Source organism: Zosterops lateralis (genome assembly GCF_965231275.1).
Source record: "Zosterops lateralis genome assembly, chromosome: 5".
Lineage (NCBI taxonomy): Eukaryota > Metazoa > Chordata > Aves > Passeriformes > Zosteropidae > Zosterops > Zosterops lateralis.
The window spans coordinates 12,243,586-12,469,947 of record NC_139766.1 but is presented as its reverse complement, the minus strand read 5'-3'; the positions used below and the strand labels follow the sequence as shown (position 1 = coordinate 12,469,947).

The window sequence follows — 226,362 nt, the reverse complement described above, 5'->3', positions numbered from 1 at the left end:
AAATTTGATCTAGGTTTTTGACTCATGGCTCTCCACTAGACTTTATCCATGTAATTTGCCTCTTTCCAAAGCATGGACCTGGATTTTGAAGTGTGGCAGCCATGGCCTTACAATCTTGAGTAGTGAAAGGATTACCTCCTGTATACCTCGCATGCCACAATGGCACTTGCTTTTATCTGAAATAGAATGACATTCCTGATTTATCATTTTTTAATCTACTGTAATCCCCCATGTGCTAGTACACAGCCAGTTATTCCTCATCCTTCTTTGGCTTCTTGAGCCATCCTGTTATTGACCTATCCTAGATCATAGATTACTGCTATAAAATGTAACATACTGTTAATTTAAATTCTTGGATGGTTTGGGGTTTCTTTTTTCCCAATCTATTTGCATCATTGTAATGATAAAATAAGCAAAAAACTGTAGCAGATTGTCTTTGAATATCAGGAGTCATATTATTTAACCTTTCCTGGATCAACTACAGTAAAGTGGATCCTGAATTAATATAGAGAAAGAAGTAGTAGAGAAATGGGCTTGAATCTCCTCCAGTACTGTTTTTGTAATCATAGAGTGATTTTTTTTTTCAACAGTTTCCATTGCTGTTAACAAAGTCAGCAGGAGACTGACTGAAGACAATTGTCAGTAGTGATATCTGGGAAATGTCATAATTTGTTTGTTTTAAGCTATGTCGATAAATTCTAATTTCATTCAAAAAACTAGGTTATCTCCTTCAGTGAAATGCACCTATGAATTCTGAATTCAATACAGAATATAATGGTATCTTCTGATTAGTATATTGGGGAAAACAGGGAAATGCAAACAGAGCACTGCAGATTTTGTCATATGTTGAAAATATGCTGGTATTCCTTTTTATGAAAGCCAAAATTACATGATTTATTTGTTCATCAGGAGCAGTATTGCTAGAAAATATATCTCAAAAGTATATCTCTTGCTCTAGCTGTGACTGATGCAAGTGTATTATGAATGCATTTATCAGTGGAGAGGAACAAATTGTCTGTACTAAAAGCCAGATACTGTTGTGCATAGCTGTTTGGTTTGGGGGCTTTTGGTGGCTTTTTTTGTGGGGGGAGAAGGAGATAGGAAAAACACTACAGTAGCCTTTAATGTCAGATTTTTTATTCTTACTGTGAACAGTCTAAATGAGGCCAGATTTAAGTACAAGTAACTAAGCTTAACTAAGAACATGAGTTAATTTTTAGATGGGTTTTTGTTAGTGTTTAATATATTACAAATTTTGTAGTGTTTCATAATACCTGAAGTGTTTGTGTGTCCACAAGCTTGGATGGCCTTTTCTTCAAATATATCACTTTCCTAAAAAGCAATAGTAACTTTTGCTAAATATTTGCCTTATTTAAAAATTTGTAAAGTCCTTCAGAAGGGTAGTTAAGTAGCTCTTGCCGACAAAGAAAGAGAGATAGAAAAGAGCAAGCATCTGGTGTGAGTCAAGGCACCAATTCAGTCCTGATCCCAGGTACCATATGGGAAAGAGTTATGTTGGAGAAGTTTCATGGAGGACTGTCTCCTGCAGGAAGGACTCCACACTGGAGCAGGGGAAGAGTGTGAGGAGTTCTCCTTCTGAGGAGGAAGAACCAGCAGAGATGATGTGATAAACTGACTGCAGTCCCCCAATGCCCATCCCCCTGTGCTGCTGCGGGGAGGACGTGCAGAATATCTGAGCCCAAGAAGAGGGGTTTTTTTCATTATCCTACTCTCATTTGATTGGTAATAAATTAAAATAATTTTTCCCCAAGTTAAGTCTGTTTTGCCCATGAGAGTAACTGGTGCGATCTCTCCCTGCCTGTCTCTGAACCCATGAGCCATTTCTTTTGTCTCCCCTGCCCAGCTGAGTGCAGAGATAGAGTGACTGTAGCCAGCACCTGGCACTTAGCCAGGGTCAACTCGCCACACTGAGTTTGTTAATCTGCATTATACATTAACTGTTCCAAAATTAAAAAGATAATTTGCACCCGAAAGTGTGAGATTTTTGCAAGGAATTAGGATGAATGGGGCAAGAAATAAATGTATGCCAGAAACTACCAAAGCAAAGTTGGGGGCAAATCAGTGCATCTTCATGCAGGTTTTGCTACTGGCACTTCACCACTAGTGGCAGTCGACTAAGGCTATGAGTATGCAAGGTGTATCTCCTTCAAAAATAGGATAGGAATAGAAATACAGTATAGGAATATAGCAGCTGTACAGCACTCATAGAAATACACCTGGATTAACTCTAGATTTCTTTTGTAGCTGAAGATGTGAATTTGATCAGTCTAAATAGGAACTAAAATTGTGAGACTCCTATGAGGTTTAAGTTCCCACTAGTAAATTAGCATTTCACATTGTCTGGTCTCTACAGTTTCATCAAAAGAAAAATTATTTCAGTTTATCAGGAACCAAGTGAAGTATAGTACTTGTATTTACCTTGAAATAGCTGATATGTACACAACAATGGCTATTGCCCAGCATGCTGCTGTCTGTTCCCAGACTTTTTGTAAGCACTCGTGCCTTGAGAGTTCAGAAAAATAATTTTCTATCACCTTATTAGAAATCACGATTTTCCCCATATAATTAGTACACAACGTACGTTTCTACCATCTAAAATAAAAACAAATGCTTTGAAGAATGAAGAGTTTTATTGCCACCTGGTGGGAGTCTTGTGTGTAACACGTACTAAATGCAGACAAGATTGGGAAGATGTTGAAATACCTCAAGCACACCAACACCATCCTGCAAGAATACACTCTAACTATATCTGGCATCATAAGAATAATTAGATGACTGCATTTGCTAAGAAAAAACAGCATTATTAGAGAGCTGCAATCTGTCCCTACACTCCTTTTAATGTCAGGTAAAGGCACTGTTAAGTTACTAAATATCAGTTCTTTTGATGTTAATCAACACAACTGGACTACTGGCATGTATAAATAAAATCTGAACAAGCTTTTAAATGTGAAATACAGTAGAAAAATATAATTTTTATATTATATATAATATATAGCAGAAACATTGTTCTTAAAAGGTCTGGGGAAAATAGCCTAATGGACAAAGAACAGAGGTTTAAATATGCATTTTAAATTGACTGAATCCCTTCTCTTTATGAGTTTATGTACTTGACAATGAATAATGTGAAATTTGCAGAAAATAATTCTGAAATTCTCCATTTAATAATTTCTTGACACAACAGAAGGAGTGGATGCCACCCAGAGGGACCTAGGCAAGCTTGAGAAGTGGTTCCAGGAGAATATCATAAATTCAATAATCATAAATTCAACATAAATTAAACAATCCAAGTGCAAGGTGCTGCACCAGGGTCAGGGCAATCCCTGCCATGAGCCAAGACTGGGAAAATAATTCATTGAAGGAAGCCTGTCAGAGAAGGACTTGGGGATTCTGGTGGACCAGAACCTGGACATGCCACAGCAGTGCACATTTGCAGCCCAGAAGGCCAAGCCTGTCCTGGGCTGCACCAAAAGAGACACAGCCAGCAGGCTGAGGGAGGTGATTTCTCCCCTCTCTTCTCTGCCCTTGAGAGACCCCAAAACAAGAAAGGTGTGTACCTGTTAGAGCAGGTCCAGAGCAAGCCACAAAGAAGGCTGGAGCACCTCTAGTGCAGACAGGCTGAGAGTTGGGGTTGTTCTGCCTGGAGAAGGCTCTGAGTAGACCTTGCACTACCTTCCAGAATCCAAAGGGAGCTTAAAAAAAAACATGGAGAGAATTTTTTATACAGACCAATAGTGATCGGACAAGGGGTATGGCAGCTGAACTGGTTGGGATGAGCAGGGGCTTAGTCCAGGTAGCTTATGCAGGAGACTTCAACCTGAGACTGTGGGAAGTGGGATACTGAAAAGGAGGTATCTGTTAGGTTATGGTGAGAAGAGTGTAACCATGGGAGTTGGTATACTCATAGAATCATTCCATAATAGGCCAGATTTCTAGTTCTGGTTCTCGGTTGGAGACCCATTACATATAAGGTCATGTACCTGTTTTGTGTTCAGGATTGCACCCCTACCCTCAGATATCCCTATATAATGTTAAGTTTGCCACACCCCTTCAATTTTGAATGTTGCTCCTCAGATCATGAAGTTTCAGTGTTTGTTATTTTTATCATTAAAGTTCTTTATTTTTTGGGCAGGTCCATTGTATCAGACCCTCTATTTTCACCACACTCCCCCAGCTAGACCAAACCTAAAGTTGCAGTGAGCTGGACTGCATAAAGAGGGAACAGTTTTAAACTGAAAGAAGGCAGGTAGATACTAGGCAGAAATTATTTTTTAAGAGGTTGGCAAGGCACTAGAAGAGGTTGCCCATCCAGCCTGGCCTTGAACACTTCCAGGGATGGGGCTCTGGGCAACCAGGTCTAGTGGGTGGCATCCGTGCCCATTGCAGGGGCATTGGAACTAGATGATGTGTAATGTCCCTTCTGAGACATTAAAGGCACTCTAGGGTTTTATGAGTGTGCAAATAGAATTCACTTTACCTGAACATGGAATGTTTGGAAATGGTTACCACAGCAAGTCCTGCCTTCTGACTAATCCCCCAAAGCCACCATATGACAGAATTTGATCTGACTAATAGCATATATTTCCCATCAGGAATTAAATTTTCAATGTGACAGTTTTGCACATTTTTGAAATCTTAATTAAATTCTGCATAATCTGTAATACAGAATTCTTTTACACTAAACATGCCTAAAACTGAGATAGTTTTTCAGTCAGAAATTCATATGTAATGTTTTGCAGTTTGAGAACAACATGTCCGTGTTTGCTGCTATGTAGCAGGTGGAATCCTAGGAGGAACAGAAAGTAGTTTATAGAAAAAAAACTTCCAGGTCTTTTGCAGAGTACTGACAGTATTTCAAGCCTTGTGAATTTGTCTGGAAAAGGAATCTCTATTTGTCCAAAGTTAGCCCAAGATTACTTCCTTCTGAAATGTGTGAATATTACAGCTTTAATTCTTAGTAGTCAAGGACTGAATTAGCTAATTCTAAAATTCTAAATTCTCTTTGACTACCAAATTGAAATTTAACACTGCCAACCATATTAATATGTAATATTTCCTACTAAATTACTTTCTATGATTATATCCTCAACTTTTTTCTCTTCCAATTTTGGAGAAACCAAACAGAAAAATCTTTGCTTTAGAGCTTTTTTCCTGCCTCTAATTCATGCAAATTGTTCTGCAGAAAAGAGGAGGGAAATGGTCACTTAAATGTACTTCTCTAAGAAAATATATGTACTATATTGATGCCAATTCTTAACTACTGAAGTTAATTCATAGCTATAGTGGGGTCAGGATTTAAAGAAACTTTACATTTTACAGCAGTTCTTACAGAAATTGTTACATTGCTTCCTTCCGATTTGTATCTTTCATACAAAGTCCAGTGCAAGGCTTCAGAAAGTAAAAGCAACCTCTTGCACTTAGGAATGCTGAAAATTTCCTGAACCTGCTACCAAATGTATCAAACCATTCATGGAGTTTTTGATTAAAATCTGATCAAAATGAGACAGGAATGAAAAATCTTTAAATTCTTTATTTGGTATGGCTGGAAGAGTGTTTTTGGGTTCATAGTTTCCCGTTCATCTTTTGTATGCTTAATGCAGTGTGTCATATAATCAAACAGATGGCACACACACGTGTGCCCTTATCCTCGTAACAGCATGAACACATATGAAGTGTTCATACTGTTACCAGGATGAGAGTAAGAGTATGAGGATTCCTCGTGCACTGCCTTGGATCCACTGCATTGTCGAATCCAGTCACGCTAGAGGTCACTGTGAGAAAAGATTAAGCTTGAAAAGGCAAAAAGAGCGATGGATCAATATACAGGAAATTTGTGGTATACTTTCCAATTTGAAAGATTGACTCAAACCCATCCAGGTTAAAAATTTTATTTGAGGGGGGCCATGGTACTTAATGTAACCTCATTTACTGATAAACTAGTTAAAAACCGTTGAAGAAGTTATTCCTATCACTAAATCCTTAGTGCTTGAATATGTCCAGTTCAATTTTAGACCAAATTTAATTTCTGGTAACACCAAACTGATTAATGATAAGAGTTCCAGACTTTGTTAATAGTTGCTGCTGTTTTTTCAGGTATAAAATTTAAGGTAATATTCTTTCCCCCTGGTTAAACCGCCCTGCTTTCTCTAGACTGTAGCAGAACACTACAACTTTGATTCAGGTGCTGCTTCCAGAGTTGAGTGAGCTAAGTCCCATCTGTGTTGTGGATTAGGAATGAAATCATTAGTTGTCTCAGAGTTAAGATATGAATAGAACAAATCTAGAACATTCAAGGAACTGGAAGAGGAGTGCACTCCCCTTTACCTGTTCTAGGGAATGCATCCAGCCCAGGGCTTTCCTCCCAATAGCTGCTGTGTCAGAGCTTCACAGTCTCACCTGCATATGGTTGTACATGTGCCCAGTTTTAAAAACTTTTCCTCTTTCACAGTGCATGCCCATAATTAGAAAAGATAGCTGAACAGTAAGTGCAAAACTGAACATCTGGTGCCACATAAGTCACCTATGGCTTCCTTTAGTGGAGGTATTAATTTGAAAAGGAAAATAATAACCCTTTTCTCATGGCTGAGAGAGTTAATGGGAGAATGAGAGTGATGCTTTTCTAAATAAAGCATGATGATGAACAATACTTTTGTGCTGCCACCCAGAGTATTTGGCACAAGGACAGTGGAATAAAGAGAGAATAAAAGAGCAGTGGACAGGGAATGATGCTTAAATTACCCTACATACTTTACTGCATGAAAACAGTACTTATGTGGAAGCTACTCCAACCCTGAGGTAACAAATTTAATATGCAGATCTGGGAAGAAAAGTCTTCATCATCATCTTCACAAAACTCCCCAATTCCTATTTTTACCTGCTTTTTGTGCCCACTTCCTGTGGTTTTCCTTCTGTTTCCTCCCACCCTCACCTTTTATTAATTATTTCTACTGTATGTCCATCTAAATAGCCCAAACATCTTAGTTGTTCACATCAAATTGTTGATTCTCTGGATTCTGTCTCAGTATGCTCAAAGTATTGTGCTCTTTCTGACAAAAAATACCTCCCACTTAAAATTACACACTGCTTAAAAAAAAACCCTAAAAATAAATCTGGTTTTGTGATCCTCAGTCTAATGAAACTCAGATGTACATGAGGGATGCTACAGCTTTTATTGCACTAATGTTTTGGTGATGTAATGCTTCCATCAATTAAATTATACTGTTAAAATGTGTGTAACAGAGTAAACAACAAAACCTATTATTTTGAAATAACAGCTCTTGTCTTAATTGGTAAGGTGTGGCAAGAAAAAAAGAGATTGTTTTTGAGACGGGTTTTAGGACAGTTTAGTTGCCATCACTCAGACATTTCCATTTCCTTAATGTACTCCCTTTCATAACTACTGAAGATGCACTTGGCATTTTTCTATGAATTTTTCAGCTCTTATTCTTACAAGAGCACGGTTGACAAGGTTTTTGCTAGGATTAACATGTTCCAAAACCATCCAGAGTAACTATGCCAAATCTGTTTCTGAATATACCATGGACTAAAGAAATTCATGTTCAGAGGTGTTGTGAAAAACATGAAGCTAAAGGCTATTCATTGGAATGAATCACACTTCATGCAGGTCTGTTTTCTTGGATAATCGCTGTTTTCTCTCTTCCTTTTAGGAAGTGTGATTAGTGTTTCCTCTGGACTGATGAGAAACTACTTGTAGGCGAGCAATGCTGTAAGTGTGATCTCATTTCAGTAATATAGGTAAATCAGTTCAAGCTGAAGGATTTAATAATGTATTTATTATGTATTTAATGTACATTTAATGTAAATGTATTTAAATGTTGCTTGGCATAATCTTTTGCTGTAACAAATTAATTTTCTAGAAGACAGACTTAAACATTTCAATACTAAGCACATGCCTAGATACAGAAATACAAACTTCACAACAGAATGTGAAAATGTCAGTTTATATTACATACAGTTTAACAGAGGCAACATATGAGTTGCTCAGATTATTAGATATCCCAAGTATATTTCTAGAACTCATTGATGATTATATGGAAAAGCTGTTAATTTCAGCTTGTATCTCTACTGCACCTCAGGTGTTCAGACAGCCATTTCTATTACATTTCATCATCTCAAGTAAAAAATGTTTACAGAAATCACCTAAAGTCCAACATCACTCTGTAAACCTTCAAAATACTTGTAAAAGTATTATTGATTATCTAATAAAGTATGGCTTTTTTAATTTTGTTCTTGTTGCAACAAGGGCTTTGTAGTTTTTTTGGTTTTGGTGGGGGTTTTTTTGTGGGTTTTTTTGGTGGGGTTTTTTTTGTTTGTTTGTTTGTTTGTTTGTTTTTTGGGTTGGGTTTGGTTTGGTTTTTTGTTGTTCTTGTTTGTTTTTTTTTATCTGGACTGACAGCAACCTCATGCAGTTAAACAAGTGTCTAGTTCTGGACTCCCTCATGGAAGGAGTATGGAGGCACTGGAGTCAGTCCAACAAAGGCCACGAAGATGATGAATGGGCTGGAGCATCTCTCCTATGAGGAAAGGCCAAAAGAGCTGGGTCTGTTGTCAGAGACTTGGTTAATGGCCTAAACATTGTTATGAAGGAGTTTTGCCCATTATGGGAACACTGTACAAAGAAGCTGTGACCTCTGAACTCTGCCCCACTGTGAATATGCCTCCTGAGTGCAACCTTGGACTGTGGGTTAAAGCCACCTTAGGGAACTTAAGATAAGGTGACAATGTTGCTCAATCATCTCAGGTCTAAGGAAAAGCCAACAAGGCTGAGAGAGAAGAATGCATCCACAAGATATCCAAACCCAGCAGCTGTCCTGAAATCATCCCTGGCTGGGTTCGGGCTGGGGAGGCCATAGCCCACAGGCTCATCTGCTGAGGCCAGGTTTGTACAGACTGCTCTCCAGCCAAAGGGGGAGAGTTTTGGGTGCGTGGCCTAACCTCTGGCCAGAGACACTCAACACCCATCCTCCCTCACACAAACTGGCTCAGCTGTGAAACCCCTTCCCTGGGAAGGCCATGTCCATGGGACATTCATGTCAGAGGCAGCTGAGGAGGTGTCATAATCCATCAAAGTGTCAAGTCCTCCAAAAGTGTTTCCCAGACTGATTCCTGAGGACTTGCAGCAAAGCACTGCATGTGATGCAAAGGGATGCAACAGATCTGCTGTGAGAATATCAAAATTGCTCCCCCCGCCCCCCCCACCCCGAGGGAAGATACCTGGGCATTCCCATGTGGCACAAATTTTATCAGTCCACCAAACGCTATGTTTTCAGGGCACCCTCACCACCAAGAAAGCCAGGACACCACTGGCATCCACAGTGTGTGATGTGGATCACACACAGAGGGGTGATATTTTCTGCCTAGTCTCTCTGTCATTATCTTTCTCTCCCCCCACCTCTTTTTTATATTTCTTTCTTTCTCTTTTCTCTCATTTACTGTTAAATAAAGTCCATACTACTGACTGACATATGGTCATATTTGTACCTTAATTCAGGCAGAGGCATCTCATTCTAACAATCCTGATCATAACACCTGTTCAGCCTGGAGAAGGCTCAGATGTACATAAAGACCTGAATGGAGAATGCAAGCAGGATGGAACCAGGACCCTTCCAGTGTTGTCCAGTTAGTCACAAGACCAGAGGCAGTGGACAAAAACTGAAAAACAGGAGATTCCCTCTGAACATCGGGAAGTGCTTTTTTTTTCTAAGAGGGTGACTGAGCACTGGCATAGGTTGCCTAAGAAGGTGATAGAGCCTCCATCCTTAGAGATGGTCTTAAAGCCACCTGGGTAACCAGCCCTAGGTGGCCTGGCATGAGCAGGAGGGAAGAGCAGCTGACCTCAGGATGTCCCTTCCAACCTCAACCATCCTACTGATGCCATGAGTCATAACTGAAATTTAAATAGCTGCTGTGCCATGTTATTACAGTACTTCCATGGTTCTTCTCTGTAGCTGTAACAATTTACAACTCTGATAATGCCAGACAGGAACTCATCATTTGTGATAAACTAATGCCAAAGTGAAATCAGTGGAAGTGATAATGGAAGTTGTCATCATGTCTGAGTTTGGTTTACTCTCACTAATGTTATCAGTATTTATGTAACACATGTGAGTATACAAGGTGTGATGCATGACAATTCATTTACTGCAAAGGTTTAGTTGGTCTTAACTAAGGACCTGATCAAATTCAGCAATGGCACTAATGTGCATCTTCACTGTAGGATCAGACATAAGCAACTAAAGAGTATTTTACATCAAGCCTTGCTGTTATGAGGGTTAGTAGCCAGTGTGGCAATTCTACCCTTGAACTGAGCTCCTCTGAATGGCTTGTCATGTGTGACTCTGCCTGTGCTGGAAAGCAGCAGGGGAGGCTTTATTTTACACTTCCTTTTTAGTTACTTTTCCAGCTACCACCCTCATTTCCACCTGTTCCCTAAGCATGTTACATCCGTTAAGCACACCCACTAAATATCAAATCAATTGTATAAAAGAGTATCTTGAAGGAAATGTGAAGAGCAGGGGGAGCAGATTGCAGAACTTCGTCATATCAGAGTTAAGTCATGCTGTCAGTCTAAGGAAACAACAGGTAACACATGGCTGGCATTTCATGTTCCTGATGAAACCACATTACACTCAGACTATAAGTGATCTTCTTAATTTTTTTTTCAAATTTAAGTTTATTTTGAAGTAAACAGAAGCCTAGCTATGTTTGCTTTGTGGGAAAAAGAAATAAAAAAACTGTTATGCCTTCCAATGCAAGCAAATGACACTGGGGACCACATTTTTGTGTGGGGATTAACAAAACTCAACAGGTAGTGACTGAGAATATTTAACCAACATTTAAAAAAATTAAAGCTCTTCACGATCTCCTGCAAACTTGGAACTTGAGAAAATCAACAAAGAAACTTATATGAATGACTGAAGTTTAAATTTAAACTCCTACTTTGAATTTGTAGCTTGATTATTTGATTGGGGTTTCAATTAGAAGCCATTCAAAAGTACCACCTTGACATATTTAAAGAGCTCGAAAATAAAAATTATTTCTAAAAAGTACTAACTTCACCATCAAAACAACAGCAACACTTCTACATAAGTGTTATATATTCTTATACATACTGCCCAGATGCCTCCCACATATGTGGCAGAAACAGTAGTTTCTATTAGATGTGGTAGCAGTAACTTAAGAGGCCATTTAGAAAAAATCAGTTCCTGGGTTGCCGCCCTTTTCCCATTCCCTTGGCTGCTGTACCGAGACACCCCGCTCCAGGGGGAAGGTTCGGGGCTGTAGGGGGAAGGCTGGGGGCTGTAGGGGGAAGGTTCGGAGCAGGCTCACAAGCCCTGACGGGGCTGTACCGGCACCGCGGGCCCTCCGCCCGCCCCACCCGGCACCGCCATTTTGCAGCGGCCCGAGCCCGGCCCGTCCCGACACCCCTCGAGCCCGCGGGTGCGCGGCCACCCCCCGCCCGTTGTGGGTGCGCGGTCATCCCCCGCCCGTTGTGGGTGCGCGGAACGCGGCCGCACACCCCGCTACCCCCGGTACTGCGGCCCGCCCCTTCGCCCCGCCGGCCCTGCGCCACCGCCTCCGCCTCCTGCCGCCGGCCCCGCCCGGCCGCCCCGGAGCCCTCCCCGGAGCGGAGGGCGGTGAGTGGCAGCGCAGAGGGGAGGGGGCCGCGGCCGATGGGCGGGACAGCGCCGCCCCCCAGGGCTGCGGGCTGCCGGCGGAGCCCCAGTCGGCGCCCGGCCGCCTCCGGAGCCGCGAGGAGGTTTGTTATCGGGCGTGTGCGGCGCTGACTTCGCCCGGCCGGGCTCGGTGAGCGTTTGGGGCGGGCCCCCGCGCAGGACGGCCCGAGCTGCCGGCCCCTCGCGCCCCGCTGGGCTGCCCGGCCTTCCCGAGAGCCGGGGCCGCCCGGGCACTCCCAGACCTCCCGGGGGGCGAGGCCGAGCCAACTCTGGTGCTCCCGACTGGGGGTGGGTGCGGAGTCACCGCCCGCTGCCTTGTGAACAACCCGGAGGAAAAGTTGGTGGTGCCCTTTGTAGGACAAGCGCAGAGTGACTTTTGGGACGGGACTGTTTTTGGGAGCGGGCTGAGAGCGAGGTGAGCTCCTGCTCGCGGCTGTGCTGCCCGCTGTGGAGGGACCCGGAGCCGGCCCTGGGCGCATCCCCCGCGGGCGCCTCGGGCGCGGCCTGGCCGCCCTCGCCCTCCCTCTTACACAGCGCTAAGGTCAAGTTAAAACTGGAGGCACAGTAACTTTTGTGATTGTATAATGGTTAAAAATACTCATGCTGGTTTACCGGGAAGGCATTTTAATCTCTGTGTTTTCCGAGGACTGTTTGAAGGTTGAACTGAACTGTTTTGATTTATTTATAAGTTGATGTAGAAATATAATATAGAAACGCATTTACTTATATCAGTAAAATATTTTCTGGTTTAGAGAAGCTTAATTTTGGCAGCCAAGTTGTCAAATCACAGGTAATATGTTTGGCTGTGGTGACAGTGCTAGTACTCTTAGTGCTCTGTCGTGATTTTAGCATCCTTTGAGTGGAAAAAGTTGTTGGTTAACTGTTGTCTGTGGTTTTGGCTATGCTACTTTCATCTTTATAAGGACATCTTCAAGTCGGTATTGAATTAATTCTGTATTTATACAGAATTAAAAAATATTGTTTATTGCCAGAAATATTCTACAATGCTCCTTGCAAATTGCTTAACTGAAGGGAAGTTCTTAAGCAGCAAGAGTTACTGTATGTTATGCTATGGTGCTATACGCATACCTTGCTACTTTTGTCTTGTGAAAGCTAAACTTTGAGTAGGCATAAAGTAAACTTTATGCAAGTTTATTTATTTAAGGAACTTTTTACTACAGAGCAGAGATCCCTTCTTATTTTTGACAGGACTTATAGTTAAAAGGCTTTCTCTTTTAAGGCCTTTGCCTTCCTGCCATGTATGAATTTTTTTTTTCTTTTGTAATGGGACATAAAGGTATTTAAAGTAAGTTTATTTTGAATCATGGGCATTTAAGTTGGTTATGTCTGAAAACAGCCTCCTTGGTGGTGTTCCTCCTTTGATTTCCCATGAATAGTTCTGTGTCTCCTCCTCCTTTGATTTCTTGTCATTATTGTTCTCTGTCTCCTGATTAGGTGATGACAGTTAACCAGGCTTTTGATATGAGATGAATTTTTCTGTTACTACAGATTTATCCATAAAAAGTTAGAGGCTTATCTTTATTTCTAGCATGTAAAAGCAGAACATTAAATTAAAGAATAAATTTATATGCAGCATTTACAGGATTGATTATTAGTTTTAGGTTTTGTTTACACTTGAAACCCAGTTATTATTACTTAGGAAAAAAAAGCAGTCGCTGTTCTGGCACAATGCTGTATATGTGGTCAGACAGGTATAGGTTCTCATGCTTGGAATTACTAAAGAATGTATAAATCTCAAAGATACTACCAGTCTTCTTGCTGTTTTCTAGGCTTATTGTTTACTTAATTATACAAATGCATTCAGATTTCAAATTTTATTCAGTCTTACATTGCAACCCTGCTTTCTGATAATTAATCATTATTTTCTTCTTTGGCAGCTAAAATGAATTCAGATCCTGATCCCACCTCAAGTCCCTCCCACCCCCAGCAGCATCTTGGAAGGTCCCAGCTAAATGCTGCTCCTGTGGACCATGGTGCGAACAGTCAGAGACCTGGAACATCTTCAGCAGATTCTGCAAATTCTTCAGTTCCTGGCTACTCCCGTGGCAGGGAGAAAACAGAAAAAAAGGGTGAGTATGATAGCAATTCTCATGCAAAATCAGCTTGCATTAAACACTGGGAGATTGTTGTGTGTTTATGTATTCTAAACTCTGTTTAAACACACTGTAAAATAGGAAAATAAATTTCTCCAATTTCTCTTAAACTGTTGTTGTGGAAGAGTCTTCTCTACTTCAGCTTCCTTTGTGCCTGTTTTCAAGTTTTCCTATCTGATTTTTCAGGTTTGTACAAAGCAATAGGAAAGAACTTTATTTGAAAAATTGACAGGGAGATTTAACTAAATTTATCATAATAATGTTTCAATTTAATTTCTTTATTTGGCTAGAACACATGCTATAACTATAGCTTTAATATGCTATAAGATATTACTGTAGTGTAGACTGAGGGAATAATAAGCTGGTACATGAAGCCAAAATTGAAGTTAATATTAGCAGTAAGATAAGAATTTTGATTTACAGTCATGATACACCGTGAAAGGCAGAATGATGGGGTTCTTTTCCCCCACTCCCTGTGAAACCATTGAATTTCAAAGCTTGTGGAAACTGAGGGGATGAGAGAAAAGCCTTGTGCAAAATGAAGAACAAAAAATACCTGGCTCAGGTATTCACCTGCTGAGTTCCAGTTTTTATTCCATTTGTAATCTAAGACTTGTGCAAGATGGTCTTGTGCTCAGAGTCTAGCAAGTCTCCTGCTCTTCAACTTTGTTTAGAATTGGGCTTTTGATTGTTAAACTGCTTATGTACGTGCCCTTATATTCACAAATATGAGTCTCTCTATTGAAGATAATAAGACTGTCCAAGAGTTTAAAATTATTAAATGTGTGGCTGTCTGTGTGGCACATACCAGATGCAGCTGAGCTCTGCACATAGTTCAGGCCAATATTATGGCCTGATACTTGTCAGCAAATCTATTGTTTGCATCTAATTCAAAATTGGCTGTTGGAACCTTCTGGGTTCCCTCTTCCCAGTGAGGGAGAATATTTTTGGATACCTGAATTTCTGTCATGCCTCAGTGTTCAGTCCCCATTTTGTCATCTAGCCCACCTGTAAAAGAACTGAGAGGTTTTGGAGATTTAACACTTCTAACGTTACCTACATGACTGCTAATTTAGAGTCAGTGCTAAAAGATACATTTTCTTTCTTCATTTCCCAGTTTCTTAGTATGCTTCAACAGGAAAAGAATAGTAACTTTAATAGGATTATGGTATGAAGTTGTCTTGGGCTTAGTTATACTATGATTTGAAAAAGAAATACATAAGTTTCTGTTGTTGATGCATTCAATCTACATTCATGCAAGATTCTGGAAATCAACACAAGCTATTTAATGGTGTTTCGCACATGGGTTTTGTCAGATCTTCTTTTCTAGCTAATTTGGAAATTTTCTTACTCTACACAAATGTTGGACTTTAAAAATCACATTGATTCTTATCTTGGTTCTCTTTACAGTCTTGTGTATTTGTTAATGATCCCTACCTATGCAGCCCTGTATTAGAGATTCTTCTTATTTGTGCTTCTATAAAAGAGGGCTCTTGAGCATTGATGTGTTTCTCCTTTTCAGTTGTGACTCATTCCTGATTGCTTTAAATCTCTTCCCATTAAAATATTATGGGTGCCTGGTGCCGCTGTCATTGCCCTTGCCATGCCCTTCTTAATATACGCAAGTACTTAATGCAGCAGAATGAGCTACCATTGCCATAGTGTCTTACTGGAGTCACTAAAACCCAACATTTTAGTGGATTTAGATAGAACATGTCTTCAATAACATATAGTATAATATGTTCTTGTATGGCTGTTTTAGAGTTATGCCATTTGTCATAGTGATAACAGTTTCTAGAACTGAAAACTTTGTTAAAAGAAAGGAAATTCTGGTTATCAGAACTTAAAAATGGGCATTTTAGTAGGACTCTAGAAAGAAGTGCAAGTAAAAATAAAAATTCAAAGACGTACATGAGAAAACAAATACAAAAGAAATTGGTAAGTTGAACAGAAAATTGATACTTCAGAAATTCTCAAAATATTTGAACTGACAGAGAAGGTGTACCTTGGAATCACTAGAGCCCTTACCGATAACTAACATTTGAGTTTCTCACAAGTCTAGGAAAAGTGAAGGATTTGGACTCTGAGCAAGAGCATGTTGTGGTTTGGTTGGATTAAAGGAAATATGCTCCAGACCAGTGGTTCTGGGAAGGGCTGCTGTGATTTTTTTTTCTTGGAAGATTAAGAAGTCAGGTAATTTTTAATAGTCACTATGATGACTAGTTTGACTAACTCAGAGTGATGGAGGACAGAAAAGACCAGCACACTGATATGCAGAAAGCTTACTAAATATTTAGAATACTCCTCTTTAATGATGACGTAAATATATTACTCAAATTTAAATTACTGGTACAAATTTAAGGTTGCATCATTTTTAATAAATCAGATTTCTGTTTGAGAAGGGGAAATGTGCTGTGTATATCTCAATTATCTGGAAAGGCAGTTTCAGCTCAGGAATATCTACCACAGGCCCATGTGCCCTTCCCCCAGAGAAGGTCACTGGTATCCTGGGCTGCAATAATTGAAACATTGCCCAACAGGTGAAAGGAGATCCTTCCCCTCCAGTCAGCACCGGAGTGCTTCACCCAGTTCTGGACTACCCAGTACATGAGAGACAGGGAGAAAGTTCAGCAACGGGTCACAGAGATGATGAATGAGCTGCAGTCCATTCATCTCCTGTGGGAGACCCCTGAGAGAGCTGGGGCTGTTCAGCCTGAGGGAGAGAAAGCTCAGGGGAGATCTGTCAATGTGCATAAAAAGCTGAAGGTAGGGTGCAAAAAGGATGGAGCCGCGATCTTTCCTGTAGTCCCCAGCACAAGGACCAGAGGCAGCTGGTGCAAACAGGAGATCCCTTTGGCCATCAGTAAACACTTTTTTGTTTGTCCTGTGAGTGTGACTAAGCATTGGCACAGGTTGTCCAGAGAGGTGATGGAGTCTGCATCCTTTGAGATACTCAAAAACTGTGTGGACACAGTCCTGGGCAGCCAACTGAGCTGGAGCTGGATGAGCAAAGGGGTTGGAACAGGTGACTTCCAGTGGTCCTTTCTAACCTCAACCATTTTACTAATTCTTGTCATATTCTTGACACCATATCTGTATTCCTGATCTGTGCTTTTTCTTCCGGTTTTTGTTAATATACACTGTGTTTAAGGCTACAGCATCAAAATGAATGTTAAGTAGTTTCCTGGAAGCACACATCACATCATCTATTCCTGCAGCATTATCCATATCTTGCAGTGTAATTCAGCAAATTAATGAATGCCTTGGCTCTGACTCAGTAAAGCACTTAAACACACACGCATCATCAGCAGCACAGGTGGATCAAACTCTTACACTGCCATTTTTTTTTCCTTAGCATTTTTTCAGTCTCTATTCTGCTAATGTATCATTAGGTAGTGTTTATGTTATTCCTTGAATAATTTCTTTCACAATGGGAGGTAACAGTGCTTTGGGAATTTATTGAGCAAATTGAATTTGGATTTAATGAAAAAATAATCAATAGGAAAATTTATAGATACATGTTTTGTTGTGTTAAAAAAGAAAATTCTGTTTCTACCCAAAACTCTTGCATTATGCTTATGAATGATTTTGGTTTTCCATTCCTTGCGGATGTAGGAATGGAGTTAATGTCAATATATCAGCTTTTATGTTTAAAAATAAATGAGAAAAAAAATGGTTACTCTTTCAAGGATGTTCATGGACAGGGAGCTTATTAGTGAGCAAAGCATATACACTGCTAATTAGAGCTCCTGAAATTTTAAAGCCATGGAGTCATCAGTGTCCACGTAAGCAAATTACAGGAAAGTTCATGTATAGCAGGGAAGACCAGTGTCTGCTTGCTAGTGAAATATTTGGAAACAAAGACTCTAATCTCATAAGACACTTATGTCTCTCAGGTGCACCGGCCCCTCAGTTTCTGGTTGAGGTTTTTCATTTCATTCAAAACCCCTTTCTGGTTTCTGTGTTTCATCCACTGTGTAAAATCTCCTTCCTTTAGATACAGCCTTAAAGCAATGTGAAAAGACAGAACTTGGATGAGAGCTCTGGAGTTCCCAATGCCAAATTCTCCAAGTAGGCTTAAAAACATCATTCTTGTTAGAGAAACAATTTCCTCTATTTACAGAGCAGAGTTAGGAAAAAAGCACTCTCTCAATGTGGCGATGTGGTGACTTAGTTAGCATGTGAGTATCTGTAGTACTGCTGCTATTTATGTTTTTTGAAGGAGATACCCAAGTGCGCAGTCAAGGGAAGTGCCCTGTGTTGCTGAGTTAGAAAGTAGATCTGTGTGTCCCAGGAGATATTTTGATTCAGATGAAAGCAGAATGGAGGGAAACTTTTCACAATACAGTGGTGATCAGATACTTGACTATGATGTCTGGATTCAAATAACTGCTTCAATTCAGCCACAGTGATAACTTGAACTGGATGACTCTCACCCCAGGTGAACATTCATTGTGCTGCAGGTTATCTGGAAGTTACTATTTCTTGTAGTGCTTAGGTACGTTCAAACATGTAAAGTGTCTTTCTTAAAAATTGACTGTCTGCCAGTCAGCAGGTAAAGGAGGTCATGCTAGGATACTGGAGAAACTGGGGAGAAGATGGTAATTTTTCATATGTGTATGAAACAGATTATTACTGGTTTATTACATCATTCATGAACATTTGCGAGCCAATAAGGTTGGAAAGGAGAAATTGCAAAGCTAAGTTGCAGTGCTTGAAGAAAGGTCGCTTTGGTTAAGGAACTAGTTGGGGTTTTTTGTCCATGGTTTTGCTGTAATCTCTTGTTCTAGAATTGAGAACACATGGGACAGTGTTTATAAAGAGAGCTTTGCAGACAGAAAACAATTTCTTATATTTTGTTTGTAGATATACAGAGATCTTTGTGTACTTAGGTTATGAGAAGTTTTTTACCTCTAAGAAGAGAATTATTTTATTAATTGACTGACTTCAAATTTATAAATAGTAAAAGATCTCTAAAATAGTTTACAATGCACTGCAACAATTTACAACAATGTGTCCCAAGGCATTGCTAAATGATAGCTAACAAATAGAGAACCTTTCTAATTTACAAATATTTTGTAAGTGTTACCCTCTTCCACTTAAGGTTACAAAGAACCTTTGCTTCAAAACTGTTTTAGCACTTCTGTGTCTTTACTTTTTGGCAATTAGCTATTACAGACTAACTCTTGAGGCAAAATGAACTGTTTGTGCAAAGCTTGGAGAAATTTCAGAAAAACCTTTGATTATTTGAAGGGGAGGATTATGCCTTGACGTATTAATTACTTAACAATTTATCTGTCAGTTTATTAATGCCCCTTCAAACTTTACCTTTAAATACTCAGGCTTCTAGCAAGCTCATTTGCCAGACATTGCTGTGAGAGAGAAAGGATTCTATCCAAACAAAAGTTAGTAACTGTATTTTCTGATAAATTTTGGGACATCATCATAGTTGGTGCAGAACAGTGGAAATCGGCTTTTTCATGTCTGCTACTACTGTCAGTAACATGCTGGTAGTTTCACCCTAGATGGGAGGAGGATTGAACACCCATTTATTTGAGGAAACAGTCTCCATCTTTCCCTCTACTTTGAAATACATTGAAATACATAAATGGGTTTTTCGGCTGATAACAAAGATAGTATTACTGCTGTCAGTTTTTTTACATTCACATGATGAACCAGATTATGGAAGGTGCCCTAGCTCAGTCTTCATCCATTATTTTCCAGGTTGATCAATTTCCTAATCTGTTTATGATAACAGAATTTGTAGTGTAGTCCCAGGGTGCTGGAAGAAAGGAGGGTAGAAAGGGAAGAGCTATACTCAGATTAGTGAATTAAGTAATGAAATGAGAGTGGCCCTATAAATTCTTTGGTGTAAAGGACTTGACATTCCTTTTATGCAAATTTTAAAATTTAACTAGTGGTTAGAATCTTTCAATTCAGTTTCCTTCAGAAGGGATCCAGTCTGTGTGTTCCACTGTGCAAACAAATCCCTGTTACAGTACAGTAATCAAGGAGAGACTTGGAGCTGTTGTGTTGCTCGCAGCAGCAGCATCCCCACTTCATTGTGAAAATTAGGTGAGACTGGGAACAGTAAACTGGGAAGTAAAGCTAATCCTTTGAAAAGTTAATTATTAGTAGTGCTTACTTAAGCCACTGGATTTGTGGATTGGCTAGAGAAGTTGAATGTTCCTTTTTAAGGGCCCCTCTTTTGACAGTGACTGAACTGCTGGAGCATCAGTGCGGTGAAGTGCTCAAACTGCAGAATTGCTGAAATTCCGTGTGCATTGTGCAGGTTGTTATGATAACTTTCCATCTGCACCTACAAAAATATGTGTGCTTTGCTTGGTGAGCTCTATGGTCTCAACTTCTCACATTGTTTTTCATTGCTTTCTCCTTTTTTTTTTTGGTGGAAAGGGTTAATATTGATGACTGTCAACTAAGAAATTACAAAATGCTTATTTATTTTTAACTCTACAGTTTTGGAACTGCAGATTTATGTTAGATTTATCCCAGCTCATCCATAAAGGATTCAATCAGAGATGCCTACATAGAAAAAGCAGCAGGACTGGCTTATTACTTACATGTAAAATTATTTTAATGACTTTAAAAGATCATTGGACAGTAATAGCTATGCTAGAAAAATACAGATTTGAAGAATTATTTTTCATCCAGTTTTAAAATTATAGTCTGTAGTATCACTCATCCCTTTTTTTTTCCTTTTTTTTTCTTTTTTTTTTTTTTTCACTCCTTACAATTTACGTTCATTTTGTGGGGGTGCAAAAGTTGTTCCCATTTCAATTTAATGCTATTTGATGACTTGTAATTGTGGTGTGACTAAGACTATGGCCATATCTACAAATGCATTGTTCCTCCCAGGGAAAGTAGAGTCTTAGACTTGAACAGCTCTGTAAACGAATGTTATTCCCTTCTCTCCCATCGCTGTTATCACCTTTTAAAATAGGATGCCTGCCAAAGTATGGTAGTATAAGAACTCTGAATTGTCATTGGGACAAGTAGAACGATCTTAAGATCTGACCTTGGAGGTTAAAGGCATAAAAAAATACATGCAATGTACTCTTAATTGTACCAAGCCCTTACTATGCAGTTAAGAATTCAGGAGGCTTTTGAATGGATGAAAGGATTCAGCTCTCATGGATGAGCAGCTGAGCATCTGAAGTTACTAAAACTTTTTTCAAATCGTCAATGTTTGTTGAGCAAAGTATTTCTTCTTCTCTTCCAGCCAGTTCCTTTGTGTCATTGTATTTGATATGTATAAACCATGTTTATGACATGACATTTGATGCCAGCTTTTAAGTGGAATGTCAGTCTTTCCAGAAACTTTACTCCTACATAGTTACTGCACACAATACCACCGAGCTGTTGGAACTTGTGAAAAGTAGTTAGGAGGATTTTTCTAGAGACTCAGGCTGGCTCTCCTGAACTCAACAGTACTGAAAGCTCAACAGTACAATCCAGTGACACAAGAAAGTTGTTAGAACCTGCATTTATTTTTATAAAATGTACAGATCAACATTTTCTAAAACTATGTATTCTGCCTGTGGCTGAATGAAAGAGATCTGACATCTTTCACTTAGGAGATGAGCCTACACAGCATACTCTAACAAAAGAAATTATTTTTATTTTGCATTAATTGTGTATGCCTTTATTCCTAAGAGTGTCTAGATTCTAGAAAGGTTGTTTCATAGTGAAAATAAAATCTGCAATAAAAAGCTGTATGCTGTTCACTGAAATTGTTGCATTTGTTTTTTTTTTTATTATTAATGTACCAGATGTGTGCTTACAAAAAGAAATTTTCCTGCGTAAAATCCGGTGTAACACTATCAGAATTTCCACAATGCATTTCCAAAGGGAACTGGACATATTATATAGGATGTAACTCCAAAAGAAATAACTTCTAGCCAGATACTGCACAAAATGTGGTGCTCTATCTATTTTGGTTTATATCCACAGGGAGGCACCCCCATAAGCTTTCATTTTTCTACTTTTTCTTGATTGTTTATTGCTTGACAAATAGGCTTCAGTTATTTACTTTGTATGTGTATGCATTCTTGTTGCCTGCTTCCAAACCCATGTTGTAAAATTTCCTTCATACTAGCAAATGAGCTGTTACTGAAAGTCCACCACAAAAGGATTTCCTTTCGCTAGTATATTTAATTTGTGAAAATTGTTGAAGCAAGTTCATTCACTCTTCTAACATAAATTATCTGTTTCGTGTGTGACAGGGTGTTTTTCTGATGGTTCAGTAATGCTTTGGGGTGTGGGTTTTGTTGTTTTTTGCTTTCTAAGTTTCTTTAAGTACCACAGTAAGATCAGATGATTATGATACAGTCCTATCATAGTTTTGAACAGTGCAGTAAGACCTCTACTGACTTCATGAGAAGCTATAACATTTTCTGACTGTACTACAGCAAACTGGATGAATGGAGAACAAAACTGATGAAAACTGAGTTATTGGAGAAGGATTACCTTTCAACAATTGTCTGAGAATCCCATTCAGTCATGCAGAGCTGAAAGATGCCAGTGCCTCAAAGTAGTCTGCAAATATGGAGGCTTTGCAGATGGGTTGTCTTCTGCAGTTGGATGCTTGGTTTGTAAGAAACCAAATTATGCTTTTTCTTGTAGTTCATTTTGGGTTATTTGTATCAAAGGCATTGAAATATAGGGAACCGAACACATTTCAGTGCTGTTGAATGCAAACTGAGGGTGAAAAATTAGTATTAAAATCTGACTGGCTTCCAGCTAACTGATTGTCTTTGTAAATATTTATGGTAATAGTTACGGTGACGTAGGTGCTTTGGTGCACCACCTTAAATTCTTTTGGCACGTAGCATGGTTTTGACCTTTTACTGGTTATTTCTTCTTCAGTCTAATCCAATGCTGGGATATATATATATAGCTGCATTTTTAATTTTTTCTCTGACGAAACTTGTGGCAAAGACTGCATTTGTAATTCTGAACTTCATTGTAGAACAGTTAGAACCTATCTGGGAGTACTGCTTAAGTGCATTTATTAATACTAAGAATGGGATAAGCTTTGCATGTTGCACTTCAGAGACATATTTTTATGGAAATTCTTAGACATAAAAAAGTAAAAATCTAGCTTCAGGTCTGTCATAATGGAAGTCACAGAAGAGGCTTTTTCAAATACAAATAATTCTATATTTGTATTTTCTGTGCCATGTCAGTCTCCACCCACACATTCATTTGTTCATCTTACCTTGTGGAGCATGGTGGGAGGAGTGGAGTTTAGCAGTGAACATAGTTTATTCATACTAGTAACCTCTCACAGTAGAAGCAAGTAATTGTCCTTGTAATTTAGACTGTACTCCCTTTTGGATTCAATTACAGTAAAGCCTTCCTGCTAAAGCAGTAAAGTGATGTATGCCTGAAGCTCTAACATACAGTGCTATGTGGTGTGACAAAGTTGAATTCAGACATCAGTGCTGTTCATGTTATATAGAGAATTTGTTCATATGTGGGAGAAGATCTAATGTCAGAGAAGACATTCTTCACTCCCTGCTCCCAGCCCAGTAATTTAGCTGGTGGAAATGCCTGGGGATGAAATCTTGTTCCATACTACTCCATCAAGTGTCTCAATTACTCTTGTCAGTTAATAACATGACACTGAGGGAGGTGCCTGACATCCTGTGACTTCTTATAAGTAGAAAACCCACGTAAGTTAAATAGTGAGCTTTTGGAATAAAGCTAATGAAAACATGAAGTGCTTTCTTCCTCTGCATGCCATCCAGCTTTTTCTTATACCTGAACTAACAGGAGTCTGTTCCAGTTTAGGAAGGCTCAAAGAAGTTGCTGTACATACTCAGTGCTAATACTAGAGACTGGTGACAGGCTTTTTCAGGTTCAAGATTCTTGTTACCTTTCTCGTGAGAATCATTTACACTGTTATTTACAGCACTACTCTTAGAGCCAGGGTATTTTTTCTAAATGCAGTGTTAGGGCTATCCTTACTTTATTTTATTCAGAATATTCTTTAGCTACTTGCAGCCTAGACATTTTTTGTAAAGTCTTTTTAGACTCTTAGAAATATTTGGCATTGGCCAAATACTTTTAATCTGTTTATGCCCTTTAGTGGAAAGACACTAAATTACCATCTCCATTTCATTCTCCATTTTTTCCCCAGGTTATAAAGCTCTGATAATCGTGTCTTATTAGCACTGAACTGTGTTTTTCATAAAACACTATTTCAACTCTAAGGTGTTACGCTGTGTGATAATAGTTCAGAGCTTATCACTGTGTGCGTAATGATAAAGTGCCTTCATGGTTTGCTGCATTTCATCTAGCCTTTTATCACTTTAATTAGTCATTAAATCTTTCTGCTGGTTTTGCTTGTGGTTTTTGTTGTTGTTTTTCTCCTGAATAACACAGAATCATCAACAGATTTTTGCACCTTGGTATTAGCTGTTTTTCTTTAATTCACATATAAATGTATTGAATTATTTAGGCCTTATTTTATATGCCTGTGTGTCTAAACTCATAATCTTTCCCCCGGGAGAAGGAGAGCTGTGTTTTTCTAATCTTCATACTCTGTTTCTCAGTCTCTGACTTTTCCATGTAAACTGCATTCTAATTTGTTCAGAGGACTTACGTAAAGAAGCCTTGCTCCCTCTCTTTAGAGATGTAAATATGAGCTGGATCCACCTGTGCAATCCAGTATATCTTTTTATCTTAATTAGGGAAAAAAATGGGTTTGTTTTTTTTATATATATCCTCTTTAGTTGGAGGAACTACTTAACATATACAATTATTTATTTAATATATTTAAAGTTATATCCTGTTTTTGAATGTATAATTTTCTGGGATGTAGTTGAGGGTCATTATTGTTGCTTTCTGGCCTTTTTGCTCTTCTGTTTTTTGTCAGTGTGTCTTAGTCACGTTTATTCAAACAAAAGATTAAGGAAACTACATTTAAAACTCTATACCTAAACCTAAAATTTGCAAGATCATTTGGAAGACTGTCTACTTACCTTTGCTTGGATCGCTTTGCTGGGCCACCTTGATAACAGTTTGCATTTGTGTCAACTGTCAGATCTTCTCATGGAATAGTGAAAGTGGTTACATGTTTTTCTAGGTGTGTGCTCAGTGAGCTTGGAGGTGTGAACATGCTATTTTGTTATGCATATGCTTAGCTGTTCCTGACTCTTTTCAGTCACTTCAGGAATTCTTCCTGTACTATAAAATGGGAAGGCCAATGCAGAAATCTTGTTTTGTATCTTGTCATCTCGAATTCTTTATTCTCCCCATTCCAGTAGGAGGGGTTTTATCCTCCTTCTACTGCACGTTCCTGTCACTTCTTTTTCTGAGCCCAAATGAATGCATGAAGTCATGATCATATAAAGTGTGTTTTCCATACAGTTTTCCTTCATACTCTTAGTGTGGGTGTTGCTTAATGCATTAATCTTTTGTTCAGTAGAGTTTCCATGAGCTTTAATATTCACTTGTAAAACCTCTAATTTCTTTTAACTTACATATTTTGTGTGAATGCTTCATTGTTGCTTCCTGTCTGAGAAAGTGCTTTCAGTTTTCCTTTTATCCTGTTCTCACTAGGTTGTCACCTTTTCATTCAAAGCACTTAGAAGTCCCCAACTTGTGTTTGTTTAAAAAAATTGCTTGTTGTGTGTGATAGCATCACTGTCATGGGGCCAGCCTCCAATAACTGTGTGAACAAATAAAATCTTAAGCTCAAAAGGCATAAGAAATTGTCATCCTTTAAAATACCATTTTCTTGCTTTGTTATTCTCTATTTGTGGTCTTTGACCTCTTGCTTAATCTGGAATCCAGGTGACCTAAGAAGAAAGCTGTGTACACCTGGCCAGGGGGTGATATTAGCAGGCAAAGGGCTAAAACTCCCTTGAGCTGTGTAAATCCACTGCTGAGAGCTTTAATGTGTTTGTGTTGGTAGGAAAGTAAATCTACAAATACTTTTATTATTCAGCATGCACTCTATTGATCCTTTCTGCTTGAAATTACTTTAGTAGATTTTTTTGAAGGAAGGCAGTGATTAGAAGAGCACTGAGAAAATTGAGGGTGTTCTATGTGATGGGAGGGGATGTATATCATCCACTTTGTGTGCATGTGTATACAACTAAAAATCTTCCTTTAAGTGAAAGGACTATTATGTGCCTTTAAAGATTTCAGAATTCAAGAATGGAAGTGTCATACACAATATCACTTAAAATGCCAGGAGTTTAGAAGCAGTGTTTTCTAAAATGCGTATAAAACGTTTTTGCTAAATATGTGATCAGACACTGCAGTAAGTCAGCAAACTACAGTGATGCTCACGTGATGTGATTCAGCTGTGTATGGGGTATTAAGGGTATTAAAAGGGTTGGGAATCTATTTCATGTATTTCTGATTTGTACTAGAATACTGGGAAGGAAATCTTGTGACAACCCCAGTTTATTTATCTTTAAAGTCTTTTGCATTGAACAAATATCTAGATTGTGTAAGTCCATTCTTCAAAACCTTGTATGAATGTTGAAGAATTTGTGGGGTTTTAGTCTTCAATATAGTCCAAAGATGAGGTTTAGATATGTTATTTAATCTTTAACCTGTTTTCCTTTTGTGATTCAAATTTTTAAGCATTGGTATCTTACATTCTCACTTGGACGAATCCCCTACTGTGGATTTATTGCCTTTTTGTCAATTTAATGGTTAAATTTCAGAGGTAAGGGACAATAATTGCATCCAAGCAAAGTATTTAAGAAACTGAAATGTTTCCTTTTTAAACATTTCCTATTTCTGATCAAAACCTAGCAGAAATAGTAAAAATGCCTGCCTATGACAGAATGAATGCTAAATTCCCTTTTGGACTTAGAGCATCAAAGGTGGAATCTTAGTTTATATGGCCAGTGTGCCAAGTAATTTGTAAAGTTTCCAAAAGTAAGTAGTTATCTTTACTTTTCATCAGCCTGTTTGCAACCTCCCTACATAAACACTTGTGTTTAGACTTTATATATAAGAGAGACATAAAACATACTTTTTTCTAGGAAAACAGAAACTGAGAAAAATGAAAGTATGCAGTCTTAAAACTAAGACTTTATCACACAGAATAGTGTGTGATAAAAACCCAAAATCACTAAAATTTTATTAATAATGTTATTGTTACAATATCCATTAACTAATTTATTTTGAATTATCTGTCTCTGGGAAGATAGAATTACCTATATTGGGAACTACAGAGCAGCCTGATGATGAACTAAGCTTTACACGGTCTTGAGGTTCTTGGTGATAGAGTTGGAACTACAGGAAATATTAAGTACCAACCACCCTTCTACACCCCTGGTCTTGATTTCTTGTATGAATGCTTTGTGCTGTCTTAAACTTCTGTTCTTTCTCTTGCTTGCTTTCATTTGAATGATTGCAGTGCTTGTGAGCCTTGGATAACTGATAGACTTCTCTGGCTTGTATTAACGCACTTGACACAAAACAGCTAGTGAAGTCTATTTTAATTGTCATAAAAGATATATGAAGTATTGCAAGATGAGTGTTCCTGTCTTCTGGAAATTTTGATATTCAAGACAGAGTAAAATTTGACATTAAAAAGGCATGAGTTTTCAGCAAAGCTGGAAAATAAAAGCTTCCACTGACAGCATTTCCATTACAATACTCTTATGTGGGAGGAATACACATCAAGACATTTTCTGACTAAAAACACGCTTAAGAACAAGGGTGATAAGTTACAGTCACCACTTCTTATGGTATTCTTATGAGGGGTGTATGTACTCTTGTGTAGTTGTTCAGTGCTGAGCTTAATTGAAAGAATGGGTTGGCTGTCCTTGTTCTAAAACACACCTTGACTCCGTTTTGGACCTTTTACCTTCAGAGACTGACCTATATACCTTATGAAAAAGTAGATTGATAATGGCAGCCATGAAACTAGAGTCATTCATGCTTGACCTGTTTAATTATTCTCTTGCTTATATTTAAGCAAAGGAAAAATACTGCTGGTTATAAGAACTTTATATACTAAGATAGTCTAGATTTGATGTCCACAACCTCTGTTCCTCCACCTTTTCCCTAGAAGTACAGAATCAACCCACAGGCATATTTTTAATTAACTATCTGTTGTTTATATTCATAGATCACATGTGCAAGTACATAGAATTGATAACTGGGTGGGAAGGATTGGGCAGTAGGTTGGAAATAAACACAGAAAGTATTTCTTTCCCCTGGCACTCAGCTCTAACAGAAATGTTAGAACAAACATTTTAACAAGTTTACTGCAATAACACCTTTTTTTTTCTCTCATTGAAGGAGGTAGTTGACCATAAGGCTCATATTTTTAATTTTTCTGTTTTTATTTCCCCATCTTTGCAAATGCCATTATGTACTTGTTAATCTGCAATGTAATTGCAATAAAGTAATTACAACCTGGTGTCATAAAACATTCCCATTTTGTTTCTTCAGCTTTCTGTTGCAATGCATTTTCTTGTCTAACATTCTCCTGAGCAAGAAGATCTACAAGGGGTCAGAGGTGTGCCGTGCTCTTTTGCGTGCCAAGTGGAGCAGGACAGACAGGAAGAGACTTTGCCATATAAGCTGCCAGACTTGCCTTTCTTATTAGGGTTTTTATCAGTTTAGCAGCCTGCTTTCTGTAGTTTGTTGGTTTTCTTATGTGTGTAAATTCCACTTAATTATTTAACACTGACTTAAAATGGTGCCTCCTGTATTATCCAGAGTATCACTGAAATATCTGTGGTGTTCTCAACATGGAGAAAATTCTGAACAAAAACAACCAAAAGGCATTCCTAAGTCAGCTAGTACTGTAATTTTGAAGCTTTTAATGAATTTGAAAGCACAGGAGGAAAAAGAAAAGCACTGACTTGCCTGGCTTGTTTTATTTGAGTGGGGTAGGTAGATAAATATTTCACTTCTTTCAAACAATATGCTCTTTCCTGTGACTTCCTTTTTATTGTTAGCATAAAGCCCCTGAATGATGTTTGCTGGTGTTAATGGTGCCATCTGGAAGACAGGCTTCTGACTTGTTTAGAGTTCAAATTATGTTGGTTATATATCAGGGCAAGGAGATTAAGTAGTTAATTTTGCTGGGATGCTGTTTGCCTATTTTACAATAGTATTTTTACAGCTTTTTGAAAAGACCAAGTACTAAATTAAAATTATTTTTCATTATGTGCCTTGTTTAGCCAGACAACATTATAATCTGGCATTAGAACTTCTCCAAGTGCAACTTGGCAGACAAAACTGTGGCACGGTGAAGAAGAAATCTTAATTCATGGTTTGCTCTTGTTTTAAATACATCCATTTTAATGAAAGTATTGGCTTGTAGCCTGTTCCTTTTTGAAAATGGTCCCAGTATGAGAGATGTTAAAGACTGCAAGTGACCCTGTTCTTCAGGAGATCACATGGGATGGGGTTTATCTCTTCCTTCCTGCCATCTTCTGAAGAAGAGCTGATACTGCTTGGCCCCTCATCTGGCAAGGCTGCTGAGCAGCTTCTCATATTGCTGCTGCCCCAGTCAGGTAGGGACTGTAACCTGGACTGGATGCCTGAAAGTCAGTGTCCTGCATCTGGAAACTGCTTCCCAAGCACACTTTTCATGCTGCCACTGCCCTCAGGACGCAGTGGTGTCCGGAAGTGTCACAGGGTGTTTGTGTGGAGTAATGTGGTCAATAGGGGTCAGACTTTGGTGCTTCGAGTAGAATTTGAGTCTACCTTTCTAACTATAATTTTAGATTGGTTGGTTAGGAAAGCTGTAACTCTGAGTCAGTGGTCAGTTGTCCATTCTTACCCAACTTAAAACATACAAGTAGTATTGATTTTTCTCTTTAATTTTTTTCTGAACTAATTTATGGGAAGTCATCTCACAAAAGAGTAGCAGTCCTGGCCTTCGTCAGCTTTGCTATTACCTAACTCTTTATTAATCGAGTAGCATGCAGCATGATGTTGTTTACAAACACTGGATATCAGATAAAGCTCTCAAGTTTTTCTTTATTGACTGGTGGAGTATTATGATGCTTTTGAAGAAAACAAATTGTTTAAGTCTCTATGTGTTCAGTAGATGGGAAAGAAGAAAAATACAAGGTGGAGTGTGGAGCAAAGTGAAAAAAACCCCAAGGTTTAGCAAGTGTAATTGTTGTTAGTTTCTGTATGCTCCAGAGACTGAGGGACTGAGCTTTCAAATACACTGTTTTAAAGGCTGATTAATTTTTCAAAATCCTAGAAAAGGTTCCAGTGCTAAATAAAGAGATTGACAGGTAAAAAACTGAAGTGATATCAAGAAAAGAATAGTAATAGTACAAAAGCTGATCCATATTACATGTTGCACATGTGCTCCTGTTTATTGTAATGAATATTCTATTGAGAAATTAATTTTGTGGAAGTAAATGAGAAACTGTAACCTGTGGCCTCCTGTGCCATGTACCAAATAATAAGGGTAAATATGCTGATATACAATACTGTGATGGAGAGTCAATATTGTAATAAGTTAATTTCCACTGTTCTTGCAAAGCCCTTGTGTTGGATTTTTTTAGTTACGATCATTTGATTTTTCAACCACATACAGCAACGATTTTTAAAATACTTTAAATCATTGTTAGTAAAAAAATTTCTTTAATTTATAGAGGGCATGAAAGAAGAACCTGAAGTGCTCTTTGAAGAACTGCTTGAGAGGGCCAAAGCTGGAGAACCAAAAGCACAAACAGAGGTAATTTTATGTGGGTTTGTCCAGTCTTATTTGCTCTTAATTCCAAAAATAGCACTGCCTGCTGCAAAACTATTATCTCTTCCTCAGTTGAACTGTGTCTGTTTAGATGCTAAACTATTCAAAGAAAGGTGATGCTATATGGTTTGTCTGCCTTGAGAAATTCTGCTTCCTTAAGAGTGCGAGTGGCTTCAGGTCCAACTCTTTAGCATGGAAAAGGTACAGAACTGATTTTGCTTTTCATTTTTTTTAAAGAACCATGTGTGGAGCTGTGCAGATAGGGACTATTGAATGCTGTTGGTACAGGACTACAGTGTATATAAAGATAGGAGGGTTCTTAGGCTGGACTCTGGAGAAAACTGCCATTGAGGTGCTTCAGCAGGGACAGAGGTTGATTGCCCATGTTTTGCTTATATATACCATTTTTCTGTTGAATTACACATTTTAGAAAAGAAGCCCCTTGTTTATTGAAATTAGCTGTGTTTACTTACTTAATGGCAGATAAAATTGAATTAATAATATCAGTTCAGTCCTGCATTTGTTAGAACTTCAGGTTTTCCCTTAGGTTTTAGAAAAATTGTACCAGTTTTCTGCTGCATTCCATTGCCTGGTATAGTGGTCTAGTATAAATAGCTTAAAATTGTCTATAGAAGGGTTTTAATTTGTGTTTAACTTGGTTAGTGCTTTACTTGAGCATTCTTTTCCAAATTCAGCTTTGATGCCAAATGGTAGTGGTTGCAGTCTCCTCCATACTCATTGATGCTTGGGATTTTTCCCTAAAGATCACCACTCCTATTGTAAATAAAAATTAAGAGGTGGGAATAATAAAGTAATTCTTTTAAAGCTTGTAGAAAAAAATACAGCAGCGCTAAGTTCGTTCCCCATTCTATCTCAACTTGTTTGAGGGGCAGGCTGACCTTGGAATTGTAACTTGAGATAGTAACAAATTTTTCACTTCGAAACAGCTGGTAGCTTTGTGGAGGATGAAACATTATCCTTGCAGGAATCATTGCTGTAAAATCCATCTTTTGGCTCTATTCCTCCACACGTAAGAAAGCAAAGTCCACGATATTCTTAAAGGATATAATTTCCAGTTGAGTAAGAGTACTCAGAAATACTTACATAATCTAAGTCTGTGATGCATACATATGTATATAAATGATGGAGATTTTTCTCCTTTGCTCTTAATTCCATTTTCACTCTCTTCTTTAACTGTGTACATTTTCTATTCACACACAATAATAGGATTCTTATTATAAAAAGATACAGCATATGATTTTGCTTCAGTATGCACTCAGGATGAATTGACTGCCTGAAATGGAGCCCAAAATACAGTAATTTTTTCTGTGAAGTCACATTTCTTGTTACTTGTGGAGAGAGAATTAGCTTTTAGTTTTTAAAACCTGAAAAGAAACTTATTTCTTCTTTATGGTTGACTACATTCCTTTAGAATCAATTAGAAAAATGTATTTTTCACGTTTGTAGGAGTATGAATGAGATGCTGAGATGCCACTTTTGTGCTGTTTGTTAACAATTACAAAGTCAAAGACAAAAAATCAGCTGGTTCAATGGCTTGTAGTTATTTTATTACTCTGTGTTGTTTCAAAAATAGTTCTGCAGTGACTATGGAAATAAATGCACTCTGAGTAGTTGTCAACATGTATTACTGTAACTTTATATATAAATTTTTTAATCAGGAAGTAACTGTATGGCAGTTACATAAAAGAAACACCCACAACTGGAATTCTGTAACGGAGAGGAGGATGTCTACAAGGGGACTGCTTGAGATGACCACTTCACTTAGCCAAGCTAGAGATGGAGAAACCTTTAGAGAAGTACAGTGTGAGGGTCTGTGCTAAGCTCTTACCAAAGATGCCTTTATTTCACACTTCTGGCTCATGGGAAAGAGAGAATCCCAGACTGCTGAAATGACAGATTTGAAGTTAACACCTTTTTTCATCCATTCATCCTCCCTTGACTGCTACAGGCCAGAGCTTTGCAGCCATTTTCTGGTGGTTTGATGTAGGAACTTTGCTGTTAAAAACACAGAGAAGCCAAAAAGCAATTCAGTCATAAATCAGGTTATGCTATCATTTTGCTTGTGCAGTAGCCTTTTGTGCTATATCTGGCCCCACAGTTTGTTAGGTGATGTTGCAATACATGTTTCTATGTCCAAGAGGTCCTTAGAAACTTAAGAGCTGCATGGTTAAGTGCTGCTACTCTTGAAGCTTTGCTCAAAAACTTGATGGCTATAAATACAAACATGCTTCAGAAACAGCTGTCCTTGTCAGATGGATGTTATTTGCCATGTAACTTGTTCAAGCAATTCCTTTCTGAAATAAATAGCTGCAGGTACATCTTCAGTTGAGTGGTAGATTACCATGCAATTGCTGAAATCTTTTTTTCTTTTGTTGTCTCATACACTCTCTTCTTGGTGTGCACCTTCCATTGAACTCTGGCATGACTTTTTAATCAATGTTTGGATCATGTAGTCTAATTTTCTCCTCATTTCTGTATGGTTTTGGATAGCTTCACTCTATGTGCTATGGATTAATGTCTACCCAATAGCTCTCTGTGTGGAAGTTGTTGAAGCACTCAAAGTGTATGAAAGTGGATGAAACATTAAATGGCTGGAGAAATAACCTTTACTGGAAGAAGAAAGACCTTTCTGATTATATCAGTGCATTTAATCTACATAAGGATAATGTGATTTTTTAATCTTTCAGCAGTATTTCTTTAGTCACCTTTAGTGGCAGTAACAAATGAAAGTTTCAGAGAACCTTTCAAACAGGGTTTTTTGTTCCAGCAGATAATATTGTGGATTTTAAAAGCTATTAAGGTATTGCGTTAATTGCTTCTAAAATGTAGCTAAAGTAACATTAGGGAGAGAGAGATAGTGCAGTGAGCCAAGCAAAAACATTTCCCAGATTCCCAAGGTATGCAGATAAAATATCCAGTAGTTCTGGTCATTTTCTATAACTTAACTTTTTGTTGCCTTGTGTTGTGTTAAGCAGAAGTGTTTCATACTATTGCATAAATCTATTTACTAGTATGTTTTAATATAGTTTAATTTTTAGAAGGAAGAAAAAAGGTGATTATTTTTCTTACCAGTAATCAGTAATATAGACACCTGCTTAATTTCTGTAATCCTGAATAGGAGAATTTTTATAAGCTTTTTCATTGAATTTGCTTGATGCTTAAGCAGTATTATTATTATTCCATTCACCAAATAATCATGAGTTTGCTTTGACCTTTAGTGACTGAACTGGTCTGAGTCAGGGATTGCCCTTCTTGAAGCCTGCTTCCATGTCAAGGCCTTCTCAATAGCTTCATCTGAATTTCCGACTGTCATTGGCACCAGATTATATTACACTGACTTTCTCTGGCTCTAAAATGAAGTTAGCAGTGTTGTCTGGTCATTGTTGTAGGAGAAAAAGAATCCAAGAAAACTTCTAACACCATGAGCTTCACCTGAGAGTCTGCCAGATGCCTGAACACCCGCAGCAACTGATTCACTGACCTGGCCAAATGTGTTGCAATTCCTTCTTGCTTCCACTTCTTCCAAGTCTTTCCAATCAGAAGATCAGCTTACAACTATGTTTTTTAATGCTAGGAGCAAATGTTTCAACCTTTTTTTCAGAGATAATTTATCTTAGCTGAGTTCCAGGGGGTGGGAGGGAAGAAGAGAAAAAGACTTAAAGACAATGTAGACTATATTTCAGTAATTGAAGGAATTTTATTTCCTGTTGTTATAGGTGGGGAAGCACTTCTTGAAATTAGCAGAAGAGGAGGATGAGGAACTTAACAATTGTAGTGCAGTTGACTGGTTCATCCGTGCTGCTAAGCAAGGTCGAAGAGAAGCCGTCAAACTCTTGCGTAGATGCCTGGATGACAGAAGAGGTATGGGTGCTCTGAGGCTTCCTGCTTGCGCTTCCCACATTACCTGAAACAATAGTGTACTCATTTTAACTCTGAAAAGAGGGGTTAAATTGTGATGGAAATGATTGTGGCAAAATTGTGTGAGTAGTTACTAAGAGACTGTTCCAACAGGTAATTTAAAAAGCATTAATTACCAATACTGCTTCTTAAAGCATTTTTATTATTTGCATGATTTTTTTCATGAAATGCACACAGTTCTCATCCTCACCCATCATGGAAGCTCTGGCTCTGAAGAGCAAATATAACCATAAACCAGCTCCATATCTGCTGTTTCTCATTCTTTTGCCCCTCTAGAACCTCTCTTCTAATTGATCTTGCTCACTGCCTTCTCCAAATTTAAGATCCTCACCTTCCTTCATGCTACTTCCCATGCTTGGAATGGTCTCTTCTCGTCCGCCAACTATATGAACTCTTACAAGGGGGGGGGGGGGGGGGCGGGGGCGGGGAAATCCCAACAAAAAAAAAAAAAGGGAAAACAACTTTTATTCAGTTCTTGGTGCCTCTGCATGTCACCCATGCCTATCTGCCCTACCTTTTGCCTGATTTACTGTGCTTCAAAAGTTGAAGCAAGACATGGTATAATGCATGAAGTACAGTTTATACCTAAGCAATGTGGTGAGATTTTGATAAGCAATGGACACGGAAGGGCATTTGAGTAATTTACTTAGGTGGTCAGAATGTGACTGAAACTTGAGAAGTTTCAGACTAAACTGAGAAAAATAAATTGTGAGCAAATCTATCATTTCTGCATGGGTGTGGGTTAAGTGTGTAATGTATTTTTTTCTTTTCTTGAGGCATAACTTCTGAGAATGAGGAAGAGGTGAAAAAGTTAGCATCTGAGACTGACTTGGAGAGAGCTGTACGAAAAGCTGCCTTGGTCATGTATTGGAAATTAAATCCAAAAAAGAAGAAGCAATTAGCAGTTTCTGAACTGCTGGAAAATGTTGGGCAAGTTGACAATGAAGGTTTGTTCATAAGCTGATTTATGGTATTGATAAAATACAGACTTTTGGGCACAGTACAGCTAGAAACCTAAAGGGGTTTATGAACAATCAGGAATGAGATAATAGTAAATGTACAGTCTACTTAAGATAATGTTACTCTCTCAATGACTAACCCTCTTTAACTATGCTTTCTGGACCAACAATTGCTGTAGGTTGTGGGTCAGATAAGAACTTGTTCAAGTGATCATATATTTAAAATATCTTTTTTTAGCACTGTCTTTGGAAAATAGGTATTTTATGGCTTTGCTGTATTTGATATTTTTTCCCATCTAACAGTGATCCTGATGATACCTCACTAGATGTTTCAATTTACAGATTCAGATTTCAAGACAATCTGCCACTACAGCACTAAACATTAGCTATGGCAGTCCTGTTTCTCTTTCTAATACTGTAACAGGAATATAGAAAACTATATAGCCACTCGTTACCTGTTTCTGTGTAAGTTTGTCTTTTTCTTTCTTTGAGGAAATATCACCAGATGTTGCAGTTACTGTTTGATCACTTTAATTGACTGCTTTGACTTTCTGTTATTGAAACAGATGGTGAGAAGCAGCCTGGCCCAGTCCCAAAGTCCGTGCAGAAGCAGAGAAGGATGCTGGAGCGATTAGTGAACAGTGAATGTGAGTGCATGATGCTGCTTTCAGTCTTGGCCAGTGCTTTTAGTTTCTAGTTTGCTTTGGTGAACAATTTTCTGCTACCAGACTAAGAATCCATAGAAGGTTTGGATTGCAATAAACTGATAGTGTCAGTTTATTCCATGTGGAAAACAAATAACTAATCTGCGTGTGAAGTCACAGAAGACATCACCATTACAGTCAACTACTAAAGGGAGTTTGTGTGTCATTTGTTATTTTTATATTCTTGCCCTTTCAGCACTTAAGTCTCTTCAGCACAGATTTTTGCTTTCAATATTTTTTTTTTAGTTCTAAATGCAGTAAGGTTTCTGATTACAGTGAGGGAATGAATGATGCGCCAATTTAGTGCGGGCAGATCATTCTATTTGCCTTGCTTCCGTTTGCCCTTCCTTTATAATTAATATTTGTTTTTTCATATTTGTTTAATTAATGATTTAGGAAAGATGCAGCAAGATACTTTTTTCATTATTTACGGCAGCTTAGTTCATATATTGAGAAGAATTAAACCCCTTAACACACACAGGGTCAGATTTGTAGATCTAACTCTGTGAGTTTTGTAAAGTTTGGTGGGATGGGGATTGGAAATGAAAGTTCTCCTCAGGCTGGCATAACTGAGAAATGTTGACGTGCTTTTGGGCTTTTAGGAGGAAAGTCAGTGTTACATTATGAAAAGAAATTATCAACAATGCAGCGTGTGTAGTTTTTTCAAGAGAAGTATTTAACATAAAGTTCAATTATTCATTGTCAGGAAAACCTCAGTTTCTTGAAATGCATTAAGTCATATGGAATAATTCATGTGCAATCTAGATCAGTACTTGAAAAACACTTTTAAATGTCACAAAGCATATTATTTCCTAATACATCTGTACTTAAGATAATATGAAACTAAAGTGTCATGCATGGAAGAGGGAGTCAAATCCAGAGGTTTTCACGTTTAAACTCCTTGAAAGATTAGATTTACATTTCATTAGATAAATTTGGCTTTTACCTTCAAGAGTTGTGTTCATTACACAGGTGGCTTGAAAAATAGCATTTCTAAGAGTGGAAGATTTTAATTTTCATTAGCTTTGACAGAAGTAAAAGAGGAGCAGGAGCATGTGAATAAGGAATTAAGGGATGTGAGAAATAATATTTTGGAAAGCAGGCTTGTGGTCCTGTCAAACCTTCTGTGAGACTATGTCAGCTGTTCTTGTGACTTGGCTGCTGCTTCTGGCAAACTAGAAACAGTCCCTCAAGGACAAGACTGTTGTGTTTCATTGTCCAGTCATTGTATCATAATGCAAATGTATTTGGGTTCATTTGAGCTGTGTTGCATTGGGGTTCTTTCCATTCCTTTAGGTGAACTGGCATGTGCTGCTACTGAGTGAGTGCACAGCAAATCATTTTGTTCTGGATATTTCAGTAATTCAGAGAGTAATCAGAAAAGGAACTGGTAGATATGATTTTTTTTTTAAGCCTTAAATTGCAGATAAAATAGCAGGGCAGTAAATGAACCTATTTGTAAGTGTAGGCAGAAATTGATGTATTTTTCTTTTCCTGGGGTGGATGGGGGGAGGCAGGGGAATTTGTCATAACCAGATTAAAAAAAATCTGTGAATAATAAAGTAGAATCTACAATACCCTTTTTATATCAATTTAAGAGACACTTGGGTGACAAAATACTAATGACATTTTAAAATGAAAAGTTTTCATCAAACACTTAAAGTAGGAGTTAAGCTGTTACCTCTTCTCTAGAGAGCTTTTACCTTTTCATGGAGGAGCAAGAAAGCTGTTCCTCTCCAGCATTTACTTCTCTGACTCACTGAGTTTCTTCATTTACCATGCTAGAAGGAGATTCTTCTTTCAGTGTTAGGACATTGCCAATACTTGGAAGATAATTTTTAAGTCAGATATGTGCTTGCAGATATCTGGTCTGGGTTGTCCTTCATGGAGATATAAACAGAAAATTAGAGGTGACATTGTCAATGGGCAGTTGTTGCATGCCTAAGAGGATGCGTGTCATTGCAGTGGATAGGCCATCTATACATAGTAAGTTAATAGCTCCTTCCTTTTCAGGATGTCCCATGATCCTGTAAAAGTGCTGTTAAGGTAGTTTTGTGAAGTTCTAATATGTCTGCTTGCTGATTCTACACAAATAAGACTATTCCAGCACTAAATATTTTTCCCAATAAAACAGTAAATTTAGATGACACCTTTCATATTAGGCTTAATTTGAAGCCCACCGAGTCAGCTGAAGAGTCTCACAGATTTCTTGATGCAAGTAAAGTTGCCTTACAGTCTGTCAATAATAAGAATAGTTAGCAAAAATAAATCTTTTCTTGTTTCTTGGGAGGCATGCCAGATGGTATTTTGTGGGACATAAGGGTTCATGCATGGAGGAGGGGGAGTGGTAAAAGTCCAAGCCAAAGGCAGCATCCATATTGTGAGATTAAACCAGAAGATAGATGGTAAGATGCTGATTTTCTCTTGAACTCTTAACATTGCTCTTCTTTTAGTATGTGTCTTGATACAAATACTTTATTTTGTTCTTTATCTCCAGTGATTTCAGTATTAAATACTGAGCTGTTTATATGTTGCTTCTATAAATATAGCATATTTAAATTAAAAATTTTCTGGGCCCAAACCCATTAATCCTCTGATTCTGAATTTGATGAAGCAGTTTTTAAAATCTCAAACTAGTAAGCAGACCAGCTTTCATATCTTTGCATCAGCTAAGTAGTTAAATTTACTGTGTAGGAGGTGTGTTACAGATTTTTGTCATTCAATTCTTTCATGTATACAACAATGTCATTTACTTAAGTTTATGGGAAAAAAATTGCTGTTAATTATTCTCCTTTACAAACTGCATCAAGCTTGTCTGCCATAGAAACTAGTTAATCCATGCTGATGTAGAGTACTGGGTGCAAAGAGTCTGAGCCAGTGTATAAATCATCTTCTGTCCTACTGTTTCCCTAGAGTTTTCAGTAGTAACCCTGTGCCTCCCTTATGCTCACAGGAGTGGATAAAGATCTTCCAGGGCAGAGGGGTGAATTTTGTCTCTGTGTAACTGAGCAAGGTCTGTTTTGTTGCTGGCTGCTGTTTCAGATCACAGGAGGCCTTTTGCATAGCCACATAGAATATTAAATTTATACACTTTAAGTAATCCATATTTAGTCCCATAGATACAATACTTGTGTATTTCTCATAATTATATATCTGTAACTTTGAATTCAGAAAAATGACTGTTAAATGACAAATCAGAAGTCAGTGTTTCAGTTGATGACATACAAATACTTCATTACTGCTTCTGTACAAGTCTTTCTTTCCAATGCAGCTGTTGAATATTTCTCTGAAGCAGCTACAATAGTTTATTATTTAAAACTGTGACTTAATCCAGTAGTCTTTTTTCTGTGGAATACTTGCAGATAAGCTACATTCACTCATTCTGTTATCCTACTTATCAGTATAATAAACTTACCTACTGATCTGGCAAGGTGAAGAGTATTATATCTATTGCTGGCACAAAGAGATAGTTGTTTTCAGCAGGGATCTCAGGACAAGTTGCAAGGTAAACTTGTGTTGTCAGTAGTTCAGCTTTTGTAGACTAGATTCCGGCAGGAAAGAAAATTAATATTCCAATTCATAATCAATACAGTGTTGTGATGAAATTTACTGCAAATTTTCATTTTTTTAGCTAAAAAATTTATTGCTTTGGATGACTTCGTTGAAATTACCAAGAAGTATGCAAAGGGAATCATCCCATCTAACCTGATTATGCATGAAGAGGAAGATGATGAGTTGGCAGGGAAGAGTCCTGAAGAATTACCCCTACGACTGAAGGTAAAAAGGCAATATGGAACAGGTTATGTTGAATGGCATCGCAGAAAAAACAGGAGTGACTTGCACTTCTCTGTCAGTGCTGATGTTTAGTCTGTATAGATCAGTACAAGAGTTCTTCCTGTAACTTCTTTTTGGACTTGACCTCATATATATGTTTTAAGTTTCATAAATATGAGTCACTTATTTAAAAGAAAGTGACAACAGTTTTCCCTGTAAGAGGACAATCTACCTTCATTATATCTTCAGTGAGGATTAAATGTACCTGTCATCACTGCCCTATTTTTATTATAGATGTTGTTATATGCTTTGTATCTGATTTAGACAGGAGCAAGCAGGTGGGAAAAATTATCCACAGCATGAAAAGGTTCTGTTCTGACAGAATTCAAGAAAGATGAAACGTGCTGTTACCTTTTATACTGGTACTTTTCTAGACAGTGAAAGGAGAAGGGAAAATTAAAGTGCATGCCTTCAATACTGGCATAAAATTTAGGTGAGGTGGGGGGGGTGTGGCTGCTGACCTGAGAGTTTTTGCTGTAATTTTGTTGTCCATTATCATATGGTAGAGGTGGGAAAAAAGGGGGAGTGAAAGGTGTCTCTTTCCAAGCTTTTACATGGCTAATTATCTGAAAGAGATGCATTTATGAAGAACAGTGATGCCTTCACAGATAAACAAGCTTTTGCCCAGATCACTGAGGCGTGTGTTGTCCCAGTTCATCACAGTGCCACAGATATTTGCTGGAACATTCTTTGCTTTTCCCTTTGAACTAATTAATATAAAAATGTAAGATCTGGGAAAACATAAAAACTGTCATTTTATCGGGGAAGGAGGATTGATTGCAGCATCTAATATTTTCAATCCCTATGCAATATTTGAATGTATGTTTGAAAAATCCAGTACCTTTTAATTAATCTTTTGTTGAGTGTATGGTTGGTTATGCGGAGAACGTTCAAGCCAGTAGTTTCTCTGTTGTTCAGTGACTGTGGTAGAAAATGCCATGTAAGATAGATAGAATTTTAAGATCCTCTGCAGTTACTGTTGTGGAGTTAAAAGAATCTGTAAATGCGTAGTAATTGAATTTAACATACTGCTGCTGCTTCCAAAACAGGTTTTGACAGCTGCATCCCTAGATGCTTGGGAAGGATTGTTTAAAGATAAAACCACAGCTGTAAAGACTTCCTGTATGTGTATATGCCTATATCATAGGCAGTACTTCCTGCAGTGTATATGTGTAGAATGTATAGCATAATCCTTGCAGAATGTGGCATTTACATGCTTTAAAGTACACTAATCTCAGCTTAAATAATGACTTAAGATAGTGCAGGGCTGTAGCCATGTAGTTTATCTTCAGTGTGAAGTTAGCAGAGCAGAATATTTGAGTAGGAAGCCATTTAATTATATGTGTCAAAGGTAATGAAATACATCTTGCCTGAAATCAAAATTGCCACTGAGCTTTGTCTGACTGAGTTAATCAAAATGGAGCTAATAATCTCGGACATAGTAATCTTATTTTATTGGCAACATTGATCTGAAATATAAATCTTTCCATATTAGCTGAGGTTACACAACTGGCTGCTACTGCTTCAGCTAAGAATGTCTGTGATGTAAAGATACAAAACTGCTCATTAATAAAATGCTTCTTTCTCTTTTTCCAGGTCGTAAAATATCCACTTCATGCCATTATGGAAATTAAAGAATACCTTATAGATATTGCATCAAAGGCAGGAATGCATTGGCTGTCTACCATTGTCCCAACACACCATATCAATGCTCTCATCTTTTTCTTCATCATCAGTAATCTGACAATTGAATTTTTTGCCTTCATTATTCCATTAATAATATTCTATTTGTCCTTCATTTCTATGGTGATTTGCACACTGAAAGTTTTTCAGGACAGTAAGGCTTGGGAAAATTTCCGTGCTTTGACTGACTTACTGCTTCGTTTTGAACCAAACCTAGATGTTGAGCAAGCTGAGGTGAACTTTGGATGGAATCACTTAGAGCCGTACATTTATTTTTTACTCTCAGTATTCTTTGTAATTTTTTCCTTCCCTATAGCAAGCAAAGACTGGATACCATGCTCAGAGTTAGCTACTGTCTCAGTTTTCTTCACAGTGACAAGTTACATGAGTTTAAGCACATGTGCAGAACCTTACACACGAAGAGCATTAATGACTGAGATAGCTGCAGGTTGCTTATCCCTGTTGCAGGTATTACCTGGGAATTTTGGCTTCTTGAAATTCTTAGGTAAAACCTTCTTTACAGTTCCTGTAGGCCATTTTTTTGTGATCAATTTAAGCATCCCATGCCTTCTGTTTTTGTACTTGTTCTATCTTTTCTTTAGAATGGCCCAGCTACGGAATTTTAAAGGCACCTACTGCTACCTGGTCCCATACCTGGTGTGCTTTATGTGGTGTGAGCTCTCTGTGGTCATTCTACGGGAGTCCTCTGGCATTGGGCTTGTTCGTGCATCCATCGGTTACTTCCTGTTCCTCTTTGCACTCCCAGTGCTGGGCGTAGGCATTGCACTGATGTGTCTTGCCCACTTAATTAAGTGGTTTTTGTCTTTGGAGCTCATGAAAATTGTAGTGACCCTGGTTTTGTGTGCTGTTCCTTTGCTCTTCCGATGGTGGACAAAGGTTAACTTCTCTGTAGTTGAAGTGGTTAAATCGCTCACTCGAAGCTCGATTGTGAAACTCATTCTGGTGTGGATTACAGCTGTAGTGCTGTTCTGTTGGTTCTATGTGTATCGCTCTGAAGGAATGAAAGTTTACAACTCCACCCTGACGTGGAATCAGTATGGTTTCCTCTGTGGACCCCGGGCCTGGAAGGAGACTAACATGGCACGTACTCAGATTCTGTGCAGTCACCTGGAAGGACACCGAGTGACATGGACCGGGCGGTTCAAATACGTGCGCGTGACAGAGATCGACAATAGTGCAGAATCTGCAATAAATATGCTTCCGTTTTTTATTGGTGATTGGATGAGGTGCCTGTATGGTGAAACCTACCCTCTTTGTGATCCCAAAAATGTTACACTGGAGGAAGAAGAATTGTGCCGTCTGAAGTTTTTGACAAAGCATAAATGCCACATGAAAATGTTTGATCGGTACAAATTTGAAATAACTGTGGGCATGCCTTTCAGTAGCAAAAATGGAAGCAAGCCTATAGAGGAGGATGATATAACGAAAGATATTGTGCTGAAGGCAAGCAATGAGTTTAAAAAGGTGTTGCTGAACTTGAGGCAAGGGAGTATAATTGAATTCAGCACAATTCTGGAGGGTCGTCTTGGCAGTAAATGGCCTGTCTTTGAACTGAAAGCAATCACTTGCTTGAATTGCATGTCTAAACTCTTACCTGCAGGGAGGCATGTGAAGATAGAGCAGGACTGGAGGAGCACAGTGCAAAAAGCCATTAAATTTGCTTTTGATTTTTTCTTCTTCCCATTCCTGTCAGCTGTATAATGTGCTCACATATTGGTTCAGTGGTATTTTCAGTGTCTACTGCATTTACACTACCAAAGGTTTGGCTTCTTAAGAGGGAAAAAAAAAAAACAACAAAAATCTACCTTGCTGTAGCAATGCTCAAAAATTGTGCTAATATAGAGCATTGGTTGAGATTTGCAAGTGTACACACCGTATCCTGACCTTAAACCCTGTACAACTGTTGTAATATATAGTACTTTAGTATTATAAATGAATGCAGGGGATTGCTGCTGACTAATTACATGGAAACTGTTGTGTCTAAAATGGATATATTGCCTGTGGTACAGCACTAGATGCATTCACTTGCTCAATGTTAAAAGCACTTTACTCTTTTAAGTATTCACAATGTGCCCATTTGTATTTTCACAGGTATGGTTTAGAATAGGGAGCTGACAACAGCTTTTGTTGCATTTATTGCTTGTATTTATTTAGTGTGTTCTAGAAAGAAGTGATCTTAGAGTCAGTACCTGTGGTGATATTTGCGTACAGCAATCACTGTTTCACTATTTGTCCAGAATATAGTGACCACTGTTTTTTGAAAGGGCACAACATTTCACACCTCAGCAAGGTTTTACAAAGTTCCCAGGCTTCTACTTTGCATTAAATATTGTATATGAAATTTGCCGTTTTTTCTGGTTGGTTACACTAAAGTATTGTCCATGCTGATGTGTGAAAGGCAAATACCAAGGCTGGTATTGAGATGGTACCAGTAATGGACAAGCTACAGCAATTGAAATTATACCTAAAAGTCTATAGTGGAAGTGGAAATAGAATGTTTAATTACTTGTATTTTGCAAATAAACATGAAGTACAAACTTGAATTAAATGGGTACAACATTTGTTCATTATGCTTTGACAGCGTGACCAGTTGTTTGTGTTGTGCTGATAGCAGCTTTCACTAAAAACTACGATTTAGAATGTATAAAATATTCTGGTGTGAGATACTTGGGGTTGCACTTGATGGTTTTGAAGCCAACAGTAAAATCTGGTGTAAAACACCAGTAAAAACACAAAGTTTTGTAGCTTTGCAGTCTACAGATATTGCTTGGCCCTGGTTTTATTACGACTTTGGACCTTTTCTGGCCACTGCGGCTGCATGTCACAGATACATCCTGCCATTTCCATGACTCCTCCACTGAGCCTGCTTTAGATTCCTTTTTGCCTTTGTGTGTCAGTCATCACCAGGGCCAGAGAGAAGGGTTAGCAGTGAAAACCTGATAGAGAAGGGACAGAAGGGGAGGCTTTTGGGAACAGTGAGGCAATGGCTGCACACCAGCTGTGAGCACCCTCAAGAGGTGGGTTACCCAGAGCTGCAGTTGGGAGGCAGGATGCCAAAGGCACCTACAGGTGTGGTGCCCAGTGCCTACGGCAGAAGCCCCCACCACCCAAAGTCCCACTGTCATGCTGTTTGGGGATATTGGCATATAACTGTTACTAAATTTGCAAACTTAGAATTATTAGCTAAAAATCTCTGGTTCCTTAGAGGGGAGAGCTCCTTCAAAAATACTCATATTAATATTGGTCAGATTCAAAGTTAAACAATTACTCTTTATGCACTTACATGAAGAAAAACAAGACCCAAAAGCCAAACTCTGAATTAGCTAGATCCTAGGAAAAATAATTCATGTGCTCTGTAGTGATGGATTAATGGGGATACTTGAATTTGTCAAGTGCCTCTTTTCAGCACAGGTGGGAACTTTTGCACAGTAGCACATTGAGGGTCATTTTCCATATATTTTCAGTTCTTCAGTGCAGCCACAAGGGACAGAAGAAGCAAACTTTACTACAAGACCTTTAAATAATATCTTTTAGTGCTAGTTCTCAAGTGTTTCTCCTTGATGCTTTTAATTTTTTATGGAAAAAGAAGATACATTAATGGTAACATGATGGATAGATACTCCATTATCTTGTCAGTCTAGTGTTCAGTGTTCTGAAACCTTTACCAAATAAATCTTTCCTTTCTAAAGTGTATCTTAGCTGACAAGCACAAAATTCCTGGAATTTAATAATCAAGGTGTTTTTGCAAAGGGTGGCTCTATTTACTTTGCACCTTGCAAGCAAACAGAGCACAAAATATCTTTGTTCTATTCCTGCTAGAGCTCTGTGTTCCAATCTAGTCCATCTTCTAGGCTGGAGAGGCACAGAATCTGGCAGCTACTGTTAATTTTTCAATTACCCTTATATTTATTATACTTACTCAGTTTTCAATGTATGATGAATTATAAACAGTTCCAAAGGCAGGTGCCCTTTCTCTAGGCTGTTAATTCTTTTGAATTAGTATTAATTAACAGAAGAGATTATATGGCTAGTGACAATTCTAAATTAGGTTCAGCTGTTCTTCTGTAAGTTCAGCTTTAGCATTTAGGGTATACAGAATTTAGAAAAAATATTCATTTGAATTTCATCTTCAATGTAACATGAAAAAGCACTACTTGTTCTACAAAGTGGTACATTTTTCCATAACCACAGAAAAACAACACAACACATACAGAAGTTCTGAATAAGTTAAGAGCCCACTCTGTAATGACTAACAGCATCTTGCAGGAGGCAAGAATGCAGAATTTTGCCCTGTTCTCCCAGAGAAAAAATTTGATAGATCTGTCGGTATTAACATGTGGTTTTATTTCTTGGAACTAATGGATCTCTTAAGTGCCATAAAACAGCTGTTATTAATTGGAAATTTATTGCAATTTTTTTGGTAACACAGGTAGTAAGAATGTTACCCAGAGATGCTGTGGCTGCCCCATCCTTGGAGGTATTTAAAGCCAGGCTCAATGGGGTTCTGAGCAATCTGGTCTAGTGGAAGGTGTCCCTGTCCATGGCGGGGAGTTGACAGTCCCTTGCAACCCAAACCATTCTGTGTTACCATTGGGGTAGTGTAGTGCTTTCTTATATTCTTACACTGAAATGCTTGTCTGCCTTGTGGCTTCTCTATTTCTACTGGAAAAGGCAAAAGAAATTTCCAGATAGTGAATACCTTTTCAATACTTTTGAAACCTGTTGCAGCCTCTCAGGGTAAGGCTCACATCCAGTAACAGCTGAAGGAGGTTGAAAGAAGCTGTGCTCCAACCTCAGCTTCACAGCTGCAATTGTTTGAACAGCAGATGGATATAACGGAAAACCAACAGCTATGCCATTGAGTTAGAAATATATTAATCCATGCAGCAAAAATTGGGTGCAATTTGCCAACTTGTAAGGAGATAACATACCTGCTCTGGCACGTACATACAAGCAAGTGTTGCGTGCAAATAGGATGTCTGGATACCAAACACCAAATCACATCACTGTTTATGTGCATAAAGATGGTTCATTTATTTTCATATTACTACTCAAAAGCTTTAATTACCTTTTACTCTAGGAAGGAAAAAAAAAAAAAAAAAAAAAAAAAAAAAGAAAAAAAAAAAAAAAAGAAAAAGAAAAAAAAAAAAAGCATTAGCATCCTGCAGTTCCTGTTACAAATCATAGCCTGATGTGGAAAAGATAAGTCACCTTCCCCTTAAGTATGGATGTTAAGCACTGAGCAAACTTGTGTTATCCTTCCCTCTAACTAAGCTTGAACTTCAAGTTTTGAAGCAGAACAGGAACATAGAAACACTGCTTATAGCCTTCCTTTAAAAAATACTTTGAGTGTGGAAGAAAATTGGATGTGTATCTGCCTACTGACAGCTACATGAAGTACCTTCTGTAAGATTGCAGCTTCACAACACTAACTTCAGCACTTTCATGTGACAAAAATTTTAATTTAAATCTGCCCAAGAAGTGGTGATTTTTACTGTGCATCGTGATTTGAGTGCTAAGTTAGTTGGGCTGTTTCCTCTGGGCTGAACTGCTACTGATGGAGCTGAGGATCTTTGCAATCCTACTGAAAAATACGTGTACATGTGTTTGTGTGTATACATGGCGAGTAGTGGAGTGATTAAAAGAGCACTGAGCAGGTGAGTTCCTCCTTCTCAGGGCTTTCCTCCTGGCAAGCAATTAAAAGAGGGCTCTGGGGAGCACAATGAACAGGAGCAGGCAAACGGGCATGGCACGGCTCTGAGGGCGTGGCAGGGCAGTGCGCACAGGCAGGGCAAGCACACAGGGTTCCAGGTTTCCTCCTGCTAGTGGGGTTTTTAGTTTGTTGTTGGTTGTATTTTAGTTGGTTGGTTCGTTGGTGTGACAGTTCTGGTTTCTTTTTCTCTGCCAAGGTCAGGATGAATAACATGGGAAACAGATTTCGAGTTCGCACTTGGTTGTTTATTTTACCTATTTACAGACTTGCAAACTGTGAGATCAATCTAGCAAGCTAGAGAAACAAGGTAAAGTGGAGTGCTTCTAACTCTTTCCAAGGTTATTTAATTGATAATCCCCCAATAATGAGATGACACTTGTATTATTTATACTTGTGACCCAATCCTGACCACCCAAGGCCCACAATATGGACTTTTTTCACCCAATTACAGAAAACCACTAAACCCAGGAAGAAAAAGGTGAAGAAGAAGGACAATGCCTTAAATTCTCCATCTTGACTCAGACACATTACTATATATTAAAATCTTAAATCCAAGTTTTTCACCCTGTGAGATCTCACAATACTATTCAAACCACACACCCACAACCCCCATGCTCTCACTCAATCTCGGAAGCCTGTTCCAAGGCCTCAAGCCAAATGTGGTGCTTGCCTCAGGGTCAGCATCCCTCAGCTCAGAAAGCCTGAAATTTTCAGCCTCCAGGGTTCCAACAGGTTGGTTTGGGGTATTTTTTGTTAGTAATGGTTTTTTACACTATCAAAACCTGCAGTTACTAAAAGTGCATGTAGCCAAATAGAACACTCAAAAAAGGATGTGTCTGTCCAGACCCCTTCCTGTGAGGAGTGTTTTATCAGTGGTACCAGGGGGTGTTGCAGAACAAGCCTGTCTGCAGTGTGATCAGGTGAATGATCTTTTGCTTCCAATTGCCCACACCCTGCACAGGTAAGTGGTCCCTGGAGCTGTCCTGTCCATGGGGCCCTCAGGACCAGATATGAACTGTGCCTCCCCCACCTCTGCTACCTGGTAAACTCTTTTAGCCCAAGCTCACCTTCCAGATGACTTTTGGGTTGAGATGTGAATTCCTCCTTCGCTGTCTGTCTCACTTTGCAACAAGGAAAATAGAGCAGTGAAACTCCAGTGCCTTGTGGTTCATTCCCACTTGCTTGTCCTGAAGGACAAGCATGTTTTCCTGTGGTTGTATCCAAACAGTGGGCCACTACCTTCACTTGCAAAAAAATGAAGATCTCTTCCCAGGGCAGTGACAATACCAATAATTCATTACTTGGCAGCCCATACATCGACAGCCTGCCTTAGGCTGATGGGTGCACACCTGGAGACGTGGCAGTACCTGCTCAGAGGACTTGCTTTGCTTAACAAGCTGGAGAAAAGACAACATCCCCTCTACAGGGTCTGGCTGGATCCTCAGCCCCAACACATTTACAGCCTCTTGTATCCTCCCTTCTGGAGGTCCCCACTACACAGAGAAAAGAGAGGGCTCCACTCGAAGGTTTGTGAATGCTCTATTTTGATGGGGATGGATTTACCAAGGGAGGCTGCATTCCATTAGTTTTGAACTTTCCCATGTGCCACCAATAATAAAAATTGTCCAGCTTACATGCAGAGGTGCCCATTCCAGTGCCATGTTGTGCTGGTGCTTCTCTTATCCTGGGTCCATTGCCAACAGGACTTCTCCAGGGGAAGGGAGATTGTTTATCTTTTAATGGTGCCTCATAAGTGCTGCTATCAAGGTTGAGTCTCAGTGCTGGAAAGACTTTGTGTATAGCCATGGTGAGGTGACAGCAGCTTCTGCTCTAGAGAGCAAAGTGCTTTAGTAGTGCTGGGTTTTCAGGGAGATCTTGAACTCCCCAAGAATGTGGTCAGCTGTTTTGCCACCTGTGGTGGTGCTTTCCCTCCTCTTCCTTTCCAGCCTGCACTATGATCTGAGAAATTCTTGGTAGGCCTTGGCCTTGAAAACAGCATCTGGGCTCAGCTATTTCCAAACTTATCAGAAACATTGTCCACTCCCAGGAATTGCTAACATGCTCCTGTTTTCCTTATGACCAGTGCTGGAAAATATTGCTCTTGCCTGAATGGCATAACATTCCTGTTCTCACGATTTTAAAGGAAGTGCTGACCCAAACAGGAGCCAGGATGAAACACTTTTCATGACTAAAGCAAACTCACTTATTTTTCACAGATATCTTGCTTGCACTGACTGTTTTTGTTTGTGTGCATGCCGCAAGGCATATGCTGTAACAAATCTGAGAGAAGTACTGCCCTCTTAGATGTTTAAGTACCTTAGATATCTAAGTAAGTTAGGCCTGTAGGTAAGGTTAAGTTATAGTTTTAAACTAACTTAAATGATGCTAAGTGTTGTTCTTTTGCTAAATTTTTAAACAGAAGTTATAAGCTAAGCATTGCCAAACGTCCTTCTGTTAAGTGCTAAGTTCAATGTAGAAGTTGTAAGAAGTTGTTAAGCATTACCCTTCTGTTAGATTGTTAAGATTAAGCTATAAAATAAGTTATAAGTTATCCTGGGTATAAGTTAAGTGTTTCTCCTGTGTTAAATGTCTAGGTTTAAGACATAAGTTATGTTAAAGTACTGTTGAGTGTTGTTAAGCTTTTAGGCCATGTTCCTTTTCATCCTTGCCTGTGCTTGTGTTTTGTCACACAGACACACACTCATGCCCCCACAGACACATCCCCTCCTAGATAGTTCTCAGTTTATTTTTGTTGTGATTGCCTGGATTTTGCTTGGTTTGTTGTTGCTTGCTTTCCCCTGTTGTGCCTTAGCTGTCCTGTAAGTAGTAGAGTGAATCTTGCCTATGAACTTGTCATGCTTAGTTGCTTAATATTAAATCTGACTTTTGCTCATACTCTTGCTAGGGAATTTTTAAGCAATCTGAAACATTCTCATTTGTAACACCAGCACCTGGAGGTCTTTGATACTCCTGTGTGCAAAATATGAGGATTAGCATGGGCCATTTCTGCTCCCAGGCAGTGCTGGGGACTCAATCCTGGAAATTTCTTCTGTTGCAGCTTTTGTTCTAATCACATTGTCTTTTTAAGGTGCCAAGACCTTCCTGACCTACCTCTAGATAACATGCATCAGGTTGGGGTTTTTTCAGGGGCCATTTGGAGAGGCTTGAGTTTCCCCAGCTCAGCCTGGCTTGTTCTATATACAGTATAGATGGCATCTTAATGTAGGATATTTTTCAGTGCCTGAGGTTAGCCAGTGGGAATGCTCCTTTCATTACTTTCCCTTGTTGTTTGGCAGTGGAAAAGCTGTAGAGTTGTGATATAAGAAGCATTGTGCCTCCAAAGCCACTTTAGTCCATTAACAGCACAGGTTTGGAAGTTAGAAAGAGTGTGGCTGAAAGACTATGGCCACCCCCACATATCTCAATGGCATCAGGGTACATTTACCATATACCTTTGTGGGTCAGCTGTGCCAGGCCACCAGATCCACACAGTCCAATGGATCTGATTGCCCTTTTCCTCTACCTGGCTAGAGGGAGGGCCCCTCTAATCCTGGTCATGGTACACATTTGGCTCTTCCTGTAAGTATGACCTGGAGGATCCTTCAAGAGGATTGGTCATATCATCATTCCTGTACCACCTGGAGTGGTCCATATGAGACCAGAGCAGCATTTATCATGCATGAGCTTCTTACAGCAGTTGTTCTTTTCAATTCACATACCCAGGCTGCTAAGGAAGAGGTGGGCTTTCCATATTGGATATTAAGTCCAAGATGGCCCATTAGCAGAGATAACCCCTCAGGATGGGTGGGACCATGCTGGTGCTTCCTAGGAGGGGAGTTATCACAGCTGAGTCATTGGTGTGGAGAAAAGGAAACACTACACTGCCTCACTGGGTTTGCCTTTTCTTCCTTATCTCATTTAACACCCAGCTTGTAGCCTGGGGTGTGCCCTGGGCAGCTACTGCAAATGACCTGTCACTACCCTTTGTCAGAAACAGCACTACAGCCTGGGATAGAGGGTTTTGTGTGAGTTCTGGCAATTCAGCCCAAGTGGAAATGTAGATTACACTGTGAACTCTGGCTGTGCCAGCTCTGCAGCCCTGGGGATACACTGTCTTCTGCCACGAAACACTCTCTTGCTTCCTTTGCAGCTCCACCAAGGCACAGGGCAACCACACAGCTCGTGTCACAGCTGCTCTATTTCCAGTTGAGTTCCTGTGGTGTTGCCAGTGCATCTGATTTTATTCACACTTTCATGTTAGCTGATATTTCTCTTAACCCTGTTCATGAATCTTATAATTACATGTTGGTGTACATTTTAGAAAAACAAATCAAGTTTTATGAAAAAGTGGTTTGTATGGGCTAAAACCTAAACTTCACTTAAAATCCCTTCATTTCATTGCCAAGTTTGTAGCTTTGTTTAGTTGGCATTTTTGTTTGTTATGAGGCTGGATTAGTTGGTGTTAGTGACATCTGCCTTGGCTTTATAGTGAATTATGTACAAAGTTATTACCAATTCACGTTTCTAGTATTAATTGTTGGCAGAGATTTAGTTCTCATCTGGAGTTTGATGTCAGATGCCAGAAGCATCACAGTGCATCACCCACTTGTTACTGAGTTACACTTCTTCAGTATGTTCTTTAAAAAGTCAGAAAGCCCAGTCTTAGGGCATTCAGGAGGTTTGTGCTCACGCAGGGGCATTACCTCCAGAGAGAGCACATCTCTGCCTGGAGCCTCGTACACTGGTTTGCTTTGTCTGTTCAGGACTTTTTGCAGGAAGATGTGGCTGCTAGTTTGGCAGAGGGCAGGTGTCCCTGGCTGCAGAGGGCAGGTGTCCCTGGCTGGCAGAGGGCAGGTGTCACCGGCTGGCAAGGGCAGGTGTCCCCTGGCTGCAGAGGGCAGGTGTCCCCGGCTGGCACAGGGCAGGTGTCCCCTGGCTGCAGAGGGCAGGTGTCCCCGGCTGGCAGAGGGCAGGTGTGCCCTGGCTGGCAGAGGGCAGGTGTCCCCGGCTGGCAGAGGGCAGGTGTCCCCTGGCTGCAGAGGGCAGATGTCCCTGGCTGGCAGAGGGCAGGTGTCCCCTGGCTGCAGAGGGCAGGTGTCCCCGGCTGGCACAGGGCAGGTGTCCCCGGCTGGCAGACACCTCACCTGGCGCATCGCCGCCCGTGCCATCAGGTGGCACTCCAGGCTCACGCTGCGCTTTGCTCCCTCTGCCGCTGTCTCCAGAGGGCACCGCCAAGGAACAAAAGAATCAGCGTCTGGTTTTACTCCATTTCGAAGAGGAAATGCAGTTAGAAAAAAAGCCTCTTATGAAAAATAGATAATCATTTGTGAAGCCGATTCCCTGCTGGATACGAGCGAAGTTAAACATATGCCAAGCAAAGGCATCGTTGTGAAGTGTGCCTGCAATCCATGACTATGAAAAGGGAGGAAAAAGATCTATTTTTCTGTGTGATAAAAAACTGAACAATGATAAATGAACAGCATAGGAAACAGTGCATGGCAAACTTATGAAAAGGGCAGCCTGGCAGATTTGCAGCTCAGCAGGTTTTGAGAGTGCTCCTGTCTCTAAGATCTTATAAAATAAGCCTGTCAACATCAGTCTACGTTGTCTGGTTCTGTAGTAAAGTGAGTAGTGAAAAAACACAGTCCTGATGGTGCTGCTGGTGGAAACCCTGTTTTTTCCTGCATCTTCACATCTCAGATCCAAAAACAATAATAATCATGGTTTATCAGAGCTTAAACATTTTTTTAACTCTGTTATCTGCACAACCAGAAACAGAGAAAATCTGTGGCAGAGTTTAATAAAAACTTAGGTAGAAGCCATGCTGATTTAAGGGAAATTCTATCTGCAAGTCTTGCTAGAGATACCCATGGACTACAGTTAACATAAGGATTTGGGCATGCAGAAAACTTGTGGTAAGATCACACACCAGGTAAAGACCAATAAGAAAAACTCTGCAATACCGATTTTTCATCTTTTATGAATCAAATAGATAGATGACAGCGGGTTGCTAGAGACGTTTTGTTCTGTTTTTATAGATGGCAGGATTTTTGTGAAATAATAGTATGTTTGGCAACAGAAAGGGCCCTGTAAACGTTGCTGTTAACCATGGGATACATCAGTGCCTGACAGCAGGAGCTGTGTCATGCTAAATTAGAAAGGGCTTGAACCAAGCCCACAGAGCCTGTAATATCCTGGGAATCAGTGTATGTTGATCTCAGCATGGCCTGTCTTTATCTGAAATAATTTTGTCACTTTAAAGAGCAAGGCATTTAAACAAAGCATCTCCTCTGAAGTTCCTTTCCTGTTCCTCCCTCCCTATTCATGGCTGGTGACAGCAGAGATGTTTCCACGACAACAAGCCATGCTGTTGCCTCAGGTGACAAACTACAACTTCAATAAACAATCAGTGAAAATAGCTTCAAACAATTAATTAGGTAATGGCAATTTTATTTTAATAGGGCTTAGATGCTTTGGAAGTAGTCTACAGACCAAGTTCTAATCAAGAATATGTCTAGAATCAAAGCCAAAGCTGCCATCTGAAGGTCAGGATGGATATCACTGAATGCTCTAATAACCATCTTTTCTAAAAAAATCCTTCAAGATCAAAACATACTCAATCCTGAAGATGCAACACAAAGCATTTTGGTTTTGTTTTTTTTGTTTGTTTGTTTGGGGGTTTTTGTTTGTTTGGTTTGGTTTGGTTTGGTTTGGTTTGGTTGGTTTGTTTGTTTGGGTTTGTTTTGGGGTTTTTTTGTTTGGTTGGTTTTTTAATTTTTAACTTTGTTCAAAGCAGGTACTGGCAAGAATTTACCAACTTCCTCACTGAAGGCAGTCCATGCCTGACACGCTCCCCATGTGTGCCCTTGCACCAGTGTGACAGACAGATGATGAGCCCAGCAATTGGTTTTGCAATAAATGGATTTTTCAGTTTTCTCTTTACAGAAGATGCTTTCCTAGAGTTATAAATGGATGATTAATAAATCTCTCCTAATACTGCTTCTAGTAACGGTTCAATTGATCTTTAATCGTTGTTTAAAAAGAGAATCTCCATGGAGTGCTTCAATCCTATACCCCAAAGTTTCTCTACCCCAGGGCAGCTCATCTATCTAAGCTTAGACATACACAGTCTTTAAGTGCAGATGGATACACTGAGTATATACCTGTGCCTTATATCACAGTCCTCATTAGTATGGGCCTTCTTTGGGGCTGGTAGTTGCCCTGGCAGAATTTCTTTATTGCTTTATTTAAGATATTAAGTTTCTCCAGAATAGTGCATCTATGAAGCAATAGCAAGAAAGACAAGGGCTGCCACCTTTCCCGACCATCAAGTTTGTGGGCTGTGCAAAGACCTGCCTTTGCAATGCCAGATGTGCTTCTACTCCCCTCAGAGATTGATTATGCATTGAGCTTCTGGGTCAAGTCCTACATTTCTGTGTGAAATATTTTCAGTCTGTGTATGAGGGACTCTGCACCACTTCTACTGCGTCTTCCTCTGAGGCAGCTCCCGTTGGAGGAATTAATTATGCCCTTGGAGCTCCCTTTGCAGGACAATGGGGTCCATCCCTGTGTGTCATCACACAGCTGGGATTGGGCCACTGAGAACAATGTAGAATGGAACAGAATGTGCACTAAATACTGGCAAGAAATTTTTTGAGGCAGAAAATGGTGAATTGTCTAAACTAACTTTTGCAGATGCCCTGCTGTTTTTGTTATAACTTAGTCAGGTCAAGGATGAAATCCAGGTTTGGTAAGGAGACCTTGAAACATCTGTTGTATGGGGTGTCCACATGAAGCAGAGAGAGGCCTGACTCCAGTTGTACAAATCCCTGGTAGAAAAGGACTGAGGAAAACATGCATCTGATGACTGATAATTAAGGTATTACCCAGGAAGGGAAAAGATTGGAATTCTAAGCAGGGTATACATCCTGTATCACAGCAACTCTTGTGAAGTGATCACAACCCTATGCCTATTTCACTCTGAGATTTCATTGTGGGACTCTTTTATTTCTCCTCAGAAAGTTTTGAAGATCTTGCTTTGGTCCTATGGGCATAAGATCAATATACAAAACCTCAGGGTTTCTCGGCAAAAAGATGCTTTTTCTCCATTTTTCTTCCTGCAGGAGAGCAAAGAATGTGGGTGTGAGCCATGACATCATTTGTGCAGGGAAGGGAGAAGGTTCACCTGGGTGCCTTTGGCAGGTATATGTGCTATAGGGCAGTTGTGTCCCTCAGGGGGAACTGCTGCACAGGCTTTGTGTCTTGTGCACAACAGCTGCTTCTTTGTGGTGGGTTTTATAATTGAAGGTTTAAACAGTTAAACTGCTTTCTTAATGCATTTGTGGTTGCTAAGATACAACCTCTTCAATTCTGTAGATCTTCCTCTTGAAATATAGCACATTGGAAAATGGGGCTTTCCCCTCTGACAGCCCAGGAAGGGGGAGCTGACAGGGCACTTACCCTTGTGCCAGTGAGAAACTGTCCCTGCAGCCGCCCGAGGGGGCTGTGTTTGGTCCACTGGTAGGAATAACTGGTGGGGTTTGTTGACTTCTGGCCACTCTATGTGGCTGAAGAGGGAATGTGAGGAGTCATAGGATGCGGTAGAAGGAAAAGCACAGAGAGAGCAGTCAGCACAACAGGCTAGGAGAGTGTGTGGGATAAGACTGGAGACTGACTATAGAGAAAGCAAGGGAAATCTTTCTGTCCCCTTCTTTAGACAGCCTCAGGGTTCAATTGTCCTTCTCAAGCAAGAATCATCTTCTCTGCTCTTTGACAATGAAGAGTGGATCTCAGGAGAGTGTGGTTTTAGGGCAGGATTGACAAGACCTTGGGGAAAAATTGTGCAGGGACAGATTTCTTGCAGTTCTAGAAAGTGATTAGGAGATACATATTTAAAAGTAGCACTAGACCCCTCAAAAGTCATTAGTAATATTACAATATTGCTACAATATAAGCAGCTCAAAATAGCCAAGTATTTTAAAAGGAAGCCTTACAAAATATGTGGAGGAAGGCGGAATAAAAGAGTGCAGCTTATCTCTCTTTTCATGGTAAAGTAAGTCTATACCTGGAAGGGTTACAGAGAGAATATTTTGAACATGTTGACAGAGCTCAATTGATGCAGCAACATCTCTCTGGATTTGCAGATCAATAGCTGTGAGACACAGGGAGTGCATCTGTTCATCCTGGAAAGGTGTTAGCAGAGATGTCAGAGGGTAATAATTATGTTCTCCTCCCCACCTCTTCCACAAGGCAGTCCAAGATGTGCAGAAATTTTCTGTGAACATGACCTCCTATATTGCAACTATATCACAATTATAGGATCTCTCCTATCTGTGGGAAACCTCTGATTCTTTCTGCACCTTCCCACTAAAGTGAGAAGGAGCCCAGTGCAGAGCACCGTGCAGAGCTGCTGGAGGTATTCAAGCCCCACCAAGAGGAAATGAAAACCAGAACCTGCCAGAGCTGGGACGTTAGCAGAAGTTATCAACAGTGGGGTATTGCTCTAGTGTCTTGCTTGGGCACCATTTATATTATAGGTATAGAATGGAGGAATAAAAACCTATTTTCTCCCAGTCTGACACCCAAATCCCAATTTTGGTTACTTTTTAAAAAAATAATTTACAGTTATCCTCCCCCTCGCTCCCCTCTCTGGAATTGTTTTTTCCTGTTTAACAAATGATGATAAAGCCAAAGAAGTGATGGGGTTTCTAGAGTTCTCTGAGCTAAGTGCTCTTCTCCTTGAAGCACATAGTGCCATATCCACATACCTATTGCCAGCTGAAGAATTTGGTCCTGTATTTTAAGTTGATCTGCTTAGATCAGGCTATTGCATGGGATATGCATGTTAGTAGTATGATTAGTACAAGATTTAAAACAAGGAGTGGCTGTCCAGGAAACCATCCTGCATACTTGATTGAGTCACTGATCTAGGATTTATTTGTTTGAGCAGCCATGTTATAAAAACAATGAATAGTGTTGTCATGGTACTACAAATAACTGCTTAATGGAATTGTTGGTTTAAGGATCTTGTCCTACTCAATGACTGCCTCAGCTGGCAAATGGCAAGACAAGTAATTAGTTGTATCCTGCCTGGCTGATCCATACTTATAGCAGCTTTCAGAACTGAAGGAACTGAGTTTACGCAGTCAAGCTCCACATAAATTGCTTTGTATCATGGGCCACATTTAGGATCTAGGACTGCCTTAAGAGTTGTGTTCACTTTCACGTGAGTAAAAGTTTGATCCTCATCCAACTTGAGAGTGAAGGAAAATAAAATTTCACTGCTAAGAAATGTTTTTTCATGGTGCACTCTGAGAGCAAACCTTTTCAGAGCTGGCCTGTACAGAATTTCCAGACCATTTAATGGTTTCACTTATGAAACATGCCCCATCCTTTTAAAATTAGGCCTATTCCCGTAATCCTGGTTCTGCCACATGAGCAGGGTAAGTGACTTTATGCTCTAATTTTAGACTTAATACAATTTGCTGACAACACTGCAAATGGAAAATAATTCCTATTGGGAACGGGAACAAATTGATAATAATATTACTGAAAATTGGCTATAAAGGCAAACAATCCTTCTACTTGCCCTCTCACTGGAGCAACCAAAGGCTCCAAAAGACAAAGCAGGACAACTTCCTGGCTGCAAACAGCAGAAGCAGGTGGCTCATGCCAGTATCTCCCCAAGACACAAAGGGTTAAGTTGCCTTATGTAGCTATTAAGTATGTGTGTGAAAATTTCAAAAGCATGAGAGTGAGCCATCTGGCTCCTGTTCCTACTGGGTATTTGGGGATGAAAAGGGAAACTGGAAAGGTAAACAGTGTATTGCTTGATGTGTTGATTTTCAGCTGAGATTTCTCTCTTCAGTGCCTAGCCATATTTGTCCATCTAAATGAGTGGGATTGACTGTGTCTTCCCAAAAAGAGGTGAAAAAAATTAGCATGTAAGCTCTGGGAGAGCTGTGCAAAGCCACACTCTGCCTCATGTAACAGCTGAGGCAAATTTATTCTGGTCTGCATCCAGAAAAAGGCCTCAGCCTCTCAGTGTCTAACTCGTATGTAAGAATGGCAGGAGGCTTCTCACCCCTGCACAAGCAGGATCAGCTGCCTTGGACTGAGATTCCAGAGAGCTACCCCAAGTGTCACGATCACCATGGAGCATCAGGCATTTGCTTGGACTGGAAAGAGATTGGTTTCCTACCTCAAGTGTGTGTGCCAAGCCAGCATTTTTTTTTGTTTGTTTTATTATTACATTTTTTTTCCCCCAGTGGTAGAGATTGAATGGTGGGAGAAAGCAGGATGCTGCTCTGCTGATAGCACTCTGGTTTGTCACCTGGACCAGGACCTGTCTCATTTGGGAGGCCGGCCTGGCCGTATCCCTGATGTGCTCCCATGGTTGGAAGGTCTCAAACCCGGCCAGTGATGACACTGCTGGAAAATATAACAAGTTTAATTTTTAAAAAATTTTATAATTTTAGCCAGTTTTTACAGAAACACAGGATGAACTAGGTTGGAAACCTAGTTACCTTTGCTATCATCAAGTCCAGCCTATGTTCACCTTTACCTCAGGGGAAGGGGATTAGAGTTTCCTTCCAGGGCATTGTTTCACCAGGTGAAGGCCTAATGAGGTTAACATCTCAACAGACTGGGAGTAGCCCAAAAGATAATAAACATCAGCAGAATATCAGTGGCCATTGGCAAACATCAGAAAACATCTATCTCAGATGCTGCCCCCTGACATGGTGGGAGACCCCTGGTCCAGAAAAGACTGATAAGGAAATCAGGGAGTGAGGACCTAATTAACATCAGAGGTGAAGAAATCCAGATCCTCTAGGAAACCAAATACTAAGGACTAACTTGGAGCCAATGAATCTCTATGAATCTCTATGGGTCTTGACTGCATAAAGTCTGTGAAAAATCTGGTAAAATTGATGGGTCGTGGAATGATTTTCTCTGCACACCTGGGCTATTTGTGAATGAAATTATTTCTGTTGCACATTCTGGCCAGAACAACATCTTGGCCAGAAATAAAGTAATGCCTTGATTCTCTAACACAAAAAATGCTGAAGGGCTTTTTTTCCCCCCACAGTTTCAGTGAGAACATCAATGCCATATTTTCACCTGTGGCTTTGTGTGTCAATTCACACTGCACATCTCTGATTCCATCTGTAGGAGACTGAGACTCAAGCCTCCTAAAGTCCAGGTTGGGCTATGAGCAAAAGAAGAAGCTGCTCCCAGGACTGAACCTAAAGCAGTCTCCAGCTCTGCTATTGCTGCCCACACTCTTCATCATAGAACACCCTAATCCCACTCATGGCATGTGTTCCCTCCTCCACCTGCTACAACACTTAAGGTTCCCACAGTAGTTTGCCCTCCAAGTCCTGATCACTGTGACTCTTCCTCCTCTGTAAGAGGAGCTAAAACAGCACTTTCTTGCCTAGCTTAAAAATAAGCTGTGCCTTGAAGTCATCTATTTATGCCTTTTTTTGTTGTAGTTTTATTGAAAAAGCTGGTATTAACATATTTATATTTTTATTCAACAACAGTTAGCTAATTTGTGCAACACAAAAAAATGCAGCCATGAACAACAGCTTTCAAAACAATCAGATTTACCAACTTTACCATCACTTACTCTACACCACTGAAAGCTCAAACTAAAAAGAGAAAGAAAGTTGGAAACGTTCACAATGACTATGTTAACTTTCCATACATTCAAGAAACCAGGAAACCGATCTGTAACAGTGATGTCAAAGACAGGAACGGAATACTGGTCTTTGAAAAGTTTCTATTTATTTCCTCTATAATTACTTCATGGTATTTTGGTTGGGTATTTAATTAGTTTTATAAAGCTCCAAAGATATATTTGTTTATTTCATTTTAAGATGTTCTTTTTGGTACCCAAAGCTGTAACAGAGTAAGGTACTTCAAATTAAAAACAAAAAATGGTTGCATTAAGATCTGCTTTATAATAAGTTATCTATAGAATCTTACTTGAGAATGTTAAAAGCTAAATATATGTTTTACAGTATCTCTAGCTGTAAATGCCAATATGAGCTGATAGCAATTTTTTTTTTCCTTTTTGAGCTGCAAAGATTAATGGAGGGGGCCAAAAGTCAAAGAAATTGTATGACACCCTTGAAGCAGTAGTTTGGCATTAACAAGTTCTCTATACAGTTTACCACACTCTTAAACCTTTTTACAAGGAAAAAGAAAAGGAAAAGGCAATTTTGTTAAATTTCATTAGAATAAATATGTACATATACTGTCCATGCCTGCTACAGCATACAGTATTTTATAAACAAACATTCTTTGTTCCCTTTAAAATCACCCTACACATTTCATACCGTATGTGTTTAGTGTGGCTTGAAACTGGTGCACATGTATTTGTGCTTCTACACACAAAATATACAGCATTGATCTAGAAAACTTCAGACAGATTTCAGGTGTGGTGTTGAGATGTCATATAAAAGCTCTAGACTTTGTTTTTTTATTTCTTGTAAGCAGATTTTCACCCACCCTTCCCCCAAACCAAAATACAAAAGCATGCAGTTCCCTTCATCAGTACATTCTCCACTTACCAAGAAATCAGTGCATAATGGCTTAAAGACTTATTTTTTCTGAGGAGTTTTAATATGGGCAGATTAACAGGTCATGTGAGTTGTGCTCCTTTATTCATGGTTAGAGTAGGAATCCTTTGGGATATTGAATTTTCTGCCAGAGCTATTAAGGGTGCAGCAGAACTTTCTTTTCCTGTATTGAGAGGACTTCCTGCCCACTGCACCATTCCTGTACCATTCCTGCATGCCCTACTTTGTGTGTACTTTCCTTTTCCATTTATGTCATTCATCATTACAGAACAGAGATAGATCTAACAACATTTCTGTGGAGGAAGGTTTTGTTAGGTTTGGATTTTTCGAATTTTCACGTTTCTCCAGGACTAACTTTGTCTCCCAGAAGTGGCCTCATTTAAAAGCGTTAAAATTCACTGAGCGGTGCTGCCTCTTGCAGTACCATTCTTTTCACAGTTACAGATACCAGGCATTGCCTGTATTCCCCAAAGGCCAGGATTAACATAACCATTCTGCAAACAACAAACAAGGGACTTTATCAAGTGTCTAGCAGGGATGTAACTTTGTTCCCCCTCAAGTTGGTTGCTGCCTTCAAAGAGAGCACTTCTAGCCAAGGTTTCCAGAACTCCAACCCCAAACAGTAGCACGGGTTTGTGTGTGAATTTCTGGGCTGTGTCTGATCAGCCAGTCCCTCCAGAGCTGCAATGCCAAGTTTTTTAATAGTCCTCACACAATGAAGATACTACTTATTGTTTTAAACAGAGCAAAGAGAACCATGGAGAATAAACTTCTTAAAATAAGCTGGCTGAGTAACTATACCAGTCTGTCACTTACTCACAGGGGAGGTGAAGCACAAAGTAATGTGATAGATAAATAAATAAATAAATAAATATGAGGGTATTGTAAAAAAGGAAATGGGATAGGTGAGATGGAGCAGCTTTTCACCAGCAGGAATTCTGCTTCCACCTTTAACTCTCATGAGGTCCCTCCAATGTGCCACATGCTCTAAAGGAATGTGGCTATTCATTCTTTCAAACAGGCTTGGCTTAACTGAAAGACAGGAAAACAGCACTGGAAAAAAAAAAAAATCAGGAGATTGAGGCAATAAGCTCTTACAATGTGGTGAATGCTGTGCACTGCAAAAGCAGGAAGGGCACCAGAACACGACAGTCCTGCAAACCACTGAGACCCTCAAAAAGATGGAAAGAAGTTGAGGAGCCTCAGCCCTCCTCAGAAACACTCCTAAACTGAATAAATACCCCTGTTTGTTTAAAGGAACCAATACAGACCACAGCACTGGATTTGCACTCGTGCCTTTTACTCATACAGTTGCAGTGATGGAAAATAATTGGCTTGCCACCAATAATGATACAGGCTGAGGGATGAAAGGATGCAACCTACAAATCCCACCACAGAAGCCACAATTTTTTGTGAAGATCACATCCTTCTACAACTCTCAAGAGGCTGGTTTGTAAATATAGAGGGATATTGATAAATCTAGTGCATTTCTGAGTTCACTTTATCCTGAAATATGTACAGATTGTTTGTCGCTGCTATAGCAATGATGTTCTCGGTTGGGTGCCATGCTGTGTGCAAGATCTTCTTAGTAAAGTCCAAACTGTCAACACTGATGTCATCTTTCCTCCGTTTGCCTCCAACGCAGACTCTCCGGGGCTTAAGAATGGCTCGTGGCTTACTGCTCTCCCGGGAGGCCTCCAGGGTGACATCCCGCTTGGTGTTGCGGTCAAACATTCGAAAAAAGTTGTTATATGCACCTGTCATTATCACACTGCAGAGAGACAGAGAGAGAGAGAGACAACAGAGGCGGTTAAACAGCAGCTTGTGCAAAGCCTACCAACATGACTGAGTCAGGACAGCAGAGTTTGACCTTAGGGTTGGCTGTCTCCTGGTTTCAGATGGGAAAGAGTAAGGAACAAAAAGGGGTTTTCCCAGTACTCCCCAGAATGAGGTGTTCTCTACCTCTGCCTTCCCCTCCCATATTATTCAAGGAAAATTACAGTTACCTCAAATAATGTCCACTCCCTGACATCATGAGAATGACATCACAAGATAATAAAAGCAGCATGTTTTAATAAGTTATTTTTCATTACCCTCCAGCTTTTTATGAGTGCTTAAGGATGATACATTTCAGCCTTTTTCCCTTTCTCTGGAACTTTACCTTTACCAGGCAATTACAGCTGAGTTTTACCATGATTTCAGAAATAGTCTAAAAAATTTACACATATTTCAAATCTTTTGATACAACAACAGTAAGGTTTAGTACATAATGATATATTTTAAAGAGTATTTTGAAGAAGTGTGTTTTGAAAGGTTCTGAAAAATCACATTGAATTTGCATATGTAAATTCTTTCCAGATGAAACTCTTTCCCTTGCTGAAGCCACAGATCTTGCAAGTCCAGATATCATTAAAATTTGTATCTACAATGCTTCTTAGAAATAAACACTCTGGTGTCAGGATTCTGGCACCTCTTATATGAACTTTGAATGAAATATCAAGTCAGGATATATTTCTGGGTCTGGGAGAAAGGGACAGAAAACATACCTCGATCTGTATAAAAATTACCTCATTAATCAGCTAGCAGTTTGAAATAATAGATTGCCAGTTGCTTCATTCCCCTAGTCCCTAGGGGAGGATATTTTGTCACTAACTTTAATGAATTCAGGATTTCATCCATGGCCCTCAGGTTATTGGATTAGCATAATCATGGGGTTCAGAGCCTTGTTTGAAAGCTCATCCCCAGTGAACTTTTTCCATATGTGAAACCAAGCTATTCTCTACTCTCCTATCTCAATCCCAAACAGGGTGGTTTTGTTCTGAATTTCCATTCTGTAAGAGGGCATTCACCCCAAATGTTCATGTCTCCACAGAGAAAGCTGTACAGTTTTAAGACTCAGGCAATCAGTAACTATTTGCCTTTCTAATAGAGCCCAAAAGAACATATTTGTCGTGTGTGGCATTAATAAACAAACCTCCATCTCAAATGACAGCTGCTTTCACACTTTGCTGTTGTGGGGGGAATCTCTGTTGAGCAGCAGACTGGCCAGGGAAACATGGAGCATATGGGAGAAAATGGGAGAACTCACAGGCACAAGCCATACTCTCCACCACACAAAAAATCTCCAGCTGATTAGATTAGATGCTCCTGGATTCAGGCGTGCCTTACAGTGTGAGCACAGCCTCCAGCCAGAGCTGCCTTGATCTCATTTGGGGGCATTAGGAGCCACTGTAATACAAATGAATGATGCACTGTAAAAGTACAAATGTGAGCTGTGCCCCTCATTGCTGTGACTACGGCTGGGGGCAGCGCAGGCTCCAGAGCCTCTGCAGGGTAACTGCAGTGGGTGAGCCGGGTTTGCATGCCGGGAATCACCCAGCTCCACCCTGCTCCCATCTCTGCTGGCGGCATACTGCACTCTGATGGCAGCTGATCCTACACCGAGCTCTGGGCAGCTCCTCAAGTGCCAAAGGGAGCTGCTGCAAACCAGACAGCCAGAGACACAGCACACGCTGCCTTCGGCAAGAGCTCCCCTACAGCCTTCATCGCATGAGATGAGTGGGGCTGCTCCCTGGAGGTCTGCAGGAGCTCCCTGCTGGGGGGATGCACAGGGAGGGGCACTTGTCCACATGCAGCCCCATCCAGCCTGCAGGGAGGTTTCTCCTTCCTTCTGCACCCGCAAAAGGCCTGGCGCAATCCTGCCTAGCAAGGCACAAGTTAACCTCACAAGCTAAAAAACAGGAGTCAGTGTGACAGCTTGATAAAATGTATCCCAGAAGCTGCAGAAAGCCTATTGATCAAGATTAGTGCCCATTTCAGAAATTGAATCAACAGCAGTAAATCAAATGTTTCATTCCTTCCAAATCACCATGTCTTGTCATTACAGCTCCTGCTGTAATGGTTATTTGCAACATGAAAAAGTCGAGGTTATTTCATATCTCAGCACTAACACACACAATTTGTGATGCGAACGGTCCATCTGTATATTTTCCCCCAGGCAAAATTTTGAAACAAGTTCATAACGCTGGGGCACCCCTGTGCCATGGGCTGCAGAGCTGTGGCTCCCAGGGGAAAAAGGAGCATCTCCCTGATGGCAGTGGGAACTGTCAGAGAAGCAGCTTTCATGCTGGCAGAGTACCAGTGCACCAAATGCAGAGAGAGGTGTTTGTTAAGGGTCTTATTTTAGAAGGTTTTGCTTGCAGTAAAACTGCCTTTACAGTCCATTTGCTTTTTAATTTCTTGAACTCTCGCATATTTTTAGAAGTCTGCTTTCTTCAGTTGGATTTACTGCAGTTATTTTTTTTAACATATGTAGATGACTACTTTTCATGCTGGCCCTATTTTTCTGCAGTTTAATGGCTCAGTAAAAAACAACATTATGTAAATGAGAAACTGCCCATTCTTGTTCAAGGTCACAAACACAGATGGATTATAACCTTACCTGCTGCTTAAAGTAATAAAAGAGAGTGAAAACTAGATGTAAGCCTGCAATTTTTTCCTGTTCAGGAAAATACAATGTACAATAATGGAGTCTATGTGATAAGGAGATTTTTTTTTAAAATAGTAGAATATAAATTGTAGCTCAATGTAGGAAGAGCCTGTTCTGTATTCCCAGACACTGCTCCGCACAGCAGTGTTAAAGCAAGGGCTTGCACAAAACCCTTGCAGGAGAGGCTGGTTCAAGAAACCAAAGTCCCTCATTCAAAACAGCCCACACTGCTTCACAGGTGTGTAAGGCAGCAGCCCAGGAAAGCTCTGTCTAACCACCTATAATTTTCCTTAGAAGGCAGGTTTACAGGATGTGCTACACAAGGTCAGAGGTACCATCATCTCTGCCATGCAGAGGTATTTAGGATGCAGAACATGCTCCAGTGCACCCTGAGGAGCAGTGAACTGATACCTCAGGCTGGAGAAAAGCTGCAGCCTGACTGCACCAGCTCAAAACACCACAGCTACAGCAGCATGATTACAAAAAAATCCCAAATAAAACACTACCACACCCCACCTCCTCCCAAACAAAACCCCCAAACCAAACAAAGGAAAAACCAGGGAGAAACCCCAATGGCTGCAGCATGACTGCCACTACCTACATTGAAATGTATGTATTCCATCTGCAGCCCAGCCAGTGCTCTGGAAGGAGAGACAACACTCCATACCTGCAGGGCCCTGAATGCATTCACTCAACTCCATGTTAACCCTCCTGAGCAGTCCCAGGCAGGGAATGTTCTCCTCTCAGCAGAGCACCTGGAGTATTCTCTGCTTCCTCTGTTTGATCTCCTCCAAGCAAGGTGCTGGCTGTTCTTCAGGTATGTGTGTTTGGATTTACAACACAAAATGCTGCAGATCCCTCCTGCCTGCACTGACACTGGGCATACTTGCTTACAAATGATGGTAAGCAAGGACCTCACTGCCAAACTTCAGTCCTCACATGGGGTCACTGGGGCCCAATCTTACCCCTCCTTATTTTTTTTTAAACAAGAATAGCAAATGTATTTTTACAGAAGTTAAAAGGGGAAAGGGAAAACGGCAGTGCAGAGCAATCCCTACTTTTACTGACTTTTCACTCCCTCCCTAGTCACTGTTCTGTTCTCTTTTTCCCTTTCTTCCCCTCTGATTTTGATTCTGCCTATACCACATTTCCCAGATAGGTTTTCCTTTCTCCTTCTCTTCATGATCCCCTCTTCTTTCATTTCCATCTATCCTGCTCTACAACTTTAAAAAAAAAAAACAAACTCTCATCTGCTTCTCTCTTCCATTTCCCACCCCTTTCAAATCTCTGTTTTACTTCTGTAAGTCTCATTGTTCACCCTTTTTTGGTTATCTTCCTCTACCTGCCAGTCTTGAAGACAACTTGCTTGGCTCCCCAAGTGTTTTGGCTTGCACCTCTATCTTCTTTGGGCTGAAGGCTGGGGAAACAGCAAATCCCCAAGAACCAAAGCTTATTTGGGCAGGGAAGGTAGTTCCCAAACTAGCAGAACATTAACTGTACACCTCCCATTCAGTTCAGGCTTCTTCACCCTGCATCACGTTGATCTGGTAGCCAGCAATAATTCAGGTGGGGTTGTTTTTTCTAAAAGTAAATTTTCAATCTGTAAAATTGTCTGAAATAAAGAAAAAATTGTTTGAAAAAAAGAAAAAATCTTCCTGTTTGCATTGTAACAGCTCAAAAGGAGTAGATGTTTACCTATGGATAATGATTTCATTAAATATGACACCAGCATTTTACCACTGAGGTTTAATTTTGGGCCAGAGTTTTAGGGTCTACAGAAACAACCTCTCAACTACTGATGGCTTCAGCATCTTTAATTATCTTAATACTTTAAAGCATCTGAGTCTTGATATTTTGGTTTTCGTAGCAACTTTGTTAAATGAAATGTTTCAGTATAGGATTTTCCCCCACTAAAAATTCTGCTTCTCTTGGGTGGTCAACAAATTCTCTACTTCACCAACTTCAAAGGCATCTGAATAGGATTTTCACCATTTCGCTAACCTGCAATGAGATATTCCACAATATTTTCTTAGGCAATGAGATTTCATCAAACTTGTCAGTCAGTAAGAATTGGCATATTTCTCAGGTTTGTTATTCCCATACTTCAAGCCAACCTCTTAAATGTTATCCATATTGCAGCCATCCTTGCACACAACAACCTTCATCAAAATCACTCCATTCACCTGCATTGCTGAATATGAAGGAATGCCCTGAAGATTTGGGGTATCAGATGGAATCAAGGCTTGCTTAAAAACCAAACCATTACTGGCTCCACATTGCTTTGTGTTGTTTTTCTTGTTTAGGGTGTTTTGTTTGGGGGTTTTTTTGTGTTTTTTTTTTTTAACTCTTTGATAATTTTTGGGCTAATTCTGGCCCAAATTAGTCTTCCCAGATGCAGAGTAGATTTATTCACCCTCAGATTTCTACTGTCTGGAGAAATTCAGCTCGTTTCATAGTTCCCTTCTTTCACTGTTGCTCATGAGACCGTGGAACCCATGGGACGGTGACAGGATTAAGAACAAGGCTGGGCAGGGCTACAAGGACTCACACACACCCTGCTTAAGGGTGATAGAAAAGCTAAACCAGCTGCCCTGCCCCTCAGTGCAGAGGTGGCAGCAGAGCATCATTCCCCGGTGCAAGAGGCAGGGCTTGGACTCTGCAGGTGTGAGGGGAGGAGACTCAGAGGGCAGCTTCCACCAGAGCCTGCCCCCACACTTGGGAATCTCAGCAAAGACATCCCTCAGGCACCCAGCACGAAAAGAGACCTGTTCTTTGACCTGAAACTGTCTCCCAATTATATTTTGGCCCCCTAAATTTTCAGTATTTCATTGCCATGTGTACCAGTGCAGAAGAGAACATCTGCAGCCTCCTAGGATTAATGTGTAAGGCCCACCAGATCTGGTTTCATGGCAAGCTGACCCAATGAAAGAAAGGATTGATTCTGGAAGAACTCTTAAACAACATTTTCCATAGGAATAAAAAGGGAGATTTATTATAGTAAAGGGAAAGGAAGAAGGATTGTTGCAAGCAATGAGGAACTCCTGAAACATTGGGAAATTTTCCTGTATGCTGTGCTGTGTAAATGCACTATGCTGTATGTGCTGTATGCACTGACTCCCCATCACAAAGAAAGAATTTATTTAAACCTGGGGAGGAGGCTGCTAGAAAAACTTGAGACACAGGATTCAGGGTTGTGGCACCCTGTTACAGCTGGCTGGCATGAGACTGGGAATAAGAACAAGGGATCCCCAAGTACTTCCAAGCTAATATTTGACATGCCAAGCTTTGAGAACAAAATGATGTCTTCTAGCACGCCAGCATGGAGTGTGCTGCCAGACAGGAATAGACTCTTAACATCTCATCCAATGGGATCTGCCAACTCCTCCCGATTAGAGTGAAGGCTGAAGGATATTCAGGGGGATGAATGACAGTTCAGTAGGAAAGGGCTGACTGAACAGTTGTATGTGACTTCACTCATCTGCTTGCAGCATATCACTTATCTTGATGGTATTTAGAAGTCTCCCTGGCAGAGGTCCCATACACCCATTCACTTGAAATCTTAAAAAAAAAATAGTTAACTAAGGTATTCACTTGCTATCATGTAAAATAAGGCTTTGTTTGGTTTTTTTTTCTGGCTTCTTTACCTCACAAAAAGCTACTAAAGTGCTTATTTTTTAAGGTAAATCTGAAAGCTGTTGACAGTGGGAAGAAAACAATGTCCTCCAGGTCATTATTAAAAGACTTGACTTTGGATGTGAATGGAAGAGCTAAATTAAATTGCTGTATAAGTAGAAATCACCTATTCTATATAGTCATGTAATGATGTATATACAATAAAGATAGCATGATTTTTGTGTAATACACTCAACTACAGCTAATACATGCTCATCTGGATGAATTAGTGTGAGACCCTTGCTTGGCTCCCTCCCCTGACCACTGTTGCCAAAGTACATAGTGATTAATGTGCCCTTCAGCAAATGAGATAGGCTCTGTCTGATTGTATTAGTTCCTGTTCATTGGAGTAACTGAGCATCAATCACGTTCTAATCAGAGCTCATGTATGTTGATTATTTTTGTGAACAGCCTCACATCAGGTTCTATCATAGCCTAGATTAACTTCTTAGTAATGACAAAACTTAATAAAAAGTATTTTCACCTAAATAATAAAAACACTACCATTTTTAACTGAACAATCCTGTCACTACAAATTGTCATTGTGGCTTTGAAGTCTGCAAAAGATAAAAATAATATGTTTAGAACTGCAGTTATTACTGTTATGCAGATGGATTAATAACCTAAGTACTGCAGCATCTCTTTGGAGTACAATATGCTTTTCCAATACGCAATTTTTACCTTTAGTAATAGTCCTTTTTTAAAAACTGCATACCCAAAGACTCAAATTAGGTGACCTTACTGTTCAAATGAACTGTTTTTTAAGAGGTACTGGTACCTACATATTATTTAAAATATGACCCTCCAATAAAAAAATATTCTGGTAACATATAGCAATACTTGTCATATTCATAAAGCAAGGAGCTCAGAGGAGTGAATCAAAAGATGAGCATCAGTTCTGATACATTTAACTCCTAAAAAGAAATAACTAAATTAAAGAGAGCCCTTTTCTTTGTCAAATGTTTCCAGCTCCTTTACTCGAGAGTTTCTTACAATCAAGAGCAGCACATTGTGTTTAGTGACAGGTTTGGTAATTGTGCATGACTAATAACGCCTCAGCGTCTGGGCAGTACAATAAATGAAGCCCTCACAATCTAATGTTCCCACTTAATAATTACTCCCTGCATTGATCTTTCTGATCTGTCAAGTAGGAATGAAAATATTACACTCACTTTAAACCCTGATATTGAACAAGAATTCCATTACTACCAGGCAACTATCCGGAGAGTGGTCTTACCACACTAATGAGGACAGCAGCACTTCATCTGGCCAGAGGAGAGAGACTCTAGGTCTGGGAGTAAGTGGCTGCCCATCCTGTAAAATACACTAGGAATTCCCAGCAAGGATAAGCGAAACGATTTAAAAATACCTGAAAAGTCCTGGATCTTTTTCAAAGTTTCCCAATATCTACATGATTTGAATGCACTGTTGTCCTGTGCCAGACTTAGGCAGGAATCAGCGCTGTCTGTTTTCCAATAAATGCTTTAAATTTTGTATTTCTAGTAGGGTCAAACTCAAGCTATAACCACACTGAGAAAACCCTCTGCTAAAACAGCCATTCACGCATTGGTTTGGGAGTTTCAGAGAAAAGCCCCAAAACCTGGATCTTCCACTAAACTTTCTGTGAGTCATTCCCAATCTTTGGCCATACCAAAGCCACAACAGCTAGTGCCCAAGTTGCAATGACAGCAATCTGGGAAATACTTTGGTCAGTGTGGTCCATCTATGTAATTTTAAATGGCCAGAAGTTGGTATCACAGAGTTGAGTTAATTCTTGTCAAAAAACACATCACTCTGACACCCAGGCAACAGAGATAATGGAATATATATGTATTTTCATTAGCACAATGAATGATACAAGGTATCATTCATACCTTTTACAAGGTAAAAGTTTCATTTTTTAGCAAAGACATAATCTTTCCACTGGTCAGGTGGACCATAATTTCTATTGATCTGCATTTGTGGAATACAGGACTAGAAGAGACTTTGTACTGCACTTCCAAGTTCAGACTTGTAATTTTGACCAATGTTGCTTTCACAAATTTCCTGGCACCACCACCAGAACAGTTGGGTTTCCTGTATCTCCACACTCAGGATGGGAAGACAGCTTGTCACTGTTTGGACAGGTATGAACTACCTCTAATTTCCAGGTTATAACTACCTGTTGACTCTCAACATCCACTTGCTACTGTGTCATTATCACTCACATTTATTTTAGCTAGATTCTCTTCCTCCCTATGTTTATCTCATTGGTATACTTACTACAAGCCATTAAAATCTTGGCTTCTCTTTTGCTGAGCAGATGAAAATCAAAGTCCTGGCCTCTCTTCTTTAGAGCAGCTGTCCATCTGCTTGATTAGTTCATCCACCTTGGTGATGAGGGACAGGAAATGCATAAATGCAGTTCAAAGGTCTTTGTATAAGAGCCCAACATAATGTCACCACTACTCCCTTCTCTGCTGGATAGCCCGGTCTTGACCATTCAAGGATCATATTTGTCTTTCACAGATGTCTCAGAGTGCCTGTTTCACAGTCCTTGCCCACTCCAGGGTGGGTAGACCTGCTTCAATACAATGAGACAGACTGTTTTCCCAAATGAGAGGCTGAGCTGAAGGAGCAGTTCTAGGCTCAGTGCCAAACTTCTGCCTCTTGGCTCCTAACTCTGCTGAACCAGGAGTCACTGTGTGTCACTCAATATTGGCTCCTGTGCTCTCTTTCACATGCATTTTGTAGACTGCTAATCCCTTCCAAAGTCATCTAGCATATGAATGTCCTTGGGAGTTGTTTCCAACTGATAAGATGAAGGTTTGTGCTCTTTTATTAACTAAAATCCTCACCTTGCATTACACTCTTGGATTTCATCCATTTTTATTAATCCAGTCCTCTTGGCTGCTCAGCTATTCCCGTGCCATATTCCTACTCCACAAAGTACTGCCACCATTTGCCAGCACTAGGGCGTTAGCCCACTCCATCCTTGCTCACACTCTCTGACTTGTGTCAGTATTTCTCATTAAAATGTTCAACAAGATATTATGCCCAAGATCAAACAAGAATGTCTCTCTCCCTCAGTGCATAGGGAAAGGGACTGCTCTGATGGAGGGAGGTATCAGAAATGTCATTTGGCAGCAGGTTGTAGAGACTCAGTGGGTGCCTGTGATGGTCCTTCCTCACACCCATTCAGAGTAAATGAACTGAATTTCTGAGGCAGCTCCTGTGCAAATACAGGATCATGAAAGTTTTCTTAGTATGTTGGTGGGATTGTGTGATTTGGCATCATTCTTTTTTAGCTTTTGCAGCCTATTTATGACTTGGGTGAAAATGGACATAATTCGAAGGGTTTTTTCCCCTAGGGCATGAGCCAAGGTTATTAAGGCATACATCATGTCTAAGGCAGTCAGAGACACAACTGCAAAAACACCCAAATATCTTCTATCAACCCGAACACTGGCATGTGATTCTGTACATTGATGTGGAAAATAACCATGTGTAACTACTTTCAGTTTGCTCCCCATCATATGGGAGGTCTTCTGCTACATGAGGACAGTGATGGACAGAAGGATGGATTGATTACCTGTCTGATCCATTCCATGCACATTCAAACTTGTCAAAGATGCAGTCGTTTTCATAGAGGGAACATAACTTGCTTCTAAGGTAATCATGGACCTGTTTTAAAGAAAATAACTGTCATTCTTGAAATCAAAGAAAATATAAAAGTCCACAACCAGCCCTACTCTTTCTGCATTATCTCCCACGTTCACTTTCAAAATATGCTGCATAGATTGGTAGCTCTGCAGAAGATATCATGTTTAAACTCCAAAGAAACTAACTGCACTTCTTCTCCACAGCCCAATTAACCAGGTGCTACAGAATTACTGTTGCAGGAGGGCACGAAACAGGCTTCCCTCAGCAGGCTGCAGACCACCCCTCTTCAACATATTTGTTTCCTGCTTGGGTGATTTTCTCAGTGCTAGCCTAATTCCCAGAGACATTTCACCAGCTGATACCCGAGATGGGCTAATTAATGTGCAAGAAATCTAATTTAAATAGTAACAAAAATGCCATATTCCAAGATAAGTGGACTCTCACTTATGGCAGAAAGAACTTGGCTCTATTAAAAGAACCTTTATGGTATTACATTTATTTTTGAAAGACATTTTAGAAGCTAAATAAAGCACAAGGTTGTAGTTGCACAGGCTGCAAGCAAGAACATTAATTTAGCCCAAGGACTTCTCCTATTTGGCTGAGAATTAAAAAAAAAAATTGCAAATTCTCACTTACTAACTAGAAAAGTGGTACTTTTCTAGTTAGTAAGTATTACACTACTAACCCAGCAGAACATCTCTCTCCTCTAGACCACACACCTCTGCTGAACAAGGATTATCATAAAGAGATCTCATGCAAACTGTTTCAGTCTTTTGTTTGATTACTTTTTCTTCTGGATGATTTGTTTTATTCCAGAAGGAAATAATAAGGTAAAAAAATCCTGCCTAGATAAATTCACTGTTGCATTTCCACTCCTGATATTTTCCTCTAGCTATTGTACAAAGTGTAAAACAAAGATGTGTAGGTGACCTCCTGGAGAAATACAAATCCAGTGGCCCAGGAGTGTAATTTGGCTCTGCCATGCTGAGGTTACAGGTTCTGGCAAGTCCAGTGAAGTTGTTCCTGCTCATGGATGCTCAGCATCCTCCTCTGGCCTGAGGGCACAAACATTTCTTCGAGTAAAATAACTTCTACCAAGACCAGATGAGAGACAATGACCTTTCACTTAGATTTTCTTTAAACTGACCCATTTTTGATAGTCAAATTGTACAGTATCGAAAGAATACTTGTAATGTAAGATTATTAATGATTATAAATTTTAGTTATGGATCAATTTTCATTAATAAATAAACACTGAACTGTTCATTACAGATAATGTCTTATACAGCAATTAATTGGTAAATGGCAGATAGAACATTCCACAATTAAATGCATTTACCATCACAGTGAGGTCAGGACCTTTTACTATTGATGCAGTTTCCTACACTCTCTGTAATTAAATCTGTTCCCTCTCTCTTTACTCAAAACTTTTTTATGCTAGCAGTATAATTTGTTACAGAACTGGAATTCTTTCCTTTGTCATGTTTGTGAGCTCCCAATACTTGGAAGAATTAGAAAGGTTTGGGTAAGGCAGAAGGAAGTAGATCACATTTGCCTCCCTAAATGTCATTTCTAGGTCTTTCTCTTGTTACCATTTCCAGCAGCCATCTGTCATGACCACTGTCATGTACACACCCTTTGCAAAGTGTGTCCAAGTCCACAGCTTGGAGCTGTGCCTTTCTATCAGCTTTGTCAAAAAGGATTTTGCAATTCCCCTCTCAGATGTCTTACCTTGTCAAGACTGTCAGACTCACCCTATTGCCTTGGACAACCACCCTGTTCTTTATATGGACCTTTTGATTACCACATTTGAGCACAATTCAGAGAGACTGTGAAAAACTAGTCAGAAGAAACACTTTCACTGTTTGCATATTCATAGGCCTCTACAACTGAGGGTAAAATCAGATTTGCCTTGTCTCTTATATGTTGTTCTTACCACTTATCAATAGTACTTGAAGGCAAACCAAATTCATTCCTCACTAATTATGAAGGACCGTTTTTTCACTGCAGTGTTTTACATCCGACCCTCATGGAATTATCTAGCAATTCTGTGCTCCAGTCTAACACAGCAACACAGCTATGCAGGGACCTGTTTTATTGGGACTGAATAGACATAACCAGGAATTGCACTGGTAAGTGACACACTGGTACAAATCCCTATGCTACAGACCCTGCCTAAAGTGGATCAAGCTATTACCAGCTATGACTGTGCTCACCTTGCTGCTCCTGAGGCTTCTGCTGGGGTAATTCACCTGGCAGCATCAGAAGAGTAACCTGTTAGGCTGCCTTGCAACATTTGAGCACTGGCCATTCCCCTGCACTGCTCTTTTAGTGCTGCCCAGTGACCATACTCTGCCCTTGTTTCTTTTGTGTGAAACAAACAGGAGAAAATCATGTTGAAATATTGTCAGCAGGTAATGTATTCAGCAGGGCTGCAACAGCTGCTCTGTGCAGTAGCACTCTTTGAGCCTCAGCATTGATATGAAAAAGAACCTGCATGAGGAATTCATTTTTGTTTGTCAGGTTTTTAATATTAAAATTGTAAGCTGATAATGAAGCAGTACAGTTATGGACTCTGCTCTTTATTACAACTCTGTGTGAAATCTCGTGTTGTGACCCTCACTACTGCAGCTAGGCAATATCCAAGTGCCTACCATGCAGTGGATGAAATGGGAAATTCAATCTTCTAATGAATTTTAGTCTTTTAATGATGTATTGTCATCATAATTATGTGGATACGTAACTGAAAATATTAGGTTTATTTGTTGCCTTCCAATGATCTACCCCCAAAACAACCTTTTGAGAAATTCCCAGGTTTATATATGAGATTTAGGTTTGTGAGAGAGAGATATCTCTGAGACAAATTATTTCAGAGAGTAATTTAAATCACTTTTGCTTAGGACAGAATTCTCTACTCTCTGCAGCTTACAAACATGAAAGGTTCTCAGAGCAGCTGGATCACATCAATCCTATGGAATCCTGTGGTACTGGCTTCCCAAGGCTCCTAGTTTCAGATTCTCCTTTGTTCTACTGCAATGCCCAGCAACACTTTTGTATATTCTTTACATGGCACTGGATAAATATTTGAAAATGAAAGGCAATCCAAAGATTTAAGAAAACTGTTATATTTTGCTATATTTTTAAAAATATTATATAAGGGGTTTTGTTGTTGTGGGTCTTGGGTTTTTTCCTATAAACTTCTGACTGCAATTATCAGTACTCATTTTTGCCCATCTCAGCATGAAGAAATATAACTTTTTAATTGGCCCTACTGTTGGGTGCCAGACTGATTTAAAAGTGGCCAGCTTGTTTCACAGCTGCCTACATGAGGAAATAAAAGCAGGTGTCAAAATCAAGACAAACAGGTTGGCTTGACCAGCTATTCCTCCCCAGGGACAAGGCTGCCTACTAAATTAGCATAGGTATAAAGTAATATATTACCTAAGTTCCCAAAAACTGAGATTCTATTCTGTTATATAAAACAGAGTCTCGCCCTTAGCCTCCCACTCCATTTTCACAGCATATCAACATTTCTAACACATTCAGCATTTAAAGCACTGCCATTTTAAGAGCAACCCCAATTCTGTAGTCTTAAAGATAAACAGGCTCAGACTTTCCAATATTAGCACACTGAGCAGTGAACACTATCCACCAAAATGTAATGGATGCATTGAAAAACACTGGAGCCCACTCTGTCTACTAAATGCTAGCTAAAAAATACTGGAAATTTTTGTTTGTTTTGACAAGAAATGCTACCAAATTCTCATCATGTTTTTTTTTTAAACCAATCTTAATTATAGTTACGGTGAACTACTGTATCCCACCTGCCATTATTTAGACACAGAAAACAAGGGACAGATCCAGCACTGTCACAGAATTGTCTCTCAGTAAGCAGCACAAGTCCGATGAATGGCATTTTTCCTACTTTGCATACACTTTTTTTAATGTAAATTAGCAAGCTTTTTTCTTACTGCATTTTCATAACAAGCAGTTTCTGTAACACAGACATATTTTCCTTCTTCAAGTCAGAGTCAAAAAATGTAAGTTCATCCCTCTATTGCCAAGCATAACAGATGTCAGAGTACAAACTTAGTGCTGGCTGGAGCCACTGGCATTTTGTCTGGGTAACATCTCAATGAATTCAGGCAACCAGATGTGTCTGGCATTTGTGAGCTGCTGTGTCAGTGGTGATGCCAGGGTTTAACATGAAGCACTTCTAGAACTAGGCACAAGGGGAAACACACAGATCAAGTAGCAAAAAGTAGTTCTGAAATGACAAAGGTGTAAACTCTCAGCAGTCACACCAGGACCAGAGTGCTAAGCATCACACAAAACCTTTTCCTCAGTTCCTTTTAAATGTTAGTAGTGAAATATGTCATTTAAAAGCAGATGCCAAAGTGAAGAGATGATTTCTCTTGTTAGAATAATCATTTCTTTCAAGAGCCCAATCCACAGGGAGTGCTACCTTGACTCCCAGGCTTTACAGTTCCTTACTAATGCTGCAATTGCCCTTTTTGCTATAAGGATGCCACTGTGAGGATTTTAACCACCTTGATTAATTCTCTTACCTTGCTGCTTCCCAGATAAGGTTATGAGAAATTTACAGAAACATCCAGGTTTTGAACACTGAGATTCTTTTATAATGTTGCATTTTAAGATGTAGGAGATTCTTACCTGGTATGTTTCTACAGGCTTTGTTTCCATGTTCAGATCCCAAACCTTGACAGTGAGGTAATCTCTTGTAAGCATGTATCTACCACTGTGACTGAATTTGACATCTGACACTGAAGAGATAATTTCTGAAAAAAATGATCTGTTACTGGGGTCTTCTGGTTCTTCATAAACTGTTCAAAGAAAAAGAAGCAAGAAACAGAAATCAGGATTGTTGCTGATGCTCTGTTGTACAATCTGAAATGTCCATTTCTTCTGAAACGTGTAATTCAACCTACCAAGGAACATGATGTAGAATTAACTGTATATCCAGCATTTAATTTATTCTTTTAACTTTATATAAAAATGCAAACTATAAGCTTTAAATATTACCATAATTAATGTTATAGCTATGGACTCAAAGCATGACTTTGGGAAATTGTGCAAATACACTGGTTAGTTGATTACAGATACCTACAGCAAGGCATTTCATGCCTTCATCCTTTCTGGGGTCTGCATACCCATTTCCTGACATACCCGAAATCCAGGTGTCCCTGTCACTTGAGAGGTGTGTAAATGTGATGTCACAACAGTGACATGGCATCCCTGGGAGAGGTGGTTACTCAAAGCTGTCCTGCTTGCCAGAACCAGCTGGCTTAGCTGGTCCATGTCTGAAGGCATCCAAGGCTAAGGACAAAAATTTTAAAAAGCTACTGCAAATTGCAATTACCTCTTCTTGAGAGCTGAGCATAAAATAGACAGGGCTTTAGCATATGGATGCATGAACTATGTAGTTGGTGTGCAATTGCTGACAGTTCTGGAAAGCACTGAACTCCCTGAATATGATGGTCAGCATTTCTGTGTGATCTGACAAAGCAGCAGGTCATGAAATATTCCTTACACGATGTTCATACTTGAAAATCCAGCTCTTGTAGCTATTAGTCATCCCTGTTCAACTGTACATAAGAATGATACTGGATGACTCAACCCCTACCTTAGGGCTGCCTAGAGCAATTCTGTGGTCTTTCTGCAGATGCCTGTGGCCCTGTGATCCAACTGACCTCTATGGTGAACTTCAGTACAAAGTCGGGCTTTCAGGGTCTTTTAACTCTCACAAAATCGTAGGGTTTGGGGACCTATTCCTAGAATATTCTTTGAAAATTGGCCATTTAGTGAATTTCATTTTCAAGTTTCAAAAGCAGGTGCAGAAAAGCCATGTGAGGAAACATGAAAGCATGCTGAAAGTAGGAAAACTTTTTACTGTCAGTCAAAATGAAGTTTTTTGTATAGTCCACTGGAACATTTCTCTCTCAATTATTTTATCCACGACTATGATTCAGACTGTTGGAAGCAAAAAGGTTAGTTTCCATTAGGTGAAATAATGTTCTGCTGAAAGTTAAGGGTGAGTACGTGGGTGAAGTATGTGGGGTAATGCAAAAAATTATGGGCAATTTTCTTTGGGGGTGGGCAGTGGAATGCAGCCAGGCATGCACATGAGAATAAGGTCTATATTTAAACATGCACCACACATCTGAATGGCAATGAACTACTTCAGAAAGAGCAAAAAACTTTTCAGATAGACTGTAAATGAACAACTTTAAATAGCTCTTCAAAATTTTGCCTAGACATTCTGCAAAGCAGGTATTTTGTAATTATCCTGTCAGATTTTCAAGAGAAGTCTGATGAGCACAAAGCAATTATCATTTCTCATACCTCTTCCCTTTAATCTGTCCAAACTATAGACTTCGCTGGCAGGAATTTCATCCTCCTAATTATGATGTGAAGCTGCTATTAAAACCAGGAAAGAAAAAAACAAAACCCACTCTAACTGATCTACACCTTCATTTATAGCTTAGATACATTTTCTTGGCACTATGTGGCTCATCCAACTCCCAGTGATTAGGAGTGATATTTGTACCTGAATATTCTGCATTTTGTTAATTAATGAGATTAAACCATTTCAATTTTTTTATCTGCCCTATTTATTGCTTTTCTATGCTTACTGCATTAAGTATTAGAAAGACTTAGATTAATTAACTCTGGAACTAACAGAGGCATTAAAGTCCTGTATCAGTACAGAAGGAAAGATATCAGTAGAAATTTTAGTAGCAGCAATTCTTTGGATAGTTTCTCTAGTCAGCATAACCAACACAGGAAAATTATTACAGGAAATTAAGGAGCAGCTCCCAGTGAAAAGAAGAAAGAGCTTAGCAACTTCCAGCATCTGCCTGAGCAACCAGCACAGGGCATTAGCCTCAGGAAATGAAGTGAGAGAGAGAGTGTTCTTGGGACTTGGCTACTTCTGGTTTAGCATCAACATAAGGTTATCCACACTGCAAAAAAGCACAATCTTCCTTCAGTTTGCCTAATACAGGTGGAGTAATTGGAGACAGAACAGCAGTGAAGGGATAGTCTTGTGACTTGGACTTCAGGCAAGAAATTCAAATTCAGCCCTGACATCTCCAAGCTGACAGGAAAAAAACCATGGGTTTCCAAAACACATTTTCTGTTTATTACTGTTAAGACTTATCTTTTGGAGGCTGCTCTTGCTCCCAGGAGCAGTGAGTACCTGAAACACGAGATTTCAAATCTAGCTTACTTCTCTGTATCTAAATCTTGTTAGATCTAATATATTCTTTAATTAATTTTGTCGTTAATTTCTTAATAACAAACACCTGCCATATAAAAGGGTATTTACTTTCATTAAATCAAGAACTATTGTTCTTGATAATGGCCACAGTGCTAATTACAAGAAAGAAACAAAGTTACCTGTCTAGCTACCTAATGAACATAGGAATCACAAATGATGTGATGTGCTGAGTTCTCATGTGACACTTGCTCTAACTTAAATGTGACTTTGATGACAGGACTGTGGCATAGAGAAATATCACAGGATTACAGAGGAAAGCAGAGCATATCTCTGAGCCTGCCAGGAAGACACTGCTCCTGCCCCTTATGCCACCAGCAGATACATGGGTAAGTCTGCTCAGGGAAATAAAAATGCTCAATTCCTTTCTGCACGGCTTCCTGCTCACAAGTTCAAACCCACAATAGCTCCTCACAGAAGTCCAGACTTTGTAGAGAAGGATGGGTTTGGTAAAAGATACTTGCCAGAGCGCTGTTTTCCTGAATCCTGAAGAAAATCTTTTTCAGATTCAGAAAAAACAGAATGCTGTTTTTTTTCTTAAAAGGAAGTGCCATCTGCTGAAAAACAAACTCTTATCCCTCATAAAAAATATTCTTGTTTCCTTGTGAATTTTTCTGATCTAATGCAGAATGGTGACTTTCCTTTTCCAGTGGATAGGAAAGGCATCTCTAATGCGTGCATTTATCATGCAGAAATATATGCAGACGTCTAAAGTTAAAAAAATAAACCAGCCAGGAACAGCAAGAGTAGGTGGAAAGGTCCATGTCACAGTTCCCTCCCAGACACTGGCCAAAAAAAAGCAGATGCCTTGGGCAGTAGCCAACAAGAAGTGTGGTGCTCTAACTAACACCTTGTGGCTGCCATCTGCAATCTGGGGGGTCACAGGTGCTGTCACCTCAACTTACCATTAATATGGGCCTGATTCCACACAATTGAAACTGCTATTTATTGAAAAAGACACATCCAATAAAGGAAAAAAAAATCCAACCCAAAGTAATTTTCATGTTCAATTCTAAACAAGTAGCTGGGCAGAGCTTTAATCATTGCAGGATGTAAATTCTGGCATACGTGAACTTTAAAAAATATTAAAAATAATGCTAAAATTGTCTTATATGGTGGGTGCAGTGTCACAATCTGATACAGTATACAAAATTCTGTATTCCTCCTGAAATCATCACAGGATGGAATACTTGCAGATTAAGAGAAATCTGCTCCATAGATATTGTAAGAAATTCCATAAGTCAGGATAAAATTATAAACAGCTTTGAAGACTGATTCCCTCTAGCAGAAAAAAGCATTGTTTTCTTTCTACTTAGGAATAAATGATAACTTATTAAAGCGTTTTTTAAGAGGATACTGTTTATAGTTGTATCTTGTCCTGAAAACAACTGATTTTATAGCATTTGTTGTTACTTAGATTTAAATAATTGGAAATCCTACACCATGATATAAATCTCTTCCTCCCTCCAAAGACAGATTATGGATATAGAAAATCATCCATGTCCTGTTCAAGGGTCACAGCTATAAAGGGATGAAAACAGCTTTAGCAACAGTGGAAACAGAGGCAGTGTGGTTATGAGAAGGAGATGACCATGGAGACCAGGGCCAACAAAGTTGATGGCACATGATAGGGAAAACATTTTTTCATTTTTGTTATATAAGCAAGTAAACATTCTGCAGCTAGACTGAATTAAGAACTTTTTACAGATAAACCTCTGGGTTACACTGGTACACAAACAGGTGAATTTCAACTGGAACTGGAAATACCAGTGGTGGTTCAGGTAATCCCTCACTGGGCTTTAATTTCATAAATACTGAAAATGGATTCAGTCCCAGGCCAAATAATTTATCATTCAAACTAAGTCCCTAAGTAATTCCAGATCCCAAATGAAAATGGCTGCAATACCTGATTAGAACATATTGGAAAAGAGTACTTTGAAATGTATGGGATTTCACTGGTCTTGACAGACTAGCCACAGGAACAAAAAGAGCAAGAATCAATATGCTTTCCTAATAGATGATAAATTTTAAAAAATTAACCAAAATAACAAATTCTTTAACTATACTCTAATATTTTTAGATGGCAAATTAGCACTATTGCCAGGTCAGCAGTGATTTGCTCTATCACATATATTTTATCATTTAGCATAAAAAACCTAAACTAATTTTCATTTGAACATCTATGAAAACATTAATATTCTTTTTTTTTTTTTTTAAAGTACATGACACTTGTTACTAATGTTCAACACAGAAAGCACTTTTTTTTGTGCTGTTCAAGTCAAGAAATGCTACATCTTGAGCTAAGCATAATTCTGGGCTTATCACTAATGTGGTAAAGATCTCAAGACAAAAATGGGCAATAAAAATGACCACAAGTACCAAATTACTTCCATGCAAGGAATGGCTAAATAGACTGAGTTCTCTCAACATAGGAAAGACTGAGGGGGTCATGATTAGGAGTGGCATGGAAAGGATGAATAGGGAATGGCAGTTCACTTTGTACACTGTCTCTTCCAATCCACAAGGTAAGGGTCACCACTTGAAACTAGGACAAGGTAAGCAGAGAGAAGATGACCCTTCATTACTATACCTAATTTAGCTACTAAAGACTTTACTGAAAGATATTGTGAATGGTAAAAATAAAAAAAAAACCTCACAGGATCAAAAGTAACTGCACAACTTAAAGAAAAAACCCCCACACATCCATTTCAGTATTACTGAACATGGTAAGTTCACTTCCACTAAGGTCCCCGAACCTCAAGTTTCCAGCTGCAAATTGCAGAGGGTAAAGATTATACACTTGGTGTGCTTTTAAATTTTCTGTTGATATAGCTACTGCCTATATCAGAGCCAGAACACTGGGCTAAAAGGACTTCTGGTCTGCCCGGGTATGGTCATTTTTATGCACTGTTTAAAGTCTATTTTAGTATTCAATACAAAAGACTCCCTGAGTTCATTCTAAGTGAATCAAGCCTAACTGTAAGCTCCCATTGAAATTCATGGTCTCTTTACACCTTTTAGCTTCATTATTCATGATAATAATTTGATTTGCCATTATTATTTACTCTATCTTTCACTATCTCTGAATGCTTTATTGTTTTGTATTAAGCCAATCCACTCATAAATTCATCTCCCTTGGAAATTCTCTTTCAATAATAGAATATTCTGCTAATGTGACAATCTTGCCTTCTTGGTCTACACTGATTAATATGGTTATACATGAGAGGGAGTTTTTGAATCTGCTTTCATAAGCAATCTAAAATACAATTATTTTGTGAGACACATTTGTTTAACATTTTACATTGCCACAGCCTGTAGCTGTTTATCCTGCTCTAAACTAAAAAGAGTTTAGAGCAGGATATTTTTTCATATTTCCATTTTTCACTTACTTGTATATAATTCAGAGGGCACCTCTGTGCCCTGGTGACTTACACGTCTCATTTTCCTTCTTTTACTCAAAGCAAATTTCTGACCCTACCTCCACACCACGAGGCTGAAATTTGACCTACCATACAGCATTCCTTTATCCAATGACCCAGTATTAAAACTAGGCTTCTCATCAATACCTCTAGAGAGCATGGCTTTTAAAAGTGGAGCCTCAAATCAATATTTAAGAATCTGTTTTACCATCTGCAGAGTTGCTGCAGCTTGTCACAAACCACAAGGGAGGGTGCATTAGTGCTGAAAGGCAAAGCCAGATCAATAGCTAAAGATCAGTGGGTGGGAGCTTCACTACAGAGTTACTTAGATTAATATAACTTTGCCAGTGAGTTTGTTAATAAAGAGAAATGGTGCTAAAGAGAGAAAAGGAATTGAAAACACACAAAGCCAATCTAGAAGATCAAACCTCTTTAAAGCTCGGTCTCACAAAGACTTATGTGCATGTTTAATGCCACGTGTTGTGAACAATCTCAGGGAGTTAATGGGACATAAAACTACCACTGCTCTACAGCCAAACTGGTGCGTAAGTCTTTCTGATCTTGATACGTAAGATTAGTGATAAGTGGGTTTTTTCTCCCCCAGTGAAATAAAATCTTGAAATCTGGTTTTATGAGACATTAAAAAGCAGCATTTGTTGCTATAAAAAAAACTAAGCAAACAAGACAGGAATTTTAATAGAGTGAATAATTAAATCAATCTTTCAGCAATTATTTGCTTTATCTCTGTGTGGTTGGGGGAGAGGGGTTAATGAAACACCTCTTCAATAATAAATCATTTACCATCGCTTCAGGCTTTTCTCCTTCCTCCTAGTATTTGATAGCTAGAAGTATATAAATCAGGTTTTTTCTTCCTCAGATTTAATTTTAACATATCTTGCACAACTGGAGGAAATACTATATAGACATAATTGTATTTCTGTAGAAACATCTTCGAATTTTCATTAGGCATGTTTTAAATGTCTTTATTATACATTCCTCCAAACTGAGCAGAATGGAAGCTTTGGAGCCCATGCTAAAGGCAATCTGTCACCAAATTTCAGTGGGATTCCTGCACAAGGAAGGATCCGTTCTAGTTTAGCATGCAAGAAATTGTCGTAACAGACCTTTAGTAACAGCCATAATTACAAAACTGTCAGGATACAGGCACATTTCTTCATTGGGGATATAAAATCTATGATGCATATTTGCCTTTGTAGTGTATGCTTAAAAATAAATCCAGAATTAGGATGAGGAGAACAAGCCTTCATCAAGCACAGGGTCGAGTCATTTCAGAAGCTCAAATAAGTTTCACTCCTGTCACATGAAACCTTGCAGATTTTGCCTGAAGTGGACATCACTTTGACAGGGCCCTCTCTGTGCCTAAAGGGAGAGTGATGACTGTCTCTCTCTCACAGATGATACCCTGACATGAGACCAGATGCAGAAATAAAAAGCGTATTTTAGATGTAAAGCTAATGCAGAAGAAAAACAAGTTGTCTCTTTTTCAGTCAGACAATAAGCATCATTCATTTGGAAAGGTCAATATTAATTAGCAAATCCAGCAGGGATAGTCTGTCACAGGTTTTTTTGTGCATCTGGTTGTTCTCTGTTGCAAACGAAAGACAATCCATATTCAGTCAGAGGTCTGAATGGTGTCTTGTCTCTGAAAATCCAGCATGCTTTAAACAACTGATAAAGGCAATTAATTTAATTTTTAAAATTCAACATGTTTAAGTAGATCATCCTTGATTTGTGTCTTGGCTGCTTCCATGATTCTGAATTCTTTAAAATCAAAGGTAATCTCAAAAAAGCCCAGCAGATAACCAAACTGAGTTACATGCCTGACTGACTGGACAGTGGCATTTATCCTTGGGGAAAGGCTGGCATTTCTTTCAGGCCTGGATTTCAAATAAAAATGTGGAACAGGATTCTCAACAGAAAAAACACCCCCCTCATCTTTGGGTGGGATCTCTGAGTCACAAACCAAATCTGGAATTCACTCTGCACAGCTCCAAAAACCAGTTTATACTTTTAAGATCCTGATTGTCCAACCCATGGGGTTGGGATGCACCAGCTGAGATGCTTTGCTCCTATCAGGGAGAGTCCAGGGAGGGCTGCTGGGATTGCCTATGACCTACAAATGCTTCCTTGGTTAAGGGAGGAGGGCTCTAAACAGCTCCTGCTACAGACCCAGAGGACATGAGAAGTCTGTCTGGAGGACAGAAAGCACCAACTCACGGTGACAGAAGATAATGCTTTACAACCCCAAAATTTGTGCTTTTAAGATCACCATGGCACAATCACTGAGCAATAAACTTGAAACTGCAGCTCCTCTTTCCTTGAAGTATTTTGCTGTAAACTTTGCACATGGGTAATGGATAATTAGAAATAGGGTTTTAATCTACAAATACGTATTAAGAAATGAATACTAAAAAACCCTTAAAGCAACATACAGAATTTAAATAAATTACTACAGCTTCTGAAGTATGCAATGACTTTAAGATGTTAAGGCTATTACATGAAATATCGGTAGGAGTTATACTCTTGAGTGGCTTAAATTTCCATATTTCATAACTATACAGTTTATATTTACCATTTAATAATGATTTTAATAATTCCGGTGAACTACTGAAAAAGCTCTTTTTTTCTGACTTCACATGCTCAAGCTCAGTTTTCTTCAGCTGACTGCTTTATTGTATGATTTGTTGAAACAGCCATATGTACCCATCTAGCTTACAAGCTGTTTGGAAGAATGATATTAACTCCATGCACATTTACAAGGATCTCTGAGCATAATATTAGCAATAAAAAATAAAATCCAAATTAGCAACTACTTGTTAATTGAACAAATGCTGCTGTAAGTATATTTTTAGTCAGGATGATCTTACTGCAATGGTATCCCTATGCTTGTCTTTCTTATCACTCTTGCATAAAAAAATATGGAATTTGAGGTGGGGGTTAGTCTTTTATTTCTTCAATGTTCCCAGCTGACTGCTCTAACAATGATACTTTTGCTGCTGACAAAGATTTTCATATACTGCCTTTTTTCTACCCTGCACTGCCATGCATGTTGCCTGATGACATCTCAAAGGCAATCTTTGGGTGCTTTGACAAGTACACTGTTTAGGTGGGCTCCATATTATTTAAAATAATTCCCTATTTGTTGCTGCTTGAGTCTGACTTCCATAAATGTTTTTAATCTTTCCCTATAACACCGTGGACTGCAAGAACACCTTCCTCAGTCCCACTCCTCCAATATTCTAAACAAGCAGGGACATTCATCTCTTTGGCACCTCCTCTCCAGAACATTTTTAATGGCCTCCTCTCCCACTACTTGCCAAGTCAGATAATAACATGGAACAGCATTATGAACCTGCTCTATGGTTACAGAGTGGTGTCTCCCTGATACATATTTGCAAAGGCTATATAAGATTTTTCTTGTGATCCTCACTCAGCACTGCACAATCTGTTATAAGGCTGTTATAAGAAGCAGTTCCAGGTAGTTTATTAGAGACACAACACATTTTATCACAGCTTATCAGTATCTCAATGACCATTTAAAATTCAGCTACTGACTTGATATTCTTTCAATGCCTTATAAATAGATTTGGTGGTCTGAGATAATTTTTCTAAGGGACAGATAGCCCCATTACAACTCATCACACAAATTGGCAGCTTGCTATTAAATCTCAGCATAGGCATCAAGGATGAGTACATATGGAATAGTCTCATCTTGTCCATGTCAAAGCCATGAGGATTTATAAAGGAAACCTTGTAATGCTGCTGTCACTAATGCTGAAAAGAGAGATTCTGCCACTAAGCTTAGAAAACCAGAAATCTTCAAGACATTATAATTTATTAGCATCTTGTGTTGGTTGACTTACACTACAGATATTAATATGTAATTTATTTTTACAGTATGGCACAGTAATTATTCATAGCACTCTCTAAACCTGTACAAATGGAAGGGCTCTTCCCCCAAGAGCTGCACTGGACTTTATGAGAGCTACTGAGAGTTGAATAAATAAGGGGAAAAGGAGTAAATGCAAAAGTTCACAACATATGCTCATTATCCAGGTATTTTTGTTAAGTGTTACATTGTATCTTTCATCACTAGAAATATGTACACCCATTACAATCTTGGTGCAGCATCTGGAATACAGCAGGTACTAGACTCTGCTGAGAAAGCAGGGATGCATGGCACAAGATGAGGGTTCACAACGACTCCAGTTGTGGTGTTTTGCTTGAAAAGTGAAGTCAGTTATGGAAAAAGACTGAAAGACAAGGCAAGCTCGGAGAGCACGGTACTGCTCATGCATGTGCACCAGCTGTAAATTTAGCAACTGTAAAGAGGAATCAGATGCTCAGTCAAGGTACCAGAGAGACAATAATGCAAATAACTTGATTTTGCAGACTGGTTTTGATATATCCTTTTAGGCTGCTATGGGCTGCATATAATTTATGTCTTTGAGAGTTATACTGAAACCACTCCAATCAGCAGTACATGGGCCTATTACTTTCAATACTTTGGAAATTCTATCATTGCTGTATCACTTTTGTACTGTACACACTCAGATTCTCAATGAGCTTGACTTGACTTCAGTGCAGCAATGCTACATTAAATGACTATTTTCTAACTCATAGATCTGGAAAATGGGGTTTAATCAATGACCATTAGACCTTGCGCTCTCTTCTGGCATAAAATGCCTTCTTTCATCCAGAGTTGCTGTATTGTGGCTTTAATAAGTTCTGATTGGCATTTGGCATTGAGTTACAGGGGCATGGAGGCCTTATTAGCAGGAAAAAATGGAAGTATTACAGAACAAAACAATTAAGTGGGACAGGATAACTCACAGCATTGTGTCAGACTGTGTAACACATTTCCCTTCATGGCATTGAATTCTGCCTGCAGGTACAAGGAGATACAGCTAACAAAGGTAAAACACTTCTCTTCTTGGGAAGTTGCCCTTGAAGTTTATTTTTTATAATTGGACACCACATTCTAAGAGGTTCTGAGCATGTGCACTTCTCCTTGCAGTCAAAAGGCCTAGTCATAGGCTTTTGACTAAATTCCCTTCAGTTTTAAAATACCGTATGTATGAAATCTGTGCAAAACTTATGTCTCATTTAAATCTTCACACCCTTTTTCCTCCCCTCTTGCCCCTACTAATAAGATCTGCCTATCTCAAACAGGTTCAAGTAGGCACTGAATAGCATAAAACCTCTTATGTGCTCTGGTACTGAAAGAATTTTTCCCGAATTTTCTTCCAAAGGTTCAGCATTGCAAAAGAAACTGATGGCCCAGTTCTGTGAGATGGAGGTGTCCTGGAAGAGCCCTTGTCCTGAAGGTGACTAAAGCAGAGCCACCACGGTTCATTCATGATGGTCTCAGCTTCTCAGCAAGCACCCACACGATGCCTTTGTCTGGGCGTTGTCAGTCTCAGGAGATTAGGAACAAGCAGGTGGTTTGCACAAGGCAAAGTGCCCAGGCTTGCCAAATTACTGGTGGGAAGAACCACAGTCTGTCTTCTCTAGACCATAAAGAGCTGATAGTAAGACAATGCAAACGTGTTTTTCTTCAAATTTTACTCTGAGAACAAAGATAATCACGTATTTTAAGATTTTACTTCCTTCTTCTTATATACATTTCAGATGTGAACTATCATGATTTGGTGGGTCATCTCAAAATTTCACAGAATACATAAAATCATGTAGGACTGATGACAACTTCCATACCAATGCAATTTTAGTTTCTTCTCCTTCTCCCTCCTCACTCGATTACTTATTGCATTTCCTCTGAGTCTGTTCAGAGATAATATTGAAAAAGTACATATAGGAAATGCTGGACTACATCTTTAGGAAGGATATTGAGATTTCCTAATCCAGAAAAGAGATTCAAAATTTGAAGGCCATCTGACAATCAAAATTTACTTGCTGCAGCATTCAGAACAGTACTTGTGTATTCAAACCAGTATGCTCATCTACTTAAATACTCCCTCATCCTCTTTAATTTGTTAGGAACCCTCTCTTTCACTAGACTTCTGGGTTCTCCTCTGATCCCTGCAATAAGAACTGTATGGCCAACCAGTCACAGACATGTTACCAAGTTCATAGCTAATACTTGCACAGGTGAAAAAAAAATTCTTCCTTTTGCTGTTTTTTTCAAATGTGCCTGCAAGTGAGAAACTAATACACTGGGGTATGCACCCATCTACGTGCTGTCTGTGAATAGTAAGACTTCAATGACATCTGGGGCTCCATGGAGCAAGGACTTACGCTTGGAATGTTTGTCACAGAGAGCCGATGCCCTCATGTCACAGAGTCTCAGGGATCCTTTGCTGCTGCTGTAGACAAAGAGGTTGCAGTGGTGGGGATGGAACTCAGAGGCTGTAATCACTTCTGTCAGGTCCTCCATATTGGCTGGCTTTATATCTACAATGTCTGAATGAAAGTTTCATCAAGGAAAATGCAGTTGTCTGCAGGTTAACCACGACTCTTACTTGAAGGAAGAATGCAAATGTACACACATGTAATGCTTTTAAAGATATCCTCATTTGTTTGGCAGTAGCAGTTTTAAATTTTCATACCTGGCCCACTTACACCAAACCCAAAGTGCAATGTAAAACTCAGAGTCTGCATGGTTTTACTGCAGATGCCATTAGCAGGTCACCATTTATTCATGCTCTGCAAAGACATCAAAGCAACAGTGTTGCAGGGACATAGAATTCTCACTTCAATTCTTCATTGAAACTAACAGAGAGCAGGTAGCTATATCTCCTGCACTTGCTAATGAAACCACTGCTCTATCCCAGATAATGCTGACTGAGAGGGAACAAAGCACAGCTCAGATCTGCTCATTCCACTAAGGATCAGCGGCTCTTATGATTATGCAACTTAAGCTAAAAAATACATGTAGCATAATGTAAAAGACAAAAAAAGAAAAAAAGAAAAAAGAAAAAAAAAAAAAAAAAAAAAAAAAAAAAAAAAAAAAAAAAAAAAAAAAAGAGGTACTTTTTTTGCAAAGGCACAAGTGGCAAATACATGAAGAAGTATTTATGCAAATAATTTTGGGTGAATATATACTAATACGTTTTCCTTTTAAAAATTACACACAATACACAATATTAGGTTTGCTATTTTAAAAGAAGTAAGAGAAATGGCATTCTTAGGTTTTTATGTAAATGATGCCCACTACTGAAATCAGTATGAATTTCTATGACTGAGAATCATACACCTGAATCATTTAAGTGAACATCATCTGGAATAAAAATATATCAAATATCTAGTTTCCCAAGCACAAACTTGTCAGCTGGATAACCAAAGGTTACCCACATGAAGTGAAACTCACATGGTGCCTCTCCAACACTTATATCTCCACTTGTACACAATACCTGCCTTAAAACCCAGGACCCACACTGACCCTGTTTGGAAGAGAAGGCCTGTCTGTGAAAGATTGCTTACAGAAAAAAGAATGAAAGTAGGAGTCTCATGAGGGGGCTGGAAGAAAGCAATAGATACACAAGCATAAAATGAAAGAAGAATATATATGTAAAGCACTACATTTAAATAAGATTTTAAATTAAATAGGGCATTTTCACATGGCCCTCAGCAATCTGCTACAGATAAGCCATCCAAATGTTAACAAATCCTTCAAACAAGAAGAGTAACATTACCCTATTTTACTGATGAGTTTGTGCAAGATGGAATAAAGGATTTGCATAAGATCATATGGGAAATGCATGTCAGAACAAACCCAGATCTATTGAGTCCCAGTGCAGTGCCCTAAACACAAATCATTTCAGTGCCTGGATTCCCTGAACATAAAATTTGAATCAGCTGATGTTCAAAATTTAAACATCTCAGTGGATAAGATAAATGAGGAAATCTGTTTTATTGATGGTGAGAGAAATCATATATCATGGTACTAAGCCTGTTTCTGTTCCCACTGTGACCACTTCCCAAATGGAAGACCAATCAAAGACCTTTGATTGATTTCTGTGGGAATGGGATACAGTCTATCATCACCTTTACACTCCATACTTTGATCTTCACCAAAAATACAGGTCTGGAACACTACAGTGAAATAGTACAAAAGATTCAGAGATAATTATCTTGATGACTGTGCATACATCACACTGTTGTGGTTTTGGTTTTTTTTTCTTTTTTTCCCCATGTGGTTTAGAAAGGAAAATATCAGCAAAACTATTAATATCTTGTGACATTTAATAACAACTGGGAATGAATTAATGTTGCATTTTAACTGCATTCCTACTCACTTGTAATATCACATTTGCATCCATCTCCAAGAATTCATCATGATTAATAAAAGTGCAATGAATGCTAAGATGTAGAACATTGATTTACCTCTTTTATAAAGGATCACTAAATAATCACGAAAATCAACAGAAAAAAAAATAACCTTTATTCAGTTATGTGTATTTGGTGAATTTGTCTCAAGAAACACCTTTAAGTAAAAGCAATTGCTTTCAGGGACTGAATTACTTTGTGGAGTACAGAGAAATTATGATTACTCAATAGAAGAATTTCACCTCTCAGCAGAGGGATGAATAATTGCTGAGTGATGAGAAAAGATATAAAATATAAATGGAGTATATGAAACAGTCATGGTAAGTATCATTTTTCTGGATGCTGAAGACACTATTGATGAATTTCCTTTCATTGTGTAAAATGAATAAACCTATGCCGAATAATGAAATTAAATATTCCATCCTCCTGCCAGAAAAGCAGAAAATACTTGAAACATCTTGCATTTCCAGATGTGATCTAAATCTCCACTGAGAAAGAACTCATTTGCCTATTGAGGATCATAACAGAAATGAAAATTCATCATTTCACTAGATTTAGAAAAATTAAAACAGTAACACTGTATTGAAGTAAATAACCAAGGGACTAGAGAGTTGCAGATGAAATTTACCCCAAATGCATTTGTAATAATAGATGGAAAAACAGCCTTTGTTTTGACAGCTACAGAATCCAATATATCAAAAGAATATGTCACACAAAAGAACATTTTCCTCCTCCCATGATTTTTGCCATCTATTTGAAAACAATCAAGTACAGCTCGACATGTGATGTGTGGGAACTGTATTTAAACTAGCATGACATGGTAAGGGCAAGCATCTCCCAAGAGGCATTTCTCATTTCTATTTTTCTATATTCCCTTTGTGTCTTTTCTTCCTTTTAAGCACAGCATTGCATGGCAGGAAAAAATATTAGAATTTTAAAAACTGGACCAGACAGTGTGCTTCAGAAAAAGGGCCTTTGGTGAACTCGAAAAGCATGAAACAGAGGGAATCTGGCAGAAACTGATTAAATGAAAATTTCACTGCTAAAGAGAAAACTATAGTAATAGCACAAATCTGTAGTTGTCTCCTACACTGCTGCCTTCCCCTGCAATAAGATCTTGTGGACGGCACTGTCCTTCTCCCTCACTGCACTCACCTCTGAAATATCAGTCACATTTCACTCTTGTTGTACCACATGTGATCTGCTTCATTTTCAGAGTATGGAAAAAACACTTAGGATCAAAGACATCTAAGACAGAAAGAACAGAGTTCTGTTCACCATTGGCAGTGTACCAGGATATAATTCTGTTGTCCTAAAAAAGTCAGTGTTTCTGTGCCTTAACAGGGTAGAAATTTCCCCTAAGAAAATGAAAAAGATGTTCATATTTCTTTGACTCCCACACACACTTGACAACAACAAGGCCTTTTGATCCCTGGTAGATAGTTGTACCAAGGGAAGGTTGAACTTGCACCTTGCCAGTGATGGGCTAGAATACATTGGCAGTCTTTTAATACATTAACATTAAAACAAGGAACAGAAGGTCCTTCCCCCTTAACTATTTGCTGTCTTACATACCAGACCTGTTCTCCACTGCTTGGCTCCATGAAACAGGATAAAGCTGTGAAGAGGCCAGCAGACTTTATAGGTGCTCTCCACAGCAAAATGGAAACAAAAGGTCGAGTACACTTGGCAGCTACAACAGTGAATGATGATGTTCTCACAGTTGAGCTACAAGACCAGGAAAGGCAATTTTGGAAAAGGCAACAAAGCTACTCCAAGGCAATGTAACCTTAACTTTGGCTGAACATCTACGTTGCCTTTCCCAAATTATTCAAGAACAGAAGAATAACAAAAGAGAGTGAGCAGGGCAGGGCCTGGCTGTGAGGAGGCTTCAGGGAAAGATCTGAGGAAGGGGGGAGGGGGAGAGAAGAAAAATTCTAAGAGAGGAAAGAGCATAAGGAAAGGCATGATTAACAACCTGCAATGATATGCAGTGTGAGGAATGTGATCTGAGTACACAATTCAGTTACATGGTATGCTTAGTTCTAATCCAGTATTGTGTGCTGCTGTTGTGCAGCTGATAGCAAAAGGAGGATAACAGGAGGAAGAAAATTTGTTCCATTGCCTCTGGGCCCCTGATCTAACAGAAATATTCCCCTCTGGGAGAAGTCACTCCAAAAGTTCCTTTTATTGCAGGTTACAAAGTTGACCCTCACCTTGATCCAAAATTCATATTAATCAGACTTCTCCTCTTGATCAGCTAGAATATAAATGAGCATGCCTGCTTTATGCTCATGCCAAAACATGTATAATGAGAATGTGGAAAATACACAGGGTTCCTGCTGAGCAAAAAAGGTCTCAGAATAAGTTTTCTTGTATGATAATGGAAACATAGCAGCCTCCTCAAAACAGATTAAATTCCCTTTGAAGTGAACAGTATGCATAAAGAAATAGCTGCTTCGTCTTCCTGAAACCATCAAGGAATTCTACAAGAAACTGAATTTTGTAGAGAACAAATTTGTATCTCACAAGCTATGGCATATAAAGGATTGAATCTTCTATCATTATTTTGGAATAATTTTTAAATGACTTGTGGGTTCACTGCAAGAAAGAAATAGTATTTATGGTCAGAAGAAGGCTCGAGAAAAGGAATTATTTGCCCCCTCCCCCCTTTATTAAACTGCAATGGAGGAGGAAAGGCTTTCTTTAGAAAGCCAGACAAAATTTTCCATACTAACTTCACAAGAAAAATTAAACTCTCATCTTTCTTATTTCAATATATGCTGATATGACACTTCATTTTTATCCCTGCGTGGGACTTAGGTTTTTGCAAATTTAAGCACTTTCAAAAAATAACCTTCAGCATAGCATATCTTACCAAACCTGGCTGTTCCCTGTGTTTTCCACAGAGGTTTGTTCAGGTTACTAATTTTGTCTGCATCTCACACCTACATTTCAGCCTAGCCCTAGAAAGATTCACTGACTAGTAGCTGAAATCAATAGCAATTCATGGAAGCTGCCAGGGCTTCAGTTTAGAGTAATTGATTACTGTGGTCCTGCTGAGGCTCTACAGTTTTAATATACGCATTTCTCTGAGTGGTTTTCCCTGTTAGTCATTTAGTGCACTATTTTCATTACAAGGAGGGAACCGTGATGCCTACAAACCAAGCTCTACCAGTTTTACACTTCCTACATGATGGTTATATCATTCCTACACCATGTGACAGTTAAGAAAATGAAGTCCAAATGGCTCCAGTTTTCTTCCAGGCTGGGTACACAAGGCCTCAGTGTGCTACACAACATCATGATATGATTACATCAACCTTATTATCAATGAAAGAAGCAAGTCCTAACTTCTCAATAACCATCAACTCCTTTCCTCCCATTCCTTATAGATACACTCTATGTTTTCACTGTTGAATAACAATTCTATAATAGGCATAACTTGACAGTATGGACAGCATTGGATAGGATCCAGCTTCTCAAGCTGTGTATTTCAGGCCTGTTGTCCAAGAGTCAAGGGGTCCTGAAATGAACTGTCAATAGGTTAATAGATGTGACCTTTTCTTCAAATTCCAGTGTTTTACCTTAGGCACAGAGAGTATTTAAATTCCAAGTACTCCTAATAGCCACACTGTCAATATTTTCCATTGCATGGCATTTGCCCAGTACTCCACTAAAAGCATGTACTATATGGGTTTTATTAGAAGCCCAGAGAGTTGCAATTACATTTTCTGTATCATTTGACTCTTCTGGACCACAAAAGCAGGAACTACATAAGTGTCTGCTCATCCCAGCTGCCCTGAACCTAATACCTGTTAATGCAAGGTATTGATCCATACTAAGTTGTACAATGTCAGTCCAATTCAATATTTAACTTCATGGTATCATGGTATTTGTAATAGAGCTCCTTCAGACATCATACTGGAGTTGGGAACTTAGGCGACAGTCTAACATTGGTGGTGATTTGCTGAAAATACCAATCTAAATGACTTGGTTTTGACTGGAAATAAAATGTCTTTGTCAAAGGCGTTCTGGCAGTGCCGTTACAATAGTACAAAGGCTTCTCTAGTTTTCCTCATATCAGGATTATGAGATACAGAAAGAGCAAAAACCACTATGGCGCCTGTTAGCTCTATGTGGAAGGCCAAACCATAGCCAATTACGTTAGGTGCTGTGCAAACACAAAGGGATTGCTCACGATATAAAGAACACATACAAAGAGCATACAAAGGAGAGATTAAGTAATGTTAACACAGTTCTGTGGACTTCTGAGGTTTCTTAAGTCAAGGATTACAGGCTAAGCTAGAAGACAAAGAGCTGTTAGTGGAAGAAGGAAAGTCATGGTCATAGCTAAAAGGTTGCAGTAGCAATCAACTTTCCACCTATTCAGCTAGAACTAGCCACAAAAGAGAATTTGGCCGTGTTAGCTAAACAAGAGGTTGAGATCTACCCATCCAGAGAGAGACAGGATGATATATTCAGTACATCCTCCTGTATTATTGGATGTGCACTTTTATACAGTGTGGGTAATAAGGGCTCTGCACACTGGAATGATGTTCCTTGGGCCATGGCCTCACATGTACCCTCAGCATACCAGTGTCAGTACAAGCTGGCCCTCATCTCCTCACGGTCTAGTATGTAACACTCCAGTCAAGAGTCATGCCTGATTTTGCTCTCTATTTCTGCCTTCTAACACCATAACACTTAGAACACATGAGGAGCACAAAGGTGAACACTCAGACCCTTCCTATGTGTTTTGGAACCAAGGTGTTACTAATTTATCTGGCAGTGATAGAAACCAGAAGATGATGAGACAAGAGTTGTCCAAGAATGTAACCTAAATATCAAACTTCTCAGCCAAAGCTGAAACTTCTGGAATTTCTGTCTCAAGTTTCATTTGGAACTGGAGATACATGGCAAGAAATTCAAAGCAGTATTAGAAACATTTTCCATTTGTTAGGTTTAAAGCAAAGTAGAGTCAGTATCAGTGCTAATGCTTTACAGAAAATGAAACTGAGGCAGGAAGTGGCAAAGGCTTGGCAAAGGTTAATTTAAGAGCCAGAAAGACTGGATTCTGATCTAGTGGTCTCTCTCCTTCCTACCTGCAGCTGTCATGGGAGTATTCACTCAGTTCTCTTCTTGATTAATTGGTTTTGAGAGGTTGTTGTTATTATTATTTTCATAATTACATTTGTCTTTTGCAACTTTCTCCCAGAATGCATACTGATCTAAAAACTCATTCCAAATTTGAGAGATCTCATTCTGATTTTTGCAACAACAGAATTACTTTGCATTCCTATTATCTGAGTAGGATAAAAAGAAACACCAGCAAGAAAGCCCTGAACCTCCATTACACAAATACTACTTGAAAAAAGAATCAACATCTTTTATATGTACTTAGTAAAATTTTAGGAAATTGCTTTCACTGTCATAACAGTAAACATCAGACTTTGCTATATGCAAGTTGCAGAAAAACAACTCTACTATATAAAAAAAAACAACTTCCTATAGAGTAGCTGAAACATTTGACTCAGTGTTGAAAGCAGAGAATTGTAGAGTAGCACTGCTAGAAAGGAGACCATTTTAAATATTGCAGGTCACATCCAAACTTTATTACAGGTAGGCCTGCTCATACACATTGCAACCTTACTTAGAGTATAATGAATTTAGAAGTAGATACTGGAAAACTTTAATTATTTAGGAACAGAATTGCTGGCTTGTTTTTTTGAATGGAATGCCTGGATTTTCAGCTGTAGACACAGTCACATGCCTGCTCTAGCAACAACCATATGCAAATTCAAATTTTCAAGAGCAAAAGCATCATTATCTGCATATACACAGCTGAAAGAAAAGTTAAGTGGATGAATCAACAGAGGAAGACCTGAATTTGTAAATGTACACCTGGAGTCACTCAGTCACTGAAAGATTGCGAAGTCATATTTAGTTCATATATTTGCATATGAATTGATTATGATTTGTCTGAAACTACTGTGGCATGCTTAATGTTACACTTGGAACATAAGTACCAGAAGAGCCTCAGGTACATATAAATTATTAATAGAGGAGCCCTATTAAGTCCCCCAGCTGAGCTTCTCTTAGGCAGTGCTGTTCTACGTAGTATGGTTAAGTGGCATCATGTACTACATACTGGCAAAGGTTCCAAGAAAAGAGTGATTCAAAATTAATAAGGCAAGGAAAATTCATAAACAAAAGCAGTATAATCTCATAGTTGACAAATCTTTCCTGAAATACATTAGATGCTTAACAGAAAACTGAGAGGGATCTACTTAGTTTACCAAATAGAATCCCTGATAGTACAGGGAACTATAACATATAAAATTCCCCAAACTCCATCTTAAAAATAGCCAGGTATTTTTTCCCACATAACTTGGAAATAAGAGATAAAATGTCTTTTTCTTCTTCTTCTTCTTCTTTTTTTTTCTCTTTTTTTAAAATGAATAACCTACATGTTAACACATAATTCCTATCAAAAAATTTCTTCTTGGTGATTAAGAAAATCCCATGCAGATGAGCAAGATCTGTCTCTTAAAAGCAGACATAGAAATTCCAGCTGGAGGGTACAGACTCTTTAGAGCATTTTGGTGGGTATTTTTATTTCACAATATGCAACTTATTCTTTTGTATACATTTCAGAAAACCTAAATACAGTAGTATTGGTACTGCACTAGACTGGAGTAATTCCATATTGTCACTGATTTTTCAATTTGAGTCACAAATGATACATTTTTGCAAACTTTAGCTAGCTAGAAGTGTCTTTCAGAACATAAAGCTTTCCCCCTTCCCTGCATGCTCATTATGGAATGAGTGAAATAAAACTATCTTCAAAAATAGCCAGATACTTCTGAAAAATATCTGCTTTAAAAACACTAATAAAAGTTACATTCAAATCACCTATACAGATTACATAAGATACCTAAATAAAATCTTGTGGCAGGACATAATATCTAGTTGCTTAATTCACTTGAAAGAATTTTCAAAAACGCCCATCAGCATGCAGTGACAACAGTCAAAACAGACTTTCTTAAAACTGGTGCTATAACTTTGTGGAAGTTAATATGGCCTTACTTACAGAGCATTTGTATTGTGCAAATGTGCAAACTGCTGCAATTTCACGTGCAGTGCTTACCAATGTGTACTGTGACAACACAAAATAAAGTAATCTGTGCATTAATGAGAGTGCCCCAGCTCTTTTAATAGTGAGAAAAGCTTCCAGGGTCTCAGGTTCTGACAGCTCACACAGAACACACAGGTACAGACTTCAAGCTTGACACAATACCTGAGATGACCACGTGAGCATTTTTGTGACATCTGTCTTTGTATGAGTACTCTTCAAGCTAAAGACTTTTTAGCTAATGAGCAAAGCAAGTTATATTTTCTTCTTTTTTTTATGTTAATACTCTGAGAAAGATTGTGCTTTGCAAGGTTAATTTCAAGTCCAAACTCGCATGGGAATTAGAATAATTAGACTCATTTAAGAGAATTCTCCCCTCTGGCAGAGCTGATTAAATTATTTATATATTATCTTTTCATATAATTGTACCTAAAACTGTGTAAATGGGTTTTTTTGTCTAACTTTCAATAAATTCATAATACACGTTTTTCAAGTTGGATACACTGACTGCACCTGTGACAACAGAGAATGGCTCATTTTCAAAATGCTTCAATGAGAAATTAATCCAGAGGGAAACAGAAGCATGCAATTTAAAAGCTTCCACAATGACAACACACTGATTAAAACTCATCAGCTGAAGAAATAAAATTAGTAAGACAATAAATCTTGGACTGAATCCTGTTACCCATTTCCACAGGAATAACTTCATTGACTGCAGCCACATTACTGTAAAATATGAGTGCTACTTAGATGAGGATCAGTCATGACATGACCCTTTATCTGTAATTTAATATTCTTTGACACAGTTCCCAAGTTCCTCTCTGCTAAGGATCCCAGATTCTGGATAACACCTTAAATTACTCTGGTGGAAAAGGAAATCTGGTGGTTGCTGCTAACATTCATTCCAGCTCTATTAAGCGCTCTTTCTCTCTTCCAGACCAATAAACTTGAGAAAGGTTGAGATAAGGACATTTTAAAGGGCATTCCTGATACAAAATAGTAACTTGTTTGCCACCATCCCTATTAAATCAGAAAGCAATTGCCTCTACAGAGATCTGTGAAAAGACATCTTTGCACCTATTGCAAAATTTTAAGTATCTCCTAGAGTTGCATTGCCTAGATCACTCTACAAACACATGAATTCAGTGAAATCCCAGTTGTGACCTTTAATGCACTATTAAGGAATCTGGTAATGGTTTTTACAGGCTCAGAATTTCACACTATTCTTTATCAATTGCTACAACCTCGATCCATTTTCTTTTTCCTTTTCACAATTCACTGTACATTTTAAAAAAGCAAGAGTATTCTAAAGCCTCAGGCTATGTTTTTTCCTTACTTCTGCAAAAATGAAATCATAGGTATGGGTGTCTGTCTGGGGACAACTGTGTTAGAGAAGACAGAGGGCTGGATAAAGAAATCTATTAAAAGAATAACACAATCACATACTTCAAGTTGTGTGTGGACAGGACTGATAAGTAAGAAAATTATGTATTCTGATTAACAAATTAATATTTCTATTAAACAATAAATATACAGTGCAGTAATTATCTCAAGGCTATAGCTATGCTCAAATCACCTTAAATTACCTTTATTAAAAGCAACTGCAGAAAAAGGAAGAGACTGGTCATTGCCAAATACACCTCTGCTGTAATTAGGTTTTCATAGCCAGATTCAACTCTTCAAATTTATTTCTATTGGAGGAAGACTAGATAGGGAATATTTCATGATGCTATCCCATGCCCTGATGACACTGGTATCATACACTCCAGCCACGCACTGTTTGCTTTTGCTGCAATACACATTTCAACTGCATGGCCAGAAGGATCTCACTCAGGGATTCAATGGTAAGACGCTGCTTAACTAGCTCTGATATTGCTCCTTTGGCTATCAGTCATGCTCTGTCATCCAATTCTCTCTGACTGGCTGACAGTCAAATTCCTAAGATGGGAGTCAGTTTAAGGTAATCAGAATAGTTAAAAGCAATTGTTTCTGACAGGGATCACAAGGCGTCCTCCGGCAACAAGCAAAACCAAACAAAGTATTGGAAGACTCCTTCTGCAGGTTTAGTCATGGTTTTCAGAGCTCCCTATATCTGAACTTCTAGATACTTAAGAGATATCCTAAAAGATGCTGAGACTTCTCAGTACTTCTTGAACACAAATAATCTGCAAGGTCTTCATAGTGCCCACTCACATAGCCTTACTGCTGGAATTATTATCTAGTATTTGAATTACACAGCTAGTTATAAAGACTGCAATTTGCACCAGTTCACATATAAACACACAACTGCTCTTACTCTGAAAAGCTTAAAAGCTGTACTCAATTAAGATATTCTAAATAATGATGGCCACATCAGAAATAATAGTGTATCTGAACTGGATGTAGTTTTACCTCAATAGAAGCACAAGACAACTCAGTGCCTTTTTTAGAAGCTCTATATATGTTAGTGCCTACTAAAGTCATTTAAGTAATCCTAGAAATGCAGTTCTCTCTTGGCACTTTGCACTGGGGACACACAGAATTTTTCTTACAAATGAGTCTATTGAGAGTTCATGAAAGGCTCAGTTTACTATTGGGATTCTGTGCAGTTCAGAGAAGATGACAACTTACAGTCACATGTACTATTTACCTATTACCATTACCTATTGACTAATTTAAACCCTTGACTGACATTAAAAACATTTCTTGTGTGATTTTAATAAAAGAATCCCAACTGCATTTTTCCTAATGTGCAGCTAAAAACACACAAGGACGTATCTAGAGGGACCTGGACAAGCTCAAGGAGAGGGCTCAAGAGGATCTCAGAGGTTTCACAGTACCAAGTACAAGGTGCTGCACCAGGGTGCTGATCTGGGTCAGGTACCAACACAGGCTGGGGGATGACGGGATGGAGAGCAGCCCTGCCCAGAAGGACCTGGGGATGCTGGTGGATGAAAGGCTGGGTGCACTCACAGCCCAGACACCCACCATGCCCTGGACTGCACCCAAAGTAGGGTGGGCAGCAGGTCAAGGGAGGGTATTCTGCCCTTCTACTCCACTCTGATGAGACTCTACCCAGGGTGCTGTGTCCAGTTCTGGAGATGATCTGAATTGCTTATACTTTCTGCTTACCTAATTAAAAGAATCTTTCCAGAAATAAGGGGCTATTTTTCATTATTTCAAGAATTCCTTTAAGTACCCTTAATACCATCATATCTATACAGCACTTTGTTGTGGTCCCATCAGCAGCACTTTATGGAGCTTTATGTTGGAGTTTGTTCCTATCCTAAGCCTCAGTACATGATTTATGGCCTGTTACCCCTCATACATACATACCTTTGCTGACACAGAAAAAATAAGCATAAGGAATAAAACCTATATAAGAACTACAGCACCTGCTGCTACTCTACTAATTACATCTTAGCAAAAGTTATTACTGAACTGCACCAGTGTAAATGATCCTCGAATTACCAGGTGATTTGGTATCTGTAGTTTCATTGCAATTTCAAAATTATTTATTTTTAATAAGCTGAAAAGATCTCAAACCCAAAAGTTAAAAGGCAAAGTCAACGGAATGTGCAACTTTGCAGAGTTTTAAGAATCAGATTACTTAAAAAAAACCTGAAATAGATCTTGAATTGTTGCTAAATGGGTAAACAATGAATTTTCCTCTACTATAGTAATTTTTCTCACGAAAAATCTTTCCATTGCTTCAGATAAGGGTAACATGAATGGAAAGTTCTTGGGAAAGACAAGTGTCTACAAGGCTTAAGGACTACAAGTCAGATATGAGAATCTTTGGGTTTGCCACTGTAAACTCTTTGTAGAAGACTCTTTTACTAGACAGACAGTATTCTGTTCTGAAAAAGTGGTGTCTAGCAGGGGAATCCCATCAACCTGGAATCTAATCAGCTCATTAAAACAGCTTTTTTCCCCCTCAGCTGTTCACATAGGAGTGTTTTAATGAGAAAGGCAAAGCAATCATTTCTCAAGAGTTAGAATAAGAGAGCTCTCCAAACCATGGGATCAGTGTACATGGCACCTCTGCAATCCTCTAACTTACAGACCTGATTTTAGCTTTGCAGGCATCTTCATTCTCCTTTTCCAGAGAGGGAGAGACTAGGAAGTAAAGAACAAAAGAACACAAATTTGAGGAAAAGCTACTCAAACGTTGCTAGTAGCAACTCAGCTGGAAAATGACTCCATAGTAGAACATTCACCTTTTAAATACCTGATAGAGATTGACACACTCTTCTTGACAGAATAGGAAGTGCTAACATGGTTTACACAGAGCTCTCAAAAGAGAAATAAGGTCTGTCATCTCCCACAGAAGGTGGTTCTGTAGGAAAACAGTGCTGTGGGTGGGGGTGGCAGCAGTTTCTCACACAGTACAGACATGAATTTGAGAGCACAGAAAATGCATCCTTGTGCACACAGCTTGTGCACAGTTATCCTGGCTCAGGCACTTTTATACAACAAACAGACTTATCTCACTCAACTTCCTCCAAAAATAACAAGACAATACTGCAGATCTGCTTTCAGTTTAGCTTTCACATACTAACACTGAGCATACTGAGCACTCTGTACTTGCTCTATTTATGCACTATATTCAGATGCACAGTGGGCTGCCACAAACTTGGTCTCTATCACTGTACCATGTTATTTTGGGTTTTTCCATTTTTTTCCTGTTGTTTACTTCTTAAGTAAATTCATTTTCCCAAGATATGGTGCCTAACAAACTGACTGTCCAAGATATGCCTCAAATACCAGAATACATTAGACTACAAGAGGGCCCTATGGTGATTTGCTAATTAGCTTAACCCTTTGGGGACACAGAAGAAGGAATTTTTTATTAAAACAGGATAACCCTGGACTATATTGATCTGACTGAGAAATGAGTATTTTAGTCAAGATGAGTCTCAAGATGAGCACATGCTGGAAACAGCGATGTTGTTTCCATAGCAATGCCATGACAGCCTCTAGAGTGAAATAGTGTGCTACCAGGAAATGAAGGGAGTTCAAGTGCTATGAGCTACGCAGTTCTGTGAGCAATCCAAATACATTCTCATAAAGAACAGTTAGTGCAGCTAGATAGTCCAAAGATTGCTGCTAATGGCAAGTAAGCCTTATCAGTATGCTCCTGGCAGTCCTTTTTTCTCATTCACTTCACCCAAGATGACTATCTAAAGGCTTAAACTATGGGCAACACTGCTAAACCATTTCAGACCAAACATTAACAAATACAGCAACCTTTACCTTACTTCCCTTCCAGTGCAGAATATCATCCATATTAAGGTCACTGACTCTTGCTCTCCATAACACAACCAAACACACTAAACATTTTACTGAAGAAAATCCTAGTATATGCAATTATATATCAGGCTAACCTTCCCCCTTCCTTTTCTCTCACCTCCACCTCTCTCCCTTGCCTCCTCCTGCCCAAACAATACTGAACAGATCTCATTGCAAGCGGGAATCAATGTACAGAAGGCCTGCATACTCCTCATTACAATTTACATAGGCATAGCACATACTCACTTTTCTGCTTTTCACCACAGTTAGTGCTTAACACTAATACAAAAACAAACTAGAAAAGCATTAGCTGAATTTTGTCTGCCTAAGACTTTACCTAAGGTAAATATTCTGGTCAAATTCTGCAAAGCTGATTTAAAATATTTTCCCAAAGACTACAGAAAGAGAATTAATTTAAGATCTCCATTGCTCTGTATTTTCAAATAAAGGAAAATTATCAGTGATTTGTAAAACTGCTAAAACTATGGTTGTAACCAAAATGTTCTCAAATTAAATTCTACAGGGCAAAGTACTTTACTTGTAAAATACCCAAACACACTGCTGCTGGTTCAGTCTTTCTCCAGCATTTCCCATGCAGTTTGTAAAGATGTTCAGACATGAAGTGAATGTCCAGAAACTCTACCACTGTATTTGTTGTTTGTGTCATTGTCACAACCAGCCTCTTGGGTAAACAGATTGTAGGTCATTATATGTAGCAGTGCTGCCTCTAAGGGAAAATAGCAAGACAAATACTTATCCCTGCCAGATCCCTCATTAACAAAATCCACTTCAAACCAAAATGTTTCCTATTTATTGTTTTAAACATGAATTTCAAGGAACCAAGCCTTGAATGTAAAACAGCAAGATGCTTCATTTCCCTTTTGCATTCAGTAAAAAGATGTGGAACAAGCATTTTTAAAACAGCCTCAGCCTCTTCCTGCCTATCCCCATAAATGTGCTACAGAAGGCACCAAGCCCAGCAACATTCATTTATAATTTAAACTGTTTGCTTGGCAGAATTTTTTCACCTTAATATGTCTAGTCTTAATTATAACTGGCACACCCACTGATTTTACCAGAAACTCATCTACTTCCAGGAGATTTTTATGTAAGTTGTTTTTCTGTGGGACAGAAATGCAGTTTCAGGGACAGATGCTGTTATCCAGGGAAGAACACATCCCTGCAATTTTACGAGATGTACCGGGCTCTATATGGACAGAAAGATACCTGTCAGGAGACTGATGCAAGTTGAACTTACTCATCCACTTCTTTCAGTTATCATGGCCTCCCAGTTAATTCCCCAATATGAGCAATATTCTGTAACTATCTCACCTTCTCTTGGATTACCTATGTCAAAATTTCTCTTTATCAAAGAATTAGGTAAAAGTAATTTGTCTGATGACCTGTTTTTGACAACTGAGTACAGACAGGTACAGCTTATATTGTCTGAAAGAGTAGTGGGTACAGTCTTTTAACTCAGCCTATTCTCCTGAAGACATACAGGTATCCAGCCACAAAAGCCAACCTTCGGCCACCTTAGCAGGAGCCTTTTGCCTCTAGAATTGATTATCCCATTACTTGGTGTCCTCTCCTATCAGTGCCTGAACTCTCTCATGACAGTCCTCACAGATTTTCATTCAAGTGTAAAAGAAGCAGCAATATCTGTATCCCAATCCAAGACAGAAATCCAAGTATCCCAAAGCCACTGTCTCAGACACAGGAAAAGCTTCCCATCCTAAAACTCAAAAGCACACTCCTAATTTCCCTCTCATCATCATTCTTAGAACATACTCAGAAAATTAGTGTGTCATTATAAACTTTATCATGTTTTAAGAGCTAAATCAATGAATCTATCAGAAACTTTCAAACACATTTTATCAGTAAATACTCCACCACAGGAGTGGGCTAATGTTTGAAACAGAGTCCATACAGCTATTCATTTATGGTTGATACTTCTGTCAGTAAGCTCTTAAGTGTGGCAAATGACACTAAAAATTCATGTTGTCCTCATGAACTGTAATAGCGACCATTTACTTGGTTTTTGAAACTTTTCAGGAACATTTGTCTTGGCAATCCATGGATTATGAAATAGCTTTAATTCAATAAAAGGAATTGCCAAAGACAAATCCTTACCTTGCATAAGCATTCTGGAGTGTGATCTGGTAATCATACACAGGCATACAGAGATTGCTGTGCTTGGTCTGACCCACTGCTCTGCCTTAGAAGGGGACAGACTAGAGGAGAACACACCGTAGAGTCACATTTAAAAGTGTCCAGGACAGAGAAGTCTGGACAGTGAAGCTGCTGTGAGAAAGACACTGTCAGTGCCATATTGTTACTCCAGATAGGTGTGCTGCCAAATAATCTCAATTTGTCTTACTCAAGAATGGAAGTACTGTTACTTGGATATCAAAGCAGACATAGCTGGACTTTGAAGTACCACATATAAATTGTTCCTAAATAAGCAGTCATAATTAAAGAGGGCCCCTTTTAAGCTTGCTTAACCTATGCAGGTGAAGGACAGAAAACCAGTATGAGTTTGGAAACAAATTGAGGAGATATTCACTACAATCTCCAGGGTAAGGGCACTTGTCACTTGACCCTGCAAAGGTAATTCTTTAAGGACATTAAGTGTCATTTGATTTAGAGAACATTGTTTCCTGTGACATTAGCAAACTTATGGGTTAAGTTTCAAAGATAACCTGGCCCACAAAGGAAGAAACACAATCCCCAGAGACAGGGAGAACACCCCTTGGTGTTCACATTTGTGCCTTTTCTGAGGAAATCTACCCCAACAGAACAACTTCACTTTGACATCTAATAGTCCCTCATATAAACCCACAGAGACATACTCTTCAAACTTTTTTTGATACACTCAAAAAGAAATCGCCAAAGGAACACAACATTCTGACTTGGCCCCATAACCTATTTCTCTTCTTACCAGTCTATTTATGTTCTGCAAAACACAAAGAATCACTTTTCTTGGCTACATTCTCTTTTGCTCCCCCTCCAAGGTACCCTGTTGTAGTGCAAGGGGCAGCCTCAGACGGCTGGAATGATTCCACAACGGAGTTTTCAGGATAACACCAGCACCTGAAACATCAATGCCTGCATTAATCACAGACACAACTCACCCAAAGCAGCTGAGCCTCTCCCCAAGCTGTGCACATCTCAGGCACTAGTGTTCTGGGAAGCAGGATGATGGAGAAGCAGGGGCAGGGGCAGGGGCAGGGTAAGAATTGACCTTGCAGCAAAACAAGGTGTAGTATCTCAGCATGAAATGTCTTCAGAATATAACAGTACAGAGTATTCTAGTCAGGTGGATAGTTACCATTCAGCTGGCATCTGTTTCCTATTTAAATGTCTTTAACCAACATCATTATTTTTCAGTTAAAATTCCCTGATTTTTCAATCTCTTAGCTGTCTCTTACAATATCTCAGCATTTTCTGTTACAAATACTGCAGGGTTTCTGGTAAGTAAAGGTGTATTTTAAAACCCACAGAAAAATATTTTAAAATAGTTGTCTTAAGCCCTACTAATAACACGAACACTGAGCAAGGAATCACCATAAAGGATACTGAAGCTCCTATCTGTGATAGCTAAATGCCAGAGGTTAATCCTGAGATCATCCGCTGACATGTACGTCTCACAGTCACTGTTGACAGATATTGAGTTGACATGATAGGTGTGACCATTAGCAAAGATTCTCCTGGGAGTGACTTCTACCATCAAATCCATGGGTTTCAATACAGGCACCTGGCAAAAATAAAAAAAAAAAAAAAAAAAAAAAAAAAGGCAAAACACAAACCAGAAGGAGAGTAAGACTTAAATACTGTTTTGCTAGGATGATGAGAATTCCAATAGAGAGAAAGCATTCAAAGACTGTGATATTATAAAACTTCTCGACAGTGTGCACAAACTGAACTTCCCCTTAATGGATTAACTGCTGGGCAAGGCCTTCCTTGCCAAGGAGGAAAGGACAGACAAGAGAGGCAGGTAAAATGGTGGAAAGCCTGGGCTGTGGGAAGGGAGGGACTGCCAGCTGCCACAGAACAGGTCAGTCCCACTGCACAGCTACTGTCCCACATGTGTGGGAGGCTCTGGCAAGCAGTGCAGCACTCATATTTTGCTTTTGCTAAAGGTTTGCCATTAGCTGTAAATCATTTCACTGTATTTATTTTGCTACTTGATGTTTCTCTTTCAAAAAACTCAAGTGGTTAAAAGGATGTAGTCTCAGAGAAACATAATAAACAAAGGCTTGCAAAACAAAGCCAACATGACATACTGTATATACAATGTACCCCTGAAAAGTCAATATCACAGATTATCACTTGTCAATATGCCCTCATTATTTCCCTGTGTGTCGCTTCAAAGTAATGCTTCAATAAGTAGACACTAAATTTATTCCCTATCAATAAAGCATTAAACACTGTAAAGCTGTGGTCCATGACTGGGACTATTCGATGTTGTCAAACATGCATCAGAAACAATCTATCATACATCAGTCCACAAGGTAGTTTAAAGAGGAACACAGAGTGATTAAACATTTGAGTTTCACTTTCTACTAAAGGAACAAAACTCAACCTTTGAATTACAGAATCACAGAGTATGTCAAGTGGGAAGGGACCCTCAAGGATCACAGAGCTCAACTCCCACCCTGAACAGCACCACCACCAAGAGTCATGTTCCTGAGAGCAGTGTCCAAATGTTTCTTAAACTCTGCCAGCCTTGGTGCTTTGAGCACTTCCCTGGGAAGCCTGTTTCAGTGCCCAGCCAGCCTCTGGGTGAAGGACTAACATGCAACCTAAACCTCCCTGAGACAGCTTCAGGCCATTCCCTGGGGTCCTGTCACTGTCATCCCAGAGAAGAGATCAGGGCTGCCCCTCCTCTTCCCCTCAAGAGATGCTGAATTCTCAGAGAATTCTCAGACTATAAGCAATTTGGAATAGTTTTGTTTGCCTAATCATACAGAATAGATAAATATTCCATTAATGTAGTCATGTTTACACTTTAGAAGCTTCTTCTCCCAACAGTCAATACTGGCTTTTTTTTATTTTCACTAATAAAGACATACTAGTGTTTATACAACATAGCCTTCCAGTTCTAACCTTCAGCCACTTCCTTTGCCAAAACACCTGGAGGGAATTCAGCCAAAAAAGTCATTAACATGTGGATGATGGGTCTCCTCTCCAAGAAAAAAGTGACAGGAGAAAAGGAAATGGCTCTAAATTGCACTGGGAAGCTTTTTTCATTATAATTGGATTAAATTAGTTATTGTATTATAATTGGATATTAGGAAAGATTTATTCACCGAAATTTCTGTCAACCACTGGAAGAGGCTGCCCAGGAAAGTGGTAGAGTCAGCATACCTGGAGGTATTTAAAGGATTTTAAAGTGGCACCTGGGGACATGGTTTATTGAATATGGCAGTTCTGGATTCATGGTTGGACTTCATGACCTTAATTGTCTTTTCCAAACTAAACAATGCTTATATGAACTCCATGACTGTTTCTTTTCAGCAGTGTAGCACCTCATGTCTACCAGAGCACAGAGTACTGCAATCCCACTCTTAAAATAATTCTTTCATAAAACAGCAAAAAAGATGAAACTGAAATTTGGGGTACTGTCTTTAATACACATTCAGTTGCTCTGAATGTGGCAAGAATCTGTTCAAAATTAATTACAAGTAAAATGCTTCCAGCACAAGAGGTTAAAGAACCTTTTATGAAAGCACATTAAGTCACAATAAGAAAATTTTATCAGGAAAAATAAAACCAATATGAACTCTCAAAACTACTTTAGTCAATATATCTTAAAGCATTTGTGACTTGAAAATATGTGGCAGATTCAATATAGTTATTAGTCAGCTAAAGCTTCAGTTAGAATGATCACAGAAATGCTTAGCATTAGATACATATTTAAATATTTTACTGACTTAGCACTACCTTTTTCATACAGAAACAACTGAATTTTGGACATGGACAGAAGCTTACCTGCAGTGATGTTACTGTAGAAAGATCTTTAAGCTTTCCTTCTTCATCTTTTAAGTTGTACCCCTCTGGTCTCTTATCTCTTTCAGTAATTTTCCACAATTTGATTGTTTTATCTTTAAAAGAAAAGACAAGCAACTGTCAGCTTAGGAATTCTGAATACAATTACTCACATTTCACAAAATATCCCTTAAAGAAGTTTTTACACCTTGGTTTAGGCAAGTCCTGTGCTGAAACAGTCTGGTTACTTCATTCTGCACATCCAGAAAACGCTGCCAACAGACAAAATAGTCATAAAGCACATCCCAGATCTTGACACCAAGTCAGGAGTTCCTGGCAGCTCACAGACTCTGTGGAGCACGTAGAGCACATGCTGCTCATGTATACAACCTGGCAGTTTGCAGGTGGAACAAACCCAAACTACTCGAGGATCACTGCTGAAGCTCAGTTTAACCATTTCACTTGGCAAGGAAATAACCTCAGTATTAACATCAGTTTGGCATTAATGCCAGTTTGCTAGGATACTGATAAACAGCACAAAAATAGCTTGGAGTACACAGCCAGACCCATGACCCCTTCCTGGCCCACTGTGGGAATGGGCAGTGGTGCACTGGTGTAACATCAGGAGCTCCTGCAAATGAAAGGTTGTGTGAAAAACAAGGCATTTCTCCCTCCTAATGGAAAGCAGCTGGGAAACAACTGATGAAAAAGAAAAAAACCCAACCAAACTAAGAGAAATGTGTTGTGATGGCAAGAGAGGTAAGTAAGGAGAAAAATGCATTAATCTTGCAAGGAATGGAATAAAATCTAGATCCTTCCTTTTTCATGACAGGTGAAGCACGTGATGAGAGAGTAATGAGGTCTCTCAGTTAGCAAAGAGTCTCTGAAACCAATTGTCCTGGGTTGTAGTGTAGGATGTACACAAAGTATTTATTTTATCACCATCTTCATGAGCTGCTGGAACCAGGTGGGGCAGTGTTTTCCCAGGCCCCCTGCCTTTGGGCTCTTCTGCTAATGGCCCACCAATGCCTTGCCCATGACTCACAGGTAACTCCCTCCAGGAGTTATCTCTGTTTAATGGGCCATCAAGGACCCACTTCACACTCATCATCCCATTGTGAGATGCTCTGCCCAGGGGGAGGAGCCCAGCATTCTCACCTGGATATAATCTGGGATTTGGGACAGTACAAGCAGCCCTTACCCCCTGGATTCCCAGAAGACCAGAGCTACCAGACCTTTCTACAGGATCACTGCTTCAGGAAGAGCACCTCATCTGGGCTGCTTCCACCACCCTGCTCAGGTTGTATTCTGACTCTGTCAGTGGTCTTCTGTATTATTTTATTTTATCTTATTTTATTTTATTTTATCTTATCTTTTTACCTTCTTATTAAATTGTATTTCTGACTTGGAGCCTCTCACTTGTTTTGCTTTCAAACCACGACACCAATAAATATGTTTTAAACATTTCTCACTGCATTTGTCTTTGGGGGATTTTTTTGTACAAGCTGAAGCTCCAGATTTCCTAATGCTGATTGTCCACTCCCACTGTGGTTGTGCTCCTAACCTGCCAACCCTAACACTTTCTAGACTGAAAAGTTGCCAACTCTTCTGCAAAAAATCTGTCCCTGAGACTCTGATGATTTTTTCTCTCATCTGCTTGTGCAGGACCAAAAGTCTTTCCAAAGCTTCTGCCCTTCAGTTCCTGCATCACTTCTGATTTAATCCACTTTCTTCCTTTACTTTTCTTTCCCTAAATACATAGCCAAACATAATAATTTCCCCAGTGTGACTGCTCAAAATACTACTTTCAAATACTAGTACAAATCATTTTAAAGACAGGATATACAAAAAAACATGAATTGACTTACATTTCTATAGCAAGTTTTAACTTTGAATTTTCTTTGTTTCAAAATCAATTCTTCCATTACTCATTTTTTACTATTATGCATCTCTTAACGATATTGATATGCTAATATACAAGCAAAAAAAATATCACAATACAATTACAGTCAATCTACAGAACAAAAGGTTAGTTCGATGTGTAACTAAAAAGCTCCTTTTAAATATTCAATAAACCTCATTTGTATTGTATATCATTTTAATTAATTACTAGAAATACACATAGGTCATGCCATGCCCTTGGATATTTTATTACATGTAAATAGTGCATTCCTGCTGATCTAATAAATAAAATTATAAATACAGCAGTTGTAAGATGAATTATAACAAAAAACACAAACAATTTTCCATTGCTATTAATAAATCTACCTCTTTCCTGAGTGAAAACTGCTTTGTTAGTGGGTAAGGTTATAATGTATTGGTTTTCTTCTCCTTTATCCACCTCTGGACTTTAAATACTCCTTAGAAGTTTTAAGTATGCTTATATTTTGCAAAATATAGAAAACATTGAAACAGTCTCAAAGGTGTTTTGAAGTTAAATTAATTAATGTCTGGTAAGCAGTCTGAAATCCTCAGATGAAAGAATCTGTATGGGCCAAATTCTGATCTACTTCATGCAGCTCACACTGACAGTGGCCCAAAAATATTCTAGTACAGAAGATACCAGTGAATCATAGTAAGTTATTATTATACTATAAAATCAGTTTGCACATTTTACAGTGCAAACTACAATTTTGTTAACTGCAAGCACTGTAAGTCCACAGTGGGATTTGAAAGCCTTGGTGATTTCCTTCTGTCTCCATTAATTAAGATGCCACAATCAAAGCTTAGCTGATAACTTGTTGATAATGTGAACTGGAAAGGAACCAAGATCACCTCTGAGAGAGGTGACTTGTGCAGAAACAACTTCAGACAAAAGTCTTCCTTAGAATGACAGAAACAGATTTGGGCAGGTGCAGACATGCCAAGTCTCATATATTGATGGTTAGATTTAGACCAACTCTCCCCTAATGTTCCTGAACAGCAGGAAGCTCCTTCCAACACATTCAGTGGGCACTGTCCACCTGAACACATGGAAAGGATGCTGTTTCACAGCTCTCATTTTTCTGCAAAAAACCATGCATTAGCTCCTAAATTACCAGAGAGCAAAATATCAAAAATTGCATTAAAATAGCAGGCTTGGAATTTAGTAAACAAAAAACAGTACTCAAGATATTTCTACACTCTGTCCAATATTAGCATGTGTGACAGGTGGTGCCTTCTAGTTAGGAAACATATTATTATTCCTTTTTATAGGCATGGAATTGATATACATTGTCAAAGGCTTCTCCCAGGTAATCTGTGAGACTGTGAATAATTCAACGTGGCTTGTCTGTACCCTGAAGTTAAAACCATCTTTAAGAATATGCCAGGAGGTGAATCTTGAGACTTCAACCCTGCTGTGCCAGGAAGCTAGGAATCCTCCTTGGCAGAGGCAAATGTTTTGCAATTCAAAGCCAAAACCCAAAGCTTGTGCCAATGGAACCATTTCTGTTCTTCTCACCATGAAGAGGTCTGCTGGGATGCTCCAAAACTAAGAGGGAGAAACAGAGACCAAAGTATTTTTCTAGGTCCTAGCTTGCTCAGTGTTGATTGAAACTGGATTAACCACAGCAGCACTAGGACTATTTCTTCCTTTCTCCCCTCTCATGACAGTATGAACCAGAAAACTCATGTAATGGTCTATTATCTATAACTGTAAAAGCTGAAAATCTGAGGACTTGGCTGTATTCCTCTGTGTTTCTAAAAACAAACTTTATAATGAAAAGAGAAAGGTTTACTTTCAATAATCTGCTTTTGTACCACACACTCAGAAGAAGCTGTTCTTAGTCATCTGAAGAAGGTGAGGGATATTTTGACCAAGAGAGAAGAGTAGAAATAAACTCCCAAACTTCATTAAATTAGCATAAATCATCTGTCTGTAACAGGTGTTTCATTTTGAATAAGTAACAGTGCCCCCAAAAAGTCAAAGGCAACATTAAGTAAAACTACAAAAGAGTAAAACGTTACCATCCACTTTGAATTAATGTAAACATTATTTAATGTTATGTATTTTAATGCAAAGCAATCACTTCGTGATTGTGTCAATTCCCAAAGATGAGATTACTCTATTTTTTATCAGCAATTCCAAATTACACTCAAACTTCTAGAACAAAAAAAAATTCTTTTCTGATTACCATTAGATCTAAAATTTAAACCCAGGTATTTTGTCTCATGCATCATCTGCAATAATAAAGTTTGTGAGTGTCTAAATGCTGCCTAAATGACACCTGTGCATGTTAGGTTACATTCAGATTTTTTCCCCTTATTTCATATCTGAATATCCCCTCTTGGTAGTAATACTCTCTTCTTTCATCAGTAGGCCTCAGATAGGTTAGAAATATGAGAAAGTATCAATATCCCAGTGTTGGGAAGACCTCCTGTCTTCCCAAAATTTGTCTATCTTTTTAAAACTTAAATAAACTATTCTGATGATAACGAATAAAAAGAAAATAAATTAATCTCTCTCACCTACCTTCATTTACACATCTACAAATAATAAAAGTTATGACAAACACAGTGGAAAAAAAATTAAATTTCCCATGGAACATAAGCTGCTGAGCAAGGTGATGCCTTTGTCACGAGATCTGTTTCAGGATAGCACTGCATATTAATAGAAAAATGGACAGCACTTTAAATGTCTATGAATAATGAATTGGAAAAACCTCATGGTTCTATGAATAAAATATACAAACGACGGATATCAGAGGCAGTATGACAGTTTTGGTAAACTCTGAAAGAGGAAATTACTAAAACAGTAGATTAAAATGAGCAAATATATACCATCAGCAATAAAACACATACAGCAAATACTGTAAATCCTGATATGTCCTGTATATTCTCATCAATCTCACCATTTGTTGATAGTAGTGAGTGAGCTGCATTTTGCTGTGGTAACCACTTGATCTTGTTTATTTTTTCTTCTATCTCCAAGCTCTTCAAATAATCAAATTCAGGTTCATGGCTCTGGAAAGTGCTGTAAACATTGTACTCCCCCTGATTGTAAGGCTCATTTTTACTCTGTGGAGAATAAGAACAACAGAAATGTTTGCAACAGCAATATATCTTCATCTCTTAGGAAAGGTGTACAAGCAGCCCTTATAAATATAAAAATACTGAAAATTTTATTTAATTTCTCATTTAAAACATGATATTGACATATTTGTTTCAGCAAGAATGAAATCTCCTGTGAGTATTGAAACACTTTATATCACAATTTTTGAAGAAATGCCAGCTATACAATAAAGACTGCTACAAAAGACACTGCAGATGGATGGAATTTACAAGTAGAACATAAAGGTAAGTGAAGGTATTCTTCTAAATGGAATGGGGTTCCGTCATCTGGCAAAGGCTGTTAAAACAAGACAGAAGTAAAACAAAAATAACCTTCTTTTTTCTTATATCATAATTTTGGAGTGTGAAAGAATTTTTATTTGATACCGCAAATTTACAAGTTAAAAATCCTTACCCTTTTTCTCTTCCTCTCTAAAGAGGTAACACTCTGTTTTACTGAATCTTGAGATTGTAAACAAGTCTGTTAATTCAATTCAAATAAAGTATTAAAAGTTAAGCCAGGTTTTATCAAGCTATTAAGGACTACACGGGTAACCCACATACCTCAGGTTCCCTTTGGAATATAACAACTCGACCCCCCTTGTCACCAGTAGCCAGCAGTTCTCCAGTGTGGTTGAACTCAACTGTAGAAATAATATCAGCTGGAGGAAGAAAGAAAAGAAAGGCACATTTTAGATTGCTGCTACAACATGAAATCCCTAGAAATATCAGGCACTCCACAAAAAAAATGTAACAAATGAGGGATTTGAAGGAATACAGATGAATTCACTAATGCAAACAGGCTGCATGCCATTACACTGTAATGAAACAAGTGCAAACATTAAAGAGGCAAATTTGTGTTTCCAGCACATCTGCAGTTTGGGGGAGGAGAAGCTCTCTGAAGAGGTTATGCTTCAAGAAGAGCCATCTTGGGTGGCTATAAAGCTTTTTTTCAGTACTGGCAAAGAACAAAACTGGCCTCCTGCTATGTGCTCTAGCAAGGACCAACATAACATCAGATCTCCTGCATGCATTATTTATTCTATGACTTTTCTAGTGATTTTAACATAACCTCCTAGCATTAGATTTCCCAAATATGTATTTGAGCCAAGAGTGCAAAAAACTAGGTGCAGCCTGTCCTAGCACTGAGTAATGGAGGCAAAACCAGAACTGTTCACTGTGCAGTGCTGGCAAGAGCCCATTCTAATCACTGTTTTCAGAAAATCATTTCAGCACCATAAAAATGTGTCATCAGAAGACAAAAAGAATCTCAGTCTCTCTTTTCCTGATTTTCAACAACTGCCTCTCCCTAAGCAATTTCATCTGTTTAAACAAGAAACCTCATCAAAACCTGAGGCCAGTCTTGAGCACAAATTACTACACATCAGGATGAGAGGGAGAAAGAGGCTCTAGGAGCTAAAGAACCGGTTCTTCTGTTTGAATGACAGTACACGCTAGAATCATAATCTGCAGTTAATCCTACACTATTAGCATAATTTGAATTAAAATGCCTAGTGCAATAGTAAATTAAGAAAACATCATATATATAATCACAGGCAAATGCAGGGTATTACTCAGAGATTGCATGTATGAATCCTCCATAATGATCAGTATTCACTCATCAGAAACATGGGCCAGATTTTAGAAGTGTCAGTAGTTAGGAGCTCCCCTTTAGGCATAAAAAGCTGCAGTTCCCAAACATGTTCATCATCCATCAGTTCATAGTGAGAACAATGAAGTGACAGTGGGCTAAGCTCTTTTGAAAACCTAGCCCCAAATGAGTTCACAGAAATTCAAAGGAATTGAAATAACAAGTGGATGTACCATTTACTTGATACATTTTATGAATTGAAAACATCTGTTCCTATTATTCTTTTAATAAACTAGCAGTTTGGTGTTAGAAAGCTTCTGTTGCCAGTAGCTCTCATCAGCAACACAGCCACCCAAAAGCCAGACATTATAAACTACTTACCATCTAAAAAAGGAAAACTTTGCTCCAATCACAGGAAAGAAAAATAGCTTTTTCATTTTTTAAACAAATCTTCACCACCAAATTCTTTTAAGTCAAACCAACATAATCTCCATTTTTTTCCTCCACCACTCCATACATAAAGAAGGAAAAGGGAATCATAAATGGATGTGTAGACTTTGAGAAAAATGGCACATGAATACTTAAGAGTATTTTGGGTCTGAACCCAACACTTCTCAAAGGTAATGGCATTTGATTTTTATGTGGACTTCCACAGACTACGTATTTCACAGGTAATAACTACAAAAGCCTGAGATTTGCTCAAGTATAGGACAAGGACAGAGAGTCTGGTAACGTTTTATGACACTCTGGGGTTTGCAATGGGTTGAGTTTGATGTCAAAAATAAAAATATTTTTTTTCTAAAATCTATTCAACTTTTCTGGCATGTAAAGTTCATTCAGACTGCTTTCAGTGGAAGAACACTTATTGGCTATTTTCTCCTTACCCTGCAGAATTCATACTGATTGTAGGTGTGGTCACTTGCTTATAAAATGATAGCTGCACGATTTTACTCATTCAAAGCTGTATTTCACCCCAATCACACAGGCACAACTGCAGAAGCCTCATACTGATACTCCTTTTAAACTGTGCCTTAAGTGTACAATGGGCAAGAAGGGCAAATGCAGAGGGAGGAAGGTAGTAGTAAAATATGTGTGTATGTCTATGTATGGGTCATGTCCATGAGATTTTCTCAACAGGTCACAAAAGAATAAGATAAAGTAACTGCAAAAGGAATGCATGGCATTTGAACACATATGTGTGGATACACTTGCTATTGGCCTGGAATAATTCCACAAAATCACAAAATATTCTTCTCTACAGTGACAGTGGTCATAAAATATATTGCACCATACAGAGGGTATCTGTCATTGCCCAGTCAAGTCCACAGCAGTATTTGCACAGCCTTCAATAACAACTGAACTAGGTTTGCAATAGAACAGCTCTGCCTTTTCTTATCATATTGCATTTGTCATTAAAATATCATGCACAGTTAAATGACTATTGTTCAAAGAAAAGGACTGTGGGCAGTGTGCAACAATGTTGTTCTGAGGCAAAATTCTTACCCCCTCCCAAGGTGTTTCTTCCAGATACATCTCTCCTTTCTATTAGAAAAACTAATCCTGAGCTGGAAACTACCTATCATTTTTAAATTAACTTGTTCTGAAAAAGAGCAGATCCAATATGTAGCCTGTTGGTAAAAATTATCCTTGAATGGGAAAATCAGTTTTATTGATCCTGTAAGTAACAGCTGAAAACAACAGATATCTGTCCCCTGCACAGACACCACCACCACCCCCCTACCCCCCAAACACAGCCAGCATATCTGTTCAGCAGGTCAACATCAGCCATGCTGCTTTCTTACAAAGGGTTAGCCAGGCTGGCTCTTCCTTAAACAGAGGAGGTAAGGACAGAATCAATCAAGAAAGCCCTTCATACTCTTCTGCAGGACATTTCCCCATGTATTTATTAATGCAACATCAACCACTACTGTCCCAATCCTACAGATTCTCCCACTGCAGACTGGCCCCCTGAGCACATAGAGCAATTAATTCCCAGATTTCAGCCTCTCCAGGATATATAAATGCACCACAATAGAAAAGCTGATGAATTTGCATGTACAGTAAGCCCTTGGCAAGGGATGGCAGAGATGAAAGACTTCTTCCAGCCTTACTCTCCACTACACCTTCCATATCTCTGCTGGCAGTGCCAAGCTTTGCACTGATGATTAGGATTATCAGAGACAGAGATAATTTACCTATTAAGAATAATTATGGGTAACCTCAATGCCACACACTGACAATCAAACTGTAAATCCCATCTTTTATAGAACATTAATCTTCCTACTCCATTTTTAAATTTTCCATTTTGTCTATGTAGAAATGTATATAAACTTGAATTTTAAAGTCAGGATATTCAATATTTTCCCTCAATATACAGATGCTGACTGAGAAAAGCAGACCCAAAAGTATCAAAAGATAAAAATACCCCAGGGGCATAAACACCTGATTATCTCGTCCACATCCAGCCACTGCAAATTGTCCCAGTGTGTAAAATGCATTACAGGCTTGAATCCTGAGACTTATTTTACATATTCACAGAAAGATACCACATTACTCTACACAGAAAGATATCACACTACTTTACGGCTTAAACTGACAAGAACTTTTTCCTGATCCAGCCTGTGAAGTATTTGATTTACTGACTCCTAGTCGCCCCTGACCTTTCATACCTCACTAATTCCTCGGCAGATTCACAATTTACACTCCTTAAATGTTCTTAATGGCTATGCTGTCAATGGCTGCTGCCTAGCTAGATATATTCAGGTTTTGTGAGATCTAAGTCCATCACTGTACATCTGGCGCATCAAGGTAAATCAAGCTGATTGTACTGTTCTTTCCACAACTTCATGAGTATTGTTCCAGCACAGACACAGGCAAATGAACTCTCCAGCAGCCCTCCCTCAGGCTGAGTGCAGGGATGAAACAAAGGTTGGTACATGTAGCCCAAGTTAATTTTGGCCTTTATTTCACACCATTATATATTTTTCTATGTTCACTTTCTAGCCTCTCACAGCTTTATTTAAAGGAATAAGCTATTTAAAACCATACAGAACATCAACAGGTATGAATACCTCTACAATGAATTAGAAAAGCCTTATCTTATATTCAATCTTCCTATCATTTTGAGGCACTCAAGCATAATAGCATGTGATTTTCCACTTAATATGCACTCAGTGAAGCTAAGTGTGAACATACTTACACATCCTCATACAGTCTTTTGATCAGAAACTTAAAGCAGCTCTAAGAAAAGCTCAACTGTAATTTTGATGTGTTATTTTTGCTAAAAATTTCTACCTTTTTGGAACCTTTAATCTGAAGACATGATATCAGAAGGTTTTTCTGTTTGTTTGGATTTGTTTTTTGGTTTTGTCTGTTTTTGTGAGGGTTTTTTGTCTGCTTGTGTTTTGTTTTGGTTTTTTCTTCAGAAGATCAGGAAAACGAAGAAAATTTTGTAATTATTTCATCCAGCACACAAATGCAGCTTTTTGAACAGCACAGCAAGTTTTGAGGGCAATCATCATGCAACAGTGCAGGGAAAAGAAGATCAGAGAATATAATCTTCAACTGAATTCCAGTGTAATCCTGATAGAGAATTAAAGGATTTGGAATGGGCCAGAACACTGGAATTAACAACAGTACTCTTCTCTAAAAAAAGCTGTGAAATCCTACCAGCCAGAACAGGTCAGAATTTCTCATTAGTATCACACCCACCGCAGTGAGCACAGCAACAGTGCCAGTCTGAGCCGACTGAATCAACATCTGGGTCAGGTCTTTGTTGGGTGTGTTCCCAGTGGCTAACAGGCAAGCTTGTCGTCTACGTTATTTCAACCAAGTTCTGACCTGGCCTAACCTTGGTTTGTGAAATCCAATAAGATCACAGCACAATCTGGCATGGCTGCAAGCAATGTTCAGTCATACTGATACAGAAGTCCCTGAGGAGCATAATCTGGAAGAAACAACAAAGAAGCTTCCAACAAAGAGAACCATAAAACAAAAGGACAAATGGCAAATAAAAGAGGAGTGGTATTACAGTATCTCGAATGAAGGGAAGGCCAATACAAAGAGTTGTGCTGTCAGAATTTAGTCTAGACTAAGAAAGAAAAAAAAAAAAAAGTAGGGAAAGAAAAAAACAGATGTAAAGAAAAAACCTGCTACCTTTTTAAAAGCTGAAATTTCAAAGGTTTTCTTGAACAGCTAGAAATTAAAGTATGCAAAACCTCAAATGTATGAAGGCCTTCTTTTCTGAAATAGCTGGCAGAGAGATCATTGACAACTGAAAAATTTTCTGTTTGAAGTAGCAGTCTCTGTAAAGTGCATTCACTTTGGGTCACAGCAGTGTTATTCACCATCTTGGATCCAGGGATTGTAGGATATCAGGACATCCCCAAAATTCAAGCCAGCACAATGCAAACTCTCCCACATCACACCATCCACCTTGTGTGGGTCAGATACTAAACACCCATAACCAACACACCAGAAAGCCAAATCCTCTCTTGGGCAGACAAGACAGAGCATCAAAGAACCATAATCATTAGGGAAGAGACTTTAATCAATTCTAATCAATTCTAACCATCAGCCCAGCACTTCCACTGTTACCCCTATACCACATCACAAGATACAGGTTCCTTGACCTACACACAAACTGCCTGATCACCTCTCCAAGGCACCAAAACACAGGTTACATGCACAAGCAGGGTGGCCAGATGAGGAAAATAAGAAAAAGGAGAGCACAAGGATGCCTGAGATGACAAGAGATGGAGAGATGCAAATGTTAAAAAGACCATGAGGAAGGGTGCAAAAGAGTGCACCTGAGAAATTACAATGAGAGCTTTAGAATGCATGAAGGAGTACAAGGAATACAGAAAAAAAGTAGTTTGAAAAGAAGGATTTATCTGCCCCTTCGCCCCTAGGAGTGTCATCCTGGCAAATCTTAATTTTACTTTTTTATTTCACTTATTATGGCTTCAAAGTCTGATGAGTTTGTGCTGAAAAGTGGCAAATGTTTTCTCCATGTTAGATGTAGGGACAATGCAAAACACAACAGGAAGTTGATTTTGGCGAAGGCAAACTTTAAACACAGATGCTGCTAACAGTGGTAAACCCTCAGGTAAAGGTGGTCAATTCAAATAAAATCCAGAGATGAGTGTCCACTACACTTCAGGTAGTTATTTTGTTAACTGCCACCTTGCCTAGCTTCTTTGCCAATGCAGGCAAATACATCAAAGGCAAAAACCAAACAGCCCCATTTAATCTTGTCAGGCAAGAACAAAGTTTATCAGGCTAAATATCATCTTTCTTCCAGAGCACAACCTCTTCCTGACATGAAATCCAAAACCATACAGTTGAATGCTGAACAGGTCTTGAAAGGCTCCTTGAAACATGATCACTTCAGCTAGCAATGATACTAAATAAAAGTTAAAAAACCCCAAAGAATGGAAGCCACAATTTTTTCTTACTTCAAATCCTGGCAAGCACTGTGCTAATCTTTAGTTTTTCTTCATCTTCAATCTCCAACTTTCGGGTTTTAGAAATGCTACACATACACACCTTGGTGGCCTGCATCAGGCTTAGGTGATCATGAGTCCAGTATGAGCCTGAGATTCACAAGTCTATGCATCTCTATCCTCAGGGACCAAGGAAAACATCTTCCCATGCAGAACATCTGAACGTATGTTCAGTGCTCACTCAAAGAGAAAATTCACTTGAAACAGAACCTAAAAAAACCAAACGTAAAGTCTTTACCCCTCTGTGAGTGCTTATGACCACTGTGATTTACTCTTTCTAGCCTGGAGATTTAATAGAGTTGGGTTTTTCCTCCAGTATTTTTGTACGTGTTTATTTTAAGATCCTAGAAATTTTTTTCAACAGCTTTTTAATCAGATGCTAATTTCTAGCTGTATTTCTCAAATTAGAAAAATCAACTATTAGAGCACAGTCAACGTAGAAAAGAACTGCTTACAGGACAAATATGTAAAGTAGATTATCTGGGTTCAGTGTTCTGTGCTAAAACAACACTTCATACTGAATACAAGTCACTGAGATTCAGTGTTTCATAAACTGACCCTCCCACATATGTATTCCTCATTCAAAAGCTCAAAGCTCTTATTTCAGAGGTTCTGGCACCCATCTCCCACCTGCAGAGGACAAGGCCTCCAGGAAAAGAGGCCCAAGAGACTTGACCTTCTACCCACTGAGGTAAATGCAAAGTTTCCCACCACTTAAATAGTAAATGAGGTCAAGGAACATTTGTCAGTTGTAGCATAGCTGAAAATTAGGACACATTTCTCAAAAATTTGGCTACAGTCTTCATACACTTCAGTGTCTTCATGTTCAAGGTGACCTGCTTAGACCAGCGACGTTGCAAAGGCAGAATGGCTAATTAACTTTATTAATATTATCCTTGCTGAAGTCACGAGGTGCCTTCTTAATCTGAAACACACAGTGGAGTGATAAAAAGCTTCCCAAGATTCCTTTTAACAGCTATTTAGGCCCCCCCCAGCAGTGGCAGGCACTGCACCCCTGCAGCCCCTGAGCCCCCTCTGTGCTGTGAGCCTGCAGCCCTCCCTGAGCACTGACAGGCAATGGAGGGGCTGCTCCAGCCCTGCCTCCAGCAGCACTGAGGCCACTGGGATGGCCAAAAACAGGGAGCACTGAGCCCTCCATCCTGTTCAGACTAAACGAGACGAAAAAAAAGGGCTAGAAAGCCTTTCACTCAGTAAATCTGAGCCATTTGGTAACTGCTTGTATCTATTCTTACAAGCAACGCTTAAAACTAAGAAAACACTGCAGATCAGTATCTATTTTAGAGTAAAGATATGCACAGAGAGCTTCTAAATTTCACATTCCCTCAAATCTTCTTCACAGCTTACATTGTGTAACACATGCTAGTCATTCACTCTTCTGAGATTTCAGGGGGGGTAAAAAAAAAAAAAAAAGGAAAACCAAAATTGCAGCCAGATCTTTCTTTCTTTCTTTGCTGACAGATGAGACCCTCATCCAAGCAAAGGACTCAGTAACAGGCTGGAAACACTCTGCCTGATAAACATGCGCATATTTACAAAATGTGCCGGTCCACTCCTCTTACCAACCCACGCTGAAGGACAAAAGAGAAAAAATTGCCACGGGCATCACATCATGCATTTATAATTTCCAGAGGGGTTCAAACTGGTACCCACAGAAGGAAACCTGCCTGAGCTGGGAGCTGCTGCTCAGCTCCATGTTACTTCCCACCGAGGAGCTGCACAGCCTGGCTGCCAGCTACAGACAGATTAGAAATGGTGCTGCCAAGTGTTAAAAATGCTAGGCAACCGGGTTTTATGAGAGCACAGAAAGACCTTGAACCTCACTCTTCATTTCAGAGCAAATATAAGCCAAATATAGAAAGCGCACAAATTATTAATATATACTAATTTTACTTTTATTGTCAGATGTGATTATGCTCATGCATAATAATTGCAATGATCTACAATAAGAAAACATCAAGTTTTGCTAAAAGCCTACTCTAAAACAAAGACAAAAAAAAAATCCCATCCATATTTAGAATTTTAAAGGGGAATAATTAATTTAAAATATATCAAAGACTAATGAAAAATCATTCAAAATTTAAAATACAATTCTCAATAACCAGATTCAATATGAATGCTATTTCCATATATTACATACAAACTTCAATAGAATTTCACTGCCAGCTGGTTCTAAACTTTTTGTCCCTCTCCTCCTTAACTGAGCAATTAAATTCTAGAAGCACAGCTCTCAGTAATTCTGCCACAGCAGTTCTCATGTTCAAAGCACTTTCTGGGCATTAAACTCCACAGCAACCCAAAGAAGTCAGCAAAGAAATGTCAGTATTCCCATTTTACACAAAAGAAAAAAAAAATTAAACAGATCCTCCAGAGTTTTTATCCAAGATCAGAGAATCAGTTTTGATTATACACATACTAAGCGACAGATAATCCATGCTGTGGCTTAGCAAAACATTTCTATTTAATAAAGCCCTTAATCACTTGTCTAGAGACTTAAATGTTCCTATATTCAGCTCAAATGAGTATGCATGTTGCTAAATGAATCTACAGATGGAGTCCCAACAAACAAAGCCTCAGAACAGCATACACCCAGGGAGAGAAAGCCCAGTGAGCAGGCTTTTGGGCGAAGTGAGGGGCATATAATCTTAAAAATCATGAAGAGCTGGAGCTAGAAGCTGGACTAGAGCCAGAGTCTTTAAGCACAGAGTGGTGACAAGGGAGGCAGAGACATAACAGCCCTATCTGTGCTAGCAAATGAAGAGTTCCAGGATGTTCCTGGGTTTTGCAGCACTATGATTCACACTGTTAAATTGATAAAGAGAGGACCTTGAGAGGCTTTTGGCTGTAATAAACTTCTCTCCCCCAAACTGTGGGGTGGCTCAGAGGCTACAAGGCAAGGCCACTTCCCAACAGGCAGCACACACATGGCCACCATGGTTTGGAAGCTGCAGAATGTCACCCTCAGGGGCATGGGCCTCTCTGTGCCAGCTGGTCCCAGGGCTCCCAAACATCCAGTTTGCCCAGGCAGATGTACTTAGTGAGTGCAGCTCATCAAAATTAGTGTGGCACAGCAACACACAGTAACATTAACACTCCTTTAGATAATATTGTATTAAGATTTCCTCAACTGGCAGAGGCTGGGGTTTCCCAGCATACAAAGGGCTCTGGAGCCTGTAGAACAAGCACAAGGAAAACAAACTGTGTTTGCTTTTCTCAGTCGTAACCCAAGAGGGTGGATGGCAGTGTTTAAATCTTCTCATCAGAAATTCTGACTACAGCATCCAAATAAATCATATTCAAATACCATGAACAACAGACAGCTCTAACTCACACATCACTAGACATCTCCTCTGTGATTCCCAGCAGTGGACCAGCAAACTAAGGTCACACACAGGGCTTGCTGCCTGTCATGGGAGCCCCATGCCAAGCCATGTAGATACTCATCTAACATTAGCATCTGTTTGCTTGGCAGGCTCCAAAGGCAATTCAGCTGACAACTCTGAATTTGCCTCTGGGTCTGCCACCAGATCATATAACTCTAGGACTTCTGGGAATGCTTGATACCTCTTTGATGAAGATCATGCATATCATAATATATTAGCTCCATTCTAAGCATCCCTTGAAATCAGTGTTTATGACCTCAGCATTATTCAGATTGTGTGGCTGGTTTAAGTGTGTAAACTAAAGCCAAGTTCAAAGCTCATGCAAGTAGCCCTTGTTTGCATCAAGGTGTCTTCAGCCAGTTTACATTATGATCCCAAGGAGATAAAAATCAGTTTTTTCGGTGTTAATATGGGTTGCTGTTACTGATGGAACACCACAGACTGCCCCCAAGCTTGTCTAAAATGAACAGGATAACTGTATCAGCTTTACTATCACTCTACTGCTTAAAGGTTTCATATGTGTGTGAAAATGATACTAAAAAAGCCTTACACAACTTTACATTGGTCTAAAAGCTTGTTTCATAAGATTCAGTTCATAAAAGGCCAAAGTTTTGCTTTTTACCTATCTATATATACATATGAATACACACACATGTATGTATCAAACTAAATAAATGTGAGGAAAGATGGGAATGCTCACATGCTTAAAATTAAAAGCATGCTAAATCACCCTATTTTGTCAGGAAATAGATGAACTCTTGGCCCCGAAACATTGAATTCCAGACAGCTGCAGTGTGAAAACCAAATGTTAAATTTGCCCTCAAGTTTAAAGGCATCGTATTTCTATAATTACTCATTTAAAAAAATTACTTAAAGAGCAGAAGACACTAAAAATCAATGCACCTTTCCCCAGTCTGTGTCTGATAAAGAAACTTCAAACACCATTAACAGCCTCAGGAAATAAACATCCTGTTTTGGGATATTCTCAATGGACATCAATTACATAACACGACTAGAGCAGCAAATATTACAGATGCTATGGACAATGTCTAAAACAGGAACGACTTGCTGGTCAGGCAGTTTCTGGGTTTTGGTTTTTTTCCACTTCTGAAAGTAGCAGCATGCAGGGAACCCAGTCACTATGTAAAAAACAGCCCTAAAAGCTCTTTCCAGTCTTATCATGCAATATTGCAAGTGGGAAATCAGACAATTCCCACTGTGTTTACAGCTATCGAATAGAGACTTTAACGTTTCAAACCTATGTTTTAACACTAAGCAAAATCAGTCCTTCATCAAAAGGTTAAATGCAAAATATAATTTTTTTATCCTATCGCTAAAACTGAAAAGTCAAAAAAAAAATCATCTGGAAAAATAAACATCACTAATCAGATTTCTGTCTCCTGCACCAAAACAGACCTAGAGGAATTTCCTCAGGAGGCTCCCCAAATCAGGGGGGCATCAAAGCAAATGTTGGTGGCTCACAAATCTGCAGGCACCTTCCCTAAGGCCATGCCTCCTGAAGCCATATTGCTTGAGAACTGTTAATTGCAGCCCACACAGGTAACATTTACACACCTAAGCCCTTGACAGAAGTGCAAGGCTCCCAAACTCCCCTAATATCCTTGAAGCTGTGCCTTGCAATCATTGCTGGTTGTTAAAATGCAGTCCACAGTAATTACTGCTGTGTTCTCAAGGCAGAGCAGCCTTTGCTGCAATACAGCAGTTCTGAGACATGAGGCCAACTGAAGCCTCAAGTCTATTTTAATCCCACTATAATTATAAATTATGGATATGTAGTCAAGATGCTTCTGAATTTTTGTTTGCATGAGGGTGTATTTATGCACTGCAGAGGAACACTGCAGAGGAATATCTGAGCTTGAACTGACTGAACTGGCATCAGAGCCATTGTAACAACAGCACAATGCTGTGCCCAAGACATCACTGCTGTCTGGACTCACTGCCCTGTTCAGAGCTAACAACAAAACAGACCTTTTCACCATCCTCCATTAAGCAATGTTGACACATCCATTAAATACAGAATGAAGAGAAAAGGTGTTGACAGGTTTCTCTAAGGCAAAACAGAGGAGAAACACACTGGTTAGTTGTTCAAAGGACCATGATAAGGGAAAAGTACTATTACCCAAGTCAGAACCACAGAGCAGATGCTGGAAAATTTGCCAAAGACTGGTTGAGTGGAGAGAGACATTGTCTTACCCACGCCTGCACCAGCATGCAGCTGCCATCAGGCCTCACACTGCAGTGAAGAGGACAGCTGCAGACCTTGGCACCATTTCCTAACCCTGGAAGAACTTATCTCTCTATAACAATATTTTTCTTTTATGTTGCTATCCCTTAGTGATGCAATATTTGTAAGTAAAAAAACCTCCTCTTTTTACTTCAGTACATCACTGTACTTTTCCAGGAATGCCACGTCTGATCAAATACCTCATTTTTTTTTTTTCAGTTTAATAGCCTCCTATGCACTTGCATAATTAGTAATTAATTCTTTGGAGAAAGAGGTTTGCCTCTACACATGCTCTGCGCTAACTGGAGAGTCCACTGTGAATCAGTACCATACTGAGTAGATTGTAGGGATTAAGTACATTTTCCACAATCAATAAGGAGGATTTCTGTAATCGGCCTTGCAGAGGGATCTAGATAGATTGGAGCATTGTGCTATGATGAATGGGATGGAATTTCTAAAGTCAAAATGTCAGATTCTGTACGAAGGACAGAGTAACACCAGGCACAAGTACAAATGAGGAGAAGAGCAGCTGGAGATCAGCCCTGGAAGGGTCTGGGGGTGCTGGCCAACAGCAGCTCAGTGTGAGGCAGCAGTGTGCCCTGGCAGCCCCAGGGCAAACTCCACCCTGGGTGCATCAAACACAGCACAACCAGCTGGTCAGAGCAGGGGACTGTCCTGCTGTGCCCAGTGCTGGGGTGGCCTCACCTGCAGTGCCGTGAGCTGGGCAGTTTAAGAGGATGTTCAGGTCTCTGAAGGCATCCAGAGGAGGGTAACAAAGGTGGTGAAAGGGCTGGAAGGAATGTCCTGTGATGAGTGGCTGAGGACTCTGGACTTTTCTAGTTTGGAGAAAAGAAGGCTGAGGGGTGACCTTGTTGCTGTCTGCAGCTTCCTGAGAAGTGAAGAGAGAAGTGCTGATCTCTTCTCCCTGGTATTCTGTGACAGGCCATATGGAAATAGATCAAAGCTGCATCTGGGCAGGCTCGGACCGGACAACAGCGAAAATTTCTTGACTGAGAGGGCAGGCAAATATCAGAACAGGCTTCCCAGAGAGGTGGTAGATGCCCCAAGCATCTCTTCTCAGTGTTTAGGAGGCAATGCCCTAAACAACATTGTCTAACTTTAGGTCAGCCTGAATCAGTCAGGCAATTGGTACTACATGGTCATTGCCGATCCCTTCCAACTTAAGGAGTGTACTCTATTTTAATTAATTCTCTGTGGTCTTCTCCAGATCACAGCTGTCTTGTACTTTTATTCTCCAAACACTAAAAAGAACCTAGGCATGAAGACAGAGATGTATCATATTAGCATTCACAGATAAAAAACTAAGATGGAAGAAAGAAAATTATTTCCTCAGGATGTTGTCATTCAGAGAGGATCAAGTTAACATCCTAAAACTTAGTCTGATGCCTCAGAATATACAACAAATTATTGCCTGTAGTTATTCATGAAAGTGTTTTTGAACCTCCTCAATCTTCAAAGTGTGGACTTACATTATGAGAGTGAACTTCAATTGAAATCCACAGGAAATTGTTTAAATAATGTGTCACACTAATTTTGAATGTGTTTCCTGAATATTCAGTAACAGTGTTCAGTACATGCAAGGGAAAAATATAAATTTTACCTTAAAAAACAGTATCATGGGTCCTTCCTCAGAGTCTTATGAAGAGAACTAGCTATTATTTCATTCTTCCATGCTTAGAATGGAGGCCTGAAGAAAGCAGCCAAGCCCTGAAAATTCTATACATCTGTCCCCCTTCTTAAGTCCTATAAACTCCCAGATTACTTAGGGCAAAAAATCCTTATAAAAAGACATGAGGAAATACAGGGACACTGCTTGAGGTTAAATTAACACACCAGAGGGAAGTACTTACCAGAGTTTTAAAAGCACAATCCAAGACTCCCTAAAAGAACTGCAGAACCTGACCAGTACCCAAGTACACTCACACAGGGAAGCTGAAACAGGCAGCAGAGCTTCTTTTTCCAGTAATTTTGCACATAATTTTGAGCTCCTTTCAATAAAAGAGACCCTTTTATCTGCCCACTTCCATCATACAGCTGATTGTATACCCTAGGAAACTGTCTGCAATAAACATCCAACTATCAAGCAGTCACTAAAATATTCCTTTTTAAGAAACTAGACAAATGACAATCATTATCCTAAAGGCCCTATTATGAGAAAAGAAGTTTATTGTTGCACTAATGTTTCTCCTGATAATGTGAGATAAAGAGTCTTTCAAAAGCTGTCAGAGTAGTACCTGGCCTGTTGGAGCTAAAAGCATACTGATAGCTTCAGAAAGTCAGAATCAAACCATACAAAAATCTATATTTTTCTGGTAAAGGAAAGCAGGACACTATGAAGCACACAGAAAAATTTCCAACTCTGGATTTTTTTTTCTTAGTAACTGACAAGATTTACTAGCTAGCTGGTAAAATAATGAAGGAAAGAGGCCAGCAAAACTATACAAAGCTAAGAGAAACTGCCTTGTACTAATTAGAAACAATGCGCAGCCTGATGACACTTTATAGACTTCAATTAACATACTCTGCAGGAAGGAGCTTTCAAACATCTGTATGATGATTATTCTCCACTGGGATGTCATTTACAGTGCAAAGTATTAAAAACAGGGCCAAAAAATCAATTATAATCTTTGTAAATGAGCATATTCTTTATCTAAGGGATTTGAACTTGTATGTAGAAATTTGTTTTAGAAGGAGAGACAGAATCTGATTTGACAGTAAAAAACAGCACATACCTCTCCCCCCCCCCCCCCCCCGCCCGATTTGTACAGAATTAAACTTAAGGATCATCAAGATAACAATTTGTATATGAAGTGCTAGAACAAAATATTATTTCAAGCCAAGCCTATCAAAGCAATGACTAACCCCAAGCCAGATTTAAAGAGAGACTTTCATTATGAAAGTTTTCAGGTAAACATCCAGAAATACAGTGATTACTTGAATGATTAAAGATATGTACACACTAGATATAAAGACACAAATATGCAAAAGTAATAGGGAGAGTAGAAAGCAACCAATACTCAGTGAAAATGCTATTTCAACTAGCTTCTATTTAATACATTAGAATTGAGAAATAAGGATTTTAGCCTATAATCAAAAGAAGCCAAAATAATGTGGAAAAACATAAATTACCAGACCAAAAAAAAAAAAAAAAAGATTTACCACAGTAAAATAAAAAGGAAAAAACTCACAAACAAAATAAAAAAGATGTTTAAATGGACTGAAGGTTTCTTTTCTCATCTACTGATTTTCAGACATGTAATTTATCTCAGAGAATATGCTTAGAAGGTATGTGAAAGTAATGCTGAGTTTCATTCAAGAGCAATGACCAACTACAGAAAATGACCAGAAAATCTACCAGCCATTTTATCAGAGTTCTTAATCATGGTAGAAAATCTGGCAGCATTAACCTGACTTTGCAGATCACTGATGACCAATCACCATGAGTATTTTGTACAGGAAGTAAGATGAATATAACTATTCTCTTGGAGGCAAAACTTATTTGTCTTTGTAGGGGCAGATTAATGACCTACAAACATATGGCCATACTTCACGAATATATGAAAGCATGAACTAAAGGAGAATGCAGACAGTTGCTGAGTAATGCCAAAAGCATGCCACTCCTGTGCTCTAAAGACTGTCTCCTCATAATTAAGGAGGTACTAACCTAAGATGTTGCATTTGACCTTTAAAGCCCTGAGCAACCTGAAAATCGAGGCAAGGGACCAGGCTTTCTGTGCTCTTTACCCCTCTTTCTTTTTTCCTTTTGCTTTTGCAGCAATGATTAGAGAGAAGCTGTCAGTCTCCCTCAGCCATCGTGTCATCTGGTCAGACAGGACCTGGACCTATTAAACCCTCATTCGAACTTCACAGCTCATTTCTCCCGGTGAGTACCTGGGGAGAAACTAAAAGGATACCCTGGAAGAGTTGTTTTATGAAGCTACCTCTCTGTTTTGTAGTAGGTTACCTGGCAGATGAACAATTTTAAAATGCTAGTGGGATTTTTATGGTTAAGGCAGCTCAGAACAGGATGAGATGCCAATCAGCTGTGTATAATCAAAGATAAGAGGATGGAAGATGCTGTCAGGATGCCTGGGCCTCTTCATTGACACGGAACATCATGGCTGTCACTGGTGTTCTGGAAAAAGAACCTATTTAATATCATGTGCTCTGCAGAATTAAAATGAAGTCTGAATTTCATGAGAAAATTCAAGATAACTAGGTTAATGCAGGATGTGTGCAGCAGAATTTCAGCTGCACAGCAGTCTCAAGCTATTTTTAACAGCAGCAACTACTTACTTAAGTAGAATCAGCAAGAGGCCACATTCCCTATTGTCTGGGAATAACAAAGCTGGAACACCTCTAACAGGCTACCTAGGGATTACTTCAGCTAAATGCAGCTTTGTTATCAAAAAAGAAAAGATTTTTTTTTTTTCAGCCTGACAGCACCATAAAAACTCTTGTTCATAGTGAATGACACATGAACAGAGACTGGTGTTTATAATTTTCTGCTGGTTAAAGACTCATTCTTGCTCCCATTGAACTAAATGAGGCAAAACTGCCATTGATTTCAATCAGATTGTCAGCAGACCTTAAAGATACTAACCATCAGCACTTATTAATATGGAATTATCAGCAGAAAACATATTGACTGGTTGATCTAAATACTTTATCTTCATTCATCAAAACACTTAATCCAAATGAACAGAGACAGAAAACTGAACCCAGACCAAAGGTCAGGCTGAACTTACAAATTGCAATGAGTGCTGATGCACACTACCAGCAGCAGCAGCAGCATAATGTGCATTGTATCCAATCAAACCAATGGACAGAATATTAAATGGGAAGCACACACACTCCCCCACACACCCATCTTGCTTTCCCAGCAGTTCAAATTCTGCCTCAATCACAAACATCCTCCATCTTTTCACATAAAACATGAAAAAATCATTAAAAATTCATAAAACTGTCTCCTTATTTGCTGAAGCTTTTAATTATAAAAGCCAAAAATCAACTTTTGTCACAATAAATGGTACAATTCTCATAAAAAGCTCTTAAACTGCACTGATATTATTCTAACTTCAGAGAAATAATTGATGTACTATAAAGGAGAAGAAGAGTGGTAAAAAAAATCTGAATTTAATTATATGAATGGTATTCTGTATACACTTAATTGCATAGCAGTAACACAACCACTTTCATTACTCTTTATAGCTTCAGATGCCCATTAGCACAATCCCCAAGGTTCCTTATGAATAATTAGATTAGAAAAGGGGGACTCTGATGAAACGCAATAGGATGCAATGCTTATGAAACAGCACATCTTGAATCCAGATGCTGACATGACAACATCATGAAGAGCTAATTTGCACATCCAAATTAATACCATCATGATGATAATATAAAAGAAAGATATGCATATGAAACGAGCTACAGAAAATAATGTCAAAAAGAATTGAGGTACTTATATTACAAAAATACATCTTTTTGACATTTTAACTCAGTTGGAAAGGTGCAAATAGATGAAATGTCATATTCGTGAGCATGGAGATACTTAAACAGACTTACTAGAATGTAATTCACAATTTGGCAACACATGGGCAAGCTGTTTAATAAATAGTTATACCCATCAAACACGTGCAGCACTCACATAAACAGGTGAATAAATTTCATTATATTCAATAACACATCTGTTTCTATTTGATCCACTGAATGTTTTTGTATTGTTTGGTGCTTCTTAGGTATACACCATCACCTTAATCAGCAGTGATATATTTTTGAAGGATCTCTGCATGGGGCCAAAAAGGCATAAACAAATAGGGTTTAAAAATATTTTAAAGAGAGTCAGATATTTCTGCAGCTGTCCTGAATTGTATGTCTGTGTGTTTACATGTCCAAATGGTTAAGAAAGATCTCCCTCAAATACACTTAACAGAAAATAATGGCATTTTTGTAAGAAGGCAAATAGGTCCACTTCCACTTCTGTGTCTCTGCTTCATGTACAGATTAAAACACAAGCCCAGGGTACAAGGCAGCCATTTGCTACTCTGACACTGATGTCAAAGACAGCTCCTTCTCTCCACATTTTACAGCTTTTAATGTTCATGGATCCTGTTTGCCCTATGCATTTGAGAATGTGTTCTGGCAAGGCTAGCACACAGCTTTTAAGAAAAGTTCACATCAAGATGATGGGATCTCTTTGGAGTGAAGAAAAATTATCATAAACTTAGAAGAAATGAAAACATTACTGAAAAATGTGGGAGAAACAAAGGGATAAAAGTAGACAGATGGGACACAAGCAAGAGGTATAAAACTGGAGAGGTCATAGATATGATAAAACAACATCTGAAACATAATGACTGGAAACTTTCTTATGATGCAAGGGTAAGGAAAACCTCACTGGATTAAAAAACCATACATAAGGCTAATAATAACAGTGCTCTTCACTAAGCATTTAGGAATCTACTACAAAGCATCACTGAAACAAGGAGATCAATAGGATTCAAGTGATATATATACTCATGCACTTATCCACAAAAAATTATGACAATAATGACAATAACTGAAAATAACTTATGACAATATTTTACTAATTGACAGGCATATGGAAGAAAAAGGTATATAAAGAAAAACAGATTTTTAAAAACCCCAAACAAACCAAAACACAAACCCCAAACAATTTCATATCTTCACAGCAATCATGTCAATATCATGGAAAAGTAAACATTTTTCTGGACAAATAATACCCACTTATAACAGGATAGTAACAGGGGAAGAACAGCAAATCTTTCCACTTTGTATAGTTATGAGGAAGAATGCATTATTTTTGTACATAATATTACACATACTACATGCACAACAAATACTACAGGTACTTCATTACTCACTCTTAAAAACACTTCCTTTTAAAAGAAGTCTGAAGTGCCAGCTTCTTCATTACCACATCCCTACAGTCTTTGCTTACTGAGATTGATCCAACACTGTTTAAATCACTAGGAGTTCCTTCTAGAGATTTCAAGGGAAACAGTATCAGGACCAAAATGTATGAGTAGAATACGTTAACGAAACCAAAAATCAAATAACCAGCAAGACAGAGAGGCAACATGCAGTGAGGAAACGTATGTCAGGCATAAGTGAAAGCTTTTATTGGTATATGAAAGCATTTTCATGAGCTCTTGCCACTGTAACCCTGATGCTTCCTGTATTTATCTGCCTTTTTCTGTTACCCCTTGCTGTGCACTGTGTAAGTTACAAAATTCTGATGGCATGTTCATTTTAATCACCTATAAGGCATCATACACTCCTGTGGCACTGAAGTGAATAAATAACATGAGGCCTTTTATTTTGAGAACACACAACTAAGTGCTCTTAGTCATGATGTATGTTCTACTCATCAAAATAAAACTCAAATCAATGCAGTTCTTCCTTTGGAAGCCAAAATACTAAAAAGTACATATATTTTAAAAGCTCCTATGAATCATTCTAAAGCTGAAGTTGCTGACAGTCTCCAAATGCATGAATTCACAGAACACCATGCCTAAAGCCAGAGCTGGCACACTGGTTTGTTCCCCTCACAGTGTGCCTGCCACAGTTCGTGCTTTGCAGCAGCACTGAGACCCATTTCTGCACTTACATGGTGCAAATGGATGACATTTTAGTTCCTTTTTTTCCTCATCTGCTTTCCTATAATTCTTCATTTTCTGTGCAAAGGTTGGAAGCTCTGCCCCAAAACATGCTACTCCTGAAACACTGTCAGATGATTTAGGGTGGTTTTGGCAGACACTGGTTTCTAAGGACATCAGCCTAGGCCTGTGCAGTAATTTATATGCTGCTAAGATCCAATTAAGTCCATGTACAATTTCACACATGTTTTATTGCTAACTTTTCCTGTGGAATGGCCTTTCATGAAATGTATGATACAATATTAGACCTCATTAAATTAGGAGAAACACACAATCTATCAAAAACGTAAAGAACACATATACTAACTCAGGATGTCATCTCAAAACAGAACACCAATTCCTGGCACGAGGAAATTTAGGCAGGCAGCTTCTGTGAAATATTTTAATATTTACTTTACTAGACACCAAAAAATTATAATAGTTAACAAAGGGTAAAATAGTTCTGGAACAGGCCCTGTGCTTTTCAGTGTTTTCAGACTGCAGTCAGAGAACTGATGACAGATCACAACCACCCTGGCAGCTGCCATGGCTTGGCAGAGCTTGGACACCACATGGCATAGATGTAACATGTATTGTCTTAATATAGTAGTTCTAAACATAAATGTTTTAAAGATACGTAAACATATTAGTAGGACAACAAGAGGACATCAGAAGGTTGGGTTTACTACTACCTCTGCAATATCCCTGCTGTATTCTCTTCTCACATTAGTCCAACAAATTTGCAGAAGACCATTTATGCAGTTTTTTTTTAATATAAAGAAATTATGTACAGATAAGATTTGCAATAAAGCTCATCAGTCATCTCTCCTTGGTAGTCTCTTTATTGCCCTCATTAATATTGCTTTTCTGTCTACAGACCTGCGCCTCCAAGCACTTCCTCAATTTCTCTTACCTGAATAGGACTGTGGGACTTATCTCAAAGGTAATATCAAGTTATGTTCATGCATTTCCAAGAATTTCATGTACTTATGCAGTCTCTGATTTTGAGAGATCGTAACTGGAGCTTTAACCCTCCTTCTCTGGGAATCAACTAAATGCATAATTTGCCTGGACTCATGATAACACGTCAGTCTATTTAAGTGCATTCACAGTGCTCAGTAGTATAAATTGTTATTAAAATAAACCCTTGGGAATCTGTATGGTTATGCTTTCACTGAAGCCCCCATATCTTCACAGCCACCTAGATTTTACACTTGCCTAAACCCATGCACATTAATGAGAGATGTGTATTAAAGATTGCAACTTTAGGTTGTCATAATATCCTGCTCTGAGATAAAAATGAATGAATCTATTTGAAAAAGTACCGAGACAAAAAACAAACTACTAGGAGTGGGGAAAGAGAGGTACTGTTTCCCCCTGTTTAAAGCAAAAAACCACAACAACAACAAAGAAAAAGCATACAAGAAGAGCCATCTCACATCTTTAGCTAGATCTGGAATCTGAGAAATAAAGAAGTGCCAGTTGATGAATTACAAGCTTAATTACATCTGGGATAAGACGTATTAGAACCCAAAGGAAAAATGATTTGCTGAATGTCAGCATGCTCAGATGCCCACCAGCGAGCAGTCTCTCCTCTATTCCAGGGTTTCAGTGAAGACAACATACATGTCAACCACAGCAGAAGAAACACAAACTAATGAAACTGTGTGTAAGCTGTAATTACACTGTCTCAGTGAATGGCACTTGGGGTATTGCGAACAGATTGTACATGTTACTTCACACAGGGCCTAATGAAGCGTTCCATGTTCTACAAACTTCACCTCTTGATTTAATTAACCTTCATACCTACACATGCACTACCTACCAATCATAAATGTTGGAAACCCCTTAAATCAACTGTGGTGCTTTTGAGCTACATTACAAAAGTAACAGAGGTTTGGTTTGTGTTGTTTGGCAGCTCAAAAGTGAACAGCAAGGAAATTTTAAAGTCCTTAGAAAATAAAAACTCATATGATGAATTTGGCCCTAAATCACCACTCCTAAACCTAACATCTAATCCTTTAAATGAAATTGCAATGAAGCAGAATTGATTCATTCACAACAATAAAAAACTACTGTTTTACTAGAAGAAAAATAAACATGAAAATAATCTAGGAGAGACAACTTTGTAGACCTCTAGATACTAAAATGTCTTCTGTTATGCAGAACCAATTAGATAGCTAACGCACATCTTAGGCATGACTTTGCCCAATACAAATACATAAATATATAAAACTACATCATTTTCACTGACCCTTAAAAATGGAAAGAACACTCATCATTTTTGTCTCACATAAAAAAAATCATCTCAGAGACCACAGCAGTTAATCTTTTACAAGTTTAGGACAGAGCAGGCCGCCTACAGCCACCCTCCAGGCCTCCCATTAGCCTTCATCTTCATGTTTGCCAGATCAAAATTTTCCTCCTGTATAAATTCTTGCTCAGACTTGAGCACTCAAGGACAGATCTCTTCAAATACAAAGGGAAGCTCTGTCTGTTCTCCCGGCAGGAACAAACCCATGGAGGGAAGTCAGCAAAGCCTCATTTTCTCTTCTAACAAAGGACAGCATTTTCTGCTGCCCTGTATTTTGAAAGAACAAAGAAAAAGAACTGCACCTCAGAGAGGCACCTCAATGACAGAAGAGCTACCAGGGCTGCTCCTGGCAGGCAGGGCTCAGCTGAGTTTCCTTCATGAAGACTTGGTAGCTGTGTAAATGACAGACACAACTCTCTCTGGTTGCCTTCCCCCAGGATTAAAGTCTGCATAAGATACTTAATATTTTACTTCATTAAAAAATCAAGTTGAAATTACTTAATGCACAAATTAGAAAAACACTCAGAATTGATTTAGAAAATACAGGCTGCATTGGAGAAATATTAGCAAATTCTACACAACAACAAAGAGCAAGCGAAAGCTGCAGAGATAATTTATGTGACTCTCCAAAGTCATTTTAATAGTACCTCTCATAAAAAATTAATCTGTGAAAGTTAGCAAGCATGAAGCAGAGGAGGAGAACCAGTGGGCTGGATAGAAGTTGGCTGAAGGATGAAGGAGAAAGTTTGCCAGGCACAGAAAATGAGGACTCTCCTTGTATTTTAAAACTGAATCTTCTGTTTTTATATCTAGCTTTTAAGACCTACATTACAAGTAAAAAGAAGCACAAAGACCTCCCTAAAATCCTATGAAACAATAGGATTGCTGCTTTAAAAAGAACAAAACCACAGAAAAAACCTCAACAAAATGCAACAACATTTATGGTTACATTTGTCGCTCCAGAAGAGAGATTTCAAGGAGGGAGCAGAAACCTGTGTAATAGAGGCCATAAAGCAGGGTTTTAAATTAACTGAGAATTCAGCCAACCTTGACAACTTAAACAGAAGGTACTTAAACAGAAGGTCTGTCCTTTTCCTTCACTGGAGCTATTCTATTCATGAGAATATCAACCAATGTCAATTTCATTTTGGCATAAAGGATAATAATTGTATTTATGACATATCCCTCCAAGGCAGCATGTGAGATCACTCCAGAAAGCTAAAGTACACCATAATACATGAAAATATTTAATATATTTTAAACCTGTACTTACTACTTTTCACTTCAGTAGAAAATTTGCAGCTCGTGTAAAGCAGTATTGTGTTTTACCTTTATACCATTTTATTGAATAACTAAATAAAGAAGTATGTTGCTTAATAATGTAACAAGAGGAGTAGCTAAGCACACTTGCTTACCTCCCTACACTGCAGCTACTTACTCAAAGTCCATTCTTCACCTTTGTTATTCTCTCTCTGACTCAGTTCTTGGGCCCTGGCTGCATGGTAGTAATTTGAACCTCAAGGTACCAAGATGGAAAAATATTGTAGTGTCACCAAGTGCCACACTCCAATGAGGCCAGGGACACAGAGCATAACAAATGACTGCAATTGGTGTGAAATGGTTGGGGGAGCATTTGATACAGGATAGACTTAGAGCTGTGGGGTAGCAGAGACTGCTGGCAGATTGTCCATCACTACCAGGCTGGGGTCTCAGTTGACAGCAAAGGTGCTGAAAGTCCCAGGTGAGCTTTGCCTCTCACCTGGTAGAAAGCTAAATTAGAACCAACACCTTCAAACTCCCCTGGTTTAAGCCTGAAACTAAAGGCTCTCAGTTTTCAAGGTGCCTCATCACAGGCAGAGTATGCACTTGACTCCTGCCATTTTCTTCCCCTCTCCTACAGCATTACCAAACAAGGTGAACACTCACAAGTCATCTCCACAGAGAGCAGCATAGGTTCAGGAATTCACCAAGAATCTGAACACATCTATAGCTCAGGATGCTCCACAGATTCAGAGTTTGAGTCTACGTCAACCAGAATTAAGTCAGAACTGTGTGACTTTAGGCCAAGGTACTGGTGACTTGCATACCGAAGCACTCTGTGACCCTGTGTTTCAAATCAGAAGCTGCATCACATGTTTTTAGAAACCTCTACATGGCATGTGGTAGAGACATCGTTTTTTGTTTTGTTTTGTTTTGTTTTGGGGGGTTTTTTTAGGTTTAAACAGCTAGCAGTGAACCATTAATTGTGTACACACCAAAAAGGACTAAAAAATGACACATTATTGAGGACTCAGCAATACTGAAAGCCACAAGTCAATCTTTTGGGGATGTCTCCTTTCACTCTCTTGTCCTCCTTGCACAACTGACTCACAAACTCCTCTCACAGTACCTCATGTGAAAGTCACTGCTACCCAAATGAGAAGGTAAGGCTGCTGCTGCTACTGTACACACTGGGACTCCTCAGATGTTCACAATTCAAAGGGCAGTATGAGCAGCCTGGCTGCATGGCAGAGGTTGCCACAGAATCCTTCACTGCTGCTGCCTACACTAACACAACTATGGACAGTCCTGGAAGACCCAAAAAAATCAAGGAAACAGAAAACATGGTGAAAAGCATTTTTGATCAAACTACTATTTCCAGCATTGAAAAAGCAGCTATAGCTTTTATAAACCTCAACATGGAGTTTCCTTACAGTGATCCCTTTCCCATCTGGAACGGTGAAAGAGTAACACATAGGGTATAATCCTGGATTTCTATAAATTTTGAATGAAAAGGTAGAGAACTAAGCTCACGGCATTTTAACACCCCCAGATTCTGGTAACTGCAAGGAGCTGTCCAGGGCAGACCATTGGGTTTTTGTTAAAAAGTAGGGAAGTTTTAAGCAAGGATGGTGGCCTAACTTCTTACAAAACAAAACTCTAGATGCCAGAATTCATGTACCACAAAAAAAGAACACAGGTTTCCGGGTTTATAATCAGACTGCTTTTCAAAGTCCAAAGCTGTGAACTAATTTATAGCCCCAGTTCACTTGTATTTCCTACTATGGCAGAACTTAAAGCCAGTACAGCTGATATCTGGCTTCCCAGGAAGGGCTTTTCACAGACCTAAGTAAAAAGCCATTTTGCATCCTAACCAATACTATTATAGATCTTACCCAATAATTAAACCTAGATTCCCCCTTGCTGTTGTTGGTAACAATCAGATGTAACAGAAACAACAGGTGTTTTGTTTTTCCTGGGACTCTGAAAAATTAGGAGTCACTGAATGAAGAGTCCTCTATTTCTTGTGTACCACAAAAATAAATAAACCTTAATCTGCAAAATCCAAAGCTGTATTATTTGCACTGCTTCAGACTGCAGTTGAATGCAGGCATTTTACTCTGGTCTTGCTGGTCTTCAATTTCAGAATACAGTGCAGAGCAGAATAAAGCCACAGACTTGGAAAAGCTATTTATAGTGCACATGCCCCAAGGGGATATAGTTAATAACTAATTCATTTCACATCACACATTTGAATGCAATATGAAAACTTCTCAGTTTCTTATCAGTGCAGGAGAAAAGACCCCACTGTGGCTCTCTTTAAAATAATTAAGGATTCCTTACCAAAACATTTTAATCAAACTACATCTCCACAGCAGTCTTCTCATTCCCTGCCTTATAGCTGTTTTATTAGGAGGTCCATACCTATTAGGTTTTGATAAAAGCACTGATAAAGGTTTTGATAAAATGATGGTCCTTTTCCTAGATAACACATTTGTTTATCAAATAGTTTTCCACAAGCTGGATTAAAATCCAATATATTACTGGTCATATCAGTAGGAAACAAATGGAAAAAATCTGCTGAAGAATTCAGTGAGCTATATAACTGCATATGATGAGGTTTTGGATTGGGCTAGGGTTTTGCTGTAGAGAAAACAGATAAGCTAAGTATTATTCCCTTGACCAGATTGCTGAATATTTTATTACAAATTATTAAGAATTAAACAACAGACAGGAAAAATAAGGATTTGTAGTACTTGAGAGACATCAATAAGCACACTGAGCTTCTGTTCTGCTGCAAGTGCAGCAGAAACAAAGCAGCAAGCTGACACAACGCTCAGTGTAATGACAGCCCTCTTGTTTCTCCACACCCACAATTTTTGTTTTCTTTTGCTTTTCTTCCACATACTGACACCAGGTGTTAGAACAGCTTGACTCAAGGAGAGTGTCCCAAGAACAGTGTGGTTTCAGCCAGTTCTGGTGCCAAGAAGGTCTCAGAAATAAGCCAGCAGGGGAGGCTGTGAGGAGCCCCAGCTGGTGCTCCACAGGAGCTACTATTGCCATGGGACTCTGATAACTGTAAGAGAAGAGTAAGGGCCCTTGGAAACAAAAAGGAATTTAAAAAGTCCAAAAAACCCCCATGAATACCACAGACTATCCTATGGCTCAGACTTAGCAATGACCCACTATTTAACCTGAGCCTTCTGTTACTTCTTAATTAAAAGGCAAGTTTTTGTTAACAGGTTTTATGCTTAAATTAGAATTAATTGATATATAGAACAAAGTGAACGAACTCCACCAATTTGTAATTCAGTGCCCCTAGGACACCCAGTTTTTACTGAGTAGGATGACAACATCCCAATTTTACCACAGCAGAGGCAGCATGAAAATTGCTTGCAACATACAGTAAACATAGACTGTAACTAGATATTGTGAGCTTACACAGCCTTTTACTGATGTTGTAGGATCAGTGAAAATGCTGGCAAACAGCACTGAGGAATAGATGTGTAGACATCATAATGATTTAAACATAACTGCCTTTCTGTTTGGCAGTCTTAACAGAAACAAAAGTAGTTACCTTGCACACATAACTGTTTGCAAATTTATCAGGCATGAAGGTCAATGGGTAAAGCCTAAATAAACATGTTCTAAATCTCTAATTAAATTTAACAGAAAGAAAGCAGATCTCCTTCAACAATCCTTTTAGGGTTGGGTTTTTTTTCCTTTTAGCAGAATATTCTGATAGCATTAGAAAGTACAGCTCAGTGAGCCCTGAACACCCATTTCCAGAATCAGACCTTTTATAAACAGGATACACTACTTCATCTGTGTGCATTGATTTCATTAGGAAATTGACAGAAGCTGACCTGAGGGTTTTTTTTTAATTTTAGATTGAGAGAGGGCTTCTGGTTTGTTGGGTTTTTTTCTGTTGTTGTTCTGTTTTCACTTCTGTTGTTTGTTCATTTGACTATGTTTACTTTATTACAAGTTTATTGATCAGATGCTTTAGTCTGAATCTCTCTAAGATTCAGAAAAGAAATATGTCCTCATTGCAATCAAGCAATAATATATTAACTATGATTATTAAAGCAAGCAAGGTAAATTATACTGGCAAATATCCGACAAAAAAAGTTGTAAAGGGTAGTTATAAGAGGGCTTAAAAGTAACTGCTGTGCAAAATAGCATCAGCTGCTCAGTTTCTCATATTTTAGCCTGAGCTAGAGCATGTTCAGACTACCTGCAAGACAAAAAATGCAAAGACTGTACACAACTTCTGAAGGTAGAAATTAGTTTAGTTCCTTAGATTTCTAAATATATTAGGGGTACATCAGCTACGGAAACCAATTGTCACTTTTAAAATTTTGCTCATACAGTATTTAAAATTTTGAAGAGGACAAGTGCTATCTAGTCATCCTATTAATTCTTTAATTGTGACTTCTCCCATCAAGTAAGTGGCAGATAACTTTTTTATATGCTAATATTTAAACTAATTTTTATTAATTGCTGTCCCAATGTAAGCTTTCTAATGGCTTCATTACATCAATAGGTGAAGAAATACAACCCTAACAGAAAAAAAAACACTAAAAAAATACAATAATATAATTGTATTTTATTGGATATAAGCTTGTCTGTGTTTTCTTTAAAGATCAGAATTATCTATTGTCCCCAGGAAATTCCAAGTATTTAACTTTTAACTTTTAAAACAAAAGATTAGTGAAAAGCATGTAAATTTCCAGAAATGTAAATTCATTTGTTATCAAATCTGTACATTTAAATGGCAAAAACCATAGCACTGCAGATGAAAGACATGTGACAGCACACTGGGTTTTTGGAATCTTTAAATGTATAGTATAACACTGAGTCAGCACCTTCTCTGTATCACAGGGAAGTGAAGATGTCTTTTTGAAAGAGCAAGAAGAGAGAGCTAAGCAGTGATCTCCTCCTGAAGTGTATTGATAACCACAGCCCTGCAAGGGAAAGTGGTCACTGAGCACGCTGATGACCTCCTGGTGATGTGGCAATACAGGATGCTGATGTGCCAGCCCATCACCTTGACAGGAGCAGCTGGAGCAGCACTGAACAGCAGCACGACGAGCATGTGCTCAGTGGTGTTACCTTGCTGAGCGTATGTAAAGCTCCCATCAGTGAGCTGCTGCTCAAGAACCAGCCCCTGAGCTGCTCTCCATGGTTGTTCTGCTACCAGGTGGGCATAGAGGGAGAGAAAATGAACCACTACAAAAGCAAACACCACGAAACACTGTATTATATTCACTGCTTGTACAGAGCAAGGCAGAATGACAGCAACGAAAAATTTATCTCCTTTATATTTTAAGGTCTGTCTAAATGTGTGCTTATTGCATCAGTACAGCCAATCCTCTCCCAAACCAACCTAGACATTTCTTCCAACAAGCACCTGAAATCTGCATCCTCTCCTACTTAAATATCTCCCAGCATATTTATTGACACTGAAGGACTGGAGCTAATAACATGATGTGTATATCATCACATTTTAACTCCAGATGGAGCACCATCTTGAGTTTCATTTTAAAAACTTAGTTATATATGAAGATCTTTCAAATAAAGGGAAACTTTATGGATCAAGCTCTGAAAAACAACCATGGAAGAAACTTGCCATTGATACTTTTCAACACATCTTTCTATAATTAATTCATTTAGTGACTACTGAGCTAACATAAAATCAGTCTGTGATTATACAGCCAAATGCAAAAGCAAACGACAAAAAACAAGCAAATTTCCTACTTTTCACTGCTTAACTTAACTTCATTAAACATATTTTTCATTTAACAGTAGCAATGTCCCTGGGTCTCAAGTATTTCTAATTTCTGCAATTAGTGACTATTAAAACTCTCACTTACTAGCTGGATTTTAAAACCATCTTCAGCATTTCACTGCTGTTGTAGTACTACCTAAGGTAACAGAAATTCTTCATGCTCTAGTCTTGGTGCAATGTATGGTTAAGGAGAACCTAAGCTATCCTCCTTTCTCTCATTTATCAGGGGCTGTAGGATAGCCTGTCCACACCTGACACATCTAGACCAGGCATTCAACTCCAGAGCCTCATGCCAAAGCATACAGTTAGCTTTCAGTTCTTGGCAGCTCCCAGGTATTTCCAATGTAGTGCCCACTTTTTCTCTTAAGAAGGAATCTTTCTCAAGGCCTTTTCTCTTCTGAAATTATTTTATTGGCAGTCAGAAATTTCCTAAGGATTGCAAATAAAGACAGAAGCATGATATTTTTTAACTTAAACCCACCTTAAAATACCATCAGAATTTCCTAGAACTAAGAAAATTATTTTACCTCACCCATGTTTTAATGGAAGGGGTCTCTGCCCATGACAAGAAGGTTGGAACTAGATCATCTTTAGGATCCCTTCCAACTCATTCTGTGATTCTATGATTCAAATGTTTTGACCTGCCTAGATGTTGAACAGATAGATATAAAATAGATATAAAGACTTATCACAAAAACCTGGCAGTGGACAAGATAAGGAAGTATTTGACACAGACCACTACTGCATTTCATCATAGACTGCATCACAACCCAGCAAAAAAAGGTCTAGTCATCTTCCTATCCACTAATGATACAGACAGAAAATTTATCAATTATCTGTGTGCCAAAGCATGACCTGTTGCTGTCAGTTGAAAAGATAGGCATATTCTTCAATTATGTCCTGTATTGTACAAATTAAACAGGAAAACTATTGAAAGCTTTCATTAACCTCCCAGAAAGTACATGTCTTTCAAAACAATTACAATCAAAAGAAAAATTATCTATAGACCAATTTTGCAAGGCTGAACACCTGAGGCACCCATTCTTTAAATCTAATATTCTTTTGCCAGACAACGGAACACAGAAAAGTAATTTAAAAATTATACAGCAAATTCCAAGCCATAAGTAACTCATAATTTGAGTGTGACCTTTCACTGTGGTCAGTTGATGGTTCAGTCTGTGGTTGGGAGGGGACCTCCCTCAGCAAGACATGGACAGGGGGCCAAATGCACCAGCCAATCTGGTCAAGGGTTCACTGGAGAATCCAGGCTCCCTCTCAAGTGCTTAGTGCACTAAGAAGCCACAGGAAGGATTTGTTCTCTGGGCACACCACCAAGACAAGGATAAAGCTCAGCATTTGAAGGTGGAAGCAGTGAACAGCTGCAGCCCAACAAGGAGCACAAAAGAACCAGGAAAATACACAGAGAAAGCATCCCCTCTGTCTTTGGGCAAAAGAAAAGACAGCTTTGAATTCTCCCAACTCAATATCTAAACTGCATAAAAATCGAAATTGTAATAGTCTGTGCAACTGGATTTATATTCAACCAATGTCATGTTCAGATAAAACATTTAAAACCCTCCCTTAATCAGTCTTAATTTTTAGGTGTTATGGACAATCCAAATAGAGGGACATACTCTATTGGATATCAAAGTCTTAAAATGTGAACTAACAGTAGCACCCCAAAACATCTTTAAATTGGTAACATTCTATATTATGAAAATTATGTCCCTGCAGTGCAGGAAAGACATAGGTAGGAGATAGAATGTTTTCCCATCTAAAACAAAAAAGCAAAGAGTTCTGACCTCAGAAAGCAGCTGGTTGGCACTGAGATTTCTTGCTCATTCCAACAGCTAGCTGAGATACCAGAGCAGGCATAGAAACCTAATTATTAACTATCATTTAGAATAGTACTTACTGATCTATTTTTTCCTTTGGATAATACAGATGTCACTTTATACTCAAAATCTATGCTTTGTTAGAATGTAGTCTGTGTTCATTTTTCGATTGTTGAGCATACAAACTAAAATGATACTATGTGTCAAAGAGGAAGTTTTGATTTACGTTTGCACTTTTCCATGGGTAGTAAAACCAAATAAAGTTGTGCTACCAACAATCCCATTGTTTTGCCACTGAAGGCAAGTTTGTGAATCTCAGGAGAGCCTAAGTTTCCCACCAAGCTGCAGACTCATAAGGAGCTGTCAACATCAAATGCCAGAGCCAGGCCAGAAGTCTCTTTTAATTCACTTTCTTAAGAGTGCTGGGGAAAAGAAAGTCCACAAGAGTGGGGACAAATTGTAGTGTCACAACTACCCAAAAAGCAACAGAATCAAGAGTCAAATGACATCAAAAACGGTTAGTATACATGACTGTACCTTGGTCTATCATTTGGAAGATATAATCTATCAGTGCAAGCAGTGCAGCTTGTCTACTATATTTAGGGCTAAACCCAGATGGATTCAGTCAAGGAAATCTGAGGATTCTAGATGCCACCAGAGTCGCCTTGCGCACAAGCTTCCTTATAGCTTTCCCTAAAAAACAAAGAAATTCAAGACAAAAATGGTGAAAACTTTCCTCATCTAATGAAAATTTTTCAAGCAGGAATAAAACTGCTGACCCTGTAAGCAAGCAAGCACCTTGTTCTCCCAATCACTTTCAATAATAGAAAAATACTTCCTCAGTGGACATTCCCAGACTTACAAAAGCGAGCTACAAAGTGTGGCCCAGATCTTTCTAACTCCTGTATTCACCTACATCAGTGCAATTAGCTGAGATTCAAGAGAGTTTCCTCTCTCATTCTTATAATCCCAAAGAAATAAAAACTAACTTTAGAATTACCAGCCCTGATCTAACTCACTGAAATAATTAAGTACTTTGAAAATTCCTTAATGTGAAACCCATTGTACAGCTGTTGAAAGGATTCAACTCAGATTAATCAGTTTATCCTCCATCAACAGTTAAACAAAATGCCTGTTGAAGCAGTTTTAAGAAGCATTAGCTGCTTCAGTCAATAAAATTTAAAATGGAGCCCACAAAATCACTCTACAGGATCTAGAGAACAGGTGCTCTTTCCCTTTTAAAGGCAGGACTTTCCTAATGAGAAAGAAAAGAGTGGTAAGGAAAAACAAATCACACAAGCATATAAATAAAATGCCCTATTTCATAGAAATAAACTGTATTTCCACCATCTAAATATAAGGAGAGGAAATTAAGGAAGTGGATTTTATATTAATATTGGTATTCAAACCAAAGCAGTCTGAAGTAGCAGCTTCATTCCAGGTCTGTATAACATCAAAGAGAAAAAGTCTGGACCCATGAAGAAATATCTTCTCCATTTTAATTTGCATTTTTCATTTTTCAAAAGCCTTTCTTTTTTAGGAGTTACATCAGAAAGGAAATACATGCAAGCACTGAGCAGGAAAAAAAGAATATTGATTATACGTTCCAGGTTGATTTCTATGGCTATTTACACATGCTTATATTCAAATTTGCAGATCTCTGAAATTCAGAAAGATGAAGTATCAAAGCAGTTCTTTTTATTAAGGCATTATGTGAATCTGGTCCAGACAGCAGCAATCCATTCAAGTTAGTTCCTCAGGTGTGTATTTGCATGCACCACACTCTCATGAGAGAGTTTTCTTTCTATTTATGTTTGCACTTTTAAAAGCAGTACTTTTAATAAATAGTGAATCTGAATCAAGCCCACAGTATTCCTTTGGTGGAAATGAGGCAAGTTCTCTGGGTATGTAGACATCACACCTCTAATACATAATTTCCAAAATCAGTGGAGGTGCAATGCTTACACCAGCAAGGGACTGGTGTCCATCACCACTTGCAGATTCAGTTTCAGCAGTGCAGAACTATCAGCCTGTGTCTGCAATGAATTGTCAGCAAAGCAACATGGAGCAAGCCATGGCTTGGAGCAACCAATCAGAGCACAGAGAATAATTTATGTAACCAAATTTGAGCACACTTCCCATCTCTCACATTGCACTTCCCTTAAAAAGGCAGAGCTCTACTAAATGAAATCCCACTCCTTATGACTTGCCTTGCAAGCTGGGTGGCAAGTGGACATGAGGAATTATTAGCCAAGGGCAATTTCTAAGTCGTATAGGAATATACATGTATTTAAGGCTGACCCAGAAACCAACCAAAATAAGTATCTTGCATAAATGTTCTTGGAAAAGTAATGCAAGGGACACTGCAGAAATTGCTTTCAAGAGCTTGAACATTCTTGCCTGCTTTCTGGCTTAAGAATTTTAGATGCTCAACACTTTTTAAATGATATAATAGATTTTTCTTGAATCAAAACCAAATTTATTTCTGGATCATCAATACCACCACTGGAAAAACTAATATAAATATTTACAGCAAACAATTATACAAAAACTCTGCCAAGTTATATTTCTATTATTTCTCTGGAAGCCATTTGTTGATGTTTTCCACATTTACATTTCAAACCATCATCCCTTAATAAAGCCACTATATTCCTGATACCAAGTGAAAATCCAGACCAGGGAGAACAATTGTCACTTAAATACTGGCCATGTGCTTATGAACATTTTGATTCCACAATCACCTTCACGGTGTCTTCCCTGGTGTTTTTAATACCCAGAATGGTTACAAACTAGCCTTGCTTTCAGTAAGGGCCCTCCATGCATTTTAAATGCATGCCACCAAAAGGCTATGTTCAAGAAAAAACAAACTGTCATTCTTTGCTCTCCATCCTGTAAATACAAATTTTTTTATAGTCAAAAAATCAATATAAAATTTCCCTTGTTTATTAGAATGTAAAAGTATCTGCCACACTTTAATGCTATAATGCCATAATGACTGCTGGTCATTTGTATGTATATTGCAACTTAGCATATAGTTTCTTAAAGTAAGTTAAAAATTAATAATAAACCCCAAAAGCTCACATAACAATGAAAATCTCAACTGAAAATATCAGAAGACAAAATATCAGTGAACTTTGTCATGAAAATCACATTTGTAAAAAGAGGGCATGATTAAAAACCATCTCCTAGATGTGTGGTTTTTATGTACTCATGCACCCAATGGCAACAAACAAATGTGAACCACGTGTTAAATTTGAGCATCCAGACCCATAAACTCAAAATATATTTGCTGATCCACCCAGACCTTTCTAGGGTTTTCACTTCACTCAAAAAATTTAGGAGATTGTTCCATGAATATTTTTTTTAAGCATAGATTTGACATAAATAAAAATTAATAACAGACCTAAAAAAACTTTAGCCTATTTAGTTACACAGTCAGTGGGAACAATCCATGCTCTACTTATTAGGATAGAGGAATTCCAGTGCAATAAATTGATACTTACTCCATATTACAAGCAAAGAAGAGTTTTACTCTTCCTTTTAGTTTGCTGTGACACGATTGGTTTAAGATCTACTGGTATTCAGTTTGTTTTGGTTTTTAGTACTATCTTGGGGACTTGGACTTTTCATTGTTTATTGAGCTGATGCAAATCTTCATCTTGATCTCTTGTAAAGTCATGTACCACATGCTTACAAACCTGTGTTTCCTGAATATCATTATGGCTTTACCATTCTGCTTTACTATTCTGGTGGCTGCAAAATGAGATTTACCTGGATGTCCAGTGACAGTGAGGAATTCAAACACTGAAGTTGAGCTATTATAGATGTCTACCAGCTCATGGTCTCTAGCCAGCATCATTTAAAGCCTCTCCAAGATTCAATTTCATCACTTAGTTATTATTCTTGGTCAAACCCCTAACAACTAGGAGGTACTTTTTGTACTTTCACAGTGAGAGCAGAGATACCATTATTCACTGCCAGCATTTCACTCCACAGTGGGACATTATTACCTGCATACAGAAATGAAGGGGTAGCATGTAAGGCTCTGGGAGAGCAAACAAAAGCTCTCATGACACTTCTGGGAGGAAAAGGCAAAGGCTTCTTCAGAATATCCTGCTATCCACAGAGAAAGGACTATGGCTCTCTATCGTACAGAGCACACAGGAAAAAAAGCATTTCTAGAAGAACTACCTTCTCTGTCTAGTTAATTCCAAGTTCAAATACATACAGTTTCCACATACTCATCAGGTGTACTGTCTACATCTTGATGGACTTTTAGCAGCACTGTTTTTTTGCAAATGTCATTTTTAATCGAAATATAAGTTTCATTTTTGATATAGGCAAGAGTTCAGCAGTAAGTTTCTTTGTATAAAACAAGCTCTGTCTTTTATTTCTCCTGCTGATACAACAGCAGCCTGGGTGGGTAGAACTATCTTACCTTCAAGCCAAGAAGCTTCAAACCTTCAGAACAACAGTAAAAGTCCACCTTCCTTTTTTGAGTAGTTCAATTGTCAGAATATCTCTCCCTCTAGCTTGTCTTTCTTTTATCCTTGTAGCACTGCCAGCTACATGTCAGCATCATTAGAACTTTAAGATCCTTATAGATTATCTAGCAGTAGTCCGGAATTTTCTGATTAGCCAAACAGCAACACTAAAATTGAGCAGACAAGCAGCAGCCTGGTAATTCTCTATGAGCAAATAATACCCTGTGTCAGAAACATACTACCATTTAGTAACACAATGAAAAACAATCAAACATGGATACAGAATTTTAAAAACTAATATTTTTTTAGGTATGAATTACTGATACCCTTGGGTGATAAAAAAATATAGAGAAATTAGTTCAGTCATTCACTACTTAACATCATCCTGAAAGAGTGCCTTTTACCACCATTACTAGCATTTAGTTACACCACACAATATACACCACACACATAAATTGGGATATTTTCTTGAAATTCAAATTCTGCCATTCTCCCAGCCTCACCAGAGTCTTTGAGCCAAAAATACCTGCTCTTTTGATACAGCTCTAGCCTATGTGACCAATTTTTTATTCTGGGCTGAATCATTACAAAAGCCAGCTGATTGGTTAAAAATAAAAAAAGAATGCTGAATACCATAGCAACTGGCTTGCAGCCTTGCTAACATGCAGGAAGGCTTTTTTTACTTGAACAAGAGCTACAAGTGAAAACACCAGGCCAAAATCAGATCTGGCATAATATCAACAACACAAGAGAAACACAGAAATTACTTGATGCCTCCCCAGTCTCCTCCCTGTAATATCTTCTGTGCAGCAGCAAATCTTCAGGTTCTTATTAAAATACACTTCAAACAGCAAATTAAAACATGTGCCATGGTATTGATTCTACATATACATCAATATGTGGCAGAATCTTTGCCAGAACAAATAGGATTAAATGGTGAAAAATCAAGTAATGGAAGCAAAACAATAATAGTGCTTGATCTTCAGTTATAATTAATAGTCATATCACTCCATAGTTAAAAGGATTAAAAGTTTCTAAAGGAACATTTCTAAATACAGATAATTTTAATGATTTAGGGATCATTCTTAGGAACGTATCAAAGTAGTCACTTAATGTCAATACCCTCTAAGAACTGCATCAAATCCATAAGGAATACATTTGAAGCAGCATATTGCTCTGGAATTACTGCAAGAGTATGTGTTCAGAGCAAGGTTTTTGCAGGGGGTTGGCTCTGTGGGTAGAGACCAGAAGCTGCCCTATGTTAGACAGATCCACTGCTGTCCCAAGCTGAGCCCACAAGTGACACTGGTGGCACCTCTGTGATAGCATATTTCAGAAAGGATAAAAAGACCTGTTTGAAAGCTGTGAGAGAGAAATGAGAAAACATGAGAGAACCAGCCCTGCAGATGCCAAGGTCACTGAAGAAGGAAGGGGCAAACGCACCAGAGCAGAAATTCCACTGTGGCCAATAGAGAAGACCATGACACTGCATGTTGTCCTTCTGCAGCCAATGGAAGACCACAGTGGAGCAAATATCCACCCTGCAGCACCTGGAGAACACCAAACCAGAGCATGAGGAGATGCCCTAAAGGAAATTGCAGCCCATGGAGAGCCCAGGCTGGAGCAGGCTCCTGACAGGAGCCATGGCCCATGCAGGAAGCCCACACAGAAGCAGATTTTCAGACAAGAACTGCAGCCTGTAGGAGCAGCACATTCCTGATAGACTGTAGCCCATGGAAAGGATCCATACTGAAGCAGTGGAGAAGGACCTGTGTTGGAAAAGTTCATGAGGGACTACATTCCTTGAGTGGGACCTCATGGTGGAGCATGGTAAGAGCATAAGGAGAAGGAACAGCAGAGATGAAATGTTATAGACTGAGAATAACTCATTCCCCATTACCCCTGCTCTGATCAGGAGTGGCAGAAGGTGGCAGGAAATACAGGAAGGAAAGAGGGAAGCAGAGTGTGGGAAAAGAGAGGGGTGAGGGGAAAGTGGTTTTAGGTTTGATTTATTTTTTCATCACTAAATTTTTATATTTTTAATTTGCAATAAATTAATCTTTCTCTAGTCAAGTATGTTTTGCCTGTGACAGTAATTGGTGAGGGATGTCCTCTCCTTATCCTTTCATCTTACTTTCTTTCCTTGTGCTGCTGCAGATGGGGAGTGAGAGAGCAGCTTGCTGGGCACCTGGCAGCCAGCCAAGGTCACTCCAATACAGAGTTCTTGGATTTGGGGAAAAGAATAAATTTCTTCTCAGCAACCTAAGCTATGAAGTCTTTGCTTTGAAGTAAAAGTAACCATCTGTTCTAGGTCAGCTCTAATAGGTTTTAACTCTCTTCTTCAACCACGTTTAGGGTGGCTTTACTCAGGAGACTATTTGCCAGCATTGAAAGATGCTCTCTGAGTTTGGCTTTACAGGCAGTGGAAATGTCAGCTCCGTTCCTCTTTGTGCATCACTTAAGAGGTATTCAAAACTTCCTATAAAGTATTATCAAGTGAAGAAAAGATACAATACCCACAGCACTGCTTTTAATATTAGGGCTAATTTTAAAACTGAGTCAGAGTTAAGTCCATAACTACACAGTATCAAATTGATTTACTTGCTATACAAGCATAATTTCTGAACTTTTACTGGCATTATGCAGGGGTACAAGCCACCCACATCTATGAAAATCCATGTACTTTTTTGCTACTAAAATGAGAGGAAAAGCCTTACTTTGGGTTCCTAAAAATAGTGGTCTTGTATTCTATGAAGGAAATAATGAAGTATAGGTATTATACTATGTTTTCTGTATCTGACATTGGCCAAAAAATGTTTAAGATCTTTTAACACTCAAACTCATGTGGTCTTGCAGGAACTTTATATCCCCAAGAAACTCCCACATCAGAGACCACAGACCTTGAATTAACAAGATATACTTTGGCTTTGGGAGGTGATTCCACCATACTGGTAAACTGTTTGACATGTTCTGTACATGTTGAAAATGAGCATGTTTCTGTTTTGTCTCAGATCTCTGTTGTATCATAATTCAGATGTGAAATCAGCCTAATTTTAACCATACATCTGTGCTTGATCTGTACATATCTCTAGATATATACTATAAATGCAAACATATATATATAGGATGAATATAGGCTTTGTTAAACTCTCTCAAAAGCATGCATGCCCTTTATCTTCCAAAAGATACTTACTTTATTTCAAAGTCACACTTTTATTTACTTCACATTTTAGAAAACAATGAAAAAATTGCTAATTTGGCTCCACAAACAGTAGATGTCAAAAGTAAGTAAAATAAGAAAAATAGGACAAAGAGAGCCCAAGAAACTTAGCAGTGCTACATTAGAGTTTTATTTGCCCTTGACTTTAAAACGTGTGAGTTTTCAATACTTCCCTTGCTCATCAGATAAGAATGCTTGATGGGCTGATTACCACAGAGTGATCACTCTTACCCATTTTTCATACTTTTAGAACAGGATTTTATGGTTAGCTTGTTTTGATTTATTTTTGTTTTGTTTACAAGGGATGAAGCAAGGAGGGTTTGTTTTTTTTTTTTTCACTTGAGTTGCTACCCAGGAATTCACATCACCTGCTTTATGAAAAAATATGAAATGGTACTTTGTGGTTACTATTATTCAAACAAGCACTCTTTTTCCAAGAAAGATCTATACATAAATGTACACTGGAAATACTTTCATGCTCCTGGAAGCATGGCCCTGGCAAGATCAGATTTTGTTCTCATGCCAATATTCTATTCAACTTATGTCATTGACAATCTATTCTGTTCCCTGAAACTATAAGTTTTCTCTCAAGAGTTTACAATCTTAAGTCAAAATCTAGAATGCAGAGGACAAGCCAGAAAAAAGATTATTCATTCTATATACTTAAATGTACATGCTCACTCTTGCCAATGTAAGTTAGAAAAATGTGGAACAAGGACAGTAACTTGTTATAACAAAAAAGGTCAAACTCAAGGTGAACTGGAATACAAAGCTGTCAGTGACCTCAGGTCTGAAGCAATTCCTCCATGCTCAAATTGGCAGGAAATCCATGACAAAAACGCAGCAGAGATCTGGTGACTGAAGTACACAAAGATAAGGCCTAAACTAGTGCTCGGGAGTAACCATCAGAACAATGGCTCCAGCTGTTTCCAAAACTTTGGGAGAGGGCAGCACAAATGGCTCAGAAAGTCAAAAACAATGCTGAGATTCTGTTGCCCTTCATTTGCCTAGCAGAAAGGCATCATTTGAGCCTAAATACTTCCATTGTTCTTATTACAATTAATTATGACAAAATTATTATTTAATAGTATTATCAGAAATTTTAAAACTAACTTGAACCACCAGTTTCTTTATTTAAAAAAAAAAAAAAAAAAATTAAAAAAGTCGTAAACTGTTTCAGAATATTTATCTGCATGTCAGCCCAACTGATGGGTGTCTGGAAGCAATGCATGTGAAGGAAACTCAGTGGTAACACCGTGGAAACTGCTCTTCCTATTAAACAGTACTGCTGATACATCAAGGGCCCAGGAAAAAAAAAATTACAGAACTCTTAAACACAAAAGAAGGCATCTTAGACGAGCACAGTACACTCATATAAAAAATAATCTCCATTATTATAATTCAGTTACAGAAAAACATCTAAAGCATTAAACAGACGTGCAGCGTGCCAAGTCTTATGTTATTACAACCTTTTAATGTAGAGCCTCATTCTCTCCTGTAATATTTAGATTTCTGAGTTCAACACTGCGTCGACCAAAGCAGTTCAAGATGTTCTGCAAACTGAATATGTTTGCTTGGTTAGTCTCAGAACAAGCTGTGTTAAACTAGGAATGGAAAACAGACAAGTCTACCCAAACACCTTGTGAAAGACCCCTTGCATTATACGCGTAATCAGCAGCCCTGAAGAAATATGTGATATCACTCTCTCTGAGAAGTTTTTCACCCTACTATGAAAATTATAAACCACATCAGTGGTTGCTGTGGTTTATAATTGCCAAAGGACATCTGTAGAATTTGTAGCTAAATAGAAAAAAGACTATTTTAGATCACTGAAAACGTCAACATCTACACGTGGATCACCAGTATAGAAGACAGTCAGTATCACTTCATTCAGTTTTCTGTAGTTCAGTTAAAAGTACAAATGAAACAGTGTGCACAAGAGTTAGTGCAGGAGATACAGAAAAAGGAAAAACAAACAAAGAGAAAAAAGGCTTTACTTTTATTGTAGGTATTTGGGGTTTGCATTAACTCTGGGACATCTCAGACTAAGTAACAACACACAACATGGATTGTCTATATGTACCACTTCCTCTAAGACACAGCTGTTTTGAAAAATTTTTATTCACTGCTTGTAAAGTGACAAAATACAATCAATGAAATGCAGACACCTTTATCACATTTGCTTTTTGTAAATTCCAAGGTCCATTGTCATAAGGGATTCCTGTAACCAGCCATCTGGGATGAAAACAAAAGTAAGTGACAGGCATCCCAACCTCGCAGTCCATCTCCAGAATCAACCTCACAGATGCTCTCCCCTTCTATATTGTCTATAGGATGCAGCAGAAAGCAAGATCTTCCTCAAGTGAGTTGCTCAGGCTCCAGAAGGAAGCTGAATCCACCCACTCTGCAGCCAGCAGGTGATATCTTTCAAATAAAAACATAAAAAAAAAACAAAACTATTAAGCCACCTCTGGTACACAACAGATTAATTTAATTTCATTTAATTTCTCCCTTAAACACTCAGCTTTTAAAGACTGTGTGTCAGTTAGTTCTATATCCAACATTGTAGCTCCTTATATCAATACAGTCTCTTCACTGGGTATCTGAGCTCCTTTTCCCTTGTAAATTCCCTGGTGATTCACAGTTCAAACTCTCCCTCAATATAAAGTGGTTACATCAGTCCGAACTGCAGGACTCCATTAAGGTGGAAAGCCTCAGCACAGACCCATGCCCATTCACATGGCCTGACAGGACTAGGAGCTGAATATTTGCATATCTACATGATCAGCTCTTCTCTGGCACACTGAGTATTGTGAAACTAAATTACATGCAGTTTGCAAATAACTACACAGACTGAAAACACATAGTTCATGTAGGTTCTCTTTCTTACAACTCCTAGGGTTATTTTAAGTATAGGTAGAGAGACAGCATCTCAGTTTAGCAATGGATTTGATTTGCAGATAAGTATAAAGAAGGAAAGTGTAAAGATGGGTGTAGATAAAAGAATAAACCCACCTCATGCTTTATTTAAGAGAAGGACAATAAGGGAGCAAAATTTCTTTCCCTTAAATTGAGCCTAAATAGCTGATTGTTTTGCTATTACTGTTCTGTGAAGCTAGTTTTTACCAGCACCTTCTCTTTCTGAATAAAAAAGAAATAACTGTCAATGAATTAAAGTAAGTACTAAGGAGTCAGGAAACATCCTTATATTAGTGCCTTTGAGAGGCAAAAACGGACAAAAAGCAATCAGAACAGCATGGAGTTACTAATTAGTTTTGCAGCAAGTGGAGAACTGTGTCAGGATCTGTCAGATGCTCATGATCTAGACAGCAAAGCAAGAATGAGCTCCAACATCATCTAAGTGTAAGATTTGCGCTACGATTATTTTTAAAACAAAGGGAAATAGAAACCAGAATGCATCCAAAAAGAGCTCTCTGCCATAAATGAACTCCAGACGGGCCAAGAACATAAAACACAATGAGAGAACAATGATAAGTATACAAATGATGTGACACAAAAAAACTGTTCAGGTATCATTAGTAACTTTGAGCTAGTCATGCAACAATGTATTAGCTGTTTGCTTGCCAGTTTCAAATGAGCAAATGACAACTAGTTTCTATTTGCAAGTGTATGACTTTGACTTCTCTTTTGCTTTTCCATGTTACTAGGAAAGCATTCAAACTGTCCCATGCGACTGTGTCTTATTGAAGGTGTGGAAAAAGGAAAGAAAAATTGTATTAACATAAATTGCCCTGCATTCAACACTAATTCCCTTCTTCAACTTTCTATCACAAGAAAACAATAAATACTATCAACAAATCTGTATTCAGACATCAGGTAAAAGAAAATCAATAGTTCAAGTCATTTTGTTGATTAAAAAAAGAGCATACCTAGAAGTCTCACACCAGATGAACTCTATTTCTTCAGCTTCTTCATGCATCTCTCTCAGCATCTGCATGTTTTTGTTGATTTTCTGTGGGCTGAGCCAGTGTAGGTGTATGCCATGTAACAGAGCATGCATGGCACTGTAAAACACTGAGCAGAATTCCAATGGAGTGAGAATTGTAGTACAGCCATCTTACGCAGCTGGTGCCTCTTCTTAAACTTTAATCAGCAACTGAAAGCGTTCTTCTAAACCCATCTGCATGTTTTCAGAAAGTGGGCTACTACAGTTTGCCAAAAAGCAGAGATTCAGAAAGGATCCACCATAATTCTGATTTTTAGTGTTGAAGTAGCCATTGCAAAAATTTGGTAAAAAATAAAACAAAATCCATACTCCTTACATTAGAAATATTATAATACTTACCAAATAAATAAATGGGATATAACAGTAATAGTATCAAGCTCTGGCTGAGTATTTACATCTGAAATATGTATGGTCCAAATGCTGATTTAGGATACTCAGAAGAACATTAACAATCATAATTCCTGTTTATAAAAGCAAATGCCCTCAAGGAATGAATACTGGATTCCCATGATCAAAGTTCTACTGTCAGTGTCACGGGATTTTACTCCTTTTTCTAGACCAGTAGGTCTGATGAACAATTAACCATAATTTTGAAAAGTCAACCACAGCCGTTCAAATGTAAGAACTTTTCTTGTAAGTTTGCTTTTGGAAAGATCACCTTGTTCTGCTCAGGTCTGGGTTTTTATGATGAATGCTACAGTCCTCCTTCACAGTAATATAGAAACATGTTTGTATAAAATAACTGACCAAAGGACATTGTGCACCACCTAGAAACTAAAAATTACATTTCTACCTTGGCATATGTGGAGAAAAATAATCTGTGTCCAGCATAAGTGGAGAAAAATAATCTGTGTCCAGCATAAATGCCTACTCCTACAACTACTTAGATACAGCTGTTGCACAACCTAATGTGTTCACTTGTCTGTAAACAAAAATGTGTCCTTATGAAAAATCCATCAAGTGTCCTATACTGATTAACTAAATGAAATCTGCATGCCATTATTAAAACCTGTAGCTGTATAAAGGACTAAATTTCAAGACAGTAAGTGTTGATTACTAAAATTAAATATCACCATTGAAAAATACACGCATTTCAGTGCAAGATTACTAAGACAGTAACTAGAACCAAAATCTCTGCTGCCTAGTTAGAAAATTACTATAATTATTCTTATAAACTGAGATTAAAAGAAGATAAACAGAAGAAAACCTGGGTTTAGATCATTTATTATTTTATATACATTCCATTGTGAAACAAATGAATTGTTCGTTATTACATGCTTGCTGTCTCTTCCCACTTGGCATCTGCACCGACACTGCTTTTAATAGCATTTCACTCATAGCTGAACCTTTGGGGGGTCGGGGGGGAGGCACTGTTAGTAGATACGAAACCCCCTGTTGTTCTGTTCTCTGGCTATGAAAACTTTTAATTAAAAACTGAAAGCAAAAGCATGCAACAGCACTGAAATCTAGAGCTGCTCAAATGTAATCACAGCAATGGAGTAACCACAGAGGTGGAATTCTTTGAAAAGAACTGCTTCATGCTTGGCTGTGTGTTTACCCCTTATACAACAGAGAGAAAAACCTGAAACGTTTCAAGTCAGCCTTTCCACAAAGGAAAAATTCCACAGTAGAAAGGAAGAGAAGCACATAAGAATGATGGACTACTACATTACAGGACTCCTTTGGTCACATAGTTCCATTGTCTGGAAGCTTCTTGATCATCCTGCTCATTCCAGTCCTTCTCCCTACTAAGATAATACACTATGTCCCATTTTCCATCATCAAAACAGAAGAAAGCCACATGCAATCCAACCATCATTTGGTGCTGTAATCTGGTCCTTGATGAAAATGCTATCATGAGAGGGGAAAAAAATCCCAATGAACATGTTTGCTTGAGTCTTAGGGAAGTCTTAGGCAAGATATTTCCACACAGGAGGTGGCTCAGGAAGTCTCTCCACAAGACCAGTTGCTCACAACTTCCACCTCAGTGTTCTTTACAGAACCATCCATGTCAGAGCAAGGCAGTGGGTGGCAGAAAGATGAACTCAGGAATGTTTAACCACTTGCATGACTTATATTTTTCTCTCAGAGTGGTTAAAAAAGCCTGTGCTGTTTTAACCCAAGCCAAGGGGTTATGTCGCCAAGCAGATGTGCAGAAGAAAGAGCAATAGATAATTACTGTCATTAGTCACCCTGTTCAGACCAGAGCCTGGCTGCAAGTGATGTACAGTGGGGTGCAGAGAAATTGCATATGCATCCAAGAAAGCCCAATCAAATGTAAATGACTGCAGTCCCTTGATCTTTCTGAAATGATGTGGTTTGCCCTCCAGCTGCAGATATTGGATTTTGCAGCATTAATCCCCACTAATGTAATGTAATATTACCACTGGAGTATATGTACATTTTGATAACAACAAATGAAGAAGCACAAATTGTGTTACAAAAATCAGAGTAGGATAAGAATATGTGTATTTGCACACGTTAAACCTTCAGAGAATTTGTCAAGTTTAATTCTCCAATTAAAGTCAGAAAGACCTCAGTTTTCTACATTTCAAATCAAGTGCTGAGATAACAAACATGCCAGAATTAAAAGGCAAAGGGAAGACTCAAGTCACAGAATCACAGAATCTTTGAATGCTATGGATTGGAAGGAACTTGAAGATATCTAGTTCCAGCTACTTGCCATGGCCAGGGATATTTTCTACTAGACCAGGTTGCTCAGGGCCCTATCCCTGTCTTTGAATGCTTCCAAGGGATGAGGCAACCACAACTTCTAGGGGCAACCAGTTTTAGTGTCTCACTACCTCCACAGAGAATAATTTCTTCCTAATATTCAACCTAAACTTTCTCTCTTTCATTTTAAGGCCATTACCTCTTGTCCTGTCAGTATATAGCACTGCTAGAAGGCCCTCTCCAGCTCCCCTTTAAGTACTGGAAGGACACAGTGAGGTTATCCCAGAGCCTTCTTTTTTCCAGGCTGCACAACCTCAATTTTCTCAGCCTCTCCTTACAGGAGAGGTGCTCCAGCCCTCTGATCATCTTTGAGTGCCTAGGTCACCACAGTAGCACACTTCCCTGCTAACTCAGACATCAGTAGTCTCAAATACATGTTGTGGTGCACCTTTTCAAATAGAACTTTTCACAACAGATTCCTGCATAAGCCCAAACTTCTAAGCTGCCACTATACAAACATTTCTCAGGTGTACACAGCCAACTCCTGCCCATAAATCCCAGAGGGTGGTGCCATATCTGCTTCTGAAAAGGTTGTTTCTCAAAGTTTACCATCAAATGGATCTACAATGAATTATCAGTGACTTCTCTTTAGTAGTCCTGTGTCTCTGCAGGCAGCCAACCTCACAAGGCATTTTCCTAAGCTAGTTATTTTTGCTTTCTCTTCATTTCACTCATTTGTTGTAGGAATTTATTCAAAGTTAATGAATCAGTCCAAAAATCTTCATACATATTTCAGTGTTTTTTAAAAAAGAGATCTACATTTTAGAAATGGGCATAAATCTTGTATTCAGTCAGGCATGACCATGCTTGAGTTGTCCTGCAGTAATACACTAACAACAAGCCTCCCTGACTACCAGACTTGATAATCATAATTCCTTCCTAACAAGGCTTTCAGTGAGACTTTATTATTCTGAGAAAGTCTAAATTTAATTGATTCACTGTATTTCACCACAAAGCTGTTTTTTGAGGTATCTCCATATGGAAATCTCAGTGAAGTCAAAAGGAAGTTTGTTATAGACATGGGCATTTAAAAAACTGACAAAATCTTCAATTTCCAATACAATAAAATAAGCTGCCACTCAAAATTTTGCAAAATATGGTCAAGTGCTAAGCAGTTTGCTGGGAACAGCCATGAAAGGAGATATGAGTATTCGAATCCTGCAAAATACAGTTCAGGGAGGGGATAAAGATCATTACCAACAGATGAATTTCACAACTTCATTCTTCAAAAATATCCATCTGAATTGGCAAGAGGAGTAAATTCTGAGGTACTTCACTTCCATGCACATCATCCTAAATAAAGTTTATATTTGAAATCCTTACCTGTTTTACTAACCAAACTGTTTTATGCTCCCATCACACAGTACTTCACTTCCCAACTGCTTTTCTTTATGTACACATTGTGACCACTGTGAGAAAGTTACTTCATGCACTAATGTGCAAAAGGGTTGGCAACTCAGCCATTGGTTTAGCAGAACAGAGTACCACAAAACCTTTGCCACACTAGTCCTGTGTGGGCCAGTGCCATAAGGTACAGTGTGGGCTGAGCACTGCAAAACAATTTCCATCAAGCTAACACAATATTCTCTATTATCCTAGAAAAATGATTTTGCTAATAGCAGAAGCAGAACCTACAACGCATGCAGAAATGAAGAGGCCAAGCTAGTATTTTTCAAAGCCACCTAATGATGTTGATAGTGATCTGGAAACAAACTATATATTATGGTTTCTGTTCAAGGCATACGAATTCAGTAACAGAGGGCAGGATAAAATATCAGAAATATTTTCTTTAAAGATGTGTCTAAGAAGCCAATTTCTCCAACTTGAGATTTACCATGTAGTCAGTAGGAATCTGTGTATTGTTGCCAAGATTCATGAAGGAGTGAATTTGACATTTACACAAATTGATTTCTGCATTCAGTTAAGCTCTACTGCTGTTACCAACACAAAAGCAAAACCCAACGTGACAACCCACAAAAAAAAAAAAAAACCAAACCAAACAAAAAAAAAAAAAAAACAAAAACAAAAAAAAAAAAAAAAAACACACCCCCATAACACACCTCCTTGATAAGGTGAATTTTCAGTTCAGTCTAAATATAGTCTTCCGTTTAAAAAAGTCATCTGTTTCACTTTAGAGATGATGCTAATAAAACAGCAAGATTTTTCTATTTCTCATAGGACTGCCTGTTTCCAAAAAAGAGAACCTATATTTTATTTTGAAACCCACATTCCTACTGCAATTAGCAATGGCTATAGAAGCATACAGTAAAAAAAGACTAATCAGGATACTGATCAAAACATGATTTGATGGGAACTATGTAGGAAATCTGAATTTAAAAAATAAAATCATAACAAGAAAGTACAAGTGAAATAAAAAAATCCACTGTCTTTATTATTGGCATAGTTTTACTTAGCAGTTTGCAGCACAAAACCAATTTGCTTTCTTTAGGTTTTAGTTGAATGTTTAAATGAAGCATGCAATACATACAGAGTATCTTCTCATTTGTCTTAACATTAATTTTCAAGACAGTGTTGAAAAGCTGAATTTATACACAGCTGTAGTTTTTATAACCAACCAAGAGAAATTTTGTTTGTATGCTAGAGCAACTGTGGAAATCAATTCTTAATCTATGACCTTGCTTACCACAGCTTGAAGCCTTGCAATAAATAAATGCCTTAAGCCACACATAAGAAACATTTGGTGAATCAGAGACAAATAACACAAATCTATATGTGTATCTATAGTATTATAAAGGTCATATAAAATACAATACAGGCTTTTTTTTCTTGCTCTAACATAATAATGTTTGAAAGGCAAGACCTGGTAATTGCCTGCATTAATATCCAGGTGGTGAACAGTCACTAGAACCCATTTTCTTTTCAAATTACAATGTTCATCCTTTTAGACAACTTCTTGTAGCCCATCATTTTTTTACTTTGGAAAATGCTAGAAAGCTTAGAAATATCTGAAAAGATCTGTTTTCTTTTACCCAGCATATGAAAAGTCTTTCTTTAAAGCACATTTAAGCTTCCTTGTGAACACTGTGCAGTGTTTCATCACTAACAACAGGAAAACAAATGCCAGAGCTCATGTGTTAACCTGCACTTAGTCATAATTACCCTCTTTTATAAGCTGAATCTCTCAAATCCTTACCCCATATGTTATTACTTATTTCTCACTGGAATAGATGCTAAAAGAAAATAGAACCTACAGTAATGTCTTGTTATAAATATTGCATCATTAAAATTCACAAAAAAAAATTCCTGTAAACAAATCTGTACCTCCTTCAAAACACGCCTTCCATTCTTGATGTATTTGATTGACTGTAGATTTTAAAATCAAGTAGTACAACACAGTGCTAGTTCAGCTAATTTCCCTCTCTTGATTGTCTCCTTCCTGAAACACTGAAATTCAAATGTGACTGTGACTGACAGTCCTTTTGAGATTAGCATGGCATTATTAGTTTGCACAGCAGGTGACCAAAGTAACTGCTGGAAAGGTTTCCCTTATTTTAACCCTAAAGGATGTAATCTAATATGAAAAGAAAGAATTTGGAGGCTCACAATTACCCTTGAATTGGAATTGTACAAAGAAACAAAGCAGAAAGAAGACATGTTTTCTTTAAGTAAGAGTTGCAGTTAAGGTAGATCATTAGGTGCTTTCTCACGTTATGTTTTCACAGATCCTGTAACACTTGATATTCAGAAGAAAAGCTAGGCTTACACTGAAATTATCCGGCTCATCCAACTTCATTCTACCTGTGAGCATAGGCACACCTAATTAAGATCCACAAAATAACTCCAGAGACTTTTGAACTTCTGTCCTCAATGTATGGATTTATTCCAAACTAAGGGCAAGTTTTACAAATATGATGCCAAGCACATATTGGTCAGAACTGATGCCTGGGAATAGAGAAGTTTTCCAGAGGAACACAGTCATTTTCATACTGAAAATTAAGCTGTATTTAACCCTATCCTAGAAGAGACTACTGTTACCAAGTACAGAAGAGCAGGAAGAAGTACAATCTCATGCATGCTTTTCTCAAAAGCACTTATTTTTGCTTGGCAAAAGCCTTTTCAATAGCTAGCTGTTGGGACCCTGAGAATTTCAGGCTTTCTGTGCTGACAGGCACTGACCCTCGAGAAAACACTACATTTGACCTGAGGCCATGGAATAGGCCTCCAAAATTGAGTGACAGCACTGGGACTGTGGATGTGAAGTTTGAATAGAAGTGTGTAATATCACATGGTGGAAAACTTAGAATTTAAGGTTTTAGACTATGGTAATATATATAAAGCAAGATAGAGGATTTAGGGTGTAGGCTAAGTTCTTAATTTCTTCATGGGTTTGGGTGGTATCTTGTAAATGAGAGGGAAAATCCACATTGTGGACCATGGGTAGTTGGTTATTGGATTAAAAGTAAAAATAATTTAGGTGTCATTTTATAATTGGACAATTTGTGCTTAAAAGACCTTGTAAAGAGATAGAAACAGAGCCATTTTTCACCTTGTTAGCTAGAACTCACAACTTGTGAGACTGCACTAGAGATAAGAATTAATAAACATCTGAGTCCGAACACAAACTGCAACTGCATCTCTGGAGCATTTAATCCCAGCACTAACAGAAGAAATTAAGATTAAAAACCCTCACCTAGCTAGCGTGACACTCACCTTCCAAACTGAAGCCCCTCAGGTAACAGAGGTATTCTGTACATATAGAAGAAGCACATTCCGTTCTCAACCTCCCAAATATTTTGCAAACGACAGTAAGCAGAACTCTCCACAGTGGTTAGTGGGAATGGCACTGTCAGCAGGGCTGCTGCAGAAGTGGGGAAGCCCACAGAGCCTTCCTGGGCAGCCCCTCACTAACCTGAAACCCTCAGCACCGAGCACCAGTTACCCCCAATACCCTACACGGCTCCACCTGCTGTGCCCTGTCGGGCATTTGAAATTAGTTTGCAGAGTATAGTCTTAAAGGCAGGTTGTTCTAACTGCAGGAGAGTCACTTAGTGTATTAATTTGCATCGGCAGAAACTACTTCCCCACTTACAAAGCACCAAATTTACATTACAATGTGGAGCTGTTTATAACCAATGACCCTTACAAAACAAGTTAAGATTTAATATTTGTGAAACAAAGCAAAGAATTCACTGGTGGCTTTGTATCAGCATAAATGACTAATTACTTTAATCAGGAGGCTCAAAAGATAATGAACTTGATTTATTATAAACACAGGGGCTTGCCCTCTTATAAAAATCACTTGCTCTGCATTTCAGGACACATATTGATTTATGGCACTAATTGCAATTCTCTTATTTTTAAATTTAATAATGGGTGAAAATGAATTAAAAGTAAACTGGAAAAATACATATTCTCAATATGATTTTATTCAATTCCACAGCAATATTCATACACTATGTATACCCCAGCATTTCACTAACAGTAAAAATACAAAACAATTTTGAAAAACATGCAGTGAGTAAAATATTAATTTGGTCAAGATTACAGAAAGAGTGAATATTTTTGGCTTTCTCCTACATGACCCTTCATTATTTAGTGATACCTGACATCTGTTGCTGAGACCAGCTGAACTCAATTCAAATCTGGTTTAGCTAGGAATAACTGACAGAGTCATAAAAAAATCTCTGAGGATAGATTATGAATCAATTATGGCTTAGAATTCCATCAGAGAGAGAGAGAGAGAGAGAGACTGAGTCTGCCTGGAATGTGGTAGTAGACAAGAAAATAACATCTTTGCAGAAAAGCCACTTTGGAGAGCACTTTACTCTGTCCTGACCCCTACATCACCAGTCCTTTACCTCACTAAAGGGCCATTTGTGGACAGAGAGAGCACTTTAGACATGTCAGGTCCCCATGATAAGGCTTACAGATTTACTGCATTACATTCAAACTACACAACACAGAGACAGATTTTACTGCACATACCTCTTAAATAAACCTAAAAACATTCATGTCAAATCCACTCACACTAAGACTAAAATGCTTAGGACTCTGTCACCCATGTGAAGCCCTCTAAGTTTCTCCAAAGATGTCTGCCATGAATTTTCTCTTTCTGCATATTTATGTTGTAGATTTTTGAGGAATCCTCAGGTGCATTTCTATATATTTTGCTGAAATGTTTTCACAGATCACTGGTAACCAGGGAAGTTCTCTGGCTAATCTTAAGTTTTTTTGAGCAATCACAGGAGTGCCAGGTTATTCAAGGACACTGTCACACAACTGAGTATGAGTACAGTTACTCAGTTATTATAATAATTATTATTATTGCATCATTATTTGCAGAAAATAATGATGAAGGGCAACATAGAGAATCTTTTCAGTGTGAAGGATGTTTTCAGAGACTGGGTGATCAGCTCGATCTACATTCCACTCTAGTGCTCTGCTAAAACAAATCATATTCCTCAGGGCACTGCAACAAATGGATTACCACAGAATAAAGACACTTGGCAGCCAGGTTCCTATTACAGCTGCTTCTTGTGCTGACCAGTCATCATGACCTCATTTTCCCCCCGTTTTAATATATCCTCACACTGTCTCTTTCTTGTCTCATACTTAACACTACATTCTTCTGGGCAAAAACCATCTCCCTCTGTGTTTATGGAACCAGCTGCACCTAGTGACTCAGTGCTATCACAGTTTAAATAACAAGAAAGATACGCATCTAATACTGATTCAGGGCAGAGCTGAACAACACATTTGATTAAATCTCTGCATTATCAAAGTCCATGGACATTTTCATTCTTAAGGTTAGGGTTTTTCATGGTTGGTACAAAGAAGAACGTTTTTCAAAGAAAAAAGCTTTAGTCACCATCAGTTCTGACACCTTGCTATTATTACCACAACCACATCAAATGCGAGTAAGAGTAGCATTTTCACTGGCAATTCTGTCAAATAATCTCTTATTTATCTCCAGCATTTCTTCCAAGCCTGGTCATAGAGAGGAAGTCCCAGAATTCAGACTGGAATTCTGCAGTTTGAAGGATACTCATCACAAGATGACTAAAAGATACCTGCTTTGGTCCATGAGGGGCACACAGGAGACTGACCTCTGCTATATTCTGTAACCACTCACTCATGACCAGATACCAAACCACACTTCTGCAAAGCTGCAGAAAACCACCTGCTACTGCAGTAACTACAATAGAGACCAGGAGGTATGGGATACATACCAATGGAACACGGTTTCATCAGGCTTGGGCAGCCCAATTAGGTCTGATAGCCTGTGGGAAGTCTGGGAGATGCTTATCTAATGTCACACTACAATGTGGTTGTCTGAAACTGCATACATAATTTTTAAGGACCATTGATAAAGATAGTTTATTTTCTTTGTTGGATTTTTAACTCATGTAAATGCCTTACAAATAAAGGTGCCCTCATTCTATGAAGTGAACCATCTGGAGTCCTTTTCTCTTTTAATCCACAGTGTTAGAGGTCAGGCAGAGAACAAGCATTCAGGGGAGGATTTGGAACAACTAAAAAGGAATGAGAAATGTGAATTCAAAAAGAATTAATACAAAAGAGGAATTCTCATCTGCAAAATGAAGTTCTATTATTTTACACAAAAAACCCACATTAATTATTAAATACATATTTGCTGGTTAAATCTGGGCTAATGCACTGATTTGGCAGGGGTAATTTTCTTCACAGTGGCTATTATGGAGTATTTTGGATTTGTGCTGAACACAGGGTTGACAATATAGAAATGTTTTTTGTTATTGCTGAACAGACCTTACACAGAGCCAGGGCCTTTTCTGCTTTTGGTACATGGCCAGGCTGGCAAGGACATGGGGGGTGCATTAGAAGTTGAGAGGAGACAGAGCCAGGATAGATGACCCAAACTGACCAAAGGGATATCCCAGACCATGTGACATCATGCTCAGTACATCAAATGGGGAGAAAAAGGAGGAAGGGGGGGGACATTTGGAGTGATTATGCTTGTCTTCCCAAGTCACTGTTACACATCATGGGCCCTGCTCTCCTGGAAATGGCTGAACACCTGTCTGCCCATGGGAAGCAGTGAATTAATTCCTTGTTTTGCTTTGCTTGTGTTTACAGCTTTTGCTTTCCCTACTAAATTGTCTTTATCTCATCCCATGAGTCTTCCAGCTTTCACTCTTTGAATTCTTTCCCAAATCCTGTAGGTGGGGGAGTGAGCAAGCAGCTGCCTTGGGCTTGGCTGCCAGAGGGGGTGAAATCACAACAGTTGTATAAAGAACTATTATGGCAGTGAGAGTGGTGCTACAGAGCAACACTCACTGGCAGCCTGAAGATCATCCCAACCTGCAAAACTCAACTGTGCCTTTTTTCAGAAGAAAACGTTTTGAATAAAAAATTTATGTAAAGCATATACTTTTGAAAGGTATTTCTGTTATTGCAGCATTAAGACTGGAAACTCACTCTCTTAGGCATTTATTTTGTAACAATCATTTAATTTCATATTTGGTTATGTTTGACAACTCTCATGGGGAGCTAAACACTCTGCTCTGCTGCTACTGTGATTTCTGAGACAAAAAACATGAAATAACTCTGAAAATGATAGATCAGGTTCACTGGCAGGCTTGTTCTGCTGAGCTCAGCAAGAGGGAAAGGCTGCCTGGTATCAGTCACTCCTAGGGGCTATTCTGACTTGCACTTGCTGGCAAAAGTCCTTCAAGGACCATCTGCCAGCAAGGACGAGGGGGGTGGGAGGGGGAAATCATTCATGTGCACACTCAGGTACTGCCAAGTCCTTTCCTATCCTCAAAAACTTCAAACAGTAGAAGCTACCACAAGCAATATTTAAGATGTCAGTATGCCAGTTTTTTCTTCTGTGGAGTCCTCAAAATAGAAGCACTCCATCAGAAGAGACAGAGAGGCTACATAAAAAGAGAAGAAGAAAACTGAATAGATAAAAGAATTTCTCTTTTATAAAATTATCTTTTATAAATATCTTCAAAATATTATGCTTGCTGTTCACAGAACCATGCTTAGCATTATCAAGCACCGCAGGTTAACTATACTGAAAAGATACATCTCAAAAGGCTCACTGGAAATACAGGGGGACACATCAAATATACACAACAAATGTTTACACACTAAGCTCATATCCTCAAAACTGCTGATACAGGTCTATTTATTTAACTTACTACCATAAAAACACATAACAATCCCAAAGCATTCAAAATAGAAGTTCATAGCAGAGCCGCTTATGTTCCAATAAGAGAACATTGTTTTCCTCAATCAGATTTAAAGAGGTAGATAAAAGAGAAAACATTTAAAATTAAATGTAAAACCTTATTATGATTTGAGAAAAAAGATCATATACTAAAAATACATAGATATATGCCCTTTTTATATATATGTACATATATACATATTGCAAAGTTAGAGATTAATTGGCTTAGCCTGTCCTGTTATGTGTACCCTCATTCCATGCTCCCAGTTTTATTTTTCTGTAAATGCACCCTTGAAGGCATCAGCTTGTATAGAAGGGCAACAGCTGTTCAGCTCTTGGCATGATTAGGATTTTCTCCCTCTATGGTATTGGGCAAAGAGTATGGAGATTGTAAATGAGCACACCCTACAGTTTTACTTTTAAAGTCTTCTCTTCCTTCCCACCATGCATCTCTGTCTCTATCCCACTATTCATCACATACTTTTTAGTGACATCTAACATTTAGATTATATTTGGTCTTAGACATAGCCCATGGAAACCTTTACTTGAAATTAGCAAAACTGACTTCAGTGAAATGTTTGGTTTCATACCACAGTGCTCTCTGCCCTCTAGCACAGTACCAGACCTTATAAAAGAGTGAGAAACAACAGAGGTTTTTCCCTATCATCAAATCTTCAGTTTAGGTTTTATGTTTACTTGGCTCATGGAAAGAAAGAAAGAAAAAGGCATACTTGGCTGTCCAGATGAAGCACAGTGTAACTGGTGACACAGTCTGTAGACAATGTAAACCAAGTTCTCTTCTGCAAGGAAAATTCTAAGCTAACCTGTAAGCCTCAGCCAGGTGAGAAGTAGATCTCCTTGCTGACACTATTTAGAAATCTCTCCAGGATGGAAGAGGCTCTAGGTTTGTTTTACACTGGCTTTTCCTCATTTGTTGGTATCAGACACTCCTCCACTCCCATTTCCATGCAGTTCTACAGCCAACTGTCTGAAACATCAGTTCAGCTGTTTCTTTTGCACACTGATACTACAAAACTGATCCTGTGAACAGAGAAGATGTTTTCTGTATCTAACATTAACACAGTAGCATTTTCTTCCTTTCTGTCTTGTTCCTGTGAAGGGAAGTCAAGGGCAGGATCAATGTGTGGAATGGATCTCTATAACACAGCCTCATCTCTAAGTAGTTTCAGCACACAGACTCTATGTAATAGCAAGCTACTAGCATCAGCAAAATGGTGTAAGTATTAGAAACAAAAATAGCATCATTAGAAAGGTACTAGAAAATAATGATCTCTGTCAGTGTGAAACCAGCACCACCACACAATAAAAATGTTATTACTTGCAGGCAAGGCTCAATTCAATTTTCTTCCCAGCTTCCTTTACTTTATGCTCAGCTCAAAATCAGCATGAGATCTGCTCAGAACTTGTGTCAGATTCCAATCCAAGTTACAAGAAAACACACACTTGCACTATCCCCAGCAAAGGATATTACTGCACACAAGAAATCCCTATACACTTACTAACAGGTTCAAGGGTAGAAGCAGCAAGTTCACAGTGCACTTGTCACAGTCCCTGCACTGTCAGCTGTAAAACCAGGAAAGGCAAAACATACAGGCCATAACATCAGTTCTTCTGCACAAGCATTTAGCCAAGAGGATATTTTATAAGGAGGGAGATGTAGAGGAAAGCAGGGGGAGGGAAGGAAGCAGCAGCATCAGCATTAATCTAGCAGCACTCACCCTACAGGGCCCCCAAAGGTCTCCCAGTGTCCTCTGCACCACTGGGGACAGCACAACCCATCAGCCACCAGGCAGGAGTGGGGCAGGAGACAACACTGAATCAATTACTTTCAATCAGACCTTCAAACTGCTCCCAACCATTCAGAACTTGGCAGTCAAAACCTCAATTAAAAGAAACAAAAAATAATACCTACCCAAAATCCTAAGAGAAACACAACCTCAAAAACCTATTTACAATTTTAAAGTTTCCTTTCCAATTACACTTCAATTCTTCTGAATTTTTTTTCATAATTCTGGAGATTAGAGAATACTGTCCTATTGTGCTCTACCTGACATAAATAGGCAACCTTTACTCCAGCACTCTTACAAAACTAGCACAGAGACTACTCCCTCACAAACCAACAACACTGGTGTAAACACTAGGGGGAAAAAAAATCTCAGAATTAAAAAAAAAAAAAAAAAAAAATTAAAAAGGCAATTGCTCTGCAGAATAAATGTAATTCTTAAGTTATCTCCACTACTTATATCATAAAGAACAAATCAATCTCTCCCAACCTGGTCACAAACTGCCAGAACACTTTTTCATTCTCTCCTACTTAATTATCAAATTAAGCTCTTTTTCTTTTGACGAACCACAGAGCAACATAAATGACACAAGGTCATTCAGCACTTAACACACAGATAGGATCTGATGGATTGTTACAGCAAAACCTCTAAATTCCAGCTAACAACTCAGCTTAAAAATTCAAATCAATTTCCTGGGATTTTAATCACTGGGGTTTTTTCTCATTACAGATTAATAAAAATTAAAGGATTGATTAACATGTAAGTGCTTTTTAAGATGCATCTGTCCTTTAAAACAAATTAAGTTCTCTTTTTCCTGAAGCATGTTCTTAAATGTTTTTTATAAAAGAACACATTTCCTAATTTGCTTCATTTCCCTGTAAGAACTCAGAGTGTTTGATCAAGCAAAAGAAAATATACAAAAATCCACAGCCTCCTGGCACAACAGCCATTAAAGTGCAGGATAAATTCACTATTAAGTCCAAATGCACATCAGATGAGCCTAAGAAAGAAACTGCAAACAGTACTTAAGTACACACAAACCCTCCTTTTGCTCCAAAAAAATCTCAGTTCTAAAGTCTCAGTATTTACTCTGCTAATTTTTCATTTGCTGCATTCTAAAGTAGAAGAAACTTACAGAAAATTTAGATTCCATCAGCCTCAATGCTCTCGAGCTGTTAGGTCTCATCAGGCTTCCTAGAAATTGAAGAATGACAAAAACAAAAACCATGGGGCTTCATAGCTGATCTTATAGTTTGACTTTGTGAAAACTCGGCTCATTTGTGAGTCAGGATTATATGGAATGCAGAGAATGATGGTTACCTGTGTTGTCGTTATGATAATCAGATGGCATTCTCATAAGCTCCTGAAAGGGGATTTACATTCTGTATCACCTTTTCATTTATTGTCTGCATATCTGATCTTCTGTAAGTGGCAATTTTTTGGTTGGACTGTTTTCAACATCTGAGTTCAAATACTCTGCTACAAGATTAAAAGTGACACTGTCAAAAGCAATTTCAGTAGACCTAAAATTTCTAGGCACTCAAAAGAAAATAAATAAATGGGTGAAATCATTATTGTGGGACTTGGGGCAGCATTTGCTTGTTTTTTCCTTGCACAGAGTCTGCTATAAACACATATTACCTGCATCACTGGTGTATCCAAAGATGTACAGAGGGTTGGCTTTAGGTGTGCATAGAAAAATGCATTCCTTGACCTGTAGGAGCTCACAGCAATGGTTCTGTAATGAGTTGCATGTGTGGCAACACTTAAACCTTTACAGATGCTGATGCTGTTGTACACCACGACGACACAAAGACTCTGACTTCAGAAGGCTGAAAATGACTCCTTTATTCTTGAGATGTGTCTCCCTTATATACTATTCTACATAGACCAATTTGATTGGTGAAACAAAGACAAACCTCCTCAATCACATTGGTCAGACCAGAGGGACATCAAGAAGTAGTCCCTCCTAGGGAAAGAATGTAAGCAAATTTGGAGTTACAAAAACAGGTCTCTTGTTTACAGAAAATTCAAAAGGAATTTCAGAAAACCAAAACATCTCAGGCATGAACCAGGGCTACAAGATGCCACAGTATTTCTGTAGAATCCTAAACAAATTTAAACCTTTAAACTCAAGCATTTTTCATACACTGTTCTGCAGCTGGTCATTGCTAATGGTATCTTGTCACAATCCGCTGGACTAAAACTGTGAACCTAAAGACTAATAGATGGTAAAAACTTAGTCCTTCACGAAACCTAGAGAGGCAAGTGACAAATTCCTTCCTACAGCCCCAATAATTCTGAACAGTAACATGATAGAAGCCTGAGATAACTATGTGATAAGTCTGTGAAACCAGTCACACAGCCTGATAACTGAGCAATGAGATTTCATTTCTGATAGCTCTGGTACTCCAGTCTCCCTTCTACTTACACATGCCAGTGGCATAAAGCTTTGATTAGAAGACATTTATTTCTGCTGTATCTCAGTAATTTACTTTTAGAAGTCCATTGCTGACACGAGACATTTCTAGGTGCCTCAAATAAACACTTCTTTTTGAACAATTCCTTCCAGATCATCACAGACAGACCAATGTACTTCACCCTAACTCCAAACCTGCTAGGCAAATGCTTTTTAAGATGTATCTCCAGAAGACTGGGGATAAGCGAACCCTTCTGAATCTATTATAAACACAGATCTATATTATCTTCACAGATAGGAAGTAAAAAAAGGAACAACATTTTAGCATGGGGGCTTCCCAACTGTGCAAAGACCACACATTATTCAATATGAACCTAAAGTGTTTCTTATTTGTTCCTTGTTTGCAGCCTCTGTTTCTGACACTTAATCCAAAATTCTGACTATGTCTCTTAAACTCTGTTTTCTAGTCGCTAGTGAAAAAAATGAGTTTCTAAATAGACCCTGAAGCCTCAAACCAATTTACTGTTATCTTCAGGAAAGTATTTCTATACACTCTTGAAAGTCTGGTTTAATCTTCCTTTACTCCCGGGCCCTGGGCAGAAGCTCTGAGAGGCTGTACAATCACTAGGATATAACTGGAGGTAAACACAACTTGATATAAGTGGGAGCTCCTAAGGTAGGGATCCGTAACTATTAATGTAATGCAAAGTCTCTTCTCATGTAAGCAGTCACAGTAGAAACAACAGATTTGTATAAGTTAGGGCTTCAGGATCAAGGAGCTCTAGATGCTCTGGGCCATATGCTGGTTTACACGTGTGCTACTTTAGATCACCACTATTCAATGTAAATATGCAGAAAAAATCAGACTCTATTAATTAGTATTCACAGAAAGCAGATGCAGAGACAGAGAGATGAATGTGGTATGAATAAATACTGTGGGAAGAAAACAATCTCTAGAACCATTTTTTTGTGTTTGTACTGAAAATGTATTTCTGTACTTGAATTTAAAATGAAGTCTATTATAAAAAAGATTTAATTGTGACAAGGTATATAATTATCTTCAAAGGTGTACATGCAAGAGAGGGAGGTTTGAGCTGAAATTCTGGACTTCAGTGTGTGGGAGGCCAACTCTGGACCTCACTACAGCTTTGTCAAGATCAGTAAGAGACTAGCACTCTGCATTGCATTCAAAAGAGGTGAAAAAAATCAAATCCACATGGTTTATTGGCACCATACGAACATTAAATAAGGTGACTTATTAGCAAATGTCCTAATTCCATGTATTCTCATGACAAGGATTCTCAAAATGCTTTCCATTTTATGGATCAGTTTCAAATGACTTCTCAACAGGATTTAGTCATTAATTTTAATTATGAACACAAGTCCATAGCCCATGCTACCTGACATAATTTAAAAAGAAATTAAAAGTCAGGAACTGTTTTAGCTGTATATGGAATGAATGCTATTCTGATTCATACCCGTTAAAGTTAAAAAATTAAGATATCCTTTCAGGAAGTCTACTTTGACTATGAAAATTAACTCTTCTTACTCTATGATCTCATGGAAACAGACAGGAACAATGCTCAATTCATACAATAATTGAATTGTACTATGGTCTCTTGTTATCACACTGTTTAGAAACAGCCATAGAAACAGAGTTAAACTGACTTAAGGGCCTCAACTACAAATGACAATAAAGGCATTACATATCCTTCACATAGCATTTGAAACTAAAAAAGTAATTTGCCATGACCTAACAGCTTTGCTAAGCCTTTTGTTTACCACTTTCTCAGATTTATTTCTTGGTTAAGAGATGTACATTTGGCTGAAAACAGAATGCTTCACATAGTATTTGAAGTATGTAGTGCTTAAGTAACTCCAGGAATGCATAGGAGAATTAATTTGCCAAACTGGTAAGCACTCACTATTGTTGTTCTGAAAACCTGCATCTGTCATTAATTCCTCTCACATGATTTATCACATATTTCTGGTTTGGATGACTACTGTCTATAGTAACTGCAATACATGCTCTTTATTTTCAGTGTAGAATGTTGCATGTCTAGCTTTAGATAGGCAGATTTCATTAATTGTAAAATAATCTAAAAAGAACATTAGTTTACCAGCTTAATTGATGTTAATATCTAAATTACATAGTAATTATGAAAAGAGAAATGGTTAAGATATGGCTTTGCAAAAGAAACCTAATCATTCATTCAGATACTGGAAACCAACATACACTTTCTTATCAATTTCTGGTGCATTTCAAAGCATGCCTCCTGGTCTAGTGCCCTACAGCTCCTCTTGCACACATGCCTGCCACCAGTAACTGCTTTTCTGTATCACATTTACAGGCTGCATTCAGTTATTCACATGCCACTTTGGAGACGTGTACATAAAGCATTGACAACGTCTTTAACAACAAAATAGTGCAAAAAGAAAAAAATGTACAGGTGCCATCCAACCACAAAGAAATATCAAAATGTGACAACAGTCAAGCAGAATAATGCAAGTCAACGAATCCAGCCCACGCTGCTTTATGATATATAAACTGATTATCTGTTAAAGACTGGTGGTCACTCAAGACAAGGGGCCAGCCTCCATCCAACAGCCTGTCCTGCAGGAACCACTGCCCTGCAGCAGTCTCTGCACAGACAGAGACCCACTCACCTCCAGAAGTGACTTCTTCAGAACTGGGCTGAGGAACATTGGCAGGACAGTGTGGGGAAGCTTGCATTGCTGCTGCCCTTGCTATACCTGTCCTGTGGAGAAATAGAGGACTTAATTTCCAGGGCTGTCAGACAGCACCTTCCACATCACAAGTGACGAAAAAAGGAATTAATTTGAAAATGCCTGATTTGAGAGAGTACATCTCGGGGTGTGGTGAAGAACCCCCAGTTCCTACAGAAGTATTTGGATTACTTTCATATCTTCCGTGGAGCTCCGTTTGCAGCAAGCTGGATTCTTTGGTTCATGAGCTGATGATGCTCTTGCCAGTTACCTATGTTGCAAGCTGAGATATGGTCATTGAGAACCAACATAACAAGATAGCCTAAATAAAATAATTAAGAAAATCGTATTTAAAATAATCTCTCAACTCTGACATGAACAAATAACCATCAAATGTTCTACCTCATTTTCAAAATGGCAGTTTTCTGCTCTTTATACATTTCCTTTACAGAAACCATTACTATATTAATTACCTAATAGAGGAACAGTTATTTTGCCTCTCCTGTCCAACATATTCCATAGAGGCAGTTTATTTTACTTCCACATAAATCTACATAGGATTACCACAAGAATCTATCCTAACAAAGACTTTTTCCTTTTTAAAGGAAAAAAGGAAACTTTCCACAGTTCTCCTGGTTTCCAGCTGGGATAACAGCTTTCGGCCACCAGTTTTTAGTATGACACATTCAAATGATTTGTATATCTCAAAGTGCAGTCCATTAGAGAGACAGAGACAAAAATAATTCTATCTGAAACACATGAATAAATCATTCTTTTGAGCATGGTGATGAATGCAATGTTTTTCAATTTCCAAACCAACTCTCCAAAGCCCTACTAAAACAAATGTGTTTGTTCCAAAAGTGCTCTCTGTATCTTTCAGGAGTACCAAGATGGGTTTTTTTGAGGAAATGTCAAGTCTAGACACCAAGGACTGGAAGCTAATGACCAACCACTTTATTCTGGTATGAGTGTGCACCGAATACTGATGTTCACAGGCAGGAACAATTTCCAATAATTAATTGGAAAAATATCAGCCTTCATTGCATTTGCTTAACTTTGGTCAACAGCAGTGTTAATCTTGCAAGTGAACTGAAAGACAAGACAAACCCTATACATGTGAGATTTATACATAATTCAGAACTGCTGAAAAAAATGGAAAGACAAGAAAAACATGATAATTATATGGCAGAACAACTCTACTAAGGAAAAAAAACCTAACCCAAAAAACCCACACAAACTTGTATTGCATCTATTACCTCAACTGAAGAGTAAATGTAGGGGTAAATAGAATTGCTCACTTCTTATTTGGACAAAATAGACTCATGCATCAATCACTTCCTTAACAAAATTCCATATAGCTGTTTTCTTCTTCTTTTTTTATCATTTATTTGCAACTGCATACTGTTTTTTCTCTAAAGTTCCCAGTTTCCAATATACTAACCCCTTCAAAGCAATGAAACAGTCTGTGTCTCTCAGAATCTGTTAATTGCAGTATAATTATAGCTGTCAATGAGCTATGACTATAAATAGACTTTGCCAAAATATTTGAAAGAAATCTCCAAGAGAAATAATAACGATTGGTCACATACATAGTAGCATATTTAATAAATCTGTATATCGAAATATAAAATAAGATACAAAAGGTTGGCTCAAATAAATAGAACTGATTCTGTGGTGGGTACTACAGTTCAATGTCCTCTTCACCTTCTAAGAAGGTGATTATTCTCAACATTAACAGGAATTTTAGTAAATCTGCTCCTTTTCTTCACGTGACAAAAACAATGAATATCAGAAAGAAGCAAAATGAAAAGAAGGTGACAACTTTGGGTTTTATGTGTTGCCTAAAGCCCTCTCAGAGTCAGCAAAAGGTCATGATACATGAATAATCTAGATATTACAGTAATAATACATTAATAGTACTGATTAGATCTCCAGAGAAAAGAATTTAAATACTTCAAAATTCTTGGCAATATCTTCTAATAATCATTGAAAGGACTAGAACTTTTAATACATTTACCCTCACTGAAATGCAAACTGGTGAATGCTAAAACTGTGGGGAGGGGAACCCCTACAATTGAAAGCAAGAGGTGAATTGGTCACAGTGTAGATTTTTGTTTCTGTACTTTATTAATCTACAAAGATATCCATGCCATGGTTTTCACACTTTGAGGGTACCATACATTTATTTCAAAAAAAACCCTTAAGTGTTCAAAAACTAACACCTTATGCATTAAAAGCTTTGAAGAGCCTTTCCTTTGCTTACATCATCCTCATTTTCTCCCCACAAATTACTGTTCTCCAGCCTCCTACAGTCTGCATTGACCTATGTACACCAATCACTTCAAGAGGCACTTGAACCATATGGGCTATTTCTAATAGGTAGGATCACTTTCACCATCTGGGAGAGAAATTCATGGAATAAAAATAGAAAGCAACTTTGTCTGAAGGAAGATACATTTCAGAGATTAGTCCAATTCAAATAGAAAGCTCTCCTATGACAGAAAGCACATGCTATTTTTAGGATAAATATGCATCCTGCCACCAAATCCAAGCTAGAATACCTCTTCTCCCTCCTTGTTTAAATCTAATGTAGAATCTATTGTGCATATAAGAACTCTAATGCAACTCTCAGACTGACTTATATCTCCACCAGAAACTTTCCTGTGAGTCCTACAGAAATCATGGTTTTTCTTCAGTTCATCTTCCCTTTGAAAAAATGAAAAAAAGCCACCTCTCAGTCTCCACATTTGGAAAAAGAAACGGTGACCAGTACATTGTGTGGGCCTTTACAGGAATGAATATCTGCATCTATGGCTGCAGCAGTGGATTCCCAAGGGACAACATTCAAGTGTGCTTGAACATAACCTTTTCCATTCCCTGCAGGTGTGAGAGGACTGTAGTCTCACCTGGGTGTCTCCAACAAACCTACTGCTGATGAAATAAAATAAAACCTTTTGTACCTACAGCTGAGTCATGACTGCATCACTGTTACAGAGCCCATACTTAAACCCCAGCATCAAGAAATTATACCGCTGGTACCTGAACTTTAATCCAGTCTCCACAGAAAAAGGAAAATGGCAGTTTCAATATACTACATGGTATGATTTTGCTAAGAACCTATGATTTTTTTAATGCAAGCTAAAAAGAATATTGATTTCTTTCAAGTCCACTGAGCACTAAATATAATTTTCCACCATTGCTATTTGAGATATCAGATAAAAATGCCATCTTTCTTACTAAGAAAAGAATCAACAAGTCTTTTTTGAAGCAGAAATGCCTAAAGCTATTTGGTATATTTCAAAAAATCTTGGCAGCTGGTGATAGACAAAAATGTGATGGTAGCTTATTCATGAAAAAGCTCACAGAAAATTCACTCTAGTGACAGCCAAGCTGTATGTTCTGTATGTTCACTGTGCACTGTGGAGTGCAAGACATCTAAAACAATCTAAAATATCTACAGTGATAACTAACATTACAAATTCAGTGCTTCACCTCCAAGTTACAAACTAAGGGAAAGCAAGAAATGGGGAAAAAAAATCTATATGGACTCTGAGTAACTTCAGGAGGTTCAGCAAGAAATGCAAAGTTCTGCACTTGGAGCAGAAGAGCTCCAGCTATCTGGCTGAAAAGCAACTGTCTGGAAAGGACCTGTGGTCATCCTGGATGCTAGGCCATGTATGAGCCAACGGTGGCTGGACATCAGCAAACCACATGCTGGCCCAGCACTAGGAAGAAAAAGGCCAGAAGAAAGGGGAATCACACTCCACTCACACCTGATGGGGCTACATGTTGAGTAGTGCTACATGTTGATCAGTGAGTAAGAGTTCAGTGCTCTTCCACAAGTGACTGAACCAGGTTATGACAAAGTTAACCACTTCTTAAAGACTGATTAATTGGAGCCAGTAATTGTGTATGTGGCACACAATTTTTCTTCTAAAAAACGCAAGTGCGCAAATTCTTCAGCCAGTTTGCTCCTTTACAGTGGGTTAATCTTTCAGGTTTGTCCTCAACTACAGAAAGACTCCTCATCAGCTTAAGTGTTGACCTAAATGTTCTGCACAGAGCTCAAAAACCCTTCTGTGTAATAATGACACCGTGAGCTTCCTGGAATCTGTCTAAGCATAGTTTAGGAGGATAATACGAACCTAACAAATTAGCACAAACCCAAATGGGCAAATGAAGAGAAAAAAATTACTGTTTTCTTAAGACATACATTTTTAAAGTTCTGGTAGACACAACCCTAAAAAGCATCTGTAACAAAGAAAAATTATTTAAGGGCTAAAACTATGTTACTGACATTCATGAAATATCCAGTAATTTTTTTTGAGAGAGACTTAATTATACCTTTCATACTACTCATGCATTAAAAGAACTTTTGGTTAGCATTAATTTGAATTCTATTGCCACATAAATTAATACAACTTAGACACATTTATCAGCCCTTTAAATAACAAAGTGATGTGTCCAGGCAGCATATTCTTGAAAAGGAGAAAAAGACATACAATTAAAACCTGAACTGCAATTACTTTACATTTCAGAAAGTTAAAAAGTAGCCTGGAGCAAATTACCTCCTAGAGAAAATCTGGAGAGCAGTTTTGCTTCAAGCAAAGACTTAACAGTATTTAAAAGAAAACAATATGCAGCATGAGTAAATCATATAGCAGACAAAAAAGTCAAAGAAAAATAAATGGGTTATACTCAAGTTAGTATAAATCCGAATGCATTAAGCTCCTAAGGAAACTTGCAAAGACAGTATTAAGGTCACAGTACTCAACTGGATAATTTTAACCCTGATTTTAACCTTAAATTTAATAAATCATATTATGCATGGGAATTTCCAAGTAGATTTCCTAATTCATTATGCAAATGAACAAAATGATAACTCTAAATAGCTATAGTAGCTAGAGAAAATCTGTTCTTTTGGTTAAAGGACAGCATATGGTTTACTGATGAACAGAATTGCAGTAAACCCTAATAAAACTAACAAATCCACATAATTTTAGCCTTCAGAAATTTTTGTGCTAAACTGCAGAATGTACTTACATTTCCTGACAGTAGTAGGAAAATATAAGCTTTGTAGATTCTAACAATTCTGAATACGGTAGATTGAGTTCAGCCACATTTTCACCTTTACCTACTGCTGTCCTAAAGAACAGAGACAGCAATGGTATTGAATCTCTGAAGATTCAGCCACTTGAAATTTCCAGAAAGGTTTTTGTGAGCACTGAGATAAACTCTTTAAAAGAAGGCTCTTCCAGTACCAGGGGTTATGAACTACATCCCCACACTAAACAACATAGTACTGAAGACAAAAGCAACTAAGGTTACTGTTGAAAGTATTTAGAACAAATAGATAAAGAGATTAAGACAGATTAATAGACATATAGATGCAGAATAGATGTAGAGGTGAGACACTAGAACAGGTTGCCCAGAGAAGCTGTGTATCTTCCTTGAAACTGTTCAAGGCCAGCTTGGATGGGGCTTTGAGCAACCTGGTCTAGCAGAAGGTGTCTTTAAGGTCTTTTCCAACCCAAGCCATTGTATAATTCTGTAAGATTAAAATCATGACTCAAAGCACAGAAAAACATGTGGTTTGTATATAGATTTTTTTTTCTGAACTTACAGTATGTACATAGAGAACAGCCATACAAAACTATGCACCTGGATCCAACCCTGCTCCAGCCAGTGGCAGGTTCTCAGCAGACTTCATTAGATATTAAACCACACAAAGGCTGTTAACAGCTCGTCAGGATTTTAAAGATGATGTTGCTGTTTAATAGAAATATGTACAGTAACCTTGGCGTCCTAAAAAACCCTAGGTAGTGCATTTGCAGTTTTTTAAAACTTACCAGAGTAAAAAAATAAAATTAAAATAAAATAAAAAATTCTATTATTCAGTCACTACCATTTCTATAGCAGAATGGCATGAAAGCCTGAATTGTTAATGGTTAGTGACTCAAACAATCAGCCATTGGCACTAGCAGTGGGTGCTTTGCTGAGGTTGGCTGTGCAAGGCCACAGCCCAGGTGCAGAAGGGCTGAGCACCCTCCAGCAGAGGCTACAAGCTGGGGTTTGAGCCATGTGAGGGAGAAGGCAGGTAAGAAGCAGACCCTGCAGAGGTGGGATAATGCTTTTTATTACCCTTAGATAACAGGCTCAGTTGTACAACTTCTCCCTGGGGAAGAACAAGGCATTCACACACAGGCCTGAAGGTTTTCATTCCTTCTGATGGGGCACAACTGGCTCAACCACACTGGTATGAGAGGCAATTGTCAGGTTTTAGAAGGTGTCATAAACCATTAAAGACCTCCAGAGTGCCCCCTGACAAATTTTGGGGGCTTTCCCAAAATTCCTCACCAGAGGACTGCACACAATCCACAGTGTTACATCAGACAGTGTAAAACTGACCCCCCAGTAAGTGAGGAGGTGTCTGACATAAACCTGAACATTTATTAACATTGAACTTTGTGCTTTGGGGGCTTCCAGCTTCTTCCCAGCTGATCAAGATGGAGATCATCACTTCAACCAACAGACACCAAATAATAACAATCAAGTCTCCTTGCTAGATGAGTGGTGATATCTTTCCTCTCCACTATCTATTATCCTTTTCTTCTCATTCTTTCTTTCCCTTATGTATTTTCTGAAGGGGTATCTTTATACTTTTGTACTGTTACATTACTACAGATAGATAATAACCAAAATGGCTACATACCTCCTCTTTCCATGGCAAACACTTTATTCTAAAATAATCCCTACATAAATATATATTAGATAGATAGATAGATAGATAGTCATTCAGTGTCATTTCATTCTAATCTGCCACAAGAGATCTATTAACAAGAACCACAGCCACCCTCGCCTTCAGGTGTGAGTCAAATATATATATAAAACAAATAAAAAAGGGAAAACGCCATTAGCTTCTCCCTTATGATAACATGGTAAAATCCTGACCCTGTCCTTTAACCAGGTCTGTTGATACTAACATATTTAACTGGGACCTTAACCAAGAAGGCCACCAGACCCTCCCCAAAAAATTGCTTTTCAGTAAAATGATGCAGAAGAAGGGACTCTTCCAATTTAAAAAAGACCTTCCCCCTGCACCTGAGGGTCATCAACAGATCAATTAATCAGGTCCAAGATGATTTTGAGTCACACCTGTGTCCTTTAATGACAGTAAAAGTGGTACTAAGTGACACTTCCAGTCTTGCCCTTACAAGATTCAATGGATACACATACAAATAGCAGAAAGAATTTGGCAAAGAATGCCAAATGAGTTGTGGTTTTGGCTGGACTTCTTTTGTGGTTTTTGGTTTGTTTTTTTTTTTAATAAAGATTCCTGGAACTCATTCAGTAGCAAGTACTGGAGATAAAAGCCAAGTATCACTACAATCAAGTCAAGCAGCAAATGGAAAGGGAATAATTGTAGTCAAGGAAGGAATTCTGTGTCCTTATTTCTCTCCCCAGCAGTGCTTGGATCTACATATTCTTGATGTCTCTGAAGTCTGAGCAGGGAGTATCACTTCCAGAGAGAGAAATTCTGAGAATTTAAAGCTTTAGGGTCCTGCTTGAACAGAGATGGAACAGTTGCCTTCTGGCAGGAATTAAAGCTGGCATGGAAATTTCACAAAAGGAATTAAAAGATGCTCTGGAAAGTGGCCAAAAGGAAATCAAAGGAACTTTAGCAGTATGAAGACACATACCAGAAGTACATGAAAAGGAACTTCAAGACAGATCATTAGGTTTAAGAGTTAAGGTTACCCATCTGTTCTGGGTACCCAGAAGGCTGTGTGAACCAGGGGAAAATTTTAATTATTCCTGTGAGATATTTAGTCCAAAAAAATTCATGCTCTCTTACATAATTTCCAGTCTTGACCACATGTCAGACATCTAGGAGAACAGATTTATTTTAGATTCAGCCCAAATTCTGAACTAAAAGAACTGATCAATGTAGCCTTCTTCCAGTTCTTCAAGTGTGGTATGTTACTAGATCTGAGAATCAGACTGGGGAAAAAAGAAGATCTGATAGCCAGTCTGACAGCTATCTGTGAGTTAAAAGACCTTAAATACAGATAATCTATAGCTCATGCTTTATATTACATTTATTGTTGTAAATATCTGATATAGGCATGAGCAATCAGTTATTTTACAGAAACACAACAAAAAAAGTCCAGTTTTTAAAGCAGCTAGTTTTGAAAACAGAAATGGAAATCCATGGAAATGATCTGGGTAGTCCCAGAGCTGAAGGGACGAGCTCTGGGGACTTTGATTTGTAGAAATGCTAAAGGGAACTGTTGGACTACTGCTTTTAAGAACTATTATGATGAACAGGTGTTTGACCCCATCTCTACTTTAGCCAAATGTGCTACTATTGAACTCTGTCAATAAACTCTGATCATCCTTCCATCTATAGAAGCAGGTTTTGAAAAATAAAACTGAAAAAAGGAAAAACTTTCTGTGCTTCATCAGAAGGTTTCTCAGCAGGGCACAAAACAAGGAATAGAAAAAAAAAATATTCTTTACATAAACTCACAAGAACCACCTTTTACAAGCTAAAACACAAGACTTCAACAAGTTCCTTGTTTAAGATGTTTAAACTAGTGAAGTTAGTGTTTTCATGTGAAAAAAATTGTGCTCAAGTTCACTTGAACTGTGCAGCAGCTTTCCTAGTGTCACATTCCACCTATAATGGCATGTCCTAGTTAAAATGTTTAGGTATCTCTTGCTGTCACATGTAGTCAAATCTCATCTAACTACTTGAATTTATTTTAAACTTGCAGGTATTAACACTATTTCCCTAATATATCTTGCCTTGCAAAATCCTGTGGGGTTTCACTTACACAATAAAATCTCGGATTCTGAAGTCACAATTTCTGGACTGCAGTGCAAAACCACCAAAGGCAAAGAATAGGAGACTCTGGTAAACTCCTTTATTCCTTTTCTCAATTTCAATTATTTGGATTCTATTGTTGTGCTAGAGTAGTCTGTGGCCACATGCACAAATTTCTCAATGGAGATTCTTGGATCAAATGTGACTTAGCAGGAGGGACATTAAGGGTTTGAAATATTTGCAGCATTTCAGAAAAGGAGACTGCCAAACTGAGCAATTTTTAAAGAAAACTGTGTAAATTCAACTGCTGACAATAAAACGACTGAGTTTGGTCATTAAAATGTAAAATATAGGAATAGCTTCCTGAGCTAACTTCAATATAGCTACATCCATCAAGTCTCATCTGTAATAACCAGACTGGTGTTTGCTCTGTGGAGTCCAAATTGCTAATTCTTCCCATTTACAACAACTCCCTGGCTTTCAGGAACAAAAATAATTTTCTGTCTAAATATACTTACACTTAACAATCAGAAATGAATCCCTCTGCAAACAACTCCCCACACTGGCAATCGCCTTTGTTAGTAATTATTTATAGTGCAGAAGCATCCAAGCTTTCTTCTTTCACATTTAACATTACTACTATTACTACCATTTCCCAAGTACATCCAGGATTGCTGTCAGATACTTTTCCAATATACTTAGAGTTTGTATTTCCTCCCTTCCTTCTACTGTGCATAAATACTGCAAAAGCCTTATAACAAGGTGGTTTTGAAGGAGCACAGCAGCAAGTTCCACCACCCTGCCCAAACTGGTGCAAACCAAGCAGGTCACAGGGAGCTGCAATGGGACTCTGGAGACAGATGGCAACTTTGCACCAGCAGAAGACAGCACTGCCCAAGGCGCCCTGTGCTCTCAGGGGTGGGCAGCTGTGGTGGTTCCCTCCCTGCCAGCAAGGGACAAATGTAAACCAGGCCAAGTTTGCTGACATTTTCTGAAGAAGCCTGTGTTGGTGGGCTAACCAGAGCCTCTTCCACTCTGCTCTGATACTTCCCATGTGATGGGAGTGGCTCCAGCACCAACAGGGAAGGGAAGATGGGCATTCCAGGATACAGATTCCTCTGGAGAATGGGCAATTTGCTGACAATAATGGCATCCATGTCAATTTCAAACCAAATAACCAATTTTAAATGCCCTGAAATTAATTTTAAGGTATGAAAAAGTAAAATATATTTTCAATATAACAATTTTAAACAAAAAACTGGGAAAAATCAACACAACAAAGAGCTGGTTTTTCACACTCTGTACAAATCACATTCAGCAGTAATTTCTGCACCACAGTTCAAAGTTAAGGCAAAAAAAAAAACTGTTACTTGGATGTCACATGAATTCTTGCAACTAGCAAATCTTGAAGTTTTAATATAATTGGGTGATTTGCAATATCATAACTGCTAACAGATGCAACTTATTTGTTTTAAAACTAGCACCTGTTGTAACATTTACATAGTAACACAGAAGGCCTGTGCTCTAGTTTCCTCTGAATTTTTTTTTGAAATGCAATTGGAAGCACAGAAATGTCTACTCTATGCAAGTAAGGACACGCTTAACCATGGAAAATAAAATCCATGTTCAAGGAAACAGTTTTTCAGAAAGCTGCAGCTCATCATCACCACAGAGGAAAATCAGAAATTCAAGGGCACTGCTTCTCACACCATGGTGTAAGTGAAGTTTTGCTCCAGCCACAGACAAGTCTCAGTCCCCTGACCACTGCTGTCACACAAAGATCAAAACAGTCTGTGAGCCATATGGGACCTGAAGGACAGTGCCCTACATACCACCTCTTACTGTCTCCCAGTGCTGAAATTTTTCCATAGCCATTCCAGGACTTCTGGATTCACATTTCAAGCATAGCAGCTGGCAGGAATACAAACAAATCAGAAACATGCAGTAGCAGTCATTCACAAAACTTCTGTAACTTGTGTTACAGTGCACACAATATGCACAAAATTATATCCATATTGTACCTGAGCAATGAGAATAAGCATCACCCATATGACTTTACTTGACTCTTAGTAGGGCATTCCAGGAAATTCTGTAAGATGTAATAATTTACACCTACCTATTTCAAAGAGACTGCATATGAGAATTCTGCTTTGAGCTTCACTGCTGATTAAAGAGAATATACTTGACCTAAATCTTCCATTCAAAAGAAGACTACAGAATACACATCTGACTTCATCTTGTACTGGTTATTCCCATATCACAGATCTGCATGCAGCAATAAAAGATAGCAAATCAAGCAGGGTGTTAAATTAACATGCAGCATGACAAAGAGTCCCATGTGCCACCTTGGCAGTCAATTCAGGCCTACACTCACCAGTCCACTTGTTGCCCTATTTGTTGAATTTTTCTAATTTATTATTATTATTATTGAATTTATTAGTTGAAATTTTCTTTTTATCATAACACAATGTAGAAATAAAGACATTTGATCAGAAAATATTTATGAAACAATAACAGACAGATCCTGATTTACAGCTATACACTTACTAAAGACCTCGTGCTATGTTCTATCATAAATTGAAAACAACATGATTTTTTTTTGACTGGCTGAAAGTTTAGAAATAAATTATTGATAATTGGTGACCAGCTCATTGCTTGAAAAATGTTTTTAGTTTCTATTTGAAATGTTCATTTAACATCTTAGAATAAGGAGAAATAGTATGGAGTAATTAAAAACTGAGACAAGGAAATAAACAATAATTTACTTTTAATTCAACTCTAATGATCTTTATTTCTACTAGAAACTAGCCCAGAAACTGGTAGAGCATGTTATGGCTGTCTTTATGCAAACAGTACTACCACATGCAGCATTAACCTCAGAATTTACAAATTATGTTATTTTCTACAGTCACTATTTACAGTCACTATTTGCAACACCTGAGTCACAAGAACAACAAAAGCACTGCAAACAGGAAGAATATGGCAACAGTAACTAAGTTCTAATCAGACTTGAGTTGAACTAGAGAATAATAGAGCAACTCTCAGTCTTTTACTTTCTTCTGTGTTCTAAGTAAAACACATGAATGTCATTGTAACACAGATGTTTGCATCCTTTTCTTCTCTTTTTTGTAACAGATGGATCATTGAATATGAAAGAAACAAACACTGCTATATTTAACACTACAGATCCCAAACCCTGTCATATTAATAATTCACAAAAGTCACTGAACTGCACGGCATGTCGTGCTGAGATTTTATTAGGAACCAAATCTCTTAATGTACATTTTTATTATTTGTCTTTCACTGGCAAAACACAGTCTGTTTTTATTTGCATTAAAATAATAATAAAAACAGGAACAAGAGCTTTACAGCAAGGTGACATTCCTGAGAAACGGAACTCTTTTACCATATATAGGCTGCTTTGCTCAGTGGGGCTTTTGTTCTTGGTAAAGAATTGGGAAACTTTCACCAGGATGCAGTAAAATAGACCACATTCATGACTAAGGGCAAACTTAGCATTAACCTAAGAACTCTGGAAGTAGTTGGTCAGGAAGTGCCCCAACGTGGGTAGAAGTTTACTTAAAACCCTTTCTTGTTTAAAATATCCTAAAAGTCCCCATAATAATTTTATCTAATTTTCTGAGATTATTACCTTTCCCTGGCCACAGGGACATTAGCCTGAAATTACACTGAGATTAGGCAGCGAATACTTTGTGTTCTCTTAGCATACAATCCTTGAGACAAAGCCTCTCTATGGTGATTAAATAAATTATGGATGGAAAGTTTCAAGGATACAACTAGCAATGATGTTGTAACACAACGTAAACAGTAAGGATGGATTACCTTTTTATGGCTATAATAGAAGATAGTCAGCTCTTCTTCATTATAAAATATTCAGTGTTATTGTATAGTGTTTCACATTTTAAACTGATGCAAGAACAACATCTACCATTATTTAAATTCACCATTTAAATATATGATGTATTGCTGAAATGCCTGAGGTTTGCATGTGAAACATACAGAAAACATACTGCTAAGTACAGTTATCATAATGATACACACACTAAATAAACAGCTCCCATGGTGAACAATGACACTGACTCTACCTGCACAATGTTGTTTAGTTTTACATCACTCAATACTTTTAAACTGTCAGCTTCAATTAGAAAAAAATCTGGCAGAGACAGCGAGCTTGCATGGATCATATTTCTATGCCCACGTTTTACCTTACACACACATTGCACAGTTCATGTCCTGAACTTCGGTTTTTAAGGCTTCTATGTAGCTCAATCTATTACATATAACAGTTATACAGTTAAATATACTATAAACATTTCTATTTATAATGTTTATAGTCTGCTGGCACCTGAAAAAGCTCCAGATTGGTACAAGTATGTTCCTTTTCAGCTCCTTGTTGTCACTGCCATGAAAGGAGCTCGGCTTTAACAAATATTCTAGATGGTTCTTTTCTTTTGTTAATACATCTTATTCACTTCTCCAGGACCTCTAGCACTATACAGCAACAAAATACATCCATTATTTAGATAGTGAGAGCAAGATCATCTGCTGATTACATATGCATGCAAAGAGAGCCAAGGTTGCCATCAGTCCCTAAGGGCAACCCACCAAAACCACTGATCCAGCATCAGAGATTTATTCCTCTGCAAGCAGGAAGATTGCAGCCCAGCCTAATCACACTTGGTAAAGCTTTAAAGGGTACATGTGACACTGGTGATTAACTGTCATGTGGAGAACATGACATTAAATGAAGATCCAAACCAAGTTAACTCCATGCCTTTGAAATGTGTCCTGCAGCTCAGAGTGGCTTGAAGTGCCCTTTAGGATGATCTAACAACCAGTCATTAAAACTAACCTCGTCCTTGAAAAGAGGCAGGTCTTTTGAGGAGAGGCAGTAACAAGTTAACACTAACATGCTCCTGTTTTTTGGGAATGCTGGGAACAGCAAACTCCAAAGTCCCAGCCTAGGATCGGCCATCCTAATCCCAGTTCTGATTTATGATTTCTTCATCAAGTACATTTGGCATGCAAAATAGAGACAACGTTATCTGGGCCTAACAATTGTAGTATGAATGGAGTACTTTGAACATGTAGCTGGTACTGCATCACGACAAACACTGCTGACAGTATAATTCATTCTGGCTAAATCTATACTGCCTTTTCTGGGCTTGTTGGAGTGAATTGGTGGCCCATGTCACCCATACAGACATTGCCTTAAATATCTGTGCTGTGCAGAGCCAAGCTTCAAGCAGTACCCATGTTTGATTTTCCTGGATGCTGAACCGCATATCCAGCTGCAGGTTTGAGTGAGTGAGCAAACTGCAGCACAAGGCAGCGTGACAGCAACGCTCCAGCTCTGCCTCCATGCCTTCACCCAACTAAGCTGCATGAATAAAGATTACAAAGTCAGCAACATCACTTGGATGGAATAAACCTTATTAATCCAAATCTTCAAGGCTACCCACAACACTCATCTGAATATCACTGTGAATAAAAGAACCAAATCCATGCACAGAAAGACATAACTATATCCTGTTTAACAAGGGGCAGAGTTACGCTTTAACAAGGTTTACCCCTATTCACACTCGACTTGAGGAAAAAAATAAATAATACAAGCAACTAGACTAAGAATGAGCAATAATTTCCATGGTAATTCTAAAACTGTTTCTAAATGAGTTCTGTAAAAAGATTTAAATCAACAATATTCACAACATAAATCCTGAATTGCTGGAGGTTGAGAGGAAGAGTTACCTTGTGTACTTTTCTTTATAAGGAGAAATCAGTACACTAGACTTACCAATGGTGAGGCTGAGCCAGCAGAGTGGTACTTGTTTGCTATATTCATCCAATTAATACCTCAGGTATTAAGGTCTAATTCAAATTATATTTGAGATTCATATTTTATGAAAGAAAAGCTCATAAATATATTTCTTTTTGGCAGATGAAAACTGAATATTTTCTCTAATTCTGATTAGTGAAGAAGATAGATACTGCCTTCTTTTGTTAAGGCAAAAAAAAAAAAAGCTCCAAAATACATTTTTGTTATCTGCAGAGGACTTTTCTTTAAAATCATTAAGAAAAAAAGGGTTCCTTTATCCTCTATAATAAACATTTCACATGGTTATGATTCAATATGTTTTACACTGCACTGCTAATTCTCATTATTCTTCAAATATCATATTTGAGGACATTAATACGCCATTAACACGATTAACTTTTTCACAGAAGTTAATCCATATGGAACCAAATGGCACAGTTTGGCCATGTAAATGACTAGATAGTGCAGGTCACCTTCTGCCCCACTGCACCAGTGGAACTCTGCTAGCTCCACTTGCATTTGCAAGCCTAGACAAGGGAGGAACCTGTGTCTCTCCAGAAACTGGAAGTATAAACATCTTTTTATTCCTTCCCAAACCAGAGATATTCCATAAAAAGGCAGGGATCAATTCATATGCTAGACTTGTCTGCATGCAACCTGCAACATGCCTTCATCTGCCAGAGAAGCATTTCTCCAAATAAATTAGGGATCATGCAGGTGAAACACATCCTTTAACACAGTTTGGCAAGAATAGTGAATTTTGTTCATTATTTCTGTTAATTGTTAAATCAGTAAAATACAGAGTAGCTGAATTCACCTGGCAGTTGAGTAAGAAAGTGGCACCATTGAGTCCTGCAACTTTTTACTCCTATCAGGAATACAGCAACCAAACCAGGGAATTCATTGTTCCAAATCAGACTCTGTGTGGCTGATCCCAAAGCCCTGAGATAGCCAGGTGTATCAGCAGTCCTGTCAGTTTTACCATTAATCTTAAGTACAGGTAACATCAAGGGAACTCTAGGACTGAAGGACATCCTCTGCCCACTAAAGCACAGAAGCCTCTTTTATCCCCCTTCCCCCAAACCACAATTTTCTTGCCCTCTCCCCAACAGACTCTGTCTGTACAGTAATGAAGGATCATGTTTCTCCCATCCAACCCATCTTCTCTTCCCGTGCCTCTCCTCTCTCCTCAGTGCTCCTACAGTTGCTGTGGAAATAACACATTTTACTGACCCAACACCTCCTGGGCAGCTGGTTCCCACAGCTGTGGTGCAAAAGGCAATTAAGATAAAACACAGCTCCGCAATGAATCACAAGCCTGAACAGATCTCGGAGGTCATCTAGTCCATTCCTCTGCCCCTCGGGAGGCTCAGCTATCCCCATGTCATTTCTTACAGACATCTATGTCACCTGCTTTTAAAAACTTCAGAGATAAAAATTACACAAGCTCCCTAGGCAATATATCCCAGTGTTTCACCACCTTTGCAAAGAAGTTCAATCTTGCCTCACAGCTCATATTTTCTAAGCCTCACATCTTTTTTCTCTCTTTCTTTACAAGTCTTACCAGATCTTTTCTATTTTCCTCACACAAATAACTCAAATTAAAGCAGTTTGCTTCAAAAACTACTTTTGAAAGTGATCATTGAAAAATTTACTGTATACTGCAGCTGGAATGAAATCACCTTTTTCCATTGTGGAACCATAACACAATTTTAAAGACTTCAAATTACAAAATTATTCATGTTCTGCTTGTTTTAATGCCATATTATAGTTGTGCATATGCAACAGGAAAAACCAGGTTGTCACTGTTGCCATATATGTGTCTGTAATGCCTATTACCAGAAACAGTATAACAACAAATCAACAAATTGTTTAGATTTAAAAAACAATTTTCCATATTCAAGGTAAAGCCACATTTGTTACAGATAATCCCAATGTCAGAAAATTATGACCTATCAAAGAGATGAAATTTGACTTTGCTCAAGCAAGCAGTTTTTTTAGGAACACATTCAGTCCACTAGTGAGAGCTGAGCAAATCAGTTTTGGTTCACAGCTTTCCTATACCCTGAATTCATATGTCATCTGACTGTTTGGGCTTTTTTAAATCAGTGAAAAAGTAAAACAGGAAGAGAAGTAAAGCCATGCTATAGTTAACCCACATCTTCATGATTATTGCTGGCTTTGCTTTTTCCTCAGTGAATAGTTAGAGGAAGAAAGTACATATAAGGGTTAGAAATACTTCCTTTTGTAACTCAATTTAGTCTGCTGCATGGAATAGCAAGGACAGAGGACACAACTTACCAAGATTTTAATACTCTGAAAATGAGATAAAATTTTGGTTATTCACGAACAACAATGAATTGGTAACTTCTCTAATACACTGGACACATAAAGCATTTCTTCATTTTAAACAGTGGATTATGAAAGCCAAAGAAAAACTTGGATAGGACCCCAAAGAAGTATAATAAAGTAACACATTATTGCCTTTCCATTGTTGCTACATACTGCATTTAACATGTCACAGAACCAAATACAAGGCCTGTGAAAGGAATACAGGCCTTTACAGATGAGAAAGTTCTTTTATGGAGCCAAATCTTTAAACAAAAAAATACAAAATCCCACAGAAGAACAAACAAAGCATGTTTCAAGCATCAGTTTAACTAATGTATTCATTATGCATTTTAAACAAAGTGTATCAATGAGAAATTAAAATTCGTGATGCTCCTCTTTGAGCTGAAGGTCTCCTTGGAAAAATTTCACAGACAAATCCATTCCCTCATGATTTCCAAGATCTTCTAGAAGGTGTGGCAATGTCAGATATAACAGATGTGAAGAATTCTATTATGCCTGACAAACTCTGCATTCCCAACAAGAGTTACACTAGTCTGAGATGAAAAACTAACATTTTGCTACTGAAGATTTCAAGAACAGATGCCAACATATTTCATGATGACTTCTGATCACAAGAAAAATATAATACAGGTCAGCACTGATATTCAAATTGTATTTTTACCCATTTTAGACAAGCCCCTGCTTGTGCAATGACAGAAGAACATTCAGTCCTTATGATCCAAGTATCAAGTGAAGATAAAATGTATGAAAAATCTAACACTTGCCCCAGCAGTGTTACAAAAAATACTAAAAATCTCCATCTAATTTTTAGAATGCTCATGACATATAAGAGAGGGGAATAAGGATTTGCAAAATCCACATGGAATTACTTTCCTCAGATTACAAAACAGAGAGACTTGAACATTCAATTTCAACATAGCTGCACATCTGAAATTCACCATGTATCAAGAACACTGCAGTAATTATACTGTACATTTTGCAGAATCCAAGGCATGAATTTACAAATTTAAACAAAGTTTCTTCAAACAGGTGACCACATTCAAAACATCAATCATCATTCTGAAAAAAGACATTAACCGAAACTTCAAAACAAATTTGAAAATGCACCAAAACACGAAGCAGAGTGCAAAGAATGTCCTAGAGGCAAGATTAGCAAGCAATTACACCAGTCACTGCTAACAGTTACAGTAAACAGCATTTTTAACTTTTCTTCAGAAAAATCTGCCTTGTGATCCCAGTATGACAAAATCATCCTAATGATTTCTCCAATCTAAAACAATCCAAATCATCAATAATCAAGGGAGCATCAGCTGATCACGTTTCAGGATGCAGCATGGGAGGATTAAGTGACTGAGCATTGATCAAATGACGACAGAATCTGGAGACTGTGTCTCAAGGAGTATTGGTTGACCCTGATGTTAAGTATGTTCATATTATATAAGCCTACACCAAGTTACTGTTTCTGCTGCTGAAAAGTGCTGTTAAAACTGCACATACAAATATATTTGCAAAGTCAAGCACCTATAAATACATTTCTCATTTCAATCAATCTTAAAATGGCCTACTCTTAAAACAACTTTCTGGCAAGGAAATACAGACCAGTACCTGACCCAACCTTTTCATGATCTCAAGGTAAAGTCTCTCAGTATTTAATGTATGTCACCTGCAGGAAAATTCCTTTTTATGTAATAACCTGCAAGTCACTGAATGATTTAAAATGAAGGTGCCTTTTCTTTTCTCATGTACCTTGCACAGACACAGGGGATGGAAAGAAGGCAGCAGCATTTCAAAAGATGATACTTACATATCCCTTCTAAATGCCTTCTAAATGTATACAGTTCTCTAGGGAGCAATCAACTGAGCAATGTCTGTAATGCTCAGGATATAATTACCAAGATGAGATGCATAACCTTTATTACACCAGCAAACAGTTAACTTTACAGATTATTTCTCTTACTTCGGTGCTCTCAAACCTTTCTTTTTTTCTTTTTTTTTAAGTAATCAAGTGCTTCCAATCCTCTACATTGCAGCAACTGTGCATTCAATGCCAGGTGCTGCACACCTCACTAGCAGAAACTCAGCACAATGCCAGACCTTCTCCAGCCCGTGTAGTTTCATAGACTGCTGCAGCATGACAGAATATCTTTGGGATTTAGCAAATTCATACAGATTCTGTTGCTACATCCCACAGAAAAACGCCTTGAAATTCCCCCTGTTTAAAAAAAGAAAGAAATGAACAGCCTACATCTCCAAACATGACAGTGCATTCCTGGCACGGAATAGGCAATGCAAGTAGAGAAAAAATGACAGTATTTATGTTACCTTCAGTCACATAGTTGTGGTCTCGCAGAAAGCTGTGGTTAATTTTCCGTGTGTCCGTGTCCTCGCCCATTTACAGCAGGATTACTCAGCATGCCTATCCGCAGTGGACTGATAGCATCAGCAGAGGTCGTCACAAGAGCACCATCCATGCTGCCACTGCCTAGCAGAGGCGGGGAACACACCGGGCCACTGAGCACAGCATAATGACAGCTATTGAGGCAGCACGGATTGGGGGGGCGAATAACGAGCGGAAAAAAAAAAAAAAAAAAAAAAAAAAAAAAAAAAAAAAAAAAAAAAAAAAAGGGATGAAGAATAGCGGGAGAAAGCCGGAGGGAGAAACGATTCCGAGAAATTACGGATGCAGAAAGCCAGTAGGGAGCTTGCGTGAAGGGAACAGAGGCACTTCTCCCACAGTTAAAGAATAGCCCAGCGGTGCGGCAGGTGCTCCGGGCAGGGCGGCGGGGCCGGGCTGCAGCAGGAGCCGCCCGGAGCCGAGCAGAGCAGAGCAGAGCAGAGAGAAGAGGAGCGGAGCCGAGCACAGCCGGGCCGGGCCGCCGCCGCCGCTCTCCCTCTGCTGCATCAGCGCTGGCCCCTCCCCGCCCGCCGCCCGCGGCCCAACCGCACCGCATCTGCATGGAGCAAAGTGAAAAATGACACTGCAGGTAATTATTTCAGCTCTTCTGCCGGGGAGATGGGCAAGGAGAAAAAAAAAAAAAAAAAAAAAAAAACAAAAAAAAAAAAAAACACACAACAACAACACCTGAGGGAGGGGATGAGGGAGAAGAAACTTCAAGGTGATTAAAGGCGTTTGCATCGACACGTACTGCACACGAACGTGCGGCCGGGGTTTTGTGCTAGTCGTGGTGTCATCTGCAGCAAAAGCAACAGTCGTTCAATGCCAGCCCCTATAAATGTTACCGAAATTGCCAAGTATCTGCCTGTGTGAAAGGATTTGTCAGAGGCAAGGCAACCGTTCAGAGGATGTAAGATAAAATAACTGCTATTTATCTTTTCTACCCCTAGTTTTGTAAATAAATGTAAAATTACAAAGTATTTAAAAACAACCTCTCTGGTTTCCCTGCACAGGAAAGAAGAGCTGGACAAAGGGAACGTTTGCAGGTCATTGGTTTTCTTAAATCTGCTACTCTTTTGGTTCATTATCCCATCATCTTTGAAGAGCAGTGTTGAAGTATGTATACACAGAAATATGAAAATAAGTAGAAGAGGAAAATTACTCACTTGCTTTATAACATAAAGGTCTTTACTCCAAATGCTTAATGTTTTATATTGCAGCAAAATTCTTTCAACTGAACAGACAAGCAATTTCCTTTAGCTTTTCATATCTATTCAAGAAACCACAAACTGCTGCAGAAAGTATGTATTCAGAAAAGGTAAGCACCACTGAAGTCTAAATATTTGAATAGAAAACAAATGGCTATACACCAAACCACCACTACAGCATGATAAGGGAGTCCACAACCACAAAACCAATTGAGGAGAGAGAATCATGTGCTTTAGGTCCTGGAATTGAACATGGAAAGTACAATTCGGTTGTCAGCATTACTACAGCATTTTGTGTAACACTGAATGATTTTTTATTGGTTTCTTGTGTTTGTTTTTCTTTTTTTCTAATGAACTAGGATATACAGTTCTTGAAGGAAAATTCAAGTACCCTGCTATTCCTAAGAACTGGCATGTGACTTTGAAAAAAGTAGAGGACTATGTCAAAATCTGTTCAGGAATACATTTAACTTCAGTATGAAGCAAGGAGGGAAAGAATAGCGATAGAATCACCTTCTTCTTCTTCTCATTAATAGAGCAAAATAAAACAGAACCATCTCCAGCCCAACAAGTAAATTTTGTAAAACCTTCACATTTGAGCAAGTGGGAAAGCAAGAGAACTAATTCAGTACTTGAACCTGTACAGAACACATTTTACATGTATGTGAATTTTGGGGGTGACAAAACTGGAAATGTTATTTCTGCATTGACAGCATCACTACTGTGGTGGTACTGGCAGCTCTCCAGCATCTGCCCTATCCTCTCTAGCAAGGAGGAAGGAGACTTTGCAAATACTGATATTTAGTTTGGACAAAATGGTTCTAATCTACATGATAGAGATGGTTTATTTTGCCCTTCCCTGACATATGTTCTCACCTTGGATTTTTCCAGAGACAAAAGGGTCAATGAGCATAATGTACTGCACGCAAAATCCCAACTCCGCCAGAGTCCTTGGCAAAGAGTACCACAAACAGCCAGTTTACTCTCAACCATTTATCACAACACTTACACCAGTCTGGGCCAAGAAGGCACCTCCCTCCAGCATCTGTAAAAACACCCTGGCCTTACAAATGTCTGTCCAGATCCCTTTGTAAAGCCTTCCCTACCCTCCAGCAAATCAAAAACTCCAGTGGTGACCAGCTGCCAGCTAGACATAACTCCATTTACCACCACTCCCTGGGCTCAGCCATCCAGCCAGTTTTTGCCCAGCAAAAAACACACCCATTCAAGCAAAGAGCTGCCAGTTTCTCCAGGAGAATGTTGTGGCAAATTGTGTCAAAGGCTTTACTGAAATTCATGTAGGCAACATCCACAGCCTTTCCCTCATTCACTAAGAGGGTCACTTCACCACAGAATGAGATGAACTGGGTCAAGCAGGACCTGCCTTTCATGAACCTGTGCAGGCTGGGTGTGATCCCCTGATTGTCCTGTATGTGCTGTGTGATGTTGCTCAGGAAGATCTGCTCCATGACCTTCCTTGGTCACTGAGGTCAGGCTGACAGGCCTCTAGTTCCCTGGATCCTCCTTCCAACCCATTTGATAGATGGGTTTCACATTTGCGGACCTCCAGTCAGTTGGGACCCACTCCTCCCTGTCACTCAGGACTGGTGGTAAGTGATGGAAGGTGACTCAGTGAGCACTTTCACCAGCTCCCTCAGTCCCCTCAGCTGGATCCTATCCAGCCCCATAAACTTGTGTGTGTCCAAGTGGTGTAGCAGGTCACTGATCATTTCCCCTTGGATTATGGGGGCTTCATTCTGCTCCCCATCCTTGTCTTCCAGCTCAAGGGACTGGGTACCCAAGAACAACTGGCCTTACTACTAAAGAGTGAGGCAAAGAAGGCATTAAGTACTTCATTTATTTCCTCATTCTTTGTCACTGTTGTTTCCCTGTGCATCCAATACAGAATGGAGGATGCCTTCCTTAGCCTTCCTTTTGTTCCTGATCCATTATAGAGTGTGAATTACCCTGTGAAGGTAACACTGAGAAGCTACTACTGTGATGATTCTAAAACTGAAAGAAATGTCACCTTGCAAGGCATTTGATCCCAAAAAACAAGCAGCACATTTGAGTAGGAACAACTTCTATCTGCAAATACACAGAAAATGAGCGTGTGTTCTGTCCTTTCTGAGAAAAAAAATCATATGGAAAACTTATTATTGAAAAGAAATAGACAATAAATTTTGCAAATGATTAGTATAATCCCAAAAAAGTCACACTGACAGTCTGTAAAAAAAACAACTAGAACCATTTTCTTGGTAAATACCTCTACATTTATATGACCGAGGTGGTTGAGAGAATTTTGCCCTTCTTGTTCCTGCTTTTACATGTAAACTCACCAATAACTGTCCTTTATTTGTCCTCAGTCAGTTCAAACTTTACAATTTCTGTGGTCTGTCATTTAGAGCCTACACTGGTTATTTGTTTAGCTGTAATTTAAGCAGTTAGAAATGTTTTCATTTTTCCTAGGAGCAAAGTGGAAATTTTTTGTGAAATCAAAATTGTAACTCCAATCCAGACATAATTTTCTCCACTCACCATTAGAGAGGTTCATGGACAACTTCCTTAGGCATCACATCTGAGTCAAATCACACTTATCTTGTTATTCTTATTTTTTAGTTAAAAAGAATCTCATAAGGAGGAACAGAATGAGCAGGAAGCCTTTAACAAAAACCCTAGACAATATTCCCAGTGTGCATGCAAATGCCTTCCCTAAGATTATGAGCCAAATCCTTACTGTGTGGCAAATATTAGCACTCCACTGACTTAAGTAGGTCAGTTCACATGAGAAAGATTAGCAAAACTCTGCTCTAAATTTGTAGCACAATGCAAATTTGTGAGCCAACATTTGCAGATAACTAGCTATGCCATTTTAAAATGCTCCTTATTATCAATCCCACCTATAACCTACCTAATTTGATCTGGTCAAATACCCAGGGAGAAGGTGGTGAGGAAGGAAGCTTTAATCAAAAGTATATCTGTTATTTGGACTTTCATAGTAGTTCACAATCCTACTTATAAAACAACCTTCTAATTGAGCTGAATACAATACAAACAGAGAAATGAAAGAATTTATAAGTAAACTATAAAATAGAAGAGCTACATACAGATCAGCAGCAATATTTAGGTAAACAGTCAGTCAGTAATGAGGATGGAGTCCTGGTTTAGAACTTTCTTCAAAAGAAGGTCATTAGAGACTGTGGAGAGAAGCAATAAACTGAATTCAAGAGGTTGAAAAATAACAGCATAAGAAGAATAAAACAAGCTTAGACATAAAAGGAGGAGAACTGGCCGGGAGGTCAAGGAGGAAAGTAAAAGGCAAGAGCAGGCATGACACAGATGCCAGTACAGACTGTGGGTGTCAGTAAAAGAAGAGTTAAAGGGAGCAAAACAAACAAAAAATGGATCTGTGCCAGCAGGAGAAAAATCTCATAGGACAGGGAAAGAAAATATTTAAAGAGAGGAATAAACCTACATTTCCCTTTGTCAGTTTTGGGCAGAGAATTAGAGAAAGGGGAAGGTAGAAGGAAAAACAAAACAAAAAATCAGTCAACTAACCAAACAACAACAACAACGCCAGAAATGGAAGCCAGAGGAAGCCAGTACCCCGAGGAAGGAATCAAAACCTATGATACAAATGGAACTGAGATTGTAAGGATTAGCAACTGTGTAGTCTAACAGTCAGGAATTGAAGAAGATGAGAACAAATCTTTGGCTGAATGACTGTTGATAGTGTTTGCTCACCACATTTCCAGCAGGAAGCTCTGCAGCAGAAGAGAGGGAGGAATTACGCATTAGAAGGCTATTTGTCTTGAAGGTTACTGTGTAATCCTGTTGATAAACAACTGTTGGATAAATGGCCATCCTGGTCTGCTCCTGCAGAACATTTATGTTCTTCTCTTAAAAACATTTTCCTGAAGAGCCTCTATTTAGGTTTGTCAGACACTTAGAGCACAACCTTAAATAATTAAAACTCTCAATATCTGAAACAGAACATCAGGTACTCCAAGTCTCCATTTTACCCCTGAATTCATCACTCCATCTGAATTAGAATAATTAAGCTTGAACTGCGATTGAAAGAAAGAGTAGTGAAATGCTTAAATATTTTCTTCATTCAACTAAACTTTTCATATACATATCATCCTGTACTTCATTTAGTAAAATACAGTAGCTTTAAAGGAAATGAAACTGAATTTTCAATTGGCACAGAACTTCAATTATTTGTAAAGAACAAGAGATTTAAAGACTGTGATGGGTAAAAAAACCCTTAGAAGTTGCACAAATTTCACCAAAAACAGACTGTCTTAAAATATTGCCTTAATTTAATGATGTTCATGACATCAGAGGAGGGTTTTAAGAGCTTTGACAACATTTGCTTCTAACCATATCCTAGTATCAGCGAACTGTGCAAAACAGTGCAAAGTTTCTTCAAGTGAAATAAGGTAACACATACAATTAGTCAGCTGCAGAAAAAACCATAACAAAATATTTAGCCAACCCTTGACAATCATAGCTCATTGCACCTGAATTTGCTTAGCAACAAAAGATGTTTACAGATCAGATATTGTCTGCCTTTTACATATGTACAGAGATGTAAAATGCCCTGCTACTGATTCTCCAGTTAATTGGCAAATTAGTTTTGCTGTTCATTTATTTATTCATGATGCCCACAAAAATAAGATTATATAGTACAGTCATATTTCTGCTCAAAATACTTTCATTTAAAAGGACAAAGCAACAAGGAATTACAATGGGATAAAAAGTTTTGCCCTAGTCTTCCTCCAGCTCTACTCAGTTTGACAGAGAAGGACTCAGAGCTCTCAGCCAGGTGTAAGGCAGCAAATTCACTGCCTTGAGTTTGTGTAGTTTTCCTTCACAAGTCCTTCTCAAGTCCTTTTTGTATTTGGTTAATAGCCAATACAATATGCATTGTATTTACTACCATGCAGTTCCTTTTTTGATTATTTCTGACAGCTAAACAAAAGCAAATAGATACTGCCAAAAGCTAACATAAAAAGCAATAGAAAAAAAATCGTATCAATCACAGCTCTCAAGTAAAAATTAATTTTGTCTTATTTTAACACCTCATAAGTAATCATTTAGAATCTTTACATTTACAGCATTTAATTCATACTTTACTACAGTCTTCAGTTTCATTTAATATTTGATATTTAAATTATGATGCAGCCCAACAATTTTGAAAAACACTAATGGCAGCTAGCACAATTGGAAAAAATATGTCATTATTCAAAAGGGGGGAGTTTCTTCAACACACTATCTTTTGCTGTGTTAAATCTAAAAATAACACCTGCCCAGAAGAAGTAATTTATTTTCAACCTACATCCTCCAGGCACAGAGTAAAACTAATGCCTCCCAGCAGCTGGTAATTCTGGAAAGCAAGCAATTAAAAGTTATCATTGAGTAATTTAAACTACAGAGGCCAATTTCTGTCAATGTCTTTCACCCTCTCTGTTCAGGTGAACATTGCATGAGGATCCTGAGCTGAGTCAGTGCCACTTTAAGGTTTGCAGAAAGCCAGAGCATGGGATGAACTGAATACACACCATACTCACAGTTTTCCACAGAGGAGCCAGCAGTTTTGCTCTTATTTTTCTGTGATGTGCCAATGAGAGTGGTGAAACTAATCAATATGAAGAGCTCTGGGCCCAATTTAATGATTTTTACTAACTGAGAGAATGCAGCCAGGATATTTGGACATAAGGGCTCTTGCAAGGAGGCTCCCTGAAGCATGCCCTGAGCTATGACAGTCCTGTGCCCCCAGGATGCCCCTCTGTTCCTCTCTGGGGCCACTGCATCCCTCTGGCTGCCATGGAGGTTTCCCCATCCGACCAGAGCAGCTGCACACCACGACCCTCTCTGTGCTCCATAATGATGTGCTCATCCAGTCTGCCAGCCTACACTGGGCACTGCTTTCAGGTGTTTGCTAGGAGAAAGAAAGAATTTGGAAACATAAACAGTTCCCTATTGGCTGGCCTGAATCTGGCCAGAGCAAGCCCACAGCCAAAGAGCTGGATCTGTGCTAGAAATAGAAACTGCACCTTTGCCTGGTCCTTTTGTGGTTTAGAATCACACCTAAAACAAGTCCTGCAAGCTATCAGCTAGTGAGCTCAAGGAAGCAGGTAACAAGAGCATGAACAAATTCCAGGAGTGAGTTCTGCACACTCTAGGGGCAAGCTTTAATTTGGCAAATTTCAGAATACTGTAACAGATTTCAGTGGGACCTAGGTTTAGCAAGAGATGGAAAGCAAGGCTGCAAAATCATAGGGGAAGGAAAAGCAGAAAGAACAGACAAGAAGCCAAAAGGAGATGCTGGAAGTTTTCCCAGAACTTACTAATTTGGAGGTTAAGCCTATTTAATGACTGCAGCAGGAACGGGAAGAGTAGTCTAAGGGAAAGAGCACAGGATGAAGAATAAAAGACCAGGCACTAATGCCATCTGTGAGGCTTTAGCCACATCATTTATCTTCCTAATTCTTTTTCACTCTTCCACTGCCTTGCCTATTTAAACCAAAAATTACAAGAGCATAAACACTGGCTTTTCTACTGCAGTCACCACATGGAGACTGATACAGGACCCTTGGGCAATGCTGATACTTATGAGACACTGTTCCTAGCTAAACCTCGTCTGTTTCTAAGACAAGCTTCTGTGTCATCTAAAACACAAGGCAGATTATTTACTCCACTACAAACAACACCACAGTAAAAGAAAAAGAAAACATATGAGAAGGGTTCAGAATGAGTTTCACACAGAAAACCTCTTAGTGACAGGATCTGTCACTGTGCCAAGTAAGCCAGGGACCCTGGTGGACCAGAAAAACAGAGCCTGAGGAAGAAAGTAGGCTTGGGGACAAGTGTTGAAACAAATACTTCCAAATTAGCCTTTAACTTTCTACAGAGGTTACTCTCCTCCCAGTTTTCACAAATTGAAATGCTAATACAAATACAAATATATTCCAAACAAGAAATATTATGTTAGGTTTGGTATAATTGTGTTACATGCAATTATACCAAACCTAAAGTCTAGTACTAAATTTGCTAATTTAGTTTAGTTTTAAAAATACTTTATAAAGGTATTAATTAACTCAAATACAGCATCACTTGCATGTTGCCTCATACCTAATGTATGAGACAGCATATACTTTGTTACTGCTGTTTGGTGTGTATGGGTCACTTTCTCTCTAAAGGCACACCCTATGACAGCATCCTCTCTCCAAATTACCCTAAAATTTCAGTAAAGCTCACTACTATGTTCTCCTGCTGTGCAGGGGAGAAAAACTGTTTAAATGTATGTCTCTACATGCAAGCCTTTAAAATCATGCTGCATATAGTTTATTCAAACAATTTTTTTTGTTGTGCCCTTTCTTGCTCACAGAAAGCAGAAAATCTACCCGCACTACTAAAAACAATAATTTGGAAATCAGAAGTAGATCCTAAGAAAGATGGTTAAAGTTCTGCTGGAAAGGGCTGGAGATCATAAAGGGAATGTCTCAGTGGCTGTTCATGATGAACAGATCACAGGCATCAGAGCACACAGTGCCAGAGGCTGCTGATGGGAACTGTCACAACAGTGGAGCCTCAGGACAGAGCTGTGAGCTGCCTCCCCAGCAAGTCACCCAGCACACTGTCAGAAATGCTTTCCAGACAAGACCTATCACTGCACAGCCAGGGGAGGCTGCAATTACAAAACTAACTTCATACCCTAAGACAAGATGACCCACATCTCAAATAACTTCTGTAGGTCTCAGGCTCTGGAGTGGAACATGAAGCCTGCTGAGACTGAAAAGTCTGGAAAGAGACTAAATAAGAACCTACACACACACAAATATATATATATATATATATGGTGCAAAATAATTATAAAATTGTCACTTGAAATGACTGGAGAATTCTAAGAAATGTTGCTTAAAACACAGATCAGAAAGGGGCCTGATAAAGGAATTTATAGCAGGGATCCAGGCACTGTCAAAACTTCTTTACACTGTGTAAACATATTTATCCAAGAAAGGAATGGGAATAGAGGGAGAAAAGCAAGTGAGAATAGTTCCAAACCCATGCTAAGGGTCATATTCATCCTTCCTGAATACAATGGTCCAAAACACATTTTCAGCAATACCCTGGTGTGGCATCTGCATGGTCAGGCTATCACACTATCCAACCAGAGAGAAAGGAAAACACTTTCTAATTCAGCTTCCAAAACTCAGCATTCTGAAAAGATCAAGCTGATAAGATACAGAAATCTCGAGAGATGGAGCTTGAACAACTTCAACAGCAAAAATAATCCAGAGGAAAGAGATCAAAGCAAATATAAAGAAACAAACTTTCCACACAAAATCAAGCAAGAAAACAGGAAATTCTTTTAAATACTATAGCCTATCATAAAATATCAGAAGCTGACTGAGAATTTGTAACACCTCTGAAATATCTGTTAGGAACTATAGTGAAAGGACAAGGGGCAATTGCAGGTGCAATTTGGTGCAAATTGAAAAGGGGGCAAATTGAAAGAGAAAAAATTTAGGTCAGATACTACAAAGAAATTTTTTACTGTGAGAGTGGTTAAACATTGGAATAGGTTTCCCAGGGAGACTGTCACTGGCCATCCCTGGCAGTGTTCAAGGCCAGGTTGGACAAGACCTTGAGCAACCTGGTCTGGTGGGAGGTGTCCCTGCCCATGGGTATTGGGACTATGATCTGTAAGGTCCCTTCCAACCCCTTAACATTCTATGATTCTATGATTTTTCAGACTTAAAAAAATAATTAAAAATCAAATCAAACTAGCAGATTATATTCAGTCTCACATTAAAATGCAAACCACAGGCACTCTTCCTAACATTTTGCTAATTCAGACCTCAAAATGTTTCAGGTAATAATAATTCAAGAACAATTCTCCTGCCCATGGCAAGTCTATTAAATAAAATCAACATACAGGAACATTTATTACTGATTTTGAATTCTATACACAGTCATACAAAGATGTCAGTTTGAAAGGAACTTGGCCCAAAAGACTGTTATTCACAGAACCACAGAATAATGACATGGCATCTGACAGGACATTCAACTTGACTCCTTCCTTTCACCAGTGTAATGAATTAATTCAGATAGGTATAATGCAAGCAGCTTTTTCTCCAGCATAACCTTACACTACAAAGAGTATTTGCATATTTCTGTGTTCTCCAACAACTAAAGTGACATGCAAATGGCAATTCCAGCCATCTGAAGCATCTGCAGATCCCAGCTATCCTGGGTTTGCCACAGAGGCAAACAAAGCAAAACAAAAAGCTGTTCTAGAAAATGATACAGTGATAGATTTTTTTCTTGTACATAATACTTACTGCAATATTGCTAAACAGCCTCAAGAGAGAGGAAAAAAAGCTAATTGTGTCAATATAAACAATGATTTTGCTGTTAGCCTTTTCTCCAGGTCATCCCAATATTTAAACTACTGTACCATCAGATGTACAATAACAAATGCTGCACCTGCTGTAAGAGCTGAAATAATACTTGGTTGGCAAAACAAAAGCTAAAAATAAATTCAAGCTATTTAAAATGGGAATAAAACACCAACCCACAGGAAACAAACTCATAAGCACTCAATGGTGTGAGAAAAAACAAAAAAGTAATTTGTATGCAGAAATGTAGAAGGAAAGCTAGTACTGAATGGCATTAAAAGTTTGTGAGACATGTTAAACCCAGAATTTTGAGGAGTATGAAATCCCATACTACATTGCAGTAAACAGCAAATGCACATAAATGTTCTGTTCCACTTCTGGCCTCCTATTACCAACAGTAGCAACCAAAATTCAGAAAAACAGAACAAATCACAGAGGTGATCTGACACTGGAATTTGAGAATTCCAAAGTAAACAATGACTGAGTAGACTGTGTAGGAATCAGCTGAAAGGAATGGAAGCACAAACATCAAATGCAATCATTTTTATTTTGGCTCAAGACATAGTAAGTGCAAATTAAATTATAGGAAAACTTACAAGGGAGAGTACAAGTGGAAAGCTATTAATTGATTTTGCAACCTAATGAAGGACTAAGCACCTACAAATTAAGTGCTGCAATGAAAACAACAGCAGTGCCTGCCCCCAAGGGAAATTTGAAAACATGGGGTAAAGTGCTTTGCCTACCCAGTGAGTGTGGAAACCTCCCACTCGGGGGAGCTCCTGAGAACCAGAACCCAGGAACCCAAATGTTCAAACATTCTTTCCAGAGCTTAGAGATCAAGGTCATAAAGGAGACGTGCTTGCTGATATAAGATCTAGACCCTGAGTATGAATATAGCCCTAATAGGGGGTAACACTGAGTATTATTCCCGGAAAAAAATGGAAGACAGTCCTACTTTATTATATAATTGTGTACTGCTAATTCATATGCGAAATACAGTATCATTTCCTTTAGTACAAGAGAAAAAAAAATCTGGCTATGGACATTTACCATATTTCCAGCTTAAGTTGCCTCAGGCACTAATAAAAATTGTATTATTTGTAGAACCAGAAATTATCCCAAGTAAAATGAGCACATCTGTGTCTTTGCGATGGAGATGCTCACCATGGCCAGGAAATCTGCAATTTTTGAGCCAAACCTGAGGTCAGTTTCAAGTTTTTGCACTGATAGTTACTTTAGGTAACAGAAAAAACAGTCACCTGAACAGGATCTGGAAAGACAAGTGCATGCATTAGTGTGTAAGAGAAAATTAAATTGGGCAAAGGGGAAAACAGGAGCCCTCACCAGAGGCCAAAGTGCCCCAGCATAACCTGCTGTTAGAAGAAAGGTCTGCTAAGCAAAACCAAGACCCAGTGCCTCACAAACCACTTTAACAACAAAGAAAGGGAGGGGTGGCCACTTAATAGTACAATTTTTGCTAAACTCTGCAAAATTATATTTAACCTTACTTACAGCTAGATAGGGATTAACACTGTTGCTGAGCAAGCGTGAATGCTGGGCCTTAGCACATCTGTAGTCTGTAAGAGAATGAACTAATTTCAACTAATGAACTGCTGAGCCAGCACAATGCAAAGACCAAAGCATGGGAAAGGTAATACAATAATGTATGCTTAAGACAATTATAAATCAAACAAAAGAGAATGATGTCTCTAAGCTTCATGGAGCAACTACCTGGGGAGGCATGAAGAAAACTATCTCTGAGACATCATATGTAAGGGCACAGTGACCAGTGATCTGAGGGTAGAACAGAAGCAGTAAAACAAGTGAGTAGTCTGGGAAAGCAGGGAAGTGAGCTGTGGTTATGGCAGTTTGGCAGGAATAAAGGCAAATTCAAAAGTCAACATGGTGGACACAGCAGAAGAGAATAAACACTGCGGACCTCAGCAGCAGAAATTTGACCTTTTATAGAGACATCTAGGTTTTTTCTCTGAAAAACCTTGATACACCAGGAGGGATGTCCTTCAATTCCTCATGCCATGAGTTCAGGCTGTAAGAGAGGGGGGGTTGGTGTATCTTATGGGTTGGGAGGGCACAAACACCTTAAAGTCAAGGTGTCTACCATAATCACAAAATTACAGAATCAGAGAATATTTAAGGTTGGAAGGGAGCATTGGAGGTCAGCTGGCCCAACCTCCCAACTCAGTCAGGGTCCCCAAGAGCAAATTACTTGGGATTGCATCCAGGCAGCTTTTGAGTATCTCCAGAGGAGATGAAATTACATATGCTAATGACCATAGGCTGTTCCTCATACCCACTGTCATTTATGTAATCTCTTTAGTTACAGAATTCCTCCGTCAACACCCCCACTGCCATTCTTAGCTCATCATAACCTGCCTCACGGTCTGATTGCTGACATTGCTAGTGATCCTGACTTGTTCTGATTATCCCATAGCTAAGTGCCACTGATATTTAGTTGTCATTGCTTTGCTTTGCCCATAAACACTGTCGACCTGTATAAGCTTTTGAAAAATCCTATCTTGCTGTAAAATGAGTCTTCTTCTCCTTGCCAGATAACACTGCTGCACAGCCCCTCCATCAAAGCTAACCCACATTAACACAGTGTCAAAAACATAACAAAAAGGAAATACAGTTGCATTTTCTGTTAGGCTAAATGTATGCATGCAAGAAATACTCTAAGCCTGGATTGAGCTTTCAGAGTAATTTCTTAGATTCAGAAACTCAGTGGAGAAATGGGAACAACATAGTGAATTTAGCCATTTCCACAAAGTGGCACCCTATGAGCTTGACTGCATATATTTAAGTATATTTAAACATATAGCTAAGCACTGTTTAGTATCTAACCATAAATCTCATCCTTATATCGGTTAAGCACTTTTATAAATTTTAACATGCAGCTATATTATCAAAATTTTTTTCAAATAAGATGTGGCAGAAACATCTGGCAGTATGCAATTTGCATAGTTCTATTTAAAGAAATTTAATCTAAACATTTCCTCAGTAGCACTTTTAGAAGTGTAATTTCTATAACTCCTTGGGACAGTAATTAAGAGTGGCTTCTTAATTATTCAATTAATCTATAATAAACCAGGAAGATTTATCTTTTATTTGTGCCAATGATGGGAGCTTTTGAAGTTCACCAGAAAACACATGAAAAGACCAGTAATTTTATACAGTATCATTTCAGAGGATGAACAGTAAACTATTTATTCTGTAGCATCACATTGTTACAGGCAAAGCTCAAGAATAAACAAGCAGGTCAACATATTTCAACAATAGTTGAAATAATAATAAAGGAATGAAAAGAGAAAAAAACCTGGCAATTCTTCATTGCATTTAAGCATCCAATTCTCCCTCTGACACTCCAACACCTCAAACACCTTTTGTGAATGTGGTAAATTTGCCCCAGGCCTCCACTTGCAGCTGAGTTGTCCTACAGCTCGTTGGCGTGGGCAAACATCAGTACTGCTGGGTCCTGTGAGACAGCTCTGGCCAGAACAGGCAGCAGGGCTGGCTCAGGGCTTTCCCACCACCCATTCCCACATTCCCCAGCACTGAGGACTCACATGAGCTCCCAGAGGATGAACAGTCACTCTCTTTCTGTTCTCAGTTTTGGGTGTTGCTGAACCAGAACATTCTTTCAACTTCAAGATCATTTTGCTTCTCTCCTACAACACCATCAAAACCCTTGAAAACTTTCACAGTCACATATACAGTCACATACATGAGAAATACTTGTTGCCACAGCAATTCTTCAAAATTCTGTTCCTGCCACCACCAGTAAAGGTTCTCCCATTAACAAGAGCCTAACTCACCTCTTCTACATTTTATGGCCAAGAGCCAATGCTGTTGCATTGCCTATATTCTGTTTGGAAAAAAAATCCAATTAGAATGGATTCCTGACAAGCTAGACTCTGACCTTTAGTTTTGACTTTGGCTGCCTTTTGTTTGTTTGTGAGGCCCTGCAATTGTTTACACACAATATAAATTGAATCTGTGGCATGTGAAATCCAGCCTTTGCAGCCTCTGTAGGTAACCTAGGGTTAGAGGTTAAAAAACATTGACATTATGACAAATTGCTGTAATTTGAGGAATAATCTGAAATCCTGCTGGGACACAATTGAGCCTGTGAGCCTAGTTGTTAATGATAATAAAAGCTGACACAGTAAAAATGATAAAATTAAAGAGAACACCCAGTAATACAAGTACCTCCAACATATGACATTGACGATCCAGTTAAGGGGGACAGTAAAAATATCACTGGTAACTTAATACTCCATTTCCAGTTACAGAACTCTCCACTCATTTGTGGAAATGCTTTTGTCTCTTCTGCTTACAAGCTGCTTTTCATAATTCTCAGAACATGCAGTTTTCATAATATCTTCGGTAATGCAAGGTCATAATTCCACTTTCTGATTAGTTTCTGTCTATATACAAGCAGATAAAACCTGTATTTTTCATATAGTACACCCATGATACCTTTCTCTGTCTCTCTGACATATCATAAACCAGCTGGCAGCATAAAATATAAATTGGCTAGCTGTAAGAACAGATGAATCATTAATTACTTATTCTGTACCAAAATAAGAGAGACCAATTTTACAGTATCAAATGGCAAGTGTAGCTGCTAATTAAAATTATATTTAAAAAAATCCCCGAAGTCAATGAGTATTATTTAGGATTGGGTTAAAATGATCTTTAAAGGTCATCTAGTACTCCCTATATATATATAGATAGATATATTTTAAAAAAACACCCTTTTTTAAAATATTACCATTTCTCAGAATTTGGAAACATCAGTACTGGATTTTGCTCTGGCTTTGATTCTGTATTTTCATCCTCCAGCAATACTTATATATTATGGATCAGTGCATTCCATTACAAGAATTTTAAGGGGTTTATTCCCTCATACTAAACTGTACATTTCACAGGCCTCACATTTCAGATTATTATTCTCAGCTTCACAGGATAAGGGAATACCATCTTCTCACAAATACAACTTACAAGACATAAACTATATGCTGCTAATGTGAAAAACCCACAAAAATCAAAAAACTAAACCTAACCAGTTTCTGACATTGCTTCCTTCTGATAATACAACCATCCAGGAGTCAAGAGTTTTCCCTGAAAAATTGGCTGTATGATGAAGAAAGAAAAGGAATACAGCAATGGACAAGTTAGACTGACAAAACCTGAGGAACCACTTGGGTTTGTTTTAGAAGCACAGGAAGACTGAGATACATTCTTTGGACTGGATGCTGTGATAAAGTCTAAAGCACTGACACTTGGCTTGCTTCCAAACCTCTTCCAGCTTAATCCCTAAAATAAACACTCAAACCTCAAGACTGAAAGGTTAAAAAATTCTATGTCTTTATTCATAATTAGCTGCCAACTGCCACTCTTTGTTATAATATAGAAAATGAATGCAATTAATCTGCCTTTTAATGGCAAAGTGCATTTACAATTATTTCCAGGGTTTTTTTTTTTTACATCACTGAAAGCTATGCATAAAGGATCCAAAGCTGCACATGCAGCCTGTAATCTTCATGCAGTGGATTTTGAAGATAATGACTGTTACACAGAATATCCAGTGCCTTTTGGAACACTTCTATGTTGCCTGGCACGTAGGTGTTAGAAGTTTTATATTGCTACATATTACAACATTCTGAAATTGCTACATTTTTGTAAGCTATTTATCTTTTTCTCATATAACCTTATTTCTCATGAGATACTGTATTTTCTGTACTCCTCTCCATATCCAGCAGCTTCACACTGACACCTGCCAAAGAGAGCACCAGGGACAGGCCAATCAATTTTCTTCTTAGTAGGATTTTCTTTTGTTGAGGTGGGAGCCTTATCAAAGGAAACAGCATTCAAGAGCTCATCTACAGAACAGAAAGGGGAAATACTGCCCAAGTGAAAATAATGTGCAAATTAGGTTTTCATTCAGGGCACACTATTTAACCACTTCACAACTGATAAGGAAAAACAGCATGAAACCCTTCACTGGTGTGAAGCACATCGAAGCAACAGTTCTAAGGCAACTTCTTCAAAAGCCTTGGCTTTGAAGGGTCCCTAAGATAAGTTGATTGACCTGATAATTTCTTCACCCAAAGTACTGTGACTAATATCTGTGTTGCTTTGTAGGCTTCTGTCAAGTTCTGGAGACTCTTCATAAAGGTCTCCAGATCACACAGTTTAAAAGTTACAAGTAATGAAGTAATATTTAAAGCAGAGTATTTCCTGTCAAATAAGGCTTTCAGAAAAACTTCTACATCTAAATGTTGCAAACATTCAAAGTGTAATCAAACACACAACTAATTAGTATGAGAACTGAGATTGTTCTAAACACTCTTGTGTATGGCAAATAGCCCTAATTATGCGGTTTGTCAAAAAAGAATTTTTAAAAATTTGATTTTAATTTTTGGTAAGAATTAAATATTCTAAGTATAGATTTATTTTCAAACTGTACTATAACAAAGCAACTGTAATTATACAAAGCTGATGAGTGCTTCATCCTACTTTTTACACCAGATTTTTTATCCAGGCTTTTATCCTTTCTTGATCACGACAAAGCAGCTTGATCACAAACAAATCAAGGCTCCACACCATGGACTTGATCCCTCTACTAATTTCTCAAGGACCTCTACAGATTTCACAAAGGACTCCCTCTTGAAGCAGGCTGATTTTACAGGAACTTTTGCATAGATTGTGCAAGATTGGGGCCCTTCTTGCTTTGTTCTTGTACAAATGAGCATCTACTTTGGCACACTTGGCATGAACCCCACATTTTTAAAATTCAAGTGTTTTTCTGAGCCCATGTCCAGCCCGAGAAGAGAACAAAAGATGGAATAAAACTACTAAAGTTGCACAGCTTCTTATTTTGACAGTATCATTTTGAAAATTCTTATACATCATAAAGTGTCAAATTTGCAATTTTACTTCCTGTAAAGACAAACAAAAAAACTGCAGTAAACCCTGAAACACCAACTAGGCACAATTCGACTATGCTTCACATGCTAAAAGAGAATATCTAGTACAAAAATTAAAGAACTTTTTCCAAGATCTTTCTTGTTTAAGAAAAGCCTGGATGTGGCACTTAGTGCCATAATCTAGTTGACAAGGTGGAGTTGGGTCATAGGTTGAACTTGATGATCTCAAAGGTCTTTTCAAACCTATTAATTCTGTGATTCTTTGATTCTTTTAGGCACCGAATCACAACTTGTGATGAAAGACAGAAAATAAATTCTAGTAGAGTTGCACTGCATTTCTACAGAGACTTACAGGAACAAGTCTTAAAAATAAGGCTAAAAATAGACAACACAAACATGTAATAAAAGGTCTCATATGTATCTTTAGATATTTGCCATGGAGACATTGAGCTATCTAAAGAAGCAGCTGAGCTTTATCATATGAACAGATGCTCTTGGATAGAGTCTTCCCAGCTTTCAAATACATTTCTAGATACTAGTGATTAGAGAAATTAGAGAAAATTTTCTAATCACTAGAAATTAGGAAGAAAATATATAATAATATGACCTATATAAATATATGTATATTATGAAAAAATTAAATATATTTTAATGACTGTTAAAAGTTGCAGAAGGAACAGCTGAAGGTATCTAGTAGTTTACAAAGACAATTTAGAATGAATAATGGAAACCTCTTTCTTAGTAAGAGTACTTAGGTATTCTAGTGTTCATTGCAAGGATAAAGATAAATTTAGATTTTTTAACTAACTCAATAACACAATTGAACAGGGATTTAGAGTTCCTGCTGGGAACTTCAAGAATGAAAAAGAAGCCAGAGCAAGCCATGACATGGTTGCACAGCTATAAAATGTTAACAGCTAAACCAAAGAACTTAAGTTATTTTCCCTTCTTAAAGCAAGGACCATAGTTTAAGAAAGTCATTGCCTCTAGGTTTCACAGTAAGTCTAAGGACTCATACCCTTGTGAGCATCCTCTGCAGTTATTAATTTCAGTAACACACTTTGCATGAAGACATTTTAAAGGGCAAAAGATGCAGAATTTAATATTAAATAAAGATAAAACATAAATTAATATAGCAAGGACAGACAGGACACTGACCTTACTAATACTATTTATATAGCATCTTTAATTAACTTAGTATATTTAGAACACACTATTTTATCTGTAAAACACTTGTTTCAAATCAGCTACACTTTTGGAAGATTATGGAGAATTCATTAGAACAGCACCATCAATATTAAACACTACATGGAATGTTACCTTGAAGTAGCATTTAAGCTAGGTATATAAAATTTCACATTGCATAACTGGACATATTGTAGAAAAATCTGAGTATTTACTACATGCACAGATTTGGGAGCTGCCTTTCATGTCACATCAACTAAATAACAGCTCTAGTAATATTACTTGGAAATGCTGTCATAGGGAGAAAGTAGAAAGAACAGAACCTCATTTAACTGTCATGACTAAGAATGCTTTTATGCAATTTTTGAATTGACAGTGTAGTTATAGGTGTATTTCTCACTTTCATATCATGTTGGTGAGACCTTTGTTCCTCATTTTTAAAAATACAATGAACTTCACGTAAACTTTAGTTGGGATTACAGGACATGACCTATTTTTAAGACGCACCTTGCTTTCTACTGAAAATGTGTATTATCTAACATAATACAAATAGGTCAGTGCTTCTGTTCTAGTTCTTTTTGTTACAGCTAAAACCAGTACAGACTAAAATTAATACATGCAGCAGATAAAGAAAATAGAAGTTATTACCATAGCAATACTCAAGAGATACAATTAGGTCACAAAAACTGGGGGAAAAAGAGCAGAAGCACCACTTCAAAATCAATAGGCACTATGAAAGGATGAGCTTTGCAAAAACAGTTGTACATTAAGCAAATAACCACTATAAAAAGAAAGGAAAAGGTATTAAACAGAGGTTCAAAAATACAAAACCAGTAATTCACATCACCATAATATTACCAAAGCATAAGGTGGTATGCCAGAAAGCCTTGAAATTTTAAGCAGAAAATCATTTCAGCAGAAAAACAGTAACTTTTGTTCATAAAATTTCAGTAACAGAAAGGTAAGGGGCTGACAAAGTAGTTTATATTTAAATCCACAAGTGTAACTCAAATGCCATTTCCTTCTAAAGTTCCAACATGCTCAATACAAGGCTTAAAGTGTTCTTCATCATATTTATGATGCAGCACAAGTCAAAGGGCAAAGTTTTGCCACAGTTCTCAGTTTTCTTGTAGTCACAACTGATGGTCTGAAAAAAAAAATCAAAAAATTAACAATTGCAGTTAGAAGCCAGAACTACTGGTGCTACAATTGGTATCATGTAGAAAGCTAGCACAGGGATGGTGAAAGCCATGGGATGTCCTTTCTGTTCCTCATGGAAATTCCTCTGCCTTCTTGTGCTGGTACATTCCCCTACCTTCTTCCTCACTTATCCAGCTCCAGACACATCCTCTGTTTTAAATAGCCAATATATCACACATATAAATTAACATTATAAAACCTCCTTACCTTACAGTTTTATGTAAAAAACATGCAAAAAGAAGAAAATACCTATACCACCACTTGAATACAACCAAAATATGCCAATTATTTAATATGCACTGTATAGGTTACATTCTCATTCCACAGTCATTCTTTGTTTGTGTCTTTCAGAAGATCAGCCCTGAGGGACAAGGGTACAATATTTGTATGCTTAGCAGCAGCATTTATGCACCACCATTCTCTCACATAAAACTGCTTGGAATGACAAAGTTTCCAGCTCTGTAAGGACAATGTCAACAAGATGCAGATTCAGAAACTACTTTTCATTTGCAGGAGTTTCTTTTTTAAACAGCTGTTGTTCCATTTACAAAAATGAGACTGAATATATTTAAGCATCAAGAAGAGTGAATGTTCAACACTTGCAAAAGCAAATGTTATCAGGAACTGCAAATAAGAGTATCAAATCAGCAGCTGGTGCTCAAAGATCCCTATATATCCATATCCCGACAGGAACAGCAGTCTCAGGAAGAATATAAAGAACAGGGACAGCATAGAAAAGCCTTTCCTGGGGTCCAGCAATTTGTAGGTCAGGGACTACCTCAGAATACAGCTTTTGGATATCTGTCAGTCTCTCCCAGATCTTTCTTCCATGAATGTATCCAATTGTTCTTGAGCATGTGAAAACTACGGATGTCCCTGTGGCAGGAGTGTTCCACAAAGTGTTGTGTGTCAGGGCATTTTTAATGGTGTATAGGGATACTTTTGCATGAGCAATTATAGCCCAACTTACATATATTTTAATCAGAAAATAGAAAATCTGGGGTTGCATTTTTTTGAAATTAAATTCTTTCTAACTAGAGTATATCAGAGTTTAATGTAGTGCTATTTAAATGCAAGATCAGTTAGGGCTTTTAAGTCTAAATATTAGCATGTTGCAACTTTTGGTAAGAAATGGCAGCATTTGGAACAGCTGCTGGCTACTAACAAGAACAGCTTGCCTCATACAGAAGCATGATAGGAACAGCAGCATCCTTCCATTGTGCCTGTGGACCAGAAATGGAGAGTTTAGTGCCTTACTCCAATTAAAGCTGACTTGTTCCCATCCACACTGCTGGGAGCGAGCACCTTTCAGATCAGCTCATTTCATGTCCACGTTGCACAGCACCTTGTAACTCTTCTGGGCCTCAAGATGAAATGGCTGTTGTTCTGCTGGGTTTGGTTTGGGTTTTTTCAGTTCAAAGTGAGTAAAACTATGCAAAAGCTGTGTTGCACAACCCTAAAATCAGAGCATGATGCCAAAGGCATATGCATAGAAGTAGGTCAGGTTAGAGCACACAAAGGTGCAAGTACTGCTGGGGCAGAGCTAAAGCACAGCCAAGGCTGGCACAGTTCACATCTATGCTGCCCAGAGCAGATCCTGAATACACTACACCTCTTGTGCCTGGGTTTTCTCTGCAAGGGAACTACTTCAAAAGGAAGCGCAGGAGCTAAATTATCACATCAAGTGAGCAAAGTGTGGGGTCAAGCCAAGCTGGCACCATGGAGACACTGTGGCTTTGTCTACATTGCTAAGCTAGAGACAGAGCATGGGGCTGGGTGCTGGCATGCAATTCATGTCCCATTAAGCTGTTACAAGAGCTCCCTGAACAGCTTTTGTCTGTGTCAGCTAGAGCTCTCCTACAGTGTCTGGGAATGGACTGAGGACAGCACAGGCCAAGGACCATACCAGTGGGTAGTTCAGATGGATCATGCGACTTTGCTCTGGAGAGGAACAAAGTTTAGCCATTAAGATGCAAATTTTTATGTTTCTTTGCTTTAGAGCCAAAGCAGAAATCCTGGTCCCTTTTATTTACTAGCACTGTCTCTTTACCACAGCTCCATCTGTATTCTCAGCTCAGCATGACCTAGGAGCTCAAGGCAAGATCGTTCTGCTTCCAACACCCTCCTTCCTTTCAAAAAGTATGGTCAAACCATACACACACATTAGTAATAGCTTAGTTAAAAATAAAGAAACTCAAGACCTTCATTGTCTATACTAAGTTAATGAATTAATTATTTGAGGAAAACTCCCCATTATTCTTCAGTAGAGAGCACTTTAAAATTCTGCTTTCTCTGGCTTTGAACTCCTGCCCTAAGACACCTCTCAAACTCAGAACACATTTTATTGTACATAAAATAGGCAACAAGTAAAAAACAAGAAGTTAATACCTTTCCTTGTGCATAGAGGGCTAGAAAATTAAGTTTTCAGTAGTTGCAAGGATCTTGTGAGTAGAGGGCCATTAAGGAAAATGCTGTACCTAATAGAAAGCAGGTCTGGTTCTCCAGTGACAACAAAACTGTAGTAAAGAATGGGTTCAACCCTACTTGCAGTTAATCAAAAATATCTTGTTTTAAATAAGACTGAATCAGTTATCAGTAAATCAGTGAATAAGTAATCTCTAGATATTAAAGAAACTTTACTTTCCAGGCAAATCCATACGGAATTTGCTTTTAATTAAAAAAAAAAAAAAAAAGAAAAAGAAACTCATTGCTTTTAAATTCAACCAACGGTTAAATTCAACCTCTGGTTGGTCTTTGCTTATTTGATTGTTATTATTTCTCTTTTTGCCATGACACTACCCAAAGGCTTGCTCAGATTGATGTTTGAACTTACATTTTCTGAAGTATAAATAACATTAGCATTTACCAAAACCAGTTACATTCAAAAGTCATAATAAGATAGAAAAGTAATGATAAAAATAGACAGACCAAAGAATTCAAATGAACAGGCTCAGTATCCTGGAAAAACATCTCAGTGGATACTAATCCTGTATTTTGAACAATGCAATGTATCAAAATAACACTGAAATTTTACTGAGTGACTAGTCTTTGAAGGTACATACCACATTATTAAGAAATTTTATCCTAATTCAGTGGAGAAATATAAATATGTTTTCAATTCTTGTGTTTTAGCAGATACAAAAGACCAACATGAGACCTCTTCTTGCAACAGAGAAATTACCTGCTGTGCTATTTGAAACCAATTCCTGAACAGTTTCAGAAAGCAACCATTAAATTAAAGTCTGAAAATATAGGCCTGTAAAACTTAAGAACAGAAAAACTTGATAAAGAGGTATCTCTACTTTGAAAACCTACTGTCTTGCAGCAAATTTAATTTTGAATTAATTGTAAAAGTTAAAAAAAATAAAGGAGGAAGGAAAACAAGTAAAAAATTAAAACCATTATAAATCAAAGAAAAGTAGCACAAGTATTTATAGAGAAATATGGAGGTATTCACATCCAGATCTGGACCTGACTGTTGAATGCCAGCAGTATTTGAGAGCCGACAAGTGTTATGTAATCTGGAAAATTCACAAGCTCAGACCAGCTGTTGACTGAACCAGCTTGTAAATCACACACAAACCATCTGAAGAGTGGGTATCTCTCAACCCACCCACAGCAGAAGAGCCAGAGACTGAAAGGGTAAGCAGAGTGACTAGGCATGTAAAGTGTACAGACCTCCAGAGACAAAGCCATATATCTAGTCATATCAGCTATGGGAGTCTCTACTGTTTTAATTACAGCTATTCTGGACAACCTGTTAAAGGTAACCTGCTCTCTGGTCAAGCCATTTTGCAGAAATATTTCCCCCACTATAACACACAGGTTGAGGTAGGTAGAATGGCAATGGCTGGTTGCAGACTCCTGCAAAAAGCTTTAATTGGAGTCTGTTATTTGAGGTGAACTCCTATCCAGCATAGAAATATAGCGGTAAAAATAGCAGTGAACAAGGCAGGAAGACACTCAACTCTGTTACTAAAGATGATGAAAATCTCATCTGCTATTACAGAGGAGAAACAAAATCACAAAGAGCTCTGTTTTGTTATGCAAGACAACAGACTAATACCTTTGCCTTTTTTTTTTTTTTTTTTTTTTTTTTTTTTTTTTTTTTTATGGTATCTGCAAAACTTACACCATTTCACTATGACTGTTTATATACAGATACAACTTTCAGGGATGTTTTTATTTTAACCATTTATCAAAACTGAAGATCATTAAAAAACACTTTCTATAATCTCTCCTCTGTACCAGGTACTGTGCAGACATTTACTATTGACTCCAACTTTTTTAACCATTTTGGTACTGATCTTTTCAGCAGGAAGAGCTGTGGGGAGATGCAAGAGGCAGGAGAGAAATTGCTGAAGACAGACTCATTGGGAAAAAAAAAAAAGATGGAGATGTAAAGGATATGAATTACAATTCCAGGGTATCAATTCACTAAAAAATCTTTAAAAATAAAAGCTCACACAGATAAAGAAAAAAATAATATAAACTTTACCCAGTGAAAACATTGCAGCTTGGTTCTATGAGTGTGAAAATGTCACCATTGGAATAAAATTAATCTCTTCTTAATTTGACTCCTGAAGGCTGAAACTGAAGCTAAGTTCATTTAAATATTAGTAACAGCAACAAAATGTTTCTGCAGAAAACCCCTCATTTCCTTTAATGCTCCCTGTCCATGACCTCCCCAAAGAAAAAGAGCATGTGAAACACATGGGCCTCCTGTCTCAGTTTGTCTGCCAGTGTTGGTGAAACAAATACAGAGCAGGGAACAGTTCCATTCTCATCAGCCTCAACTCACCATTAGAGAGACTGATATGTCAATGCACAGGCTGAATAATCAACATTTATTTCCAATCAGTAAGCTCAGCTCTTCGGGTCCAGGCTTGTCTTTAGCAATCTCACTACTTACCCCCTTCTCCCACCAGCACCACTCCTTACGACTGATAGCACAAATTACTGTGTTAATGCTTACAGTAAAAGCAGTGACCATGGCTTCTCTCCAAAACAGCAAGAGGGAAGATTATAAAGTCATAATTTCTGATTGTCTCATAAAATAACTGCCCAGGCATCCTGTGCTCCATCTGGTCTGTGGTTATCAATCTGTGATACGCCACCCCACAGCAGGGACTCGGGCTGTGAGGGAGGTGCCATGGCAGATGAAAAACAGGCAGACTGACTTGTACCTGTGCAGGGCAGTGAGACTGAAACTGTGCTGCTAATGGTTTTGTGAACTTCTTTGAACAGAGACAACTACATCTGAACTGAAAGGATGAAAAATAATGCAATTTCAGTTACTTAAAATAATTTCAGAATATTTAGAAGCTGTATTCCTTGCAAGATTAACCTGAATTACATTATATTATTTTGTTTTTCTGATTACATCTCCTTTCAACACTATAGGTGAAGCCAGATCTTGTAATATTAGCTCTCATCATTTTATATTGCTCTCAGCTTTCAAACATGCTGCACACCAACATTTTTGTTTTAAAAAGACTTTTTGTGACTCAGTATGTCTCATGTTGCCTTGGTTAAATTCTTCATGCTTCTTTTCAGCTGGCACAGTAGAGACATAGCTGCTGTTTGTTTCATTATACAGGCTGAAGCCCTGCAGTCTGGGCTTTTGTTTTGTAATCACCAAATCAGGAGACTGAGAGGACAGATTTCATTATAAATATTAGAAAAATACTTTAATTTGTGCTTTCAAAGCTAAATGGGCCATAAAAACTAAAGACCCCAGTTAGTCCCCATTTCCTCCAGAACCTTCTAATTAGTTTTCCATAATAAAAGGAAGGTTACAGATGGGGTAATTGGCAAAAACTTTACTGCTGAAAGACAGAGTGGTCTATTATGCCCTCAGAAAACACACCTTGCATAACCCCTTATGAAAAAAAAAAAAAAAAAAAAAAAAAAATCTATGAACAATCAGTATTTCTTTTTAATTGGAACTTTCTATGTAATACTGCCTTGCTCATCTTTGTTTTGTGTTTTTAAGTTTCTGAAAACATCAAGCTTTCTAATAAGCAATATAGAAGCTAGTCAGCATTTGCCTGAGCTCTGAATTCAATGTTTTCAGCCAGGCATTATAGCTCATTCACAGCAACACTCACATTTTGTTTTGGTTTTTCCAGATATTCAAAACCAAGCCCTCAGAAAAAATAAAAATAAGAGGTCTAATTACAGCTTTAAAAATCTTGGCCAAGAAGACTCTGAGAACTAGCTGGACTAGATGTATTTAATATCTGTAATGGGTATGCTCATGGAAAGTGTTTCCTAAAAGGGGAACTTCCTGAAAGAGCACAAGACACTGGAAAATGTGGCTAACCATGGCTAACTGTAATTCTTCAGATTCTGTAAAGATCAATGGAAGAAAGATACAGACTGATGAGTTTCAGAAATTCTGAGACTCATAAGCAAGCCCCCAGGTGACTGGGCCTGACCTCTTGAACACACCACACCATTCCTGGCTGAGTAAAATGAATTGGGCAGGGTGGCAGGGTAATGCGTCCCTTCAGCTTCCAGTGTCTTTACACTGCTATTCCATTTAATCTTTCAATAAGTTGAGTTTCCATCCCCAGTTACTCAAAGAAGCAAACCACCCATCATTCACTTTCCAATTACAAAATACTTTTGTTGTTGTTTCGCCATTAAAATTGTCATAGATTATGTTTAGACTCATCTCTGTGTCAGCTTAGGCACCTGGTTCTACTGAAGCTACTTGAAAGACAGTCCCTCATTTTTTTTCATATTTTATGCCCTATCATCCCATTTAGTTCCATTTTACAAAACTAAAACTCTTCCCCATCCACACTGATTTAAAGATTTTATTGAGGGTTTTTTTTCTAATTTTAAGGAGCTGTGGCTGACCTTGTCTTATTCAGTCAGGCTATTTCTCGAAACCAAATATGTCTGCTAAGATATCATCTCACATTTTTAAAGTTCTATGTCAACTTCTTTCATCCAGAAATTGTGCCAACCTCTTTATTTTCATATAAATAAATAAAAATTCATTTAGCTTAAAATACCATTTTGCTATCTTCATCCTCAAGGTCATGACACTATTAGCTGCTAGTCCTGTAAGTATTACAACTTAATTTATTGCCTTGCAAGTAGTTCCAAAAAGCTTTCATACAGACAATAAAAAATTATGCAAGCAACTTCAACAGAAGAATTTATGATCTTTTCCCATCTGTGAGGGAAAAGGTTTCAGGCAGATAAGGATAATTTGAACATCATCTTACTTGTACAGGTTTTTAGATCTTTGTAACAGTGCAGGCTGAATCTACATATTGCCAAAAAATCAAATAAGTTTACAGGCTGTGTGTTGTTATAAAATATTTAAAGAAGCAAGCTGAACTTTCAATTCGTAATCCGGGAAGCATCTTTAGATTTCAACCCAAAAGCCATCCTTCAATTCTAAAACCTACATGGTCTTACACAGGGAAGGTTCTGAAAGGCTTCAAGAGGCCTCTAGAACACTATTGAGAAGTCCAATGAGAAAAGAAAAGCTGAAACACCTGAAATCTATCCTGTATAATGGTGACTTTTAGCACTGGTACTTTATTAGTGCCTGGAGATTCAGGTGACAGACCAGAGCCTTGTGTGATAGGCACCACACAAAAGCAGCTCTGTAAATTCTCCATAAATTTCTCCTTTAAACTCATTAGAATGATAGTTCAGTCCAGTCCAGTCACTATTACTGAGTAAAGGTTTTAAATGGAAGTTGGTTGTTCCAGTTCTGGCAGGCAAACATGCAGTGTCTATGCTACAGCCTGGCAGCTCCAACCTGTCAGCAGACCTAGGAGAAAACCAGTAAATTCCTGGAAAACACAGCTAGATGATAATCACACTAAAACAGACCGTAAGAGCCTGAGATTGGTTCCATGGGCCAAACTCTGAAAAAGAAATCAGATGGAAGATGAGATGTATACAGATAAACTGCTCTATGCAGAAGATCAGATTAAAGGAATATTCTACTCACAACACAGTGTTCTGCAAACAAACTAGTTTAGATACTGCAAGCAGTAGAGAGCAGGCTGCTCCAAACAGCACAACGATGGAAAAAGAAAACAAAGCCAAAGCAGACTAAAATATCTCTCTTCTTCTACAGGACTTGGCTCTCCCTGCAGGTCCCAGTTCTGCACCATGCAGCCAAACCTTTGATCTCCCAATGCTGTTTTACATTTAACAAATCCTTACCAAAGAAGAGGCACAAGTAGCAGCAAATACATTCATGAGTCATCTGCAGTGTTCAGAGGTGGTGCCACCAGCAAGGACTTGGTTTCCTAAATCACAGCATCTTGTCTAAGGACAGGAATCACTGCTGTGGAGAGGCAGAACCCACCTAACCTGGACCAGAGAGAACATATTTGCACATGGGCTCACTGAATCCACTGCTTTGGGGTTGTTTTGGGTTTGGGTTTGTTTGTTTGTTTGTTTATTTTTCTCTAGGAAATAGAGACCAGGGCCATGAGCAAGAGAGAAACACCTTCCACTGCTGTGGGTTGGGATGCCCTACAGACTTTCTGACCAAGTGAAGGCATTTTGATCACATAGACTTCTGCTGAAAGGACAACACAGCACTATGCTGGCAGTGCAGGTTATGGCACTGCATTGATGACAATTCCCTCACACAAACACTGACGGGGCTCACTAGCAGTAATGCTGTGTAAGCTGCCACTCACACATAGGGATAAACTGGTTGGTGATCCTTGTCCAGTGGCATGGGACCTCAAGATGACTGGCTTGAGGACTTGGGAAAAGGCTGGAAAGTTAAGCAGCAGGGTGAGGAGGGATTTTGGAACTGCAGATTGAGGTTTATTCAAGGGAATAGCTGGGTAAAATCCCAGGAGAACAGGCACAAGGAAAGCCTGATTTCTGAGAATTCAAGCAGGAGGAAGGCCCTATGGAAAGGCTAGGAGTTCCAGCAGTATGCCCACTTGGCTTAGGAAGAAGCTTTTTGATGAGCTAAAATTTAAGAAGAAAAAGGAAGATGAGAACCAGGACAGGCAAAAAATAGAGAGTACAAAAGCACTTTTCAGAAACTTGGGCATAAAACAAGGGAGACCTGAAGAGTGAACAAGAGTTCACCTGAAGACAGGTCTAGGAGTGAATGTTGTAATGGAATGTAGGGAAGCCATGAGTGTGACAGCTGTAAAGGGAACTTCAGAAAACGTGTGGGTGACAGATGGGGGAGAGAACGCAGTGACAGACAACAAGAGAAAGACTCAGTGTCTTTTTTTTGTCCCCATCTTTACACAAAAAGCTTCTGCACATAGCAGCACACTACATGTGGGAGGCTGGATCATGTAATGTGCACATCCTTCAAACTACCTTCATGGGAATAAACCAGAAGTCAAATACTGCAATATTTGTCAAACTATGCAATAAATACAAAAAATTATGCAATAAATACAAAAAAATACTGCAGAACTTAGGTACAATAAAGAATTTATCTTGTAATCACAGTGCACTCTCTGTTTGTCTTATAATGACTCTCCATTCCTGAGGCTACATATATCCTTTAAAGAAATATTCTTGGGGGATTTGAAATGTAATTTACTTGTTCCAATTACAGCTGCATATTGAGTGTGAGCAGGTCATTCTGGAAC

At 38.5% G+C, this 226,362-nt stretch overlaps 2 protein-coding genes and 2 long non-coding RNA genes across 11 annotated transcripts; 2 read left to right on the top strand and 2 right to left on the bottom strand.

The window, feature by feature from the left end:
- Positions 1-11,648: 11,648 nt before the first annotated feature.
- WFS1 (wolframin ER transmembrane glycoprotein) lies at positions 11,649-43,516 on the top strand. Of its 4 annotated transcripts, none has more exons than XM_083862021.1 (8): positions 11,649-11,675; positions 13,613-13,804; positions 30,451-30,533; positions 34,286-34,430; positions 35,264-35,434; positions 36,013-36,093; positions 39,782-39,927; positions 41,581-43,516. In XM_083862021.1, exons 2-8 carry the CDS (start codon positions 13,618-13,620, stop codon positions 43,387-43,389), a joined length of 2,622 nt encoding a protein of 873 aa, XP_083718147.1. In that variant the 5' UTR covers positions 11,649-11,675; positions 13,613-13,617; the 3' UTR covers positions 43,390-43,516. The 4 variants fall into 4 exon arrangements, with proteins under 4 accessions (XP_083718147.1, XP_083718145.1, XP_083718144.1 ...); XM_083862019.1 differs by lacking the exon at positions 11,649-11,675 and adding an exon at positions 11,730-11,797; XM_083862018.1 differs by lacking the exon at positions 11,649-11,675 and adding an exon at positions 11,738-11,844.
- LOC310909814 lies at positions 34,394-39,766 on the bottom strand. The gene is made up of 3 exons (XR_014590191.1): positions 39,566-39,766; positions 37,854-38,030; positions 34,394-34,473 (listed from the first exon to the last, which is right to left on the bottom strand). It is a non-coding gene; the product is annotated as an uncharacterized lncRNA (long non-coding RNA).
- A 16,370-nt stretch (positions 43,517-59,886) lies between the features above and the next one.
- Positions 59,887-196,840, bottom strand: PPP2R2C (protein phosphatase 2 regulatory subunit Bgamma; the record flags this gene model as incomplete). 5 transcript variants are annotated; one of them, XM_083861632.1, is made up of 10 exons in its annotated part: positions 59,887-62,758; positions 72,720-72,811; positions 77,465-77,634; positions 89,783-89,947; positions 107,799-107,976; positions 110,214-110,326; positions 115,043-115,208; positions 115,806-115,903; positions 147,399-147,554; positions 196,729-196,840. In XM_083861632.1, 9 exons carry the CDS (start codon positions 147,409-147,411, stop codon positions 62,467-62,469), a joined length of 1,287 nt encoding a protein of 428 aa, XP_083717758.1. In that variant the 3' UTR covers positions 59,887-62,466. The 5 variants fall into 5 exon arrangements, with proteins under 5 accessions (XP_083717758.1, XP_083717756.1, XP_083717759.1 ...); XM_083861630.1 differs by lacking the exon at positions 147,399-147,554 and adding an exon at positions 177,332-177,423 and having other exon boundaries at positions 196,729-196,825; XM_083861633.1 differs by lacking the exon at positions 147,399-147,554 and adding an exon at positions 177,332-177,418 and having other exon boundaries at positions 196,729-196,798.
- A 438-nt stretch (positions 196,841-197,278) lies between these two features.
- Positions 197,279-221,654, top strand: LOC310909615. The gene is made up of 4 exons (XR_014590117.1): positions 197,279-197,390; positions 197,815-197,917; positions 198,022-198,119; positions 221,067-221,654. It is a non-coding gene; the product is annotated as an uncharacterized lncRNA (long non-coding RNA).
- The last annotated feature ends 4,708 nt before the right edge of the window (positions 221,655-226,362 follow it).

What these genes read in the sequence shown, in the direction of transcription:
- WFS1 (XM_083862021.1), top strand. Translation starts at nt 13,618, where the DNA reads ATGAATTCAGATCCTGATCCCACCTCAAGTCCCTCCCACCCCCAGCAG. An exon ending in ATGCCTGGATGACAGAAGAG is followed by an intron (nt 34,431 to 35,263) that starts GTATGGGTGCTC and finishes TCTTTTCTTGAG; the next exon opens with GCATAACTTCTGAGAATGAG. An exon ending in AATTACCCCTACGACTGAAG is followed by an intron (nt 39,928 to 41,580) that starts GTAAAAAGGCAA and finishes CTCTTTTTCCAG; the next exon opens with GTCGTAAAATATCCACTTCA.